Source organism: Hyperolius riggenbachi, chromosome 2 (assembly GCF_040937935.1).
Source record: "Hyperolius riggenbachi isolate aHypRig1 chromosome 2, aHypRig1.pri, whole genome shotgun sequence".
NCBI lineage: Eukaryota > Metazoa > Chordata > Amphibia > Anura > Hyperoliidae > Hyperolius > Hyperolius riggenbachi.
The window spans coordinates 283,647,026-283,935,383 of NC_090647.1; the positions used below are offsets into that span (position 1 = coordinate 283,647,026).

A 288,358-nucleotide genomic window follows, 5' to 3' on the forward strand; every position below is an offset into this window, starting at 1 on the left:
GACTGATGCCCCTGGTGGATGTTCTTGTGGATTTGCACCTTGCTTGCTGATTAAACACAAGATGCCTCCAAGGTTACATATAAATGTATTATATTAAAGTCTGGCAAGCTGTACACTCTGAATTAAATATCTACAGTATATTTAAAACGAACCATTTCTAGAAATTATTTCAGAAAAATGTGTGCAGCATGAATATTTAGTCTTACAAAAAGTGAAAGAAAATGAAGCAAAAACCATTAGACTCTCCCTTTAAGAAGCAATGGAAACACTGATGCATTTGGCAATGAAAGGAGTCATTCAGATGGCAAAAATGTGATCCTGTTTTATCCATTTTTATGCCCTAAAAGGAGGTGAGTGCTCGAAGCTGCCAGCTCATCTCACAATTAAACATAGCTCAGCCTTTCATAAATTAATTGCATTCCTGAGGTACTGAGTCAAGAGGCACCGCTTGGAAGAGGTTTCTGTATAAAATGTTGAAAGACTTTAATGCTTTTTCCAGCAAAGGTAGCAACACAGTTTTATACAGTAACTCTGAGGAGGTCCTCAGGGTGGGCATAGAGTGCAGAGTTCACATTTATTTCACTAGAAAGGTCTGCTGGTGTTAACAACAATGACCAGTTATATATATCCGTAGTTACATTATACTTTTCTCCCTGTTTAATTTAACATCATTGTGTCTGTATGCACTTCAGGTACAGCAGCTGGGGCAAAGAGGGCGACAGGGAGCCCCTCAATGTATTTGTGAGGTACCAGACACAGGCATCATCAACAGTAGGGCCCATTTCCACTGTGTAGCAGCATGTGTCTTGCAAGACGCAACGTGATGCAAGGCACATCCAAATCCCTCTAGCCGTGCCATGCATGGCCATAGGGATTCGGATGTATGCAGCATTTAAGTGCAGCATACCATCCTATTTTTTTTCCATGCCAATTGGATGGCAGCCTATTGATTTCAGTAGGCTGCGTTTCCCCATTCAAATTTGCATGTGGGGAAACGCTGCAAATTCGCTCTTATGGAAATGGGCCCTTAAGTTGCTGCTAGTCAAGTTTTCTATAAAAGTAAACAAAACAAAAAACACCCTACTAAATTACACCTATCCTGCAAATATAACACCTGCTTCAGGTATTATAATCAGGCCCGGATATACATCACTGGAGCCTATAGGCACAGATGTCCTGGCATCCTACACTTCGCCCTCCACGAATCCATAAACCCCCACCAAACTGCATCGCAAGTGTGCTGGCTGACTCAACTGTCACTTCTCCCTTACTTCTCTTGCCCTTCATAGATAGCTACATGTGCCCCTTAGCATTAATTAGCCAGAGGTACCCTCAGAATTAAGTAGCTAGAGGTGCCCCTGACTGAAGGGAGATCTGATAAGTGGAATGCTAAGAGTGGTGAGTAACCTCTCATTTACACTTTGCTCGGGACTAATGCATAGGGAAAGAAGGAGGGAGGCACTCAGGGGAGTGAGCTGCCTTTCCATCATCAGGCCCCTGTAGGCACGTGGCTATAGTGCCTTATGGTAAATCCGGCCCTGATTATAATTATTATTAATAATTTATATAGTGCCATCACCTTCCATGATGCTGTACAAAGTAAGATATAAACATGCATAAATGGCACATAGCGTTATGGAAGAATATGTAAAGTCAACAAAAAGTAGGAGAAGGGCCCTGATCTGCAAACAGCTAATTTGGGCGCCTCTATGCCCCTGGTAATTTGGGTGCAGTATAGGGGGATCTACTGCATAACTATGTTATTTGGGGCATGTTATTTAATTGTTATTTGAGGAACATGATGGACATTTTAAGTCTTGAGTTGTAGATCAAGGAGCTAAACATTCTGCAGAAAAAGAACTTGGAAAATTCCTGAGAATAAAATAGACCCTTGGCTCTCAGAGCTTGTCTGGTTATCAAAAGTGGTGTGGTTAACTCTGTGTACCTTTGTTTCGCGGAGGGTTAAAAGATGCAGTACTTGAGTGGATGGTACTCAAAAAGAGGGTAAGGTGGGTAGCGTCTTGCTGTGGGGTGGTAGGAAAGGAGTGGACATGTTCAATGGTGTCAAGAATCGTTTTATAGAACCAGGCATTTTGTTTTGAGCACCTGGTGAAATAATGGATCAGGACCTTATGTGATTGTGCCTACTCCTTTTACCTCTGCTCCTCCTTTCTGTCTATTGATAATAGAACATGTTTTATTGAACTCCTATCGCGGGTGAAGACTTCTGGAGCCTCTTTGCTGCCTTATTTGGGTTAATGCATGAGTAGTTGTAGAAGTAGAGGCTGTAGGTGTTTCTGCACCATCAGTGCCTCTAGGCTCCTCTGAGGCTTACATTTGTAGCAGGAGACCATCAGCCACTCAAATTCCAGCCAGGTGGTGTTTATTACTTTTCCCCCTCCAAGACGTCACAACTCAGAGGGAAAAGTACTTTGGGGTCCGGGGGTGGACAATAGCATTGCTGCTATAGCCGCCTTAAAGAGAATCTGTATTGTTAAAATCGCACAAAAGTAAACATACCAATGCGTTAGGGGACATCTCCTATTACCCTCTGTCACAATTTCGCCACTCCTCGCCGCATTAAAAGTGGTTAAAAACAGTTTTAAAAAGTTTGTTTATAAACAAACAAAATGGCCACCAAAACAGGAAGTAGGTTGATGTACAGTATGTCCACACATAGAAAATACATCCATACACAAGCAGGCTGTATACACCCTTCCTTTTGAATCTCAAGAGATCATTTGTGTGTTTCTTTCCCCCTTCTGCTCTCATGCACTGAAGTTTCAGGCTGCTCTTTTCTTCCTGCAAACAGCTTTGCCCTTGTCTGTAATTCCTCAGTATGTGAAAGCCCAGCCAGCTCAGAGGAAGATTTATCCAGCTTGTAAAAGATAAGAGAGAAGAGAGAAGCTGCTCTAATCTAAATAATACACAGGCAGTGTGCAGAGAGGGGCCTGGAAGGGGGAGTTCATAGCAGAACCACAACACTAAAAACTTGGCAGCCTTCCAGAAACAGGCCGACAAGTCTGACAGGGGAAAGATACGTTGATTTATTACAGAGAAAGTGCTGCAGATTTATTATAGTAGAAAGTGCTGCAGTAAGCTAGAACACATTAGAATAGCTTTTGGAACTTGTAGGATGATAAAAAACAGGATGCAATTTTTGTTACGGAGTCTCTTTAAGGGAAGCAGGAAATTTGGGCGCATGAGGCAGGTGGACAAAAAGGGCGCCGCCATTCACTCCCATAATAAATATCGTTTAATGGGCGCCCATCAGGAAAAAAGGGCGCCAGAGAAAAATAACGTTTTAAAAGCGGCGCCCGGAGACTTTTAATGTTTTATAACTGCTTCTCATGATTACACTTTATTTAATGATTTATAATTTGTTAGACATTATTTTTAAACGAAAAACAGTACAATATTTTTTAAAACATTATTTTTAAACGAAAAATTGTAAAATTTTTCTTTTTTAAAACATTATTTTTAAACGAAAAACCGCACAATATTTTTTAAAACGTTATTAATGCTTATCACAGGGGGTCTTAGGTTTAGGCACCACCAGGAGGGTCTTAGGTTTAGGCACCACCAGGGGGGTCTTAGGTTTAGGCACCACCAGGGGGGTCTTAGGTTTAGGCACCACCAGGTGGGTCTTAGGTTTAGGCACCACCAGGGGGGTCTTAGGTTTAGGCACCACAAGGGGGGTCTTAGGTTTTGGCACCACCAGGGGGTCTTAGGTTTAGGCACCACCAGGGGGGTCTTAGGTTTAGGCACCACCAGGGGGGTCTAGGGGTTAGGGATAGGTACAGGGAGGGTTCTGTGTAAGAGTAGGGTTAGGTATAGCTTTAGTAACATTCTTATTAATGTTTTATAAAACGTTATTATAAATTTCACTTTTTAAACAGGGAAGATTAACCTTTTTACAATTGCCGATTTCATACACATTATTTAATGATTTATAACTTTATAAAACATTATTTTTAGACGAAATATAGCACAATTTTTTTTAAACGTTATTCATGCTTATCGTTTAAAACCGTGCGCCCTTTTTTAATGTACGCCGCGTTAAGAAGCCCTGTCTCCCCTCTGAGGCCCTTGCGATGTTATTTGGACATTCAATGCTGTTCGGTCCTCAGTCAGGCGGCTGCAGTTGCCTATTCTTGCTGCCTATATTTCTGTGAGGACATCAGATAATCTGCCATTCCTGTAAGATTGTAACGTGTTTTTGCTAGTGGTGTAGACCCACTTCTGCCATCCTCCTTCACCTTCTGGTGCTCTTTGTTGAAGTTATCCTTAAATGGCAGCCATCTTGTTTTCACATTTTAACTGTATGTGAAAGAGAATACAAAAAATGTACTAAAACTGTATTCTTATCTGAATACAGATTTCTTATAAATGTTCATTCATTTACATCCCTCCACTATCCGTTACATATTTGGAGGTTTGCCTTCAGTGGCGTAGCTAAGGAGCTGTGGGCCCCAGTGCGTGTTTTACATGGGCCCCCCAAGCATTCTATACATAACGATTCATATGGCACAACAAAACCTGCCAAACCAATAATAATAATAAAAGGACAGCCACAGTATATGAGGTGTAAGCTGAGGAGGGGAACAGTTTGCTAATGATTCCCACTTTTTAAAGCATATATAGAGGTGATCATTACCAGCAGAGGACCATTGAAGAGGTAATTCTGCGGTTTAGGGAAGGCCCCCCTCTGGTCCAAGGGCCCCAGTGCGGTCACAACCTCTGCATCCCCTATTGCTATGCCACTGTCTGCCACTTAGGAAAGTGTGGTGAATACCAAGTGATGTGGGATCAATTACAGCCACAGTATATGCTCTCCCCTGAAAAAGTTAAGGGGGCACACATCACTTACTCACTTGCTAGGGTTAGAAGCCCATCATCCCAGGGCTAAAACACTGGCAGGATATGTATACAGTACATACAATACGTCCTCTTGCTTCTTAATTCAGAACTAGGTGCTTCTGTGAACAGAGTTTACTGTTCACCTGGAACTGATCCATAACAAGAAGAACTCATACATCATAAGAACTTGTTCTCACAGTGCTTGAAGAAATGTGATTTCTGTACACTGTGAAATGTGTTGTGGAACCAGTTATTGTTTTTATTGTTTGTGACATTACTGATTTCCTACACGGAACCTGCCAGGATGCTATTCGCTGGAAAAACAACACTTTCATCCATTGCTGCAAGCTACAATTACCTGACTTGTAGACATAGTGCTAGTTGTGGGACAGGCAAATGACTATACATGATATTGCAGCTAGAACCTCCTGGTACCTTGCCAGAAAAGAGTTCTTTTTAAAGCATGCCTGAACTGAAATGAGACATGATGAGCAACATAATGAGCAACCCTAGTTGCTCCCAGTTCAAATATCACGTTTTATGCATGAATTCTCTGCTAGCATGCTTGTATGCAGGTATGAGTGGACTAATCCTAAAGAGGAAACCATGAAGATTTTGGTGGGTTGACTTTGAGAATGCTGCAGCATTTTTGGAGAACCAAAATGCTACATTTTATTTGGCAGTATTTGTTGGTGTGTGTTATGTGTTACTGCAACAAGTGCAAGCTTTAAGTACAAGGGTTAATACTGATTTGCATCTGATTTTTCCATATTCATTTGCAACTCCCTTTCCTTTATATTCTATGTAGGATGAGCATAGCTTTTTTGTATGTCTGAATATTTCTGTAACGTGACATGACATGTGACATGATGAGATTAACATGGGTACATACCAGGGCCGGTGCTACCATAGAGGTAAAGGGGGCAATCGCCCCAGGGCCCCAGAGCCCGTAGGGGCCCCCAAGGCATCTCCTTTCTTAACTGTTGCTCCCCGGGGCCTCTGTAAAGTCTTTGGCAGAGTAGTGTCTCGCCTGTGCTGGTGGGCAGGTGAGACGCCACACTGCCAAAGTCCCCAGTAGGGAAATGTGGCTGCTACAATGGGCCCCTAATGCTGCTTTTTGGTCAGGGCGGTGTCTGTTGGAGGGCCCCTGGGTTAATTTTGCCCTGGGGCCCCACTGTTACTAGAACCGGCCCTGGTACATACAATACCAAGCCTATTTAGAACTTGCAGGCACTTTTTTTCAATTGCACGGGTTAATAGACCTGTGTTTTATGTATGTAAATGAAAGAGTAGAACTGCTGTAGAATGCAGTGGCTACTTTTTTTTAACTGTAAATAGAAACAAATACAGGTAGTCACCAGTTAACGAGTGAGAAAGACTGTAGGTTTGCTCTTAACCGGAATTTGTCCTTAAGTGCCCCCTCTGTGCCACCTACTGTCCTTCTGTGCCTCCTTTATGCCCCCTGTGCTCCTCAATGACTCCTCCTGTCTCTCTGTGCTAACTCCGTGCTCCCTTCCACTCCCCTGTGACTTATTGCATCCCTCTGTGAGCATCCTTTAGTCCCCTTGTCCCCCTCTGTGCCTCTTTCCATGCCCCCCTTTTCCCCTTCTGTCCCCCCTGTGCCTCATTCTGTCCCCCCTGTGCCTCCATACATGCCCCTTGTGCCTCCAACCAAGGAGCAGAGGCGCAAGGGACATTCTGTTAAAAGGGCGCCCTCTAAAATAGCAGGCACCGCGACTGCCTGCAATGCGAACTGCTGCTACACATATTGGGCACAAAGTGCTAGCTATTTGTAGCCCCAGTTTGCATAGCGGACACCCCGCCCCATTTCCACAGGATACCGGGGTTAAAGTTAGGAGGCGGGGGGGGGGGGGGGGGTGTAGGTAATTTGCCCACCTGGGGAGGTTAAAATTAGGCACCACAAGGGAGGTTAACATTTTAAGCCCCCATGGGGGGGGAGGGGGGGACATTAAGGTTAGGTACCCACTCCCATGTGCGCCTGCAGGACCCTCTGGAACTCCCTTCCACCACCCATCAGACAGGCTCCCTCTTTCAGCACATTCAAGCAAGCCCTCAAAACCCACCTCTTTAAGATGGCCAACCCACCCCCTACCACACAGTTACTCTCTACTGAATATTTATTCCACAGCTCTACCTAGATTGTAAGCCTTTAGCAGGGTCCTCCCTTCCCACATGATCGTGTGCTCCTTTCCTATGAAGCTTGCACTTGTATTACTAGGCCTATATAACTGGCCCATAATTGCAAGATCGTGTATCTTGTACCATTTGCCTTGTATAACTTTGTTCTATGTTTTGTTATGTCTGTCATCCTTGTATCATTGTATATATTTATTGTCCAGCACTGCGAAATATGTTGCTGCTTTATAAATACAATTATTAATAGAAATAATAATAGGCACCACCAAGGGGGGATTTTGTTTGAGAGTAGGGAACAGTTTGGTTTATAGTAAAATATCTGTAAATATTACCGATATTTTACTATAAGAATGAATTAGTAGAATATACCGATATTCTGCTACCAACTATTTCCTGCACTCTTTTAAACTGGCCCCTTTATCACATGTACGCCTCCACCCATCCCTTTGTGTCTTCTTAGTAAGGCTGGAGTGTCTGGACAATCTTTTGGCATCAGTACTCCCAACCAGATACTATTGGCAAGGTTGCAGAGAAGTACAATTTGAACTTTTTGTCAACTTTGGCTATTCTTAGGTGGCTGCATATTTAAATGCATTTTTAAAGAACATTAAACTGCAAAGACTTGTGCAACACTCAAATACATTGATGCAAATTTGGAACAAAACTGGAACTTCCCTTGTGACTGATCAACCAGCTGGTTGTAATTGTTGTAATTCTGTAATTGTAATTCTTCTGACGCAATCACCAAGGTGCAGAACTAACCAATGTTCAACTTCCCTCATTAACAGACATTTAAACTCTTAATGACATGATTGCTGCACACGTGAAAGCTCTTCATAACGGACCCAATAGTTCAGAATGAACAACTTTGGTATGTCAAGGTTTTTTTCTATCATGTTATTATTATTTGTTCCATAGATATAAAGGCATTATTTGTTGGTAATACATCTTATTCCAGCAGTTGGCAGGCAGTTATTCCAGTAAGTCCTCTTGTACACTTATGGCTGATCTGAAAACTTAGCTTGCAGCTGAATCTTCCCGTCTGCAGGGTACCAAGTGCTATTTTTACAATTCCTACTGTAGATGGCTGGCTCAGCAAAGAGTTGAACCGTTCCACTTCCCCATGTTGAAAAAGGCGTACTCTCTTTGTGTCAAGCACTGCAGCTATAGTTCAACCCTTCTCAGCCTATAATAAAGCACCTAACCCTTCCACACCCTCTCCATCTTTTCTTTCTTTTTAGCCATATGTGCTTCTGATCGCCCTGCCTGCAATAGGAAACTATTTTTACTGCTCACTTTACTTGACAAATATAATAAACAATACACATTGTGGCAACAATCTCCATAAATCTCACACCAACAACATCAAGTTTCCTTTGTTTTAAAGGATACCTGAAATAAGGGGGATATTGAAGCTAACATATTTATATCCTTTTAAACAATGCAGTGGCGTACCTACCTCAAGGCTGCAGGTGCTCACAGCCCTGGGTGTAGCCATGGCAAGTGGTGCTGTTGTGGTGCTTTCTTCAACCTGTGACCTTTTTTAATAGTTCAGGCAACATTCAGTAAATAGCAGCTGGCAGTGCAAGGTAATCTTATCTCTTCTCCCAGCAATCCCTCCCACCCTGTTGTCTTCCCCATGACCATTTCCTCTTTTTTAGATTTCAGTGGCTTCGAGAGTCCTTCCTGCCATTTCTTCTCTCCCACCAGGATCTCTCTGTCTTGTGCCTCTACCTCTTTATCTCCCCCTCCTCTTATGCATCCCCCTCTTTCATATGTCCCCCTTTTCTGACTGTCCTCAGAGGAGCTCCTAATCTAATCATACCATAGTCCTAGTCTAATGTCCTACCATATTATTATTGTGTATTTATATAGCACTGTATAGAGTACAGAGTTTCATAACAGTTAGCTCAGTCCACATTCTGACGACTCCTTTTCCCCAAAAATCCCCCAAAATTTAAAGCAACTCGCTCGGCACCCCAATCCATCAACTCTCCCATCAAAAAAATTGTTTGTTTTGAAGAGGGGTTGTCTGTAAATAATCAGCACTGGGTGCCAAATTCCCTAGATACGCCATTTAACAACACAGATTTAGCCATTGACCCTGAACAAGCATGAAGATCAGATGTTTGACTGAAGTTTGACTGGATTTGCTGCATGCTTGTTTCAAGTGGGTGATTTAGACACCACCGATGCCAGAAAGATCAGCAGGGTGCCAGGTAACTGGTATTGTTTAAAAGAAAATAAATATGGCAGCCTCCATATATAACAGCCTTCATATTTTATAAAAAATCACCCATAGCATTGCATTAACAAGATTTTTTTCAAATCACAAACACTTAAAAAGCACTTGCAGTGTGAACCAGGCCTAAGGGTTGATAATACACTGATAAAAAGCTGTAAATTCAGGAAAATAGTGTAGTAGATGCAAATTAAACGAGATTAGTGGCATTGAACAATATATATGCACCTTATAAATAGTGGCTCTTACTATTGCAGCGTATGGCCTCTAATCGTGGCTTTTACTATTGCGGCAGGCATAGCAGTTAAAATAGCACTGCACAAGCGCCAGTAAAAATGGCACCACCATATGCAGCAACAGTAAGAGCCACAATTGGTGGCAATGAACAATAATTATGGCGCCCGCTATTTATCAGGCGCAATATTTATTGTTCATTGCCACTAATCGCTGCTTTTACTATTGTTGCATATGGCAAGGGCGGGGTGGTTTACGGGGGAGTTAAGGTTAGGCACAGGGGATGGTAAAGTTTAGGCACCAGAGGGGGTGGTTCAGATTAGGCAACACCTCAGTTGGTTAAGGTCAGGCAGGCACCAGAGAGGAGTGGTTAAGATTAGGCACCTGGGAGGGGGTCACTTTTTTACTGGATATCACTTTTATAGTTAAGTGTTGACTAGTCAATAAGGAGTTGTGGGACATGTTTTAATTGTATGTCATGCCAGACTGTAGATCCACTCTAAAATGAATCTGGGGTAACCGGAAAATAAAAATTAGATACTTGCCTGGGTAGAGGGGATCTTCTGGATAGTCAAGGAGCTTCCTGTGTCCTCTTTGACTTCACTGAATGCCTGGCATAGACCCAACTCATGCACAAAGGGGAGCACAGGTGTGAACTAAAAGAGGGTCCCAGTCAGTGGTGGTGAGTTCGACGAGGGCACATGGAGCCTCTGGAGGATGCAGAGGCTTCCCTCTTCTTAGATGAGGTTCTAACTTTTTTATTTTCCCTGTCTACTTTAAAGGAAACCTGAGACATTGAAAAAAATATATAAATATACCTGGGGCTTCCTCCACCCTCCTTCAGGCTGATCGGGTCCTTGCCGTCTTCCCAGGCTGCCTGGATCCTCCGCTAAGTGGGCCAGTAATTCCCCCTGTTAGGGGGAGCTGTGTATGTGCTGCCCGGCTGCGCACACCTCCATCACGCTCCTGTCGCTGGAACGTTTCTTTTATATGCATTCATATTAATCCAAGGTTCCAGAGTATAAGAAACTATTTTAATAAATGCTGATAAACTATGTATATTTTGAATCTAGTGGCTTTATTTTGTTGATAAACAACGCAGTAGCTGGCGACTAATTGAGTCAGACAGATTTCAGAGGGGCACGGTGGCTGAAGGGAGAAGAGTGGAAAGACAGTGAGGGACCAGGATGACTACAGGGTGTTGGAAGAAGCCCTAGGTGAGTTAAACTTAGGACCTCATTGTTACTTTAGGTTTCCTTTAACCACTTGCCGACCGCACACTCATAACGTGCGTCGGCAAAGTGGCAGCTGCAGGACCAGCGACGCAGTACTGCGTCGCCAGCTGCAGCCTAATTAATCAGGAAGCAGCCGCTCGTACGAGCGGCTGCTTCCTGTCAAATCACGGCGGGGGGCTCCGTGAATAGCCTGCGGGCCGCCGATGGCGGCTCGCAGGCTAGATGTAAACACAAGCGGAAATAATCCGCTTTGTTTACATTTGTACGGCGCTGCTGCGCAGCAGCGCCGTAAGGCAGATCGGCGATCCCCGGCCAATCAGCGGCCGGGGATCGCCGCCATGTGACAGGAGACAGCCTGTCACTGGCTGCACAGGACGGATAGCGTCCTGTGCAGCCGGATCTCCAGGAGGGGGCCAGGTAGGAGAGGGAGGGGGAGGATTTCGCCGCGGAGGGGGGCTTTGAGGTGCCCCCCCCGCCACCCACAGCAGGCAGGAGAGATCAGACCCCCCCAGCACATCATCCCCATAGGGGGGAAAAAAGGGGGGCAATCTGATCTCCCTGCCTGCACCCTGATCTGTGCTGGGGGCTGCAGAGCCCACCCAGCACAGATCACTCAAACCAGCGCTGGTCCTTAAGGGGGGGTAAAGGGTGGGTCCTCAAGTGGTTAAGCATTTGACACATTGTTTTCAATCCCTTTGTTGTATTAGTATCACGCTCCTCACCTAAGTGTAGGAGGGATTGGGGCTTCTTGATAATGCTGTTCAACAAACAGTTACTGGTGTTCTGCAGTCATGCGACAAGTGGAGCAAGAAGAAAAGAGATGAATATGACAGATGCAAGTTACACTACACGAAGATAATACCCTGTGTTGCTGATAAAAGAAAACTGCTGTTTTTTTCCGAATAACCCGCGTACAAACAGAACACAGCCATATTACTCTGGTTGCAAACCCTTACCCTAAATAGCAAACTAAAGTATTAGCTCTCTTAGTATTGTCTCCAGTAGACAAAAGTCAGTCCATTTGTGCAGCCTAGTACACATACTAGAGGATTCTTGGCCAAGGTGGGCAGCGAGACCGTCTCTGGCAAAAATCTAACATGAGTACGGTGGCCCCAATGTGTCGGCAACCCCGCAAGAAATCCGGCCTACTAGATCACCTAATTTGACTGCAGACCAAGGCTTTATTAATGGAGTGAAGCAGTGCTCTGGATAACTTTTCAGAATGTATATGTGCAGTGATAATATGCCTTTAGAACTTCAACCTGGTCTACTATGCTTGCGGCTAAGGCTTAGTTCCCATTTGAGTGGAAAGCGTTCAATGCGTTTTCTACACCTCCGTTCAAGGTAGGCAATAGATCCTATTGTTAAAAATAGGATCCGCTTCCGCTTGTTAAAAAAAAATGGATCAGTTTGCTGCATTGCTGTAAAAGGAACAGAGAATCCTGCTGCATTTTTTCCAGAGCAGCAGATGATTGCCCATAGCCATCTATGGTGCAACGCATCTGCCTCTGGACACGAACGTGATGTGAAAACGGAGCAGAGCTGACACTGAACTGGTCCACTCCTAATGCAGGGAAGAGGATATTAGGTCAGTGTGCGTAGGCCCTTTTCACATGGGCAACTGACAGGTGGTGAATTCACCGCCTGTCAGCTGCTCTACTGCATCGGCCAGGCGGTCCTTGGTGCTGGGTAATAGCGCTGGACAGGCCACCTTCCCATGCAGTCTGATCTGAGTGCGGCTGCAGCTGTGCTCACACTCAACATGTCACAGTCCTCTGTTGCCCTGTAACACCACTGCATGCTAGCACTTGATGTTATTACTGCTGCAATTTGGCTGCATTTAAATTGCACCTGAATTGCACTGGTGGGCAACAGATGGGACACTGAACTGCTCGGCAAGCGCACAGTTCAGCCTCCCATCAGAAAGAAGCCTTAAGGATAGGAAAACATTGTCTTTATTTAATAATCTATTTTGTTTATTCAGTAATTTGACATAACAACAGCCCAGCTCTGCTATGCACAGAGGCGTAGCTAGGGTTTCCAGCGCCCGGGGACAAAGACTATTAATGCGCCCTGTAAGGTCAAAAAAGGGGCGTCGGCATGGTAATGGGTGGGGCCAAATATACATGACCTTAGCAGTGGTGTAAAAGGTCTGGCAGGGAAGTTTGAGCTCTGCCATAGTGTTTCCCCCCAAAATACATGTAATCTGACAGCATTTCACCAAAAATACATGTAATTTGGCAGAGGTTCCTCCAAAATACAGATATTTGACAATGGTTGCCCCAAAATAGACACAATCTGGCAGCAGTGGTTCCCCCAACATACATATAATCTGGCAGCTGTTCCCCAAAATACACTTAATCTGGCAGCAGCGGTTCCCCAAAAATACAGTTAATCTGGCAGCAGTTTCCCCAAAATAGGTGCCCCCAGTATAGGTAACCAGGTCTATAGGTGTCCCCAGTGGTAGTAACCAGGTAAATAAATAAAAAAAAAACACAGGTCACAGCTGGGCGCCCCTAGGGACCCAGCGCCCGGGGGCACTTGTCCTACCCCGCCCACCCCTAGCTACGCCCCTGGCTATGCATGCCAATGAACACCTGCTGCATGCAGGTATTCAGTTCGTCCTTATTTAAGTGAGCATGTAGGCCAAATAAAATACATATGCATGACTGTCAAATAACTAAGTTCTGCAAGTGTGTTACAGTTACTGGTTCAGAGGCTTTATATTTAAGCCTTTCCTAACATAAATGAATAAAGGGAAGCAGCTTCTGAGATATATTTACGCCTAGTATCACTTGGCCTATAGCAAGGCATTATAACAGTGTAACTTTATCTTCTTTATGAAAATGCTTAAAATTAAAACTTGAAAATGAAATAGCAGCTGGTTAATGTAACAGGCACTTTGTGGGGCCTGACAGAGCATACTTGGTGTAGCTGAGAGACCCATTAGATTAGCCAATCCCAGTGTTGTTGGCAGTGCACAAATTAACCCATGGCAATCTATAGCTTTGCCAGGGAGAGAGATGCAGTGTCATCTCAGCCAGGCGTGCCCAGCTAGGCAACAGAGGCCCACGTTCTGTGTGCTGCATGTGAAGGTGGATAGAGTGACAGCTTGCAAGTCTCATCCAGTCTGTGAGGGGGGGGGACCTCACCCTCTGCTTCTTCTGAGCCGTTTATTAATATCAGCAGAGTCACTTTGTGCAGATGACATGTCCACCGAGGAGGAAGAAGGAGAAAACTCCCAAGGAGGGAGGTAAGATGCTTCATGGGGCAGCAACAATAGAATCAGGGGGATGCTTTACCACATAATAAGGGTACAAGGGAAGTAATGGCAGTGTAGAAAAGGTTCGGTGAAAGAGGAGTATGGAGATGAGATGCATGAAACAGCATCATCACATGGCTATAGGAGTAAGATGCGGAGAAAGCACAGGAAGGAAGAGCAGTCATAAAACTGAGTAACAGGATTGGAGAACTTTACAGGTGTGGCAGCACATGGAAGCAAGTAGTGTCATGGTCTAGTAGTTTATGTGATCTATAGTACAATGGGAACAACATAATTATAGCAATAGATTTGTCACATGCTGTCACTTAAACAATATAGTAGCTTGAGACTTTCTGTTACATGACAGTAGAGGTTTCATCCTCATTTTACTGAATACTAGCTCAAATAATCGCACAATCCTCACATTAGACAGGCCTATATATGAGACTTCATGTGTCCCACAGAGTGACGGGGGCAGGTCAGGAGGGACATGTGAGCATTATCTATACAGAAGAGGCTCGGCTATGAGTACAGCTTGAGAGATGAAAATGTTATTAGATAACAGATATAACATCAAATGATTAGGAATAATCTTTGCCTACAATAAAAACTGAATTTGAATAACAGAATGCTTTCCCCACATAAACAGCTTGAATATAAAGGATGTTAGAAAAATTTGTAATTCAGACTTACACAATGTATTATTGAAGATTTGCAGAGATGGCACTGGCTGCAGACAGGCACAGCACTGGAATATTTTGCACAGGAGTGGCTGGTTTGTATGGTCACACATATATTTAGAACGATCATCTTGGCCAGCTGGTAGCAAATGTTGCCTTCCAAGCATTTTTCTGACCCTTCCCAAACTATGTTTGCTAACAATCTCCATAGGAATTTCTTGAAGAAGTCTGGTCTCCCAGCACTGAATAGTCTACTAAGTCCCCTGCAGCACAATATATAGTTAACATACCGTAAATCATTCCTTGATAAGAAATGTACATGTCACAAATGGCCCTTTTCCTTGTATATGACTTGTTTTATGCTGGTCACACATATAGATGTTAATGCAATGTCCCTAACCACTTAAGTACCAGCAGTCTCTGGCCCCTTACGGACCAGAGACTTTCTGGTACAAAAATGGAGCTCACCATCCTCACGTATGGACCTGTCGTCCTCGTCATTCGCGCCATTCTCCCGCCGCTAAAGCCCACTTGCCCTGCCGTCGCAATGACAGCAGAACTCCGTCAGGCGGTCAGGTGCTGAGTTCCTTGGCTCCTGACTGTGTGATCACTGTGAGCCAATGTGATTGGCGGGAGCGTGCTGCACCCTAATTGAAATCGACGTCCTGGCAGGGATAACAGGTCCCAAACAGGGTGCAGATTTCAAATACGAACGTCCGGAAGTGGTTAAATGATCACAAAAGAATATCTAAAATAAATATTTAAATGTTTCATACAATGGCCCATATGCAATTAACTTTTCTCCTGAGTTATCTCCTAGGACATAATTTTCATGTTTTCTTTAAAATAACTTTTAAGCATTTTACTATTGAAAAAGTACCTAAAAGGAGGTTAAAAAAATACTATGAAAATTATTTCTAGTATTTTCTTGCTTGCTGGTGGTTTAAAAGGCATTTTATGATAAGGGCCCATATGCAATTCCCTTTTTCTCCAAAGTTTTCTCCTAGGTGATATTTGCAAACTTGTCAATAAAATATATTTTAAACCACCAGCAAGCAAGAACATACGCAAAATAATATTAATAGTACTTTTCCTTTTTCCACCTACTTTTTGGTACTTTTTCAATTGCAAAGTTCTGAAAAGTATTTTAACCAGCTGAGCGGTCTGGACGAGCTCAGCTCGTCCAACACCGCCAGAGGCTGCCGCTCAGGCCCTGCTGGGCCGATTTTCACCAAATAAAAAGCAGCACACGCAGCCGGCACTTTGCCAGCCGCGTGTGCTGCCTGATCGCCGCTGCAGCGCGGCGATCCGCCGCGTGCAGCGGCGAAAGAGGGTCCCCCCAGCCGCCCGAGCCCAGCGTAGCCGGAACAAACAGTTCCGGCCAGCGCTAAGGGCTGGATCGGAGGCGGCTGACGTCAGGACGTCGGCTGACGTCCATGACGTCACTCTCCGCTCGTCGCCATGGCGACGAGGTAAGCGAAACACGGAAGGCCGCTTATTGCGGCCTTCCGTGTTACTTCTGGCCGCCGGAGGCGATCGGAAGAATGCCTCCGGAGCGCCCTCTAGTGGGCTTTCATGCAGCCAACTTTCAGTTGGCTGCATGAAATAGTTTTTTTTTTATTTAAAAAAAACCCTCCCGCAGCCACCCTGGCGATTTAATCAGAACACCAGGGTGGTTAAGTAGAAGATAAAAAAGATATCTCCTAGGAGAAAACTCAGGAGAAAAAGCTAATTGCATATGGCCAAGGTGTGGGAATATCACCTAGGAGAAAACTCAGATGAAAAAGTGAATTGCATGCATGCATGTGTATATATATATATATATATATATATATACACACTGTATATTCCTGTGTATAAGACTACTTTTTAACACTTGAAAATCTTCTCAAAAGTTGGGGGTCGTCTTCCGTCTTCCAGCGCAATCTATTCTTCCATACCGCTCTGATAAACAGGTAGACAAGGAGAGCTGACCAGTCTACTTAAGGAGAGTTGACCAATGCAACAAGTCAATTGACTATATACTGTTATATACTGGGTAACACATACAGTACAGCACCAGTATCTGTTCATACACAGCACCAGTACATGATTTTTTATATTTATTGTAATTTGGTGTGCGTTGGAAGAGGGGTAGTCTTATACGGCGAGTATATCCCAAACTCTACATTTTAACTGGAAAAGTTGGGGGGGTCGTCTTATACGCCCAGTCGTCTTATACTCCGGAATATACGGTATATATATATATATATATATATATATATATATATACTTCTTCAGTCTGTTAGATCTCATGGATGTGAGCAGGTCTGGATTTACAACTTAGGAGCCTGTAGGCAGAGGCGTTCTGGCACCCAAAGCTCCGCCCCTCAACACAGGCCACACGCCCAACACTGGCCTGCAATTTGCTGGGGGGTGGGACCACAGGCTGGCAACCACAGGTGTGTGCGTCAGGGAGACGCGATTGTGTGTGGGCCGTGGTGGTGACAGCGATTGCGCTCCCTGCCTTTAAATTGCAAAATAGGGACATTCAGAGACCCGCCTTTGCAGTATAAGGCGCTTGTAGGCACGTGCCTACAGTGCCTTATGCTAAATCCGGCCCTGGATGTGAGCGTTTTATTGAAACAAAGGTGACATCAAACAATCCAAACTTAACTGTGCATTGCTAGCATTAAACAGGGTTATTACAAGGGATGATAATGAGATGGAAATAATTCTGAATTGATACAGGATTATGCAATTTTTTATGCATTTTTTTTTTTTACCTTGAAATGGGCAAATAAAACCCCTCCAAGGTGGAATTAGTTTGGTCCATTTTCAAGCTGCATATATGTGTATACTAGCTAGTTTAGGGGGAAACCAACTGAATTATCTGTATGTATTTGGAATGTGTATAGAAATAAAAGACCTCAATTTGCTATTTTATTTACTGTGCACTGACCGCACACATGAAGATTAGTGGACATTAAGCAGAGACATTATACTCACTAAACATACATTACAGCTTTTATGAAGGTTATTGGTGTATATATAATGCACATTATAGTACAAACATAAACGCCACGTGCATTAAAAGTAAAAAAAAAAAAAAAAAAAAAAAAAAAACTGGTAGAATCAGTTACAGATAGACCCTACTTACAAACACTTGTGTTACGCGCATCTTGTACAGTACATAAAAAATTGTACCCATGTACAAAATGTACTTTGTTGTTTTTTATTGCATGTTTTTGTTATTTTGTTTGTATAATGCATGACTCAACTTACATACACATACAACTTACAAACCACCTACTGGAACGGAACCCGTTTATAAGTAGGGGACCGACTGTATGGCAAACAAGATAAAATAGAGAATGTTGGCATAACTGACCATGCCCCCAGCAACACTCCAATGGAGCAAAATGGGCCCTGCTAGGGAACTGTAGTAGATGCAATGCTGAAAGTTTCCATTCCTATGTTGCCATCCAGGATAAAAAGGTGCACATTCTAGCAGTTGCCAATATGGGTATTTACAGTATATAAACATATCACGTATGTTTATACAGTATTTCTCATTGGGGATACATATAAACTTGAAGCACGGACAACTTGTGTCTCCATCTCCCCTCTCCATAGAGCAGAACTGCAACTCGGTTTATGAAGTATAAACCTGTCTGGGCTGCACATTTTCTTTGGATGGACATGATCTTTTGGACCTTATTCAACTCAGATGGTGTTTCTATTTGATGTTTATATGCCCCATTAGTTATTAGTGTCACCTGAAACAAATTAGACATCTGTCTTAAAAGTGGTCCTCAGGGCAATATAGGAGGTGCAAGCTTTATAGGGGGCCTCCATGAGGGCACATTAAAGAAACGAGGAGAGCAGTGGTGTGTCAGTTTTGACAAAATTGTCTATTTGTTTGCTATGAATGTTATGTTGTATACTTACATTTTTGGGTGTATAAGGCAAAGTACTTTATTTGGGCACCGGAGAAGCTGTGGTAATTTGGGCACCCCAAAGGTGCTAATGTAAATAGCCTGGATTAGTGGCTATAGGGTAATTTGTGGGTGATAAAATTGTGGGTGCTGGGGTTGCCCGCTACACAAACTGCGGCTACATATAGCAGGTGCGAAGGTTAGGGGAGAGTACATAAAGGTTAGAGGATAGTAAAAATTGCTGATATTTTACTATCCAAATTATGTACAGCTTAATAGTAGAATGTTTGTAATTTTACCGATAGTCTACTAACGGCTTTCTCTGGCATCCAAATTAATGCGGCGCACTTTTTACGCATATAAAATTATATAGGTTTCATTGAATAGGTATCTCCTAACCCATACAAATTTATTATTGGCCTAGACAGATGCATTTTTGCTTTTCTAGTTATATTTTTGGTAACCTTTAACTACAGCTTCAGGTCTGGGTTTTTTTGTCTGTGTGGGAGCTGCCATCTTGTTGGAAATGTGAGTCCTAAGCATAGAACTGAGGTAATTTTATAGCATTTTCAAACTAACCTGAGGTGTGAGACCTATGGAAGCTGCCATATTTATTTCCCTTTAATAAATACCAGTTGCCTGTTGCAGTGGCGTACCTAGGGTATTTGGCACCCGGTGCTGATTATCCACAGACACCCCCCCCCCCCCCCCAATCAGGAAGACAACGTGCGGCACGCTTAGCCGAAAAATGGGGCTACATTGTGCGGCTGCGCTGAAAAATGGGTGTGGTCATGGACCAAAATGTGGGTGTGGTCACGGGTGGAGACAAATTTACATGAACTTACCAATGGTGGTACATTAGATTAGGACAGTGGTGGCGAACCTTTTGGAGGCCGAGTGCCCAAACTGCAACCCAAAAGTCACTTATCTATCGCAAAGTGCCAACAGCAATTTAAACTAAATACAAACTCATACGTGAACATTATGGAAAATCCAAGTTGAAAATAAACTGTGAAGATAAACAATTTCATCCATCCTACTCCTGAAAAATGTATTGTTTTAGAAACCCCCTCCCCCCAGTTTTATTTTCTGTTTTAAAAAGCTAAAAAAGTAGGTTTAAGGCTATTGTCTCATATGATTATGATTCAGCTTTTCCCATAGTCTCACAGTTAGCAATCATGTGACCCCCAACAAGACAAATTCAGCAATCATGAGGCCCCCAACAAGACAAATTCAGTAACCATGAGGCCCCCAACAAGACAAATTCAGTAACCATGAGGCCCCCAACAAGACAAATTCAGCAATCATGAGGCCCCCAACAAAACAAATTCAGCAACCATGAGGCCCCCAACAAGACAAATTCAGAAATCTTGAGGCACCCAACAAATCATGAGGCCACCAACAAGACAAATTCAGCAATCATGAGGCCCCCAACAAGACAAATTCAGCAATCATAAGGCACATAAATAGACAGCATTTCACATAAATGGGCAGAATGCCCCCTTAATATGGTAGACACCTCTCACCTGGCTTCAGAATTCTCCTCTACTGGCTGCTGTGCCTGGCTGGCAATACTGTGTGGACTGAAAGGCCTGGCAGTGATGCTGTGGCCTGGCTGGCGGTGATGCTGTGGCCTGACTGGCGGTGATGCTGTGGCCTGACTGGCGGTGATGCTGTGGCCTGACTGGCGGTGATGCTGTGGCCTGACTGGCGGTGATGCTGTGGCTGGGCTGGCTGGCGGTGATGCTGTGGCTGGGCTGGCTGGCTGGCGGTGATGCTGTGGCCTGACTGGCGGTGATGCTGTGGCTGGGCTGGCTGGCGGTGATGCTGTGGCTGTGCCTGGCTGGTTGAAGTAAATGCTGGCCTGACTGGGGGTGATGCTGTGGCCTTTTTGCCAGCGATTCTGGGCTGGTTGGCTGGTGGTGATGTTGGGCTGGCTGGCCTAGATAGTTTAGGTAGTGAGAGGTGCCCCCTAGTTTAGGTAGCGCCAGGAGCCAGTGTAGGTAGTATAGTAGTCCCCAGTACAGCTAGTATAGTGGCCCCCAGTATAGTGGCCCCCAGTTTAGCTAGTATAGTTTCCCCCAGCCAGTATAGCTAGTATAGTTGCCCCCAGTAAGTATAGCTAGTATAGTTGCCCCCAGTAAGTATAGCTAGTATAGTTGCCCCCAGCCAGTATAGCTAGTATAGTTGCCCCCAGCCAGTATAGCTAGTATAGTTGCCCCCTGCCAGTATAGCTAGTATAGTTGCCCCCAGTAAGTATAGCTAGTTTAGTTGCCCCCCGCCAGTATAGTTGCCCCCAGCCAGTATAGCTAGTATAGTTGCCCGCAGTAAGTATAGCTAGTTTAGTTGCCCCCCGCCAGTATAGTTGCCCCCAGCCAGTATAGCTAGTATAGTTGCCCCCAGTAAGTATAGCTAGTATAGTTGCCCCCTGCCAGTATAGCTAGTATAGTTGCCCCCAGTAAGTAAAGCTAGTATAGTTGCCCCCCGCCAGTATAGCTAGTATAGTTGCCCCCAGTAAGTATAGCTAGTGTAGTTGCCCCCAGTAAGTATAGCTAGTGTAGTTGCCCCCAGCCAGTATAGTTGCCCCAAGTAAGTATAGCTAGTATAGTTGCCCCCAGTATAGCTAGTATAGTTGCCCCCAGCCAGTATAGTTGCCCCCAGTAAGTATAGCTAGTATATATGCCCCAGTATAGCTAGTATAGTTGCCCCGAGCCAGTATAGTTGCCCCCATTAAGTATAGCTAGTATAGTTGCCCCCAGGAGGGTGAAAGCAGCGCTAGAAGGAGGGGCAGTGGGGGCAGCGGTGGGGAGGGGGGAAATATCCCCCCCTCCCTCACCTGGGACCCCTCCTTCTGCCTCTCTCCCCTCCATAACTAATAGTCGGGAAGTGCGGGGTGGCAGGAGGCGTGCTAAGAATTACTCACCTCATTTCCGCGTTCCAAGCGTGGAGCGCAGCCGCAGCGTCATGTCGTTACAGGTCTCCGTCTTCAATGCCGCCCACTGTGCTTCCACTAATCAGGAAGCACAGTGGGCGGCATTGAAGGCGGAGACCTGTAACGACATGACGCTGCGGCTGCGCTCCACGCTTGGAACGCGGAAATGAGGTGAGTAATTCTTAGCACGCCTCCGGCCACCCCGCACTTCCCGACAATTAGCTATGGAGGGGGAGAGAGGCAGAAGGAGGGGTCCCAGGTGAGGGAGGGGGGGGGATATTTCCCCCCTCCCCACCGCTGCCCCCACTGCCTCTCCTTCTAGCGCTGCTTTCACCCTCCTGCTGTGCTGCTGTGGGGGGTCGTGGTGACACCCCCCTGGGTGTCTGACACCCGGTGCGCCCCGCCCCCCTGCGCCCTATGATAGGGACGCTACTGGCCTGTTGATCTTTCTGGTCAGTAGGGTCTAAATAACACCTGAAACAAGCATGCAGCTAATCTTGTCAGATTTGTCCCAGACATCTGATCTGAATGCTTGTTCGAGGTTTATGGCTTAAAGTATTAAGGCCCATACACACGTCGGATTTTAGCGAACGACCCGTCGTTTGAACGTTCCGTCGTTCGGACGTTTCCACGTCAAATCCGACGTGTGTACAGACTATCGTTCGGGTGATAAGACTGGTTACCAACGATCCGCCGGGCGGATCCCTGGTAACCAGTCTTATCACCCAAACGATAGTCTGTACACACGTGGGATTTGACGCGGAAACGTCCGAACGACGGAACGTTCAAACGACGGGTCGTTCGCTAAAATCCGACGTGTGTATGGGCCTTTAGAGGCAGAGGATCAGCAGGACAGCCAGGTAATGTGCATTATTTAAAAGAAAATAAACATGTCAGCCTCCATATCCCTCTCACCTCGGGTTCCTTTTCAGCCTGAAGTGCTTTATCTCACCTGCCAGAAAAACCAATTGTCAGAGAATATGTTTGTAATCGTGACTTCCTATGTACAATAGGATCCATTGACATCTGTTAGGATCCAGTTCCTTTAATTCAGCTAAATGGACCATTTTTAATGCCAGGGTGAGCCGGGCCTTAATCCTAGCATTGCAAACCTATTTTAATTATAGATGATAGTTTGCTTATAATTAACAGGATTGTGCAATGACCAAAAGCTGTTGCATATTATGTTGGCTAGTACTCAGTCCAAAGTTAGCATTGTTGGGAATAGTCCTATGATGTTTAGTGAATGAGCTGCAATGATTAAATATATATTTTTTTTATTTCCCAGGGAGCTTCTAGAGTCTAGTGTGACATCTCCAGACATTGAAAGTTTCCTGTCTCTGGAGGACTTAGAAGCGAAGTTCCAGTTTTGTATTGCTGCTGTAGAAGACTTGGAAAGGGAACGTGATGAGCTCATACGTGAACTGACATTACTGCGTGAGCCTTCACTGGAAGCTGTACAGCGGGCACATGAAGAAGTGGTTCAGGCACATGGACAGCGTGCCCAAGTTGAGTTAGAAAGGGACTCTCTTAGGGAAGAAATACGGGGAATACGGTGTAGGCTATTCAGAGTAACTAAGGAATGTGTAGCATGTCAATACCAACTTGAAAGTCAGCAGCAAGAGCTTACTCAAAAAGCAGCAGAACAGAAGGATCTGGAGGTTCTTGCAGAACGTTTAACAGATGAGCTTACACAACTCCGATGCACCTTTACTCAAGAAAGAGAAGGGGAACAACAGCGCCTTAGAGCGCCACACCAAAGGCGAGTGTCACATGAACTTCAAGAAAGGCGACAGCTCTCTGAAGAGCTTCAAAGCTTGACTGAGGAGCAACACAATGCCCTGCAAGAGAAGTATGAACCCATACTGTTGCAGCTGCTGGAGAAGGTTGAAAAAGGAGTTGAAGCTCTGAAAAATTCGCAAGAAGAATTGCTACAACTAAGAGAACAAATCAGACCATTGCAAGGGGAAGCATGCCACCTACAGATGCAGAAATGTAAACTGCAGGAGCAAATTTGTCTCATGAAAAAGAAGCGAGGAGAGGAAGTTCTGCTGTATGGGGTATGAATGTGAGCATAATAAGCTATATATCATTGAAATGTAGAGTTAAAACAGTGCTTGGCAAAACACAAGACTGTACAAAAGTTGATATATACCACTATTTTTACTGTTTCCAGTCCTCCATTCACATTTTCTTTACTACATTGAATTTTGCACGATCTCTCTCCATAGCAGGAGGTGACGGAATAGCAGGAGGTGGAGATTGCAATTCCTTCCTGAGCACAAAGTAGCAGGAGGTGGAGATTGCCCACAGGAAGGAATCTCAATCTCCACCTCCTGCTACTCTGAGATTCCTTCCTGTGAGCAGAGTAGCAGGAGGTGGAGATTGCTCACAGGAAGGAATCTCTGAGAAGCAGGAGGTGAAGATTGCTCGCAGGAAGGAATCTCAATCTCCACCTCCTGCTACTCTGAGATTCCTTCCTGTGATCGGAGTAGTGGGAGGTGGAGACTACTCACAGGAAGGAATCTCAGAGTAACAGGAGGTGAAGATGGCTCACAGGAAGGAATCTCAAGCTCTACCTCCTGCTACTCTGAGATTCCTTCCTGTGAGCAGAGTAGCAGGAGGTGGAGATTGCTCACAAGAAGGGATCTCTGAGTGTTTTACAGCTGTAACATAATGCTAAGTATTTTCTTAATGATAGCACCATTTTACTGCACCTCCTTTGCTGTTCATAGAGTCAAGCACAGATTCAATATGGGACCCCCCTACCCTGGGAGCAAGAGAATTCCCCCCTCATGTGAAAAAAATTTGAGGATGAAAATATGGCAAGACCAACTCTACCATTTTGGGATAGTGATGAACAGTTTCTCACCCTATTTACACCTAATGCTGGGATTACACCATACAATTTTCTGTTAGATTTTTCTGTTACATTCTCTAAATTCAACATGTTGGAAATGTATCTATTTTACCATCTATCTGCCAAGCAATTAGGCATTGTTCTACTCAGCAGGAGATAAACAGAAGACAATGCACCAGAGATAATTACCATTCTCTACAGAAAATAATCTAATTATGCATTCTAACAGAAAATCTAACAGAAAAATCGAACAGAAGAATCTAACAGAAAATTGTACGGTGTAATTCCAGCATTATGCTGGGAATACACGGTTAGTTTTGAACCGTGTATCGAGCTGCTCGATAGATTCCAGCGCGTCCCCGCCCGTCCCCGCGGGCGCCCGGATCAATTCCCACTCGTCCCCGCGGGCGGCTTCTTATCTTCTTTTCATTTTTTACTATTGTCCTGCCTGCGGTATCGAGCGGGGAATCGATCCGGAGGGGTATCGGACAGGTTGAAAATTATCAATCGAGCCATCAGCGGCTCGATTACACGGTTCAAAACGAACCGTGTATTCCAAGCATTAGATACGGTACTCTTACAGATTGTTGAATCCATATAACAACTTTGCTGGTTTAGTATGTGCCTGGAAAAATATTTGAATACTCTGCTATCATAACTGCCCTTTCCACAGTTCCATTTGGGTCCATTTGTTCTGCCCCCTCCATAATAACAGTAACATATCCTAACACAGGCACACCATTTGACTTAATTATAACAAACAAAAAAATTGGTTTATGAATTATGAAGCCCCGTACACACTTTGAATTGCTGAAAACAATCTTTATGGATTGTTTTGGCCGGCAGTTTTAGAATGAGACGTAAAAACACGGTGTTCAGCTGTCTGCCAGCAGCGTATGCTGCTCTATGGAGAAGAGAGAACCCATTCATACTGTCGCTTACTGTGTTTTATAACAGTGATCAAGCATAATATCTCAATAAAGGTGGTCACACACAATACAATAAAATGATCTGACTTTACGGCAATCGATAAATATGATCGAATCGCCCCCAAAAAAAGAGAGCTTTTTTTTTCATTCGACTGAAAAAAACCATTTGTTTTCCGATTTTTATTGATCTGGAATGCTGGAAATTTTTCTTCCATTTTTCCAAAGATTGTATGGTGTGTGTTAGATTGTCAATTTATTAATATACATACCTTAGCAATTTTCTCAGAGTTTCCTATAATTTTTATCATAAATGGGGAAAAATCGAACATATGTACTATATGTGGTACAATAGTCATATTTTTGAAATGTTACAATCAGTCAGAAAAAAATTGATTGCAATGCTTGAATCGAACAGATAGTTAAAAAATTGTATGGTGTGACCTTAAGTCTGATCACTAAGCAACTGAGTGCAGACGTCAGGGGAATACATTTCCCTGCAGTGATGGGGTCCCAGGTTAGAATAGAAGCTGGGACACTCTGCATGCCCTTCCCATGTTTCTGTGGCCTTCCTCCCACAACCCAACAAGTAGAACACATCCATAAGTAATTGCTCCCCCATCCCCCTATAAATTGGCAGTGGAATGTAACAAGAACATTCAGTTGTGAACTGAATTGTGTTTTCTGGTTGAACTCGATGGACGTTTGTCTTTTTTCAACCCAAATAACTATGTAACTATGAACCTCACTGAGACACAGTCACACCTTCCATACTGTATTTTACTTCTTCTTTTTACAGATTAGACATTATATTGGGTTATTGAATATTGAGCAGGAAAACCTGCTCTTGTCATGAGGAGGATGTGGGCTGGAGAGGTATGCGATTCACACAGAGGTGTAACTACAGGGGAGCAGGGGGGCACAGAGCTGTAAGGGGGCCCCAACTACTTCACTCCATCTGATGAAGCGGTCTTCCCTTCAGATCAGGTTTTTGTGGCTACACTTGTTATGGGTGTGAGATCATGATGTCCGCTTGTGTTTTATCACCCTGGTAAGATTGGCCCCCAGGCTGAGGGTCACTCACAAAGGGGAGGCAAGGGAAAAGGTGTGACCATTGGGTGGCCCTATCAAAGTTTTGCTGGGGGACCCCTTGATTTGTACTTACGCCCCTGGATTCCCAGCTGTATAGGTTTGTCCCATGTCCAGCAGCACAAAGCTTGCAGTGACATGGCCCATATTACATCAGATTCCTGCTGGAACCATACAGAATGGTGGGAGAAATTATCCCTGTCAGGGAGATAGTTTTCTGAACTACTACAACAAATCTTATAGTATATGGCCACCTGTAATTATTGTCTATAAAGCGATGTGGAATATGTTGTAGTATATACACACTCTCACACATTTAATAATGTTTAGTCATTTTTATTTCATGTTTGGGAATCTTTTATTCCCTTTCTTAGGACACTTTTCCACTATATACATTGTGTTGCACATCCTGAAAAACAGGATCACAATGGTCATATAAAGCTGCAGCGCACGCTATTACTGCCACTCGACTCATACAGTGCAACTTGCACGGTGCATTGGCCAGCATGCTGTGCATTACTCCGCTGGAGATTGTTGCAGCACTACGTTAGTGTGCCAAAGTGGAAGTGCCATTGAAGTATAATTGCATCACGTTATTATATTGTCCATGGGCCATGATGCAACGGATGTGCTGTGAAAGGACCCTTAATAATTTCTCTGATAACCCTCATTGCGGACATAATTTCCAGATCTGTTAGACTGATAAATCTCTCCTGAGATTAGCACCAAAATAAAACAGACCACTTCTTAGAAGTCTGACAGTTTTGTGTTTCAAATCTGTGTCGGGTTACTTGATTTGTATCACAGTGAATTCCGGCTGCAGGTGTTGCAAGGATAATTCACAGATTCACAGAAGCAACAGCTTCTTTTCCCCTTGATTCTGTTACACCTTTGTTTGATTAATGCCATTTTGTTTCATTAATTAAAAGTCACACTGAACTCTGCGCCCCTTCTGGGTCACAGGTCTGGCATAAATTGCCCTGGGCTGCTCTCACCCTTGTAATGCCAGCTATGAAGGAACTTTTCCTTGCCAATTTTCTAAGCATCTCTTTGGCTGGAAACGGTCCATTAGTTGTATCTAAATTTATCTGCTAAATGCTATATAGAATGTAATGTAGTCAGGCTCAGCAGGGCCCCATAGCAGCTCCATGGTCTTTTAGCTGTAGCTGTAAAATTATACCTTGCTATGTAAAACAAGCAATATTTATTATTAGATCATTTATTACAGATGGTTTGACAAGAAGTACAGCAACTGCAGCAAATTACAGATCTGTCATCGGGGGTGTAGGTGGGCACAGTGTGCAAAGGACATCTGACTGAATAATAACATCTAGCCTGTCCTGTCTTTCACTCTTGTGCCACCCCAGGAGTTGAAACATCTTCCTGATTAGTTTGGGCACAACCCCAGTGTAAAGGGCACCTGGAGTAAGAGGGATATGGAGACTGACATATTTATTTCCCTTTAAACACTGCAAATTGCCTAGCTGTCCTGCTAATCCTCTTGCTCATTAGAGTCATAGAGTCACCTGTAGTCATAGACCACGAATAAGTATGCAGATCAGCTGTTTCTGACTGGAGTCTGACTGAATTAGTCACATGCTTCTTTCAGGTGTGTAACTTAGACATTACTGATGCCAGAAAGTTTATCAGGATGCCAGGCAACTGGTATTGTTTAAAAGATATGAGAAATTGTGCATTACAACGAAGACCTTTAAAGTCTAGCAAAAAAATCCTGGTTTAACAGCAAGCTACGCCAGCTCCAAAAGATTAAAGAGGAAGCACTTAAAATCTTGAAACCCACAGGTGTTCAGGGAAGCCAGGAACACCCTAAACTGGGAACTGAAAGCGGCACAGGGACTACTTCAACAAGCTGGGTCTTAGTCTTCAGTACATCAGTCAGGATGTCTGGAAAGGCCTCAGGGAAGCTACAAACTTCAAGCCTACTCCTCAGTATACACCACCGAGCATTGTATTAGGCAAGGAGCTCAACAAATTCTACTGTAGGTACGAGTACCAATCCAACCATCCTGAAGACCAGGTGACCACATTCACACCAATGGAATTTGCACCCCCCCCCCCGCCCCTACTCAGCACTGTTAGCAGTCCAGGAGGCCGATGTACTATGGCACCTCTGGAAGCTCAGCCCCAGGAAAGCCTCAGGGCAAACAACATATCCTTAATCTGCCTGAGAATTGGTGCAAGCCAGCTGGCCCCATCCTCACCTCCATTTTTAACAAATCCCTGATGCTGGCTAAACGCATACTGCAGTAAGAATGAGCGTATCTGTAGGTGGTGCAAAGATAACAAGCTTGTCCTGAATGCAGCAAAACCTGTTGAAGTGACCGTGGATTACAAAAAGCACTCACCGACACTCAACCCGGTCTCCATCGATGGCACCAAGCTCTCCAGGGTACATAGCGCTCAGTTTCTAGGCTCTACCATCACCAAGGATTTCAAATGGGGTGTAAACACAACCATAACCAAAAAGAAGGCACAGCAGAGACTGGTCTTCCTGAGGCAACTGAGAAAGTTTGGGGTGCTGTGAGAGTTGCTAGTGCTGACCAGCTTCTACACTGCAACCATTGAATCTGTCCTTTGCTCTTCCATCATCGTCTGGTACATGGGCAAATGCAAGCGACCGGCACAATCTCCAGAGAGTAATCAGTGCCGCTGAGAAGTTAATCGAGTCACCCCTGCCACCGCTGAACCTCCTCCACACATCTAGTATGAGGTCCAGGGCCAACAGGATATTAGGAAAATTTAATACTCACCTTCGGTAATTTTCCTTTCCTGGTGCCTATTCATGGCAGCATACTAATTAGGGTAAGCCCAGCCCCCCTTACCCCATAGGACAGATTAACTATATAGCTGTCTTAGCGTGTGTCCCCCTTTAATCTTATAGTATATATCGTCCTCCCGAAGGAAAAAATGGGAGGGAAATGCCCTATGCTGCCATGAATAGGCACCAGGAAAGGAAAATTACCGAAGGTGAGTATTAAATTTTCCTAATTTCCAGGTGCCATCATGGCAGCATAGTAATTGGGAAATAACTCGCCACAATTTGCAAGGCAGGGAAACACACTTTACTTATTCATTAGTAGCAGATACAATAACAGATTTTGCAAAAGTAGCAGAAGACAAAACTGTTGGGTCAACTCGGTAATGGTCTATAAACGTGTGTTTTGATGACCAATTTGCAGTTCTACATATTGTAGCCGCCGAGACACCCGCAAAGGAAGCCCATGAAGAGGCAATGCCTCTAGTAGGATGGGCAGTAGTGCATTCGGGCACAACATAGCCGCTAGCCTTGTAAGCCCTTTGAATAGTCTTTTTAATCCAGGTAGCAATTGTTCTTGCTGAGGCTGCTTGTCCTTTTTTTGCTCCAGAAGGAAGTACAAACAAATGATCTGTTTTCCTAAAGGATTTTGTAGCTTCCAGGTAAGTTTTAATCATTGCAACCAGATCTAGAGGATTAGGATCTTGTGACTGCTGATTCCTTGGAATAGAAGGTAAAGTCCACTCTGGACTGATGTGGAATGTAGTGACCACTTTCGGCAGAAAATGTGCCATAGGACGCAACACGACCCTATCTTCAAACAAAGTCAAAAAAGGCTCCTTACATCCAAGAGCATGAATTTCAGAAACTCTTGCCGCTGACGTAATTGCCACCAGGAACACAGTTTTATGAGTGATATTCCACACAGTACAGGTCGAGGAGTTTGCAAAGGTATCTGTAGATAGAAAATCTAATACAATGGTCAAATCCCACTTTGGGAACAATGTCTTTTTAGGAGGACGCAACTTCAGACTTGCTTTCAGGAATTGCTGGACTAAAGGGTCTTGCGACCACCTGACTCCTGTGGACACTGATAAGGCAGATATCTGTGACTTCAGAGTATTATAACCTAGGCCTAATTCTAAACCGACTTGCAAAAAACTTAGAATATTCACCACTGAAGGAGTAGATGGATTAAACTGTGTGGCAATTGCAAAATCTTCAAACTTTTTCCAGACTCTAGAATAGGCTGAGTTAGTTGACAACTTTCTTGACTTTAATAATGTATTGATCACGGACTCCGAACAAACTAATTGCACTAATCTCGACTTCTCAGCAGCCAAACTTTCAAATGAAGCTTCTCTGGATGTGGATGGTAGATTTGTCTCTGGCATAAGAGATCCTGTGACAGTGGCAGCGACCACGGAAATCCTACAGTCATCTGGAGTAAGAGAGGGAACCAAACCCTTTTGGGCCAGTAAGGAATCAGGGCAATCACTGTTGCTTTTTCCTTTACTAGCTTGCGAAGAAATTTGTGGATGAGGGGTACTGGAGGAAAAGCATATAGAAGGCTCTGCGGCCAAGGCTGTATCAGAGCATCCACTGCTTCCGTTCCCATACATGGGTATCTGGAATAAAACCTGCTGGTTTTGTTGTTCTCCTGTGAGGCAAACAGATCCAGAATTGGTTTCCCATACCGTTTGGTGATCAGATTGAACGCCTGTGGATTCAAAGACCACTCGTTGTTGTTTATCGGATGTCTGGAGAGGAAATCTGCTGTTAGATTTCGAACTCCTGGAATATACGTTGCCCTTAAATCTTGAAGATGGCCTTCTACCCATTTCATTATCATATTCAGTTCCTCCATCAGAAGAGAACTGTGCGTACCTCCCTGGCGCCTGATGTATGACACTGCCGTTTGATTGTCCGATTGTATCCACACCGATTTTTTCTGGAGATGTGGAGCAAAAGCTTGAAGGGCTAAACCAATAGCTCGAAGTTCTAAAAGGTTTGATGAGTCTCGAGGTAACTGGACCATCTGCCCTGAGCTGACAGATTGTTGAAATGGGCTCCCCAACCTGATTTGCTGGCATCCGTTGTCACTATCAACCAAGTTGGTTCCAAGAGAGAGTGGCAGTTCAGAAGATTCTTTGAGGACATCCACCATTGCAGATCGTTCTTGACTTTGTCGGGAATCAATATTAGCTGAGTATATGACGTTTTGTTCCATTGTTGGAGAAAGTTTAGCTGAAACTGACGACTGTGCCAGTGACTCCACTTCACCATGGGAATTGATGATGTCATCAAGCCTATCAATCTTAAACAAGTCCTGGCCGAGAGGTAAGCACGATCTAAAATCGTTAAAACAAAAGTTTTTATCTTGTGTACTTTCTCCTCAGTGAGGGATACTGTGTTCAGTATTGTGTTGAATTGTGCTCCCAAGTAGACCATAGATCTGACCGGAACTCTAAAAGACTCTTGTTCCAGTTGATTATCCATCCCATGTCTTGAAGAAGCTTTAGGGCTTGATCTCTGTGACGAAGTAGAACAACTTCTCACTGTGCCAGTATCAATATATCGTCCAGATAATGATAAATTTTTATATTGGCCTTTCTCAAGATTACAATAGTTTCTTGAAGAACCTTTGTGAAGGTACGGGGAGATGTGGAAAGACCGAAAGGTAGGGCTGTGAATTGGAAATGGATGTCCGCAAAATGAAACCTGAGAAATTTTCGAAATTGTCTGTGTATTGGGATATGGAGATAAGCGTCCTTGAGGTCTATGGATATCATGAAGTCGTTTGGTTGGACAGATGATATTATGGTTGGACGGATGATATTATGGAATGTAAGGACTCCATTTTGAATTTTTCTAGTAGAATATGATGATTCAATTTTTTCAAACCTATGACTGGTCTCCAGTCCCCTGTCTTCTTTCTTACTAGAAAAATGGGAGAGTAGACTCCCTGATATTGCTGTTTCGAAGGAACTGCTTCCACGGCCCTCTGTTCCACTAAAGTTTTCACATACTGGAAAAGGAATATTCTTTTTTGTTCTGACTTTGGCATCTTTGTTGGGATGAAGATTCTGTGAGGCAATTGCGTCTTGAACTTCCACGAGTGACCCTTGGTTATAGTTTTCAAGTCCATTTGTCTTGAACGTTGTCCACCCATATCGGACGAAATAGAGCTAACCTCGCCCCCACCTGACCGACATGAGTGGACAACGCCTCAAAAGGACCTTTGTTGTGGCTGAGAGGCAGTGGAAGCTGCCTTGACTGACTTTGCCAAAGTAGACTGTGAGCTCTTCCAATTTTTTCGGTACTGGCGTCCTGGCCGATAGGCTCTAGCATCCCTGAAATTGCTTGATTGCTGCGTCCTCTGAGTGAAGTTTTGTTTTCTGACCTTTCGATCTTGAGGCAACATGCCTGACTTTCCTCCTGTTTTTTTGCGAATAGCTGCATCCATCTTCTCACCGAATAATAGTTTGCCATCATAGGGTATTTTTACCCAATTCTGTTTGGAAGAAATATCTGCTGACCAATGCTTCAGCCAGAGGGATCTTCTTGCGGTAACAGAAGTAAGAATTGACCTAGATGCTAGTCTAACCGTATCAATGGCGGCTTCACTAATAAAGTCCGCCGTAATTCGTAAATCATCTAGGGCCGAGATAATCTGATCAGGATCCACTTTAGCTTTTATAGCGTCTTCAATATTAGCCGTCCAACACTTAACGGCTCTAGCAACGGATGTTAGTGCTATAGCAGGCTTTGCTGAACCACCTGCAAGAAGATATAGCTTTTTTAAATCTGAGTCAATTCTTCTATCAAGGGGATCTTTAAAAGACACAGGATCATCCATGGGTAAGGTAACATGTTTTATTAAATCCGACAGTGAAGAGTCCACAAGAGGAGCGTTGTTTAAAGATTTCGTGTCTTCCTCCGGAAGAGGGTACATTTTTGATAACTTGTTATTGAGACTTTGTTTCTTCTCTGTCTTTTCCCATTCTTCAAACATCAAACTCTTAATTTCAGGCATCATGGGAAAAGATGGGCCCACTTTTTGCAAATGAGGGTAATATTTGCCCACTGTAACTGCTGTATCTTCAGACTCTTCCCATGAGATAAACCCGATGGGGTAAAAAACAAAAATAAGAACCCAGGACAGCTATATAGAAAAAACCTATCCTGAGGGAGGACAGGAAAAAAAAAAGATTAAAGGGGGACACACGCTAAGACAGCTATATAGTTAATCTGTCCTATGGGGTAAGGGGGGCGGGGCTTACCCCAATTAGTATGATGCCATGATGGCACCTGGAAAATGGTTTACCCCTCTCACCCCAGCAGTCCTCTTGACCCTCCTCTTTGGCTGTCACTACAAGACCATCACCACCAAAACCTCCAGGCACAGGAACACCTTCTTCCCCCAAGCAGTCTTTCTCCTGAACAGAGAACCAGTAACAAAAAAAAGTTCCCCTGGGGGGTACTCACCTCAGGAGGGGGAAGCCTCAGGTTCCCAATGAGGCTTCCCCCTCCCCTGTAGCTGCAGGCAGTCCAGCGCTGGCTCCCCCGAAGTGTCCCGGAATCCTCCCTCTAAAGCCTGACAAGCTCTGATTTATTTACCTTTCCTGGCTCCAGCGGGGCTGCTGTGGCGGCTCTCTGCACGGAGACAAAAATAGCCATTCTCTGTCGGGTCCGCTGTACTACGCAGGCACAGAAGACTTGCGCCTGCACAGTAGAGCGGCCTGACAGTGATCGGCTATTTCCGTCTATCTCTGAGTGGAGAGCTGATACTGCACCTGCGCTGGAGCCGGGAAGGCAAATATTTACATCCCCGCTGTTCGGGGACGGATCAATAGGATCCAGAGGCTTCCCCCATCCGAGGTGCAGGGCCGGATTTGTAGTTTTTAACGCCCAAGGCCACCCCCTGACCAAAACCATCTTTAGCTGCCCCAAGCACAGCAGGGATTAGATTGTAAGCTCTACTGAGGACAATTAGTGACGTGATTGCAGCGATTAGCAGGTGACAGCAGAACTGTGAAGGCAGAAGTGTCAGAAGTTGGAGAGCAGCGTGAAGCGTATCAGAAGGAAGGAAGGCAATGGTGGCATAGGTGATTTGCTTAAGCACTTGCTTATACAGTGACAGCCTGAGACCTCAACCCCCCCCCCCCCCCCCCCCAATCCCAGAACGAGTTTGCTTTTCCCAAAATCAAGCTTGCTTATCTCTGGTAGTGGGCAGTGCACTTCAAGGAAAAAAAAATAATTTAATACCATTTACCATATTTTGATTCTAAATTATGTACAGCACACTGCACACAATTATCACCCCACTGCCGCCCCTTGCTTTCCTGGTGCCCTAGGCCACTGCCTATGTGGCCTTGCCTGAAATCCGGCCATGCCGAGGTAAGTACACCCCAGGGGAGGTTTTTCTTGTTACAGGTTTTCTTTAAGCCCTTCCCCAGTGTAACATCCAGGACTTCACCTCCAGCATCTGTGGAGTGCTAGCGTACTGCACCTATGTCTTACAACTGGATGTGTCCTTATGTAGTCTTTCATCATGTGCAGTGTCATATGTTGTCATGTCACATGTTATTTGCACTGTTAATTGCATGTGTACAGCAAATAATTCTGGGTGTGGCATCTGTTGCACGCAGCAAAATAAATTTGATGCTGATATGTCAGCATCCATATTTTCCTCAATCTTTAACCTTTTGCTGGCCATTTTTGCTGAAAATTTTTACGTGCGCTGTGGCACTGCGTTATTTTGTGCTTCCCTTTGCCTAATGCAGAGTGGTGTAGTTGGTGCTTCATATTTACCTGATCTGGACAGAATATCGGCTCTACTATTAGCTTAGTATAGCCAGCTGACACAGCCCTGCCCCAAGTTACCAGTTGGGGTCACTACTGGATTGCCACTTAAACATTATAGCCACCATGCTATTGCCAACACTGTCCCATCATACCATGGAAAGAGCAGGGCTGAGCAAGACCATTTTACAACCTAATATCGTTTTACACCAGTATGATTTAACTAAGCCACTAAAAGATTAAGTAAGAAATGTTATAATTCAATGTATGTTATTACTCTTTGCACAGTGGTAGATCTGCCTAGGAGAACACTGCTGTTAAAAATACCCTTCCCTTTCCTACTGGCAGTCATTTCTAATGCCACAGCTTAAGAAATGCTGTAGACCAACAGATAGCCCCCAGTGAACTCCTGTCAAAGTGATTCTGAATTTGTTCTTGTTGAAAAGGCATTTTATTGCTAAGATGTGAAAATACCACCCAGGAGTAAAAATGTGAATTGGATCAGGTCCATTGTGTTTTGCGAGACACAGATTGGCGTTATGTGTATGCTATAATGCATGGTTCCAGTGAAAAACTAGCCTCAGGGCCAAACTATATTTCTCTCTCTCTCTCTCTCTCTCTCTCTCTCTCTCTCTCTCTCTCTCTCTCTCTCTCTCTCTCTCTCTCTCTCTCTCTCTATATATATATATATATATATATATATATATATATATAATAAAGGTCTGGAAGCACTACATTTCTCATGATTTATCCTTCCGTATTGTTTTCTCACTTTATTTGTATAAAATACCTTCAATGCTAGGGAAAAAAATACTGCATATAAAAGGTAACAAAAAAATCACATTTAGCTAGTCATCGACAGCTTATGTACCGCAATGTTTTTGCTTCTTATGAGCTGAAGTTCTACCAAAATGAGAAACTAGGAAACACGTCAAAATAACTTTTTAGTGCTTTAGCATACACTTATAGATTATGTGACTTAACAATTGATTCCTTTCTGTAAGGAGCAGATTTCTACCACACATAAAGGGGTTGTCGGTAAAGTAAATCCATGCGGGAAAACACCGCTGCCGGTATATTAGACTTCTGGCTGCTCATTCATAAAATGTATCCAGTTGCGGTAGCAGTGCGGAGATTCCCCGAACTAGGCTGTTGGTAGGCAGGCGGTAGGCTTGCGGAAGCACAGTAAGCTGCCGAGTACATTTCTCTGTGTTCCGCTCTACTGCAGCTGCCTGGGAGGTCTGTGTCTCCATTCACTTAACATTGTTATCGCCACATCAGAGGGAGCGGTATTTCCCGTCCTCATGCCGCTTGCGGTAATCTTTATGAATTAACATTTTGTTACATTTTTTACGATAATCACTGCACAAGGCGGTGATTTATCACTCTGCTCGGTAATGTCAGCTTTTCATGCAGAAAGAGCCTTTATGAATGCCGAATTTGCTAAGTGTTCGGTAAAGTGAGCTGTTTTAAGCATTTCCGCATGCGGAAATGCTTTATGAATAATAGCCAATGCGAAGACATAACAACAAAAGTTGTTTAGGTGATGCCTTTAATGACTAACTGTACAAGATTTCTTTGCAAGGTTTCGAAACTTTGTTTCTTTTTCAGGCATGTTTCAGAACTGGATCCGAACCACACAGTTTCGAAAGCTTGCAAAGAAATCTTGTACAGTTAGTCATTAACCATTTAATGGCAAGCATACGTATTAAAACGTCATGCTTTAGCCTATTAACGGCAACATGACGTTTTAATACGTCACGCGTTCCCGCCGCCGCTCTGCACGTGTCCGCGCCGCTACCACCGCCATTACCGTCGGGTTTCCGTGCTATGTGATTGGGGAAGAGGACCAAGCGGTCCTCTACCCAATCGCAGTGCCTGGAGTGAATGGACGTAACCGCGAACGGCGGCTACGTCCATTCAAAAAAAACAGGAAATTTTTACAGGTTTATTAAAGTGTAAAAAAAAAAAAGTGATCACTTCCTATTATGGAAAGTGTTCACTAGCGCCATCTTGTGGCCAAAAAGTATATTACACACACACGCACATACATAATATGAACATACACAGTATTAATAAATTAATACATTACACTTCCAACCCCCCCCTCAAAAAAAAAACCCTTGTAAAAAAAAAATCAGCTTCAAATAAATAAATAAATAGTTGCCTTAGGGACTCAGCTTTTTTCAATCTATATTTTATGTTGGAAAATTTATTTTACTTTATTACATAGGGGCTTGTAATTATGGCCAGAACAACAAAAAAACCCCCAGAAAAATAACGCCTATATTTCAAAATAATATATTGTCGCCATACATTGTGATAGGGACATAATTTAAACGGTTTAATAATCAGGACAACTGGGCAAATAAAATGAGTTGAGTTTTATCCACTGGGGAATGTTTAATTTTAAAACTATAATGGCTGAAATCTGAGAAATAATGATTTTTTTCCATTATTTTTGTATTTTTCCCATTAAAACGCATTTAGAATAAAAAAATTCTTAGCAAAATGTACTACCCACAGAAAGCTTAATTGGTGGCGAAAAAAACGAGGTATAGATCATTTTCTTGTGAGAAGTTGTAATAAAGTTATTAGGGAATAAAAGGGAGGAGCACTGACAGGTGAAAATTGCTCTGGTCCGTTAGGGTAAAAACCCTTGGGGGTGAACTGGTTAAAGGCATCACCTATACAACTTTTGTTGTTATGTCTTTGGACTCTCTCCACGACGCATACTGGACCACACGCAACTTACCACACAATGCACATTGATTTTCGATATTGAGAATCATTTGAACCACATTGTTGCACTGTTCAATGCAGTGCAGCGCTATGGGCTGTCAATCTACTAGATTGACAGCCCACAATTGAACTAGATCTTCCATCCTGTCCAATCCATACTTTCAATTGATTGCTGGTCAACATCGATTGATCAGACATTTCAGGAGATTTGATTCCTAGCAGATCGATCGCATCTGCCAGAAATCGAACTGGAAAATCGATAAGTGTATGGGCACCTTAGGGGTCATCAAATAAAACAGACACACTACTGGGGTGCAACCGTATATATCCAAAACATTTAGAATTGAGAAAATGCAAAACCTCTGTTAAATACACAAATAATCGCAAAAAAAAGGAAGTGTATACAGGCGCGCCACAGCCTATTCAGAAGATTCTTCTTGATAGTGAACAAAACAGAATGTAGCTGCCAGAGGTTCCAATCACCACAGATTGTATACAAGATATCCAATATAAGCTAAGCACACCAACTCTTTAAAATGACAAAATCTTCACTCTGTCCTCCAACCAGAATTCCACACTATCCCTTAGAGCTCTTATATACATGCCTGCAGTTACCTGCTATGGAACAATTTCAAGAGTGACCATCACCACAGTTAAGGAGTAATACTCGTAAGACTCTATTAATGGCAGTAAACAAAATGAAATCCTATTTACCTTGCAGTCCAAAGTCAAAGAGAAATGTCAAGTTACATTGCAAATCCCTGAACAAAGGACCTGTATGACATAAAATTGAATCAACACAATTAAAATTGCAGTGCTGAATCATGCCTACTCTCCAACCCATTCATGTGATGATATGCATGACCGCTGCATATATTTGTGGCAGCGGTCACTCTTGAGTTTGTTCTGCATCGGGTGACTGCAGGCATATAAGAGCTCTATAGGAGATCATGGTATTCTTACTATAGGACAAAGTGAGGATTTTGTCATTTAAAGGGTTGATGCATAAGGGTGTTATTGGATATCTTAATATACAAATATGCCATTTTTTCAATCTTAAAATAGTTTTGTTGTTCACTACTTTATATTTGAAAATATAATAATAATAATAATAATAATAATAATAATAATGAAAGATTCAGCATTTCCTCTTACTGACGTGTATTTCCTTTGCACATGTGAAGAACAGGTTTTTCTCCAGCAGTGCCCCCAGGCTACTCCTCTGTATTTATAGGACAGCATCAATGTCATGTTCATAGATCTAAGGCATTATCCTTTAGTCCTCAGCTTGCTCCCTTCTTGCCCTTTGGCAGGAGAACTGGGGCACAGCTCAAGTAACACAGGAAGAGTCCAGGTCTCACCTCCTCATATTGCACTTCCAATAAGGTGCCAGTAAATAGTACTCAAAACACAAATCCATTGCCAAATCTATTTCTAGTATAACAGCAACAAGTCTACTCATTTGCAGATCTGTTTTATCTATGGCTATTCAGGCATTATAGAAACATTATATTTTAGCAGAATCTTGCCATCTAGGAAGTTTCAAAATACATAAAAATCTATGAAAACAATGTTCAGTCTGACTGATGTACAGTAGAACTTAGAGGCAGGCATTGGTTGATGTTCTATAATCTTGCTGGACAGTACCTCATATCTCTCACTCTCTGTCCAGGAACAGCTGCAGGAACTGGCTGACAGAAGGCGGGAGATCAAAATTTCAGTCCAGCTGCAACAACAACGGAACAAAGACCTGGAGGAGATGCGCAAAAGTCTTGCGCAGGAACTTGCAGCCTACAAGTATGTTCTATCGAACCAACAACTAATAGGTGAAATTTTACCACAATAACGGTCATGAAAGTATTGTCCTTCACTGAAATGTAGAGGAAAGTGATAATCAAATGACCCCATCCAGAATGAAAGCAGCACCTTCTCCAAGAGTGACAGCCTATATGATTATTATTATTGATTTATAAAGCGCCAACATATTCCGTGGCGCTGTACAATGTAAGAAACAAACATGGGGTACATAATAATACAGACAATGGTGTAAACCAATATACAAGATACAGTGGAGGAAATAATTATTTGACCCCTCACAATGAAATGAAAAGTCTCAGAACAGTATGATTTCAATGGTAGGTTTATTTTAACAGTGGCAGATAGCACATCAAAAGGAAAATCGAAAAAATAACCTTAAATAAAAGATAGCAACTGATTTGCATTTCATTGAGTGAAATAAGTTTTTGAACCCCTACCAACCATTAAGAGTTCTGGCTCCCACAGAGTGGTTAGACACTTCTACTCAATTAGTCACCCTCATTAAGGACACCTGTCTTAACTAGTCACCTGTATAAAAGACACCTGTCCACAGAATCAATCAATCGAGCAGACTCCAAACTCTCCAACATGGGAAAGACCAAAGAGCTTTCCAAGGATGTCAGAGACAAAATTTTAGACCTGCACAAGGCTGGAATGGGCTACAAAACCATTAGCAAGAAGCTGGGAGAGAAGGTGACAACTGTTGGTGCGATTGTTAGAAAATGGAAGGAGCACAAAATGACCATCAATCGACCTCGCTCTGGGGCTCCACGCAAGATCGCACCTCGTGGGGTGTCAATGGTTCTGAGCAAGGTGAAAAAGCATCCTAGAACTACACGGGAGGAGTTAGTGAATGACCTCAAATTAGCAGGGACCACAGTCACCAAGAAAACCATTGGAAACACATTACACCGCAATGGATTAAAATCCTGCAGGGCTCGCAAGGTCCCCCTGCTCAAGAAGGCACATGTGCAGGCCCGTCTGAAGTTTGCCAATGAACACCTGAATGATTCTGTGAGAAGGACTGGGAGAAGGTGCTGTGGTCTGATGAGACCAAAATAGAGCTCTTTGGCATTAACTCAACTCGCTGTGTTTGGAGGAAGAAAAATGCTGCCTATGACCCCCAAAACACCGTCCCCACCGTCAAGCATGGGGGTGGAAACATTTTGCTTTGGGGATGTTTTTCTGCTAAGGGCACAGGACAACTTAATCGCATTAACGGGAAAATGGACGGAGCCATGTATCGTGAAATCCTGAACGACAACCTCCTTCCCTCTGCCAGGAAACTGAAAATGGGTCGTGGATGGGTGTTCCAGCACGACAATGACCCAAAACATACAGCAAAGGCAACAAAGGAGTGGCTCAAGAAGAAGCACATTAAGGTCATGGAGTGGCCTAGTCAGTCTCCGGACCTTAATCCAATAGAAAACCTATGGAGGGAGCTCAAGCTCAGAGTTGCACAGAGACAGCCTCGAAACCTTAGGGATTTAGAGATGATCTGCAAAGAGGAGTGGACCAACATTCCTCCTAAAATGTGTGCAAACTTGGTCATCAAATACAAGAAACGTTTGACCTCTGTGCTTGCAAACAAGGGTTTTTCCACTAAGTATTAAGTCTTTTATTGTTAGAGGGTTCAAAAACTTATTTCACTCAATGAAATGCAAATCAGTTGCTATCTTTTATTTAAGGTTATTTTTTCGATTTTCCTTTTGATGTGCTATCTGCCACTGTTAAAATAAACCTACCAATGAAATAATACTGTTCTGAGACTTTTCATTTCTTTGTCATTGGACAAACTTACAAAATCAGTGAGGGGTCAAATAATTATTTCCTCCACTGTACATAATTAGTGACAAAATACAAGAATGATACAAAATACAGAATTGGTAATGACAGTGATAAAAGTAACATGATGAATAAAATGTATAATGATTTCCAAGACACAAAAGTGGGAGAGAGCCCTGCCCTTACCAGCTTACAATCTAAAGGGAATGGGGGGAAACAAGAGGAGGGGTGGTATACAACAAATATATAGAGGCAGTGTGTTTTAGGATACCTAGTAGGAGTGCAATTTGGTCTTAGGACAAAGGGAAGTGGCCTAAGGTAGCGCATATGCTTGTCGGAACAAATTAGTTTTTAGAGAGCGTATAAAGGTAACAAAGGTTGGAGAGTGACGGATGTGTTGTGGGAGGGCATTCCAGAGGAGGGGTGAAGCGCGTGCAAAATCTTGTAGATGTGAATGTGAGGAGGTAATTCTAGAGGAGGACAACAGAAGATCATGTGCAGATCTGAGATTGTGATTGGGTATGTATCTGGAAATTAGTGAGGATATGTACCGGGGAGAGAGATTGTGGAGAGCTTTGTAGGTTAGGGTTAGGAGTTTGAACTGGATCCTGTGGTAAATAGTATAGTAATAGCCTATAGTAAACATGAACATACAGGGAGTGCAGAATTATTAGGCAAATGAGTATTTTGACCACATCATCCTCTTTATGGATGTTGTCTTACTCCAAGCTGTGTAGGCTCGAAAGCCTACTACCAATTAAGCATATTAGGTGATGTGCATCTCTGTAATGAGAAGGGGTGTGGTCTAATGACATCAACACCCTATATCAGGTGTGCATAATTATTAGGCAACTTCCTTTCCTTTGGCAAAATGGTTTAAAAGAAGGACTTGACAGGATCAGATAAGTCAAAAATAGTGAGATATCTTGCAAAGGGATGCAGCACTCTTAAAATTGCAAAGCTTCTGAAGCGTGATCATCGAACAATCAAGCGTTTCATGCAAAATAGTCAACAGGGTCGCAAGAAGCATGTGGAAAAACCAAGCTGCAAAATAACTGCCCATGAACTGAGAAAAGTCAAGTGTGCAGCTGCCAAAATGCCACTTTCCACCAGTTTGCCATATTTCAGAGCTGCAACATCACTGAAGTGCCCAAAAGCACAAGGTGTGCAATACTCAGAGACATGGCCAAGGTAAGAAAGGCTGAAAGACGACCACCACTGAACAAGACACACAAGCTGAAACATCAAGACTGGGCCAAGAAATATCTCAAGATATTTTTCTAACGTTTTATGGACTGATCGAATGAGAGTGAGTCTTGATGGGCCAGATGGATGGGCCCGTGGCTGGATTGGTAAAGGGCAGAGAGCTCCAGTCCGACTCAGACGCCAGCAAGGTGGAGGTGGAGTACTGGTTTGGGCTGGTATCATCAAAGATGAGCTTGTAGGGCCTTTTCGGGTTGAGGATGGAGTCAAGCTCAACTCCCAGTCCTACTGCCAGTTTCTGGAAGACACATTCTTCAAGCAGTGGTACAGAAAGAAGTCTGCATCCTTCAAGAAAAACATGATTTTCATGCAGGACAATGCTCCATCACACGCGTCCAAGTACTCCACAGCGTGGCTGGCAAGAAAGTGTATAAAAGAAGAAAAACTAATGACATGGGGTATCATTCATAAAGAGGCTGTCGGTAATGCGGGAAAACACCGTTCTTCTCCGCAACCAGTAATTAAGACTTCTGGGTGGTCATTCATAAAGAAGTTGCCTGTTGCGGTAGAAGTGCGGAGGTTTTCTGGAGGAAGCTGGCGGTAGCGTTGCGGAAGACATGCGGAAACATAAAAGCTGCCCGATTCCCTCCGTGCGCTCCTCTGCCTGATGCTGCTTGGGAGGTCCGTCCCATTCATTTATATGTAATCCGCCCGCCTATCGCTACTGTCGAGCAAGCGGTATTTTCCTTCCGGATGGATGTGTTTGTTACTTTTTCTAGATTAATCTAGAAAAACTCCGCACAAGGCGGAAATGTATCGCTCTGCACGGGAATGTCATTTTTTCATGCGGAAAGAGCCTTTATGAATGCTGACTTTGCCGAGTGGTCGGTAAAGTCAGCTGTTTTTAGCATTTCCGCATGCGGAAATGCTTTATGAATGATACCCCTGGCCTCCTTGTTCACCTGATCTGAATCCCATTGAGGACCTGTGGTCCATCATAAAATGTGAGATTTACAAGGAGGGAAAACAGTACACCTCTCTGAACAGTGTCTGGGAGGCTGTTGTTGCTGCTGCACGCAATGTTGATGGTGAACAGATCAAAATACTGACAGAATCCATGGATGGCAGGCTTTTGAGTGTCCTTGCAAAGAAAGGTGGCTATATTGGTCACTGATTTGTTTTTGTATGTCAGAAATGTATATTTGTGAATGTTGAGATGTTATATTGGTTTCACTGGTAAAAATCAATATTTGAAATGGGTATATATTTGTTTTTTGTTAAGTTGCCTAATAATTATGCACAGTAATAGTCACCTGCACACACAGATATCCCCCTAAAATAGCTAAAACTAAAAACAAACTAAAAACTACTTTCAAAAATATTCAGCTTTAATATTAGAGTTTTTTTGGGTTCATTGAGAACATAGTTGTTGTTCAATAATAAAATTATTCCTTTAAAAATACCACTTGCCTAATAATTCTGCACTCCCTGTACATTTTTAACATCTGATTTCAAAATTAAATAATTTTACTTTTTTTTTTCAATCACACTAATCCTAAAATGAGAACGCAGAAGATGCCATTGTCGATGTACTATAAAAAATGCCACTTGATTGGTTGTTAAGTATTTAAAGTGCTTGTGTGCTGAACTGCACTTTGCTTTGCTCCAGCTCTTCTACAGTGTATACTGCATGTGTATATGACACAGTAGCACTACAGCAGCCATCTGATCCATCATTCTTCAGTTAGTCCTCTTCAATCCTCTCTCTTTTAAAGGGAACCTAAATCGAGAGGGATATGGAGGCTGCCATATGTATTTCCTTTTAAGCAGTAATAGTTGCCTGGCAGCCCTGCTGTTCCTCTGCCACTAATACATTTAGTCATAGACCCTGAACAAGCATGCAGCAGATCAGGTGTTGACATTATTGTCTGATCTGAAAAGATTAGCTGCATGCTGGTTTCTGGTGTTATTCAGACACTACTGCAGCAAAATAGATCAGCAAGGCTTCCAGGCAACTGGTATTGTTTAAAAGGAAATAAACATGGCAGCCTCAGTGCCTCCATATACCTCTTAGGGCCAGTGCACATCAAAAAGTGATAGCACAATCGCAAACGCTCATCACTTTTTTTTTTTTTTGAAAATATGTTTTTATTGAAAATTTTTCATAAACATACATAACAGGTATTTCTCTCATAGTTACATATAATTTGCATATACAGTATAGGGATGAGACTACCGGTGCAATTCTTACCAAAAATGGTCAGGAGATAAGGTTAGCCTATATATATCCCAATGAGCATTAGTATGAGAGAGGGAAAAGAAGGGGGGGGGGTGGGTCAAGGGAGAGGGCATAGGTGGGGGAGAGGGATGTGGGAGGGGGGGGGGGTGAGGGGGTGAATGAGGAAGGAGGGGGTAGAACAGCAGGAGGTAGAGGTAGGTAGGTTAGAAAACATGAGGGATGGCATTACCCAGTAGGAAAAACCTTAAAGATGATGTCATTTCACACAGATATTGTATGATCTGATTCTATACAATCACTTACTCCTAATTTTGAGTGAAAAGTGAAAAAAAAAAAAAAAAAAAGCTCCTATTATTAAGAAAGCATAGCGTGTGTACCTCCTTACCGGGATTTACTATAGATATCAGGGGAGCGTTAGGCCTTTTCTAGCTATCCAATTTTGTCTACTGTAGGAAGGTTTTGGCCTTATCAGATTCTCTGTAGTCTATCCAGATGGCCCATCTGTTAACAAATTTTCCCTGGTGTCCTTGTGCTGTCAGACATAAATCATCCAGTCTCATTAATTCGTTCAAATGGGTAAATAGATCCATTACAGAGGGGACTTCGGGGGAGCGCCATTTTCTAGCAATTAGGGTTCTAGCCGCGGTGAGGATGAATCTAAAAATTGAGCCCTTGATGGAAGCGAATGACCCAGGAATAGCTGAGAGCAAAGCAATTGCAGGAGACGGGGGGATAGGTGTTAGATATATTTCTTTATGTAGTTCAAAAACTTTGGTCCAAAAGACCTGTAGTTTATCGCACTCCCACCAAACATGTATGTATGTTCCTTTATGGGTCTTACACCTCCAGCATTGAACAGGGGTTGCGGGCTGAAAAGTGTTCAATCTGACTGGATCCCTATACCATCTCGAAAAGATTCTGTAGTTCCTCTCCTGATGTTTAATGGATATTGAGAGTTTATGGGAGAGTATGAATACTTTTTCCCAAGATTCTGCTGGCAAGGGGGTTCCTAAGTCTTTGTCCCAGGTGTCTGTTATTTTTAACAGGGGTTGCTCAGATCCTCTCGAGATTAGTAGGTTGTACAGCTTAGAAAGGGTGTGATCTATCTTGTCTGTGGATGAGCATAGGTTCTCGAAGGGTGTCAAGGATCTGTGAATATTGGGTCTAGGTTGGAGGGAGTTGTAGAATTTATCTAATTGGAATTTAGTGAGCCAGGTAGGTCTGAAATTGGGGGTTGTGATGGGCCAATCCGTTATGCTCATCACTTTTTGAAGTGATTTTTCTAGGTGATTCTAGGCATGTGCCTAGCTATTTTTTAATTTCTAACCATTCCTAGGGATTTCTGGAGCATTTTGGTGTAGCGTTTTTTTTAATTTTTTGTTACAGTAGAGCTGAACTGGACAGCTTCAGTAACAAAAACGCTTGGAAAATCGCTCTGATCTAGCACTTTTCAGAGCGATTTTCCACTTTCCTATACTTAAGATTCAGGCTGAATTGCCTCAGAAATCAGCATAAATGCTGCAGGACCTGTGCTTGAGAGAAAATCACATCACTCTGGTGTGATTCATCCCATTCAAATACATTAGCCAAGCGGTTTTCAAAGCGCTGGCATTTTTTAAAAGCGCTCAGAAGCGCACTTGGTGTGCACTAGTGTTGGGCGAACAGTGTTCGCCACTGTTCGGGTTCTGCAGAACATCACCCTGTTCGGGTGATGTTCGAGTTCAGCCGAACACCTGATGGTGTTCGGCCAAACCGTTCGGCCGCATGGCCGAACTAAGAGCGCATGGCCGAACGTTCCCCGAACGTTCGGCTAGCGCTGTGATTGGCCGAACGGGTCACGTGGTTCGGACCCGAACGCGCTCTGATTGGCCGAACTGTCACGTGGTTCGGGTAAATAAATACCCGAACCACGTCATATTTCCGCCATTTGTCTGTGGGTTTAGCTTTGGGTAGGCAGGCAGGGTAGTTCGCGCTCCAGCCACGCTAGCCAGGGTCCCCCCAGTCATTGTGTCACTGCTGGGAATAGTAGTACACCGCTCGCTCAGCATTCTGTTTACTGCCACTCTGTGTACCTCGCTCAGCCACACTATATAGCATTCTGTTTACTGTTCTGTGTCTGCTGGGAATAGTAGTACACCGCTCGCTCAGCCACACTATATAGCATTCTGTTTACTGCCACTCTGTGTCTTCTGGGAATAGTGGTACACCGCTCACCCGCCACTGTATAGCATTGTGCTCTGTGTCGCTGCTGGGAATAGTGGTACACCGCTCACCCGCCACTGTATAGAATTGTGCTCTGTGTCGCTGCTGGGAATAGTGGTACACCGCTCACCCGCCACTGTATAGCATTGTGCTCTGTGTCGCTGCTGGGAATAGTGGTACACCGCTCAGCCACACTATATAGCATTCTGTTTACTGTTCTGTGTCTGCTGGAAATAGTAGTACGCCGCTCGCTCAGCCACACTATATAGCATTCTGTTTACTGCCACTCTGTGTACCTCGCTCAGCCTCAGCCACACTATATAGCATTCTGTTTACTGCCACTCTGTGTCTTCTGGGAATAGTAGTACACCGCTCACCCGCCACTGTATAGCATTGTGCTCTGTGTCGCTGCTGGGAATAGTGGTACACCGCTCACCCGCCACTGTATAGCATTGTGCTGTGTGTCGCTGCTGGGAATAGTGGTACACCGCTCAGCCACACTATATAGCATTCTGTTTACTGTTCTGTGTCTGCTGGGAATAGTAGTACACCGCTCGCTCAGCCACACTATATAGCATTCTGTTTACTGCCACTCTGTGTACCTCGCTCAGCCACACTATATAGCATTCTGTTTACTGTTCTGTGTCTGCTGGGAATAGTAGTACACCGCTCGCTCAGCCACACTATATAGCATTCTGTTTACTGCCACTTTGTGTACCTCGCTCAGCTACACTATATAGCATTCTGTTTACTGTTCTGTGTCTGCTGGGAATAGTAGTACACCGCTCGCTCAGCCACACTATATAGCATTCTGTTTACTGCCACTCTGTGTACCTCGCTCAGCCACACTATATATCATTCTGTTTACTGCCACTCTGTGTCTGCTGGGAATAGTAGTACACCGCTCACCCGCCACTGTATAGCATTGTGCTCTGTGTCGCTGCTGGGAATAGTGGTCCACCGCTCACCCGCCACTGTATAGCATTGTGCTCTGTGTCGCTGCTGGGAATAGTGGTACACCGCTCAGCCACACTATATAGCATTCTGTTTACTGTTCTGTGTCTGCTGGGATTGGGAATAGTAGTACACCGCTCACTCAGCCACACTATATAGCATTCTGTTTACTGCCACTCTGTGTACCTCGCTCAGCCACACTATATAGCATTCTGTTTACTGTTCTGTGTCTGCTGGGAATAGTAGTACACCGCTCGCTCAGCCACACTATATAGCATTCTGTTTACTGCCACTCTGTGTACCTCGCTCAGCCACACTATATAGCATTCTGTTTACTGCCACTCTGTGTCTGCTGGGAATAGTAGTACACCGCTCATCCGCCACTGTATAGCATTGTGCTCTGTGTCGCTGCTGGGAATAGTGGTACACCGCTCACCCGCCACTGTATAGCATTGTGCTCTGTGTCGCTGCTGGGAATAGTGGTACACCGCTCACCCGCCACTGTATAGCATTGTGCTCTGTGTCGCTGCTGGGAATAGTGGTACACCGCTCACCCGCCACTGTATAGCATTGTGCTCTGTGTCGCTGCTGGGAATAGTGGTACTGTATAGCATTTCTGTACTGCCACTGTACTGCTGTCAGTCAGCGTGTACTGTAAGGATAAGTGAAATGAGGAAGAAATCCGGTGAAAGAGGGAGGGGCAAGGGAAGAGGTGTTTCCCCTGACGGTTCACGTACAGGCCACAGGGGAGCACCCAAGAAAACTCACTCAATACCGCCCATGTTGTCCAGGACAACAACCCTCACAAATCCAAAAGAACAGGACCAGATAATTACTTGGATGACCTCTCAAGCGTCCAGCAGTGGGTTAAGCAGCACCAGCACATCACGCACGAGGTCCGAGTCCTCAGCCAGTTACAAGGAGCCAGTGGGCACAAAGCTGACACAACCGGCAGCGACACCACGCACACAACTGCCAGATAACCAGTCCGATGAATTACCTCAGGACACAATGGGGTATTCGCAGGAGCTATTCCCAGCCCAACAAACTTCCCCCTTGAAAGGTCAATGGAGGAACAGCCAGAAATGTTGTGCCCGGATTCACAACCATTAACTGTGGGAAATGCACCGCGCACTGAAATACAAGGCGAGTCCGAGGAGGACTCGGAAACCCAAATCCCAGAGCAAGTTGGGCAGGAGGGGTTGCAATTGCAGGAGGTCGGCCGACAAGATCTGGAAGACGACGTTGGAGTGAGCTGCGCAGAGGTTGTTCTGGGGAGCTCTACTCCACGGCGGCGGCCCCCCACAATGACATATGACGAGTTTGAGGAGATGGAAGAGGAGGGTATGGACAATGTGGACAGAGACCCAGATTTTGTTTGTGAACGAGAACATCGCCGTCGTAGCAGCAGCACAGATGAGTCTGTTGAAGAACCCACTGCTGCACGAGTTCGCCTTGTGCCACAAGGTAGGCGGCGCGCAATTTCAGGCACCACAAGCGTGGAAGTTCAAGTGAGAGGCAAAAGAGGAGCAAACAGAAATCGCCAGCAAGGCAGGTGCTCCAAAGTCTGGGCTTTCTTTGAAGACTGCACTGAGGATGTTACCATGGCGATTTGCAAGGTGTGCAAGACCCGCCTGAGCAGGGGGAAAAGTATTAACAACCTCTCCACCACCAGCATGAGCCGCCACATGCTATCCAAACATCCCACTCTGTGGGCAAACGCGGCAGGACAGGGTACCAGCAACACTGCCTCCCTTGGGTTCACCAGACTCACCACCAGACCCGCCTCAGCAGCAGCAGTAGCCCAGCCATTGCGTGGTTCACAACATTCACAAACATCAGACGACGCTGACACTGTCACTTTCCGGAGTAGTGCTCTTGAGGTCTCCCAGTGTTCATCAAACACAACAACCAACAGCCCTTCCGTGTGCAGCGCTACGGTTCAGTTGTCTGTGTCGGAGATGTTTGAGCGCAAGAGGAAATTGCCAGCAAATGACCCCCGGGCCGTGGCAGTAACAGCCAGCATAGCCAAGCTTCTGGCCTGCGAAATGCTGCCATATCGAGTGGTGGAGACAAACAGCTTCAAGGGCATGATGTCAGTGGCCATCCCACGTTACGTGGTTCCCAGCCGCTACCACTTTGCGCGCTCTGCAGTGCCTGAGTTGCATGAGCACGTGGTCAGCAAAATAACCCGAAGCTTGAAGAATGCCATTGCCTGCAAGGTTCACCTCACCACTGACACCTGGACGAGTGCGTTCGGCCAGGGTCGATACATCTCCCTTACCGCGCACTGGGTGAACCTTGTGGAGCCTGGCAGCGATTCCTCACCTGCTACGGCGCGGGTGTTGCCCACGCCGCAAACAGCTGCACCGCCGTCCCTCCCACTGGATAACAACAGCAGCACCTACCTCTCTGACTCCTTCTCCTACAACGCATCTCAAAGCTGTACCTCATCCGGAAACGCTAACCCAGCAGCAGTAGGATCGTGGAAGCAGTGCAGCACAGCTGTTGGCATGCGTCAGCTAGCGTTGCTGAAGCTGATCTGCCTTGGGGATAAGCAGCACACAGGGGAGGAAATTTGGAAGGGAATAAAGGAACAGACGGATTTGTGGCTGGCACCGCTGGACCTGAAACCGGGCATGGTTGTGTGTGATAATGGGAGTAATCTCATTCGCGCTTTAAGGTTGGCTAAGCTGACACACATCCCTTGCCTGGCGCACGTGATGAACCTAGTAGTTCAGCGGTTCCTGAGGACATACCCAGGCGTGGCCGATCTTCTGTTGAAGGTGCGTCGAGTGGCCAAACATTGTAGAAATTCCAGTACTGCTTCGGGGGCACTCGCTAAGATGCAGGAGCGCTTCAATCTCCCCCACCATCGCTTGCTGTGTGATGTCCCTACGCGCTGGAATTCTACGCTGCACATGCTAGCCCGCTTTTGTGAGCAGAAGAGTGCAGTGGTCCAGTACATGACGGCGCAGTACCGAGGCGCATCCGGACAGCTGCCAAGCTTCTGTGGATCCGATTGGGCCAACATGTTGGACCTCTGCCAAGTCCTCCAAAATTTTGAGCAATCCACGTTGCTTGTGAGCAGTGACAACTCTTCAGTCAGCATTACCATACCACTGCTGTGTTTACTGAAGAGGTCAATGTTGAAAATCAAGGAAACAGCTGTCATGATGCAACTGGGGGAATCTGAAGGAGAAAACGATCAGCATGATGGTACCAACATCAGGCCATCCGCCTCAGGGAACGCTGGCCCCAGCAGCTATGACGAAGAAGAGGAGGAGGAACAGCTGGAGTTGGAGCAGGAATTTCATGCCACCACTGACGAGGGCCAGAGCGGTGCACGTTGGACTTCCACAATTCAGCGCGAATGGTCAGCAGAAGCAGACCAGGAGGAAGGTGACGACTATGATGCATCACAACAACTATCACAACGCTCACAAGAGGATGATGAGGATTCTGGTAGGACTCTGGCACACATGGCTCAATTCATGCTAGACTGCATTAAACGTGACCCACGCATTGTGCGCATTCTGGACAACACCAATTACTGGGTTTATACCCTTCTGGATCCACGGTACAAACACAATGTTCCAAAACTGCTTGAAGAAAGAGTCAGACAGGTCAAAATGGAAGAATACCAGCAGGCCCTTGTGGAGACTTTAGAGAGGAGATTGACATCCTCCCCCTCCTCTAGCCAGTTGTACGCCGACAGACTGACTTCCGCAAACCCAGGACGACCAGGAGGGCAGCAAACAACGCAAGCCGCAGCTAGTGCCCAAAAGGGAATGGTATCGGCAGTGTCCTTGGAGTGGGAAAATTTTCTGACACCCATGCAGCAGCAGCCCACTGAACAGCAAGCGTGCAGATCCACCTCCAACACCGATCGCCTGGAGAAGATGGTCAAGGACTACATGTCAGATGACGTAGCTGTGTCGAACAATCCATCTGCACCCTTCAACTATTGGGTATCGAAGCTAGACACCTGGCACGAACTGGCAATGTACGCAATAGAGGTGCTGGCTTGCCCGGCAGCCAGCGTTATGTCGGAACGCTGTTTCAGTGCTGCCGGAGGCATCGTCACAGATCGGCGTATCCGCCTCTCCACAGAAAATGCAGACCGTCTGACTCAAATTAAAATGAATCAATCCTGGATTGGAAATGACTACGCAACACTCCAGGACCCCAACCAAGTAACATGACCAATGAACATCTGGGATGGTGTAGCGTTTCTGGTCCCTGTTTATTGAACCTCTCATCTGTATTACATTTATGACTGCATGGCGGCAAAAAGCATTGCTGCTATATCCGCACGCTTTTTGTCCTCATGCAAGGCCTGGGTTGTTGCATGGCCTTCTCCTCCTGCGCCTACTCCTGTTCCATCACGTGTGCTGCTGCTGGGTTAGCGTTGCCGCGTGGTCCCTGTTTATTGAACCACTTATCTTTATTACATTTATGACTGCATGGCGGTACAAAGCATGCTATCCGCACGCTTCTTGTCCTCATGCAAGGCCTGGGTTGTTGTGTCTCACAAAGCGTGGCCTTCTCCTCCTGCGCCTCCTCCTGTTCCATCACGTCTGCTGCTGCTGGGTTAGCGTTGCCGCGTGGTCCCTGTTTATTGAACCACTTATCTTTATTACATTTATGACTGCATGGCGGTACAAAGCATGCTATCCGCACGCTTCTTGTCCTCATGCAAGGCCTGGGTTGTTGTGTCTCACAAAGCGTGGCCTTCTCCTCCTGCGCCTCCTCCTGTTCCATCACGTCTGCTGCTGCTGGGTTAGCGTTGCCGCGTGGTCCCTGTTTATTGAACCACTTATCTTTATTACATTTATGACTGCATGGCGGTACCTCATGCAAGGCCTGGGTTGTTGTGTCTCACAAAGCGTGGCCTTCTCCTCCTGCGCCTCCTCCTGTTCCATCACGTCTGCTGCTGCTGGGTTAGCGTTGCCGCGTGGTCCCTGTTTATTGAACCACTTATCTTTATTACATTTATGACTGCATGGCGGTACAAAGCATGCTATCCGCACGCTTCTTGTCCTCATGCAAGGCCTGGGTTGTTGTGTCTCACAAAGCGTGACCTTCTCCTCCTGCGCCTCCTCCTGTTCCATCACGTGTGCTGCTGCTGGTGCTGGGTTAGCGTTACCGGTCCCTTTTCCTGGAACCTCTTCTCTGTATTACATTTATGACTGCATGGCGAAAAAAAGCATGTTACCTGTGCAAAGAAACATGACATTTTCCACATTTAAAAGACAGTTTTTCCTTTGAAACTTTACAATCAATTTTCTCAAAAACTATAAGCTCTTTTTCAAATATTTGTTTTCCTCTTGTACCCACTCCCAAGGTGCATATACCCTGCTAATTTGGGGTATGTATTTATTTTTATTTATTTATTTGTTGTATTTATAAAGCGCCAACATATTACGCAGCGCTGGACATTAATTTAGGTTACAGACAATATTTAGGGGTGACAAACAGCAATATGACAATACAGGAATACAAGAAAACCAGATCACACAGCACAGTATGAGTACAAGGTAATGCTTAGTCAGTCACTGGATGGGAGCATGGAGTTAGGCAAGTTAGGTTCACTCAAATGCATAGCATGGGTGCACAGTAATAGAGGTGCATGATCAGGTAGGACACAAAAGGAGTGAGGACCCTGCCCAAAGGCTTACAATCTAGAGGGAGAGGTAGGGACTAGGGTTGCCACCTTTTGATTGAAAAAATACCGGCTCTGGGGTGTGGCCTAGAGGTGTGGCCTAAAAGTGGGAGGAGTCTGTTACGACCTTTTTTTTTTTCAAAAATAGTACAAGAAACATGCATATTTACAGAAATAGTTGAAAGTGGACCTGAACTCTTGCACAGGACAGAAGGAAAACAGAGAAACACACCCTGTATGTATTTATAGAGTTTAGTCTAATTCCCCCTCATCTGTGACTAAGCATAAGTTGTAATTTGATCCCTCAGCTGTGTCCGTGGACTGCCACTGCAGAGCGGTAATTGGTAAACAAAGGATGTTACTAATATGCCTGCTTCCATGAAAGCAGGAAGTAGACACACTGCCAATTTATTGCAGAGTTTGTATCAGCTGGGACAAAGAAATGTATTTTCTTTAAAGGTTATCATGCTGCTACATATCTTTTAGAGCAGAGAGAAGGTCTGAGTTTAGTTCCGCTTTAGAGAATACCTGTAAGCGAGGGGGAAGCCTCTGGATCCTGATGAGGCTTCCCTCATCCTCCTCAGCATCGGGGATTCAGTGCTGGCAGTCCCAGAAAAAAAAAAGTGGTGAAACAGCGGAGCCTGATCATGACCACTATACGCAGCAGAGCGTACCTCTTCAGGCTCAGCTATTCCCGCCAGAGCCTGAGGGAAAGCCGCCACTGCACCTGCGCGCACCGCAGACAAGCAGAAACAGCTGAGCCTGATCAGGAGCACTATACGCAGCAGAGCGTACCTCTTCAGGCTCAGCTATTCCCGCCAGAGCCGGAGGGAAAGCCGCCACTGCACCTGCGCGCACCGCAGACAAGCAGAAACAGCTGAGCCTGATCAGGAGCACTATACGCAGCAGAGCGTACCTCTTCAGGCTCAGCTATTCCCGCCAGAGCCTGAGGGAAAGCCGCCACTGCACCTGAGCGCACCGCAGACAAGTGGACCTTTAGGGCCGCCAGTGCTGGATTCCCTCTGCTGAGCAGGATGTTCTCATTAGGATCCAGAAGCTTCCCCCTCCCGAACTAAGTACCCACAGGTGCACTTTTCTCCCTACAGGTACACTTTCAAGGTGCCCACTAATGATTTCATTCCACGGCTGATCAATCATATCCAATGACACCGTATTGATTGGAAACATCGGAGTGCCCATTAACGACCGAATTACTGGCAGCCAAGTCGATCAGTTTATTGGAATCAAATTGTTTTTCGGATTGATCTCTGAACTGGCTAGCGGGAATCCCGCCCTTAAAGAGACTCCGTAACAAAAATTGCATCCTGTTTTTTATCATCCTACATGTTCCAAAAGCTATTCTAATGTGTTCTGGCTAATTGCAGCACTTTCTACTATGACAGTCTCTGTAATAAATCAATGTATCTTTCCCCTGTCAGACTTGTCGGCCTGTGTCTGGAAGGCTGCCAAGTTCTTCAGTGTTGTGGTTCTGCTATGAACTCACCCTTTCTGGCCCCTCTATGCACACTGCCTGTGTGTTATTTAGATAAGAGAGAAGAGAGAAGCTGCTCTAATCAGCTGGATAAATCATCCTCTGAGCTGGCTGGGCTTTCACATACTGAGGAATTACAAACAAGGGCAAAGCTGCTTGCAAGAAGAAAAGAGCAGCCTGAAACTTCAGTGCATGGGGGAAAGAAACACACAAATGATCTCTTGAGATTCAAAAGGAATGCTGTATACAGCCTGCTTATGTATGGATGTATTTTCTATGTGTGGACATACTGTACATCAACCTACTTCCTGTTTTGGTGGCCATTTTGTTTGTTTACAAACAAACTTTTTAAAACTGTTTTTAACCACTTTTAATGCGGCGAGGAGCGGCGAAATTGTGACAGAGGGTAATAGGAGATGTCCCCTAACGCACTGGTATGTTTACTTTTGAGCGATTTTAACAATACAGATTCTCTTTAATGGGCATGACTGATCATTTGTGATTACCGCAGAAACGATTGATTGGCTGTAGAATTGTATCATTAATGGGCACCTTAAGAGTCTGGAAGAGAGGATAGGGGCTGATGGAGGGTTGGGAGAGAAAGAGAAAAGAGGAGATAGAGACAGTGAATGTGTGAGTGACTGAGTGTGAGAGTGTGTGAGTGACTGAGTGTGAGAGTGTGTGAGTGACTGAGTGTGAGAGTGTGAGAGTGTGTGAGTGACTGAGTGTGAGAGTGTGTGAGTGACTGAGTGTGAGAGTGTGTGAGTGACTGAGTGTGAGAGTGTGTGAGTGACTGAGTGTGAGAGTGTGTGAGTGACAGAGAGAGTGTGTGAGTGACAGAGAGAGTGTGTGAGTGACAGAGAGTGACAGAGAGTGACTGAGTGTGAGAGTGTGTGAGTGACTGAGTGTGAGTGACTGAGAGAGTGTGTGAGTGACAGAGAGAGTGTGTGAGTGACAGAGAGAGTGTGTGAGTGACAGAGAGAGTGTGTGAGTGACAGAGAGAGTGTGAGTGACAGAGAGTGACTGAGTGTGAGAGTGTGTGAGTGACTGAGTGTGAGAGTGTGTGAGTGACTGAGTGTGAGAGTGTGTGAGTGACAGAGAGAGTGTGTGAGTGACAGAGAGAGTGTGTGAGTGACAGAGAGAGTGTGTGAGTGACAGAGAGAGTGTGTGAGTGACAGAGAGAGTGTGTGAGTGACAGAGAGAGTGTGTGAGTGACAGAGAGTGTGTGAGTGACAGAGAGTGTGTGAGTGACTGAGTGTGAGAGTGTGTGAGTGACTGAGTGTGAGTGACTGAGAGAGTGTGTGAGTGACTGAGAGAGTGTGTGAGTGACAGAGAGAGTGTGTGAGTGACAGAGAGAGTGTGTGAGTGACAGAGAGAGTGTGTGAGTGACAGAGAGAGTGTGTGAGTGACAGAGAGAGTGTGTGAGTGACAGAGAGAGTGTGTGAGTGACAGAGAGTGACTGAGTGACTGAGTGTGAGAGTGTGTGAGTGACTGAGTGTGAGAGTGTGTGAGTGACAGAGAGAGTGTGTGAGTGACAGAGAGTGCGTGAGTGACAGAGAGTGACTGAGAGAGTGTGTGAGTGACTGAGAGAGTGTGTGAGTGACTGAGAGAGTGTGTGAGTGACTGAGAGAGTGTGTGAGTGACAGAGAGAGTGTGTGAGTGACAGAGAGAGTGTGTGAGTGACAGAGAGAGTGTGTGAGTGACTGAGAGAGTGTGTGAGTGACTGAGAGAGTGTGTGAGTGACTGAGAGAGTGTGTGAGTGACAGAGAGAGTGTGTGAGTGACAGAGAGAGTGTGTGAGTGACAGAGAGAGTGTGTGAGTGACAGAGAGAGTGTGTGAGTGACAGAGAGTGTGTGAGTGACAGAGAGAGTGTGTGAGTGACTGAGAGAGTGTGTGAGTGACTGAGAGAGTGTGTGAGTGACTGAGAGAGTGTGTGAGTGACTGAGAGAGTGTGTGAGTGACTGAGAGTGTGTGTGAGTGACTGAGAGTGTGTGTGAGTGACTGAGAGTGTGTGAGTGACTGAGAGTGTGTGAGTGACTGAGAGTGTGTGAGTGACTGAGAGTGTGTGAGTGACTGAGAGTGTGTGAGTGACAGAGAGAGTGTGTGAGTGACAGAGAGAGTGTGTGAGTGACAGAGAGTGTGTGAGTGACAGAGAGAGTGTGAGAGTGACTGAGAGTGTGTGAGTGACAGAGAGAGTGTGAGAGTGACTGAGAGAGTGTGTGAGTGACTGAGAGAGTGTGTGAGTGACTGAGAGAGTGTGTGAGTGACTGAGAGTGTGTGTGAGTGACTGAGAGTGTGTGTGAGTGACTGAGAGTGTGTGAGTGACTGAGAGTGTGTGAGTGACTGAGAGTGTGTGAGTGACTGAGAGTGTGTGAGTGACTGAGAGTGTGTGAGTGACTGAGAGTGTGTGAGTGACTGAGAGTGTGTGAGTGACTGAGAGTGTGTGTGAGTGACAGAGAGTGTGTGTGAGTGACAGAGAGAGTGTGTGAGTGACAGAGAGAGGGTGTGAGTGACAGAGAGAGGGTGTGAGTGACAGAGAGAGTGTGTGTACTTGTTTGCTTCCACAGCACTTCAGCAGCTGAGCCTCTGCTTGCTCCCACCAGGACCCAGCACTGTGTAAAGATTGGCTGGGCAGCTTCTCTCCAGGAACTGCCAGATCTGGGGGGATGGGGGCTCTCCACTGCACACTGACTGGTCTCTCAGTCACAGGCTGTCTCTGTGTGAGGTAGGGAGAGAGATCCAAAGCTTCACACAAAAATAAAGAGCCGCTATATGGTACCATATTGTAATAGTCTAGGAGTTTGACACAAAATAAGTGGGGGCATTCCCATGATGGCAGTAAGGTCAGACGCACCTGAGTTCTGTTCAGCATATCCTGCTGTATCTACCCTCCTGACTTCTGCTCTCCCTCCAGACTCTCATTACACAGCCTGCCCCAGCATCTGGCTGCAGCCTCCTGAGCAGCGACAGTGAAGATATGTGACTTCTCCCCTGCACATGTGCGGCCATCCAGAACCTTCTGTAGCTGTTCTCGCTACACACTGAGAAAGCTGCAAATCTTCTCTACCTCTACACTGCAGACGGCTCTGAGATGCGTACACGTGCCTTTCTATTTGAACAGTCTGCTGCTACTGTCAGTTCCTGGCAACCTTCAATAAACCCCTTCACAGGCTCACAGCTATCAATTCACGTGCATTGAGAGCTGAACAACAAACGAGTGGAGTCAAACCATGTGCTCTGCTCAGCCAGTCCTGTCCTCTTCTCCGGTGTCCAATCAGCTCCTCCTTTTTCCCCCACAGTGCTCAGCAAATCCAGCCAGAGCTACTCTGGTCACTGGTGATTGGCTGGCAGTGCCTGGCCAGCCAATCGGAGAAGAGAGGAGGGAGCTGTGTTTCCAGTGTGATCAGCCTGGACCCTGGGGCTATTTTACCGGCAAATCAGATGCCGGAAATAATTAAATTCCGGTGCCGGCTTTTTAGCTGTTTTTACGGCCGGGCCGGCCAGATTCCGGCCGGGTGGCAACCCTAGTAGGGACACGAGAGGTAGGGGACCAGAGTTCGGCTGTGGGTTTAGAGCAATTGTGAGGGGTGGTAGGCAAGAGTGAAAAGGTGAGTTTTGAGGGCCTTCTTGAAGGTGTTGAAGAAAATTTATGTGCTATTTATGTAGCATGTAAGGAAGCTTTACAAAGCACAAAAGTTCGGGTCCCCATTGACTTCCATTATGTTCGGAGTTCGGCACGAACACCCGAACATCGCGGCGATGTTCGGCGAACGTTCGCGAACCCGAACATCTAGGTGTTCGCCCAACACTAGTGTGCACCAACCCTCTCTTCAGTTGTCCTTTAAACAGGCTGCAAGGCAATGAGTGAAGCAGTGTCTATGTACAGCAATCATTCCTAGGTACCAGAAATCTCCACCAATGAGTATTCAACATTCAAACAGTTAAAGCCTGTCATGGAGTAAGAACTTTAAGTGTCACTCTACACAACTCACTTTCCACTAAGACACTGTAAACACTGTAACTGCAATCTCTGTTTCTGGTCAGTGCCCTGGACACTCAGTACTAAAGTGAGTGCAGCAGCGATAGGAATAAGTGATTGGTGGGTTAAAGGATACCCGAAGTGACATGTGACATGATGAGATAGACATGGGTATGTACAATGCCTAGCACATAAATAACTATGCTGTTTTTTCTTTTTTTCTTTCTCTGACTGAAATAGATAAATATCAGGTATGTAAGTGGCTGACTCAGTCCTGACTCAGACAGGACAGATAAGAAATTCCAACTATAAAACACTTTCCTAGCAGAAAATGGCTTCTGAGAGCAGGAAAGAGATAAAAATGGGAATTTCTTATCAGTGAGGGTCACACAGTCAGCCACTTATATACCTGATATTTAACTCTTTCAGTCAGAGAAAGAAAAAAAGCCAGAATTTCACTTTAATCTTAAACTTGAGACTGGATCTTTGAAAGTAATGCTATTTTCTCCCCATCTCATAAACAAACCTTGAAGTAACCTAAGGTAGTTGAATAATGTTATGGATTATTATGGACCTTTGTATTACATGCTGTTATTGAAGAATATAATGTGGTCTTGAAAATAAATTATAATCTGGGAAGAAAGTTCCATAGTCAACATATAAGACCGGGGCACTACTTGCAGATTTTCTAATGTCTTTGTGCAACAGTGCCCGGCCCAGCAAAACAATTGGAAAAATGGTGGAGGGCGGAGCTTACCTCTCTCTCCCATGACACACCTCTATGCCCATTTTTCACCGTTGAAGATAGGAATGAGCAGCCTTGTATGATATGGACCACTCTACACTGTCACTATGGTTGTCAGAAACAGGGCCGTTTCTTGGGCAGTACGACCGCCCTGGGCGCAGACCGGCAAGTAGAAGAAGGGGGGCGCAGACAGATGGACATAACCGATAGGAAGATGGTGACATGCGGTGCAGCCAAATGGAAGAAAAAAAGATTACCAACACAATCCCCTTCCTTGACTCCTCCTGGGCTGCCTGTGTCAGACGTCAAGCCATCATCACGTCACCACCGCGTGATGACACTTCATGTCCTGTAGCAGTACTGCAGGCTGTCAGTGCGCGGTTAACATGGAGGAGTCGGCTTTCCGGGTTATCTCCACCTGTGTGTTTTCCTGGTCCCTGCTTCCTCCTGGATGAGGGGCTGGTCACTAGCAAGTCACTAGCAAGTGTGGGGGTGAAGGGGGCGCAATTTTCACACCCTCACCCTGGGTGCAATTTAGCATAGAAACTGCCCTGGTCAGAAATATTAAACGATTCACAAGATTTTCTGATTAAATAGGCATACACTATGCAATACAGTTAGTAGATTAGCTTTGATAAAAAAAAGACAGTGGAGGACATCTATCAAGTGTGGCTGAGACAAAATATTGGTAGGTTTTTAGAAATTTGTGCAGAACTGTCTCAGACATCTTAAGAAATCACTAGTGCAGTTTCCTTCTTAAACTGTCTAAAATAGGAGGAGTTAGCAGGGGCGTAACTAGAAATCACTGGGCCCCCCTGCAAAAACTTTAGATGGGGTTAACACCCCCCCCCCCCCCCTTGCTTTCTGGACAGGCCTGAGAACCAATGTTAATCAATTGGCTACTGCACACTTCAATGTGTTTTCCCCATGCATTTTCTCTATCAATTGCATTCACTTCTGTGATAAAATGTGCATGTTTTCACACATATAGACACACGTGGTATGCAGAAAACGCATACAGAAAACCGTCAGACAAGTGAGCTCCCAGCCTCAGCTTATTACATTTAGGGCTGGTGCACACTAGAAGAGCTTTTCTGAGCGCGTTGTGATTTTAAAAGCTCCTGCTAATGTTATCCTGTATGTGTGTACACAATGGAGCGATGTGATTTTGTAAAAATTACACAATGGAGCGATGTGATTTTGTAAAAATCCCCCATAGCATTGCATTAGAAAGAGCTTTTAAAATCTCTAGCTTTAAAAAGCACTTGTGGTGTGCATTAGCCCTCACTGTCCATCTCTGATGGAGTAGAACTGGCTCTGCAGACTCCTCCAGCATCCCTACAGTACACAGCACTTGGGAAGAAGCTTAAGAGGATGGGGGCAGGGGGGTGTACATAAGAGCCTGCTGAACTCTGAATAGGGACTGTCTACAATTTTTTTTTCTGCAAAACTTTGTATTATTCCTTATCAGTGGCTGAGCAGATGCAGTCATTAGAATAATTGTGCAGAAAGCAGAAAGTTCTTTCTCTCTGTGCCCTTAGTTGTCGATCTTTCAGTCAGAACAGGGAAAATAAACTTCTCCCCCACTGGGCCCCCCTGAGGCTGCATCCCTTGTAGGGTCTATTGTTATGCTCCTGGGAGTTAGGAAGGTTTCTCAGACAGTGCAGTGTGTGAGGGAAACTGCTGATTGCTGAGGTAACCAATACATCTGCTGTGTTGATACCAGCAGGTTCTGAGTGAGGAATTCAGCAGGGAGAGGAGAACTTCACAAATCATGCCTAGCCTGCACAGCACAATCTGTAGAAGTGCTATTAAGCATTTCTTAAACTGCTGCAGTTTAGGGGCGAATTTGCACATTTTTTAACTGTAGTGCAGTTCTAGAAATTCATGCTGAACTGCCACTATTAAGTAGGATTTAAAAAGTTTCATATTATCATGCAGAACAGTTCCTCCTGCTGGTTAGAACTGTTTGAGAAGAAAAAACGGTTGGTAATGCTTTGATAAATCTGGCCCATTGAATCTAATGAAAATCGATAAAAAAATAAAGCTCCCCCCCCCCCCCCCCTCAATCAGTCACATTAAAGGAAATCTAAACTGAGGAGGACATGGATTTTTCCTTTTAATTAATATGAGTTGCCTGACTCTCCTGCTGATCCTGTGTCTCTATACTTTTAGCCACAGCCCCTCAAGAAGCATGCAGATCAGGTGCTCTGACTGAAGTCACACTGGATTAGCTGCATGCTTGTTTCATGTCTGTGATTCAGCCACTGCTACAGCCAAAGAGGTGAGTAGGACTGACAAGCAACTGGTATTGTTTAAAAGGAAACATCCATAACCCTCTCAGTTAAAGTTCCCTTGAATGATTGAATCTTGCACTTCCACCAGCTGGAAAGAAATATCCGCAAGAGAGAATCCCATCCACATCAAGCACTCCTTTAAAGCGAGTCTGAAGCGAGAATAAATCTCGCTTCAGACCTCATAGATAGCAGGGGCATGTGTGCCCCTGCTAAAACGCTGCTATCCCGCGGCTTAACGGGGGTCCCTTCACCCCCAAATCCCCTCGGTGCAGCGGGGGAGCGCTTCCTGGTTGGGGCAGGGCTAACCGCCGCAGCCCTGCCCCACGCGCCTCTGTCAGCGCGTATCTCCGCCTCTTCCCCGCCCCTCTCAGTCTTCCTTCACTGAGAGGGGCGGGGGAGAGGCGGCGATGCGCGTCTGATAGACGGCGCTGAGAGGCAGGACTGCAGCCGTTAGCCCTGCCTCCAGGAAGATAATTTTACGACCAAATTTGCAACCAACTTTTGCAGGGGTGGGTTTGGGGGTGAAGGGACCCCCGTTTAGCCGCGCGATAGCGGTGTTTTAGCAGGGGCAGACATGCCCCTGCTAACTATGAGCTCTGAAGCGAGATTTATTCTCGCTTCAGAGTCTCTTTAAATAGAAGTCAAAATGCCCAAGTCCTAGGTATCTAGTATGTCTTCTCTACTGTGCAATAGAAGTGCAGGTGTGCCCTCTGCTGGTGAATCACCCAAGCTTCGCAACCTAGCAGAAAAATTCCAGAACATATTACTCCAATGTGACTTCTGTACTGTGTGTTAGGCAGGAATTTTTGAAACTAAGACACCATTTTTAGGCATGGATTCACAGTGGTCAGTTGCATAACACGCATTATAATGAGTATGAACTGCAATGTAGACTGGACATAGACTTTAATACAACACCTGCATGCAGTGAGTTAGAATAACACAATCTGTTACAACGCAAAGTGAATAGACCCCATAGAATTGTATGGGCAGTGAGTTGACATGCAGGATCATTCTGCAACACAATTGAGCACTGAACTAGCTCTATACGAAACGAAGTGTAAACGTTTGACCATATATAGCATGCATATATATGCAGGTCCTTCAGTTTCCACCTGGCCACTTTGTTGTGCCCCTTTGAAGGATCGCAGACTGGACTAGTCACGGGCTACTGCACATGCAGGGTCCTCCCCATGGGAGCACAATCAAGAGGCGCTCAGATGGTTCAGCGCATGCTCAGTAGCCTGTGGCTGGTCTAATCTGCAAGCTTTCTGTGGGGCACAACGAAAAGGCCAGAAGGAAACCGAGGGTCCTACAAGACTACAAGAGGCTGGAAGTAAGTAAAGGCTGGAAGCCAGGTAAGTAAAACGTCTTTAAGGCCTCTTTCACAGTAGGACGTTGCGTTTCGATGCGACGTTAAAATCGCGATGCAAATTACAACGCACTGCCCCAAAAAAGTTGCAGCTTTAATGCCCCGTTATTGTCGCATACAGGCAATGAAAAGTATGCTTCCAAGTCATTATTGAGCATGTGCAAACAGTCAAATGCAGCTAATAACGTGTATAACGCACTGCATGCAGTACTTTCACTTAACATGCAGCATTAGTCACCAACCCAACTTGTGCACTGTGAATGGGGCATTGATTTTTCATTGCAGTGAGTTATTCTGCGTTAAATGTTGTTTGTAACGTGCGACTTTAACGTTGCACTGTGAAAGAGGCATAAGAGCAACAAAAGAACAATTGAAATACTCCATAGGTATACTGTGTAACCTGTCCTACATTCATATGTAAACATTACTTTTAGTTTTCCAAGTCATATCAAACTTCTCATCTCCTAACAGGGATGTTAGTAAGGGGGGGCACCGCAGTTAACATTGATGGCTCCAACCCCATGGTGGCCCCCACAGTGTCATGTAGGATGTGCTGACATTGCTACTGCCAGTTTTGGAAATAGTTATCTGGCTGTATATTTTAATGTAAAGGTAATATAATTAAAGAGACTATACAGATTAAACTAAACATTGTACAGATCCTCTTCCCAAAGAAAGTACTAATTACCTCCTGGGTCAGTGTCCTGTAACTCAGAGTCCCCATATGCGCTGGCTTCCAGTTCTTAGCCCGCCCTCTTTCAGACAAGCACCATGGCACTCGTCTCTATGCGAGATAGAGAGTGCCAGAGAAGAGCCACAACGTCTCTCTAAAAGGGGGCAGAGCTAAGTGCCAGAAGCCTGCATGCAGTGAGTTAGAATACTGTGATCTGTAACAACGCAGTTCTGAGACAGTATTGTGAACAGGCCCATAGAATTGTATGGGCAGCGAGTTGGCATGCAGAATTATTCTGCAATGCAACTGAGCACTGTGAATACACCCTAAATAAATGTAAAAAATTGACTTGTGCAGCACTGGCAGTCATTGCACTTTGCGCTCTGACACTATTTAGATCAGGGGTCTCAAACTCGCGGCCCGCGGGCCATTTGTGGACCTTGCCGGCAAAAGCTTCCTTATAGTTTGCTTCAGTGCTCCCAAGTAATCCGCCGCTTCCCCGCCGCTAAACGAGGGCTGCAGAGCCCCCAAATCGCCCGGGGGGCAATCCGCCGGCATTTCCTGGAAGGGGCAGAGCTTTCAGCTTCAGCTCTGCCCCTCCTGCCGTCAATCGCGGTGCATTGCCGCCTCTCCCCACCCCTCTCTGTGAAGTAAGAGTGAAAGGGGTGGGCAGAGGCGGCGATGCCGCTCAATCAGCGCGGGAGCTGCTGATTGATTGATTCCCTTATGCGGCCCAGCCTCATCCTGACTTTGCCTTCTGCGGCCCAGAGGTAAATTGAGTTTGAGACCCCTGATTTAGATGGTGATTTGAGGAGAGAATTTAAAAATCATCTCATTCATCTTTATCTTCCCTTTTTACGAACAATTTTAAACATGTAATTTGTCAGGCTATGCTGCAGCTGTTCCAATAACTGTGCTGTTTGGGTCCCTGGGTCATACACTTAAAGAGACACTGAAGCGTAAAAAAAATTATGATATTATGATTTGTATGTGTAGCACAGCTAAGAAATAAAACATTAAGATCAGATACGTCAGTGTAATTGTTTCCAGTGCAGGAAGAGTTAAGAAACTCCAGTTGTTATCTCTATGCAAAAAAGCCATTAATCTCTACGACTTTCAAAGTCGTGGAGAGGGCTGTCTTCTGACTTTTATTATCTCAACTGTAAGTGAACAGTTTTCTTTTTATCTGCCAGAGGAGAGGTCATTAGTTCACAGACTGCTCTGAAAGAATCATTTTGAATGCTGAGTGTTGTGTAATCTGCACATATTAGAGAATGATGCAATGTTAGAAAACACACTATATACCTGAAAATAAAAATATGAGAATATTTTATTTGCTGCTAATCTTCTAGTAATTATTCATAGTACACAAGCAATTCATTGTATCATATTTTTTTTCGCTTCAGTGTCTCTTTAAAGAGAATCTGTATTGTTAAAATCGCACAAAAGTAAACATGCCAGTGCGTTAGGGGACATCTCCTATTACCCTCTAACACAATTTCGCCGCTCCTCGCCGCATTAAAAGTGGTTAAAAACGGTTTTAAAAAGTTTGTTTATAAACAAAGAAAATGGCCACCAAAACAGGAAGTAGGTTGATGTACAGTATGTCCACACATAGAAAATACATCCATACACAAGCAGGCTGTATACAGCCTTCCTTTTTAATCTCAAGAGATCATTTGTGTGTTTCTTTCCCCCTGCAGCTATCTTCCACTGAAGTGTCAGGCTGTTTCTTCCTGCAGACAGCTCTGCCTGTATGTAACTCCTCAGTATGTGAAAGCCCAGCCAGCTCAGAGGAGGATTTATCCAGCTTGTAAAAGATAAGAGAGAAGCTGTCCTAATCTAAATAGTACACAGGCAGAGTGCAGAGAGGGGCCTGGAGGGGGGAGATGCATCACAGAACCACAACACTGAAGAACTTGGCAGCCTTCCAGACACAGGCTGACAAGAGAGAGATAAGTTGATTTATTACAGAGATGGTGATAGTAGAACGTGCTGCAGTAAGCCAGAACACATTAGAATAGCTTTTGGAACTAGTAGGATGATAAAAAACAGGATGAAATTTTTGTTACGGAGTCTCTTTAAGGGCTCTTTCACACGGGCAGCTGACAGGCGGTGACTTCACCACTGCTCTCCTGCATCGGCCGGGCGATTGTTAGCACCTTCTCCCCACATAGTGAGATCTGAGCGCTGCTGCAGCCACACTCAGACTCAACGCTCAGACTGCCGCCCAGATACCGCCATCGCTTGACAACACTTGACACGTGTGGTGTTACAACCGCTGCAATTCGGCTGCATTTAAATTGCATCTGAATTGCACTGGCAGGCGGCAGATGGGAGGCTGAACTTCTTGGCAAACGTGCAGTTCAGCCTCCCATCTGAAAGTGTCTATACCTCTTCTTCCTGGGGATGCTCTGTACTTCAAATGGGAGTGATCTATGCAGTGATCCAGAAGCATCCTCCTTAATCTCCTCCCGACCGCGTCACGCCGACGGGCGTGGCCGCGGCGGCAGACCCAGGACCAGCTAACGCCAATTGGCGTAAAGTCCTGGGGCAGCAGTTTGCAGGAGATTGCGCGCATCTCCTGCCTGGTGGGCGGAGCAGAGCTCCGCCTTCAGTCTCCGAACGGAGATTATCGAAAAATAATAACAAATATTCATTTGAAAAAAAATAAAGAAAGGGGGGGGGGGGGGGGCAATCAGACCCCACCAACAGAGAGCTCTGTTGGTGGGGGGAAAAGGGTGGGGGGGAAATCACTTGTGTACTGTGTTGTGCGGCCCTGCAGCTTGGCCTTAAAGCTGCAGTGGCCATTTTAACAATAAAGGGCCTGGTCTTTAGGGGGTGGGGGGTGGGGGTTAAGCACTGCAGTCCTCAAGAGGTTAAAGGATACCTGAGGTGACATGTGACATGATGAGATAGACATGGGTATGTACAGTGCCTAGCACACAAATATCTATGCTGTGTTTCTTTTTTTTCTTTCTCTGCCTGAAAGAATTAAATATCAGTACTCAGTCCTGACTCAGACAGGAAGTGATTACAGTGTGACCCTCACTGATAAGAAATTTCAACTATAAAACCCTTTCCTAGCAGAAAATGGCTTCAGAGTGCAGGAAAGAGATAAAAGGTTCAATAGTTCATAGATTTTGGCTCAGGCATACTACAATGAATGTGTCATTGAGCAAAAACAATAAAACAAACAGTTAAAACTATATCTTAAAAAGTCATTTTTAGGAGAAGGAAGATAGATACAATTGTTTATTTCATTAGTTTATTTTCGCCTCGGGTGTCCTTTAACATGGTTGTAAAAGAAGTGAAACTTGCTCTGTAAATTTTAATGATTTTAACAGGCAGCACATTGACACAGGGAAGCAATATAATAAAAGCATGGCTTGTTTAGCTTCGGTAGACCCTAGAGATCATTATGTTGGGAGGCTTGTTAAATTCATACACACACCAGGGCAGTTTCTAGGCTAAATTTCACCCAGTTCGAGAATCAAAAAATATGCGCCCCCCCCCCAGGGCAAAAAGAGCGCCCCCCCCCCACCCCCAGCCAGGGAGTCACACTGTTAGACCATCACCATGGTGGGTTCTGACCACCAGCCCAGGGCAAAAAGAGCGCCCCCCTCCTCCTCCCCCAGCAGCCACGTCAGAAAGAGAGAGGCAGTGCAGTACATAGACTGCCTGCCTTACTGCCTACTTACCATGAGGTCCATCTCATGGCAGGTGGAACTGGAAGAAGGCGCCGGGCCAGGATCGGTGGGGGTCCGGGCGGTGGACCATGGAGGTGCTAGGGGGCAGCGGCAGCCAGGGCCAAGGCACACACTAGCAGCAGTGGCAGCGAGGAGCCCGAGTCCGACTGGCCACAAAGATTCCACCTTCTGAGGCTGGGCTCCGCCGCACACTGCTGCTGCACAGTAGGAGGAAACATCTGTGACAGGATCTATGTCATCGCGCGGCCGCTCCTGTCACGTGACGTCAACACGCAGGAGCGCCCAGAAGGATCTAGGAAGCCAGTGATCGCTCTGGTGCACAGCTCCTCCTGCCTCTCGCTGCACTGCGTCCGCGTCACCGGCTCCTAGGGTTGCCACCTTTTTGACTGAGAAAATACCGGCTTTGGGGTGTGGCCTAAAAGTGGGAGGGATTTGTTACGGCCCTTTTTTAAAGATAACCCGAGGTGGGATTTCATTACGTTACTGGGGCACAGAGGCTGGTTGTGCACACTAAGACCAGCCTCCGTTGCCCCATCGTGTGCCTCCAGGACCCCCCTGCGCGCCGCTATACCCCCCGCAGTGCTGGCGACACGCAGCGTGTTGCCAGCACAATGTTTACCTATGCGCTGTCTGTCAGCGCCACTACCCCGCCTCCTCCGCATCGGCGCTACCCACCCGTGTCCCGTCCCTCCCGCTGATGGGAGGGAAGTGACGCGGGCAGGTAGTGCCGATGCAGGGGAGCGGCGCTGACAGACAGCGCATTGGTAAACATTGTGCTGGCAACACGCTGCGTGTCGCCAGCACTGCGGGGGGTATAGCGGCGCGCAGGGGGGTCCTGGAGGCACACCATGGGGCAACGGAGGCTGGTCTTAGTGTGCACAACCAGCCTCTGTGCCCCAGTAACGTAATGAAATCCCACCTCGGGTTCTCTTTAAAAAGTAAACTAGAAAATTACAAAAATAAACATTAATGTTAAATAGTTTAAAGAACACCATTAAGGGAAAAAATCTCCCCTGGTTGGTACTTACCTGGGGAAGGGGAAGCCTCTGACTCCTAATGAGGCTTCCTCCATCCTCCTTGGTAAGCCCGATACTATGCTGGGACCCCTGTTGTCGCTGCGCGCCGTATCAGCTTTCCACTTGGGCTGTGGCGAAAATAGCCGAGCCCGATCAGGTCTGCTCTACTGCGCAGGCGCCTGCAAAGTAGGCCAGACCCAATCGGGCTCAGCTATTTCTGCCAGAACCTGAGCGGGAAGCCGCTAGTGCACATGCCAACAAGCAGCCACAAGGAGATCTTGGTGGGTCCCAGTGCTGGATCCCCTCTACTGCGGAGGATAGGGGGAAGTCTCTTGAACATCCAGAGGCTTTTCCCTCCCAAGGTAAGTTCCCCTTAGGGGCACTTCTTCCACGATCGATAGATAATTTCCAATCACTGCGGTAATCGATCGGATGCAACTGGTCCTGCGCCGTTAATGACCAAATAACTGGTAGCCAAGTCGATCAGATTACCGGAATTGACCTATATTTCGTATCGATCCCATCGAATTGGCTAGCAGGAATTGGGCCATTAATCGGTATGACTGATTGTTTCTGCCTGATTACCACAGAAATGATCAGCTGCAGAATTGTATCATTAATGGGCACCTTAAAGGTAGCTATACATCAGCAGATTATGGGCAGATTCGACAAAGAGACAAATGTATCTCTATTCGAATCTGATTAGAGATAACTTTGTCTCTAGTTGTAGCTGTCCATATACTGCAGGCCGATTCCTGGCCGATTTCCGCATGAAATCTTCAGGGAATCGGCTGAGCTGCCGAGTCTACCCTGCTGCTGCCCCCCAATGTATAAATGTGACCTCCCCGTGTGTGTTTGTGTGTGCATTTATATTGCCTATCCTGTAGCAGCCTCTGCGTGGTGTCTGTCCATCTCTCCTGAGTCTATCAGCCGCATACACACTGGCGGTGCAGTGTGTAATGTCAGACGCTATGCACCGCCGGCGTGTATGTAACTGTTAGAACCCGGAGAGATGGGCGGACACCACACGGAAGGTTGCTACAGGATTGTATAAATGCACACACTACATTACGCCGGCAGGGGTTTCGTCCATTCTGAAATCAGCCGCCGTACCACTGCACACTTGACAAACCAATTTCGGCCCGAGATCTTGCGCGATCATCGATGCGACCAATTTTAGCCCCCAAATTGGTCGCTTTGTCGGTCAGGCATGCACTTGGTGGGACAGATTTTCATCCAATTTGATTATAATAATCGAATTGGATGGTCAATTGGCCACCAAGTCGCCTGAAGTATAGCCCCCTTAAGAGTCTGAAAGGGGGGATATGGGCTGATAGAGGGTTGGGGTCGGCAAAGAGGGGGGGGAAGAAAGAGAGGGGGGGGGGAGAGAAAGACTCACTGTGTGTGAACTGTGTGACTCTGGTTCCTGCTTCCTTGCTGTAACACAGCACTTCAGTTGTGACAAGTGGTCTGGGGGACCTCTCTCAACTCTTATCACTGCTGCTTATCAGGGTTAATAATTCACTGGGCTTATTCAAATCGAATGGATTTTTGCATTTGTGTAAAGAGCTGACACCATGCTTGATTTTTTTTCAATGTGACCACAGACTGTTCCGATTCTGCTGCCTGGGGGGCTGGGCTCATGGCACTGCACGCATCGCACAGAAATGATGGCAGACACATTCCAGCTCACACAGAAGCACAGTAATTAGTGCTGGCTCTGCTCAAGTCTATGTACCTCTGTCATTTCTTTACCTCCACACACAGACTGTGAGCCGGTGACTAGCTGAGCAGCTCACTGCAAACAATCGGACCAGGAAGACAATTCACAGGATGCATCAGTTCACAGGATGCATTGCACGGAACGCTGCTCAGGGAAGGCTCACAGATTCTCAGTCTGCTCGGCTCATCCCTCCCCGAGAATCCTTACTGGTGATTGGCTGGCAGTGACTGGCCAGCCAATCCAAGAACAGAGGAGGGAGAACTGTCTCCAAATACTCAGCAGCAAGGAGCCTGGGCTAATTTTCTGGCAGATAACGTGCCAGTGAAACTTTTATTCCGGCGCCCCCAATCTGTCACACTCATGGGCGCCCCGTTCAGCAGAACCGGCTGAACGGGGCAAGAAACGGCCCTGACACACACACACACTATATAATCCTTGGCTGAGAATCCTCCATGTGTACAGCTGTCTAACATCATTGAGCAATCTGCCATGGTAGATCACTAAACAATGCATGAGGATATTGGGCTAATTTATCCCTCACGCTGCCAATGACACTTATTTATACACCGCCACTGTCCCCTTTACCTTTTCCTAGAGGAGCACACGCTGCTTGGCTACAGCTCTGTACATCGTGCATTCCCAGAACTGTCAGCCTGACTTAAACAGGAACTTTAACCAAGGATTCAACTTCATTCCAGTCAGTAGCCGATACCCCCTTTCCCATGAGAAATCTTTACCTTTTCTCCAAAAGATCATCAGGGGGTCTGTATGGCTGATATTTTGGTGAAACGCCACCCATAGTGTGATGTCATGACCATGGTCCTGACAGTTTGCTGTCTGTGAACCTCATTGCATTGTGGGAAAGAATGTATTTTTCCAACTGCCAAGCAATACCTCCCTCTGTGCACAGAGCTCTCAGTAACAAACATTCCATACAGATCACCTGGCAGTACTACCAGTTATACATTTCAAAATGTAAATCAGGGAGAAGAAAGATTTTATTATGGGTGAACATTGCATAAATAATCTATAAATTAATATTGTAAAAAAATAAGCAATTTTATTCATAATGTTATTTTCACTACAGTTCCTTTTTTAACAGCAGCAATTTAGCATGTGCACAAAGTTTGTCTTCTTCCACAATACCTCCAACAAGAACTGCATTGCATTCTTAAAGGAGTTATCCGGGCATTATAAAGAAAATAAAGGCTACTTACCGGGGGCTTCATCCAGCCCCAAGCTCCCAGGACCTCCCTCGCCGCACCTCTGCGCGCAGCCGTTCGCCGGAGCTCCGTCCCGGTCCCCGGCGATGACGTCAGAGCGACCTCTAGGTCGCTCTGTACTGCGCCTGCGGCGCTGTCAATCATCGTCATCAAGTACTTAAAGATGCATACCTTTCTGTAGCTTGTGATCGCCTCTTTCATTTGATGCCTGAATCGCCGTTCTATACTAAATGGTTTTCGTTCTATATCAATTTAAAAATCGAAGCTGCCATCTTGGCTATGTTCTAACTTGTGGGTCACCCGTCTTCTGTTAGAGAAATGCACCACTGAATGAAGCAGGAAGAGGAAGTGACACGCATGGTCATTGCAAGAGGCTCCTCCAGAGGGGTCATAACATGACTTTGTTGGAAGTCGTCTGTTTTAAAGGCATGCCCATTAGAGGTGCTCGGAGTCCCTTCAACAATTGGATGGTTTCTGACTCTGCTGGTGGGCCAAAACCACTGAATAAAGGTCTGCAGTCACTCTAATTCACCACTAAGCTTTTGAAGAATGCCACTTTCCTTTCCACAGAGTGTATTCTGCTTTATAAGTTATCAATTCCAGGACCTCTAGCCTCCATACTTTGGCACCCACATTCTCACTATCTATGTGCATTGAAAACTGGGACCCTTTATGGCCCCAACAATTGTCAGCTTATTAAACTGAAACCGTTGGAATTTACAAATTGCTGTGCTGACCACATTTCACTTAAGTTCTCAAACATAATCTTCCTCACTGCATGTTCATAGTTAAGTGAGATATAATCAGCCCCACTGTTATGGTCTGACTGTTCACAGACTTGCTTTGAAAATAATGGACCCTTGTTACAATTTAGTCATATGTATGCCAAATGAGACCTCAAGTACATGTTTACAGAATCGCTAAATGATAGCCAAACATTAACTGACTTATAAAACCATATCCACATTAGCAGTTTGCCATTCTTCTAGAAAGCCTAACTGCTGCACTACAGCTTTGGAAGTCAGATAGGGTTAGGCCTTATACACAAAGCTCGATACCTTTGCTCTGAGCAAAGACGGTTGGATTGTTAGGGAACCAGAAGTGAAGACTATTGCAGACCGACCAATAGGTAGACGATTGTTGTGTATTTCAAAGGTTGTTGGGCAATGTGAAATGTTGGTAAATACAGTAGAATCTTGTTATAGTAGACGCTGATATAGTAAAACTGGATATATTTTTTTTTTTTTTAGCTTTCTTGGCTCCTGTTGCATGCAACAGGAGTCCCGGGTAAGCAAGGCCTTAATGCCCATGCACGGAAAAAGCGTGAGTGCCCTAAAGCACCCCCACAAAACCTGCATGGGCAGCCACGGGCCCCACAACACAGCAGGGCCCTTCCGGTGTTCCCCGAAGGGAACCTACCCCCTTTGCCTTCGGCGCAGGGGGTTTCTTGGGTCCTCCAACACCCGAAGGATAGAAGGACCCCAACCTGCCCTGTAGTTACCCAAAGAGCCTGGCCATGTGGCAACCGTGTCCACATGGTCGGTGGCTCCCCCGAGGGGGAGCCGGGGCGAGAACCGAAGTCCCCAGTGTCAGCAAGCTGGCCCCGACCTTGCGGCCGGAGTGATAACAATTCCGCACTCTCCCTACCCAAAAGGCCGGGGAGCTGCGTTAGTCGGCTATGCATATGGGCAGTACAGACCAAAGCACCCTACTTCCGCCTGGGATCTGCCACATCCCAGGTTTTTTCAGGTGCACCTGGAGCGCCACTTCCAGGGGCAGTACGCCTAAGCAAAGCCCTCAGCCTTTCAGCTTCGACCAGTGGTAAATCAATTCCATCAGCCTCTAGGGAATTATGACAAGGAGGGACACACTGCCACTGTGCCATCCCTCCAGGTCCCCCCAAAAACCTCAAGAACAGATACTTGATCTTAGCCAAAAGGCAGAGAAGCGATATAGTCAACTCAGTCCTCAGGTCCCAGCAAATGCCTCTGTATAAGTATACAATGTATGACCAATTTGGATATAGACTAACCAGCAAGCTCATGGTGACCCAGAACTCATTGGAGTGTGTGAGGGGCTACAATTGTCCTAAAAGCCCCCTTACTAAAATACTAAGAAAAACAAAAGTTTGTTTTCTTAAAACAGAAAGAATTTGCGATAATTCAGGTTGGAGTGAGCTTGAGATGTCTCCCAGTGCATCACTGCTGAATATATGCAAATTAACCATTGTTACCCATAGAAGCTAAACACACTTCCAGAACCGCTGGAATGCAATGATGAGTCAGCTTGTTAATTTGTACAGAGCCATAATAATCCAACATGCATACAAACTGTTTCGGATTGTTTGATCCTCATCAGTGCATGGCATGGATTAATTTGGCTCTATGGAGTAGGGCTTGTAAATCCGAGAGGCACAGACTAACCAGCAAGCTCATGGTGACCCAGAACTCATTGGGGTGTGTAAGGGACTACAATGGTCCTAAAAGCCCCTCACATATTTAAATATAGTAATCTACTTTTCCTGATCTCTTGGAGTTTACTATAAAGGGATTCTACTGTATCACATACCAAAATTGACCCTTAGGATGTTCAACACTATACACGAGGGGATGAAATGTTGCATCACATGTTCGAAATGCGCATACAGAAATGTGACACACAGTATATGGAGCTATGATTTAGTGCAATTGTAAACACACGTTGTCTGGTAAATGCACAGCATGCTGCACATTACTCTGACAGAAACCACCTCAGTACAGCACTGATGTGAAGTTAACATAAAAATATAATTGCGTAGAGTTGTAATTTGCTCGCACCTTCCATTGCGAGAGAATGCAATGGATACTGCCGAGAAAGGGGCCTAAGGCTCATTTCACACTATTTAAAGAGACTCTGAAGTCTCATAAAATGCACCTTTTTATTTAAAAAATATTTTACATCACTGCCCTAACTAAAACGCCACATCCCCGCGGCTGAACACTAACTAAATCCCCCCAAACTCTCCCCCGCAAAATCCATGACGTTCTTGGTCGTGGATTTTGCTGCTGGAGGAGGCAGAGCTTTCATCTGCAGCTCTGCCTCCATGCGTGTCAATCGGCGTGCATCTCCTCCTCTCCCCCGCCCCTCTCTCAGTGAAGGAAGACTTAGAGGGGTGGGGGAGAGGCGGCGATCCGCGCTGATAGCACTGGTGCACGGAAAGGGGTGTTCCGGGTGTCTGGAACACCCCCCCCCCCTGCACCGAGATTGGAAGTGGAGCTGCCGTATGTGTGTGCGGCTGAGGGTCTTTACTGGCGGCAGGAGCAGGGGCGCGCTGCTAGGGGGCTCGCTTGCAGCTGGCGTATGCGCTCCAGGCAGGCAGAGCTGAGTGCGGGGAGAGAGAAGAGTTTCCACTTACCTTCCTCGATCCTGCCGGCAGCTACTATCTACTTCCTGTCCCGGCCGGCGTCTGACGCTATGGTAACAGCGACCCCTGTGATGACGTAACCGCATGTCATCACAGGGGGAGCTGTTACCGATGCGACGCGTACCGGGAGAGGCTGAAGATAGAAGCTCTCTGCAGGATCCAGGCAGGTAAGTGGTAAGCGGAAACTCCTCTCTCCCCGCTCCCCCCGCCTAAGCAGTAATACCCTACTGCTAAATCTATACTGGGGGACATATACCTATATAATTTATACTGGGGGACAGATACCTATCTAATCTATACTGGGGGACATATAACTATCTAATTTATACTGGGCATATACCTATCTAATCTATACTGGGGGACATATATCTATCTAATCTATACTGGGGGACATATATCTATCTAATCTATACTGGGGGACATATATCTATCTAATCTATACTGGGGGACATATACCTATCTAACTTATACTGGGCATATACCTATCTAATCTATACTGGGGGACATATACCTATCTAACTTATACTGGGCATATCCCTATCTAATCTATACTGGGGAACATATAGCTATCTAATCTATACTGGGGCATATACCTATCTAATCTATACTGGGGGACATATATCTATCTAATCTATACTGGGGGACATATATCTATCTAATCTATACTGGGGGACATATATCTATCTAATCTATACTGGGGGACATATATCTATCTAATCTATACTGGGGGACATATACCTATCTAATTTATACTGGGCATATACCTATCTAATCTATACTGGGGGACATATACCTATCTAACTTATACTGGGCATATCCCTATCTAATCTATACTGGGGAACATATAGCTATCTAATCTATACTGGCGGACATATATCTATCTAATCTATACTGGGGGACATATATCTATCTAATCTATACTGGGGGACATATCTATCTAATCTATACTGGGGGACATATACCTATCTAACTTATACTGGGCATATACCTATCTAATCTATACTGGGGGACATATACCTATCTAACTTATGCTGGGCATATACCTATCCAATCTATACTGGGGAACATATAGCTATCTAATCTATACTGGGGCATATACCTATCTAATCTATACTGGGGGACATATATCTATCTAATCTATACTGGGGGACATACAGTATATCTATCTAATCTATACTGGGGGACATATATCTATCTAATCTATACTGGGCATATACCTATCTAATCTATACTGGGGGACATATACCTATCTAATTTATACTGGGCATATACCTATCTAATCTATACTGGGGGACATATACCTATCTAATTTATACTGGGGGACATATACCTATCTAATCTATACTGGGGGCATATACCTATCTAACTTGTACTGGGGACATATACCTATCTAACCTATACTGGGGGCATACACCTATCTAATCTATACTGGGGGACATATACCTATCTAATCTATACTGGGGGACATATATCTATCTAATCTATACTGGGGGACATATACCTATCTAACTTACCGTATACTGGGCATATCCCTATCTAATCTGTACTGGGGAACATATAGCTATCTAATCTATACTGGGGCATATACCTATCTAATCTATACTGGGGGACATATATCTATCTAATCTATACTGGGGGACATATATCTATCTAATCTATACTGGGGGACATATATCTATCTAATCTATACTGGGGGACATATATCTATCTAATCTATACTGGGGGACATATATCTATCTAATCTATACTGGGGGACATATACCTATCTAATTTATACTGGGCATATACCTATCTAATCTATACTGGGGGACATATACCTATCTAACTTATACTGGGCATATCCCTATCTAATCTATACTGGGGAACATATAGCTATCTAATCTATACTGGGGCATATACCTATCTAATCTATACTGGCGGACATATATCTATCTAATCTATACTGGGGGACATATATCTATCTAATCTATACTGGGGGACATATACCTATCTAACTTATACTGGGCATATACCTATCTAATCTATACTGGGGGACATATACCTATCTAACTTATACTGGGCATATACCTATCCAATCTATACTGGGGAACATATAGCTATCTAATCTATACTGGGGCATATACCTATCTAATCTATACTGGGGGACATATATCTATCTAATCTATACTGGGGGACATATACCTATCTAACTTATACTGGGCATATACCTATCTAATCTATACTGGGGGACATATACCTATCTAATTTATACTGGGCATATACCTATCTAATCTATACTGGGGGACATATACCTATCTAATTTATACTGGGGGACATATACCTATCTAATCTATACTGGGGGCATATACCTATCTAACTTGTACTGGGGACATATACCTATCTAACCTATACTGGGGGCATACACCTATCTAATCTATACTGGGGGACATATACCTATCTAACTTGTACTGGGCATATACCTATCTAATCTATACTGGGGGACATATATCTATCTAATCTATACTGGGGGACATATACCTATCTAACTTATACTGGGCATATACCTATCTAATCTATACTGGGGGACATATACCTATCTAATTTATACTGGGCATATACCTATCTAATCTATACTGGGGGACATATACCTATCTAACCTATACTGGGGGCATACACCTATCTAATCTATACTGGGGGACATATACCTATCTAATCTATACATATACCTATCTAATTTATACTGGGGGACATATACCTATCTAATCTATACATATACCTATCTAATTTATACTGGGGGACATATACCTATCTAATCTATACTGGGGGACATATACCTATCTAATCTATACTGGGCATATACATAAACCTATACTGGGCATATACCTATCTAATCTATACTGGGGGACATATACCTATCTGATCTATAGTGGGGGCATATACCTATCTAATCTATACATATACCCATATAATTTATACTGGGGGACATATACCTATCTAATCTACACTGGGGGCATATACCCATCTAACTTGTACTGGGGACATATACCTATCTAACCTATACTGGGGGCATATACCTATCTAATCTATACTGGGGGACATATATCTATCTAATCTATACTGGGGGACATATACCTATCTAACTTATACTGGGCATATACCTATCTAACTTATACTGGGCATATACCTATCTAATCTATACTGGGGCATATACCTATCTAATCTATACTGGGGCATATACCTATCTAACTTGTACTGGGGACATATACCTATCTAATCTATACTGTCTGGGGCATATACCTATCTAATCTATACTGGGGCATATACCTATCTAACTTGTACTGGGGACATATACCTATCTAACTTGTACTTGGGACATATATCTATCTAACTTGTACTGGGACATATACCTATCTAACTTGTACTGGGGACATATACCTATCTAATCTATACTGGGGCATATACCTATCTAACTTGTACTGGGGACATATACCTATCTAACCTATACTGGGGGCATATACCTATCTAATATATACTGGGGCATATACCTATCTAATCTATACTGGGGCATATACCTATCTAACTTGTACTGGGGACATATACCTATCTAACTTGTACTGGGGACATATACCTATCTAACTTGTACTGGGACATATACCTATCTAACTTGTACTAGGGACATATACCTATCTAATCTATACTGGGGCATATACCTATCTAACTTGTACTGGGGACATATACCTATCTAACCTATACTGGGGGCATATACCTATCTAATATATACTGGGGCATATACCTATCTAACCTATCAACGCATATCGAATCGAACCCTGATCGAGCATGTTGGATTTTATTGAATCGATCAGCGATCAAAATCGTATGTGAGGGGGGGGGGGGGGGTGTTGCCCACAGCACAGCAATGTAAAGCCCCATCTACACCATAAGATTTTTCATGCGATCAATATGCGATCGCTGATCAAATGGATAAAATCCAACATGTCCGATCAGGATTCTATTCGATTTGCGTTGATAACACCAATTTCAAAAGTTGCAGAACACTCTTTATTGTACCAGTCCCACAGTTAATCCAATAGTTGTAGAGCCTTACAGGGTCTCTCTTTCTCAAGGTGTGTGGCATATGCATTGGGAAAGAGAGACCTTGCGGGGCTGCCAAAATAATTGTCGGATTAACTGTGGAATTGGCACAATGAAGAGTGTGCTGCAACTTGCAACACTAGTAATCTTTATCAAAGAGATAGAAAACTAGTATAATATTTGTCCTTTAATTCACTATGAACTTCATATTGTTCTTAGCCGAGATAAAACTTTCAGGAATCCCCCCCTTGAAAATCCTGGATTTGCCCCTGGATAGACGTGTGGAGAGGCAGAGCTACAGCCAAAAGCTCTGCCTCTCACGGAACCACTCCCTGCAGTGTGCCCCGGGGAGTTTGGGGGGATTTAGTTAGTGTTCAGCCGCGGGGATGCTGCGTTTTAGTTAGGGCAGTGATGTAAAAGAGATAAAATAAAACTGTGAATTTTATGAGACTTCAGAGTCTCTTTAAGTTATGTTGCAGCGCCACAGAAAATAAAAATCACATCAAAGTTATTATATTTCAATGGCACTAACACACCGGCATGTTTGAGGTGCAGTGCAACACCTTCCCTCAGAAAAATGCACTACAAGCAGCAAGTTACCAGGAAACGTGTGCAGTTCTGGGTGTGGTGCAAACACAAGATTATGGACTGTATACTTCACTGTACAGTACGTGTCACATCACAGTAAAAACATGTGATGCAACTTTCCAACATCATTGCAATCCTATTTTTCTTGATATAAATGTGAAAGTAGCCTAAAAGGTGGCCACACACAACATGCAATTTTTTAAATATCTATTCAATTCAAGAATTGCAATACATTTTGGACTGATTGACCAATGTACCACACACGTTAAATTTTTCCCCAATTAAGAAAAAATGTTTGAAAACTTGAAAATTTGCTTGGGTCTGTACATCAAGTAATTGACAATCTACCATACACCATACAATTTTGATAAAAATTGATCAGAAAAATCCATCACTCAACAACAAATAACATTTGTAAAGCGGTTTTCTCCCGTAGGACTCAAAGCGCATAAGTGTGGCTCCGACCATCGTGGTACAAAGGAAGAATTTTATAAGTCCGGAAATGCCAGGCTAAACAGGTGGCTTTTCAGTTTGGATTTGAATAGCTCCAGGGATGGTGCTGTCCTTACTGGGTTTGGCAGGGAGTTCCAAAGGGTAGGGGCAGCATGACAGAAGGCTCTATCTCCAGATTTTTTGAGGTGCACTCTGGGAGTGACCAAGTTTATAGAACTTGCTGATCTGAGGTTGTGAGAGGTGTGGTGCAGCTTCAGCAAGTCCTTCATGTATCCAGGGCCCAGATTGTGCAGCGATTTGAATGTCAGCAGTCCAATCTTGAAGAGTATTCTCCATTCTACTGGTAGCCAGTGCAGTGAGCAAAGGATCGGTGTAATGTGACAGTGGCGAGGCTGGTTTGTTAGCAATCTGGCAGCAGCATTCTGCACTAATTGCAGGCGACGCAGGTCCTTTTCGGGGAGGCCAGCATAAAGGGCATTGCAGTAATCCACTCACAATCTTTTATCGAATAAAAATGGGAAATTAGAATGGATTCACATGAATTAAAAAAAGCTTTCTATTTTTTGGGACAACCCGATCATAATTATCGAATTGGCATGAAACTGGATCTTTTAATTGTATGGTGTGTGGCCACCTTTAGGGTCCTTTTACACTAAATCAGTTGTCTGTTATAACTGAATGGACAACTGACATACAAGGTAATGTCCATGTTTCCCTATGCTCAGTTCACATCATACGCGTTTTAAAGAGAAGCTGTCAGCTATACTATCTCAGAAAAAAACCCACCATATAGGTAAAGTAGATAAATACTGTATTTTCTGGCATATAAGACTACTTTTTAACCCTTGAAAATCTTCAAAAAAGTCAGGAGTCGTCTTATATGCCGGGTGTCATTGATGCCGGGTGTACTCCCTATCCTGTTACCCCCTCAGATCTCACTGCTAAGGTCTGTAGTGAAGAGGCTCAGGCACACATGTGCAAGATCTGAGAGGCAGAGAAGGAAGTAAATAGGATACAAGGGCGGGGCAGAAGGGTGAAAGAGGCGTGTTTTATAGGCACAGCGCAATCTATTCTTCCATACCGCTCTGATACACAGGTAGACAGGGAGAGCTGACCAATCCACTTAGGGAAAGGAGTTGACCAATCCAACCAGTCAATTGCCTATACACTGTTAGATACTGGGTACCACATACAGAACAACACCAGTATCTGTTCATACATAGCACCAATATATGATTTTTTTCATTTTTTTTTTGGTGTTGGAAGAGGGGTAGTTTTTTTATGGGGAGTATATACCAAACTCTATATTTTAACTGGAAAAGTTGGGGGTCGTCTTATACGCCGGAATATAAGGTACTTGCTTTACTTACATGACATATGTATTGCACTATGTTTGGATTTTTAGTTATTTTTGTACAGTAAAAAAAAGGAAACCCTTCTTACCATTTCGCATTTTAACTGTGGCTATTTTGAAGCCAATGCTGATGTCATTTCCTCCTTTACTCTCCTCTGCCTGATTGTATGCATTGCCCGCCCTCCACTACAGAGTGCATTATCTCAGCATGAGAAATATTGCCAGAACGGAACAGAGGTGTGGGAGGGGAAAACAGGAGGAAAAGAGGTTTCAGCCAATCAGGCTGCATTACTTAAAGCGGACCCAAACCAAACATATTTTTAATTAAAAATATTTAGTTGCACCACTCTGACACATACAAAGATAAATAAACACTCCTTCAAACCTATGATCATTTCAGTGCATGCTTTTCACCCTTCTCTTTTCATAGCTAGGGTTATACTGGGGGCAGCCATTAGCAATTCCTCCATTGCTAGACACCATCTACTCCACCAGTTTGCCGGAAAAATCCCGGCAATTTGAAAGGAAGGGAGGGGTTCCTCCAATAAATGTAAAATATTTTATATTTGTCATCATGCAGCTGAAAAAAGGCTGCTATTTATTATTATAATTTAGAAAATAGATTTTATTTCTGAAATCTTGTATTTTTAATTTGGGTCCACTTTAAGTATGAGGGGACGTAGAGAAGCAAAAAAGGACAACCCAGCATGCCCTGCAACTGCCTTTGTGCACACCAAATTTTGTGTGTACCAAATAAGAGTCAGGTAACTGGGGAATGATCATATAGCAACAAGAAAAGTAATAGTGTTTAACTTTTGGATTGCCTGTTTAGCATCCTTATTACTTGTTTACCAGATAAACAGAAGAATTGATTTTTGATTGTATGCTGACAGTTACACTTTGACTAAAATCTTTTCCACAATGCATTGCTATGGAAAGTAAAAATACATCAGGTTTTCAGATTGCAGTACAAGGGCATAGACATGCGGCAGAACACGTTTCATTTTTACCCCCCCCCCCACCCCCCACCCCCCACTGACATTAAAAGTGCAGTACCATTGAGGCCATAGCAAGCCAATTTCAGAGTGCTGATGGTTAATATTGGTATGGGTTTGATTTAGCCACCCCCCTGTAGTACCTGTCTTTGACCATTTGAGGTTCCTGCAAATTGAGCACGGTTCCACTTGTGTGGAGCTCAATCTTAGGAGACAACATATGTGCTGTACTGTGTCCATGTGTGTATAACTTTAACAGTGTGACAAGAACAAAATTGGGAAGAATCAACATACACATAGAATTACCAATCACTAATCCACTGCCTGGCAGCAAACTTCAACACTTCTCTATCAGCGTCTGTCAGAAGAACTGCAAAATGTAATATGTTTTACATGCACATGATAGAAAGGACAAAAAATAAATAGCTGAGAAATTGTTTCCGTTAATGTTTGCAATATCTAGGGCAAAAACATTGGAATTTTTCCCTCAACTAAAGTGTGGGGTGTCTACAAAGTTTAGTATAACAATACTGCACAGATGGTGAATACTGAGGCACTGGATCTGCATGGGTGAGCACACTGCATTACATCTACTGCATTTTCCTAAATTATCCCTAATGAGCAACTATAAATAGCCATCTCAAGTGCTTCAATACTTGTTCAGTTGTCAATTATAGATCATTAAAGTCTCCCTATAGGGACATTTTTATAATAGCAGCCCTGTGTCAAGTCCTCTACATATAACGCACAACATAAAAGTTAAATGCACACTCAACTCTAATTAAATCTAAGAAAAGATCTTTAAGGCAAACCTGTGACAAAAATGAAAAACTAAAACAGATACTTCTGTTCCTGTGTGTGTACATGCATGGGCACACTGCAAACGCACAACTCGTGCCTTTGCAGTAGCACAAAAGGAATAAGTCATGCATGAGAAGCTCCATGCAGTGTAGTAACACTATCAGCACGTATTGTAGCTGGCTTCCAAACATACATAATTAAAGCAAAATAAATAATGCTAAACAAACAGTAATGCAATCATACTGTATTATTGATTAGGGCCTCATTCTAAGACATTTCAATATACTTCAGTCAGCTTTCCTGTCTCAAAAGATTTTCTTGAGCACCTGAACAACAGGCAGTACAAAAAACAATCTCCTCAGACTCTACGAGAGAGGGCAGCACTGCAGGAAGTCACGGTGAGCAGAGGAAAAAAGGCAATTACTTCCCCTCTCGCTCGCTATTTACTTTTGCCGCACATAGCTGGAGAGGAAGCGTGGGACAAAGGGACTCAGGTCCCCCCCATCGCTATTCCTGCAGGTGGGGGGGGGGGGGGGATGCAAAACTGATCAAACACATATGCTGCAAAAGGGTGGCACTGATCAGTTTGCGTACCGGTTTCTGAAAATGGGAGCCCAGACCGCGGATTGCGTTCTGCAACCGGGTATAGCATGGACCTACTCTTATAATGGATCATGTTCTCCTAACATGGAGCAATATGCAACTTTCTTAGATTTCTCCCCTGCCCTGTGGAGCAGACACTGTGGCCCATATGCAATTAACCTTTTTCTCCTAGGTGATATTTTCACAAATAGCCAATTAGATGCTTTTTAAAATCACCAGCAAGCAGGAAAATACTCAAAATAATTTCAATAGTTCTTTTCACCTACTTATTGTTGTTTTTCCAATTGCAGAGTGCTGACATTTTTTTAAAAAGCTTAAAAAGTGATCTCAGAGGAGAAAACGAAGGAGAAGAGTGAATAGCATATGGGCCTGTGCATGTAGTTCTCTTTTAAAATACAATGGCCACGATTCATAAAGGGCTGTGTGATTTAAAAAAAAAAAAAAAAAAAAAATCAGGTTGTTAAAATACCGCCTTTGATATTTTAGACTTTTGTTTGCCAATTCATAAATATTTTCACAGATGCTGCAGTAGTTAGGCAATTTACCCCCCAAAAATGGACTTCAATTTACATAAATCTGTAACAGCAGAAGTGTGGATTTGTTTTGATACATGCTGTACCCCTGAAGTGACAGCATTACAATAGTAAAAGTCGTCCCCGACATCCCTTTAGAAGGTACGCTTGTTATACTGCCTCTGCTCCCTCCGAATCTGTCTATTAGTCTTTCCCCATGCTTCATGTCATCACACATGGGTAGTTGTCCCGCCCCCTCTACCCCACAGGATCTTGCATAGTATAAATTTAAAACAAGCTCGGCCCCCCAGTCTTTTGTCCTTGAGAACCTTACCTCATGGGATCAACGTAAGACCAGTGGGCAAGATTTGCCTAATCTTCTTTTAACCCCTACCGTGCTGTGCTTACAGCAACTTAACACTTGTATAATTACAAGTTTTTCGCTGGAAACTATAAACTAGTTTGGGAATCCTCCCCCTGTATCTGTTGGTCTGGAGGGGGGGGGGGGGGGTGTGAAACATTCACCAGAGGTTTAACCCCCTTGGCGGTATGAAAAATACCGCCAGGGGGAAGCGCAGCAGTTTTTTTTTATTTTTTTTATCATGTAGCGAGCCGAGGGCTCGCTACATGATAGCCGCTGCTCAGCGGCATCCCCCTGCCCGCTTCGATCGCCTTCGGCGATCACCGATCAGGAAATCCCGTTCAAAGAACGGGATTTCCTGGAGGGCTTCCCCCGTCGCCATGGCGTCGGGACGTCATTGGGAGACCCGATCCACCCCTCGGCGCTGCCTGGCACTGATTGGCCAGGCAGCGCTCGGGGTCTGGGGGGGCGCGCGCCGCACCGGATAGCGGCGATCGGGCGCGCGGCGGCAGCGATCGGGGTGCTGGCGCAGCTAGCAAAGTGCTAGCTGCGTCCAGCAAAAAAAAAATTAAGTAAATCGGCCCAGCAGGGCCTGAGCGGCACCCTCCGGCGGCTTACCCCGTGTCACACACGGGGTTACCGCTAAGGAGGTTAAATAACCTCCTGATTGCTTTCACAGGCAGCGTTACATGCAGTATTAAATATACTGTGTGATTCATCTTTGTTGGGGGCTTCCTTTTTCATAGCTGTTTCTTTCTCTTTGATGAACGCCATTCGCCGCTCCTGGCCCTGCACCCTGGCGTGCATTCCGGTCAAACTTCCAGGTCGCGTCATGCATTCCAGCGCCCGGATAGTCTGATTGGTGGAGGCAAGCCAACCGGAAGTGACATTTCGGCGGACCGGAAGTGGGGCGGACGGCCAGTTTACGTTGGAGTGGCACGGTTGTTGGGTGTTAACACAGAAGCACGGTGTTTGCAGTACCCTGATTGTTCTATTGTTGTGAACTGTATTACCCTATGTGGAGCTCCTCTCTTTTTCTCTAGAGTTAACTGGAACTGGAAATAGTACCATACTCAAAGTGCATCTAAGAGTATAATCTGGTGAGCATCCAACGAGAGGGGTGGGGGAGAGAGAGTAATGAATCACTGAAGCACACATCACTGGTGACTGTGGGAGCTGGATTAGTGTGAAACATAGGTGGAACGTTATTGCCCTATGTGGAGTTTGTTTCCTTACAGGAGTGGAGAGCGCAGCAATATCTTTGAGGCCAGTTTAAAAGGCAGTAGGCTTCAGAACTCGCGCCGCTATGCTAGTGTACGCACTAGGAGGCTATGGACGCGAGTGCTGAGCCGGGCACATCCTCTGCAGCAGCAGAAGGTGGTTTGTTAGTACATTTTAACAATTTAGTTAGGTGCGCTTTCCTGCCTTGTACCAACCCTTACTTATACTGTCCTATCCTTCATTCTTTGCAGCTGATTTAGCTACACCTATGGACCCCTCAACAGCTCTTACAGACCAGCATAGGGTTTTAAGGTAGGTTCTTTACCCTAAAATTTTTTTTTTTTTTTGAGCAAGGGCTCAAACTTTTTCTGTATTTTTATTATCCAGCCCTAGAAAACACAGGAAGAAGAAGTTCAACTCGAAGTCAAGATCAAACTCCCCCTCACGCCAGAAGGAAAGAGAGAGAAGCAGATCTTCTAGGCATCAAGAACACTATTCAAGTCACCAAAGGAAATGCTGGGCATGTGACCGCGAACTCTTACCGGGAAAGAATGGGTGCAGAGTTTGTTTCTCGGAAATGGCAAAGGAATCAGAGCAGGTTCCCACGGACGTATCACCTATGATTAAGGTGGCAGTCCAAAGGTGCGTACACACATGCGACTATAGTCGTTTGTAACGATCATTCCCCGATCTTTACCAACGACGATCGTTACTAAAAACGAACCAACGACTATTAAGGCAAACGACGAACAAGCCAAATCGCCCCAAAAGAAAGTTCTGTCTCAGCGGATTTTAACCAACGACGATCGTTTGCAAAAGTAGTACATTGTTGGAAACGGTCGTTCGTACTAGGCTTGACATGCGCATTTCACAATTTCTCCATAAAACTTCTCATTTTTATGCGCAGGCGCAATAGTTGCTTTACGTGATGTAACGTTCATTCTAACGATCAGATCGTTACACACCTTTTAAAACTAACTTTACTTAGGTCGTTCTTTCATCAATTAAAAGTTCGTTCGTCGTCCTCAACGAACGATCGTTGTCGCATGTGTGTACGTAGCACAAGAGTCCATGAGAGATTACATATCCTCACTACCCTCCCATACTGCAGCTACGGAGCAGTCACAAGCTTCACTTGATCCTGGTATGGAAGATATTGCTACTGGATTTGGATTCGACTTCACATTAGTAAAACCTTATATTCAGGCGGTGCGAGAGGCGATCAAATGGGAAAGTTCAGACGATGAACGGGAGCCATCTACTACTTCTAAAAAACATAAGGCGTATTATTCTCATCTAAAGAAGAAGATAACGTTTTTTTCCTATGATGACAGAGATATCAGAATTAATAAAAGAAGAATGTGAGAAACTGGATAAAAAAAAAACACCTCTAAACAATAGGATGACAAAGCTGTATCCGTTAGACTCTGGAAAGTCAAAGTCTCTTGACAATCCACCAATTACAGATGCATCAGTCAGTCGCCTTGCTAAGCAGGTCACCCTACCTAGAGAAAACACGGCTACATTTAAGGATGTCTTAGACAAGAAAATAGACACAGAGCTCAGAAAGCTTTATACTACGGGTGGAAACTCTACAAGGCCAGCAATAGCACTTACTTCCATTGCAAAGGCAATATGGGCTTGGTCCACAAATATAGAAGAAGCGATTCGTGCGGACGCAGATAAGGAGGCTATAATATCGGCGGTGGATGACTTTAACCTAACTGCAGAATTTATTGGTGAAGCAGCAGTTGATAGGATTAGATGTTTGGCTAGAACAATGGCATTCTTGGTAATTGCGAAGAGGGCACTGTGGCTTAAGACGTGGTCGGCCGACCAAGCATCTAAAGTGGAATGGAGTAAAATCCCTTATGAAAGTGTAAACTTATTCAGTAACTAAATGGATATAGCCATAAAGAGAGTAACGGGCAGACGGTCAGGCCTAATTCCTCAGGATAGGAAACCTACAAAGCCCAATTTTCCACAATCAAATCGACCTCTACAAACAAGATTCAGAACAGCCAGATCTTATAGACCAGGAAAAGAGTTGAAGAGTTTAAAAGAAATTGGCAAAGCTCCCAAAGTAATTTTCAAAGGTTAACGAGGCAGAAAACTTCCAATAGTAGCCAACAGAAGACTTTTTGACACTAACCACATCCAGGATTGGCCGATTGGAGGGAGACTCCAAAGATTCGGCCAGGTCTGGATGGAAAACATACAAAATCGATGGATAAACAAGACAATCACACAAGGCCATCGGTGGAGTTTTATCAAAAAGCCACCAAGAAACCATTTCATACCGACAAAAATTCCCAGCTCTCACGAAAAGAGGAGAATACTGCAAGATTATGTGCAGACTAATACAAAAACAGGCAATTGTATCGGTTCCACTGGAAGAGAGAGGGAAAGGAACTGGAGGCCAGTGCTGGACCTGAGACTGCTCAATCGACATAGAAGACTGAAAAAGTTCAAGATGGAAACCTTAAGATCAATCATACAGTCAACAAGGGAATTCGATTGGATGCTTTCTGTGGACCTCGACGCTTACTTGCATATCCCAATACACTCGAAGTCCCAGAAGTATCTGAGATTCGCCATAGAGGATTCCCATTTTCAGCTCTCATGCCTCCCATTCGGCATTTGTACAGCGCCGAGAACCTTTACAAAGATTCTAATTGCAGTGGTAGCTCTCCTACGTCTCAGGGGTCTCCGGTTATTTCATTACCTGGACGACCTTCTTCTATTAGCATCGAATGAGGAAACCTTAATCCAACAGAGAAAAACACTAATCGAGACCTTAACTTATTTCGGACGGAAGATAAACTATGGCAAAAGTCATCGTATTTTTCGGACTATAAGACACACCTAGGTTTAGAGGGCAAAAACCAGGAAAAAATAAAAAAAATACTAAATCTAGGTGCATCTATGGTCCAGGAGTCTCCTATAGACCTTTAATCTCCCCCTAAGATGTTTCTATCTAAGTTATACTGGTCAGCTACACTAACCACTTCTGCCCCAATTACACTAACCCCCAGCTACACTACACTATGCCTCACCCCCAGCTACACTACACTTCACTAACCCCTGATGTACCCCCCACCCAGCTACACTACACAAACCCCTGTCACCTCCCCCCACCTCCAACCTAACTACACTAATAGCTACACTAAGCATTACAATTAAGAAAGCTCACCCATCATAATGAGGTTCCTGGTGAGGTGAGGCTGCAGCAGCAGTTATCTAGCCCCGGCGGTGTTCCATGGCAGCATAGCAGCAGCTGCAATGAACGTTATGCTGGTGTCCATTGTCCTGCTTGTCCCTCCGAGCGGCGGCAGTGCGATCAGCTGTACAACTCCCTGGGTGGGATAGCAGCAGCCGCTGCAATCATCTGCAATGTCTGTGTGTGTCTGCCGGCTTGTCCCCCGAGCGGCTCCAGCAGTAGCGTGATAAGTCCCCGGTAGGCATGGCAGTAGGTGCTAATAAGATCGTTTATGTATTCCCCTCTTCTGCCCCGCATCAGCCACGCGTCATTGTAATGCAGGCACAGCGGGACATCTTCAGCCACGTTACTATCAGCGTCTGGCAGAGACCTCTGAACTGCTTTCCTTATTGGTGCCCTCTGATGACCTGCGTCGCACGTGCGCCGGGGTCATGTGGCGAGCCAATAAGGAAGCAGTTCAGAGGTCTCTGCCAGACGCTGATAGTAACGTGGCTGAAGATGTCCCGCTGTGCCTGCATTACAATGACGCGTGGCTGATGCGGGGCAGAAGAGGAGAATACATAAACGATCTTATTAGCACCTACTGCCATGCCTCCCGGGGACTTATCACGGATCACGCTGCTGCTGGAGCCGCTCGGGGGACAAGCCGGCAGACACACACAGACATTGCAGATGATTGCAGCGGCTGCTGCTATCCCACCCAGGGAGTTGTACAGCTAATCGCACTGCCGCCGCTCGGAGGGACAAGCAGGACAATGGACACCAGCATAACGTTCATTGCAGCTGCTGCTATGCTGCCACGGAACACCGCCGGGGCTAGATAACTGCTGCTGACACAGTGCCCACCCGGACAGGTATATTGTTACATTTGGATTATAAGACGCAGTTACTTTTTCTCCCCACTTTTGGGGGAGAAAAAGTGCGTCTTATAGTCCGAAAAATACGGTAATTCCGACACAGACAATGATATACTTAGGAGCTCTTTTCAAAACCTCCCAGAATTCTATCAGTCTTCCTCCGGAGAAAATGGAGACTATAATACTGACAGTACAGCAAGTGATGTTGAAGAACACGATGACGGCGCGCCAGTGTCTGAGCCTTATAGGCACTCTTACTTCCACCATACAGATGATACGCTGGGCACACTGGCATATAAGAGCATTTCAGTGGGGCTTCCTACACCAGTGGGACAGGAGAAATTCCAATCAGATAATCCAGATTACCTCCCACATGAGGAACAGCCTTCAATGGTGGAGACATACACAATCTTTCCAAGCACCATCTGATACAACCAACACAGACAATCACAACAGATGCCAGCCTGAAGGGTTGGGGAGCACATTGTGGTTCCCTCACGGCACAGGGACAATGGAACAAGCTCCAGACCCACTCACAATCCAACGTCCTCGAATTGAGAGCAATTCATCAGGCGCTCCTCAGCTTCAAGGATATAATCAAGGAGAAATCAGTAATGTTACAAGTAGACAACAAAGCGGCAGTCTCCTATATAAGGAAGCAGGGAGGAACGAGGAGCTTAACATTACTTCAGGAGGCGGCAGTTATTTTCCAATTTGCGGAGGAGAAGGTCTGGGATCTGAACGCAGTATACATACCAGGCAAACAGAATATACTAGCGGATTATTTAAGCAGGAACTGTATCAACAACGAATGGAGCCTGTCAGAGGAAACATTCATGTGGATCTGCAACAAGTTGAGGACACCCCAATTAGATCTAATGGCCACACCTCAGAACACAAAGTGCCACCTCTTCTTCTCCAGAATGTATTGCAGACAGGCATTAGCGGTGGATGCATTGTCGACCAGATGGACTTTCAGATTGGATATGTGTTCCCCCCTATACCAATGATATACCAGCTGTTATCGAGACTGTACAGAGAGAAAGTAACGCTAATTGCTGTTATCCCACTATGGCCGAACCGTACATGGTTCCCACTTTTGTGGGACATGAAGTTACAGTCTCCACTACCTCTCCCATACAGGAGAAACATGCTGACACAGGGGAAGATGAGACATCCGAACCCCCAGAAATTGAATCTGGCAGCATGGATATTGAGGGGCAGAGGCTAATACAGGAAGGTTGTTCAGCTGAAGTAATAAAGACTATCCTAAATTCGAGGAAACCTACAAATAACGCCACGTACAAAAGGGTGTGGAGCAAATTTGAAGAACTAGCAAATGAAATGCAGTTTCAAGCATCAAAGCCCCAAGTCAAACATACCTTGGAATTCTTACAAAGGGTACTATCGAAGGACTTGGGGTATCACACACTGAAAGTCCATATATCGACACTATCAGCATTAACAGCATGGGCTACTCATGCTCTAGTAAGACAATTCTTAAGAGGAGTTTTGAGATTAAGACCCCCCAAAAAAGCCATCTTCCCAAAATGGGATCTACCTCTAGTTCTAGAAGCTCTTACAAGACAACCATTTTATCCACTACATGAAATTTCACTGTGGCACTTGACATTAAGAACAGTCTTTTTGGTTGCCATGGCATCAGCGAGACGAGTCTCTGAACTGCAAGCCTTAGGTTGCAAGTAGCCTTACTTAACATTATACTCGGACAGAGTTGTGTTGAGGCCAATTCAACAGTTTATACCTAAAGTGGCTTCCACCTATCACCTAAATCAAGATTGGACCTTGCCAACATTCACACAGCATGACATGCAGGAAGTCCACCTGTTAGATGTAGGCCAAGCAATCAAAACTTACTTGGAAGTTACGGCAGACAGAGCTACGGATAGATTATGGGTCATACCAGGGGGCTACAGAAAGGGCCAACCTGCCTCAATTAGAACAATAGCCTCCTGGATTGTCAAGACAATACAGACTGCTTATAGAGCTCTGGACTTCGATTCCCCATAACAAATTTCGGCACAATCGACAAGAAGTATGTCGACATCCTGGGCAGCCTGGAATAAGGTTCCAGCCGAAAAATTTTTGCCAGGCAGCGAACTGGTCCTCCATTAATACGTTTATTAAGCATTACAGAGTTGATTTGTCTAATCAATCTTCTTTATTGTTTGGCAAAACTGTTTCAGAAGCTCACGTTCTGTGAAACATTAATTAAATAATTTACTTTGCAGCATAAACTTGTGCCCTCCCTTTTTTTTCTAGTTCACTCTCATGTGTGATGACATGACGCATGGGGAAAATGGAAAATTATTACTTACCTATCAGTAATTTTCCTTTCCCGATGCTTACATGTCATCACACCGGTCCCTCCCTTCATGTGAGCTTCGGTGTTGAGGTTTACATAGACTGGGGGGGGGGGGGGGGGGGGGGGGCGAGCTTGTTTTAAATTTATACTATGCAAGATCCTGTGGGGTAGAGAGGGGGACAACTACCCATGTGTGATGACATCTAAGCAACAGGAAAGGAAAATTGCCGATAGGTAAGTAACAATTTTCCGTTTTCTTAAGCTCAACACACGACCATAAAATCTTGGTTGTACAGATTTACCAAATCTATGTAGTTAAGGGCCAACAGATTGAAACTACCTTGAATGATTGATTGGATAAACTCTTAAGGTGGCCATACACTGGTCGATTTGCCATCAGATTCGACCAACAGATCCCTCTCTGATCGAATCTGATCAGAGAGGGATCGTATAGCCACCTTTACTGCAAACAGATTGTGAATAGATTTCAGCCTGAAACCGATCACAATCTGTGGAGCTGCCGCCGCCCTGCATACATTACCTGTTCCGGCCGGCGCAAGTACCCGCAGCTTCTTCTCCGCTCCTACTCCTGAACTTCTTGTCCAGGGGAAGTTTAAACAGTAGAGGGCGCTCTACTGTTTAAACTTCCTGCCAGGACAGGAAGTTCTGTGTAGCTCTGGGGCACGAAGCGGAGACCAGGGGACTTGCGCTAGCTGGAGCAGGTAATGTATTACTGCTGTATTGCGTCGGTCGTCGGGCATTCAAACACCGCTAACGACGCACTACCGACCCGCTGGCGACCGAGAAAAATCTTCCGCACGGATGGGTCGACGGAAATCGATCGTTCTGTCAGCGGTGTGCGCGGCGATTTTACAGCTGTTTCGATCACTGTGATCGAAACGGCTGTATATCGGCGGGAAAGTCGTTAGGTGTATGGGCCCCTTTATACTACATGAAAGTGGTAAGATTGAACAACCAAGATTGTATGTTGTGTGTTGAGCCACAAAAGGAATTCCGATGTGAATTTACAAATGATTTTTTTTATTCACCTTGGGCTTCTTCCAGACCCCCACAGCCATCTCAGTCCCTCATCGCAGCCTTGGTCCTCCGCGTTATCCCGCTGGCCGCCCGTAATGCTCACGACCTCACCGGCAGGTCAGGACTTCTGCGCCTGCATTTGTGCCCACGCGTCCACATCTTCTGGCATGCACTGCGCCTGCGCACAACTACTGCGCAGGTGCAGTAAGCGCCAGATGAAGAGGACACCCAGGTACAAATGCCCACGCATGCGCAGAAGACCTGACCCGCCGGCAGGGTTGCGATCATTACCGGCGGCCAGTGGGACAACGTGGAGGACCGGGGCTGTGGCGAGGAACTGAGACTGCTGTGAGGGGCTGGAATAAGCTAAAGGTGAGTAAAAAAAAAATAGATTGGTAAGTTCACATCGGAAGTCCTTTAACTTTTTTTTTTTTTATTGCCATAGTTTAGATTTCCAAGAAACATGCCATGATTTTCCCACTTGTTCCTCTGCGTCTTCAAACAGGAACCTAAAGGGTTAAACGTCTGAAGGGCTGCAAGAGAAATCTCTCTTGTGCTGGCTCTCTCTCCCCTCCACTGCTTGGGGGTAGAAAAGCTTGACCCTCCCGAGAACATGTTGAATCCTATCAGAGGGAATAGCAGGACACAGAGGCTGTTCCTATTGGCTCTTTGCTCCTGTCAGTCATGAGTTATCCCTCTCTGCTTCTGTGAGTCATAGGCTACCGCACAGTTTCCACCGTAACAAAGCTGGAGGTGATCACATGTTTTGGGGTTTTACCGCATGTTCTAATCTTCATGAATTGACATTTACTGACGTGTTGAGGTAATTACCGCACAATTCGGTAATTTAGCTCACTGCTCGGTAATTTCTGCTTGCCATGCAGTAACAGTCTGTATGAACTGACATTTACTTAAATGCTCAGCAAAATCAGCTGTTTTCTGCATTAAAGTGGATCCGAGAAACTTTTACTCATTGCATAATTGTGTTCCTTTCATATAGTTTATAGTGCATTCCATCCTTAAGCCAAATACTTTTTTGTTTTGTTTTAATACTCCAATTCCCTATAAAACTAAACAAGCCTCGCCCACAGTTTCTCCAGAGAGCCTTGGCACTCTCAGCCTTAGTAGCAAGGGCTTATGGGAGCTCAGTTTGGGCAGGAGAAGGTGGTTACTAGCCAGATATTTCTGAGGCAGAAGGGAGGAGAGGAGAGTGAAGTTTTCTCACAGGCTGAGGGCTGTAATGTGACAAACAGAACATGGCTGCTCTCATTGCATCACAGGAATAAATAAATCATAAACTGCTGAAGCTGTTTGCAGCTAGGATTTGCTGAGTATACTACTTTAGATAAGATATCAAATTAATTGTTATAGTTAGTTTATCTTGGATCCGCTTTAAGCATGCAATAATGCTTTATTATTTGAGGCCATTGGGTTAAGCACTGTCCTAACTCATTGTATGCTTTGGTTTCTTGATAACATTTGAAACTTTGTAGAAACTGCATAGACATTGATGTGGCTTTGAAATAATAGGCGTGTTATAACATGCAGTCAGTGTGTACTGCAGTACACACGCACTATGCAATACGTGCAGTGTGAACATAGACTTTCAACTTTTACTCCAACATAGAAATGATCTCAGAAAAAAAAAATATCCAGTCATCAATTTTTCTCTTTCACTTCACAGGGGATACCTTGAATTATATGGAGAGATTTTCAAGTCTGTGACAAAAAAGGAATGACAAGAGTGCCAGAACATATCAGAATTACACACCGATGCATCTGTGGAACAGCACATTGTAGAAAGTAAAACAAAAAGTAAGAAGTGTACAATGCAACCAGCAAAGTCTCCGTACTGGTACAGAAAAGACTGCCTAGTGTGCATTTAAATACAGTACTTTGCAAACTATAAAGGTATATCCAAAATACACAGTGAAGACCTCTTCCAAAAACCAAACCCCACAGTTTACTTCTTAAATTGTTGATGCAGTTTCTTTAAAAATTAAAGCCAGCTCTCTTTTCCTCCATGTATTTCTTTAAGCCTAGATACACATCCACATCAAAAGCAATATACAAAAAAACAAAACAAAGCTATTTATTTTATGCAAGGTGCTCATCCACCACATTAGAAAATGTGCAGCACATACAGCCAAATAAAGACATAAAAATGGATACCATTGTCCTCCCTGTCAAACTGTTAAGCACAACTAAGTAGTGGATGACTGCCACTCTAAATTACAACATACTTCAAATAAAAAAGAAAAAAAGAAAGCAACAATACGGGAAAGAATGCTGGGGCTGAAAATGTCCATGACTAACAGAAGCAGCTGGCTTATCCAGTGGAGGACAGAAGGAATGTTTGTATGAAGCTGCCCAGTCCAAGACTCCAAAATAGACAGGTTCACTTGAAGACAGGATGCCGTACAATCTTTCACTTTACTCCTTTTGCTTGCTTTGTTAAAACACCCTTGTAAAAAGGACGCACTGTTAAAATTGCATTCTTATATAAAATATTTATATATAAAATAAAATGGAGGGAACAGTTTTCCTAAGATGAGTAAAAGCAAGTTCAGGTGAGGAGATAAGGAGTCAGCTCACACTTTGTAGCACAAGAAAAAGTCAATGTCCAAGTGCTGCATACAGAGACAGATCTGGAGTGAGGCATATCACTAAATTGCACCAGGGAAAAGACATGCCTAAGACCCCTGTCCCTCAGGATCTACACCGCCCTCTGTGTCTTCATCATTGTAGATGTTTTCAGCCTGCACAAAAAAAAAAGAGAAAGAGTTGGCAAACATGATGTACCGGTATTTACCTAAAATACATTGGTAGTGAATTACGGGATCATGCACCCTGTTCGATGTCTGTCTTTATATTCTTGCTCTAATGCTTATTCTTAGACTGTAATACTCTACTCAATCACCTGGAACTACAATGCAGGCAAAGGGTCAGAATATTTTGGGGTTGATTTACTAAGGCTAAAGAACAAAAGTACAGAAAGGTTAATGAAGTGCAACCAATATTCACATACTTAAAAAGGGCAACTGAAGTAATAGACAAGACAAATAACATTTATATTGCGCTCTTCTCCTTGCGGACTCAAAGCGCCAGAGCAGAGCAGCAGCCACTAGGGCGCGCTCTATTGGCAGTAGCAGTGTAAGGGAGACTTGCCAAAGGTCTCCTACTGAGTTCGTGCTGGCTTACTGAACAGGCAGAGCCGAGATTCGAACCCTGGTCTCCTGTGTCAGAGGCAGAGCCCTTAACCATTACACCATAATAAGTATATGGAGTATGCCATATTTCTTTTAAACAACACCAGTTCCCTGGCAGCCTTGCTAATCTAATCTATTTGGCTGCAGTAGTGTTGAAACCCCACCAGAAACAAGCATGCACCTAATCTTGTCAGATCTGACAATGTCAGAAACAGCTGATCTGCTGCATGCTTGTTCAGGGTCTATGGCTGAAAGTATTAAAGGGCAAAGGATCAGCAGGACAGCCAGGCAAGTAGAATTGCTTCTAAGGAAATTAATATGGCAGCCTCTATATCCCTTGTTACAGTATGTTGCAGTATGAACAGTCACTATCTGCTCTTAACAGCTTGAGATGTGCAAACCAAAGCTACTGGCTGCAGGAGTGTCTGAACCACCCCAGAAATAACAAGACAGCGCTTCTGTGAGAGGCAGAGCTATGAGTCGCAGCTCTGCCTCTCAGCGAGTCAGTCAGCCCGGATCGCCGCCTCTCCCCCGCCCCTCACAGTCTTCCTTCACTGAGAGGGGCAGGGGAGAGGTAGAGAGCTGCCGCTGACAGACTCATGTGAGGCAGGGCTGCAGCTCGTAGCCCTGCCTCACAAGGAAGCACTTAGGGCAGCAAAATCCAAGACCAAGAAAGTCGTGGATTTTGCAGAGAAGGAGGGAGAGTTAGGGGTGGGGTGGGGGTGGGGGGGGCAAGAGAATTTAGATAGGTTACAGTGGCAGGAATGCGGCAGTTTAGTTAGGGCTAATATGTTAAAAAAGACTTTGAGACTTCCGCGTCTCTTTAACCATTACACAGGTATTCTAGGTCAATTAGGCAGGCTCTGGTCGGTCGTGCTCCTCGGATTTTATTGCGTAAACTACTGCTTGCAATGTAAGACCCCGAAGGGTTAAGGTAATCTGAATACTTTGTTGGAGGTTCCCTAATAAATCTGATAAAGAGTTAGTATATCTGGAATATATAGTTCTTACCTCCTTAACAGTAACCCAGAGTCAGGCTCTGGACGGAAATCCACAGCACAGAGTGGTAACCCCGAGTTGGATCCATCAGAGGTGTGGAATATGCAGGGCTGCCCCAGATCTATCTAGCAGTATAATTTTTAGAGTCTGAAAGCTTGTGAAAAAATTGCACCGCTTTAGACAAAATCTGGAAATAATCATACCGCCAGGGAGGTTAAAGGACAGAGGTGAGGAGAAAAAAAAAAAAAGTTCTACTTACAACCACTATGTCCCTCACTGAAGCACAGCTTCCAGCCCGTGGCCCCCCTCCGTTGCATCCACTGCACATGCTTGAGCGTGCAGCCACGCTGCTCACATGGTCTGGAGTGTTCTGCGCACGTACAGAACTACTGCGCCTGCGCAGAACACTCCAGACCATGTGAGCGTGATCAGGCAGGCGCAAAAGATGGCAACCTAGCGAGGTCGGAATCCGCAAAGGAGGGGTCCCCAGGCCACCGGCTGGAAGTGGAGTTGCGACGAGGGACATATCGCTGCCAGAGGCTGGAAGAAACCTCGAGTAAGTACGTTTTTTATTCTCCTCGCTTCTGTCCTTTAAGGAGGCAAGAGCTAAGATATTACAGATATACTAGTTATCAGATTTATTAGGACACCTCCAACAAAGCATTCTGATCTGCCGCATGTTCATTCAGGGTTTATGGCTAGAAGTATTAAAGGCAGAGGCTCAGCAGGATAGCCAGGCAACCGGGGTCGCTAAAAAGTAAGTAACTATGGATGTCCCGATATACCACTCACTACAAACGTCCTTTAAGGTATGGCTCTGATTTTGATCCCGAGCTTCGGCTCACGATTACTTTAAAGAAAACCAGGTGGTCAACAAGCAAACAACACAGATGCAATATCATTCACTCAGATAATTTGTCAAACCATGTGGTTCCTGTGTGGTTTAACGACTCAATAGAAAAGATCAAAAACCATCTGGCTACTCTACATGCAACTGAATGCAGCAGTGCACATGCTGCAGTTCTAAAACACAATTACCCAGCCCTGTAGTGATTAAGTACTCCATGCTGTGGGGTGTATATTATACCCAGAGTTGGACTTTATAAGACATTAAGCCTACTCACATTTGTAGTGTTTCTGTATTTGGCTACATAACGTACCATTTGCCAGACTTGCATTATATTGTCCTCAGATACTGAGCATATCACCCAAGGCTCATTAGGATTCCAAGAGAAGTCAGAAATCTTTGCTGTGTGGCCCCCGTGAATAAACTATATAAAAAAAAAAAAACCCAATTATAATTCACATCACTTTAACTGCATGAAAAAAAAGGAGGGAGGAAGGAAGGGGGGAGGGAGGGAGAAGGAGGGTTACTTACCAGCAGCTCAGGTGGGCCATCCTCTGCATCCTCTGGAGACTGCTCCTCTCCAATTTTGCTGGAAGAAAAAGAGAAGGCATGGTGATAAAGCAATAAACCCAACCAGAATGGGAGGAAAAAAAAAATCTTTAGTCCTTTAAATCCCCAGATTAACGCTGCATATTTTAATAAGCTGCAGTTACACAGACGTGTGTTTACATTCTCCCTCATCACTGGTCTAAGGCCTCTTTCACATTCCATAACACGTGCATGCGTTATGACCTGCGGAGTGATGAAGGGAAGTTGCGCTGCGACACTGATTAGCAGTGGTAGTTCTGATTCACCCGACGGGAAAACGCTGGCGCTGGACGTTATAAAGCTCCCAGATGAGTTTCAACGACAAAATACCAAAACTTTTACCACCACCAAGTTAGCCAGAGTGGCAACATACCTTAAATCCCAGACATTCAATCTTCGGTCAGTGCCGCTAGATGCTAGGATAGTTTCGTTATGTGGAGACCATTGGACCTGCAGATGGTTAAATAACTTTATAAAGCATGCAGCAAGAGAATATTAATAACCAGTCATACTACAGATAATAGAAAAACTTATCAGAAATCAATGGAAAAAAAGTTCATACCTGAAATATCTCATCCTTATGGGATTCAAAGGAGTGCAGTTTCAGTTTAAGATTACGTAGATCCCACAAAGCCACAGTCTAAAAGAATGCAAATCTCAAGTTAGATCAAATGTATATTGCAAAAGAATCTATAAACAAAAATGTAAGGATGCGACTGCCAGCAGATGAGAGATCCTGTACAATACTGGTCTGGAAAAAAAAAAAAAAATGTAGTCCTGCAGTCTGTATTGCAGGAGGAAAAAGTCAGCTCTAGCCCATCAGCTGGCAATACACGCACGCTTGTTTCAGTTGTGCGATTCAGGCACTACCAGCGCTGTGGATTCTGTACAAAAACGACTCCACTGTTTATGAAATCATCGACTCAAGGTACCCAAAGTTTCTCCGAATCCACAGCCCCGGAAACTACTGAAGCCATAGAGGCAGATGGTATTATATAAAAAAATAGCAAAATATATACAGTAGACTTCTTATATAATCCATAGAATACATTCTCAATTGGTGTCCCCCAAAACCACCTGTAGAAATTATTCAAGACTGCATCTTACTAATGACAGCTGTACAGACAAGTCATTAGACTTGCAACTTGCTCTAAGCCAGTGATGGATAACCTTGGCACTCCACAGTTGTGACAAAACTACAAATCCCATCATGCCTCTACCTCCCCGAGTTATGCTTAGAGCTGTCAGAGTATTGCAATGCCTCATGGGACTTGTAGTACCACCACAGCTGGAGTGCCAAGGTTAGCAATCACTGCTCTAAGCTGTTAGTGTCATAGGATAGAGTTGACATTTTGAAATTCTTAAAGGATACTATAGCGCAAAATTAAAAACCGGTGGAGTAGGCATGTTTAGGGGGGTCAGTAGGCAGTACCAGAGGGGGACAGGGGAGAACAGGGAAGAGCAGTGGGCATGAGGAGAGCCCACTAAACATGCCTGCTCCCCCCGTTTTTAATTTAATTTTGTGCTAAGGTATCCTTTAATGTCTTTCTGAAGGGTTTGGATCAGAACCTGAATCTTTACATATGTGGACCACTGCTGAGGGTGATAACTTACCCCTAGAGTTGCAACTCTGACCATTGTGCTCTATGTCGCATTCCAGCTCTCCGATACTTCCACCTTCCTGTTGTGAAGGAGGAAGTATCAAAGAGCTGCAAAGTGTCCAGAGGCAGCAACAAGCACACTCAGTTCCAGGGCTGTGAAGTTGGAGCGATTTTTGGGTACCTGGAGTTGGAAGTTTCATAAACTGAATAGTCAGATGATTTTTGTAGCAACTCCACAGCCCTGGTAGGTATAAAACTAAGAAGTCGAAACATGGAAAAGCTAGCGGCAGCGGTAGTGAGAAAGCTAGCGCCTGAGCTCCACACCATGATCCATAAGGCAGTGACGCAATCACTAAAGAAAATGCAGAAAGATATTAATGCCCATACCTCTCGTATCAAGCAAGCAGAACAGCGTATCTCCAACATTGAGGATGACAATACACAATCTCAATGCAGAATCAGTAAGTTGGAAGAGGAAAACGCTGCCATGCAAGATAAAATCCAAGATATGGAAAATAGATCCAGGCGCAGCAATGTGAGAATAGTAGGCCTCCCTGAGTCGCATGCGGCCTCCACGCTCTCGCACCTCTGCTCTACCATAATTCCGCAACTGCTCAACCTACCAGCCACATATAAGGTGGAGAGAGCCCATAGAGTGGGACCCCCCCCGTGAGGACAAGAAAAAAGCCTCTCCCCGGGTCGTCATGGTAAAGTACCTTGATTATGCTGAAAAGGACTTAATAATGCGCACCTATAAACAACTCCAGCAGCCACTGACATACCAAGATTGCACAATTAGACTCTTTAACGATTTCTCGATCGAAGTTTCCAAACAACGTCAGAAATTCAACAAAGCTTGCACAGCGTGCATAGAAAGAAAATGGCGTTTCGCCTTACAATACCCCGCCACCCTGAGAATAACAGATCAAAATGGAGATCAGCATATCTTCAAGTCAGCAACAGAAGCAGAAAAATTCCTGGATCAACATGCCTCAAACCCAGCCACAAACCTCCCAGCAATCACAGAGGGAGCCGAAGATCAGGACCAGGCCGACTGAACAAGCTGGTAACTACCAGGGGTACACATAGTTTTTATAGGGTGTTGATAGCTACTCTTTTGAAATCTTAGATTATCTATGAGCTGGATGACTGTCGGCCGACATGACGGAGGGCGGGAGGAAAGGTATACTTTTTGCACTACAGGGAAGAGAAGTCTTCTAGAATGTTTAAATTACTGTTTCCCGGGTTCATGATCTATAGGTTTATCAGAATGTTATCATTTGTGACTCACATGAGCCTTATTCACGTGATTTTCAACAAAACTCAACAATGCGTTAATAGAAGGGGAAAAGGGGGGGGAGGGAACTTGCTCCACTGTCCAGGTCACTTTCACTATATACAGAACCCTACTACATATCGAGCTCTGAATCCATTTTTCTTGCTGCCATGCCGTTGCGAGTGACTACATGGAACGTTAAAGGGCTCCGCACGCCTGAAAAACGTTCGCAAATTATTAGACAACTCAAAAGATGGCGAAAAGACATCGCCCTATTACAAGAAACGCACCTGGGAATAGATCAAGCTAAATCTTTAAAAAAAAATTGGGTAGGCCTAGTCATATGCTCACCAGCCAAGCAAAGAAAAGCAGGTGTAATTATTTTAGTTCACAAAAAACTAACAAAAAATATAACTGATTTTGAGACAGATACAGAGGGAAGATGGATCAGAGCTCGATATAAATGCGCCTCAGATGAATATGACATCCATAACATCTATGCCCCAAACGATGATAACAGCCAATTTCTACAGGATCTAACGCTAAGGGTTGCAAAGTCGTCCACATCAAAGGTAATAATAGGCGGAGACTTCAATGCAGTCTCAGACATAGGGGAAGATAGAACAAAGTTGTCACAAGTCACCAGCATCTATAAAAAAAAAAAGCGCAACAATTACACCAATTTGTGAAAGATTTACACATGATAGATGCCTGGCGATCGCACCACCCTAGATCTTCAGTTTCCAACATTAGGAAGGTGCTGACGATATTGGACTATGCCAAGCTATACCCCAAGACTTGTCAAAACTATGCCATCTTACTGCTCGACGCAGAAAAGGCATTTGACAATGTCAACTGGAACTGGCTACAAAAAGTACTCCAAAAAATGAAATTCTCGGGCCCCTTTTTAAAACTGATCTCCGCCTTACAAAAATCCCCGACAGCCCAGGTGTACACGACAGGCTTTTTGTCTCCTCGCCTATCACTACAAAAAGGAACTAGACAGGGGTGCCCACTCTCCCCCCTATTGTTCAATTTAGCCATAGAGCCTCTAGCTAGGATCCTAGAGAAAAGAATCCAAGGTATCACAATCGGCAACACCACAGTCACCCAAACCCTGTTTGCGGATGACATTTTGATATTTATGGCCAACCCACATTCGCAACTCCAGTTAGTATTCCAGTTACTCCAGGAAATGGGGAGTGTTAGCGGATTTAAGGTAAACATGACCAAAAGTGAACTTTTGATGCTGTCTCCCCGAGCCAAAATCTCTCCCCACATTGAAAAAACAAAAGTCTCGATAGCTAACAAGGTCAAATATCTGGGAATCTGGATCTCTCAGGAACCCAGCTCAATCTACACATTGAATTACACTCCCCTAATAGCAAAACTTATCCAACAAATGAAAAACTGGGAACACCTCCCTATCAATTTGATGGGCAGGGTGGCATTGATCCGCTCAGTAATCGTTGGAAGGCTACTGTATCCATTACAAACAATACCTTTACTCTTAAAACACAAAGATCTAAAAGAAATCGAGAGGGCCATTTCACTTTTTCTATGGTCTGGAAAAAAATCACGAATCGCCCTAAATAAACTGAAATTGCCAAAAGAACAAGCCGGCTTAAAACTACCCAATATTAGACTATACAACCTATCTTGTCTCTTCCGGCACGCTCGTGACTGGATTTGTGGCACTCACCAGTTTTCCAACGTTTACCTAGAGCAATCATTTGCCGACCCATGGCTACTCCCTTCACTATTACACACTAACTACAAATCATTACCCCCTAAATTTAAGACAAGTGGCATACTAAGAGACACTTGGGTGACGTGGAAGGAGGTCCGTAAGATATTCGGCCTTTCAACCCAGATATCCAAATACATGACATTCTGGGGTCACCCTGGTTTCAAGGCTAGCATGGCGCATAAAGGCTTTGAAATATGGGAGCATAAAGGGCTGACGAAATTGGGTCAACTATTCAACCTTAAACATAACAGATGGAAAACATTCCAAGAAATTAGAAACAAGTACAACTTACCAAGATACCACTATCTTTATTATGCCCAAATTCAGTCTTATACAGGGACCACCTTGAAAAACCTATCCAGAGAAATGTCTATCAATGACTTTGATTCCTTCCTGGCCCAACACGGCTCCCTCTGTCAACATTACAAGCAAAGCTTCTCTATATCACCTCCAGGAAGACTGTGACGGGACAGTTCCGGCCTTGGAAAAAGGACATTGGAGATGAAGACATATCTTCAAAAATCGCAGAGGGTAACATTTTGTATAGACAACACCTGACCAATGAACAATGGCGGGAATCTCATTTCAAAATGATCCATAGAGCGAAATACGCCTTCAATCTAAAATATAAACAGCCACCACCTCACTACAAACCTCTCTGTCCAAAATGTCAACACCCTCAAGCTGACATATATCATTGCCTATGGACCTGCGCAATCATACAGAATTACTGGAAAGAGGTCCAATTATATATTAAAAGAGTAACGCGAAAGGACTTACCTCTTTCACCACAAGTGATGCTCTTCCACTTTCCACAAGGCCAAGACCAACAAACCGGGGAACAAGCAGCTTCTCCCACAACTTTATCTCCTCTAACTCATCTGATATTGGCCTCAGCTAAGAAAGTTCTGTACAACAAATGGATATACCCAGCTAACCCTCTGATATGGGACATTCAACAAGAACTGGTACACCTATTCACAATGGAGAGACTGGACACTTTGAAACATAAAGACAAAAGAACAAAAGCTTTCTTTGGGAAGTGGAAAGGTTTCATTGAGGACATATATGACTCCATCGAGATGCACAACATAGTTGACCCATTTCGTTACACAGAGTGGTATGCTACTAATGACCTGCTAAATACGCTAGGCAGATTGAAACTACAGTAAAATTTTTACTCTTTTTTCCCACACTAGAGGGGGACCTGGATGGGTGGAGCAAGAGGGGGGAGGGGAGGGGGGGAGGAAAAGGGAGGGGGTATAGCTGATGGGGGTTAAAATGTTACTAGTTATTTCAATGTCTCGGGGCAAAATGATAGTGACTCTGGGGTCACAATGCCCCAATTTTCTGTATACATCAAAAGTATAAATAACTTGTAATGACAAAACTTCTTTAATAAAATGTGTTTTAAAAAAAAAAACTAAGAAGTCGGAGTTGTAGCAATTTTGGGTACCTAGAGTCGGTGGTTCCAAACTGAGGAGTTGGATGAATTTTGTACCGACTCCACAGCCCTGCAGAGTTATCAACCCAAACGCAGTCCACCTATGTTAAGTTTCAGCTTCTGATCCAAATCATTTAGAATGAATTTCCATATTCAAACAAGTCAACACTATTCATGAAAAGAGATGTGAAATCTTGCGCTACTGCGGCAAATGGTCAATGTGGACCAAAAAAGTATCACACAGTGGCAGCTCCTTAAGACGCTCGGCTGTGAGCGGGCTACTAAGAGAGAAAGCAACAAAAACAGGAGGAGCGCTCCGTAGTGCGATACCTTTTAATTAAATGAAAACTGCGCAAGAATTAGATATGGCATATAGCTCAGAAGAGAAACGTCCCCTCATAGAAGAAGAACCAGAGGCTGCAGTGGCCAGCAGCAGCAGGGGTCCAGGTGGTAGGTGGACATCAGGTGTCCCTTCGAGGTGACTCTGCAGGTAACGTCAAGACTCGTTTCGGCGTGTCCACGCCTTCGTCAGGTTAACCTGACACCTGATGTTCTTCTTCTATGAGGGGACGTTTCTCTTCTGGGCTATATGCCATATCTAATGCCTGCTGTTTGCATATATCTAGTAAGTGCATTTTTTATTGCGCAGTTTTCATTTAATTAAAAGGTTTTGCACTACGGAGCGCACCTCCTGCTTTTATTGCTTTCAACTCTATTCATCACAGAGATTAAACATCTAGGAGTTTGGAAACACTAGACCAACATTATTATACAGGACATGCCGTATTTTAAGTATAGTTCAGGGAATTGTATCATTCCAGACACTAAGAGTAATAATTGTATTAACAAACCTTCCTAGTTATGTACAACAGCAAATTATTTAAGTATCACGCCCTTCTGTGGTACTGTACAAAGTACAGAACAGACCATAGTGAGGACCATAAATACATACATAGTTCACACGCAGTAGAATGGCTTAGCCTTAGAGTATTAGAAAAAGAGGCTCAGCAGGGCAACCAGGCTATCTGCATTATTTAAAAGCAAATATTATGTCAGCTTCCATACCCCTTCTCAGTTCAGGTGTACTTTAATGTTCCCAAACATTAAAGAGTACCTCCAGTGCGCTCAAAATTGACTAGAGAGCTTGTTGTAAGAATTCACTTTGCAACTGCAAAAGGCTGCTTTTACATCAGCACTCATAAGTAATGAATAGTTGGTGCTATGAGTGACTAAAGGTGCAAGTAAAAGTTAGTTTACCTTGTCAGCTGAACCAGTGGCTAAGATGAACTCACTATAGGGGTTAAAGGAGAGACAGTTGACTTCAGCCGTATGAGCATCTACTGAGTGGCTGGGTTTTGATGTGTTGTTGGATCGGGTGTCCCATCTATAAATACAAACAAGAAAAAAACAAAACTAAAAAACGTTAGTACAGTATCAGCAACATCTGTTTAGGGAGGAAAAAACAAAAAAACAAAAAATAAACCACATTAAAATACCTTTCAAAACAAATGTGGCGGTTTGCACAGCAGTGCCAACCACAAGGTGGCGCTTTAGTGCAGTACAGGCTTATACAGAAGGGAAAAAAAAAATTCAACCACTTTGTGAGTTGATACAGAGCCTAGTTTATTATCAGAGATGGCACCTCCACTAGAGATATCATAAGCAAATGTAATGTGAGGTATATGGAGGCTGCAATATTTATTTCCTTTTAAACAATACCAGTTGCCTGGCTGCCCTGCTGGTCTATTTGGCTGCAGTAGTGTCTGAATAAAACCGGAAACAAGCATGCAGCAAATCCTGTCAGATCTGACAATGTCAGAAACTCCTGATCCGCTGCATGCTTGTTCAGGGTCTATGGCTAAAAGTATTAGAGGCAGAGGATCAGTAGGATAGCCAGGCAATTGGTATTCCTTAAAAGGAAATAAATATGGCAGCCTCCATATAACTCTCGCTACAGTTGTCCTTTAAGTAGTATTGTACCTATAAAGAGCAGTCCAAGAAGCACAACCAATAAACAAGGAGGGCCATGGGCTCTGAAGGCTCATTTATGCACGGGAGGAGTAAAGGCTAGCCCAGCACTGAGCAAACTATGATCCGCGTGTGCTGTTGCTCCAGCCCGCCGACCACTCGGATTCCTCCCCCCCCCCTCCCTGCAGAGTTGTAAGTGGGCGGTGGGGGATTTGAAACTCTCCTCGATCAGTTTCCCACGTCCAGTCTCCACAGCAACAGGACATCACAACATGACGTCGGGACATGCCAGCGCATTACACGTTGCCAGCCAGGGAACCCGACTTGACTTTCTTGCCGCACCACCAGGGAAGTCCTTTGGGTTAGGCATAGGTAGAGGGAAGGTTCTGTATGATAGGATTAGGTTTAGCCATAATAAAATATCGGTAAACATTACATCGGAATCCAGCAGTAAAATAGAATACTGCAATATTCTACTACCGGCAATCACCCTAATTTTTTCCCAAGTGCCTTTTTTTTCCTGTGTATGGAGGACAAAGCCCCAGTGAAAGCACTTACAATGGGTAAGTGGGTGTCAGAACAGGACTATGGAACAATGAAAGATGGTAGCATGGTCGCATTAGATTTCCTTTTTGGATCACATGGATTGTTCTCTGTATATACACATTGTTTATCTGTGGGATATGCTTGAAAAACAAGTTCATTCCTTGGTGAAACTTGCAGGACTTAAAGGGACTCCGAGCTCCTCTCATGGGCATGCCTTTAAGACGTCAACAAGTACTGCAAAGTACTTAAAGATGTATACCTTTCTGTAGCTTGTGCTCTCTTCTCATTTGATGCCTGAATCGCCATTCTACACCAAATAGTTTTCATTCGATTTCAATTTAAAAACCGCAGCTGCCATCTTGGCTATGTTATAACTTCCAGGTCACCCGTCTTCTCAGTTAGAGAAGTGCATCACTGAATGAAGCAGGAAGAGGAAGTGACACGCATGGCCATTGCAAGAGGGGTCATAGCACGACTTTGTGTGAAGAAGTCTGTCTTAAAGGCATGCCCATGAGAGGTGCTCGGAGTCCCTTTAAGGCTGCATTTCCACTTGTGCGGTGCGAATCGGTGCGGTAAAAATTTGCATGCTGATGCGAAATTCGCATGCGGGTCCATGCGAATTTTCATGCGAATTTGCACGCGAATTCGCATGGATGACGATGTATGCGAATTTAACCATGGCAGTGCTGGTGTGCTTTTCCATTGTTTCTATGTGAATTCGCATGCGAATTCGCATGAAAATTCGCATGCCCAAACCTCATGCGAATTTCCTATTAAATACATTGTATGCGATTCGCATAGCGGTATGCGGTATGCGAATTCTGATGGCTCTGCCATGCGAATTTTTTCTGCACAGAAAAACGCAAAGGAATCCTGACAAGTGGAAACAGTCCCATTCACTTGTATTACTATGCGAATTTGCATGCGAAAAACGCATGCGAATTCGCGATAGTGGAAATGAGCCCTAAAAGGATCTCCTGCCTATGCACTTTTTCTGATTACTGCAAGACACCCTTGTAGAGTCCACACCTCAAAAGGCCACAGCTATTCCAGCAGTAACTGGGGAACCTACACAGTATTAGGCAGGCATTTCAGATGTTTTGACTGATCAGTAATATGGTCACAAATTGCTGGGAGTTTGAATGAAGTAGGTGTACGTTTCAAAGAATATCGGAAAGGTTTTGCAATGTAGACAAGTATATTTTCAATTTGTCAAGACCCTTTCAACTAGAAAATATTTGTATCTTGTGGGCACAGCATAGACTGGGATTAATATGCTTATGAAGGGTTTCATCGTGGATGGCCGCCTCTGTGCTTGTTTTGTGCCCCTCCTGTCTCCCCCTTCACAGTGTGCCATACAACAAGTCTACGCACATTTATTGCTTTGCAACTCCCCATGCTCTACAATCCTCCACTTTTCTTCCTAGTCTGTGCCCCTGTGATCCATTTCACGCAGCATTCGATTCCACCCTACTTTCTCAATTCTCCTTCCTTCTGCTCAGTGAATGCTATCCTTTCCTCTTATTCGAAAATTCCTCCCCTTGCGTGTACTTTACTTTGTATCTTCTTCCATTTGGTGCTTTTGGAAACTCTCTGTTCCTGTTGCTCAAGGGACATTGCATTTCTATCTAGGGTTCAACCTTCCTTTTAGCAGCCAGAAACTACCACTGTGTATAACTGTAGCACCAGCTCACAAATTGTCTAATGCATCGTATCTATGTACGAGGACTGTTGCCTGGAAGGGATCGGGACTCAATCCCTCAGATAACAGTGCGGGGCCAAGGCTGTACAGATGTGTCTTGTTGCTATGAAGGGCAAGGAGGGCTGATGGATACATAGTGGACAGGGTGAGTGGAGAGAACAATGCCCTGACCAGCACTTGGCTTGGCTGAGTCAGTTCATCAGGCTGTTCACTAACCATGGCACAGAGAGGGGGGGGGGGGGGGGCATGGGTTACTGTAAAGACTTGATTCTTGGCAGAGGTAGCCCCGGACTGGCCAAGAACTGTCTAGCATGTGTACTAAGCTTAACAATGAGGAAGGAGTAATCTGAGATTGGAGCTTACGGTAATCAACGAGGGCGAGGGCAATTAGTGGAGCAGCCAAGGAGATACACAGGCAGGCACCGTTGCTATGACAGTGGTATGCCAGGACACAAAAATGTGCAGTGAGCAAGCCTGTAAGTTCAAAGTGGTCCTCAGCAGACAGATTTAAAAGGTTTACAAATTCTAACAATGAAAGAAAAAAAAAGTAAAGGCTTTCACAAATGCTACCATAAAACTTATAAAAAGGTAGTTAAATATGGACAACATTCATGAACTGCAAAGTGATGTTATAAAAAGAAAGTCGCAAAGAATGAAGCGAGTAGAGGGGAAAAAAAAAAAAAAAACTCACATCATGAGTTTCTGGTCATCTGCCACTGATCCAAACAGAGATTCGTGTAATAAGTGCCATGAAACGTCTTCCACCACTGCAGTATGTCCTGTGAAGATAGTCTTGGCATCCACCACCTTTCCCTCTTTGGGGACTGCACTAATGTCCCATAGGCAAATAGTCTATGGAAAACACAATGTTGAAGAAATGGAACGGAAATGCTAGCAAATTCAAGATTACGCTGAGAAATAGTACTCACATGATCATCAGATGCACTTAGCAAATTGCCACTGAGATTAGGATTCCAGGACAAGCCATAACCTTCTTTTTGGTGTCCGCGAAGCCTAAGATCTGGATTACACTCTCCTGAGGGATCTGTTGAATGCATAACAAGCAATAATATATTAATAGTATATATATATATATATATATATATATATATATATATATATATATATATATATATATATATATATATATATATATATATATATATATATATATATATATATATATAAAAAACCCCGACAAGAACGAACACTTGTCAAGGCCTATGCATTACACAATTATAGCATGAGGGTCCACCTATCTGGCAGTCTATGTAAATCCATGGATCTAGAATTAAATCGAGGGAGGAGTGGGGGTGTGTGTGCCGTCAACAAAAATGTGCAGGTTTTAAAGGGACTCCGAGCAGTGCAGAAACTATGGAAAGATGCATATCATTTTAAAGCGCTCTTTCTCCTCTTTCCAATGATATATAACCTGCTGCCCTACGCCTTTTAGTTTTCGCTATTTCCGCGATTGAAATTGCCGCGGCCGCGATTTCAATCGCGAAAATAAAGAAAACTAAAAGGCGTAGAGCGACGATTTAGGTGTCGCCAGAAAGAGGAGAAAGAGAGCTTTAAAATGATATCCATCTTTCTATAGTTACTTGTATTACACAGGACGACACTTTCCCCAGTGTCAGCAGCTCCATTCAGCAGAAAAAGTCGGCCTGTGTAATACAATGTAACTATGGAAAGATGGATATCATTTTAAAGCTCTCTTTCTCCTCTTTCTGGCGACACCTAAATCGTCACCCTACACCTTTTAGTTTCAATCACGAAAATAGCGAAAACTAAAAGGCATAGGGCGGTGGTTTATATACCATTGGAAAGAGGAGAAAGAAAGCTTTAAAATGATATGCATCTTTCCATAGTTTCTGCACTGCTCGGAGTCCCTTTAAAGCAAATAAACGTGTGATGTTCACTGTAAACACACACGAGAAATATACAAGTACCGTTACATCAGAACGGATGAAGTCTAAAAGATGAAATGGGGCTACTTGTTGCAGTGACAACTAAGGATGGTCAATGGGTTGACAATTTGTTTAAAAAGTGGATCCGAGAAACTTTTACTCATTGCAGAATTGTGTTCCTTTCATACAGTTTATAGGGCATTCCTCAAGCCAAATACTTTTGTTTTAATACTCTAATTTCCTATAAACTAAACAAGCGTTGCCCACTGCTTTTTCACAGTGCCTTGGCACTGTAGAAAGGGCTTATGGGAGCTCAGTCTGGGCAAGAGGAGGAGTCTGTTACTAGCCAGAGATTTCAGAGGCAGAGGGGAGGAGGGAGGAGGAGGGAGGAGGAGAGAGAAGACTGAATTTACACACAGGAAAGCTGATAGCATCTCTAGCCCTCAGCCTGTGACAAAAAGAACATGGCTGCCCTCATTGTATCACAGGAATAATGAATCTTAAACCTTTGAAGCGCTTTGCAGCTAGATATGCTGTGTAAACTATCTAAAAACTTTAGATAAGATATATAGACAAGTTACCGTATATACTAGAGTATAAGCAGAGGTTTTTTTAGGCCAAAAAAGTGGGCCAAAAGTGTAGGTCTTGGCTAATACTCGAGTCAGTCATTGGTGCCTTCCCTTCCCCCGAATACACCTCTCACCGCAATGTGAAAAAAAAAAAAAGCTAAGCCCGGTAATGATTAACCACTTGAGGACCACAGTCTTTTCGCCCCTTAAGGACCAGAGCCTTTTTTTCCATTCAGACCAATGCAGCTTTCACGGTTTATTGCTCGGTCATACAACCTACCACCTAAATAAATTTTACCTCCTTTTCTTGTCACTAATACAGCTTTCTTTTGGTGCTATTTGATTGCTGCTGCAAGTTTTACTTTTTATTATATATTTATCAAAAGACATGAATTTTGTCCAAAAAAAAAAAAATGACTAACTTTCTGTGCTGACATTTTTCAAATAAAGTAAAAATTTCCTATACATTTGAGCGCGAAAGTTATTCTGCTACATGTCTTTGATAAAAAAAAAAAAAAAAAAAAAATTCAGTGTATATTTATTGGATTGGGTAAAAGTTATAGCGTTTACAAACTATGGTGCCAAAAGTGAATTTTCCCATTTTGAAGCATTTCTGACTTTTGTGATCACCTGTCGTGTTTCATGAGGTGCTAAAATTCCAGGATAGTATAAATACCCCCATTTTGGAAAGAAGACATCCCAAAGTATTCAGTGAGAGGCATGGTGAGTTCATAGAAGATTTTATTTTTTGTCACAAGTTAGCGGAAAATGACACTGACAAAAAAAAAAAAAAAGGGGGGGGGGGTTCCATTTCTTGTGACTTGCGACAAAAAACAATGAAATCTGCCACGGACTCACTATGCTCCTCTCTGAATACCTTGAAGTGTCTACTTTCCAAAATGGGGTCATTTGTGGGGTGTGTTCACTGTCCTGGCATTTTGGGGGGTGCCTAATTGTAAGCACCCCTGTAAAGCCTAAAGATGCTTATTGGACTTTGGGCCCCTTAGCGCAGTTAGGCTACAAAAAAGTGCCACACATGTGGTATTGCCGTACCCAGGAGAAGTAGTATAATGTGTTTTGGGGTGTATTTTTACACATACCCATGCTGGGTGGGAGAAATATCTCCGTAAATGACAATTTTTTTTATTTATTTTTTTAACACACAATTGTCTATTTACAGAGATATTTCTCCCACTCAGCATGGGTATGTGTAAAAATACACCACAAAAACACATTATACTACTTCTTCTGAGTACAGCGATACCACATGTGACACTTTTTTGCACTAACTGCGCTAAGGGGCCCAAAGTCCAATGAGTAGCTTTAGGATTTCACCGGTCATTTTGCGACATTTGGTTTCAAGACTACTTCTCACGTACTGGGCAGGGCAGTATAGAAACCCCACAAATGACCCCATTTTAGAAAGAAGACACCCCAAGGTATTCCGTTAGGTGTATGGTGAGTTCATAGAAGATTTTTTTTTGTCACAAGTTAGCGGAGATTTTAATTGTTTTTTTCACAAAGTGTCATTTTCCGCTAACTTGTGACAAAAAAAAAAAAAAAAAAACTATGAACTCACCATACTCCTAACAGAATACCTTGGAGTGTCTTCTTTCTAAAATGGGGTCATTTATGGGGTTCCTATACTGGCCTGGCATTTTAGGGGCCCTAAACCATGAGGAGTAGTCTTGAAACCAAATGTCGCAAAATGACCTGTAAAATCCTAAAGGTACTCATTGGACTTTGGGCCTCTTAGCGCACTTAGGGTGCAAAAAAGTGCCACACATGTGGTATCGCCGTACTCAGGAGAAGTAGTATAATGTGTTTTGGGGTGTATTTTTACACATACAGATGCTGGGTGAGAGAAATATCTCTGTAAATGACTTTTTTTTTTTTTTTTTTTTTTTACACACAATTGTCCATTTACAGATAGATTTCTCCCACCTAGCATGGGTATGTATAAAAATACACCCCAAAACACATTATACTACTTCTTCTGAGTACAGCGATACCACATGTGACACTTTTTTGCAACCTAGGTGCGCTAAGGGGCCTAACGTCCTATTCACAGGTCATTTTGAGGCATTTGGATTCTAGACTACTCATCACGGTTTAGGGCCCCTAAAATGCATTCATAGAAGATTTTATTTTTTGCCACAAGTTAGTGAAAAATGACACTTTGTGAAAAAAACAATAAAAATCAATTTCCGCTAACTTAACAAAAAATAAAATCTTCTATGAACTAGTCATACACCTAACGGAATACCTTGGGGTGTCTTTTCTAAAATGGGGTCACTTGTGGGGTTCCTATACTGCCCTGGCATTTTACGGGTCCAAAACCGTGAGTAGTCTGGAAACCAAATTTCTCAAAATGACTGTTCAGTGGTATAAGCATCTGCAAATTTTGATGACAGATGGTCTATGAGGGGGCAAATTTTGTGGAACCAGTCATAAGCAGGGTGGCCTCTTAGATGACAGGTTGTATTGGGCCTGATCTGTTGGATAGGTGTGCTAGGGGATGACAGGTGGTGATTGATGGGGTGTCTCAAGGTGTGATTAGAGGGGAGAAATAGATGCAAGCAATGCACTGGCGAGGCGATGAGGGCGTTCTGAGGGTGTGGGCGGGTGATTGGGTGCCCTAGGGGCAGATTAGGGACTAATCTGATGGACAACAGTGATAGGTGGTGATAGGGGGTGATTGATGGGTAATTAGTGGGCGTTTAGGGTAGAGAACAGATGTAAACACTGCACTTGGGAGGAGATCTGACGTCGGATCTGCGGGCGATCTATTGGTGTGGGTGATCAGATTGCCCGCAAGGGGCAGGTTAGGGGCTGATTGATGGTGGCAGTGAGAGGGGGCGATTGATGAATCAGTGTGCTTGGGTGCAGACTAGGGTGGCTGCAGCCTGCCCTGGTGGTCCCTCGGACACTGGGACCACCAGGGCAGGAGGCAGCCTGTATAATAGGCTTTGTATACATTATAAAGCCTATTATACTTTGTGTCAGCGGCGATCCGGGTGCTAGTAACCCGCCGGCGGGTTACAGCGCGAGGGGGGCGGAGCCAGTCGAATGACGCGATCGCCGCATAGCCACGCCAGCCGCCGCCACCGACGATGGGCGTATTGCGGTCGTTTGGGCCCAGCCCTTGCCGGCTTAAGGCGGTTGGCAAGTGGTCAAAATCCCCAACTTACCACTATGTGAAGCATAATGCCTATGTTCCCCCTCTGCCAGACCAGAGCGTGTGGACAGCCTTTAATGTGTCCTTCATGTCTCCTGCCCCCCCCCCCTCAAGTGTCAGGATATGCTGCGCAGTGTTGGTTCTTACCGGCGTGTGTGGCCAGCCTTTGAAGTGTCCTCTGTGTCCCCCTCGGGTGTCAAGATATGCTGCGTGGTGTTTGTACTTCTTAATGGTCCACGCTGTATTGGGGTGCCTCTTCCTCTTAGTCGCAGGCTCGTCGCTATGACGCCCTCTAGTGGCGTCATGGCAATGAGCCTGCGACTGACAGGATAAGGCATCCCAATGCAGCGTGGAACAGTAAGAAGTACAAACACTGTGCAGCATATCTTTACACCCGAGGGGGACACAGAGGACACTTCAAAGGCTGGCCACACACGCCGGTAAGAACCAACACTGCGCAGCATATCTCGACACCCAAGGGGCAGATAGAGGACACTTCAAAGGCTCAAACATGGCATAGCATATCTTGACACCCGAGGGGGCCACACAATTCGGTAAGAGCAAACACTGAGCAGCATATCTCAGGGCTGTGGAGTCGGAGTCGTGGAGTCGGGCAATTTTGGGTGCCTGGAGTCGGGAAAAAATGCACCGACTCTGACTCCTAATGAATTTGTAACTGTAATTAAAATAGAAAATATGATAAAATGTTCTATTTCTCAGATAATAGTCATTAAAAATAATGTATATATACAGTAATAGCTGTGCTTAGTCCACAAAAATGAAATAAACCAATCAAAATGAGTTACTTGTGCTGCTTCAATAAAGCAGTCCCCGTATTTTTAAGGTCAGATATACATATCTGATTGTGACTGTATATATGATGTGTACACAGGAATCTCTTATATATACACTAAACGTCTATGCTGTAAGAATAAAGCCTGTGTAGCTGTGTCACTAATAGAGATGGTCAATAAGATGGAAATAATTCTGCATTGATTCTGATTTATGCAAATGTATGCACTCTCTTTGCTCATGAAATCAAATAATTTGATATGTTGTTAAAATTTGGTTTGGTGACTACAAATTAAAGGGTACCTGAGAAGGATGAAAAGAAAAGTTTTATACATACCTGGGGCATCCTCCAGCCCCCTTCAGGCTAATCAGTCCCTCGCTGTCCTCCACCACCCGGATCTTCTGATATGAGTCCTGGTAATTCAGCCAGTCAGCGCAGTCCGGCCGCATGCCGCTCCCACAGCCAGGAACATTCTGCACCTGCGCAATAGTGCTGCACAGGTGTAGTATGCTCCTGACGGCGGAGTGTGTGCATGCGCACTACGCCCGACTGGCTCAAGTACCTGGACTCCTAGCAGAAGATCCAGGTGGTGGAGGAGGACAACGAGGGATTGATTAGCCTGAAGGGGGCTGGAGGAAGCCCCAGGTCTGTATAAAACTTTAATTTCATCTGTCTCAGGTTTACTTTGTTACACAGTAGTACTATACTCTACATATGCACTCCCCACAGAGCTGCAGGGAATCCACTGAGAATGCTGTGCACATTGAACACAGAGGTGTTGTCTGTCACCCATAAACCTTGTTACAGATTGTGCATGAAGAATGTGTAATAGAGGAAGAATCTCATTCCCCTGCAGAGCACCTGCACATCACTCTTACATGTACCCACAGTTACATTGCCTAGAGCCTGATAGATGTTCTTTGTTCCGGTCTGTACCTTTTACAAGTACTCTTACCAAGGACTAGTTTTAGTCTAAAGGTAATAAATATAGTAGTCTACATATCCTTCTCACTTCAGTTGTCTTGTAAAATTCCTAAGCGTTGGCAGTTAAGAGACGAATTTCATGTTACATACTTTTAATCAACAAAATTGTAATATGCAAATTAGAGGAGTCGGAGTCGAGGAGTCGGAGGAATCCTAAACTGAGGAGTTGGAGTCGGTGGATTTTTGGACCGACTCCACAGCCCTGGCATATCTTGACACCCGAGGATGACACAGAGGACACTTCAAAGGCTGGCCACACACTCTGGTCTCACGGAGAGGGAATAAATTGGGAATTACTGCTGCACAGGTGTTTTGACATATTCTGGACTGGCAGAGCGGTGTTAAGAACATGCCACCAAACGTGCCATCACTGCAGCACATGATTGGACAACAGCTATAACCAGTATAATGTACAAAATATCGATAGAGCGTGTGAGAAGTCCTCACTAGGTCTAAATAATCTTTTACAGCATTTCTCTATATACATACAGTCATTGTTACTGGCTAATGATGCATCATTTTGTACCCTCGGCTTATACTCTGATCAATCATTTTTTAGAGGGTTTTTAAGTAAAAGTTGGGGGGGGTTTGGGGGTGAGGTCAGCTTATACTCGAGTCTATACGGTACTTGTTATAGTTTTTCATCTCAGATTCGCTTTAATCTTAAGAATATCATGCAGCTGAAGAACAGACCAGTCAACTCCTGTGACATGCGATTGGTCTACTTTTAAGCTGCATGAACTGTCACCAGACACATCACCCCTAGTGACAACCTTTAGAATCCCCCACCACTAACTTTCTGCTGTGTCTTTAGGATAGGAGGTGATTAGTGATCTGTACTCTGACACAAACCACAAAGACTCAACTTCCCACTAACTAAAACTTAAAAATGATTGTGCTGAACAGCTTATTTGGATTTCTTGTATTAGAAATTGCCATTTGCATTGAAAACCGAACATTACTTGGATGGACCCTATATATGAAAGTCTAAGTAGATTTCTTGCCTGTCACTTTCTTTCAGGCGCAGAGCATTTTTATTTTAGTCTATGATCATGACAAGTATAAGCAAATTTCCGTCAATGCACCGCTTACTCTATGCCCAGAAAGCTCCAGAAACAGATTGACTCACGAGGAAAGAGCGCATCAAGCAGACACTGCCTCCTACCATCTTGAACCCTTACTGAAACATTAACACTGCCTATGATAACCCAGCTTGATCATGTGGGCAGCACTGCAGATAACAAGTGGTGCATGACATGTTGACCTGGTATATCTAACTTGTACTGTTACAGAGAGAGAGAGAGAGAGAGAGAGAGAGAGAGAGAGAGAGAGAGAGAGAGAATCAAATTACTGTTGCCTGGCACAGATCAGGACACGATCCCTAAGACGACAGTTTAGGGCCAAGGCTCTATAGAAACGCAATCTGTCACTATGGAGATGGGCGGAGTGACAGCACACAACAAAGGGGGCAGAGCGAGGGAGAGGACAAGAACATCGAGGAATGCTCAGTTTAAAGAGACACTGAAGCGAGACTAAATCTCGCTTTAGCTCTCATATATAGCAGGGGCACGTGTGCCCCTGCTAAAACGCTGCTATCCCGCGGCTAAACGGGGGTCCCTTAACCCCCAACCCACCCCCCGCAAAAGTTGGTCGGAAAATGGTCGCTGGTAATATTCTTCCTGGAGGCAGGGCTAACGGCTGCAGCCCTGCCTCCAGTCGCGTCTATCAGACGCGCATCGCCGCCTCTCCCCCGCCCCTCTCAGTGAAGGAAGACTGAGAGGGGCGGGGGAGAGGCGGAGATACGCGCTGACAGACGCGCGTGGGGCAGGGCTGCGGTGGTTAGCCCTGCCCCAACCAGGAAGCGCTCCCCCGTAATACGGAGGGGGTTTGGGGGGACAGGGACCCCCGTTAAGCCGCGGGATAGCGGCGTTTTGCTATATATGAGGTCTGAAGCGAGATCTATTCTCGCTTCAGACTCTCTTTAAGTGGATCCTTGATGAACTTTTACTCATTGCATAATTGTGTTCCTTTTCTATTTATCGGGCATTTTTTAAGCCAAATACTTTGTTTTTATTTTAATATTCTAATTCCCTATAAACTAAACAAGCCACACCCACAGGTTTTCAGAGAGCCAAGGCACTTTCAGACAGTAGCAAGGGCTCATGGAAGCTCAGTCTGGGCAGGGGGAGGTGTTACTAGCCAGAGATTTCAGAGGCAGAGGGGAGGAGGGGGGGGTAGTTTTTTTTTTTGCTGAAGATGCAGATAAGTCTGCCTCTGTGTAATGTTTACAAACATGGCTGCTGTCATTGTATCACAGGAAGAAATAATCATTCTTTTAAAGAGGTTTGCAGCTAGATTTGCTGTGTAAACTATCTAAACTTTAGATAAGAGATATAGAGATATATATATATATATATATATATATATATATATATATATATATATATATATATATATATATACACACACAAGTTATGTAATGGATTGCGGAGACACCGCCACGCGGTCTGACGGCGGGGTGGCTGATTCCGCGTTCAGACCGACGGTTTCTCCGCAGCGGCATGCGTCTGGTTTGTCTGAGCCTAGTAGTGCACACAGATGGAGAGCTACGCACGCGCGCTGACAGACAGGCCCTTTATGCCAATAGGAGAGGGATCAGCTGATCCGGACGATCAGCTGATTCCAGAGCAGTAGGCGATTGGTTGAATGGGACTGGGCGAGGAACGCTCTGCTATATATACTTCTCGCTTGTCAGTGGCTGGTTGTCTGCCATTGCAAATGCTTATGTGTTAGCACTCAGACCATAGTGTTAGCACTCAGACCTTCAGTGTGTTAGAACCAGGTGGACCTGGGAAGTCACACTTAGCCCGATTACTGTGTTATTGCTGTGTTATACTTTAGACCAGTTCCAGGGTGTTGAGACCACGGACCTCACACCCAAGATTAGGGATACTGTGTCATTCTGTAGATCAGTCCCTGAGTGTTGAGACCACGGACCTCACACTCTAGACTAGGCCTCTGCTTGATATCTGTTATGACCTATTGCTCTCCTGACTCAGCTCCTGCTCTCTGATTCGGTACCTTTGCACATCTGATTACCTGTTGCCAACCCTGGCTGTCCCTGGTTACCGAATCAGCCTTCTGTCTCTGTACTTTATCTGCTCGTGTGTTGCCGACCCGGCCTGACCGACTTTTCTACCTGTGACATTCCCCCGGTGGGGTGTCCAGCAGCTGCAGGGACTCCCTGTCTCTCAGAGGGACCTCCCTGCAATCCAGTCAGGGACTCAATCTCATTGGAGTCCTTTGACTGCAGTAGTCTGATTCACAGCTGTTCAGGGAATCACTGACTCTGTGTATCTCCAACCTACCAGGAGATACTCATTATCCAGTCTAGAGTCACCTGCTCCTCAGGTGGTCCAGTCTAGAGTCACCTGCTCCTCAGGTGGTCCAGACTCATATACTGTTGCACCAAGCACTTACACTTACCAGGTGTCCAGAGGTTAGTTATACTTGTATTATTGGTGATTCTGCAGATCAATCATCAGGTATTAATCTGTATTCTTGGTGATACTGCAGATCACCAATAATCAGATTCTGTGTGCTGACACCGATTGTTACAAGTTACTTGTTATAGAGTTTTTCATCTCGGATCCGCTTTAAGATGATCCAGCATGCAGGATCTCTCGCCAAAGTATCAGGCAGGGAACACACTTGTCTTTCAGGTTTTTCTGCATACTTTTTCTGCACACCAAGTGTGTTTCGATGCAGGAAAACGCACATGTTTTTTCACAGCAGCTGATATAATTGATAGAGAAAACTGACAAAATGTGCAGAGTCATCATGCAGAATGTCAGTTTTTTTTTCTGCGTGCGAACAACATTAAGTGTGAACTAGCCCATTGATTAACACGAGTTCCCAGTTTTTGTGTGCAGAAAACACACAAGAAAACAGTCAAGTGTGTTCCATGCCTCTGGGACGCCATACACACAACTAGTTCTTCCCCAGGGCAGACTCTTAATACTGGCAAGAGGGTGGAGGAGGGGTTCTGCTTTAAGTTAGTATTAAAGCCAAGTCCCAGGTCACATTCAAATGCTACACTAGTGGTCAATTAGATGCAATTACTGTATACTGTAATTAATCGCTTACATGGCATTTTTATGCAGTTTGGAATTGGGACAAAGTGTATAGTGTAAAGCTGCATATACATTTTCATAAAATACAGAATTCTTTGCATCTAATACATATGGCTTCATTACAGCAAGAGCCTTACCTGGCTTGGATGGGTGCTTAGTATAGTCAAACACAAGGACATCACTGGAAGGGGTTTTTGTTGCAATGATGCAGGGGTTCTGAGGCATGTACCGAGCTCTGTTCACTTCTCCTTCATGGTTTATTTTTATCTCAATCTCTATTTTCCCACTGACTGAACCAAAGCCTCCAAACTCTAAAAAGCAAATTAAAAAGGTTATGACCAACACAGTGGAGACCTTATCGCACAAAACTGCAGAATCTCTTGCTTATCTAGTATAAACCAGCCACTACTTTTGTATACGATTTAAGAAATTGATAACACATGGAAAACTAAGAAGCACTTTGGTCACCTGTTTCTCTTTAGCGTCTTAGAAAAAGTTTCTACAGTGTCTACAGTGCAGCTTTGCAATGTAAAGGCTGGTGCACACTAGAAGAGCTTTTTAAACGCTAGTGATTTTAAAAACTCTTTCTAATGCAACCCTATGGGGAATTTTTAGAAAATCACATCACTCCAGTGAGAACACTCACATAGGATAACATTAGCAAGAGCTTTTAAAATCACAAAGCGCTCATAAAAGCTCTTGTAGTGTGCACCAGCCCCAATTCACATTACTCAATCAGCCTAAAGGTGGGTACACACATCAGATAAAAGTCTTTATCTGAAAGTGAAAGATCACAGACCAATTCTACCCCCTTCCATGCAGTATGAGAGCCATACTCTACACAGTCTATTCTATTGAGCTGAACACCCCATCAGATAAAAATATTTACACACAAAGATGCTGTACACATGCAAGAGATCAGTTCCTGCAAGAGATCAGTTCCTGCAAGAGATCAGTTCCTGCAAGAGATCAGTTCCTGCAAAATGCATTCAGTCTGATATCTGCAGATCCTCATACACACCTTGTTTAACAGACATTCATCTGCAGATCAGACAATTATCTGCCGATCTAAAGATCCATCCTGGTGGATCTAAACTGCAGATAATTGTCCGTTAAACAAGGTGTGTATGAGATCTGCAGCTTTCATAGACTTTGCATTTTGCAGGAACGGATCTTTTGCAAATACTGATCTGTTGAATTTGTACAGCATCTTTGTGTGCAGCATCTTGCAAAGATTTCTGTCTAAGGGAGAGTTCAGAATAGACTGTGTAGAGCAGCGGTGGCGAACCTATGGCACGCGTGCCGGGCCCGGCACGCCACCGCTGCTTATGAACTGGCCGCAGTGTCTACTAGACGCTGCCGCACCAGTTCATATCCCGCAGTCTCCCAAGAGGCACACCAGGGCTACGGCAAGATGGCTGCCGAAGCCCTGTACTGGAGACTATTTGTGTCTCCATCTTCCCGTATCCCTGCACTCTGTCAGCGGCAGCGACTGCAGGAAGAACGTCCGGGGAAGATGCGCGCCAGAGCCCAGCCGAGAGAGAAGACTTCTGTCAGGTGAGTACATTACTTTTTTTTTTCAGGTAAAATGTGGCCCACTGTGTTATTTTCTGGTAAAATGTTTTGTCACATTGTGTTTATGTCCTGTGACATGCTGCCCACTGTGTGTTTTCTGGTGAAATGTGGCCCACTGCGTTTTTCTGGTGAAATGTGGCCCACTGTGTTTGTTTGCTGGTGAAATGTGGCCCACTGCGTTTGTTTTCTGGTGAAATGCTGCCCGCTGCGTTAGTTTTCTGGTGAAATGTGGCAACCTGCGATTATTTGCTGGTGAAATGTGGCCCGCTGCGTTTATTTGCTGGTGAAATGTGTCCCGCTGCGTTTGTTTGCTGGTGAAATGTGGCCCCCTGCGTTTATTTTCTGGTGCAATGTGGCCCACTGCGTTTATTTTCTGGTGCAATGTGGCCCACTGCGTTTATTTTCTGGTGCAATGTGGCCCACTGCGTTTATTTTCTGGTGCAATGTGGCCCACTGCGTTTATTTTCTGGTGCAATGTGGCCCACTGCGTTTATTTTCTGGTGCAATGTGGCCCACTGCGTTTATTTTCTGGTGCAATGTGGCCCACTGCGTTTATTTTCTGGTGCAATGTGGCCCACTGCGTTTATTTTCTGGTGCAATGTGGCCCACTGCGTTTATTTTCTCTTGAAATGTGGCCCACTGCGTTTATTTTCTGGTGCAATGTGGCCCACTGCGTTTATTTTCTGGTGCAATGTGGCCCACTGCGTTTATTTTCTCTTGAAATGTGGCCAACTGCGTTTATTTTCTGGTGCAATGTGGCCCACTGCGTTTATTTTCTGGTGCAATGTGGCCCACATTGCATTATTTTCTGCTGAAATGTTGCACACATTGCGTTTATTTTCTGGTGTCTGGGGTAACTTGCTGCATTCATTATTAAGGGCTCATTCACACTACAGAACGTATGCAGGAATGCGATTTCATGCATGCGCTGCCAACGCACAGTGATCGCACGGAATGCATGTTGTGGTGCGCTAAAGCGTGGATGTCGGCAGCTGTACCCATCGGGGAAACTTGTGCGTTAAATGTTCCCAGATGCGTTACAACGTAACGCATGGGAACGCACACCTTTAGTGTGAATGGTAACATTGAAGTCTATTGACTCATGTTACCATATGAATCTTACATTATGTGCGTTGCGTCAAAACTGACAGTGCAGCAAATAGTGGGAATTAGCCCTTAATTGTCATAGTTGGCTATATTTGCTGCTTTGGGGTTACGGCGGGTATAAATAGCATCATAGTTTCTGCACACCCATGATGCGAATCCTCGTTTCACCACATCTTGGCGGAAAACACTGCTTTCTTATGCCTCGCTGTTACATCATTATGTTAGCTCCGCACATACAATATCATGGCCACGCCCATTTTTCGACCCCCCCCCCCCCCCCAGTGGCACTCGGAGATATAAAAAAAGTCGATGTTAGGTCGCAGTTTGGGCACTCGGCCTCTGAAAGGTTAGCCATCACTGGTGTAGAGTATGGCTCTCATACTGCATGGAAGGGGGTAGAATTGGTCTGTGATCTTTCATTTTCCAAAGACTTTTATCTGACGTGTGTACCCACCTTTATACGCCAAGGTTCCCCTGAGTTGAAAGAATGATGGAGTGATGAGGTCTCCAATAATCTCTAGCATAGGAAAACCTTTGTAAATTTGATCCAATGTGCCCGTTTTGAATTTTCAACCTGTGCAGAAAGATCTCAGTTTTTAGACCCCAAGAGTTAAAAACCAGTACAACTTATTTAGTATTTATATAGCCCTGACATCTTTCACAGGGCTGTACAGAGTATATATAGTTTTATCACCAACTGTCCCTCAGAGGAGCTCACAATCAAATCCCTACTATATTCACATGTCCATTGTTGTCTAGGGCCAAGCCAATTAACTTATTTGTATGTTTTTGAAACCTGGAAGGAAACATGCAAACTCTGTGCTGATAAGTGTCCTAATGGGTATCGAAATCGGGGTCCCAGCGCTGCAAGGTGAGAGTACTAGCCACTACGCTACCATAATGCCCCTACTTAGTATTTCTCAAATGAGAGAAAAAAAAAAAAAAAAAAGTTATTTTGCAGTTGATATTTTCATTATCCCAATGTCTTTGGACACATGACTAGGAAAGAAGTGATGAGGCCTAGCACATTGCTCAATTTTCAGGCAAGGGACAGGAAATTAACTGATTGTTACATATAGACTTAGGTTTCATATGTAGTAAAAAATGTTTTATTAAGCTGATGAGTAATGTGCAAGTTCTTATTAAGTACTTCGTTCCTTGCATAGTTGAATGTGCTGAAAAACAAAATCACAAACATTAACGGAAATCATATTCAACCTATGGAGGTCTGGATTTGGAGTCACACTCAAAATTAAATGTGGAAAAAACAAAAAAAACACTACCATCTGATCCAACTTTGATGTAATGTCCTTAAAACAAGACAAAATGAGGCGCAGTAGTGTGTGACCTCCACATGCCTGTATAACCTGCAATTCCTGGGCATGCTCCTGATGAGGTGGTGGATGTTCTCCTGAGGAATCTTCTCCCATACTTGGACTAAAGTATACACTAACTCCCCGCGAGTCTGTGGTGCAACATTGAGTAGGTGAATGGAGCGAGACATGATGTCCCAGATGTGCTCAATTGGATTCAGGTCTGGGGAACGGGAGGTCTGTCCATAGCATTAGTGCCTGCATCTTGCAGGAACTGCCGACACTCCACAAGGGGTTAGAGGATCTCATCTTGGTACCTAATGGCAGTCAGGCTACCTCTGGCGAGCACTTGGGAGGGCTGTGTGGCCCAACAAAGAAATGCCACCCCACACCATTGCTGACCCACTCCCAAACCATTCATGCTGGAAGATGTTGCAGGCAGAAGAACGTTCTCCACACCATATCCGGATTCCTTCATATCTGTCACATATGCTCAGTGTGAACCTGCTTTCATCTGTGAAGAGCACAGGGCGCCAGTGGCAAATGCCAAACGTCCTGCATGGCATTGAGCTGTAAGCACAACCCCTACTTGTGGACATCGGGCCCTCATACCACCCTCATGGAGTCTGTTTCTGACAGTTTGAGCAGACACATGCATGTTAGTGGCCTGCAGGAGATAATTTTGCAGGACTCTGGCAGTGCTCCTCCTTGCACAAAGGCAAAGGTAGTGGTCCTGCTGCTGGTTTGTTGCCCTCCTACATGTCACCTGATGTACTGGCCTGTCTCCTGGAAGCGCCTTCATGCTTCACGCCTAAAATTCTGTAAAGAGGAGATGGCCCAATTCACAACTTGCTGGTAAAGGGCCTTATTCACACTTAGAAGCATACGTTTTGCGGGAGTTAATTTTCCACGATTTCACGCGGGGGGTTGGGTTAATAACTATAGCGATTTCTCCGCGATCGCGTTTATCGCTTCTATAGCACTGAAACGTGATCGCCGGGAAATCGCCTGAAAATGGTGCAGGCTACGCGTTTGCGTTTTACGATTATGGGCGATTAGCGCAAATCGCCCAAGTAAGAACCGGCCCATAGGGTTTTTACACTAGCACTTTCAAAAGCGCTAGCGTTTGAGCGTTTTGCCGAAATCGCTGGCAAAATGCTCTATTGTGAATAGGGCCTTAAAGTGTCCCTGAGACGAGAAGCATCTCAGGTACCATACTTACCTGGGGCATCCATAAGCTTTTCATTACGGGGGACCGGAGCAACCCGGGGAGATGGCGACGGACAAGCAGCCTTAAAGGAGAACTGTAGTGAGAGGTATATGGAGGCTGCCATATTTATTTCCTTTTAAGTAATACCAGTTGCCTGGCTATTCAGCTAATCATCTGCCTCTAATACTTTCAGCCATAAACCCTGAACAAGCATGTAGGAGATCAGGTGTTTCTGACAAATTTGACAGATATGACAAGATTAGCTGCATGCTTGTTTCTGGTGTGATTCAGACACTTTTTCAGCCAAATAGAACAGCAGGGCTGCCAGGGAACTGGTATTGCTTAAAAGGAAATAAATATGGCAGCCTCCATATACATCTCACTACAGTTCTCCTTTAAGGAAGCCCCAGGTAAATATGGAACCTGAGATGCTCCTCGTCTCATGTTCCCATTAAGGCTGGGTGCACACTAAACAGAATTGCATGCGTTTTTCAATAGTTCACTCCTAAAAATGAATGCAATTCTGCTTAGTGTGCTCCCAGCCTAAGAGTTCTCAGACGAATACAACTCTCTCCAGGTCACAGCAACATAGTAAAACAATAATTTACAGTGCATTTTACTCTAGGACAAAGTGTACCTCATATGCAGGTGTACACATGTATTTTATAACTTTCAAAAGTGGTCCTTCAAAACAAACCTGAACGGAGGAAATAAAAATGCTCACATGGTAAAAGATAGTCATGATGTATGGCCAAAGTAATAGACGGACATTGCCAGCATGGAAAAAAGTCTTACCACTTACAACACTTTTTTTTTAATAAACTTTAGATCCTCTTACTTGGTATATTACTGCTGTAATTTATAATGTTTACTACCCCAGTCTAACATGTGCTTACCTCCCTTTTCACTATCGTAATGAGAAGCATCAAACTGAGCATCATCATTAGGAAGCTGCACACTGGCAATAACCAGGTGATTCTGCTCATCAGAGGTGTGTGTTCCAAGAACCAACCGGTGGACGCTAAAATCTTTTCCTTCAGGCCTGTGAAAACATTAACATTTTTTGTAGTATGAATAAAGGCATCGGAGTCTTTATCTAGAAGCAAAAAACAAGTGGTGTACGCTACCTATTAACACCCAGTGTTCAGTGGAGCTTGGCCTGACACCACTGGTCTGTAAGTCATTAATTCTAAGACATGTAGTGAAGGAATCGATCACTATATGATCTGATTCCAAATTGGAAACTGATTGATTGCCTTGGCATGTAGTAGAGGCCTCATCTTAGAGATGTTGCAAATAGAAACAGCAGTATTTGAATGAGCTCTGGATTTCAGGAAAAAAAAAACCTAATCTGAGTAAGGTAACTGCTAGACCGTAAACTTGTGAAGTGGAGACTAATTACAATTTAAACAGCGAAATATCAAGGAGAGAAGTTAAAGAAAATGTTGAAACCATCTTAAAATGTACCCATACCTAAATGACCCTGAGGTAAAACTGAGCTAAACGTATACAGCATGCATCAATAAGTGGTTAATTAAAAAAAAACAACAACAAAAAAAAACGACAAAATTTGACTTGCATCAGAGATACATAATGAAGAAATAAATGCAAGAACAGTTAGACCAGCGTTTTTCAACCAGTGTTCCGCGCGCGGGACGTTGCCTGGTGTGCCGTCCTCTTCTCCCCCTCCCGCCCATCCCCGCGGCCACCGCTGTTATTACCTTAGCAGCGGCCGCTTTCCCCTCTCCAGCGCATGTATTTATTCAAGCAGCGTATCTCCTGGCTGCTCTGTGTGTGATACGCAGGAAGCAGGGCTCGGTTACCATAGTAACGGCGATACATATCGCCGCTACAGGAAGCCGCTGCCATGCTTCCTGCCGGATCACACAGAGCAGCCGGGAGATACACTGCTTGAATAAACACACGCGCCGGAGAGGGGAGAGCGGCAGCTGTTAAGGTAATAACAGCGGGGGGCACCACCTACCCATAATGGCTATACCGGGGCACTATTCTGGCTATACCGGGGCACTATACTGGCTATACCGGGGCACTATACTGGCTATACTGGGGCACTATACTGGCTATACTGGGGCACTATACTGGCTATACTGGGGCACTATACTAGCTATACTGGGGCACTATACTAGCTATACTGGGGCACTATACTAGCTATACTGGGGCACTATACTAGCTATACTGGGGCACTATACTAGCTATACTGGGGCGCTATACTGGGGCAACTAAACTCCCTACACTGGGGCAACTAAACTCCCTACACTGGGGCAACTAAACTCCCTACACTGGGGCAACTAAACTCCCTACACTGGGGCAACTATGCTAGCTATGCAGCCGCACCCCAGCCCCCCCCCCATAGCCTGCTGCGCACGGCACTGACCACTAGGTCACGCAAACATCTAGGCCACCCCCCCGTTTCGCGGAGAAAATTTGTCAGAAAGTGTTCCCCGGCCCGGAAAAGGTTGGGAACCACTGAGTTAGACAGTTTCAAGACTCTCCCAGTGCCAGGAGAAATTGTCTTCCACTTTATCTTCCAACCCATCCCAATAGTGCTTTAAAGTGATCTAAGCAGCTCCTGGCTTCAAATAGAATGCATTTTTAATTTGCTATAGAGCTGCACTGGGTGTTAAAAATGATGCTCGGTTCACTTTAAAGAGGAGCTGTCAGCCATACTATCTCAGAAGACCCCCACATATATAAGTAGATAAAGACTTGCTCTACTTCATAACATATGTATTGCACTGTCCACATTTTGATTTTTCTACAGTAAAAAGAGAGAATCCTTAGCATTTCCCATATTAACTGTGGTTATTTTGAAGCCAATTCTGATGTAATTTCCTCCCTTACTCTCCTCTGCCTGATTTGCCCACCCTTCACTATAGAAAGTGCACTGTCTCAGCATGTGAAATATTGGCCAGAGAGGAACAGTGGTGTGGAAGGGAAAAACAGGAGGGGGAAGGTGCTTCAGCCAATCAGGCTGCATTAGTTAAGTCTGAGGGGAAATGGAGCAGCAAAAAGGACAACTCAGCATGCCCTGCAACTTCCTTTTTGTCTACCAAATAAGAGTCAGATAAACTGGGGAATGATCATTTATCAACAAGAAAAGTAATAGTGATTTTAAATTTTGGATTGCCTGGTTAGCATCCCTATTACTTGTTTACCAGATAAAAATAAAGAATTGATTTTTGATTTTGTGCCCGACAGTTACACTTTAATTTGATGGATGGCTTTTTTGAGCAATAGTTTAAGTCCCCTAGATTCAGACTGCACATTGAATCATTACTCTATGGAATTACTGAAAAGTTAGACAAGCAGATTTTGCTTAAACCATCAGGCATTTACTAGTAAAATAAGGGCTACATACCCGGGGCTTCGTCCAGCCCCAAGCTCCCAGCATGTCCCTCGCCGCAGCCATTCGCAGCCTCTGCCTCCTGGTCCGCAGTGATGAGGTCGGCCTGTACTGCGCCTGCACGAGCAGCGCTATCACCGCCTCGTGGACAGGAGCGTACTGCGCAGAACTACTGCGCAGGCACAGTACGCTCCGGCCCACATGGCGGTGATTGACAGTGCTGCTCGCGCAGGCGCAGTACAGGTCGGACTGGCGTCATCACCGCGGACCGGGAGGCAGAGGCGGCAAACGGCTGCGGGGAGAGCTGCAGCGAGGGACACGCTGGGAGCTTGGGGCTGGACGAAGCCCCGGGTAAGTAGTTCTTATTTTACTAGTAAATGCCTGATAACTCCTTTAAGTACCTGCTGATCAGAGCTTATCATTATATTGTTTTGTTTATAATGCTAAAGTACATCCCAGACTTCCATAAAGAGATTGAAAGCAGGCAGCTTGAAAACACATTAAAGGACCACTGTAGTGAGAGGGATGTGGAGGCGGACATATTTATTTCCTTTTAAGCAATACCAGCTACCTGGCTATCCTGCTGATCCTCTGCCTCTGATACATTTAGCCATAAACCCTGAACAAGCATGCAGCAGATCAGGTGTTTCTAACATTATTGTCAGATCAGACAAGATTAGCTGCATGCTTGTTTCTGGTGTTGCTCAAACACTACTGCAGCCAAACAGATCAGCAGGGCTGCTAGGCAACTGGTGTTGCTTAAAAGGAAATAACATATGGCAGACTCCATATCCCTCTCACTACAGTTGTCCTTTAACAACAGGTGATAAAGCAAATTAAAAGGTATTGGGATATCTGAGTGGGATCATACAAGTGGTACTGAAGCTCAAAAGAAGAAGAGACAATCCTTTCAAAAAAAAAAACGCTTTCACAAGTCACTAGGCGCTAGTATGGTTGAGGTGAGCCAGTGTGTAAGTCCATAGGGAAAAGTTCTCCAATCACAGCAACACCTACAAATTAATGGATTCAAACTGCTGGAATAGTGTGGGTGTATTATTACTACAACCTATCTGAAACTTAGCAGTCAAAAAGGGTGCTATCCACCCAATCAGATTAGTGAAATTTCCCTATGTACTGTCTCATTAGGGTTCATTCTCACTTGGGGCAATTAGCGGGTGATTCCAGCTAATCGCAGAAGCACTAGCACAATACAAACATAATGGCAGTGAGCTCACTGCCACCGATCGCAGGCAATTCGCGATTAGCAGCAATCACAAAACTCGTTGCTTGCAGCATTTTTCCATAATTCTGGAGCAATCACAATAGAGTGCTTAAAAAAAAAATGCTGATCGCAGTAAAATCACCTAGACAAAACACTAGCGTGAAAGGGCCCTTAGGGTCACCTCAATCATACTAGCACCAATCATTATACAGTGAAAGAAAAACACGGGTTATCAGAATATAGAAACAAGCTTTCAATTTGATTTAAAATTTGAATTTTCACTTCAGGGTCTGCTTACTCCAGTAACTGCGGTTCCAAAATAAATAGATCAATTTTAATATTCCTCTAGTCGCACAACATACATATAAAGTATACAATCTTGACAACATTTCTGAAACATCAATGCAAACTTTTCAAAAGTGGTATATTGACCTGGTGACATCTGGCAGCCACTGTGCTGTTAGGCTGGGCCACTCCAGGGCATGTGTCATGACCAAATCATAGAGAAAGGGGGTGTTCTTCTTCCAGATCTTGTACTCCTCGTTGATAACCCGTTCCTCCACAGCATCATCGAACGCAGCTGCACAACAGGAGAGAGAAAATAAAGAAAATACATTACTAGCTCACTATCAGTTATGAAACGTATGAAGGGAGAAGACATGTGGCACTTATAAAGTAATTCAACATCTCGGTATACTGACAGCCTCCTCCTAGTAGTACCACCTTGAATACCTCACCAAACTCGTAATAACAAGGGTTGGAATGAGCTTGGCAGCACAGCAGGGAGTTCCGCTGCAGCCAGCATCTCCGCACATGAGCCCTGAACTTTCTGCACTCACTCACCCTCCTTGTCCGCCATAGTGCCCTGAGACAGAGGCTTCCTCGTCTCTTCCGGTTACGGTGGCTGGGTGTGTGGGCTCCGGCTAACCGTCACGCTTCTCAGGCCAGCTCCTCCCCGGTGTCCCCGGTGTTCCGGCCTGCTCCTCCTGCTATTGTTTCCCGCCTCCCCCGTGTCTCAGAGTCGCGCACCTTCGCGCCAAGCCAGACCAATCGTAGTGACAAGAAAGTCATGGCTTCAGCAAATGGAGAAGCTCCGCGTCACGAAGGGGGCCGTCTCTCCCTTCGGATTAGGTGTACAGGGCAGTGGGCGGAGCCTGATGTTGCCATGACATTTCAAGAATAAGATGGGGAATGAAGAGCTGCATACCATACAGTGACCGGCAGAACAGTACACGAGGGGAGGAGGAGGGAGAGCAGCTCAGCTGGAGCCGGACAGCACAGCAAAGCAACCAATGAGACTCCTCATTCCATTTCTCAGTGACCGATATGGAATCTGATTGGTTGCTAAGAGTAGTCGCTGCATATGTGCTCATGCTTATTGCTCAGTTGTTGTCCCCCTTCGAGTTGTGGAATCTGCTGGTCAGCTCAGTTGTTGCAGCACAACCATGCTTTATGTATGTCACTAAATGAGTTTATTATACATTTATATAAAATATTTGATCAGCATCCAATCCACAGTTCACACATATGCAGAAAGTATTGTGCTCAGTAGACTGACAACGAAGAAGAGGGTCTGCTGACAAATACTGTAGGAATGCACAGCACAGTGATGTCTCATACGGGAACATGAAGTAACAACCAGGCACGGGGCACAGGCCGGATATCCGATCAGTATGTGGGAGGTAGCGTTGTAGACTAGACACGCGGAAGTAGTGTGTCAGTGGAGAGAATTCTGGAGCTACAGAGAAATGGATGAGCGTTATTATACAATCACAGAGGAGCAGGCAGCTGTGAAGGCCAAGTACCCGGCTGTCAACAAGAAATATGAGTGTGTGTATCAGTACTGCACGTGTTTGGGAGAAGTAGACACCTTATAGGGAATTGTGTACTTTTTAAAGTAACCTGAATTTACAGGGTTTGGCTTCAGTAGTTGAGTCACACCTTCAGATAACATATAATGATAATCTGTGTATTCATCTGGGGCAGTAAATCAGGAAATATTCTGGTATAATATGGTAATTTTTTCTCTTATATGCTTGTATTGGGAACAAATTCTATATAAGAAATGATAAATGTATTGGGATTTCACACTTATGTTATGAAATATATACCTAAAGAAAGTCTTTCCTGCTGAATATAGATATAGAGATAAGATAGCTTTTGAATCTCTTTCATTGTATTGCACAGGGAGGACAGGTGGCTCCTCCTCTAGAGCTTGATGGTCTTGTACAGTGTAAGCAAAAACAAGCTAATAAGATTTTTTTTAAGGAGGGCCCCCTAATGAGACCTCTGATCCACGGGTCCTAGTGCAGTCGCAACCTCTGCAACCCCTATTTATTTATATCCACCGGTATATCGGCATTTCTGGAGGGGGAGGTGGGATAGGGTTGAGTGCATCCTCCACTGTTAGCTTCAGGCAGCAAACAGTCTAGAACTGGCCCTGGTTTTTCTCTGTTTAATTCGTTCAGTAGAACTGGTAGCAAGGAATTAAGGCTAACGGAAAAGAACCAGAATTAATTTTGTCCTGCAAATGTAATTGATGATATGGTATACTGTATGTCTGCATAATTATATTTTAATGGTTTTCATACAACCATGGAGAAATTAACTTTCTTGAGCTGTAGTTATGATAGGATAAAAGTCTCAATGAGTTATCCACATTCAGAAGTTTGAAGCCTCTCTACAATGTGGAAATGTAAATTGAAGGACTGTACTGATTGGGTCTTCTGCTCTCACTTGCTGCATAATTATTGCAGCTGTGTGACTCAAAAGCAATTGATACCAAAAGATCAATGTGACGGCCAGACAACTGGAGTTTTTAAATGGGAATTTTGAAAATGCAGCCTCCATATTCATCTCTGTTTCTTTGAAGTTGGGCTAACACATCCCTATGTAACAGCAGGCAAATCTCATGTGGAGCTAACCATAGAGTAGACGTGCATCATGCTGGTGCTATGTAAGAATGGCTACACATCATACAATTTTTTAAATATCTGTTCAATCACTTTTTCTGACTGATTGTAACATTTCAAAAATCTGACTGATGTACCACACACGTTACATTTTTCCTCAGTTATGATACAAATGATTGGAAACTCTGAGAAAATTGCTTGGGTGTATATAATAATAAATTGACAATCTACCACACACCATTCAATTTTCATAAAAATTGATCAGAAAAATCCACCATTCCCAATCAACTTTTGCCGAATAAAAATGGGAAATGTGATTGGATTTCTTGCTCGAATAAAAAAAAAACTTTAGATTTTTTGGGGGGAAATCCGATCTCTTTTTTTTTTTTTAATTTTTTTTTTTTTATTTTATCGAATTGCTGTAAAATTGGATAATTTTATTGTATTGTGTGTGGCCACCTTTAGCAGGGAATTTAACTTACTGACCGGATGAGGTTTCATGCGTATGCAGTCTGGTGTACAGTACTAAGAATTTTTACTATAACTAAGTGTCATATTCATTTTTATTTTTTAGATTTGGATCACACTGCAGATGTTCAGTATGTATATTCTTCTCCTTCACTATACATCCTTGTTATCATTTTAAGTTTTATTTGTTGTTAAATGTTGCGTGTTAAGGGAATACATAACAATCTTCAGTAAGGGCTTCCAGTTTTTAGTGTGTAAAAATAAACTCAGCTGCCATTCCCCTGCTGGGTCCAGTAAAGGCTTGTTCACACTTAAGAGCGATTTTTCTCTTTTTTTTTTTTTTGTAAGCACTGGCGATTTTAAAAATAGTCTTAAAAGCACTAGTGCAATGATGATCAATGTGAGCGTTCTCACATGAGCGATGCGCTTTCTATTGAATCGCAAACGTGGCTCCTGCATTTTTTTCTAGCGTTTGGGATTCAATAGAAAGTATAAGAAAATCGCGAAGAGCTTGAAAAAAGTGCTTTGAGTTGCGATTTCTCGAGCGCTTTTATGCAGGGCTGTGGAGTTGGAGTCGAGGCAATTTTGGGCACCCGGAGTCGTTGATTTCATAAACTGAGGAGTCGAAGTCGGATGATTTTTGTACAAAATCCACATCCCTGTTAAGTATTAGACTAAGGAGTCGGAGTCGGAGCCATTTTGGGTACCCGGAGTCGTGATTTCATAAACTGAGGAGTCGGAGTTGGAGTCAGAATTTCTTGTACCGACTCCACAGCCCTGCTGTTATGAGTAAATACATTGAATTTATTCATTTGCGGGTCAAAGATTTCACTTCCCGAGTGACGTCAGGAAGTGTAAAAAATCATTGCTCCACAAAAGCAGGGAACATCACTCAGCGCTTGTGATTGCACTTGCACTAGCGATTTGTAATGTGAACAAGGACTTATTGAGTCCTCTTTAAGTAGCTTGAAACACCAGGATATTTAGAGCTTTCTTCAGCCACGCAGAGCCTACTGAAGACAAGCACCCTGTGATATTATAGCTCAGTTAGCAGGAGTAATGAAGGTGTTACATTATCTTCTTGCTGATGTGTCCACTACAGAATACTCTCAGGGTTGCCTTCCCCCTAGCGTCAAGAAATTAACAAATTATGGTCTGCTCTTTTTTCCCCTTCTTTCAGTTCATATTTTTATATGTCCGTTGTCATTTATTTGTTTATTTTGGTTGCTCTTTGTATATAAGATACCATAACAGTCTGGCATAACAATTGGAGCCTGTTCCCCCTACTCTTAATTGCCACTATATTTTGGTGCCAAGCAGAGCCTGATCATCCACAAGGCAACTTAAGCAGGTTCCTAGGGCCTGGTAATATTCTAGGGGCCTGGTTTACGTTAGCCCCCAACAAATCTTACCAAAAAAGCCAGAAGGCCATCGAGGGTAAGCCCACTTTTGTTGCTTGTGTAGGGCCCATTTTAGCTTAATCTATCTCTGGTATCAATTATGAAGTTTTATTTTAAACAAGATGGATTCTGAAGCCCAGTTCCAGGAATTGCTATTTAAGAATAATATTCAAGGTTATCAGCCTTGTCATTTTTTCTGGAGTTCATGGAAATGTACAGGAAAAATTGCCTTAGCCCAGAAATGACATTGTATGGTTGACCAAGAGATGATTGTTTGATGCAGGCTCCACGCATGGGGAGATACTTTGGAAGAAGCCTTTGAGCAATGTGCCATGGCAATGTTTGGCTACATGACTGATATAGAAACCGTTGAACCTATAGACACTGTGGAGGTGGAAATTGAAGGTGAGCAGGCAGCCGGACATACATGCACACACATTTTATTTATGACCTATTTAACCCTGCATTCTTTCTTAGGGAATGATATGCTTTCACTCCTATACAACTTTCTGGATGACTGGCTATATAAATTTAGTGCTGACCAGTACTTCATTCCACGGGTGAGATATTTTTTCATATTGTAAAACTCCTAATGGGATGTAGATTATCTTGATTATTAACGATTTTTGTCCTTATTTAGGAAGTGAAGGTCCTTCACATAGATCGCATGAATTTTAAAATCCGTTCTATCGGGTAAGATTTCCACAAGAGTGTACACAGAACATTTGGGGCCATATGCAATTCACTTTTTCATCTGAGTTTTCTCCTAGGAGATAATTTTTAATTTTCAATTTAAAATAACTTTCCAGCACTTTTCAACTAAAAAAGTACCCAAAAGAAGTTGAAAAAGTACTATCAAAATTATTATGAACATTTTCTTGCTTTCTGGTGGCTTAAAAGGCATTTTATTGGCAATTTTAAAAATGTCAACTTGGAGAAAACTAAGGAGGAAAAGTGAATTGCATGTGGCCCGTGGTGGTTTAATGGCATGTTGTTCTATAAAGGCAAGCTTTTCCAGGACTCAAGGACCCCTACCATGTTATAGTGGTAATATTGCCCTAAAGAAGTTCTCAAGGAAAGTATTAAAGAAAAGCCCTACTGTCTTCAAGGAAATGTTGCAAAAATATATTTTATGGTTGACAGGTTTTGGATTGGGATTCATTGTTGAGACCTCCTATCTCTAAGTCACAGCTCTAAGAACATTAAGGAATTGAGGACTCAAACTTGTCAGTAAAGATACTACCAGTATTATGAACACAATCATACTATCTCTCAGCACACTCTGCAGCACACATTGCACGATCGCTTGTGATTTCTGCACAGGTTACATTACTTTGGGACAAAAGCAAGTAAGATTATTATATGGGAAATACAAAGTAGGGAAACATGATTTTATTGTATCAAGGAGAATAGAGAGCATGCATCTTCCATTCAGTTTATTGCAAGTAAACATCAACAATTGTGAGTGAGGGACAAACGTGGGCCTAGCGACGGCCGTTTCGCGTCCTACAGGACACTTGGTCACGCTGCATTCCACTACGGTGTGACCAAGCGTCCAGTAGGACGCGAAACGGCTGTCGTTAGGCCCACGTTTGTCACGTCTCTCACTCCCACCTCCAAATGTAATCAGCCTGCACAAGAAACTACAATCAAGGTAGATATATATGGATTGTATCATTCACTTTACCACAATTGTTGATGTTTACTTGCAATAAACCGAATGGTTTGGATGGAAGATGCACGCTCTCTTTTCTCCTTGATACCAGATTGCCTTGCTTCCTTCATATGTATTGTCAGCGGAGCACACATCCAATGTATGCAAGCAGTGGGAATGAGTGCAGCCTGTTGCATGATATTTAGCCACCAGTTATGACTTTCTCACAAACTGGACTATAACTTTTAAAGGGGAAGTGCCACACTATTCTTCTGAAATACACTAAAACACAATTTTATTGTAAGGTATGTCAGACTGTAATTTGGGCTGACTTCAAATGCTTTGTTAGAGTAGGCAAGAACAAGTTCCTCCAGCTGTGTCTTGTTTCCTGTCCCAGGACTGCCAGTTTTCGATGTAGAGCATGGAAGCCCCAGGGACATGAAGTAAAGGCAAACCTTATCCACTGACGGCAGTAGAAACCCCCAAAAGTTACTAATTCCTTTCCTTACTATGAGCTTTGAAGAATCGTATTTTATTTTTTTAAATTTTATTTAAATGGCAATGGGCATGATTCACAAAGCTTTTTCACTAGTTTTCACCTTATCTATGTTCTATTTTTAAGCTCCCAAAGAGCAAAAATATAATATAATTAAGATAATTAGAGTAATATTGAAATTAAGTTAAGTAGGAACAACTTACTTTGAGTGATTATTTTGCTTGTAAATGTGCTGAAAGGTTATTTTCATCAAATAGGTGATAAATAAGTCCTTTATGAGAAGTTTTGTTAATAAAGTCCATTGGGTTTTGTAAATATTAATTTTACTATATGTTTTACAGGTGGGGGGAGGAATTTAGTTTAGCCAAACATCCTCAGGTAAGCATCCTATTCCAATGTAAACGAAATCTGTAATACAAATTGCTTGATAGTCTTGTAAAATTGTAAATAAAGCAGCACTAAAGAACCACCACTGCAAATAGACACCTCACCTTTGAAGTGAAAATACTAATACATAATGAATATACGGTATGTATTTTGCTTTCAGAAAAATACTTTTTGTGCATTGTAATGCTAGGGCTACATGATCGAGATTATTTGAGATGGAGATCAAGAATAATCTTGATTGAAATCGAAGTTTTACACCAAGCCAAAATGTAAGTTTCTACTATTAGTTCTCCCTGCCTGTCCCAGTTCATGTACGACTGTAATTTTTCTACCACTGCGGATTCCCTAGTACAGTGGCATAATTGTCACTTTTGCCTTGCATCACTAGGGTCCAAAGTTCAGCTTTTGGCCATGTACACTCTCTGCATTAAGTTTACATGCTTTCCTCTTGGCAGTGGCTCTATTATATCATTACCCAAAGCAGGGGCATGGTATTCACTTTTACACTGTCTGCTCTTAAAGAGACTCTGAAGTCTCCCGAAAATGAGGTTTTTATTTTAAAAACCTCATTAACATTATTGCTTCTCCTAAAACGCAGCAGAACCGCGGCTGAAAACCCACTCAATCACCCCAAACTCACGGGGGTACATCAACAACAACAACAACAACAAATAACATTTGTAAAGCGCTTTTCTCCCGTGGGACTCAAAGCGCATAAGCATGGCTCCGACCATCGTGGTACAGAGGAAGAATTTTATAAATCTGGAAATGCCAGGCTAAACAGGTGGCTTTTTAGTCTGGATTTGAATAGCTCCAGGGATGGTGCTGTCTTTACTGGGTGTGGTAGGGAGTTCCAAAGAGTAGGGGCAGCATGACAGAAGGCTCTGTCTCCAGATTTTTTGAGGTGCACTCTGGGAGTGACCAAGTTTATAGAACTTGCTGATCTGAGGTTGTGAGAGGTGTGGTGCAGCTTCAGCAAGTCCTTCATGTATCCAGGGCCCAGATTGTGCAGGGATTTGAATGTCAGCAGTCCAATCTTGAAGAGTATTCTCCATTCTACTGGTAGCCAGTGCAGTGAGCGAAGGATCGGTGTAATGTGACAGTAGCGAGGCTGGTTTGTTAGCAATCTGGCAGCAGCATTCTGCACTAATTGCAGGCGACGCAGGTTCTTTTTGGGGAGGCCAGCATAAAGGGCATTGCAGTAGTCCAGCCGTGATGTGATGAAGGCGTGGACTAGGGTTGGAAGATCCTCTGGGGGAATCAGATGTTTAATCTTTGCAATGTTCTTCAGATGAAAGAAGGAGGATTTAACTACAGATGAAATTTGGTTTCTGAAACTCAATTCCCCATCGATTAGTACGCCAAGGCTGCGCACAAGGTTGGAGCTGTTTATGTCTGAATTCCCAATCCTGATTGGTGTTGCTTTAGGATAGAGCTGTTTTGATGGCGAGCACTGGCTTTGGAAAAACAGGACCTCAGTTTTGTCAGCATTCAGTTTCAACCAGTTATCATTCATCCATGCCTGAAGCTCAGCTAAGCAAGAGTTTATTTTTGGGGTAGGGTCTGTTCCACCAGGTTTGAAGGACAGGTATAGCTGTGTGTCATCGGCGTAGCAGTGGTACATCAGGCCATGTCGTTGGATAAGTGTACCGAGTGGCAACATGTAGATTGCAAACAGCAGAGGGGATAGGATTGATCCTTGTGGCACTCCGAATTGTAGAGGTGCAGGTTTGGACATTATAGGTCCTAGGGATACTCTCTGTGTTCTGTCAGTCAGGAATGATCTGAACCACTGGAGGACTGATCCACTGATGCCACAGTACTCCTGCAGTCTGTTAAGCAGGCTCCTTCCGCATAGAGGCAGCGCAGCTCTGCCTATATGCGCGTCAATCAGTCCGGATCGCCGCCTCTCCCCCGCCCCTCTCAGTCTACCTTCACTGAGAGGGGCAGGGGAGAGGCAGAGATATGCGCTGATTTACGCACATAGAGGCGGCAGTAAAATCCATGACCAAGAAAGTCGTGGATTTAGCCTGCCGAGTAAGGGGTGAGTTTGGGGTGATTGAGGGGGTTTTCAGCCGCGGTTCTGCAGCATTTTAAGAGGGACAATAATGTTAATGAGGTTTTTAAAATAAAAACCTCATTTTCTGCAGACTTCAGAGTCTCTTTAATAAATAAAGTCCAATTATATTAGATCTTCTGACACTTTTACACTTAGGCCACATACACACATCAGACCATAGTCTTTTGAAAATGAAAGATCACAGACCAATCTTACCACCCTTCTATGTAGTATGAGAGCCATACCTACACAGTCTTTTCTATGGAGCTGATCTCCCCATCTGAAAAAAATCTTTGCAAGATGCTGCACACACAGATGCTGTACAGACACAAAAGATCAGTATCTGCAAAAGATCTGTTCCTGCCAAAGATCCGTTCCTGCAAATTGCATTCATAGTCTATGAGATCTGCAGATCATCATACACACCTTGTTTAACTGACATTCATCTGCAGATCAGACAATCATCTGCAGATCTGAAAATCCATCCTGGTGGATCTGATCTGCAGATGAATGTCTGCTAAACAAGGTGTGTATGATGATCTGCAGATATCATAGACTATGAATGCATTTTGCAGGAACGGATCTTTTGGAGGAACAGAGCTTTTGCAGATATTGATCTTTTGAATGTCTACAGCATCTTTGTGTGCAGCATCTTGCAGAGATTTCTGTCTGATGGGGAGTTCAGCTCCATAGAATAGACTGTGTAGGTATGGCTCTCATAATACATGGTAGGGGGTAAAATTGGTCTGTGATCTTTCATTTTCCAAAGACTATGGTCTGATGTGTGTATGAGCCTTTAGTCTTAAAACAGGCCCATAGGCATTCATTGGAGTCAGTTTTTCTGCATCCAGAATCCACGTGTAGTGGAAACTGGCACTAAGGCTATCATTCATAAAGCATTTCCGCATGCGGAAATGCTTAAAACCGCTGACTTTACCTACCACTCGGCAAAGTCAGCATTCATAAAGCCTCTTTCCACATGGAAAAATGACACTACCGAGCAGAGTGATAAATCACCGCCTTGTGCGGTGATTATCGGTACAAATGTAGCAAAATGTTCATTCATAAAGATCACCGCAAGCGGTGTGAGGTCGGGTAGTTCCGCTCCCTCTGATGTGGCGATATCAATGTAAATGAATGGAGACACACAGACCTCCCAGGCAGCTGCAGCAGAGCAGAACACGGAGAAATGTATCAACTCGGCAGCTTCCGTGTCTCTGCAAGCCTACCGCCTGTCTACCGCCAGCTTAGCTCGGGGAATCTCCGCACTGCTTCCGCACACGGATACATCTTTATGAATGCCCACCCAGAAGTCTAAAAATCCGCCAGCTGTGTTTTCCCGCACTGATTCTCTTTACCGACAGCCTGTTCATGAATGATAGCCTAAGTGTGAGTTTATTACTCCCTCTAGAACATGATTGACAGAGTTTTTATAGCCAGTTAAATGCTCCAGTTTTGTAATTGGATCTTTGCTGAGGAAGCAGATATTGATCTAGGAAGTGCATTGTTAGGAGCCTTGTTAGGACCCTTTTCCATTACATGTGCCGCGGGTGACCTGAAACCAATGCACGGCAATGGAACATTTTCCATTGTGTGTGGAGCAATCTGAGAATCTGCAGCATGCTGTAGTTTCTCGCACAGCCGCATCCGCCCTCCGTCCCCACCAAACACTTCCGCATCTGCCGATGCAGAAGTGACGCAAATGGCAGCGGAAGTGATGCGATGCGGCGAGGTAGCCTCATCTGCATCGCTAGTCAATGGAAAAGGTCCCTTAATCTAGTATAGGTAATTGCTTGGCATTTAACCTAGGGTAAGTGGTGCCTCAGTAGACACAGTTAAAATGGAGAATCCTAAGAAGGATTTTCTCTTTTTTCACTATAGAAAAAACACTAAAATCAAAAAGTGGACAGTGCAATACATATGTTATGTAAGTAGAGCAAGTATTTATATATTTATATACTTTTTTTTCTGAGATACTATGGCTGACAGCTCCTCTTTAAAGGGACTTACAGTGTTGCAGCGGTTTAAAAGGCGCATCAGGGGCCTGCCGGCAAGTCCTCCCTCCTCTCTTACGCTTGGCCAGAGCTGCGGTGAGTCTGACGTCACGACGCGTTTCGGCGTTTAACCACGCCTTCGTCAGGTGACGCGACGGCGAGGATGGCTAAAATTTATATTCTCGATGGGAGAGGATGGATGGGGGGCGTGGCCGGGGAATCCCTGCTGCCCCCCTGATGGAGAGCAACATTAGCTCAAATACATGATTAGATACATAGAATCAAATTTAAAATAAAATCTTAGTGAACGTTCGGCTAGGAGCGCAAGGGTATTAAATCAATAGTGTGCCAGAGAGAACGAGGATTCGTCGGCAACATGTTACAAACACTTGCATTGTGAAACTGCATAGATACAAACATTTGCAGATTACATATATTTGCATTCATTAGGTTAATTAATCATTCACCAACTCTCAGAATGGATATTGATATGTGCAAATTGCATGAGTGGTGAGGTTTGAGAGTGCCTGTCAGATTATTAGCTACAAAATTCGATCTGAATATAGTGGATGATGCATAGATGGAAATTAATATAAAAAAAAAGCTAAAATTATTCAGGGACTTGTGTATGTATATATACACACCATGGAACAGTTTTTATATGTAAAAAAGATAAATAAAATTCATATATATTAAATACAGCTAGAGTAAATTTAATTTTGTTTCTATTTATAATAATTAAATAAATTAATTAATCAACTTCTCTAGTTCCTATACCTGTTCCAATGTGGTCTGTCTTACTGCAGCCTTTCCTAGTTGCACAGTGGCTGTATTATCTCTATTATTTAATCTCATCTTCTTTCCCCTGACGGCTTTGTCGGGCTCAGGCAGGAATGTGCTGCTCTGCTTGTGATAGGATAGAAGTTATACACACCCTGCAGCTCTGTGTGAGTCACAGACTGAGCTCCTCTCAGCCTATCACAAGCTAGTTAGCAGCCATGTCTTTTGTTTGTAAAAACTGCCTAAAACTGGCAATTACAAACCAGGATTGCAGCAGGGAGTGGCAGAAACAGCACAGAGGGGCCCAGGAGCTAGCAGCTACTGATTGGGATAAAGTTCAATTCTTGGTTGGAGTTTCTCTTTAAGGTAATAACTGACCCATAAAATAATGGCTACTGAATGTATCATATGCTGCCAGTGCTACCCACTACAGATATTAGCATCAGTGAAACAAACTCTCAACTCTGCCCATGTATGTCAATTACTGGTACAGCAAAGCGGTTTTATCTTTCATTCTGTTTGTCATCTACATCTATAGACCGCAGAATAACTCCATAAAGGATCATGGAAATTGGCAATTTTTGAAGGTTAATGATTTATTTTTATAGCCCTAATAGTGGTTTCATTCATACTATGATAGGGCTAGTGCACACAAAGAGCACTTCTGAGCGCTTTTAAAAACGCCAGCGGTTTGAAAAGCGCTTGGCTAATGTTTTTGAATGGGATGGTTCACACCAGAGCTATGTGATTTTCTCCCAAACGCAAAAACGGGTCCTGCAGCATTTCTGCTGATTCATGAGGTGATTCAGCCTCAATGATAAGTATAGGAAAGTGGAAGATCGCTCTGAAAAACCCTAGATCAGAGCGATTTTCCAAGCGTTTTTGGTACAGAAACTGTTCAGTAACAGCTCTACTGTAACAAAAAAATAAATAAAAACACTACACAAAAACGCTCCAAAAATCACTAAGCGCATGCCTAGAATCACTTACAAAAATCACTTCAAAAAGTGCTGAGCTTTTGCGATTACGCTAGCGCTTTTTGGTGTGCACTGGCCCATACTCTGTTCATATAATGCAGAAGGTTTAGGCTGCTTTCACAGTTGGACGTTGTGGTCTGACGTTACAGCAGCCTGTAACGCAGACCAACTCACAGCAATGACAAATCGATGGGCTGTTCACAGTGCCCACGTTGCGTTAGAGTATAACGCTGCACGCTAAATGAAAGTGCAGCATGCTGTGCGTTATACTCTTATTTTGCCGCGTTAGACTGTTTACACATGCGCAGTAATGTATTTTTATTTTTTTTTTATTTGACGCATGCGGCATTTTTGTTCTATCAGTATAGAACGAAAACGGCGCACCAAGAGACTCATAACGCGGCTCTATGTAGCGTCCACCCACCATCACCACCATGCGTTGCGTTAGGGGCACGTTTTGCCACCTTAACTTCCCCTGCAATGCAACGTCCCACTGTGTAAGAGCCCTTAAGAAGGATTTTACTATATTACCTTTTGACAATTGCCTCATTGAAAATCACTGTATTGCAAGCACAGCAAATACTCGAGGAATACTCCCCTGATTTCAAGAGAATGTGTGAACTGATTTAAATGAGCGTTGTTTGGTACTATTACTATGATCTGATATATATTTATCTGTACAGAAACTCTCACTTAGGCCTCTTGCACACTACATGCGATTCCTTTTTTTTTTTTTTTTTCTGATCCGATTTTTGATTCCAATTAAAAACGTACTGCATACTGGGTTGTTGTTTTTTTTGTTTTTTTTCTGAATCAAAAATCGGACATGTAAAAAAATCAGAATCGCATGTAGTGTGCAAGAGGCCTTAAAGGGACCCTGAAGTGAGGGATATGGAGGCTGACTTAATTAGTTTTAAACAATGCACGTTGCCTGGATGCCTTGCGGATCCTCTGCCTCTAATAATTGTAGCCATAGATCTTGAACAAGCAAGCAGATGAGGTAGTCTGAATGGATTACCTGCATGCTTGTTTCAGGTGTGTAATTCAGACAATACTGAAGCCAAAGAGATCAGCAGGACAGCCAGGCAACTGGTATTGTTTAAAAGCAAATCTACCTTTTACTTCAAGTGTCCTTTTAAATCTATTTAATTCCAGACAGTAGCACTTCAAATTATGGAAACGTGCACAGGCTATTGATAATTTATGGAAAATACGGTGGAAATTATCCAGTAAATGCAATTTGTTTTAAGAAAAATACAAATTATGTATTTGAATTAAAACCCAACCTGCGTTCACATTCTGTATCTTGCTCTTTTGACAGGGCACAGAGGTAAAAGCCATTACATACTCTGCCATGCAGATCTGTGAAGATGAGAAGCCTGAAGTGTTTGTCATCATTGACATCTGATGTGTTCAGCAATGCCACTGACTCTTTCACACAGCTCTGGTTTAAAGCAGACCTAAACTACGTGCCAGTGAAATGCTAAAATACCTTACTCCCCCTGGTGTGGCTGTACTCAGGTGTACAGTATTTTAGTAGCACAGTATTTATTAAAAGGAAAAAAAAAAAAAAGGAAACCGCGAGTTTTAAATAGCACCTTAGTAAGAGAGCTTTTTGGTCTCTTTCAGCCCCTTACACACTCCTAGGAGTTGTAGTTCACCATGAGCTTGCAGGGTACTTAAAAAAAATAAAATAAACGGAGTGGTTAGGCTGTAGCTCAAGTGTCCTTTCATTTTTCTTTTTTTTTATATAAGGGTTTAGGTCTGCTTCAATAAGGGAAAATATTAGTTTACAAATATGTATATAAATCTAACCTTACTGCACTGAGTAATGAAAATATTTTATTCCAAATCAAGAGCCGTTTTTTCACTACACCCAATTTTTTCAAGAGCAAAATGCAAGTAGGATATCAACAAAATAATGAAAATCACAAAAACCCTTTTATACAAGTGCAATGTGATTTTTGCCTGATCGCAAAAGCCCTGCATGCTGCATTTTCTTCTTGTGTTCCTAGCATCCAGTGAAAATTGCTATGTAAAATCGCAATGAACATTTCAAAATCATGATTACAATTTGTAGTGGAAAACTGCTCTAAAGTTATTTTGTAGATAAGGTGAGAAAAAACACAGTAGACACATTAACTGAATCTGTGTTTGTAGGGAAGGCTAAGAGAACACTAGGCACAGCGGAAAACCCGGAGTTTTCTGCATTGTGCGTCTAATTTGTGGGTGTGTGTTTTTTTTATGCATTTGCAAAGAAAATACAGTATCATATTTATTTAATAAAAACGCAGTCCTCTGCATCGACATTGAAAAACATTGTGTGTGTTTTACATGCTTTTGAGAAATATGCGGCAAGTTGTACACTTTGAAAAACGTACATTGTAAAATGCACATGTGCGTTTTTCATGCCATCGATTTTCATTATGTTAAAAAACGCTACTGTTTTCAGCAGTGCTAGCAATTCTGCCTAGTGTGCCACTAGATTGAAAGAAATACCAGTAATGCTGCAACTTTTGTACTTGACTCTAAATTTGTTTGGGATATGTGTTAAGAGGAACTGTAGCAAAAATAACAAAATTGCTTATTTTTTTTAGAATATTCACTTATAAATTATTTAGTCAGTGTTTGCCCATTGTAAAGTCTTTCCTCTGCCTACATTCTGGAATTTATCACTGGTGGTGACATCATTAGTCCTGCCAGGTGGTCTGTACGGAATGTTCATTACTGAAAGTTCTATGCACAGAGGGAGATACTGCTTTCTTGGCAGTTTGAAAAATCTGTTATTTCCCACAATGCAATGAGGTTCACAGACAGCAAACTGTCAGGACCATGGTCATGACATCACACTGTGGGCAGGGTTTCACCTCAATATAAGCCTTACAGACCCGCGAAGATCTATTCGAGGAAAGGAAAATATTTCACATGGGAAAGGGGGTATCAGCTACTGACGGGGATGAAGTTAAATCCTTTCTTAAAAGTTTCACTTTAAATGCAGCAACTGGTGCATTGGATTGAGCCATCTCCAAGCTGCATAAACTTAGAATAATTAGCATCTCATTGACCATTATCCTCTTGTGCTCACTTTATATCACTCAGGTTTATTTCAGGACTAGGGATGGTCAGTGGGATGCAAATAATTATAAGGTAATGCAGAATTATTTGCATGTCATTGACCTTCCCCTTTCAGGACTGAGATGCAAATTTTCTAACTGTTATAAATGTTTAGGCAGCTAGGAATGGGAACAATTAAAGAACTATAAGGAAAATAACAATTAATAAAATTGCTTATGTTTTTGCACATTGTAAAATCTTCACTCTCCGTGATTTACTTTCTGGAATTAATTACAGATGGCAACATCTTAAGTACTGGCAGGTAGTTCTGCAGAATGCGTATGAGAGGAATCGGCGCGGGAGACTTGGGCGCAGGATACAGCCGGTATATGGCTGATCCTGCTGCTGCACAAGTCCCGGCCGTGTTAAACACTATTCCCCCTCCAGGCCACCATGGATGGTGGGGAATTAAATATTTAGGCTTCCAGCAATTGCTGGAAGCTGAATTATTGTGTTTTAAAAGTAACTTCAGCTCCGTCTGACGGCGCCGAAGTTACTCCCTGTGCGCCCAAGTCTTCTGCGCTGGATTCACTATGTTCACTGCAGAATGTCTGCTTATTGAGAGTTCAATGCACAGAGGGAGATATTGCTTGCTTAGCAGTCGGAAACGGCCGTTATTTCCCAGAATGCAACAAGGTTCACAGACAGCAAACTGCCAGGACCATAGTTATGACATCACACTGTGGGAGGGGTTTCACCACAATATCAGCCACACAGACCACCTTGATGATCTACTCGAGGAAAGGTAAAGATTTCACATGGGAAAGGGAGTATCAGCTACTGATTGGAATGAAATTCAATCCTTGATTAAAGTTCCTCTGTAAAGTAATTCATTTATTACTAGTGGCTTGACAAAAAAAAATGTATATACCATTTTATTTTATAATGAAATTCTTTTTGGTCCGTATGTACAGCTTTTTTTCCCTTTTAGTACAGCTTTGTGGATATGTACAACGTTAAATATACAGCCTGCTCCCCAAAGAACATTTAATAAGGACCATTTAATGGCTGATAAAAGCTAGTCATATTGTAAGCAGAAGCTGCAATAGATGGGATATAATTTATGATTCATTAAAACACTGAAAGTTTCAGGATATTTCGCAATTCATAACATACAGAAGTCTTAAATAGCAACAGATTCTTTTTACAGCAAAGCATTTTCTTGCACCAAGGAAAACTTCAGTTGCAAATGCTATTTAACTTGGATATTTACAGATCAACAAAGTTTTAGGGCTTGCACACAATGTTAAAGCAAAACTTCTGGCAAAAAATACTTAAGTCTTTCAAATATGGATGGATGCTTGCGGCATGTAGTAGCAGTTGCAGAATACGGTGTTGGCAGCAACAGTCTTAGGACTGTTCCCTCCTCCCACTTTACATTACACTGGCATAGGATCCGTTGAAATGGCAGTTTTTCTGCTTGTTTCTGTTGTGGAAAACAATCCGATTTTATGTGAAGTTTAGCATAATGTTATATCACCATTCCACCTCTTCAATTGACTTCCTAGAAAGACCCTTTAATTCATATGAACTGCCTCACAGAAAGTCAACAGCTTAAAACATCATTGAGGTAGTGGAGGTGGTAATACAAAATGGGGCTACTATATTGGCGAAAGTAGGTGATCCAGCAAATCTGGACTGGAGTTAGTATTCTTATCACTTCAGGTTCCCTTCAAGAAAAAACAAAGGCCTCAATTCACTAAACTTATCTCCTGTCTTTAATAACTCTTCTAGAGTTGTTACCATGGTGATAAGGCATGTAGTATTCAGGAAACATTTTACCTCAGGCAAGCCTAAAGTTAACTCTTCTGTCTTTAAATTAACTCTCCAATCCTTAAAATAACTCCAGAGTTAAAGACAGGCTGCTAACCTCCCTGGCGTTCTATTAAGATCGCCAGGGCGGCTGCGGGAGGGTTTTTTTTAAATTAAAAAAAAACTGTTTCATGCAGCCAACTGAAAGTTGGCTGCATGAAAGCCCACTAGAGGGCGCTCCGGAAGCGTCATTCTGATCGCCTCCGGTGACCAGAATAAGGAAGGCCGCAATGAGCAGCCTTCCTTGTTTTGCCTACATTGTCGCCATAGCGACGAGCGGAGTGACGTCATGGACGTCAGCCGCCTCCGATCCAGCCCTTAGCGCTGGCCGGAACTTTTGTTCCGGCTGCGCAGGGCTCGGGCGGCTGGGGGGACCCTCTTTCGCTGCTGCTCGCGGCGGATCAGGCAGCACACGCGGCTGGCAAAGTGCCGGCTGCGTGTGCTGCTTTTTATTTTGCAAAAATCGGCCCAGTAGGGCCTGAGCGGCGACCTCCGGCGGTGATGGACGGATATATTCGTCCATACCGCTGACGAGGTTAATTAGCTGCATTTGAAAATAACTACAGAGGAGGTAAATTAACTACAGGAGAGGTAACTTAAGGAATGAAGAGGTAAGATAACTCGTGTGGAGGTAAGTTTTCTCTTGCCTTATTATCTCTAGCATGATCTTAGTGAATTGAGGCCAAAGTCTGTCATGTTCATTTTCTAACAAATAATGCCAGTTGCCCGACTTCTGTGCTGATGTTCTGCCTCTAATTCTTCAAGTCACTGACCCAGAATGAGCATGTAGATCAGATGCTTTGACTCTGGTCTGACTCCACTGGCTGCATGCTTGTTGCAGGTGTGTGACTCAAAAAACACTAAAGCCCATAGCTCGGCATAAGCCAGAAAACTGGTATTATTTATTAGGGAGATGGCAGCCTCCATATTCTTCTAATTTCAGGTTCCCTTTGTGTGTACTAGATGGCAAAAGTTTCATTAACCCTTATACAGAGAATTGCTGAAAGGTTAGTGAATTGCCTTCAGTAAGAATTTACCTGTAATAAATCCAATCAAATGTTACAAAAAACAGTGGTGCTTTGTAAATTACAAATATTGTAATGGTGTATTTGTCAGTTATCTTTATCCACCCTTTCAAAGGTGCTATTTGAGTTTTTAGGTCTCAAAGTGCTGGTCGCTCATCCATGTCACACCTTAAAGGAAAGGTCCGAGGGAAGTTGGGGAAAAAAATGTTCTTACCTGGGGCTTCCTCCAGCCCCTAGCAGCCGCCCTGTGCCCTCGCCGCAGCTTCATTCCCAGCTGGTAGATTGGGGTCCCTTCCATTGCAGATGCCGACCTCTCCAGGTTGGCATCTACTGTGCCTGCGCAGAACACTCCAGACCACATGAGCGAAATCGCGAGTGGTGCTCGCGCAGTAGATGCCGGTTGGTATCTGTAACAGAGGGGACCCCCAGACACCGGCTGGAAACTAAGCTACAGCAAGGGACATATCAGATGCCAGGGGCTGAAGGAAGCCCCAGGTAAGTAGATCTTTGTTAAAACAAACAAAAAAAAAACAACTCGCATCTGTCCTTTAACTTGTCAGTCTGGATCATGTATATTCCCCAGATGTGAATCAACCCTCGTGGGTCTAAACAAGAGTTGCTTTAGGCTGGTTGCACACCTGTTGTGTGCAATGAGGTGCAGAAATGAGGTTTCATATGATCCTGCGTCAGGGTGCGACAACAGGGTCATCTGCATATGCCCCCCTACGGTAGTGATACGGCCCCCTGGGCAGGAAGTATGTCACTGGGATTCCCGTCAGTCAGCTCACACTGCCTGCGTTGCCCATTGACTTGCATTACTGCACGATCTGTGTGGTAGACATGGTTCATGCGGTAACATGCTGTAGACTTTGCAACGGGATTGATTTTGGTACTTCCGTTGGGTCACTGTGTCAGTCTACATAGACTTCTTGTGGTGGAAAAGAGTACTGTGATGCAACGCACCATGGCCAGTGTGCAAGGGGCCTTATGGAACCATGCTGTCTAAACAGCAGTTCCAAATTCTGCTTTATTCTTACTACATCACAAGGTTGTAGTAGCCATATTTGCGGCACATGAGCATCAGTATCTGCAGATTATATGGTTCTCAACATTCAGATAATTAAAGCAGAAGCATAATAAACTCATCAGTGTGCTTTAGTCTGAATAGCCGCTATTCCACCAACAGATTGCTAAAGCCATGGACTATATGAATAAAGGTGCCCATTAACGGTGCATTCTAGCAAACGATCACATTTTTGATAAGATCATTCAGGTCAAAAGAAAATATTGTATTTAATTCCTTTGCAATATTAACAAATCCAACTTATAATTATATCTATGAAAAATCTGCCACACCGATCGACCACTAGTTCTTTGATAATGCGATCTTTCAGGATGGATTGGGCCCGCCAGCTCCTTTGTTTTCATACAGTATGATCAGAATAATCTGATTGAAAATATGATCGTTTCCTAAAAATTGTATACAGTTAATCAGCACTTTAATGCTAGGTACACACGATATCATTTTCTGGCAGATTTAGCTGCCAGATCGTTTTTTTCCAACATGTCTGATCTGAATTTCAATCGATTTTCCAATCGGACATGTAAAAAATCGATCTGGCAGGTAAATCTGCCAGAAAATTGTGTGTACCTAGCATTAGGATCAAACTAATGGAATGTCTCTCCCCAGCTGGCAGCAGTCAGGCCCAGTGCACACAGAGCGGTTTTAGCTGCGATCCGCCAACCGCATCCGCCTGTGAAAACGCTTGGCTAATGTATCTCAATGGGATGGTGCACACCAGCGGTTTGAGGTTTTTAGCAAACCGCAAAGTGCCTCCTGCTGCACATTTGCGGTTTACAGAAGCGTTTCTGCCTCAATGTAAAGTATAGGAAAAAAACGCAAACCGCTCTGGAAAATGCTAGATCAGACCGGTTTTCCAAGCGTTTTTGTTACAGAAGCTGTTCAGTAACAGCTTTTACTGTAACAATATTAATAATCTGCTACACAAAAACGCTAAGCATGTTTAGAAAACGTCTCTAAACATGCCTAGAATCGCTCTGAAATCAGCTCCAAAAACCGCTAGCGTTTTGACGATCTGTTAGCGGTTTTGGTGTGCACTGGGCCTAATTGTTGCTAAATAAAGTGTGATGGTGCACAATCATACTATTCAATGAAAACAATGTATACACATAAAATGACTAAACTAAATATATCAATACATAGTTCCCAGAAATATTCTGTACAGGAAAAAGAGTCACCCCTCCCTCCCCAATCATTAGTTTGTTTGAGATTTTTCATCTTCCTCTTCACTGTCTTCTACCTCCCGGATAACCAAGTCTGAATCTTGCTGCTCTTTTCCATTCTTGTCTTTTACATCGTCCTTGAAGTTCCAAGCTGGTTCCCGCTCGTTCTCAGGTGGGAGTACCAGTGGCTGTTCGTCTCCAAAATCAAAACTAACATTATCCAAACCAGCTTCTGAAAGACATGGGTGACAAAGGCGATACCTTCTAGTCCCATCCTGTATCACTCGGCCTGTCACCTCAGTAACTGGAAGCTTGCATCTTCGGCAAATAAGCTTGCCAGCTTCATGTATCTAGAAGAAAAATTGAGTATTATTTGTAGTATAATGCTTTAGAGTTTGATGCACAACAGCGGTAATATTGCCGCACCCTACAATATTACCTTTACTACCATCAGCATGTACTGCCGTTGGCTATTAGCGTGACCCGTGGTACTCAAGTACAGTGAGTATTATTACGGTAATGCGCATTACTGTTAGTAACGCTTGTTACCGTAGCAATGCTCGTGCTACTCGCTAAATCGGAACTCTCGGTACACGCTGCCAGTAGTAACCGTAATATTGCCGTGTTTTCTGTGCATGACAGTATTCTTCTATGCATCACTCCCATTATCGCTACTGCTACAATCTTGTAGCTGACAATTCACCCAGCTCTCAATTCATGTACTGTACCAGAAAAGCTAAGGAATTGTGTACCTCCTCTTCCAGCATGTTTTCTTACAAAGCACAAATGTACTTGTTCTCTGAGCAAGAAAATAGCTCTTCCCTACACTTACAAGGTAATAAATGGTTAAAGTGAATGTACGGTTTCCCTGAGCTAATGAAAGGAAGATCTCAATATTTTCTGTTTCTGAAAATGAGTTCCCATGTGTGGCAGGACTCATGGAGAAGAATGTGATCCGTTTACAAAGTGTAAAGCCTAGTACACACTTGCAATTTTGATTGGCCAATTTTACCACCTTAATGTAGAATGGGGACCTACAGAGTTTAGACACCATGAACAGATTGTAGAGGCAAGTTCTCATACTACATGGAAGTGGTAAATTTGGCCAATCAAAATTGGATGTGTGCATCAGGCTTTAGATATGTAAGAGTCTGATTATGGGTGATCACTGCCAATACAGGAAACAAAAGTTACACTAGATCAGGGGTGCCTATTGTGTAGATAGTGGTCTGCCAGTAGATCACAAAGGACTTCTGGGTAGACCCCACACCTCCTGCCTGAGTAATTTGTAAGTGCTGTAGTTGTGGCTTGCATCTGTTTGTAGAGTCTACCTAGATAATTTTCAATTAGTAATTTTTCAAGTAACTTGCAAGCTGAAAATGTGGGCACATCTGCATTAGATCATGTACAAAGTTGCTAATAATTCATGTTTGCATTCAGATTTAATGCAATGAGTATGCAGTCTGAGATGGGGCCAATTAAATGCACTTCCTAATGATCTGGATCAGGGGCTCTGATGAGTCTGAGGACGAAACGCGTTGGGCGGAGCTTGGGATGGCATACGGAGGTGTTTTCACCTACATCCAGGATGCTGGAGTGATGTGATATGCTGGTTTTACTGTGAAAAAATGTGAGTGTGACACCACAGATTTTATCCATATTAAAAGTATTTTATTGCGCTATGGAGGCTTGTGTTTAGTTTTAAAGGAGATGTGCTTATGCTGTGGAGTGAAGTGAACAGGAGGATTTGCCCTGACTTGACTACATGCGAGATTGCTGTTTATAATTGAGCAGCCATACTATTTGATGAGTGCAATCTATTGTGGCACGTGGGTGACTGTATACAGTACAAGCTGTCTTCACGGTGAGGAGGATTGTCAGTTTAAAAGGGAAAATCACTGCCGGGTGTTGACTGCATAGAGTGGGGGAATAATGGTGAGGTGGAGGTCCTACTGTTCTGGAGGATACTGCACGATTATCGTGTCTTACTTTTTGAGGAGTATTGTGGCAGAGGATGGAAAGATCCTGCGAAGATTGATAGTGGCTTCATGATTTACGCTTCCAAGCTGTTTGTGATTGAGCAGCATGATGATCTGGTAAGCGCATAATATAGCTGATCATTGGGTGCTACATTTAAAATTCCACTATATATGAAGGTGGAGATGCATAGGATTTGAAGCATACTACATTATTATGGGCGATTTTTTTTTTTTTTGATTTTTTTTTCTCTCCGTTTACCTTTTTTCTCTGAGGAGCATCATTGAAGTTACAGTGGAATCTATGACTGTTGTGGAACTCTGTTCATTCAAGTGAGCCGTTTGAGCGCTTACACCTTTAAAAGGATTGTTACAGGTGACTGAGTGGTGTCTGCGAACCGGTGAAAAACGGGTTGGATATAAAGACTTGTGGGGGGAACAAAAACTGTGGAGGAGCGCAACATCATTATCGATTTATTGCAGTTACTGGTTGTATTGGCACAAGAGCAGTAAGACCATCGGAGCACATACATCCACCCTATGATGTCTGCTAAACATTGTAAAATATGCTGACACTGGAACAAACAATTGCTGTGAAAACGCAGCACTAATTTATCAATTGCTGTTATTACACTTCAAAATAAACCATCACGTGGCACCATGAACGTACAGTTTGAAAATGGTTGCGTAAGTGTTCCAGCCGTGTGAACCTCTTCCCACATGCCTCACAAGGATATGGCCTCTCCCCAGTGTGGCAGCGCAGATGACGTTTGAGATCAGCTTTGCGTTTCACAGTATGCGTGCAAAAGGGACACTTAAACCTCACAGGACTTAAGTCATCTGTAAACAGGAAAAACAAATCATAATAAATCAGTCAGCTCAGTCATTCACTTTATTTGAGCATATAGCAAATGAATAAAGATCACCCTACCTTCATCAAACCCTGAATGGCCTACTGGTTTTTTATGTACTATGAATGCTGAAAACTACTCTCTTGCCTGAAATGAATTGCTCCAGATGGAGGAGGTGTTTTGCTTGTCTGTCAAACGGACCATAATAGGAATTGTTCTTCTCAGCAGTATTATATCATGTACCTTTTTTGTAATGACAGTGCTGGCTAAATGGCTTTTACTGTGGGAAACACCATCTCAAGTACTGCTGAACTCATACGAATGTCGGGAGTACTTAATTATGTTAGGCGTTCTCCGTAAGTGTACAATTCATTTTAAGATGTTCCTTGATGCTTGTAATTTACTAATAAGTTATTCTGGTTTGTTAAATAGGATTTACCATTTTTTTAAATAAAATCTTACTATCATGGATTGACTATGTCAAGTCCAAGTACCCCTGAGCCCAAGCAAAGTACTCCCTGGGGTAGAGGTAATCATTCCAATATTTGTACAGCGCTTTTCTCCTGTCTGACTAAAAGAGCCTCCAAGGCAGCCACTACAATTAGGGAGTCTTGCGCAAGTACTTCTACTGAATAAGTTCTGGCTTACCGAATAGGAAAAGCAGAGATTTGAACCCAGGTCTCCCATGTCAGAGAACCCTTAACCATTGCACTATCCAGCCATCATGTATTGAGCGCCTAAAGGCTAGGAACACACAAGGCAGTGCGGAAAACCACGAATTTTCTGCATTGTACATTTTTTTTATTTTTTTGGTGCATTTTTGCATGTAATTGCGTTACACATTTGCATATTTTTTTCAATATTTTCCCATTTTAATGGAGTACAACACAGTATCATCCTATATAATAAAATCCAAGTGTCTCTGCGTCCGTGTGTGTCCCTGCTCATAACAAACTGTGCATATGCGCAGAGACACTGAGGGGGAGTGATGTGCGGCTTCAAGGGGCAGACAGGGCCAACGGGCGGCGTGTGCGCGCCAATGGGCGGCCTTAGGTCAGCTAGTTTATTTAATAAAAACACATTTTACATGCGTTTGAGAAATATGCAGCAAGTTGTGTGTTTTGAAAAAACGCACATTGTAAAACGCACACACACTATGTATTTATTTACACACGTTTTTTCATGAGGCCTTTCATTATGGGTAAAAAAACACTAGCATTTTCCGCCAAGTGTGCTCCTAGCCAGAACATAGAGGACCCACAACAGTGAGATGGTGCTCACTTATGATCCAACAAACAGGGTGGAGATTAAGCAGTAACACAGTTTTGCAACAGTGCCTAGTGGAGGCATCCACCTGGCCATATCGGCAGTTTGGTGATAGTCAAATTAACTGTAGCTGCAGTTAAGTCTTTTTAATATTTTATCTTCTTTGTAGAAAAGTACTAACAGGATTACATCTACTGTCATTTGTGTACATTAATATATAGCAGTTAAAACTGGTCTTCACCTTTTTTGCCACCCAAATATTATGCTTCTTTTGTGACGCTACCTATCATTGTAATGTCCCAGTAACTATCTTTAGGAAAAGGAGTAGGTATAGCTAACACTACTTCATATAAAAGTATGTCATTTCATTTATAGAAGTCAGTCTACGGTAACTAATCCAGGAAACTCTAGAGATCTGTATGACACTACTGTTGTCAGCAATATACAGTCAAAACTGAGCACAAAAAGTTTACTCGCCTTCATTCCACCCGGACATGACCCCCAAGATGGTTGGCATTGCTTTGTACAGTTCATCTGCCTTTGAAACCCCTGCTACATTGTCCTGCTCCCCAGATTCCGCATGCTGTGGTGACTCCGGCCAGCTTTGTGCTGTGTCACCTTCTTCCTCATCTTCTACCTTAGGGCACATCAGATCTTCATGAGGCTGTGAATCCTCTTCCTGCATTAGGCTGTCTTCTTCATGAACCATGCATTCAGCAGTACCACCCACAAGGTCACCTAGTGATATAGGTGTAATGCATGCGCTGGCAAGGGCTTCTGGCAATAATCGCCTACGGTGCTTGCGCACATGTTCTGGTTTACGTGAATGTTTAGTAAAAGGGCGTTGTAACCGAGAGGTAATAGGAGGAGGGTAATTGTATCCTGCAATAAAGCCACTATGTTCTGCAACTTCGTGGATGTGTGTTGGGCTATATTCAGTCCTCCATCCTGCTGCATACAGTCCAGTGCCATTACTGCCATTGTCTTTGTCAGATAAGCTAAAGAATCCATCTCTGTCCTTTTCATTGATGTCCAGCGATGATTTGATGAACATTTTGCAAACACTGATTACATCTGTCATCTGCAGGTAGCTAGCTGCTGACATAACCTCAATGACATTCTGCCCAGAGAGGGGCAATTTACCAGAGTACACAAAATCCAGGATGGCAGTAAAAGTGTCAGCAGAAAACATATCAAATGTTGCTGTTGTAGGTTTACTCACGTCCTTGCAGCTTTGAGACAGCAGCATTTTGAAGTAGCCACTACTGGCGAATAGAACATTACGATGAGCTTTAAACGTCTGACCTCCTACTGTGATGTGACAGTCACAAAACAGATCCCTCTTTCTCTGTTCATCCAACTGCTTCAGAAGACGAGTATGATGAGAGGAGAAATCCATCCTCCCAGGGGCACTAAGTGGCAGAAGTAAAAGGATGGTAAGTTGGATTTATAAACTGGTAAAACTGTATACGGTATACTGTACTGAATATAACATTTATTGCATTAATATTTGCAAAGGAATTAATAGAGAAGAATGTCTACCATAGTATACCATGATTTTTGTTATCCTAGCACATGTAACTACCTCCATGTTCCACCATCTTAAATCACTAAAAGTAATCCTAAATAACTATTTTTCATGAAAGTGGAGCAGGGTCCTTGCTGCTTCCAGATGATGGCCAGGCTTTCATATGCAGACTAGTAGAGCTGCGCTATCCAAACCTTTCTATCCCTCACTGGCTGCAGCACCACAAACCTTCATAGACCCCGGCATAAGCCACATCAAGTCCCAGAAGACTCGGTCATGACAAGAAACAAGGGTCAGGCGGAGCAGCAGCAGCCATGCTATGGCCACTGTTTCCTTCAGAATAAAAGTATTTAGAATGAGTATCTTGCCTTGTGCCGCTTATTATTCCTGGAGTATGGTGGGAGTTTCTGGACAGTCTTGCATGCTTGAAACCCACTAGCAGTGCTTTCTAAGTTCCAGTGATTTGTAGCTTTTGCTAGTGCAATGCTATGGGGGATTTTATTAAAAATCACATCCATCAAAAGGGATCACACCCATAGCATTACATTAGCAAGAGCTTTTCGAATCACAAGTGCTCAGAAAAGGCTTAGAAAAGCGCTGTTAGTGGGTTCCTGGCCACAGAGTACTGTTAAAAGGCTGAAATGAAAAAAAAATGAGCTTGCGGTCAAATCTGAATATTTGTAGCTCGCTACAGATTGAGAACAGGTGAAGGAAGTGAAAACAAAGTGAAGAGATAAACATTTGTATCTATCATCTTACCCCTAAAAGTGACTTTTAGATATTCTACAGTTTTATGTTATGTTTAAAAACTTTGAAAAGCAGATTATTTTATCTCAGCTGAATGGAACAGTCTGTGTCTCAGAGTGCTCCACAAATGAACACAAATATCCGGAAAATTCTTATGTGAAAAAACATTTCCGCCCTGATAAGTGTGAACCCTGCCTAAATATAACAAAAGAAAAACACAGACATCTTTTAAATATATTTTAATAAAAAGACATTCTGATTTGTTGGTTTTGCACATGAATAGGAAACCCTGGCAAAAAATTCAAAGGTGCATTTTTGAAGGTTCATCAGCCACCTTAGTGTACAAAGAAAATTGCGCATGAGAAGTGGAAAATTTTGCGGAGCTAAGCAGCATGCACGCAGGGCCGCAAGTACGCACGGCAAGTCACGTGGTCTGGCGTCCCACTGCTGCCAGCCATCCCTGCCATTCTCGCCGCTTAGGCTGGCTTTGCTGGACTCGCTTATGGCATCATAGCAGTGAAGCATACTGCATAGTGAGCATGAAGCACTAAAATTTGAGGACGAGGAGACCCCCGAACTCCTTTTATGCTCAATGCGAGACCTCATCTGGTTGGTTCATGGAGAGACACATAATGGGAATGACAGGACAGGACGCAGACCACTAGTGCGGTAAGACCAATCCTTTGCTACAATATTTTTGTTCTTTTCCAGATTGTCAATGCATATTTGATGTTGGGGACTGTTTTCAAATGATCCAACTGTGGACTATAACTGAATCCCACCAAAAAAAGTTCTTATGCATGACCATGCAGGATTTGTTCTCAAAGGGCCCCCCACCGCATTATTTTTACATTATTTGTACATGGCACGTGTGTGACTGCGTGGAGCGTGTGTTGGTTTGAAGGTATATGTAACCTCACAATACAGCTTATACCCTGATAATATAGCAGCTGCATTTTATAGCAAAATTTTCCGCTTATCATACGCAATTTTAAATATATGAATTTTTGTTGTAATGTCCCATTACCATTTTGGTATATTGAATTATTGTGTCTAACATATATTAATAAAGCATTTATCTTTGTACACTAAGGTGGTTGATGACCCATATATATTGGTACTAAATTTATGTGACTTCATACTTAGGGTTAGCTCCGCCCACTATCTAATTTTCTGATGGGCAGTGACAGAGTTTAAATGATACTGCACTGTTTTGTGCTTTGCATTTTTAAAGGTTACCTAAATTCTCTCCAGGATAGACTTGTGCAAACAAAAGTGAGCATGGGCATAATGCATCTTTGAGTTTTTGTAAAGGGGATTCTCATTAGTCCACTGATCTGACCAATGAGAATCCTCTCCAGGGAAGATTCTCATTGGTCCATGTTACCCAGAGGATGATTTAAAGATGCTTGTGTATCGAAGTTTCCTTTTCTGTATCGTGGAAAATTACTTCATGTGGACAGGGCATCTTCAGTCAAGAATTTAGAGTGTACCCAATGTGACATTATGACAGACGTGTAGATACAGAGCCAAGCATACAAATGACTATTCCCTATTCCTTTTCTTCTTTTCTGCCTGAAAGAGTTAAACTTTCAGGTACGCAAGTGACAGTTTCTCTGCAGTTAAGAACTAGATGGGCTATAGCATAATTCTCACTGATAAGGACTTTTGCTGGGAATACACTGTTCGTATTTGAGCCAGATAGACGGCTCGATAGATAATTTCCGACATGTCCGATCTCCTGTTCGATCGTTTCGCCGCCTGATTTGTGATAGAAGTGAATGGAAAAAGATAAAAACGAGCGGAAGATAAGAGAATCGAGCTGCAGAAACAAACCGTGTATGCCCAGCATTACAGTCATAAACATCTTGCCTGAAGGGAACAGCTTCTGAGTGCAGGGAATAGACAAAAAAGGTTAATATGTCATAGAGTTTAGCTTCTGGGACACTGAAAAACTGTATCGGTCATATGAGACAATACAGCATTAAACCTACTTTTTTAGCTTTTAAAAAGAAAATAAAACTGATATTGTAAAAAAAATATATGTTTTTCAGGAGTAGGATAGATACTATAGTTCATCTCATCGGTTTATTTTCAGCTCAGGTTCCTGTAAGAAGACCCCTGAGGATTATAATTGTGATAGCTTAGGCTTGAATAATACTGTAGGACAATAAGTTCTAGTTACTGATGTACTCCTATTGAAGGGGGTAACAGTAAAAAAGGGTGCAGGAGGCTAGTGGACTCCCATAATAAATATCGTTTACTGGGCGCAGAACGGGAAAAAAGGGCGCCCGAGAATAATAACGTATAATAACGTTTTCCAAGGGCGCCCAAAGAAAACTGCTTGTGATGATTTACCTTTCCTATTTCAATAAAACATTAGTTTAAATGTTATCCCTTACTGTTTGTAAAACATTATTATTCACAAAATAAAGCGATCAGTACGTAACGTAAATTGTAATATATTTTATCCCTTACTTTTTCTAAAACATTATTCTACACACAATACAGTTATCACTAAGGAGGGTCTTAGGTTTAGGCACCACCAGGGGGGTTTTAGGTTTAGGCACCATTAGGGGGGTCTTAGGTTTAGGCACCACCAGGGGGGTCTTAGGTTTAGGGTTACATAAGTAACCCTCCCTGTACCTACCCCTAACCCCTAGACCCCCGTATTGGTGCCTAAACCTAAGACCCCCCCTGGTCTTAGGTTTAGGCACCAATACAGGGGTCTAGGGGTTAGGGGTAGGTACAGGGAGGGTTACTTACTAATTTTTTTTTTTAACGTTATTATTCATTTCACTTTTTAAATGGAAGATTAACGTTTTCACATTTGCCGAGTTCATGAACATTATTTAATGATTTATAACTTTATAAAAACGAATATTTAAACGAAATATAGTACATTATATTTTTAAACGTTATCCATGTTTATCGTTTAAAACCCAGCGCCCTTTTTTCCCAGCGCCCCTTTTTAACGTACGCATTGAAGGGCGCTTTCAGATTCCACCACGTCAACTTCTGGTGACTCATGCTTGAATTTTTTTTTAAATCTGTAATACTGTATATACTCTGCTATAAGTGGAGAAATGTAGGACTGATTCACAGCAGTATAAACGTTTAGGGGTCGCCTTAAACTTGAGTCTGTCCTAAATTTTCCCACTTATAGCCACCTGGGGGGGGGGGGTGTCACCTCTCCCTCTGCCAAAAGCATCCAGTGCAATTTGCCCCCCCTCTACCATGTAGGTAAAATTCAGAGCAAGTGCAGCAGCGGAAACCATTCAGCCAACTAGCACTGGGCAACGACTCATCTCTGACTCACGCTGGTCCGCGTGGATTAGCGTACCTCTGGTTCCCGATGTGGAGGTTCACTAACCCATGTACACCACTGTGAGTTATTCTATTATGTTACACGTGGGGGTTTACTGGTAGGGGGCTACACATGCAGCATTGTGTTAGCTTGCAGAAGGGTATTATATTACTGCTGCTTGAGTTTCGGCATAAGCTTTCCCTGAGTAGCTACTGCTAAGCTAGCTCTATGACTAGTGTGAAGCATGCTCTTTTCCAACTCACATATGTTCAAAGGCATCAACACAAGTTATAGTATGATATACATAAGTAACTGACTGTGGATAGTGGACTGTAAATTGAGGCTGCTGTGAAAGAATTGGTCAGCTTATAAGCTGAAAACCCTTTTTTTTTTTTTTTTTTTTTTTTTTTACTTGGAGAGTGAGAGTATAGGCTTGTATATGTTACGGCCAGAACCCGAAGTTTGGCCACTTCTAGTTCTGGCCGGCCACTTCGGGTTCTGGCCGGCCAATTCGCGAAGTGCCCGCTGCGCTGCGGCCAATGTTAGAAACGGATCGTTTACTCTGATATGAATGTATCTTCTGGCCGCAGCGCAGCGGCCAAACGTATTAATTTGTTGCAATTTTTAAGCCGGCGGCAATGTAACGATTCAAGCCGCCGGCTTTTTCATCTGCCTCATCTCTCTCCCTCTCTCTTCTTATGGGCAGCCGGGCGGGGACACGCGTGTCCCTCCGGAGTCGTTCGCCGCGGCAGGGAAGCCTGCCGTTCTTGCAGAGCGGGTGCTGGCAGAAGCAATGTCTGCAGCCTCCCCGCTCTGCTGCCCCTGCTGCGACGAACGACTCCCGGGGGGACTCGCGTGTCCCCCCCCCCGCCGGCTGGCCATAAGAAGAGAGAGGGAGAGAGATGAGGCAGATGAAAAAGCCGGCGGCTTGAATCGTTACATTGCCGCCGGCTTAAAAATTGCAACAAATTAATACGTTTGGCCGCTGCGCTGCGGCCAGAAGATACATTCATATCAGAGTAAACGATCCGTTTCTAACATTGGCCGCAGCGCAGCGGGCACTTCGCGAATTGGCCGGCCAGAACCCGAAGTGGCCGGCCAGAACTAGAAGTGGCCAAACTTCGGGTTCTGGCCGTAACATATACACCGCTAGCAGAATCTTTAAGTGAACCTCCAGACTAAAAATCCACTCAGCAGCACTGAAAAGGCTTGGTGTTTCTTTAACAGTTTCACAGCATCCAAACTTTGTTTTTCTTATCCAAGCCTCATTTTTGGCTGTACAGAAGCTAAGCTCCGCCAAAGAAAACTGCCCGGGCAATTTTCCCCTGATACTGTGCAAAGCATGATGGGATTTCTGATGAGCTTCTCGTTGCCTAGCAACTGGGAGGGGTAATCAGGACAGTTGGAACTGTGTCTCATGCTCCCTTTCATCCTCTTTCAACCAAAAAGATGGCTGCCCTCATGAAATCAAACATTTGCCTGTTCTTTTAAAACAGGGTGGGTAAGAGATTACCTACTGTATATATTTTAATTAACATAACTAATGTAACTTAAAGAGAAACCATAACCAAAAAATTAACTTCATCCCAAACAGTAGCGGATAACCTCTTTTACATGAGAAATCTATTTCTTTTCACAAACTGATCATAAGGGGGCTCTGTATGGCTGATATTGTGGTGAAACCCCTTCCCACAGGAAACTGTAAACCTCTTGCATTGTGGGAAATAACTGTTTACAGCTGTTTCCAACTGCCAAAAAAAGAAGCAAGCAGCATCTCCTTCCAGTGACATCACCTGCCAGCAGTAAAAATGTCAACATGTGATAAATGTAAGAATGTAAATCGGGGAAAAGAAAGCTTTTACAATGGGCAAGCACTGATGAAATACTTTAGACATAATTGTAAAAATTAAGCACCTTTTTATTACATTATTTTCACTGGAGTTCCTCTTTAAAGACAATGTTTGTTTAGGCTGAAGTTCCTCTTTAAGCCTGGTACACGCTTTCAATCAGGGTTGTGGAGTCGGAGTCGGGGTAATTTTGAGCACCCGGAGTCTGAGTCGGAGTCGGATGATTTTTGTACAAAATCCACAGCCCTGTTGAATATTTGACTAAAGAGTCAGAGTCGAGGCCATTTTGATTACCCGGAGTCGTGGTTTCATAAACTGAGGAGTCGGAGTTGGAGTCGGAAGATTTTTGTACCGACTCCACAGCCCTGCTTTCAATTATGATTGGCCAATCACTGACCAATTTTACCACCATCATGTAGTATAAGAGCCAACAGATATAAAATACTATGAGCAGATTGTGTAGGCAAACGCTCATACTACATGGAAGTGGTAAAATTGGTCAGTGATTCACCAATCATAACTGAAAGTGTGTACCAATGCCTGGTACACACTTCCAATTATGATTGGCCAATCACTGACCAATTTTACTACCTCCATGTAGTTTGAGGGTCAACAGATACTGACTATGATGTCACTCCCACTCCACATCCGCTACTACAATCAAAGTATGTAGACCACTAATTTGCCCTCTGAAATATGTAAGTAATTTACCATTTAAAATTGTATAATTACAGATAATCGGCTGCTGGGCTTAGGGCATGGTGATTGTTTTATCTACCGACTCTGCTCATGCAAGTTTACTAGACCTTTAGATTGTAGAGTAGACCTTTGGCAGGGTCCCTCCCCTCTCCCCCTGGGCCTCTGTAAAATCACATAATCGTGTATCTTATACTGTTTGAGTGCATAACCCTGTGCTATAACTGTGTGTGACCTCTCTGTCCGATACTCCTTGTTACATTATATGCATACCTATTTTTCAGAGTTGTGGCGTCGGGGTCAAAGCAATTCTGGGTCCCCGGAGTCAGAGGTTTCATAAAATGAGGAGTCAGATGATTTTTGTACCGAATCCACAGTCCTGCTATTTACACTCACCTAAAGGATTATTAGGAATACCTGTTCAATTTCTCATTAATGCAATTATCTAATCAACCAATCACATGGCAGTTGCTTCAATGCATTTAGGGGTGTGGTCTTGGTCAAGACAATCTGAACTCCAAACTGAATGTCAGAATGGGAAAGAAAGGCGATTTAAGCATTTTTGAGCGTGGCATGGTTGTTGGTGCCAGATGGGCTGGTCTGATTATTTCACAATCTGCTCAGTTACTGGGATTTTCATGCACAACCATTTCTAGGGTTTACAAAGAATGGTGTGAAAAGGGAAAAACATCCAGTATGCGGCAGTCCTGTGGCCTAAAATACCTTATTGATGCTAGAGGTCAGAAGAGAATGGGCCGACTGACTCAAACTGATAGAAGAGCAACGTTAACTGAAATAACCACTCGTTACAACCGAGGTATGCAGCAAAGAATTTGTGAAGCCACAACACGCACAACCTTGAGGCGGATGGGCTATAACAAGCAGAAGACCCCACCAGGTACCACTCATCTCCACTACAAATAGGAAAAAGAGGGTACAATTTGCACAAGCTCACCAAAATTGGAAAAGTTGAAGACTGGAAAAATGTTGCCTGGTCTGATGAGTCTCGATAGTCAGAATTTGGCATAAACAGAATGAGAACATGGATCCATCATGCCTTACTACTGTGCAGGCTGGTGGTGTAATGGCGTGGGGGATGTTTTCTTGGCACACTTTAGGCCCCTTAGTGCCAATTGGGCATCGTTTAAATGCCACGGGCTGCCTGAGCATTGTTTCTGACCATGTCCATCCCTTCATGACCACCATGTACCCATCCTCTGATGGCTACTTCAGCAGGATAATGCACCATGTCACAAAGCTCAAATCATTTTAAATTGGTTTCTTGTACATGACAATGAGTTCACTGTTCTAAAATGGCCCCCACAGACACCAGATCTCAACCCAATAGAGCATCTTTGGGATGTGATGGAACGGGAGCTTTGTGCCCTGGATGTGCATCCCACAAATCTCCAACTGCAAGATGCTGTCCTATCAATATGGGCCAACATTTCTAAAGATTGCTTTCAGCACCTTGTTGAATCAATGCCACATAGAATTAAGGCAGTTCTGAAGGTGAAAGGGGGTCAAACCCCGTATTAGTATGGTGTTCCTAATAATCCTTTAGGTGAGTGTATTGTCCAGTGCTGTGTAATATGTTGCCACTTAATAAATAATAATAAACCTATTCAGATGGTAGGGGTGGATAGTGGAGTGTGACATAGATGACAAATGACATATTTAAGAGGGCAAATTAGTGGTCTGTGTATGTATGTACAGGATCTTCTCAAAAAATTAGCATATTGTGATAAAGTTCATTATTTTCTGTAATGTACTGATAAACATTAGACTTTCATATATTTTAGATTCATTACACACAACCGAAGTAGTTCCAAGCCTTTTATTGTTTTAATATTGATGATTTTGGCATACAGCTCATAAAAACCCCAAATTCCTATCTCAAAAAATTAGCATATTTCATCCGACCAATAAAATAAAAGTGTTTTCAAAACAAAAAAAGTCAACCTTTAAATAATTATGTTCAGTTATGCACTCAATACTTGGTTGGGAATCCTTTTGCAGAAATGACTGCTTCAATGCGGCGTGGCATGGAGGCAATCAGCCTGTGGCACTGCTCAGCTGTTATGGAGGCCCAGGATGCTTCGATAGCGACCTTAAGCTCATCCAGAGTGTTGGGTCTTGTGTCTCTCAACTTTCTCTTCACAATATCCCACAAATTCTCTATGGGGTTCAGGTCAGGAGAGTTGGCAGGCCAATTTAGAACAGTAATACCATGGTCAGTAAACCACTTACTAGTGGTTTTGGCACTGTGAGCAGGTGCCAGGTCATGCTGAAAAATGAAATCCTCATCTCCATAAAGCTTTTCAGCAGATGGAAGCATGAAGTGCTCCAAAATCTCCTGATAACTAGCTGCATTGACCCTGGCCTTGATAAAACACAGTGGACCAACACCAGCAGCTGACATGGCATCCCAGACCATCACTGACTGTGGGTACTTGACACTGAACTTCAGGCATTTTGGCATTTCCTTCTACCCAGTCTTCCTCCAGACTCTGGCACCTTGATTTCTGAATGACATGTAAAAGTTGCTTTCATCCGAAAAAAGTACTTTGGACCACTGAGCAACAGTCCAGTGCTGCTTCTCTGTAGCCCAGGTCAGGCGCCTCTGCCGCTGGTTCTAGTTCAAAAGTGGGTTCATGCTTCCATCTGCTGAAAAGCTTTATGGAGATGAAGATTTCATTTTTCAGCATGACCTGGCACCTGCTCACAGTGCCAAAACCACTGGTAAATGGTTTGCCGACCATGGTATTACTGTGCTCAATTGGCCTGCCAACTCTCCTGACCTGAACCCCATAGAGAATCTGTGGGATATTGTGAAGAGAAAGTTGAGAGACGCAAGACCCAACACTCTGGTAGAGCTTAAGGCTGCTATCGAAGCATCCTGGGCCTCCATAACACCTGAGCAGTGCCACAGGCTGATTGCCTCCATGCCACGCCACATTGAAGCAGTCATTTCTGCAAAAGGATTCACCACCAAGTATTGATTGCATAACTGAACATAATTATTTGAAGGTTGACTTTTTTTTGTTTTAAAAACACTTTTATTTTATTGGTCGGATGAAATATGCTAATTTTTTTAGATAGGAATTTTGAGTTTTCATGAGCTGTATGCCAAAATCATCAATATTAAAACAATAAAAGGCTTGGAACTACTTCAATTGTGTGTAATGAATCTAAAATATATGAAAGTCTAATGTTTATCAGTACATTACAGACATTAATGAACGTTATCACAATATGCTAATTTTTTGAGAAGATCCTGTACTAGTTGGGCACTTTGCTACTTTGCTTTTAGCAGCAGAGGCTTTGCTACAATGTATTTCAGGGAGTGGAGCTTGTCTATGAGATTTCCCACTGGGTCCCCTCTACTACACTAGCACCCTCTAGCATACAAGCTCATAATATACATATACACACTCACTCGCTCACTCACTCAGTCGGGAGATAACAGAAACAACCTATGGATAAAATGTGACAGCTATATTCCGACGCACCACTGACATATCTCAACTATCCCTGCATCCAGATGGCAAGCTTGGTGTCTTCTGATTGGCTATGCCAGACGTCTGTCAGGACACTACCTAAATGACAATGGCCTCTGCCATTGGTGGACTACCTCGCCGGTAAAGGCGGGTCAAAGTCCACCTCCTATTATTTGTCCCGCTCCCTGTCACTCATTGAGAGGCGGCTTCTTCTCTCTCCAGATAAATATGATTGGTAGACAGCGCTGTCTATCATACCGCACACCCGTACCGGGAGATTCGGTACCGTTCTACCAGCCTGTAGGAGTGATTAATATTGCTTAGCGATACGTGTAAAGGCTCTCCGGAGCGGTGCTCTGCTATTGCTGTAGAAACCCTGGCGGTAGTCGGTTCGCCACCGGAAAAGATTCCGCGCCCACACACATCCGTTCCGTTATCTGTCAGGCCCGGCGGGTGACGCCCGCAGCTGCACAGACATCCCTATTTTTACCGAGAGGCGAAGCGGGCCCTGACTTCGCTAACAAGCGATAGTACGCACCCCGCCCGAACCCGGGTCACCTCTCGGGCGGTACGCCTTATAGCCATCGGTGCATAAGGTAGTCGCGTCTCTGCATACTTACGGAATACACCCCGCCTTTTTTCGGGTGTGCGCTCGTTTCTGCGGTAGTTCTCACCCGCTTTTGATTTCCCCGGTGTTGCTTCCGTCGCCCGAATGTCCGGACAAAGGCCGGTCACGTGACGACGCCCGAGGGCTGAGACTGTCTTAAAGGGGCCGCGCCTGAGGGGGGGCAAGACACCCGGAGGAGTGGCAGGAATTTGCAGAATGTACATGGGCTAAAGTAGCTGCTGCCTTTACACAAGTGCATAAAGCTATACATCTATAATATAGAGATTTGTCCTGATTTATGCCAGCCTGCACGCAGAGAAAATGTGCTAAGCTGACAAATATACAGTGAAAAAATAAGCCATCTTAATTGCATTAATAAATGACTGAAGCAAAATTGGGATGTTATGATACAGAATGCACAGGTAGCCCCTTTAGTCTAGCACATGTCCACTCTGTAGGCCTGTATCTGAAAACAGAGCAATTATTGATTGATACTTTGTCAAACAGTGATCAAGCATGCACCTTTGCAACTTTTATAAGCAACTTTGTCTTTTGCTGTTAATTTTTCAAATCAATTACTTTCTCCAGTTTTTGGTAAAAATAATAATATATTACTGTAATTCTTCTTTATGTTTACATTAGGACCGTTTCTTCTGAAGGGATCATCATCTACCTCTAGAATTAAATAAACAATCCCTGGGCTCTCATTTCACTTTTTATGCTAGTAGTAGAGTTTAGAAAGGGATAGCGAGTGCTTGTCTTAAAGAAATTATGTTAGTATTTGCACATTTATACATTTTATGGCTTGAGAGGTCTAAGGCCCAGATCACACTGGCACGCATGGTAAACTGATCAGTGTAAAAACGAATCCGTGGAACGGATACGTTTTTAAAGGCATCCGTTTTCCAACTCCGATGCTTCATTCTGTTAGCGTGCAGTCAATGCAACACGTCCGTTGATGTGTAAAAATTGCTGCAGACCCAAACGTGCGGTGTGCTTGTTAGCGACGCTAACAAGGGCGACATGCACTCACATCTGCACGTAGTCGCAGCTATGCTGAGATGCAACATGTTGTAGTTCTCTGCCATTGGGTAATGCCACCATATGGCAAGCACTGACATGCGTGGTGTTACAATTGGTGCCATTCGGCTGCACCCGAATGTTGCTTGTGGGCAGCAGATGGGATGTTGAACTGCCTGATAAGGGCAAAGCCTCCCATCTGAAAGAGGCTTTTTTTTGGGTGACCCAAGGTATGGCTACACTAATATATTAAAATATTATGGCAGTTTTTAACCAGCCATACATAGGTCAGTTATGGCGTGTTATACCAAGCCATTGACCTCTATCTGATTAGAATACAGACCTATAGGATATATATAACGTTTCTGTGAACTTATACTACTGCGGCCGGCAGGAGAGCGGAGAGTTTCAGAGCGGGATCAGGGCCATGTGAGTATGTCAGAAGGTGCCAGGAGTCGCGGATAGCACAGGGCAGCCCAGCTTGAGGTCTGCCAGGGACAGCGAGGCCCTGAGCAGGGGCGTGCCTTGCTTGTACCCTGGCCGCATTGCTAGGAACCTGGGAGATCTGGGGCACAATGGGTGTGGCCATGTATAAGGGAGGAGTGGTAGTGGGTGGGGCAAATGTACATGAACAGCAGTGTGGCTTAGACAGTGGGCCTGACCAGCAAAACAATGCCCGAAGCCCCCTATCTTTTATCAGATTAAAAAAAAAACCTAGTTATCATACAAACAGCGGGCCCCCAACATAAAAATATCATAAATGGGTAGCATTTCACATAAATAGGCAGAGTGTCCCCTCACCTGGCATCAGTGTTGTCCTTAGCTGACTGGCCTGGTAATGCTGTTTTAGCTGACTTTGTGATGATGCTTGGGGTGACCTGGCTGGCAGTGATGCTCTACTGGCCTGGCGAAGATGCAGCGATGCTTTTTCTGACAATTATGGTTGCAGATGCAGTGGTATGCTGGAGAGGTGGTGGAATTTCCAGTTGGCTGAGGTTGCCATATGGTAGGTGGGCCATTGGCGTCTGACTGCGGCTGTGCATGCAGGGGGCAGAGCTATTTACATCAGAATCTTTTATTTCGCCAAGCACTGGGTCGTGCCCGGAATTGGGCTTGACATACCCAGTGTAAAAAGTTGATACACAGAATACAACAGTTCCAACAAATACCATTTACCAGAAAAAAAGTTACAGAGTTACAACCACATTATTATTATTATTATTTATTGTATTTATAAAGCGCCAACATATTACGCAGCGCTGAACAATAAATATATACAATGATACAAGGATGACATACATAGGGTTATACACATAGAACAAAGTTATACATACAAATTGTACAAAATACATGATCATGCCATATGGGCTGGTTAGGTAGGCCCAGTAATACAAGTACAGGCTGTCATAGGACAGGAGCACATGATCCTGTAGATTACACTAGGGAGTGGAGGACCCTGCCAGAGGCTTACAATCTAAAGGGAGGGGTGGAAACACTAGGGGGGCTGTTAAATATTCCTTAGAGAGTTACTGTGTGGTAGGAGGTGGGTAGGCCATCATAAAGAGGTGGGTTTTGAGGGCTTGCTTGAATGTGTTGAAAGAGGGAGCAAGTCTGATGGGTGGTGGAAGGGCATTCCAGAGGGTGGGGGCAGCTCTTGAGAAATCCTGCAGGCGGGCATGGGAGTGTGAAATGCGCGGGGTGGTGAGGCGAAGGTCGTTGGAGGAACGGAGGGGGCGACCTGGTGTATACTTGTGAACAAGCTCCGAGATGTAGGTAGGGCATGTTTTGTGCACAGATTTATACGGCAGGCATAGAATCTTGAAACTTATCCTGAGACGGATAGGCAGCCAGTGCAGGGATTCACAAAGGGGAGATGTGGATGCAGAGCGGTGCGAAGAATGGATGAGTCTTGCAGCCGCGTTCATCACTGATTGAAGGGGGGCAGTGCGTTTCAGGGGGAGGCCAGAAAGGAGTGAGTTACAGTAATCAAGGCGGGAGATGATGAGGGCATGGATGAGCAGTTTGGTCGTGTCTGGGGTTAAGAATGGGCGGATCTTGGAGATATTACGGAGGTGGAAATTGCAGGCTCTTGTGATGTTTTGGATGTGTGGGATGAAGGAGAGGTCAGAGTCCAAGGTGACACCCAGGCAGCAGGCCTGGGAGGTAGGGAGAATGGTTGTGTTGTCGATTGTGAGGTGGAAACCTGGGATGGGTGCAGCAGCATGGGGTGGAAAGATCAGGAGCTCAGTTTTGTCTAGGTTAAGCTTTAGGAACCTAGCTGACATCCAGGAGGAAATTGCTGAGAGACACGAGGAGACCTTGTTTATGGTGGTGGCTGAGAGATCGGGGGTATGGAGGTAAATCTGAGTGTCATCTGCATAAAGGTGGTAATTGAAGCCCAGGGAGGAGATAAGCTTGCCAATTGAGGAAGTGTATATGGAGAAAAGAAGGGGGCCTAGAACAGAGCCCTGGGGGACCCCAACTGAAAGGGGGGCAGGAGTTGAGGAGGAGCCATTGAAGGAAGTGGTGAAGGAGCGATTGGATAGGTAGGAGGAGATCCAGGCCAAGGCAAGCCCATGGATGCCCATGGACTGTAGTGATTGGAGGAGGAGGGAGTGGTCAACAGTGTCAAATGCTGCAGAGAGGTCAAGGAGGAGCAGGATGGAATAACTGCCTTTGGCCTTGGCAAGGGTAAGGTCGTTGACCACCTTGGCGAGGGCTGTTTCAGTTGAGTGCGCAGGTCGGAATCCAGACTGTAGGGGGTCAAGTAGGGTATTGGTGTTGATGTATTGGGTAATGCGCTGGTGGACTAGGCGTTCGAGGAGTTTAGAAGCATAGGGAAGGAGGGAGATTGGGCGGTAGTTTGAGGGTAGGGATGGGTCGAGTGAGGGTTTTTTCAGCAGGGGAAGCACAGTGGCCTGTTTGAATGCTTTGGGGAAGATGCCTGTGGAAAGGGAGAGATTGAACAAGGAGGTGAGGACTGGGGCCAGGTCAGGGAAGTGGGGACGAAGAGTATTCGCGGGTACCGGATCACAGGGAGAGGATGTGGGGGGGGGAAGCCACTAGCAGCAGGCTGACTTCATCAATGGTGGCAGGAGCAAAAGAGGCGAGGGGTGGATGAGACAAGGGAGCCGCTGGGAGGGAAGGCAAGGGGACAACCTGAGACGCATTGGTAAGGGAGGGATGGAGGAGGGAAATTTCATTGCGTATTGTTGCAATTTTAGTGGTGAAGTGGTTGGCAAGGTCATTAGCTGAGAGGGAGGAGCTGGGAGGGGGAGGAGTGGGGTTGAGGAGGGAATTGAAGGTAGCAAAAAGCTGTCGAGGGTTGGAAGCTTGGGTTACAATCAGTGCTGCAAAGTACCTTTGTTTAGCCTCAGAGAGGGCAGTGTGGAAGAGTAACAGTTTGGCCTTGTAATCTAGGAAGTCAGCATTGAGATGTGATTTCCTCCATTTCCGTTTGGCTGCTCGAGTTTCTTTCCTGAGGTTACGTGTGTGGGTGTTGTGCCAGGGTTGGGGGGCTTGATAGGGCGGAAGATTGAGGGGGCAGCTTGATCTAAAGCAGATGAGAGGGCAAGGTTATATTGTGCAGCCGCTTCATTGGGGCATGTTAGGGTGGGTAGGTGGGAGGAGAGGGAGAGAAGGGGACTTGCTAGGACATTTGGGCTGAGATTACGTAGGTCTCTCTGCCATCGACCAGGCTGAGGGGTGGGGAGAGAAGTTGTTGGTGGGGAGATAGTGAAGGTGAGGAGGTGATGGTCAGAGATAGGGAAAGGTGCGATGTCCAGGTTGCTGAGGGAGGTGGACTTTGAGAATATGAGGTCAAGAGTATGACCAGCGCGGTGGGTGGTGGAATTTGTGTGCTGAGAGAGACCAAGGGATTTGGTGAGGGAGAGTAGCTGCTTGGCAGCAGTGGAGATAGGCTCATCGATAGGTAAGTTGAAATCCCCGAGTATGATGGTGGGGAGGTCAGATGACAGGATGTGGGGGAGCCGGGAGGCCAGGTTGTCCAGGAAGAGTGAAGTTGGAGCAGATGGGGGGTGATATAGGACCGCAATGATGGCTGGGAGAGGTTGGTACAGGCGGATTACATGGGCCTCGAAGGATGAGAAGTGCAGGGAAGGGGGCGGTGATAGGACCCGGAAGGTGCAGGGTGCGGAGAGAAGCAGACCCACTCCTCCTCCAGACCTGTTGTCAGGTCTGGGGGTGTGACTGAGATGCAGTCCCCCATAGGAGAGAGCAGCGGCTGCAGTACAGTCAGAGGGGGTGAGCCATGTCTCTGTGAGGGCGAGGAAGGTGAGGGATTTAGAGAGGAAGAGCTCATGGATGGATGTGAGCTTGTTGCGGACAGATCTGGCATTCCATAGACCACAAAACAGAGGGAGAGAGTGCCTGGGGGTTGTATGGATGGGAATAAGATTATTATGGTGTGGTCTGCGGATGCAAGAGGAGTGTGGAGGGGCTGGAAGGGGGTTGGCTGGGAGTTTGGGGACCAGTGGGGGTCTAGGAATGGGTGGGTTGAGGATGGAGGGAGAAAGCACTGGGACCAGCTGGAGAAGCAGGTGGAGGAATAGCATGTGGTAGTGGTGGAGGGGTGACAAAGGGTTGGTAGGAATATGGTGGGTGAAGTGTGGGTGAGCCAGAGAAAGGACTAGGGGGAAGGGGTGCATTACGTTGTGTGGAGAGGAGGCTGGCAGTGGTTTGGACAGAGGTAGATGTGTAGAGAACGGTGGAAGATGCATGGAGTAGGAGAGAGGAAGCAATGTGTGTGTACAAGAGTGCATAGTGCAACAGTTTTTTTTTTATCAAGGACAGGCTTGTACATGCAGGAAGAGACAGCGTGTAAGATGAGAATGATCAGTGGATGGGAATAGAGTGCATAGAGTTCAGTGAGTTGACGGCTGAGGGGAAGAAGCTGTTCCGGTCCCTTGAGGTCTTGGTGGCGATAGACCGGAATCTCCTGCCCAAGGGGAGCCGACTAAAGAAGCGGTAGCCTGAATGTGAGGGGTCGTTGGCAATCCTCAATGCTCTGGAGCGCAGTCTGGAGTTGTAGAGGAGGTCCAGAGGGGGAAGTGGATTGCCTATGATTCTCTCCGCTGATCTTATGACCCCCTGTAATTTGTATCTGTCACTGGCAGAGGAACCAGTGTGGTGATATATTGGGGTGCTGATAATGGTAAGGATAATAACAGAACATATTTCCGTCCTCTTTCTGTCTACTGGGTAAAACCTCAGATGTGTATTGTGCTTGGGAGTAATTGGTCACCTGGCCAGAGTAAACTGAAGGATAATGTGAGTCTGCATGTAAATGTACATTACCTCTGCCCTCATTGTCCAGCAGGGGAAACTCTGTCTACTGCTAATTAGCTGCCAATTGAGGAAGAATAGGCTGGTCGGCATGGCTTTTGAACTCGGAAGTCAGCCATTGTCCCATTATACAAAGCAAGCCTACCAGAGTCTTGGGGGCAGGGGAAGCTGACACCTGAAGGTTTGAAATTTACATGACAGCCATCTGGAAGGGGTTGTGAAATCTCTGCAGACTTTAAAAACTGAGACAGGAAAGCTTTGATGCTAGGAAATAATGTTGAGGAAGCCTTAATCAAGTTTTCACCTGGAGTGAAAAGCCTCACTTCACAATCTTTTGATGTATAGACTTTTACCTGGGGAAATTGGATGTTAAGGAAGTCTTTTGTCGGGTGTGTGCAAAAATGCACTCTTACATGGAAGTTAGATCTCTGGAAATTGAATTATGTCTGAGATTTAATTAAATCTAGTTCCTCCCCTCCCCAAGGAAGTTGCAGCCTCCAGGCGTATCTCACAGTATAAAACAGCAGCTAGGATAGCCACAACTGGTAGCTCTCTGGAGATAGCAAGGAGGCTAAGGGCTGCCCGACTACTGGTCGAAGCGGCGTTCTCCAGCCAATGACGTTCAAACAACGCGGTAACGTTTATTGTTCCCTTTTATTTCGGCAACCTGTCTTGTGTGTATCTTTGTAAACTCTTAATCTTGTAACCTTTACTTTGTAACTTTTTACTTTTTATGTTTTTGTACATCTTTTGTATATATTAAGTTCTGCATTGTTCCACTTTTTTCCTGGAATATTAAATTATTATTTAATAAGCTTGACTTCAGCTGTACTAAACTAACACTCATAGCCTAGAGGAGACTGCAGTGTAGCTGTGTAGAAGTCCATGCCTAATTGTATGCTTGAGCAACACTACCATAGGAAATTGTAATTGCATTGTGTGTATGGGACACTTCTGCGCTCGACAGCAGAGTGGGAGTGGCTAACAGTATCGTTCGGAACGACTGTTAGTGGTTTTTCTGCACGACAGTGTAACTTGCATTACAAGTCAGTGCCTGATTGTGCTGTGTTACTGTACAACTGTACTGTGTGTGTGTGGGTGCGTGGCGTTCCTGTATTCGGCCTAAGCGCAAAGCTAACCCGAATACGAAAACGCAGATTGCGTGTTGAGCACTCGACAGCTGAGTTGACGTGTCTAGCAACGGCTAGTGGTGGCAGTAAGAAGCTTTTTAGGGGTCACCACCTTGTTTGTAGCTCGAATAAGGCTGCTCCCCGCTTGATCTGGTCAAACCCGCAGTCGGGAACCGTATACCCAGGCGTGGCGCGGGCCGGTTCCTGACAACCAGCGTACCAGACCAGGATGGAGGTGCAGAGGACAGATTTGATTGTGGCAGAGTAGAAACTCGTTAGGAGCTTCTGGGACATACCGAACTTCTTCAGTTGGCGGAGGAAGAAAAGTCTCTGTTGGGCTTTCCTCTGGATAACGGTGGTGTTTGTTTTCCAAGTTAGGTCATTAGAGATGGTAGTGCCCAGGAGGCGCACACAGGGAACTCTTTCAACTTCGGTGTACCTCGAGCGCAGCAAAGTTCTCCTTTAGTATTTGGGGGCTGATGGTGTTGAATGCGGAGCTGAAGTCCAGTAGGAGGATCCTGGCATATGAGCCCGGCCTATCCAGATGGTTATAGACCGATTCCAGGCAGGTGTTTATGGCGTCATCGGTGGACCGGTTTGCACTGTATGCATACTAGAGCGTGTCCAGTCGGGCCTCTGTGGAGAGTTTCAGGAGGGGCAGAACCATGCACTCAAAGGTTTTCATGATGACAGACGTGAGAGTGCCACAGGCCTCAAGTTGTTGAGGTCGGAGACGCCCTGTTTTTTGGGGACAGGAATGATAGTGGACCTCTTCGGTGAAGATGGAGCCATACATAGGTTAACCAGCCATACATAGGTCAGTTATGGCGTGTTATACCAAGCCATTGACCCCTATTTGATTAGAATGCTGTCCTATAGAATATATAACGTTTTATGTGAACTTATACTACTGCTGCTGGTAGGAGAGCGGAGAGATTCAGAGCGGGATCAGGGCCATGTGAGTACGTCAGAAGGAACCAGGAGTTGTGGATAGCACAGGGCAGCCCAGCTTGAGGTCTGCCAGGGACAGCGCCTGTCATTAACCACTTGCCGACCGCACGCTTATACCGTGCGTCGGCAAAGTGGCAGCTGCAGGACCAGCGACGCAGTACTGCGTCGCCAGCTGCAGCTTAATTAATCAAGAAGCAGCCGCTCGCGCGAGCGGCTGCTTCTTGTCAAATCACGGCGGGGGGCTCCGTGAATAGCCTGCGGGCCGCCGATGGCGGCTCGCAGGCTAGATGTAAACACAAGCGGAAATAATCCGCTTTGTTTACATTTGTACGGCGCTGCTGCGCAGCAGCGCCGTAAGGCAGATCGGCGATCCCCGGCCAATCAGCGGCCGGGGATCGCCGCCATGTGACAGAAGACAGCCTGTCACTGGCTGCACAGGACGGATAGCGTCCTGTGCAGCCCAGATCTCCGGGGGGAGCAGGTAGGAGAGGGAGGGGGGAGAATGTCGCCGCGGGGGGGGCTTTGAGGTGCCCCCCCCCGCAACATGCCAGACAGGAGGAGCGATCAGACCCCCCCTGCACATCATCCCCCTAGTGGGGAAAAAAGGGGGGCGATCTGATCGCTCTGTGTGGCCGCGGATCTGTGCTGGGGGCTGCAGAGCCCACCCAGCACAGATCCAAACAAACAGCGCTGGTCCTTAAGGGGGGGTAAAGGGTGGGTCCTCAAGTGGTTAAAGCTTGAATCCACGCCCTCTGCCAGTAAGTAGGCAAGGGGTGTGGTGTACAGCCCATAGTGGTGGCAGCCCAATGTGAGCAGTAGGCTGGGCTGGCTGCATCTGCATTTCTTCATGAGCCGCGAACGATGCCCACAAAATGGTGCCGGCGTCCTCTCAAAAAACATTCATTGCACTTGCATGGGAACTCCAAACAAATAAATTCAGAGTACCATTGAAAAAGATCCGGGGAAGTTCCCTGGATCTAACCCCCCAGCGACGTGCCTACTGTTAATGTCAGAACACCTGATCTGCATACCCATTCTGGGTTAGGCTCAATTCACACTGGGGCCAGATTGCAAACGATCAGCTGGAGTAGACAATGCATAATCCACTCCTTTGTTCCCTTGAGGTCCTTGTAGAGTCAGGAGCAGATTTCCACCATAGGCTTCCGCTCACTCAGAAGAAAAGTGCAGGTTGGGACTTTGTGTTCCTGGCCACATTGGACTGAACAGATCCTGTTAACCGGTTCAGCCTACACGCGTTTTCACCTCAAGGACGGAAGCAATTTTCCTGCCAGCACTCCTCCCATTCATTTGCAAATAACTTTATTACTACTCATCACACATAAATGATCTATATCTTGTTTTTTTCTCTACAAATTAAGCTTTCAGTGGGCGATACTTGTATTCAGTAATTATTTTATTTTCGATGCATTTTATATGCAAATTCACCCCCCTTCCCCCCCCCCAAAAAAAGTAAAAATACGCCATTTCTCCAACTCCATCCCCTATAGTTTTAAAATAAGCAAAGCTACTACAAATAAAACCCACCCATTTTATCTGCCCATTAGTACCGGCTATCACATTTAAATTATGTTCCTAGCGCCAATATATTATTTGGAAATAAAGTTGTACTTTTTATCCAGTGATCTTCTGGGACAAGACTCCAAGATATCCACGCCCCTTCCAGGAAATATTTCAATCCCTCCCCTATAAAAGAAAGGCCATGAGAATCTCCCCTCAGTTTGAAATATTTCCTGCGCGAGAAGGATGTTTCTTTCCCTCAGGGGAACCAGGTCTATGGTAGGTAGGGCCTGGGGAACCTTGTAGGGGGCTGCCGAGACTGAGTTGGTCAGTCTGGCAGCATCAAGGTTGCTTACCTTGCCTCGTATTTGCTCCCCTAGGAGGAGGGAGAAAGCGAGATGGCGTCCTCGATCCCTCTGTCCTGGTTGGAGGTGGCGGCTGGGCTGTCTCGCACGTAGCTGTAGACAAGCGTCAGTGGAACAGTAGATCCACCGGGTCTGTTGTGGGGAAGTTTAATAGCCGCGCGCGCGGCTGCCGCTGACGTCACTTCCGGCGGAAACCAGGGCGGAGTTTTGCTTAAGGGAGGCGGTGGGACGCGCCGGCGTTAGTGTTGGGCGAACAGTGTTCGCCACTGTTCGGGTTCTGCAGAACATCACCCTGTTCGGGTGATGTTCGAGTTCGGCCGAACACCTGACGGTGCTCGGCCAAACCGTTCGGCCACATGGCCGAACTAAGAGCGCATGGCCGAACGTTCCCCGAACGTTCGGCTAGCGCTGTGATTGGCCGAACGGGTCACGTGGTTCGGACCCGAACGCGCTCTGATTGGCCGAACGGTCACGTGGTTCGGGTAAATAAATACCCGAACCACGTCATATCTCCGCCATTTGTCTGTGGGTTTAGCTTTGGGTAGGCAGGCAGGGTAGTTCGCGCTCCAGCCACGCTAGCCAGGGTCCCCCCCAGTCATTGTGTGTCGCAGCTGGGAACAGTAGTACACCGCTCGCTCAGCCACACTATATATAGCATTGTTTACTGCCACTGTGTACCTCGCTCAGCCACACTATATAGCATTCTGTGTACTGTTCTGTGTCTGCTGGGAACAGTAGTACACCGCTCGTTCAGCCACACTATATAGCATTCTGTGTACTGTTCTGTGTCTGCTGGGAACAGTAGTACACCGCTCGTTCAGCCACACTATATAGCATTCTGTGTACTGTTCTGTGTCTGCTGGGAACAGTAGTACACCGCTCGTTCAGCCACACTATATAGCATTCTGTGTACTGTTCTGTGTCTGCTGGGAACAGTAGTACACCGCTCGTTCAGCCACACTATATAGCATTCTGTGTACTGTTCTGTGTCTGCTGGGAATAGTGGTACACCGCTCGTTCAGCCACACTATATAGCATTCTGTGTACTGTTCTGTGTCTGCTGGGAACAGTAGTACACCGCTCGTTCAGCCACACTATATAGCATTCTGTGTACTGTTCTGTGTCTGCTGGGAATAGTGGTACACCGCTCGTTCAGCCACACTATATAGCATTCTGTGTACTGTTCTGTGTCTGCTGGGAACAGTAGTACACCGCTCGTTCAGCCACACTATATAGCATTCTGTGTACTGTTCTGTGTCTGCTGGGAATAGTGGTACACCGCTCGTTCAGCCACACTATATAGCATTCTGTGTACTGTTCTGTGTCTGCTGGGAACAGTAGTACACCGCTCGTTCAGCCACACTATATAGCATTCTGTGTACTGTTCTGTGTCTGCTGGGAACAGTAGTACACCGCTCGTTCAGCCACACTATATAGCATTCTGTGTACTGTTCTGTGTCTGCTGGGAACAGTAGTACACCGCTCGTTCAGCCACACTATATAGCATTCTGTGTACTGTTCTGTGTCTGCTGGGAATAGTGGTACACCGCTCGTTTAGCCACACTATATAGCATTCTGTGTACTGTTCTGTGTCTGCTGGGAACAGTAGTACACCGCTCGTTCAGCCACACTATATAGCATTCTGTGTACTGTTCTGTGTCTGCTGGGAATAGTGGTACACCGCTCGTTCAGCCACACTATATAGCATTCTGTGTACTGTTCTGTGTCTGCTGGGAACAGTAGTACACCGCTCGTTCAGCCACACTATATAGCATTCTGTGTACTGTTCTGTGTCTGCTGGGAATAGTGGTACACCGCTCGTTCAGCCACACTATATAGCATTCTGTGTACTGTTCTGTGTCTGCTGGGAACAGTAGTACACCGCTCGTTCAGCCACACTATATAGCATTCTGTGTACTGTTCTGTGTCTGCTGGGAACAGTAGTACACCGCTCGTTCAGCCACACTATATAGCATTCTGTGTACTGTTCTGTGTCTGCTGGGAACAGTAGTACACCGCTCGTTCAGCCACACTATATAGCATTCTGTGTACTGTTCTGTGTCTGCTGGGAATAGTGGTACACCGCTCGTTCAGCCACACTATATAGCATTCTGTGTACTGTTCTGTGTCTGCTGGGAACAGTAGTACACCGCTCGTTCAGCCACACTATATAGCATTCTGTGTACTGTTCTGTGTCTGCTGGGAACAGTAGTACACCGCTCGTTCAGCCACACTATATAGCATTCTGTGTACTGTTCTGTGTCTGCTGGGAACAGTAGTACACCGCTCGTTCAGCCACACTATATAGCATTCTGTGTACTGTTCTGTGTCTGCTGGGAACAGTAGTACACCGCTCGTTCAGCCACACTATATAGCATTCTGTGTACTGTTCTGTGTCTGCTGGGAATAGTGGTACACCGCTCGTTCAGCCACACTATATAGCATTCTGTGTACTGTTCTGTGTCTGCTGGGAACAGTAGTACACCGCTCGTTCAGCCACACTATATAGCATTCTGTGTACTGTTCTGTGTCTGCTGGGAATAGTGGTACACCGCTCGTTCAGCCACACTATATAGCATTCTGTGTACTGTTCTGTGTCTGCTGGGAACAGTAGTACACCGCTCGTTCAGCCACACTATATAGCATTCTGTGTACTGTTCTGTGTCTGCTGGGAATAGTGGTACACCGCTCGTTCAGCCACACTATATAGCATTCTGTGTACTGTTCTGTGTCTGCTGGGAACAGTAGTACACCGCTCGTTCAGCCACACTATATAGCATTCTGTGTACTGTTCTGTGTCTGCTGGGAACAGTAGTACACCGCTCGTTCAGCCACACTATATAGCATTCTGTGTACTGTTCTGTGTCTGCTGGGAATAGTGGTACACCGCTCGTTCAGCCACACTATATAGCATTCTGTGTACTGTTCTGTGTCTGCTGGGAACAGTAGTACACCGCTCGTTCAGCCACACTATATAGCATTCTGTGTACTGTTCTGTGTCTGCTGGGAACAGTAGTACACCGCTCGTTCAGCCACACTATATAGCATTCTGTGTACTGTTCTGTGTCTGCTGGGAATAGTGGTACACCGCTCGTTCAGCCACACTATATAGCATTCTGTGTACTGTTCTGTGTCTGCTGGGAATAGTGGTACACCGCTCGTTCAGCCACACTATATAGCATTCTGTGTACTGTTCTGTGTCTGCTGGGAACAGTAGTACACCGCTCGTTCAGCCACACTATATAGCATTCTGTGTACTGTTCTGTGTCTGCTGGGAACAGTAGTACACCGCTCGTTCAGCCACACTATATAGCATTCTGTGTACTGTTCTGTGTCTGCTGGGAATAGTGGTACACCGCTCACCCGCCACTGTATAGCATTGTGCTCTGTGTCGCTGCTGGGAATAGTGGTACACCGCTCACCCGTCACTGTATAGCATTGTGCTCTGTGTCGCTGCTGGGAATAGTGGTACTGTATAGCATTTCTGTACTGCCACTGTACTGCTGCCAGTCAGCGTGTACTGTAAGGATAAGTGAAATGAGGAAGAAATCCGGTGAAAGAGGGAGGGGCAAGGGAAGAGGTGTTTCCCCTGACGGTTCACGTACAGGCCACAGGGGAGCACCCAAGAAAACCCACTCAATACCGCCCATGTTGTCCAGGACAACAACCCTCACAAATCCAAAAGAACAGGACCAGATAATTACTTGGATGACCTCTCAAGCGTCCAGCAGTGGGTTAAGCAGCACCAGCACATCACGCACGAGGTCCGAGTCCTCAGCCAGTTACAAGGAGCCAGTGGGCACAAAGCTGACACAACCGGCAGCGACACCACGCACACAACTGCCAGATAACCAGTCCGATGAATTACCTCAGGACACAATGGGGTATTCGCAGGAGCTATTCCCAGCCCAACAAACTTCCACCTTTCAAAGGTCAATGGAGGAACAGCCAGAAATGTTGTGCCTGGATTCACAACCGTTAACTGTGGGAAATGCACCGCGCACTGAAATACAAGGCGAGTCCGAAGAGGACTCGGAAACCCAAATCCCAGAGCAATTTGGGCAGGAGGGGTTGCAATTGCAGGAGGTCGGCCGACAAGATCTGGAAGACGACGTTGGAGTGTGCTGCGCAGAGGTTGTTGTGGGGAGCTCTACTCCACGGCGGCGGCCCACAATGACATATGACGAGTTTGAGGAGATGGAAGAGGAGGGTATGGACAATGTGGACAGAGACCCAGATTTTGTTTGTGAACGAGAACATCGCCGTCGTAGCAGCAGCACAGATGAGTCTGTTGAAGAACCCACTGCTGCACGAGCTCGCCTTGTGCCACAAGGTAGGCGGCGCGCAATTTCAGGCACCACAAGCGTGGAAGTTCAAGTGAGAGGCAAAAGAGGAGCAAACAGAAATCGCCAGCAAGGAGGCAGGTGCTCCAAAGTCTGGGCTTTCTTTGAAGACTGCACTGAGGATGTTACCATGGCGATTTGCAAGGTGTGCAAGACCCGCCTGAGCAGGGGGAAAAGTATTAACAACCTCTCCACCACCAGCATGAGCCGTCACATGCTATCCAAACATCCCACTCTTTGGGCAAACGCGTCAGGACAGGGTACCAGAAACAACACTGCCTCCCTTGGGTTCACCAGACCCGCCTCAGCAGCAGCAGTAGCCCAGCCATTGCGTGGTTCACAACATTCACAAACATCAGACGACGCTGACACTGTCACTTTCCGGAGTAGTGCTCTTGAGGTCTCCCAGTGTTCTTCAAACACAACAACCAACAGCCCTTCCGTGTGCAGCGCTACGGTTCAGTTGTCTGTGTCGGAGATGTTTGAGCGCAAGAGGAAATTGCCAGCAAATGACCCCCGGGCCGTGGCAGTAACAGCCAGCATAGCCAAGCTTCTGGCCTGCGAAATGCTGCCATATCGATTGGTGGAGACAAACAGCTTCAAGGGCATGATGTCAGTGGCCATCCCACGTTACGTGGTTCCCAGCCGCTACCACTTTGCACGCTCTGCAGTGCCTGAGTTGCATGAGCACGTGGTCAGCAAAATAACCCGAAGCTTGAAGAATGCCGTTGCCTGCAAGGTTCACCTCACCACTGACACCTGGACGAGTGCGTTCGGCCAGGGTCGATACATCTCCCTTACCGCGCACTGGATGAACCTTGTGGAGCCTGGCAGCGATTCCTCACCTGCTACGGCACGGGTGTTGCCCACGCCACAAACAGCTGCACCGCCGTCCCTCACACTGGATAACAGCAGCACCTACCTCTCTGACTCCTTCTCCTCCAACGCATCTCAAAGCTGTACCTCATCCGGAAACGCTAACCCAGCAGCAGTAGGATCGTGGAAGCAGTGCAGCACAGCTGTTGGCATGCGTCAGCAAGCGTTGCTGAAGCTAATCTGCCTTGGGGATAAGCAGCACACAGGGGAGGAAATTTGGAAGGGAATAAAGGAACAGACGGATTTGTGGCTGGCACCGCTGGACCTGAAACCGGGCATGGTTGTGTGTGATAATGGGAGTAATCTCATTCGCGCTTTAAGGTTGGCTAAGCTGACACACATCCCTTGCCTGGCGCACGTGATGAACCTGGTAGTTCAGCGGTTCCTGAGGACATACCCAGGCGTGGCCGATCTTCTGTTGAAGGTGCGTCGAGTGGCCAAACATTGTAGAACTTCCAGTACTGCTTCGGGGGCACTCGCCAAGATGCAGGAGCGCTTCAATCTCCCCCACCATCGCTTGCTGTGTGATGTCCCTACGCGCTGGAATTCTACGCTGCACATGCTAGCCCGCTTTTGCGAGCAGAAGAGTGCAGTGGTCCAGTACATGACGGCGCAGTACCGAGGCGCATCCGGCCAGCTGCCAAGCTTCTGTGGATCCGATTGGGCCAACATGTTGGACCTCTGCCAAGTCCTCCAAAATTTTGAGCAATCCACGTTGCTTGTGAGCAGTGACAACTCTTCAGTCAGCATTACCATACCACTGCTGTGTTTACTGAAGAGGTCGATGTTAAAAATCAAGGAAACAGCTGTCATGATGCAACTGGGGGAATCTGAAGGAGAAAACGATCAGCGTGATGGTACCAACATCAGGCCATCCGCCTCAGGGAACGCTGGCCCCAGCAGCTATGACGAAGAAGAGGAGGAGGAACAGCTGGAGTTGGAGCAGGAGTTTCATGCCACCACTGACGAGGGCCAGAGCGGTGCACGTTGGACTTCCACAATTCAACGCGAATGGTCAGCAGAAGCAGACCAGGAGGAAGGTGACGACTATGATGCATCACAACAACTATCACAACGCTCACAAGAGGATGATGAGGATTCTGGTGGGACTCTGGCACACATGGCTCAATTCATGCTAGACTGCTTTGAACGTGACCCACGCATTGTGCGCATTCTGGACAACACCAATTACTGGGTTTATACCCTTCTGGATCCACGGTACAAACACAATGTTCCAAAACTGCTTGAAGAAAGAGTCAGACAGGTCAAAATGGAAGAATACCAGCAGGCCCTTGTGGAGACTTTAGAGAGGAGATTGACATCCTCCCCCTCCTCTAGCCAGTTGTACGCAGACAGACTGACTTCCGCAAACCCAGGACGACCAGGAGGGCAGCAAACAACGCAAGCCGCAGCTAGTACCCAAAAGGGAATGGTATCGGCAGTGTCCTTGGAGTGGGAAAATTTTCTGACACCCATGCAGCAGCAGCCCACTGAACAGCAAGCGTGCAGATCCACCTCCAACACCGATCGCCTGGAGAAGATGGTCAAGGACTACATGTCAGATGACGTAGCTGTGTCTAACAATCCATCTGCACCCTTCAACTATTGGGTATCGAAGCTAGACACCTGGCACGAACTGGCAATGTACGCAATAGAGGTGCTGGCTTGCCCGGCAGTGAGCGTTATGTCGGAACGCTGTTTCAGTGCTGCCGGAGGCATCGTCACAGATCGGCGTATCCGCCTCTCCACAGAAAATGCAGACCGTCTGACTCAAATTAAAATGAATCAATCCTGGATTGGAAACGACTACGCAACACTCCAGGACCCCAACCAAGTAACATGACCAATGAACATCTGGGATGGTTTAGCGTTTCCGGTCCCTGTTTATTGAACCTCTCATCTGTATTACACTCATGACTGCATGGCGGCAAAAAGCATTGCTATATCCGCACGCTTTTTGTCCTCATGCAAGGCCTGTGTTGTTGTGTCTCAAAAAGCTTGGCCTTCTCCTCCTGCGCCTGCTCCTGTTCCATCACGTCTGCTGCTGCTGGGTTAGCATTTCCAGTCCCTGTTTATTGAACCTCTCATCTGTATTACATTTATGACTGCATGGCGGCAAAAAGCATTGCTATATCCGCACGCTTTTTGTCCTCATGCAAGGCCTGGGTTGCGTCTCAAAAAGCGTGGCCTTCTCCTCCTGCGCCTCCTCCTGTTCCATCATGTGTGCTGCTGCTGGGTTAGCGTTTCCAGTCTCTGTTTATTGAACCTCTCATCTGTATTACATTTATGACTGCATGGCGGCAAAAAGCATTGCTATATCCGCACGCTTTTTGTCCTCATGCAAGGCCTGTGTTGTTGTGTCTCAAAAAGCTTGGCCTTCTCCTCCTGCGCCTGCTCCTGTTCCATCACGTCTGCTGCTGCTGGGTTAGCATTTCCAGTCCCTGTTTATTGAACCTCTCATCTGTATTACATTTATGACTGCATGGCGGCAAAAAGCATTGCTATATCCGCACGCTTTTTGTCCTCATGCAAGGCCTGGGTTGCGTCTCAAAAAGCGTGGCCTTCTCCTCCTGCGCCTCCTCCTGTTCCATCATGTGTGCTGCTGCTGGGTTAGCGTTTCCAGTCTCTGTTTATTGAACCTCTCATCTGTATTACATTTATGACTGCATGGCGGCAAAAAGCATTGCTATATCCGCACGCTTTTTGTCCTCATGCAAGGCCTGGGTTGTTGTGTCTCAAAGCGTGGCCTTCTCCTCCTGCGCCTCCTCCTGTTCCATCACGTGTGCTCTGTGCTGCTGCTGGGTTAGCGTTACCGGTCCCTGTTTATGGAACCTCTTCTCTTTATTACATTTATGACTGCATGGCGGCAAAAAGCATTGCTGCTATATCCGCACGCTTCTTGTCCTCATGCAAGGCCTGGGTTGTTGTGTCTCAAAGCGTGGCCTTCTCCTCCTGCGCCTCCTCCTGTTCCATCACGTGTGCTGCTGCTGCTGCTGGGTTAGCGTTACCGGTCCCTGTTTATTGAACCTCTTATCTTTATTACATTTATGACTGCCTGGCGGTAAAAACCATGTTACCTGTGCAAAGAAACATGACATTTTCAGCATTTAAAAGACAATTTTTCCTTTGAAACTTTACAATCAATTTTCTCAAAAACTATAAGCTCTTTTTGCTAAAAAAAATTTTCCTCTTGTACCCACTCCCAAGGTGCACATACCCTGTAAATTTGGGGTATGTAGCATGTAAGGAGGCTTTACAAAGCACAAAAGTTCGGGTCCCCATTGACTTCCATTATGTTCGGAGTTCGGGTCGAACACCCGAACATCGCGGCCATGTTCGGCCTGTTCGGCCCGAACCCGAACATCTAGATGTTCGCCCAACACTACCTCTCACACTGGCACTGGTGAGCGAACAGGACAGTCGCAATGTCTGTGGCTCCGGGGGAGGAAGTAGCTGGTCCATCTAAGGTATTTTTGCGGCAAATAATAAATACTTAGTATTATCTGGGCGACCTTTCCTATTCTAATAGGTTATTTGGATCATGTTTTTCAGGCAAAAGATGGATCAAAGAAAAAGTGCCCAGTATGCAATGCACGATTGCCAGCTGAATGGGAAAGATCAGTTTGGCTCAAAACTTGGGAAGGAAGGATCACTTCAAAATCCAGGTTATGTTCGGTTCCCTTTACAGGTAATCTGTTATTTGGGCCCGAATTGGATGCTACTTTGGAAAGGACTTCTAGCAAAAAGAAAGTCTTTCCAAAGAAAAAGGTTACACAGCCTAATAAACGTCCTTTTAATAGGCCACGTAATCAGCGTCAAGGACAAACTAAAAGGAAAGGATGGTCTTTTAACAAGAATGGTAAGGGGAGTTTTCTTATTAAACCCCAGGACAATAAGAAATCCCAATGACCATCAAGTGGGGGGGGGGGGGGACTGAAGAAATTCAGCGAGGTTTGGAGATATTCAGTCGCCAGCCCATACATTGGCTCAATTGTGAAGATGGGTTATCGAATAGAGTTCGATTCTGTGCCTCCCAACAGATTTATGATAGCAAGAAGTCCGGTAGTTGCGACAATGTCGCAGGAGTTGCCTCGGATTCTGAAAGACATGGTAGATCAGAATGTGATCATTCCAGTTGTTCGGTCAGAACAGGGGAGGGGGTTTTACTCTTCCGTGTTTCTGGTAAAGAAGCCATCGGGGAAATTCCGGTTAATTCTAAATCTAAAGAAACTGAATCCGTTGGTCAAGTACAAATGATTCAGGATGGAATCAATTCATTCTATCATACTGGCATATTCCCATTCACCCATATTCACAGAAATACCTCAGATTTGCCGTATCTCTAGAAAGCACTCTGTGTCACTTCCAATTCACTTGCCTTCCCTTCGGGATCAGTTCAGCCCCTCGCATATTTACAAAGATTATGGCGGAGGCTTTAGTTCCTCTTCGGGAGCAAGCTTTCCAGGTGATTTTTTTATCTCGACGATATTTTGATTTTTGCCGATTCGGTGGAGCTTTTGAAGGCACATCTAGAGACTTCTTTGAGGCACCTAGCAGATCTGGGGTGGTTGGTAAATCGAGACAAATCTGTGTTGGTACCAACACAAACGATAACATTTTTAGGAATGATGGTAGACACTTCAGAACAAAAAATGTTCTTACCACAGGACAAAATAGACAAGGTTATGAAAGAAATAACCTGTCTACAACAGAACCCAAAAGTTTCCTTAAGAGTGATAATGAGAACTCTGGGACTTATGTCTTCCACGGCTCCAGCAGTGCAGTGGGCCTTAGCACACCAAAGACTGCTTCAGTCTTTTCTATTAAAGAACTGGGACAGATCTCAGTGGAACTTGGATCAGGAAGTGATGCTTCCCTTGACAGTGGTCAGAGATTTAGACTGGTGGCTGAACAAGGGAAATCTGTCACGGGGGAATTTATGGATATACCCCAGAGAAGTAACAATCACAACAGATGCCAGTTCTTGGGGGTGGGGTGCTCATGTGGAGCATCAGGCCTTTCAGGGACAGTGGAGTCAGGAAGAGAAAAGTTTCTCGTCCAATCGGAGAGAATTGAGGGCAGTAAAGATTGCTCTCTCTCAGGCACAAAAGATTGTAAGGAACAAACATGTCATGGTGAGATCAGACAATTCCACGACTGTGGCATATATAAACAAACAAGGGGGCACGAGGTCGGAATGGTTGCAGAAGGAGGCAGAGGAAATCTGTACTTGGGCTCAAGTACACGTACTATCTCTGAAGGCTCTTCATCTAAAGGGTCTTCAGAATTTAGATGCGGACAAGTTAAGCAGGAATGCCGTTCTTCCGGGAGAATGGTCCCTGAACAGAGACGTTTTTGCTCTGATTTCAGATGTCTGGGGTGTTCCTTCAATCTATCTTTTTGCGACAAAGCAGAATGCTCTTCTGCCAATGTTTTGCTCGATAAATCCAAGGGACGATCCTTGGGGGATAGATGCGCTGTCGCAAGTATGGAACTTTCCTCTGGCATATGCGTTTCCTCCTCTGCCTCTCATTCCATTAGTCATCAAAAAATGGAGGGAGATAAAAGCCCCATTAATTCTGATAGCGCCTGTTTGGCCAAAAAGAAGTTGGTTCCCAATTCTAAAAAAGTTATCTGTAGAGCCTCCTCTAAAGTTACCGTACAGGAAGGACCTTCTGTACCAGGGAAAGCTTTGGCATCTGGAGGTGGAAAAGTTAAAGCTAGCAGCCTGGATCCTGAGGTAGTATGGCTTAAGAACAAGGGGCTTTCCAATAGGGTTATTCAAACTTTATTGAAAAGCAGGAAGGATTCTACCAGAAGTATGTACATTAAATATTGGAAAACGTTTTTTCATTGGTTAGATTCTTCTTCTTATAACTCTTTCTATTCCAGCATTATTGGATTTTTTGCAGGAAGGTTGGGAAAAAGGATTATCGGTTAGCACATTAAAAGTGCAGGTATCAGAGGCGCATGCGCGAGTCACCCGGGATGGACGCATAGGGAGAGAGCTCCGTCCGCCGCCGCTGCACACCGCTGCCTCCTCCGCTCCCACAGCTACAAAGACCGGCGCTTTTGCGGCAGACGACCTCCACACGCCCCCCAGCACCATATGGCCACCAAGGGAGCCCAGAAAAGCGCCACAACAACGGGCGCCATGGAAAAATTCCTCCGTCACCCGCCCAGCCAAGATGGCGCCGACCACGCAGATCCTCCAGGCCTAACTTCGGCTGACCAGGCGAGTACAGGGGGGAACACACAGCTTCTAACAGCTGCGCTCCTAGAACAAACACTAGACAAACACTACCATAGCCTCCATAACTCCCTGCAGAACGTAATCCTCACTGCAGTACAAGAGCTCCGCACTGACATATCAGGGCTGGGGGAGCGTACACAGGCCTTAGAAGACAAGATGGATGCCCTAGCCATAAAACAAGCTGACTTATCGGAAGAGCAGCAACTGATGCAAACCGACATAAAATCTATTCGCACAGCACAAGAGGACATGGAGAATAGAGAGAGGAGACAAAATGTACGCATCAAAGGGGTCTCTATGTCTCTGACAAATGAGCGTATCGAGGCCCACCTCAAAGAATTATTTCACTCACTACTCCCTGACATGGCGGACGAAATGTGGAGAATAGACAGAGCCCACAGATCCTTGGGGGAACGCCGACCTGGTGCCCAGAGGCCAAAAGACATTATTGCCAGACTTCATTACTATGAGGCTAAAGATGCCCTCCTCAAAGCCCTCAGAAACAAATCTACTATCTCATTTAAAGGGGACGATATTGCCATATATAACGATCTATCTCTAATAACTTTGGCAAAACGCAGGGCCCTCAAGCCGGTCACACAGCTGCTCAGAGAAGCTGGAATCTTTTACAAATGGGGATTCCCCTTTCGCCTAATAGTAAACAAACAAGGCCTGATCTTGACTCTATCTGACTTTGATGATGCCCCCATGTTTCTCAAACAACTAGGCCTTAAACTATCTGCTACCTCCACTGTTCTACCTCGCTCCTCACCTATATCCTCACCTCCAAGGAAAGTACGGCACATTTCTGAATGGACTAAACTCCCTATCCGCAGTATCACTTTCCCAGACAACACAAATAATATGGAAGACCAACCATCTGGGGAATGAACTACAGTTTTTGCTCCTCCTCGCTAGGACATCATCTTGGAATCTGAACCTTCTGCTCTTTATTTTAAAGCAATGACTTACCAACCACCTAGTTCTCCTTGCCGACACTGCACGGTTGCAGCGGACGGCGGATGGTGACTCCCCCTGTTACCTCCTAATACCACTGATTATGTGGACCACCACCTATTTTCTCCTGGGACTTCTCATGTACCTCAGGGGGACCAATCCTCGACTTGCCTGGCTGCCTCGGCAGGCAGTCAACCTGAGGCGGTCTCCGTTCAGGCAACAGTTTTATGCTGCCCCTAAAGTTAGCCACCAGATTAAAGGTGGCACATTTTTCTGGTACTACGCATACGCTATACTATCTGAATCTCTTATTATTATTGTTCGGTTTCTTTTATGTTTTTTTTTTCAGGTTAGAATGGTTTGTCCTCCAGCCATAGTTGCATACCTACCTCAAGCTATACCATGGTTAATATTATGACACTAAATACTAAAGGCTTAAACACACCCCAGAAGAGGTTTTCTCTCTTTCGAGACTTAAAAAGGATGAATATTGACTTAGCTTTTCTACAGGAGACTCATCTGTGTAAAAAAGACCAACCTCGCCTTTATGATAGACTGTTTTCTGGGATGTGTTTGGCCTCGGGCCCTAAGAAGAAAGCAGGAGTAGCTATCATCTATAAAAAGACATTCCCACTGCAAATCACCAAAACTGTTCCTGATCCCAAAGGCCACTATTTAATCATCATAGGCACCTTATATGGGAAATCTGTTACATTAGCTAACGTATATGCTCCTAATCAAAATCAAATATCATTTTTAACCACTTTCCTTAGAAAACTGTCCAAACTTACCACAGGCACACTATTGCTAGGAGGGGATTTTAATCTAGCTTTCTCAGACCTTAAGGATAGATACACTCCTTTAAGCGGAACTACTAAATCTCCACATAGTCGCAACTCCCGTAAATTTAGAATACTTTTAAGACAACATAGGCTCCTAGACCTATGGCGAATTTCTAACCCCACCTCCATAGAATATACTTTCTTCTCCCCCCCCTCATGCATCTCATTCCCGCTTGGATTATCTGTTCGCCACAGCAACCACTATACCTCTACTGAAAAAAGCTGATATACAACCGATTGCTTGGTCAGACCACCAAGCGGTCAATGTTGAGATCGACTTATTTTCTCGTCCCCATAAGCCAAACTTCTGGAGATTAAATGAAACCCTACTACAAGATAAAAACCTCCTCGCCAAATTTTCTGAAGAATTGCAATCATACTTTAACATTAATGATGGATCTGTCTCGTCCCCTGGAACATTATGGGAAGCACATAAAGCCTTTATTAGGGGGTCATTTATCTCAGAAGCCACTAAACGCAAAAAAATGTCCTGCTCGAAACTCCTAACTCTACACTCGAAACTTAAACAAGCACAAGCTGCATATAGAGACGACTCCTCCCAACTACACTATTCAGCTATACAGGCCATTAAACATGAAATACAGACAATCCAATCTGTACAACTAGAAAAAAGCCTAAGATGGACTAGACAACTCTTCTTTGAACGAGGGAATAAGCCACACACCATTTTAGCACGTAAATTGAATCCAAAATCGTCCCAACCATCCTTATACTCTATAAAAGACCCCCAAGGAACCATTCATTATCACCCCCAAAAAAATCGCTCAAATCTTTACAGACTACTACCGACAACTTTATAATCTCCCTCAGCCTTCCTGTCCCTCTACACATCTATCTAAGATTGATGAGTTCCTAAACCAACTATCCCTACCAAAGTTAACCGAAGAGAATATTAAACTCCTAAATTCCCCCATAACAAATGAAGAGATTTTGGAGGTAATTAAACTCCTCCCCTCTTCCAAAGCTCCTGGACCAGATGGTCTCCCATACTCCTACTATAAAAAATTTCGAAGTATCCTCTCCCCTTACTTGACCCAGCTTGCTAATACATTCATGGATAACCAATCAGCCCCTACTTCTTTTTTAACCTCCCTTATTACAATGATACCCAAAGAGGGGAAAGATCCACAACTCCCACAAAGTTACCGCCCTATTTCTCTCCTTAATGCAGATCTTAAAATTATCACCAAAGTAATGGCCAATCGCCTGAATCCTATATTAACTTCTCTGATCAACAATGACCAGGTAGGCTTCATAATCGGACGCCAAGCTGGCGATAACACCAGAAAGGCAGTAAACCTTATAGAACTGATGAACAGATCCAACCAGCCTTCTCTGCTCCTAAGTTTAGACGCAGAAAAAGCCTTTGATAGGCTATCATGGCCATTTTTGTTCAGAGTCTTGGAACATCAAGGATTCAGGGGACCCTTCCTCAATATGGTACACTTCCTATACTCTTCCCCATCCACCTCAGTCAAACTTCCCTTCGCATCTCCGACCCATTTCCCAATTCTTAATGGCACACGCCAGGGATGTCCACTCTCCCCCCTCCTATTTGCTCTTAGTATTGAACCCCTGGCGTGTGCCATAAGACAAAACCGCGACATCACAGGAATTAAACAAAGATCCCAAGAATATAAGATCTCCCTATTCGCGGATGACATCCTACTAACTTTAACCCAACCGCACACTTCACTCCCTATATTACACTCAATATTGAAAGATTTTGAATCCATCTCAGGCTTTAAACTCAACCAAGAAAAAACAGAAGCCCTCCCTATCAAAATCCCACAGACGTTACTGAATAATCTACAACAATCTTTCCACTACAATTGGAGGAAACACAACATTAAATACCTAGGCATACTTCTAACCCACACCTACTCTACCCTATACAAAACAAACTTCCCATCCCTCATACAATCCATCCTACAAGACCTCCACAAATGGACAGCTTATAAAATCTCCTGGATAGGTAGAATTTATTCCCTTAAGATGAATATACTGCCCCGCCTACTATATCTATTTGAGACCCTACCGGTCCAAGTACCATCCTCACAACTCAAACTACTACAACGTGCTTTTTTAAAGTTTGTGTGGAACAACTCTCGTCCCAGAACTAATGCCTCGATCCTAATGACATCCCGGGAACAGGGAGGATTAGGGCTACCTAATTTAAAGCTATACTATCAAGCCACACATCTAAGACAAATACCTGAGTGGTCCAATCTAAATGTATACACCAAATGGGGCCTCATTGAAGCAATGAGTGTTTATCCCATTTCATTACCAGCTTTGATCTGGCCCCAGATCCCTCCTAAAATCTCATTGACCCAACTACTTCCCACTATGAAATTCACTCTACAAATATGGCGGTCAACTGTAAAAACAGCTCACCTTAGATCCCTCATATCCCCATTATATCCCATATTGGGAAACCCGGCCTTCATTCCGGGAATGTCAGAAGAATTCATGGGAAGATGGTACAGTCTTAAATACACTAATTTTATGGAATGGGTGGACTTATCTTCTGGAAAAATCTTGACTAAAGAAAAAATAGGAGAGAAAATACGACTAAATACTAAAACTATTATGGAATATAACCAAATTCACCATCTACTGAAGTCTATTTCTAAAGGAATTAACCCACCGTATACTTATACCCCCTTTGAACATCTATGCAAAATCAAAGGACACCAAAAGGGTCTTATCTCTTCGATTTATAAGTTACTTCTAGACAAATCTGGTACTATTAAACCTAACCATGCATACATGTCCAAGTGGGAACAAGCTCTGGGCCATACTATAAGCCTAGAAGAATGGCTCTCTATATGGGAAAATGCTAGACTTACATCCATGTGCACACATGTTAAGGAAAATATTTACAAGATACTATTCCGGTGGTATAAAACTCCTGAGGTATTGTCTAAAATATATCCTGAAGTCACTAATAAATGCTGGAGGGGATGTGATCAATTGGGCACTTTAGAACATATATTTTGGCATTGCCCTATAATACAACCTCTATGGACTGATATCCAAGCTTTAATATGGAAAGTAACAGGAACATCAATTCCCATGGACCCCATATATATGTTACTGGGTAAACCTGTTCCCAAAACAAGAAAGAACCTCATGAGATTGATCACACATATCTTAACCGCCACTAGACTGTCCCTAGCCTCATATTGGCGCAATACCTCTATCCCTAGAATGCCTGAAATTATTGCTAAAATTAATTGGACCAAGCTGATGGAATCTTTAACAGCTAGACTCCGGGATACAGAATCCAAACATGATAAAATATGGGATCCATGGGAAACCTTCTTTCTGAACTATGAACCTCCATGATACAATAACACTTTAGATACTATAGACCCAGCCTAACTAGGACCTTAGGCCAACTTTAAAACAATCCTACAATTGTAACAAACGTAATATGCACTCTGCTCTTCTTCTCTGGGACCCGATTTTTCAACCGTATAGAAAAAACTTATATCTAAGAGGACAAACCTAATAGCAATATATTCCCTGCCCTTTGTCCCTTACCTATCCCTCCCTTCCTCCCCACCCATATCCCCCCTCCCCCCCTCACCCACTCCCTATCCCCCCTCCTAGTTTTCCTCCTGTTAAATGTTATGTTATGTTACAATATAAACAATAACATGGTTTATATGATGTCATTCAGTAATAATGCTAAAATTCTTTCTACAATGCACCTTAAATATGGAACCTGATCTTACGCTGCAAAAAAAATACTTGACTTGAGCCTTTAATGTGCTTACTTATGAATACAACTTGTTCTGAATGTATATACTATGCAACTTTATTCAAATAAAAATTTGTGTTGAACAAAAAAAAAAAGTGCAGGTATCAGCCTTGGCAGCCATGACAGGTAAAAAATTAGCTGTGGAGGATTTGGTGGTAAGATTTTTTAAAGCTATTGGTAGACAGGTACCCATTAAAGCACCTAATGTGTCCCCTTGGGATTTGCCGTCTGTGCTAAAAGGTTTATCCGGGGCCCCATTTGAACCGTTGGACCAGGGTGATTTATTGCATGTTACAATCAAAACTGTATTTCTCACTGCCATATCTACAGCTAGGAGGGTCAGTGAAATACAGGCGTTATCTTGTAAGCCTCCATATTTTCAGGATTTAGGGGACAGGTTAGTGTTACAAACAGATCCAGGGTTTCTTCCTAAGGTGGTGTCCAAATACTATAGGTCTCAGTCTATTGTTAATCCTTCCTTTAGTGTTCAGGGGGGAAAAAAGAAAGATAAAGATCTGTATCTAGTAGATGTCAGAAGGTGTATTTTACACTATATCAATGTGACTTCAGAATTTAGGAGGTCTGATTCTTTGTTTGTCCTATTTGGGGGAAAAAATAAAGGTTGCACAGCATCCAAATCTACTATTTCTAGATGGATTAAGAAAGGTATTAACAGGTCTTATTCTTTATTAAACTTGGAACTTCCGGTGTCCTTCACGGCACATTCAACCAGAGCAGTGGCATCATCGTGGGCACATAATTTAGGTGCTACCCCGGAGCAAATTTGCAAAGCCGCTACGTGGTCAAGTTTTAACACGTTTGTTAAACATTATAAATTGGATGTGTTATCGGATCAACAGCAGGCCTTTGGTCGTAAGGTCTTGAAGGCTGCTACCCACCCTGAGGTTTGATTCTTGCTTATCATCTCGGAGTCTTGTCCCAGAGGATCACTGGATAAAACAATAGTTACTCACTGGGTAACGTTCTTTCTAGTGATCCTCTGGGACAAGAGTCCCACCCGATTTTGGGTATAGTAGAATTATTCTGTACTTTGTATGGAGTGGTTCATAGTATAAATGAGTGAAAGGAAGAGTTCTAGACAGTTATTATTTAAGACTGAGGGGAGATTCTCATGGCCTTTCTTTTATAGGGGAGGGATTGAAATATTTCCTGGAAGGGGCGTGGATATCTCGGAGTCTTGTCCCAGAGGATCACTAGAAAGAATGTTACCCGGTGAGTAACTATTGTTTTCTGTTTAGGGTTTTTTTTTTTGTGTCCCGTCGATTGTAAGCCCTTATGTACTAAAATAACAGTATTATATCCTCATGACATACATATTAAAAAAAAAGCTAAGTCCCTGACTTCCTAAGGCAACTATTTATGGATTTTATTTTTTTCTTTTACGGTTTGTTTTTCTTCCAAACATCTGCTTGGTAACTGGGGTGGGGCTTTGAAAGGTATTGATTATATTATTTTATATATATTTTTTTTTAATTAAATATGTGGTGTGTGTAATTTAACTTTTCGCCTCTAGATGGCAATAGAAACACTCCCTGGATTACCAGGAAGTTTTTATTTTATTATTTTTTTAAAAGTTTTATTCACGATCTTTATTATGAATGAACGGGGTCATGTCTATTCATTACACGCATTGCGTTTGGTACGTACTTCCCTTCCCCAACTGCCGACACGGAAACCCGCCATGGTGTGCAGGGCTGTGGACCCTCGACCCCGCAGGTTATCCTAGGGACAGTACAGAACCATGCTGAATCTGTGAAACAGGAAATATAGTTTTTCCACCTTCTTGTATGATGCATTGCTGACTTGTTTAAATGTCACTTACCGTATTTGTAACCCATTGCCTTGTAACTGTCTGTGTTGGATACACTATTGTACATAGATGAAAAAGGAATACAATGTACACCTGGCACTGCTGCTAGTTTGAAAGAAACACACAATGAGACAATGGTTGGCTGCAGCAAGATTAGGGCTGCTTCACACGGGCAATTGCAGGACGTTTACTGCCAGCCGCAGCACTTAATGTTAACCACTTCAGGACGAGAGCAACTTTCACATAACAGCGCTGCTCCCATTCATTCACCAATAAATGTATTACTACTTATCACACCTAAATTATCTTCTTTTTTTTTTTTTTTAAAGGACAAATAAGGCTTTTCGCGTGTGAGAATTTTGTTTAGTAATTACCTTATTTTCTATGCATTTTAAAGGGTAAAAATATAGAAAAAAAAAACTATTTCTCCATTTACATTTAGTATAGCTTTACAATAAACAGTGCTAACTATGAGTTAGACCCACACATTTTATTTGATTATTCATCCTGGTATTAAAACATTTAGATTTTGTTCCTAGCACAATGTATGGTGACATTATTGTATTTGGAAAGAAAGGTGTCTTATTCTGTTCTTTTATTTTTTTCTTTCTCATTATACACGATCGATGATTACAAGACCTTATTTGCAAAAATAATAGTAATATATCCTCATGGCATACATATTTAAAAAGCCATGTTCCTAAGGGAACAATATCTTTTTTTTCTTTTATATTCTGTAACTTTGTCATCATTTTGCAAGTCTTATTCTGGTACAGAATATGCAAAAATTTTACCTCCCTGGCGGTCAATTAGAACCGCCAGGGGGGCAGCGCAGCACAATTTTTTTTTTATTATTATTTTTTAAAATCATGTAGCTAGCCTAGCGCTAGCTACATGATAGCTGCTGAGCAGCGACATCCCCCCACCCTCTCCGATCGCCTCCGGCGATCAGCGGAAGCAGGAAATCCCGTACAGAACGGGATTTCCTGCTGGGCTTCCCCGGTCGCCATGGCGACGGACGTCATCGGGAGTCCCGATCCACCCCTCAGCGGATAGCGGCGAACGGGAAGTACACGCAGCTAGCAAAGTGCTAGCTGCATGTACAAAAAAAAAAAAAAAATTATGCAAATCGGCCCAGCAGGGCCTGAGAAATCCTCCTGCACGCGTAGCCCGACCTGAGGTAGGGCTTACCGCCAGGGAGGTTAATTGCTTTCGATTCAGTTTGTGACTAGAAAGAATACACAAGACATGGGCCTCAACCCTAAAATGGTCTAAACCGGGCATGGGCAAACTTGGCCCTCCAGCTGTTGAGGAACTACAAGTCCCATAATGTATTGCAGGAGTCTGACAGCCACAGTCATGACTCATAAAGGCAAATGCATTGTGGGATTTGTAGTTCCTTAACAGTTGGAGGGCCAAGTTTGCCTATGCCTGGTCTAAACTGTATTTTACTACTTATCGTGGTTAAAAATGTTACCACATATGTCTCTTGTAGTTTTCTTACAACATTCCCAAGTTTGATCATAATTTTGAAAATGAATTTTTATGTTTTGATTGAGTTTGTCTCTACCTATTTTTTATGTGACGGGGGTCCAAGCTGTAAGACACACCAAAATGTATTCTACAACTCGTCATGGTTAAAACGATACCACATGTGCCACATTTAGTAACAAACTGGTGGTGCATTGGCCACAAATACAATGGACGTATATATATACGTCCGTGTCATGAAGTGGTTAAAGCACTGCCCATTCAAGTAAATGGGCAGCACCTGTATCGTCATTTACTGCCATTTACATGCCGTGTCTCCACTTCCCCCTCCATTCCCCCCTTAGGGGAAGCTGTCAAATGCTTTTCTGCACATTTATAGAAAATCATTTGACCGACTAGCCACCTGAAGCCCTTGTGAAACGGCCCTTAGAAAGATGTACCCATGGGCGCAGGGCACAAGAGTTAGGCTGACGGCTGTTTCACTCCGAAATGTGCTTCTTCTGAGGCTGTGACAATGTATGAAGCGCATATCACCACAAAACAGCTGTCAGGCTAGCTCCTGTGCACATCACCCACTGCATCACTCCCTTCATGGGTACGTCTTTCTAATCTTGTCCCATCCAACCGTTGTCTCATTGCTGTTGATTGTGGACTGTCAAATATTTAAGTTTTTTTGTTACTAGCAGCAGTGCCAGGCATACATAGTTTTCCTCCTCCATCTACATCTATTCTCAGCCTCCCCTTTAGGTTATGTTCCCACTTGAGCTAAAAGCTTCCGTCACACAGGCAAGCTGATCTGTATCTCCCACTCCCCTCTCCTACTCTCTCCTCCCCTGCTTCTGAAATCTCTGGCTAGTAACCTCCTCCTCCTGCCCAGACTGAGCTCTCATAAAGGGGCCCATACACTCAGCCGATTTTCTGGCCGACTGTAACGATCGTTGTAACACAGAGGGTCTGATTACCGGTGAACTGCAGTATCACCGAGAATACAGAATATACACGATTATTGATGATCTGCAGTATCACCGATAATCAGATATATCTACTAACCTCTGGACACCTGAGATATGCGAGTGTTGGTGCAACAGTAATACTTTGAGTACTGCACCTCAGGAGAAGGTGCAGATGCAGTAAGGAGTACTGCACGGAAGTATGTTACTTCCGTTGGCCTAGACTCTCCCGGAGGAGGGGCTAGGCTGAAGTAGGAAGGACAGAGTGTGAGTGACACCAGTGAGAGGGTGTCCCTAACAGGTCTGGGAACTGCCTCTAACAGTAAGGCGAGTTCTCGAGGTCGGGCAAGCCAGGTCGTTAACACACAGACAGATAAGGTACAGATTCAGGAGACAGATACGGAACCCAATGAACAGGCAGGGTTTGGCAACGGAGTATCAGAATAGCAAGGTACAGAATCAGGAGGCGAATACAGAGTCCAGGAACGAGCAGAGTTTGGCAACAGGATATCAGAAATAGCAAGGTACAGAATCAGAGTTCAGAAGAATAGTCAGGCAGGCAAAAGGTCATAACAAATAATACAGTTCAATATTCCTAATGCTAAGGTGTGAGCTCCTTGATGTCAACACCTTTGGAAACTATGCTAGAACACAGAAACAGACAAGGCCCGAGTGCTACCACGTAGTGATCGCAACGCCAGACACCAGAGAAATGACCAGCACCCAGTATATATACTATAGCGCTCTCCAGCGCCACCCTTAAGTGCTGGACCAATGAAAAGTGGTGGAAATGTCAGCTGACCTTCTTCTGGCTGTCATATAAACTCTGCCTCTCGGCGCGCGCGTCATTCTGAACCTGTGTGGACTATCAGTCCCAGCCACACCAGTCACACTTTGCAATGTCTCTGCTGGCCTGGTGTGTGAGACGCACCGCTATCTGCAGATGCGGTGGCCTCCCCGCGCCTGGTCAGACTGTCAGTAGCAGGCCTGTGCGCACAAACCGCCGCGTCAGACTCGGCAGTTTCTCCGCGTTCCGCCATGCCAGCCGTGGAAACAGCTTCCTCATCCTGCGTCCATGCGGCGGCTTTTCCGCGTTTCTTCACAGTATCCCCCCCCCCTGAGGAGTGGACTCCGGACAGCTCCTTCCAGGCTTCTCAGGATGTAAAGCGTGGAATTCCCCTCTCAGTTTGTCAGCATGCATGCGACATTCAGGTACCCATGATCTCTCCTCAATACCATACCCTTTCCAATGAACCAGATATTGTACTGAGTTTCTCCGCGTTCCGCCATGCCAGCCGCGGAAACAGCCGCCTCATCCTGCGTCCATGCGGCGGCTTTTCCGCGTTTCTTCACACCGACCGATCGATCCCGATCGATCGATGGCAAATCGGTTGGCCAATCGACCGATCGATGGCCGATTTCGATGGATTTCCATCGAACTGGCAGGGTGGAAAATTTAGGTCGATCTGATGAGATTGCTTATAAGTTTTTTATTGGCCTTAATGGAAATCTGATGGCAAAAAAATGCCATCAGATCGAATTTCAATAGATTTCAAACTGAAATCTATTGGAATTCTATCCTGGTAAAATATGTTCTAAAAACGCATCAGATAGATCATCGGTTGCATTTCTTATCTATCTGCTGCCAATCTGACGAGTGTATGGGCACCTTAAGCCCTTGCTGCTAAGGCTGAGAGTGCCAAGGTTCTCTGGAGAAGCTGTGGGCGAGGCTTGTCTATTTATAGGGAATTGGAGTATTAAAACAAAAGTATTTGGCTTGAGGAATGCCCTATAAACTATATGAAAGGAACATAATTATGCAATGAGTAAAAGTTTATCTCGGATCCACTTGAACCATGTGCCAGTCCTACAATTTTTTTCCCCACTGTAGCTGTGGCACTTTCTGTTGTGGATAAGAATACAGCTCTAGTAAAATATGGCTTAATACCTAAAGTAGCGGTCTTAAAGCGAACCTGTAAGAACCCCAAAAAATAAAAGTTTGTTACTTATCTCAGAAGAAGGAAGACTCTTATTTCCCTCTTAAACAATGACCTAAAATTATTTGCAAGAATTATCGTAAACAGGCTGATTAAGTTTATTCCACAACTTATCTCTACTGATCAGGTGGGGTTTGTCCCGGGCCGAGAAGCCCGGGACAATACCATCAAAACAATGGATATTCAGCATTGGCTTTCTCGGCGACCGATGGAGGGGTTTTTACTCTCCACTGACGCCGAGAAGGCCTTTGATCGAGTTGCCTGGGACTCTCTCGATGCCACTTTGAGGGGAATGGGCCTGGGCCAGGCCATGATGAATTGGATTTCTTTACTGTATAGTGATCCAACAGCCCGCATTAAGGTCAATTGCACCCTTTCTGACAGCTTTCCTCTGCAAAATGGTACCAGACAGGGGTGTCCTCTCTCTCCACTGATATTTATCCTATCACTTGAACCCTTTCTCAACTTTGTTAAGAGGCTGGATTCAATTCAGGGGGTCACTATTGGCTCTAAGCAATGTAAAGTAGCTGCGTTTGCAGATGATTTGATCTTTTACTTAACCCAACCCCTGATTTCTATACCAAACCTTTTGAGGGCCTTTGCGATTTTTGGGGAATTATCCAATCTTAAGATAAACTATGGCAAATCCACGGCTATGGCCATATCTCTCCCTGACAAAGTAATTAATATTTGTAATGCCAATTTTCCTTTTCAATGGGCCGATGAAAAGTTTACATATTTGGGCATACAGATCCCCAGGAATTTAAAAAATCTTTTCAATTATAATTTCCTACCTCTTATTTCAAATATACGACGAGACGCGAGTCGGTGGAGAGAGGGGACACTCTCCTGGTTCGGCAGAGTGGCTAGCTTAAAAATGAATGTCCTCCCTCGGATTTTATATATCTCTCCAAACAGTTCCCATCTTTCTCAAGAGGGCCTGGATCAATGAGCTTCAGAAGGTTTTCACAGAATTTATATGGAAAGATAAGCCCACTAGAATAAGGAGTTCAAAACTTGTGTACCAAAAAGAAAGGGGGGTGGCCTGGGCTTACCGGATCTACTCAGATACTACCAAGCGGCCCGCTTATCGAGAATCATAGATTGGCACTGCAATAGAAACAATAAAGATTGGGTCATTCTAGAGGAAGAAATTTATGGTCCATACCTGAAGTGGTCACCTTGGTCTCTTATGCCTAAAAGGGGAAATACCTCCACGAATTACACAGACACCCTCTAATTGGCCATTGTGTGAAGGGTTTTAAACAGTTATGTCTCGAAACGAATATATCCTCTGTTCCTGGTCCTTTAACGTCGTTGAGATTTTGTGAATGCTTCCCCCCGGGAGATGATGTCTCCTTTCTCAAAAATTACTCTAAATACCCAGATCTACTATTGATGAATTTTATTACTAAGAATGATCCGCTGGTTACTAAACCTTTATCTGATCTTAATTCAGAGGTAGATTCACCAATTCCTTTCTGGTCTTATCTCCAAATCAGAAGTTTTATCTCGACTTTAAAGGACCTTTCCTTTTCCTCTCGTCCAATTACTTTACTGGAACAATTATGTCTACAAAAAATTCCTCAAAGACATGTCCTGTCACGCATTTACAAGAATCTTTTAACTCTCACTCATACCCCACAATTCCTATTTAAGGCCCAGTGGGAACAAACCCTTTGCAAGGAATTCTCTATTCAAGAATGGTCTAGGGCAGGGGTCTCAAACTCAATTTACCTGGGGGCCGCAGGAGGCAAAGTCAATGAGGCTGGGCCGCATAAGGGATTTCACAAAAAAAAGTAAATCAGCCTTTGCCTTTTACCTTATAGTTCACTTCAGTGCTCCCATTACAAGTAATCCGCCGTGTTCCCGCCGCAAAACGAGGGCTGCAAAGCCCCCAAATTGCCCGGGGGCAATCTGCCGGCATTTCCTGGAAGGGGCAGAGCTTTCAGCTTCTGTGAAGGAAGAGTGAGAGGGGCGGGCAGAGGCGGTGATGTGCCGCGATTGACGTCAGGAGGGGCAGAGCTGAAGCTGAAAGCTCTGCCCCTTCCAGGAAATGCTGGTGGATTGCCCCCCGGGCGATTTGGGGGCTCTGCAGCCCTCGTTTAGCGGCGGATTACTTGGGAGCACTGAAGCGAACTATAAGGAATATTGTATCGAGGGCTGCAAATGGCCCGTGGGCCGCAAGTTTGAGACCCCTGGTCTAGGGTATGGGAATTAATACATAAAAGCTCCCTGAATGTCACCACACAGGAATGCAACTATAAAGTGTTCTCCTTTTGGTACAGAACCCCTTCATTCATCCACAAATTTGATGCTACTATCCCTGATGAATGTTGGAGATGCCGGGAGCCCGGGAGACTTATTACATATATGGTGGAGGTGTCCGAATCTCACAGATTTTTGGAAAAAAGTACAATCTCTAATTAAACAGATTGCAGATTTTGATGTTCCTTGGGAACCAGAACCCTTCCTACTCCATAGAATGGCACATACGGGGCAAAAGATATGGGAAGTCCCTACCTTGCCATCTTCTGAATGCGGCCAGGGCCTGTATTCCTTTCCTATGGCGATCCCAGACATCTCCAACAGTCAAAATGTGGTTAGACCGTGTCCAGGCCATTGCAGATATTGAGGACCTTATTCATAATAAGGCAGAATCTTCCCACAAGTTTGTAGTAAATTGGGCGTTGTGGTTTGAGTTCAAAGACTCCAGTGAATATAAGTCTCTTATTCACTGATGTCTTGCATCCCTGTTCCATGGACATGCATTTTTGTCATTCTCCTTGATCTAAGCAAGGTATGCAAATATGTGCACATGAGTATGACCCAGTTGATCCATTTTCAGAGTCACTTAACCCTCTATAAGTCACCACCCTGGACACCTAAATACCCTAGTCTGGATTTTCCCCTTTTTAGGGTCTTTATAGACACCTATAATATGGTAAAGTACACCCCCCTATTGGTAACAATGTTATTTTATCATATGCAGCAGAGATTCATTCTGACCTAGTAGCAGAGTTTCTGATTACTTACCATGTGTTTCTGAATCTTTTCCTATACCTGGCTTACATAACAATGCGAGAGAAAAGAATGTATAGCCTTGGAGATTTTGTTAATTCATTACTGCTACTATTATTTTCATGTGGATGTTGCAATTCCGTAGTGCTATATGTGTGTTGTTGCCAATCTTGGTTTACCTTTTTTACCTATGAAGGTCTGATACTGAACCAAAGTTTCTTTGTACTTTTGTATGTATTTAATCCTTTTTTGAAATAAAAATTGTTACAAAAAAGAAGAAGGAAGACTCTGGTTAGTAGGCTTCCTTCTACTGAGGTAAGTATTCCTTTTTTAGTTTTGTTTTGGTCCATACAGGTTCACTTTAAAGGACAACTGTAACAAGTGGGATATGGAGGCTGCCATGTTTATTTCCTTTTAAACAATACAAGTTGCCCGTCAGCCCTGCTGGTCTATTTGAATGCAGTAGTGTCTGAATCACACCAGAAACGAGCGTTTAATCGCTGAAAAATCACCAGGGGAAAATGCTAACGCAACCTCCCTATCCTTTTAGTTGCAGTATTCTTAACCACTTCACAACTGAGGGGTTTTACCCCTTCAGCATCCGAGCAATTTTCTCCTTTCAGCGCTCCTTACATTCATTCGCCTATAACTTTATCATTACTTATCACAATAAAATGAACTATATCTTGTTTTTTTTTCACCACCAATTAGGCTTTCTTTAGGTGGGACATTATGCCAAGAATTATTTTATTCTAAATGTGTTTTTTTATGGGAAAATAGGAAAACATTTTGAAATTTTTTTTTTTCAGTTTTCCGCCATTATAGTTTTTCAATAATGCATGCTACTATAATTAAAATCCATGTAACTTATATGCCCATTTGTCCCAGTTATTACACTGTTTAAATTATGTCCCTATCACAATGTTTGGCGCCAATATTTTATTTGCAAATAAAGGTGCATTTCTTTCAGTTTTACGTCTTTCCCTAATTACAAGCCCATAATTTATAAAGTAACAGTGCTATACCCTCTTGATATAAATATTTAAAGATTTCAGTCCCTAAGGTAACTATTTAAGTTTTTTTTTATTGTAATTTTTTATTTTATTTTAATATTACAAAAAAAAATAATATTGGTAACAATTGGGGAGTGTGGGAGTTAATGAGTTAAAATTAATAGTGAAAATAATGTATTTGTATGTGAAAAATGTTTTTGGGTGTAGTATTACTTTTTTTTGCAGGCGTGTTACAAGCGTCGGAAGGACGCTTGCAGGAAGGGAGGCTGGGAAACTGAGTTTTTTCACAATGATCGCGCTGCTTCTTATAGAAGCATGCCGATCATTGCGGGGGCAGAGATCAGCAAACGGGAATGGATTTTCCCCTTCATTGATCTCCGGGCGAGCAGGCGTCGGTGTGCACGATCGCGGGAGCGCGGGCAGTGCGTATATCTACGCTCCGGGCGGGGAACTCAAGTCCAAAGGAGCGTAGATATACTGTACCCGGGCGGCGAAGTGGTTAAACTCACATCCCAAAGTTTGTTTGATCCACCTAGTACTCTTAACCCCTCAATCCTTTCTTAGCACCCTGAAACAGTAGCAGTGAAATTTTCTCTCTTCACCAGCCCTGAAAACATATTTTGACCCCAATTTTGGAAGTTTGTATAGAAAGAAGGTAATACGATAATTTATACAGAGTGAAATACACTACTTTAGGTACAACTGAGGAAGTAATATTAAAGGTCATCATATCTTTGAGGATACTTACCTCAATGGGGGAAGCCTCTAGATCCGAATGAGGCTTCCCCCGTCCTCCTTTGTCCCTCCATTGCAGCGCTTCAAGCCTCCTACCACCGGGGAGGTTAATTTTTATCTACGACAATCCAGCACAGGCGCAGTAGGGCTCAGGCGTAAATAGCCAAGCCTGATCGGGGTCTACTCTACTGCGCAGGCGTGAGTCGGAAAGCTGCTACTGATTCCGCGCTGGACCGGGGGAAGGGAAGGTTTCGTAGGAGCCAGCACTGGAATGGAGGGAGAGAAGAGGACAGGGGAAGACTCATTAGGATCCAGAGGCTTCCCCCTCCTGAGGCAGGTATCCTCAAGGGGATGTTTGTTTAGTTACAGTGGCTCTTTAAAGAAATCCCAAGGTGGGCTCATAAAAAAAAAAAAAAAAAAAAAGCTGGGCAGATCAGGTAGCTGCCAAAACCACCGCTCTCCGCCGCTCCTGTGGCCCCCCCCTGGCCCACTTTCACTTTTGTGACCTCTGGGTCACGACGCTGGAAGGAGATTGTGCCTCTCATTCATAGCGTGTAGGGAGGCGGGGGAGAGTTGCCACGGAGAGAGAGCTGCCCAATGGCAGTTCTGGATAGCCTGCAGGAACACTCATAGTGGGCATTTTAAACAGAGAATCTGTCTCCCCCGTGTTTACCTCCGAGGTAGTGACAAATAATGTTGCTAATTTCAGGAGGCCATAGCATGGGGGAGGGTCAGAGTGGCAGTGGGAGGACACAGAGGCATGTCATGAGGCAGAGGACATGCCTCTGTGTCCCATCTGCCCCCCACGAACCGCATCAGGTTCTCTTTGTGGTCCCTGACATTTTTAACACTTTACCTGTGCCACTTTGATGCAGCATTAACTTTTTAATTACTTATACCATCTTTGTGAGATAGATATGTATTTCAGTACAATCTAGGCTTCCTTTGGGTAATTTATCGTAATTTTATGCGGACAGGTTAGGCGTAAATGCAAAAAAAATAACCATTTTTTTTTCATCTCAATTTTCACATGACACATCCCACAGTTCTAAAACAATACAAATGAATTATTTGTCCCTTCCTGGTTAAAATGTCATATTTTACTACTAGCGGAGCATGTGGCAGACCCTTATCCTTAGCCTGCGCGTCTGTAGCGATTGGTTGCATTCATTTAGGTGACAGTTTGGGGCCATAGTGTTGTACAGATGCATCGCTAGGCAATGGCAGAGCGATACACCTGTAGAGCACTGGGGCTCCAAACTTTTGCCCTAGCAATCAATTTTTATTGCTACAGGCAGCAGTCATTGCTGTCTCTTTAACCACCCTGGTGTTTTATCAACATCGCCAGGGTGGCAGCACAGTACTATTTTTTGCTTTTTTTTTAAAATCATGTAGCTAGCCTAGCGCTAGCTACACTATTCCCCCCTCCCTGCGGCATCCCTCCCAACCCTTCGTTCGCTGCCGGCGCATAAGCCCGTCCGGAAATCCCGTGCTGAACGGGATTTCCTTTAGGGCTTCCCCCATCGCCATGGCGACGATCGTGATGACGTCATCGACGTCGTGACGTCATCCGGAGTCCCGATCCACCCCGCAGCGCTGCCTGGCACTGATTGGCCAGGCTGCGCACGGGGTATGCTTCTGGCTCCTTTCGCGTCGGGTAGCGGCGGAATGACCGCAAGTGAATCCCCCACGCAGCTAGCAAAGTGCTAGCTGCGTGGTTTAAAAAAAAAAAATAGCAAAATCGGCCCAGCGGGGCCTGAGTGGCGCCCTCCGGCGGTAATGGACGAGCTGAACTCATGCATACCGCTAAGGAGGTTAAAGTGAACAAGAGACGAAGCACCTGCATGTATTTTACCATATATAACAGTGAGAACACTGATATATATGGTAAAATGATTCCTGAGCAAAACCAGACTGAATGCTCAGTCTGGGATTTTATCAGGGCTGATTAGAAGCAGGCTGAGCAGTGAAGGATGAAACAGAGAGCAGGGTAGGCGTTTTCCCGAATGTTCCCACTGATATATATGGTAAAATACATGAACGTGCTTCATCTCTGGTTCACTTTAATTTTAACTTTATTGAATGATTGTTGCCATTTGCTAGCAGCAATTATTCACAGGACCGCACACAATCACGTGTGGGCACCCACAGCAAGGGTTTTTTAAAGAGAACCCGAGGTGTGTTTAAAGAATGTTATCTGCATACAGAGGCTGGATCTGCCTATACAGCCCAGCCTCTGTTGCTATCCCAAACCCCACTAAGGTCCCCCTGCACTCTGCAATCCCTCATAAATCACAGCCGTGCTGTGAGGCTGTGTTTACATTTGTAGTGTCAGTCTCAGCTGCTCCCCCGCCTCCTGCATAGCTCCGGTCCCTGCCCCCGTCCCTTCCCTCCAATCAGCAGGGTGGGAAGGGATGCAGGCGGGGACTGGAGTTCTGCAGGAGGCGGGGAGAGCAGCAGACTGACACTATAGAGATAAACACAGCCAGCTCTGACAAGCTGTTTGTCAGCAGCGTGGCTGTGATTTATGAGGGATTGCAGAGTGCAGGGGGACCTTGGGGGGGTTTGGGATAGCAACAGAGGCTGGGCTGTATAGGCAGATCCAGCCTCTGTATGCAGATAATATTCTTCAAACCCACCTCGGGTTCTCTTTAATGGATGGTGTAGATTCTACATCCTAAAAACTACAGCAGCACTAATTAGGATGTAGAATCTATGTCCTGGAACCATAAGCAGTTAAGGTGGCCATACATCACTTGATGATCTACCATCTGATTGATCCCTCTCTGATCAGAGAGGGATCTATAGCCTGCCCACACACTGCACAGCGATTTCCAAAAGATTTTACCATGAAATGTATTAGAAATCATTCTGCCACAGCTTACCGCCTAAGTGGAAAAAGTTAAAAACCACCAGGACTCATTCTAGAGCTAGCTGGCCATATGAACTGAGCGATCGAGGGGGAAAGGGCCCTAGTCAGGGAGGTGACCAAGAACCAGATTGTCACTTTCCAGAAAGACAACCATCTCTAAAGCAATCAGGCCTGTATGGTAGAGTGGCCAGATGGAAGCCACTCCTTACTAAAAGGCACATGGCAGCCCACCTGGAGCTTGCCAAAAGGCACCTGAAGGACTCTCAGAGCATGAGAAACAAAATTCTCTAGTCTGATGAGAACAAGATTGAACTCCTTGCTCTTAATGCCACACATCAAGTTTGGAGCACACCAGGCAGCACTCAACAGGCCAATACCATCCCTACAATGAAGTATGATAGTTGTTACATCATGCTGGGGTATGTTTTTCAGTGGCAGGAACTGGGAGATTAGTTCGGAAAAAGGGAAAGATGAATACAGCAATGTACAGAGACATCCTGGATGAAATATGAGCTGATATATAATATGATAATATAATATCTGATACAGAGCTCTCTTGAACTCAGACAGGGGCTACAGTTTCAGCAGGATAACAACCCTAAACACACAGCCAAGATATCAAAGGAGTGGCTTCAGGGCAACTCTGTGAATGCCCTTGAGTGGCCCAGACTTGAATCTGATTGAACATCTCTAGAGAAATCTTAAGCCCCCATCTACACAATACAATTTGTCTGATTCGATTAATTGATTTGATGCAATCCGACATATCCGATCGGGATTCAATTTGCCATTGTTTTGCAATGGCAAATTGAATCCCGATCGGACATGTCGGATTGAATCGAATCAATGAATCGAACAAAAAAACTGTATATAGTGTAGATGGGGCTTTAAAATGGTTGTGCACCAACACTTACCATCCAACCTGATGGAGCTTGAGAGGGCCTGCAAAGATGAATGGGTGAAACTGGCCTAAGATATGTGTGTCAAGCTTGTCGCCTCATATTCAAAAAGGCTGTGAATACTTACGTACATGTGATTTCTCAATTTTTATTTTTAATAAATTTGCCAAAACCTCAAATAAACTTTTTCACATTTTCATTATGGGTTGTTGTGTAGAATTCTAAGGAAAAAATGAATTTAATCCATTTTGGAATAAGGCTGTAACATCACAAAATGTGGAAAAAGTGATGCGCTGTGAGTACTTTCCGATTGCAATGGATATTTAGTATATTGTATAGTGTGTGTGTGTAAATAGATAGTATATAGTTAGTGTGTGGAGAGGTAAGGCTAGGCCAGCACTGCATAAGGGGTTGTTTATTGAAGAATATATAAAGTCACTTACAGTCCTTAGATGCAAAGCGGATATAGTGGGCGCCAGGTCTGTGTCCCCCTGCGGATGTCAGTTTCGCTCTAACAGCGCTTGTTCACCGCAATGGGGAGAGTGTCCACCCATTGTGGTAAACAAGCGCTGTTATCGCGAAACTGACATCCGCAGGGGGACACAGACCTGGCGCCCACTATATCCGCTTTGCATCTAAGGACTGTATGCTGACTGTAAGTGACTTTATATATTCTTCAATAAACAACCCCTGATGCAGTGCTGGCTTAGCCTTACCTCTCCTTTCATTATCAGACTGCCTATTGCTGTTCAGCCTGTGCACGCTATTTAAAGAGGGCCCACATCCCTACAGTCTTTTGCTAATTGCAGACTAGTCCAGTCTCCTGCTGCTGTTCTAAAGAGTGCTGGTATTCCACTTTCCTTGCACTATAGTTAGTGTGTGTGTATGCAGTATATAGTGTAGCATGATTATATGTAGTATTTAGGTATTATATAATTGTTGCGTAATTATACCTAGCATATAGTGTAGCGTGTATAAAGTTATTATACTGCTTAATTAAATCCCTTACCAAATACATTGTGGGGTCTGGTTTTCTGCATGGGGTCATTTTGGGGGATATTCAGGAGTCTTGGTCCTTCTGCACTGCTATAAATGAAGTATGGTGCAAAACATTTTGCTCAGCTTTTAAATCACAAGTGCTTAGAAAAGCGCTGCTAGTGGTTTCCAGGCCTAACAGCCATAAATTACTTTCCTGGCAGAGAACTGAACTTTTGAGACCAGGGAATAGATAAATAAGGTCAATGGTTCATATACAGTATGTTAGCACTCAGATATGGGACAGACTGTTTCACTGAGCTGAAACAAAACAAAAAAATTACTTTTTAAATATAAAACTTTGAGGTATCTAAATGGCGTTTTTCTGAGGAGTATAGACACAATTGTTTATCTCATCCATAGATTTTCACTTAAGTTTCTCTTTGAGGTGCATACACACACTGTTAGTGTCACCCATAAGAATCAAGCTCAATCCTTAAAGGTAAATCTAACAGAACATCATGACTGAGCCGCTTTTGGTGGGTGGGGTAAGGAGGAAATCACGTGCTTGTTCATTTATGTTGCTTAGATATTCTTCATGCTGGATCACTAAGCAGCATCATGGAACAGTATTTCATCCCAGACGACCTCTTATGCCTGCCTTGACACATTTGAGTCTAGCTTGAGTACTAGGCTTTAGGGCAAACTTGTTAATTGTGCCCTCAACTTCTTGCTTCATTAACCCTTTCGGGACTGGACAGCTCTGGCTACTTAAGAACCAGATCTGTCCTATCCCTATTGTGCCCTGTAATTACGGTGACTGACTCACAGTAATTCATGGGGTCAGGCTCCTGACCAAAATGCGGACACTCTGCTGTTACAGTGACAGCAGATCAATCGGTGCAGTGACAGGACAGCAGCACGAGTGGCGAGGATGGCGTGATTATGCAGTAGTGAATAGCTGCAATCCACGTCCAATCTGAGCCACTCAGCCACCAGCAGGACGTAGATTCCAACTGCGTCGGTTCGAAGCGGTTAAGCTGGTCAGATTGGCCAAATGTCTATCTTTAGATATAATATTAGTAACTGTAATTGAAGAATTGTAAGACATTAGGACTGACTATGGTAGAGATTAGATTGTGAGCTCCTCTGAGGGACAGTTAGTGACATGACTATGAATGCAGATAAGTGCTGTGAAATATTTCAGTGCTATAATAGAAGGAGAAGATGATGAGGAGGATTAGGATCAGTTAAAATAAAGCAAATACATGTCCATATCACTCAGCATTGCATGCAGACTTTCCTTTACTGATTTTTTTGAATAATTCAAAGGCTAATTAACATGCAATGCGTGCATCTTACAGACTCTGGTTTTTTTTAATAAAAACTTTAAGTTGTATGTTGTTGGATACAAGCATAAGAAACCACATGAAAACAAGGCTCGTTTACCTTTGTGCATAGAATAATAAATATCAAACATGGACTCTGTATACATTATTTTAATCCTAGATTATTACATTTCTTTAAAGAAATACAGTGAATAAATTCAGGAGCATTAGAGAAATCGGATTTGCTGCGGAAAAGCACATTGCCTTCAGTAACACAAACTTTTGGGTGAAGTTGTATTTTATTAAGACACTAAATTTGGTCCAGTCGTTCAGTGAAATCAATTCTCTGATTACATCTTCTAGCTTAACATGCATTGGAGTCTTATAAAAACACTCCAGTACTTAAACACCTTATTTACACAAAAAAGCCACTCACCTACACTCTGCACAGTGATGCCAAATATAGAACATACATACACAGTGGAGCTTAAATACAAAGCTGTAGATTTTGCAAACTAACAATAAAAATAAAAGCTTAAATGTCATATCTACACAGTAAATACATTTTACAGTTGTCTTCAGTTGTGGAGCTGTTGGAAAAGTAATAACATATAAAACTGGACCAATCATTATCATGAATTAGCAGGGCCCCTGTAAGGGTGGGGACAGTCATGTCTGATGATTGCATAAGAAGGTTTTGCCTTCAGCTAATTATACACTATTTGATACATAGATCAGATACACAATCAATATCTACCTGATATTGAACATTTACCTGGCCTACCACCTTGCACCATTAGATTCTGATATTTATAGCACCGCTTCTAGCTTCGTAATGCAGCACATAGCAATGATAATGTCTCTTGAGTACTCAAAGCACCAGGCATCCCCAATCAATGCCCAATTGAAATTTTGATAAAAAACAGATCATGAATGCCCTAGTTTTTAATAGTGGTTGGTAAAATTATTTGTTTACATTTATCGTATTTTTCACTCAAAAAGACACAATCCCCCCCCCCAACATAAGAAAAGTGGGGGGAAATGCCAGTGCGTCTTATAGGGTGAATATAGGGAACATGGGGAGGGGGGTATTTAAGAGATCAATATCCAAGCTGCATACATTTGCATAACCTGGAATTATTTGCATTCATTTGACCATCTCTGCAGTTCACGTGTCCAGGTTTTTTGAGTGCAACTTCAAGCACCTAAAATGCATGGTTCAGTTCCATGCTGTTATTTACAATGGTACAGTCCACATTACTGAATTCGAATGTAGCGTGATAAAAAAAAGAATTCTGCAGGATTCATCCCTTTAACAAATTACAGTTAAAAAAAGCCAGCCTTGGATTGCTGGATCAGTTAGATGAAATTTAGTAAATTAATCCCATAGTGTCTGTAACAGATTCACAATTGGAGCTTGTCCCAGGTCACTGAAGAACCTTTGTGTGAGGCAAGGACCTATGACCTGGAAGAGAACCACTGCAGCAATAAATGATGGGTCCTTGGGAAATCTTTGCTTTTATGCAATGACATGGCAATGAGTAGATGGTAGGGATTAACCTGGTTTCACCTTTATGCTGACTTGAGCTGGGATTGCAGAAAGCCTCAAATATTCTACAAAGCAATACTAAGAAGTGTAGGAGCTAGTTTGCTGGAGATCACACACTAGTCTGCTTGGCCTCCAAACTATTAGGGACAACCCCAGTGTCAATTGCACTCAGTATAGGTCAAGCTCCAAATAAAGCACTATGTTAACTGTATCAACATGTTGTGGGAGAGCTCAGTAGCAATAATCATTGCGAGATTTTTTTTCCGGCTATAAGGGCTTGTTCACACTGCAGACGTTTTTGGCTTTATTTTTTTTTTTGCCCGCCTGCGGTTTTTCAAACCACCCCCCCCCCCCGACTGTGTGGCCAATAAATGTCTATGAGAAGGTTCCTATCAGCGCGGGTCGTGCGCTAGGAAAGCGGTGCGTGTTCCATTTTTGGGGAGATTCCACCACAATGGAAGGTATAGGAAAAAAAATAAAGAAATAAAAAAATAAAATTAAAAAAAAAAAAAAAATAAAAAAAAAAAATCGGCGAATGCGTACAAAAACGCGCATTAAGGCGATTGCGCTCACGTTGTTAAGAATAAATACATTGTATTTATTCTTTTCCGGGTGAGAGAGTTGCGTCAGTGAGTGAATTTCGAAACTGCTCGGAAAAACAGCTTAGAAAACCGATAAGCACAAAAAAACGAATCACCCACCTAAGCGCCGGGAATCAGAAAAAGAAAAAAAAAAAGGACACCTCAAAAAAACAAAAAAAAACAAACGCAGATGGAACGCAATGTGAACAATGCCTGAAAGGGTGCTGGATATAGCAGAGAATTTTTTTGGGTAATAAAAAGGCACTGGATATAGCCGAGAAAAGTGATTACTATAACCTAACCTGTCCCTACTCTCACACAGAACCCGCTTCTGGTGGTACCAAACCCTAAGATCCCCCCAGTGGTGCCTAAACCTAAGAACCTAAGGTGATTCATGGCCCTAAGACCACCCCTGGTGTTGCCTAACCCTAAGACCCCCCTCCTCGTGGTACCTAACCCTTAGATCACCCCCCTGGTGGTGCCCAATCTTCACCACATTTCATGTCAAACATGCCGTATGTTATATTGAACTGATATAACCGAATTATCTTTGTAGCTGCATGTATATAGCCAAAAAAATCTTAGCTATATCCTTTTATAGCCTAAAAAAAATCTTGACTATATCCAGAACCCTTTTATAGCCGGAAAAAAGGGCACCCTTTTCACCACCATATAGCGGAGATTGGCGGTAAATGACATTGAAGTCTATGGAGGCACCCTTTTTACACAGATGGCTCAGGTGCACTTTTCAACAGATACCTAAAAATGTACCTGCATTTAGGGCTCGTTTCCACTGCTGCGGTGCGGAATCGCCTGGATTCCACCGCTGATGAAATCGCATGCGCATAGGTGAGGGTATATGCGATTTTAACCATGTCACTGCCTGTGTGAATTTACATTGGTACATATGCGAATTCGCGGCAAAAAACGCATGGGGAAAATGCATGCGATTTCCCTATTAAATACATTGCATGCGATTCGCATGCATTCCACTCGCAGGCGAATTCTGCGGCTCTTTTGTGCGTTTTTTCACCGCTGAAAAAAAACCGCACCTCAACAACGCTACAGTGGAAACAGGCCCATCCACTTGCATTACATGTGCGAATCCGCATGCGTTGGACGCATGCGGATTCGCGATAGAGGAAACGAGCCCTAAAGCAGTAGGATTAGCCATACTATGCCAGGGGAAAAAAAAAAAAACACATATACAAGTATATAAATAATTGATCTACTTATATAACACATGTATTGTACTGTCCCCGTTTTGATTTCAGTTAATTTTATTTAGTAAATTAAGAGAATTCTGTTCCTGGTGGGAACCATGTCTTTTGCCCACAGTTTGAGGCTAAATACTGATGTCATTTCTTCCCTCAACTTTTTTTTATTTTCTCCTCCAATCGCTGAGTTACCTCAGCCTTACTTATAAACACAAGTGAGCAGAGGATCATGTTTCATTTAGTTAGGGAAATAAAGGGAAGAGGAGGAATATATTATAGATAAAAAGAACCCTCAGCATGTAACTGAATGGCAATGGCTATTAAAGGGCCAGTGCTCCTGAGGTATGTGATAACTCCAAACCATAACAGCAGAAAAAGTTTTGAATGCAGGATTAGCATCTTTATCACGTAATACTCTCAGACCAGTTGCTGTTGAAATGTTTATGGTGACACAGAGCACCACTGCCTGGCTGCCATCTTCTCATTTTTCAATTTCCAACGGATACACCTCCAAATGCTGACTGGATGGTTTTGGAATGGTTTATTTGCTATAGTTATGTCTCCTATATTGGATTAATATGTTCCTTATCTGCATTCATTTCAATTGAGCTGCATTCATAGGCTTTGTGACATGAGTGTCACACCCCCTTTCAAAGCCTGGAGATGTATCAGAAACCGGCCTCCTTCCATGGCAGTCCTGTCACCATCTGGAGGCATGTTCGTTAGCAATTGCAAAATGAGATGGATATGGTGGCCCCGGCAGCAGCGTTGTTAAAGGGAACCTTAACCGAGAGGGATATGGATGTTACCTTCTAAACAATACCAGTTGCTTGTCAGTCCTGCTGATCTCTTTGGCTGCAGTAGTGGCTGAATCACACACCTGAAACAAGCATGCAGCTAATCCAGTCTGACTTCAGTCAGAGCACCTGATCTGCATGCTTGTTGAGGGGCTGTGGCTAAAAGTATTAGAGACACAGGATCAACAGGAGAGTCAGGCAACTGGTATTATTTTAAAAGGAAAAATGCATAGCCCTCTCAGTTTAGATTTCCTTTAATAGGGGTACATTTTTATTCTTACCGAGCTCTCTCAGGACACGCTGACTCCATTAAAAGCTTTATTCGGAGCTTGGCTTGTATTGTGTGCAAGTAACGCTGGGGTTATTAGTACTAGTCTGCAGGCCAAGGAGACAATTGGGTCACCTCAAGCACACTAGCTACAATTTTTTGCATGATTATAGCACTAGCAAATATTTAGATCATTTATACTTCATGCCCTGTTAAAACAAATAAGCTTAAAAACAAATCTGTTAAGGTAAACCTGTAGGGAAAAAAATTGCCCCTGAGGGGTACTTACTTCAAGAGGGGGAAGCCTCTGGAATACTAAAGACGAGGTAAGGCAAGTACCACTTAGGGCAGTAATGGATAACCTTGGCACTTCAACTGTGACAAAACTACAAATCCCATCATGCCTCTGCCTCCCTGAGTTATGCATAGAGCTGTCAGAGTATTGTAAAGCCTCATGGGACTTGTACTTGCACCACAGCTGGAGTGCCAAGGTTAGCTATCACTGCCCTAGGGGCACATTTTTTCCCTTCAGGTACACTTTAATTTTAATGCAGGATTTAACTTTTCAGCCTGCCAGGAGGATATCCACATCAGCAGCACATAACTGTATTAACCTCCCTGGTGGTAATCCTACACTCACGGGTAAGAATTTTATGCTGGGAGCAGTAAGCTTGGGTTAGCTAAAACACAGCCCTGCAGCTTACCTGGGTCCCACGCGGGACTTTTATTTACAGTCGATCTGTACTCTTACACAGTACAGAAGGAAGAGAGAGAGAAAAGCATTGGATTTATAGAGTTTAGCCTGTCTAACTCTCCCTAATCTGTGCCTAATCACTAAGGCTTTGTTCACATCTAAAATCAAAAATCGCTGACAGCGTTTTTTACCCCCCTCCCGGCGCTTACCTGCGCGCTACGATTTTGTGTAAAGAGATTTTTCCAATCGCTTTTGTAGAGCGATTTCGTTTTTCACTTCCTAACGCAAGTCAGGAAGTGAACTCATTGACCTGGAAAATAAAAAATACAATGTATTTATTCTTAAAAGCGCAAACGCAATCGCTGTATACAGCGATTTTTGAGCATTTTGCGCTTTTCCAATACCTTCCATTGTAGCAAAATAACCCCGAAAATGGTACAGGCAGCGCTTTGGACAGAAGAAAGCAGACGCAACGCATTGATATGAACTGTCCCATAAGGAATCATTACACAGTCGCTATTAAGGCGATTTTGAAAATCGCTGGCGCTGAAAAAAACAGTGAAAAGAAAACGCCCTAGGTGTGAACAAGCCCTAATTGTATCAGAAAGTGGACCTGAATTCTTGCACACAACAGAAGGAAAACAGAGAAATGCACCCTGTATGTATGTATGTATGTATGTATGTATGTATGTAGAGAGTTTAGGCTGTGTAATTCCCCCTCATTTGTCTGTAATCACAAGTTGTAATTGAATCTCTCCCCGTGTCACCCGACTACCATGGCAGATAAGCTCATTGAAAGCACAGGATGTTAACAATATAGCCATTTGGATTCAAACTGCTTCTGAGCTAAGTGCGTCTGCTGATCTGCCCGTTATTGATTTTTACCTGGATATTGACTACTCTCTGTCTGCCGCCTGTACAGACTTCTGCCTGGATTTTGACTTCTCTTTGTCTGCCTCCTGCACCGACCTCTGCCTGCCACCTGCACCGACCTCTGCCTGGATTTTGGCTACTTTCTGCCTGCCACCTGCACTGACCTTTGCCTGTATTTGGACTACTTTCTGCCTGCCGCCTGCACCAACCTCTGCCTGTATTTTGACTACTCTCTGCCTGCCGCCTAAGACTGATAGCAAAGAGGAAAAAGTCAGAAAGGAATCGCGCTTCTACTGCCCAGATTGTGATGTGCCATTCCATGTTTCAAAATATAACACACAGGAGGTGTATTAAGTGTATATATATGTATACACAGTATAGTCTGGTGACTTATTTTTACAAATGTAATAATTTCAACAATTTTGTGTTCTATTATTTTATTATATGCAGGATGTCTACAAGACCTTTATTCTGACATATTTTGGTGAGATATGACTTCAGACTTGGAGGCCTAAAATTCTTGAAAACAATGTACCACTTTTAGACCCATAAACCCAGACAGAAATGAACCGCCAGGGAGGTTAATGACATGCAGATTCTGTGTTTAAAGGAAACTTGAGATGGGCAAATTAGAACATTTTATAACTTACCCAAGGCTTCCTTTAACCCCATGAGCACCAATGCCTCCTTCGCCATCCTCCCAAGTGCCTCCGTTCGCCTGGTATCGGTCCCTGTAACTGGCTCAGCCATGCGATTTGGGCTCTACTGCGCATGCACGGAGGGGCCGTGCATGTGCAGAAGAGCCGACTGGCGTGACTGAGCCAGATTACTGGGACGGATACCAGGCAAACAAAGGCACTCGGGAGGATGGCGAGGGACTCATCGGTGCTCATGGGGCTGAAGGAAGCCCTGGGTAAGTATAAAATCTTTTAGTGTACTTGTCTCAGGCCCACTTTAAAAACAGCCCCAACCTTTTTAAACACACTTTACTCCTAACTGTATTTACATAATTATCTTGGTGCTCTAGTTTTGTCTTTGGGTCTGTTCATACTTTTGTTTTGTTGGGTTTTTTTTTTTGCAATTTCAAGCACCTAAAATGTTTGGACACTTCCATACCGCACAATTCACAGCTTTGCATTTTAACATGGTGCTCACAATGATCATATGATGCTTTTTTAAAAGGCTTGGTAGTACAAATATGCATTTAAAAAAAAAAAGCCTATGTTCCAATAAGTGAGCCTTGAGAGCTCTTGAGATTAGGAAGGGGGGTAGTGAAAGGTTATGTGACAAGGCTACTGCTTCCTATGCCAGAGCAGTACAGAAATAAAAGCTACATACAGATTTTGTGTGTTCTATGTAAGGGAGGAGAAAGTACAAGCAGGAGCACCCTACTTCAGGAGTCAAAATTGAGTTCTGCTTTAAAGGGAATGTCTTCGACGTCAGGAGTTACCTGTACGCACTCTAGATCTTTACCTGAAATTATTGCAAGTTAATTTTTTGGGTAAAAATTACATGTATGGAAGTATAGGCTCCTGACAAAGTGGTCACGCAGACCACGCCATGCATGGAGCGTTGGCGTGCCTCCCTCAACACTTCGCTGCTGCTGATTTCCCACTGATGACCCGGTCCTGGGATGGTAATGTATGCTACCTGGTTTACTTGGTTTATCTGATCCCCACTATTTGATTGTACATCATGTCAGTCATTATTACCAATATAATTTGCCAATTGGGACATGTATATCCACATATATATATATATTTTTGATCTTTTTCTATAAGCATTTATCAATTTGGCCATTTTTTCATCTCCTTTATTACCTTAATCACTGTGGATGATTCACTGAGGTTTTTATTATTATTTGTGGCACTACCAGCACTTTATACACAGGACCCGGGTCTGTTATCCATATTGGGTTCCAGTGTGAACCCAGATGGTGACTATCGAGTAGCATATCGGGTACGCCTGATTATTTGGAGGTGAGGCATGAGATATTACATTGTATCCACACTTATTGTATTGTGGAATGTTGTTTGTGTTTTTTAATTGATTTTAACATGTTGGTGTTCAATAAAGCATTTATACTTATTCTAATTACGGTGGTGCAGTAGCTTTATACCAGGATTTCTTTCCTCTCTTTCCTAATCGCAAGTAAATTTTTTGGGTAAGTGAACTCTAATGAGTGTACATAGTTTAAAGAGACTCCGTAACAAAAATTGCATCCTGTTTTTTATCATCCTACAAGTTCCAAAAGCTATTCTAATGTGTTCTGGCTTACTGCAGCATGTTCTACTATCACCATCTCTGTAATAAATCAACTTATCTCTCTCTTGTCAGACTTGTCAGCCTGTGTCTGGAAGGCTGCCAAGTTCTTCAGTGTTGTGGTTCTGTGATGCATCTCCCCCCTCCAGGCCCCTCTCTGCACACTGCCTGTGTATTATTTAGATTAGAGCAGCTTCTCTCTTCTCTCTTATCTTTTACAAGCTGGATAAATCCTCCTCTGAGCTGGCTGAGCTTTCACATACTGAGGAATTACATACAGGCAGAGCTGTCTGCACTCTGCAGGAAGAAACAGCATAACACTTCAGTGGAAGATAGCTGCAGGGGGAAAGAAAATGATCTCTTGAGATTCAAAAGGAAGGGTGTATACAGCCTGCTTGTGTATGGATGTATTTTCTATGTGTGGACATATTGTACATCAACCTACTTCCTGTTTTGGTGGCCATTTTGTTTGTTTATAAACAAACTTTTTAAAACTGTTTTTAACCACTTTTAATGCGGCGAGGAGCGGCGAAATTGTGACAGAGGGTAATAGGAGATGTCCCCTAACGCACTGGTATGTTTACTTTTGTGCGATTTTAACAATACAGATTCTCTTTAAGTTTAATAACCATGCAATGACTCTTATGCTGTGAATACACGGCTCCATTCTGAGCCATTATCACCGTTCTATCATTTTGCCGCTCGATTTATCATTGCATTGGAAAAAAGATAAGAAAAATGAGCGGAAGATAAGAAAATCGAGCAGTCAAAACGATTGGGCGCAGAATCGACCTGTTTATTCCCAACATTAGCCCTAAAATCCAATTCCCTAATTAGGTATTAGGCAACAGGATAATTGCACCAGACTTCCACATACTGTACCAAATTGCAAAAGTGCACATCAAATTACATTGCATAACAAAGCATGAATAGGTCCTTAAGTTGTGAAAGCACCCTGGGAGTTAATTTACTTAATAATCTTGGCCCAAGACTTTTTGTGATTGCTTGAATATTGGTAGTGACTTTACACAGCCAGTACCTCTTATAGGGCAGATGTAGAGATTGTGTAATTGCTCCAAACAGGTTTTGCAGCTGACTGGTAAAGGTGCGTACACACGCACTACTTCCGCCAACGACGGGTCCGTCAGACCCTCCCACTGGGCGGACGTTCAGCCGATAGTAGCACGTGTGTACGCGCTGTTGGCAGACTGATAAGGCTGTTTCTGAACGATCCACTCAGCAGATCGTTCAGAAACAGCATTATCACACGTGCTACTATCAGCTGAACGTCCGCCCAGCGGGAGGGTCTGACGGACCCGTCGTTGGTGGAAGTAGTGCTTGTGTACGCACCTTAAGGAACCAAGTGGCAGAGAAGCTGAAATCACTCTCAAAATAGAGATAATTTATACCGGTATTCTCTTTTTTTTCTCTGAAGGTCACTGATTCTAGTGTAACTACCCTTTAACCATTTAAAATAATATCGTAGAAGCTGCTTTGTGAAGAAAAAAACAAATGCGCCAGTACTACCACAGTAACCATGTACAATCTTGGTGCTAATTATGTACACAAATAAAAAACAGTTATAGCAATCTGATTGGCTGGCATGGACAACTACACTTTTTTTTCTGTTTTTATAAATTAACCCATAAAAGCTTTGACTCAAGAGTGGATGCCCTCTTACATAAACACTACTGTTTTATGACAGATGAGGGTTGGGGGAAGACCGCAACAGTATCACTGAAATAAATTATTTACAATTTCATGTTTTCATATATTTGTTCTGAAAAAAAAAATCTGTTTTTACGGATTTATTGAATATACAGGTTGAAAGTTTCATGGTATATGGCAGTTTGGGTACCCATCTACATTCACTCTGTATTCCTGACAAAACATTGCATAAAGTGAGAAGCACATGATCGCATCCATATTTATTTCATTTTAATAATCCATGTCACTTGACAGTCCTGCTGATCTCTCTGGCTTCAGTAGTGTCCGAATCACACACCTGAAATAAGCATGCAGCTAATCCAGTCCGCTTCAGAGAGAATACCTGATCTGCATGCTTGTTCAGCGTCTATAGCTAAAGGTATTAGAGGCAGAGACTCAACAGGACAGCCAAGCAAATTGCATTGTTGTTTAAAAGGAAATAAATGTCAACTTTCATATTCCTCTCACTTCAGGTTTGCTTTAAGGACCTGTTCACATTGCGTTCGGCTTGCATGTCTGTCCGCGGTGGGCTTAATTTGAGGCGTTTTTTCCTTCCAATTCCCGGTACTTGGGTGGGCGATTCTTTTTTGTGGTTAGCGGTTTCCGACGCATTTTTCCCGATCGTTTTGGTAATTGACTCCCTGACAACTCTTTGATCCGGAAAAGAATAAATACAATGTATTTATTCTTAAAAACGTGAACGCAATCGCTCCACAAAGCGGTTTTGTGAGAGTTTTGCGTTTTTTTTCCTATACCTTCTATTGAGGCAGAATCACCTCAAAAATGGCTCAAGCACCGCTTATCTAAACGGATCGGAAACGAACCACTTAGATATGAACTATCTCATAGAGAATCATTGTGTAAGCGCTTTCAGGTCGATTTTGAAAAATCGCCCGCGCTTAAAAAAAAACAACAAAACCGCATGCAGTGTGAACAAGCCCTAAGTGAGGCCACAACATAAGGGCACAGTCATATTAATGCCTGATACTCTTTAATGTTAAATGTATCCCCAAAAAAGTAGTTATAGGGTAATTTCACTTCAAACCTTTGGAAATAAAATGTTCACGGATAAAAAAAAAAAAAAAAAGACTGCCATTGCTTAAAAAAAGGTCATGAACCACTGCTGAGACAAGTGGTGTGGGGTAGTGTATATGGCCATTCTTTATACAAGCCTACATTTGCCCAGGTCAAGTCTCACCTCTGGAACCTGAAATTTACAGTAAAAATGCTTGGTACCACTTGGGCTAGGCAGCCAAATAGAACTGGTTATAAATGCACAAATATACGGTAATTCAATATGCAAAACATATTTTTTAAAGTGGAATAACACTTTAAATGATATGGATACTAAACATTTGTGATACACTAAGTAGGTTAGTCTACAATCTGACCGCTCATTTACACACTTGCTCAGCAAGGCCTTTTGTGCGATTTGACCTAGTGGACAATGAGGATCTCCTCCAAAAAAATGCAATATAAAACAGGGAATTACAAATAAAATAACTTCTAAAACATTTAATCCAACAAAACGTAGGAAAAAAACGTATGATTTGAATATGTATCAAACATTACTTTGATTACGGAAAGTAACATTAAAAATTGAGAAAAGTGACAGTGCCCTTTTAAGAAATGATGAGCTTCTTCCGTACATACCTCTATTTCCAAAATGAGATCTAGTTTTCTACAAAGCACCACCACACTAATTCTAAGGACACACAGATCAGAAAACTTGGCTCACCCAAAGCCACAAAACACCATGGCCTGCTGCAGGAGTTACTGTATAAAATCACATTGCACAGGTTTCTGTTAGGACACCGATTGGATCCTAGTCCACAAATCTCCAGACTTGAAGCATTTTTGATGCACACTCATAATCATAAAACATGTCTGAAGAAACTGCCATGCTAATTGTAAAAATATCCCTTTAAATACACAAGTGTTTTTTTCCTCAAACCTGTGTTAAATGTAAAAAGGCAATTTTCATATTTATCTGTACATTCTTAACGGAGTAAATATACAAGTCTAATGTCTACAAATGATAATAGAAAGTGTGTATTCTCTCCCTGACGAGAGCAGATGAGACATTTCAACAAGGCCTATGACTGTAGACCTATTACAGCATAAACAAAAGAAAGTGGTAAATAAGCAGAGGCTGGTCCACTTTTTTGCACCCTGGCCAGTCTGGCAACCATTCTTGTATGTTGCATGTATGTTGACAAATAGTTAATGTAGAAATATAGTGCACAGCACTAAAATCAATGTCAGAAGAAGTCTAAAATACAAAGGGCTTTGCTGCAACAGAGCTAGCAGCACAGTGCATAGCCAAAGAGACAAATGAACCTGTGGACCAATAACATGGTCTGAGTAGTGGCAGAAAAAAGGATGGCCAAAGCCTTCTAGTACATTGCTACCTAGATGGCTTGCATAGAGAGGTCACTGCATGGGCTCCCAGAGGGTCACATCAATACCTCCCTGTGTATTTGTTCTTTATCTTCAATATCTTCCTCAGCTACTTCATTCTCATCACCAGACTCAATGTAAATAGGCCAATCTCCATCTCCATCCCCATCCCCATCTCCCTCTCCCTCCTCCTTGTCCATGTTCTCAGAGGCACCTTCAGTGTGACTTGCTTGGTGGGAATCTTCATTTGTTGTGGTGACACAAGTGCAGCTGTCACACAAGCCAAAACGCCTTAAACCAGGAGAGACGCTGCTGGTAAAGGTACGGCGGCAACCTTTACATATAATGGGACGATTGGATCGATGAACCTGCAAGTGGGATAGATGTACAGGTATGTAAATTGCTCATTTGCATTTTTTTAATTTTTTTTTTTTTTTTTTTTTTTTTTTTTTTTTTTTTTTTACAGGATTGATGCAAATTTCAGTCACTCTTATGGTTTAGGATAATTCAGTGTCTATACATTAACTAATAAACTAAACTACTACATTAATAAAAAAAAAAAAAAAAAAAAAGTAGCAATAACCAAGCACCTCTGTACAGACATTTCTGTCATCGCAATGAAATGAGCACTTTTTTAATTGACTTACTGTGCTATGTGTACTTACTGTGAGTGAGTGACTCCGCAGATGTTCCTGCCGAGTGAACCGCTTACCACAGATTTCACACGGATAGGGACGTTCTCCTGTATGTGAACGAATGTGGCGTTTCAGAATGCCCTTTTGCTTTGCAGTGTATGGGCAAAATGGGCACTTGTGCAGCTTGATTGGAACAACTAAAACATCTCCTGAAATAAAATATGAGAGAATGTCTGCCTGCTGACGAACTACACAAGTTTTTACAATGAACAACACTTTTTCCCCCCTTACTGTAATAATCTTATTGGCTATTAATAATAAGAAATAAATATGCAGAAAAGAGAAAATGGATTGAATAAGGGCCCATATCTCTATACTGACCAGAAATACACATCATAAGTTAAACTCAGAATTGTCAATTTAGATATTCAAAAGGATGCCTGCATATGACGGGTTTAACTCTGGTTGGGTAGAACCAGGCACTGGCATGTGCTGCTCCTTACAGTGTTATTAACCATACCATATGCCACTCGAGGGAAAACTGGTTGCTGTCTTTAGCTGAACCGAATGTCTGTAGAGTACTCCTTCAGAAACCTGTCACCTGGAACAATCACTAACCATAATGGATTTACTAATGCCAGGTCCTGTCTCTCAAACATGCTCAGTATTTGTGAAGTGGTGAATGAAAATTCAGACTTTGGGAAAGTAATAGATGTAGTATACTTAGGCTCTGCAAATGGTTTTGACACTGGTCCCTGATGCAAATGCTGAGTATACAGGGAATAGGAGAAAATGGCCTCAATTCACTAAGCTTATCTCCTGTCTTTAATAACGTTCCTAGAGTGATCACCATGGTGATGAGGCATGTTCTATTCAGGAAACATTTTACCTCAGGCAAACCTAAAGTTAACTCTTCTGTCTTTAAGTTAACTCCTCAATCCTTAAAATAACTCCAGAATTAAAGACAGGCTGTAGTTATTTTCACATGCAGTTAATAAACAGAGGAGGTAAACTAACTACAGAGGAGGTAACTTAAGGAATGAAGAGATAAGATAACTCTCTCACTGTGTGGTGGCAAGTTATCTCTTGCCTTATTATCTCCAGCACAATCTAAGTAAATTGAGGCCAATGGCCTCAATTCACTAAGATCATGCTGGAGATAATAAGGCAAGATAAAACTTACCTCCACACAGTAAGAGAGTTGTCTTATCTCTTCATTCCTTAAGTTACCTCATCTGTAGTTAATTTATCTCCTCTGTAGTTATTTTCACACACAGTTAATAAACAGCCTGTCTTTAACTGTGGAGTTATTTTAAGGATTGAAGAGTTAACTTTAGGTTTGCCTGAGGTAAAAGGTTTCCTGAATATGACATGCCTCAACACCATGGTGACAACTCTAGAAACGTTATTAAAGACAGGAGATAAGCTTAGTGAATTGAGGCCAATGTGTGTATGCGGATAGAGAACTGGTTAAGGGACAGAAGGCAAAGGGCCTGATTCACAAAGCGGTACAGAGTGTTTGTACACGAGTGAAAACCCCTTTATCACGCCTAAACTCAGTTTAGGCATGATAAGAAGAAACTCGCGCGAGTTTTGCGCGCGCTTGCAGCACCCGGCGCTTCGCGCAAAGCTCCCATTAAGCCCTATGGGACTTTGCGCGCGTACGCGCGGTAGCTTCGCGCAAGTTAGAGCACAAAGCGGTGATAACTTTGCTAGTGCAAAGGTTATCACGCCTAAAGTCTTTTAGGCGTGATAACTGAGTTATCACCGCTTTGTGAATCAGGCCCAAAGAGTGGTGGTAAACAAAACAAACTCAAAGTGGGAAACTGTTAGCAGTGTGGTCTGGCAAAGGTCAGTACTAGGTCAAATTATTTTCAATTTGTAATTCAAAAGATATTAGCTTGGTTATCAGATGCCAAAATCTAGAAGCAACTGGGCACGACCACCAGGTATGTTCCATTGTACTTACTACATGGCATCCAGGGAAACATAAGGGAGATTTGCCTGGAATAATTTTACTCACTCTCAGAACTAGAAAAGCATGATGAAATCATTTAAGTCAAGTTTAAAGTTCAGTGGCATTAAAACTACCTTTGAATGAGGATTCCGCGCAGTGAGCCCACTGCGGGTATGTCAAAGAGGTGTTAAGGTCCTTTTCCCAAGCTAGCAAAGATTTTGTCTTTTGGCTCACAGGAAAAGCGTTAAACAGGTCATACGGGGTGACAAAACTCCTTTATAAAGCTTGCCCGGCATGAGCACAATACAAAATATTCTGAAACGCACCACATCCTCAAATAGGCTGAGTATAAAGGGCCAGTGGTAGGCCTGAAACATGTCAGCTGTTGCTGTTTGTTAGTAAACATCTTAACAGAGAATATATCAGGATGTGGTGTGCTTCAGAATATTTTGTGGTGAGTTATGGTTAAGCAGGATATTTTTTTCTATGCATTGTCATGTAATATATTGTCTGTTTTCCCCTGTGTACAAGATCCTTGATTATCTTATTAAATTACATTTAAAATACTTGATTAGGAGGCTAGACCCTGGTCAGCTCCAGTACCACACACTGTGACTGATATAAAATTCAGGATTGTGCTAACACTAACCTACCCAGCTCCAATGCCCATCACCAAACTGCCCTTTCTAATGCCCCCCCCCCCCCCCCCCCCCAGTCAAATTAGCTGATCATGCCAAATCTATAGTTGATGAGCTATTATGAAGTACCCAATTAAGTGCTCTGATCACTGAGATAGTTGAATTACCTGTATCCTCTCCATACCAGTCACCTTGGATGTCCATCATAGAGCTCATTGGAACACCTGCCTCCTCTTGTCTGGATTCATAGTCACGTGAAAAATGGTGTCCTTGGTCTTCCTTCCTCTGTGCAGAACTATTTCGGAGGAGAGCCTCTAAAAATTGTTTCATGTGATAATTATTACATGCCAGATCCATATTGGAACTACCTTGAGGGCTTTCCTCACCCTGCTCCATATCTGGAGGTATTGGATATGGTTGGCCTTCTGTGACTTCCACAACATCAGAGTCAAACTCTTCTTTGGGTTCCACAGCTTTGCTAGGACTTTTTTCCTCTGAAGAGCCAGCACTTGCGGAATCCTTTACCATCAGTTCTACAGAGTTACAGCTACTGCAGTCTCCACAAGGTGCCTCCTTTTGGCAGTTACCCTGACCTGTTTTTTCTGCAAAGTTTCCGACTGACCTTCTGGCACCCCTTATACCATCACTACCACTATCTGCTTGACCAAAGGAGCTCTCTTTTTCTATTTTTCTACAAATATCTAGAGAGGATCGTATGAATGCCTTACAAAAGTTAACAACATCAGTCATTTGGAGGTAGCTTGCTGCACTCATAACTTCAATCACATTGTCCCCACTCAAGTTCAACTTTCCTGAGTATAGGAAGTCCAGGATGGTAGAGAAAGCCTCAGATGTTACAATGTCCAGAGAAGCTGTGCTATGCCTTCCACTGTCTTGGATGTAGTGGACAAGCATAGCCCGAAAATAGCCACTGTTGGCAAACAAAACATTTCTGTGGGCTTTAAATATTCGACCTTCCACAATAATGCTGCAGTCACAGAAGAAATCTCTCTTACGCTGCTCATTAAGCTCCCCAAGGAGTTTGGTGTAATATGAAGGCATCTCCATGTCTCAGACACAAAGATTTCAAATGCTGTAAGAGAGGAGAAAAAATAACTATTAATGAATTGCAATTTTTAAGGACTTAGACTTGATGAGAAAATGTTTGTCCTTCACAATCCTATTGTACTTATAATTACAAGCTGATCAGGTTACATAGAGCATGGCAGCTAGATGTTCTAATGCTGGAAATACATAGTGAGGTTTTTTGGGGGCAGATAGATGGCTCGATAGATCCAACTATAGGTCCTATCTGATTTCGATCATTTTTCTGATTTTCTCATAGAAGTGAATGAAAATAGATCAGAAAAATGATCGGAAAAACGTTCGAAAAGTAAATCTGCCAAAAAAACTCATTGTGTATTCACAGCATTAAAGGGAACCTGACGTAAGAGGAATACGTAGGCTGCCACGTTCATTCCCTTATCAACAATGCCGGTTGCCTGGCTGACGTTGTTGTGGCTTTTGTTGCTTTTGAGTCAGAAGTATTCTGGGCCAGTGACTTATAATATCAGAGGCAGTGTTGGTTTCAAACTCAGGATTCCCCTCATTATGTAAGACAAAATAAGTTTAAGTACACCAACATTAAATGCCGCTGTCATATGAATATCTTGTGTCTTTCTGCAGCTGCAACTCATTCACTGATAGCGGCAGAGATTTAAGTAAACTGGAATTTTCACTCTTGATACCAGTGCAACAGTGTGGGGTTTCCACAGCTGAATACCAAAGTGGAGCACTGCAGAATATTGAGATTACTTAGAACTAACAGTTCACAGGTATGTATTTTAAGGGTAACTCCAGTCCTGGAAATAATAAACTACTGCTTTCAATGTGGACATGTTGGAATGCAGTAACCTGTTATTTTTATTGTTGTTTATTGTTATTTTTATAGTTTTTTATTAGACCCTGCAATTATAGGGGAAAAAAAATTATGTTAATTTGTAAACTGGTATCCCTGGTAATAATTTTGTTTAAAACATTTTATTGTTTTTCAAACCCATACAATAAAAGTACAATACAGCAATCCCCATGGCCTCCCCTTCGAGGGAGTGTAATCATTTTAGTTGAAAAAATACCCAATGTGTGTAGAATATGTTTCGTAGGCCCAGAACACAGTATTATGCTTAAAGTTCAATACACCACAATGAGCTTACACCTTAGAGAAGATTAGTTAATGCACCACATATAGCCTCTGGTTTTAATCTTTTTACTAGGTACCATAATTCCCGTCTGTGCTGCTCCAGGGATTTTATCCTATTGCCATCTGGAGTTGGGAAGGAATTTTTTCCCCTTTTAGAGCTAATCGGTCCAAGCCTTATAAGGGTTTTTGCCTTACTTTAGATCAACTGGGATATGTGAGGGTGCAATCTTGCGTTATACTATATTTTTTGGTTCAACTTAGTGGATGGATTACTTTTTTTTTAACCAACTGATGTAAATATGTAACCAAAATTTGATCTAAGTCAATTGACATTCCTGTTCTGTGTGGTTCGCACTGCTCAATGCAATCTGTAAGATTTATCAAAACTTTGCAGTGATTTCTAGTTAAGTCTTTTGTCTTAGTTGAGGTGGACAGTCGGGGCTGCCTCAGACAAGAATCTAACATTAATACAGGAGTCCCCCAAGGTTGCTTGACGATCCAGCACGCCAGATCATTGAATAGCACGCAGTGGCTGAGTTTATGGCTCTCCTCCCTCCCTGTCGTGCAAATGCTGCACCATTTCATTCTGCACGTCATCCCTCCTCTTCCTACCCCTAAAGAAAGCACGTGCTGCGTATGGTTGCCTAGGGACACATCTGTACAGCATAGGGGGTGTCACAATGACACCTGAAGATCAAGTTTGATCCTGGCAGGCAACACAAGTTGTGTCCAAATTGTGCATGCGTATACACCTGAAAGTGTACCTGAACTCTTATTATCATCTAGCCAAAACGGACAAAGCATGTATGATCTTCGTGTCGCTGCCCTGAAGGGTGGCTTCAAAACGTCAAATGATCGATTAATGGCAGAAACAACATTTATAAATTGGTTAAAAGCGGTGGACAAAGGTTTGAATAAGGTCAAAAACTTGTTATATTGGTATGAGGCTGATGATATTTAATGCCAAAACTCTTTGTCAGCCTATATAGCAAAACTTGTGAACTCAGAATTTACAATGCCTCTGTGACAGTCCAACTCCCAGGTCTGTGAGCATGGTGTAAACAAGGATTCTTATCTCAGCTAACAACCTCCCACCCCATTTAGATGTTCTGTTTCACTTAAAGGATACCCGAACTGACATGTGACATGATGAGATAGACATGTGTATGTACAGTGCCTAGCACACAAATACCTATGCTGTGTTCCTTTTTTTTTTCTCTGTCTGAAAGAGTTAAATATCAGGTATGTAAGTGGCTGACTCAGTCCTGACTCAGACAAGAAGTGACTACAGTGTGACCCTTACTGATAAGAAATTCCAACTATAAAACACTTTCCTGGCAGAAAATGGCTTCTGAGAGCAAAAAAAGGGGTAAAAAGGGGAATTTCTCATCAGTGAGGGTCACACTGTAGTCACTTCCTTTCTGAGTCAGGACTGAGTCAGCCATTTACATACCTGATATTTAGCTCTTTCAGGCAGAGAAAGAAAAAAAAAGGAACACAGCATAGTTATTTGTGTGCTAAGCACTGTACATAATAATAATAATAATACGAACATTTATATAGCGCTTTTCTCCTGTCGGACTCAAATCGCTCATACACATGTCTATCTCATCATGTCACATGTCAGTTCGGGTATCCTTTAAGGCATCTCAATGACATGTATTTATGCTTGAAAAAAATCTATGTATCCCCTTTTGATGTTGCATGTATAAAGCTGTCTATACCATCAGCCTGCAAGCAAACAGGATTTAAACCAGACGAAGGCTGCAAAGCCGAAAGCTTGCTTATTCTTATTCTTTTTAGTTAGCCAGTAAATGGTATCATCCTGATTTAAAAACTTCTGGCCAAATAGGTGTATGCCTACCTTAAGAAAATGTGTAACGTACAATAGTAGATAAGGAGACTTAAAGGGTAACTAAAGTTAAAAAAGAGCAGTTTACCTGGGGCTTCTTCCAGCCTCCAGGAGTCCTTCTGTGACCTTGCCATTATTCCGCAATCCACCAAGCATCCGCAGCGGCCCTCTGAAAGCTGGCAGACTTGGTCAGTTGAAGGTGCAGAATGCTTCCATCCACGGGAGCACGATCAGGAGGCCGCGTAATGCAGCTGAAAGGGGGCACTGCAGGTGACTGGAGGATTACGGAATGACGGCAAGGATACAGTGCAGGAGGCTGGAAGAAACACCAGGTAAGTTAACCTACTCTTTTTCTCACAATTAGGTTCCCTTTTTAAGCACGCCCTACACTGTATAAAGGCCAGTTCACACAGGCACTTTCAGGTAAATGGATCCATGAAAACGGCTCCAATTTCCATTCAAACGGATCCATTTCCATTCAAACGAATCCGCTTCCGTTCAGTTGGTTCAGTTCCATTTTCCCATATCCCCCATCACCGAAGCTGGCTAGAACGGTCATGTTTACTAGCCAGTGTGTTTTTAGGATCCATATCTCATTGCCCCCAATGCAGTGCTTCAGCGTCCATTTCCGCTCCTTGGTCTGGAAAAAAACCAAAAAAAAACAAAAACGCTGCAGCACAAAACTTGCACTCCGTTTAGCAGAGCGCGTGGAATGGATCCATTCAAAAGGACCAATGCAATCGGATCCATAGGTTAACATTGGTTCTGGTCGCTTCCGAACCTATCCTTGACCAGACCATTTTTTTTTTAGAGCCAGTGTGAACCGGGCCTTAGTGCTACAAAAGCCAAACCATATAAGAAAAAATAAAAAACGCATAACAGATACTGCAGAGCATGCCCATGTCTGCCCGACCCCCCTCTCCCCCCCAGGACCAGGTGCCGATGTCTGCCCGACCCCCTCTCCCCCCCCAGGACCAGGTGCCGATGTCTGTCCGCTGTATCTGTTATGCGGCTTTGCGTCCTCCTTAGGAGCTTGGAGAAAAGGCTGAATGATAGCCACACAGTAAAAAAATTAGATTGCTTTTTAACTTCAGCATTGCCTTTTTGGCTCCCTTACAAACTATTTAACACATTGCAATAGAGATTTAAATTTGATTTTTTGGGCTAACAGTTACTCTTTAAGAGAATTACAATAGGATTTCAACAACACAGAACAGCGGCTGACAACAAGGTCCAGTCAGTTCTTTGTAGTGTTTCCAAGTTCTATATGCTTCTCACAAAACCTGGAAGATTTTACATATATTTCAATGAAATGTCTGTTTCATGAAAGCAACAACTGTAAAACATAGCATAGTGGCCACACAAAATCTACCATACCCCTCACTGCCAGCTCACACATACAGTGACAGTATGGCTTACAACAGTCTACCATACCTTTCTGTTTGTATTTCCATAGTTTGTTTGTGGATGCTGAAATGGACAAGATAAATCTGCTGTTTATGTGTAAACATATGAGTATATTCAGAGGAGAGGGGCTATCTTTGTACAGAGGTTCTGAACATATCATAAGAACGTTTCTTCATAAAATACATAACATGAGACCTATTTTGGAGAATGAAAGCATCAGTTCTCAATGAAGAGTTTCTGCACTAAATCATCATCAGAGAAGCATCAAACACAGTAACTACTCTGGAAGAGATCCATCTCTCTGAAAGAAGTACAGTGGAACTTTGGTTTGCGAAAGCACTCTTATATCAAAGCGAATTTCCCCATAAGAGAATTAACCCCAGTTGATTTGTTCCACAATTCAAAAACAGTTATAGTAAAATACAGGGATGCTCATCCGGATCCGGGTACCCAGGTAAACCCGGGTATCCGACCATCTTTCTGCTGTCCGGTCGGATCCGGATTCCGGATACCTGGGGTCGGATCCGGATAGCTCTATGCGGGTATCTGGCCGCATAATCCGGATACCCGCGGATATCCGGATCCGGGTACTGTAACAAGGGAGATGATGTCATTGAGCCAATCAGAGGGCTCCCAGCAGAAGCCCTAGCAACCAATCACAGAGGGGAACTCTGGCCAGCCCCACCTGACCTCATTGAGCCAATCAGAGGCCTCCCAGCTTAAGCCCTGGCACCCAATCACAGAAGGGAACCCTGGCCAGCCCCCCTGTGTAATAAGGAGGGCTGGCATGATGAGACAGATCGTCCTTGCTTGTGTGGCTGGCTGGCTGGTCACTGACAGACTTGCTCCAGTGCTGTTGGCTTAGCAAGTGCTGCCTGTATACAGTGTTAAACCTAAAGCTTTGAGTGCTAAACACCTTCACTACACTATTGTTCTATTGTTTTTTTAGCTAGCTAGTGTAATTGTTTAATTTTATTCACTCAGTTAGGTTCTGTCTGTGTGTGTGCTGTGCAGGCCAGCAGGACAGTATAGGTTAGGGAATAGGATTACTGTGTTATTGTATTGTATTGTATTATATAGTTAGTTAGTACTGCAGTTAGTTGTTAGAGAGAGTAGTACTGTGTTAGCTTACTACAGATTACTGCAGTGCTGCTGTGCTGAGCATTGTCAGTGTGACAGTTAGGCAGATAGTGTGCACTGCCTGTCCTCTACTCTGCGATCTGTCACTCCGTGCTGATTTGATTTAAAGTCCAACCCCGATTTCATTAAAGTAAAAGTACCCCACATCATCTGGTGACATCATCACGTATAAGTTGTACTATGTCTGCTGGCACCGGCAGCTGGGGGAGGGGCAGCAAGGGCAAGAGGACAGGGAGCAACATTACGACCACCCACAGAAGGTCTGCTGTGTCAGTGTCGACCCCAGCGGGCAGCCTACCCTCAGTCAGCGAGCTTTTCGCTCCAGGCGCCACGATTAAATTCAGGGCTGTTAGCCGCAAGGAGGAGGATGCTCTCGGTTTTGAGGAGGGGGGTATGATGTTGATGGGATGAAGGACCGTGACTACCATCCACAGGATGGGGATGTCAGCTCTGACTCTGAGGAGGAGGATGCGTCGGTGGGTTTGGCACGGAGGATCAGCATTGCAGACAGTGGCCGTGGAATGCGGGATCCACCACATCCTTCTGCCGCTACCACCAGCCGCATCACTCAACCCCCAACCGTCACAGGGAGAAAAGCTGCAGCATCCCATTCAGGCCGCAGGGGAGTGTGCACCTCCCCAATCTGGCGGCTTTTCACTCTGCCCTCATTGGAAAGCAAGTTTGCCATATGCAATGTGTGCAAACTACAGATGAGCAGAGGTTGTGACCCCTACAAGTATGGCACCTCCAGCTTCATCACCCATCTGGCCAAAAAACATGTTGTTGAGCATGAGGAGTTCACGAGGCTGAAGCAAGCTGGCGCTGGCACCCCCCACCACAGTGCCACAGGCCACTGCTGCTGATACCACCACCTATATTCAACTCAAAACACAATTGCGGTGTCATTTTTTGGAGGTGTCCGGGCCGAAAACTGTCATGTCCCAGTTGTGTGATTGGACTTTGGACACAATATGGGCTGCACGACCGCTTTCTGGAACCTAGTTCTGATGTTAATTGACAGCTTTTTTTTTTTTCATTTTATGTCCACAAAACAATAAAGTAGTGTTTCCCTTTAAAAAAAAACATGATGCTACATGCATCATTTACCCTAAAACCCTTTTTAAAGCTATTTAAAGGGCACTTTTTTTTCTATCCGGATACCCGAATAGGTCGGGTACCCGCGAGTAATTTGGTCGAATATCCGAATTCACTCGGATATCCGCAAGGTCAGATCCGGATACCCGAATCGGATCCGGATTGCTGGGTACCCGGATCACCGAATCGGATCCGGATATCTGGGTACCCGGATCCGGGCGGGTTTTAAAAAGTACTACCCGAGCAACCCTGGTAAAATAGCAGTTTTCTCCCCAGAGTTTATTTTTTCCAGCCGGGTGGCATGTAAAAGTAGCCGGATGGGGAGCGAGGGGGAAAAATGTAAAGTCGGTGCAACTCTGCTTTCAGGATATGAGGAGGATAAGGAGGCGAGCAGATGACAGTCAGGTGCTCACCAAAAACAGCCAGGTGAAGCACCTGGCTAAAAAAGCCTGGAAAGAACACTGAAATACTATAAAATAAAAATGTAAACAAGACTTTCACTATAACTAACATAAACATTGCCATATGTTGGCTCGCCCCAAGCTTTCTTTGTGTGTGTGTGTGGCTTTAACAAGGAACTTATCCAATGACAATTACTTTTGAGGATTTCATGGAAATGTGACTTTGCAACAGTCTCTACACTCAGATTAAGTACAATTAAGTACAATCCTGCAGTGTGGGAGAAGAACTATCTCCTCAGTTGTGATGACGTGACGCATGTATACTTTCTTTTGCTTGTATATCAAGTCAAAATTTCACAAAAATGATTGCTTGTATTGCAAAGCGCAAAATCTGTAACTAAAAAAACCCGCTGGGGGATACCTCGGGAGGGGGAAGCCTCTGAATCCTAACGAGGCTTTTCCCGCCCTTCTGTTGAAGTCCCGGGACCCTCCAAAGTGTGAGGTAAATATTTACTTACCGCGATCCCGCTTTCTCGGCTGGGTTATCAGCGGTTTGTGTACATTACGCTTGGGCGCACTTTTTGGAGTAAGGGTGAGTGTCAATCATTTGCATATCTGTCTCCTATCAGGTCTGCTTCAGGTCTCCGTCCATTACTATGGGCGTATTTAAAGGTGTATGGAGTCACTTGTTTTTAATGGCTGATGCAGTTTGAGAAAGGGTTTATCCCGAAACAGCGGTCTACCACTACTGCCTGTCTGATGCAATAAAGAGCTTAAAATACATTTAGCGGTGCCAGTCCTTATCGTGTACATTGGTTGGTGCTCCCCAGGAGGCACTGGGGTTAGGACTATCGCACTCTGTTTTTTCATTTTTGGCATTCGGTGCTCCCTTCCATCTGTCTTCATAAACTCAAATAAGACTAACACAACAAATAGAGAGCAACGCGCCCACATAAAGGGCAATTGCCATGGACCTGTTAAACCTCATTTGTACAAGAAAAGAGTCCATCTAGGCATACAATAATCATCCTCAGTCGTCAAATAAATGATATAATACTTTATTAAGGACTTATCCCAATGTACTTAAAATCAATTAAAACCATCTAATACACAGGGGATCATTGCGAATCACATACAAAATACATAATACAAAATCCATAATACACATGTCAAGGTTGTAGCTGCATAGAGCTGGTGTTCAAAAACCATTTGGCCAGACTATATATTATACCTTCTATTGAATCTTAAATAAACGTTCACTAGCCGCAATAGTAATGGCCTTTAGGTCTTACCCAGAACTGCAAACGCTGATCCGCTATCCCCCCATGTCCCCTTCACGCGTTCCGTGACCCAGTCACTTCTCCAGAAGGTCTGGAGCTTCTGGAGAAGTGACTGGGTCACGGAACGCGTGAAGGGGACATGGGGGGATAGCGGATCAGCGTTTGCAGTTCTGGGTAAGACCTAAAGACCATTACTATTGCGGCTAGTGAACGTTTATTTAAGATTCAATAGAAGGTATAATATATAGTCTGGCCAAATGGTTTTTGAACACCAGCTCTATGCAGCTACAACCTTGACATGTGTATTATGGATTTTGTATTATGTATTTTGTATGTGATTCGCAATGATCCCCTGTGTATTAGATGGTTTTAATTGATTTTAAGTACATTGGGATAAGTCCTTAATAAAGTATTATATCATTTATTTGACGACTGAGGATGATTATTGTATGCCTAGAAACTCAAATAAGACGTCAATATTTCTATTTCTTTTTTTTACAGTCAGTCTTAAGGTGCCCATTAACGGTACAATTTTTCACCAACAATTGGAAATAATCCAGGGCTGTGGAGTCGGTGATGGAGCAATTTTGGGTATCTGGAGTCAGAGTTAGAGTCGGTGGTTTCATAAACTGAGGAGTCGGATGATTTCTGTACCAACTCCACAGCCCTGAAATAATCGGAAGGTCATTATCAATTGTTCACATTTACTGAACGATTCTTTCTTCAAATTCAATCATAAAATCCAATTCGGAAATGCATAGCTGGCTGCAAACTAAAACGCAAAGATACTTTTTAATATGTCTGTAGGAAAATTCAGTGGAAGTGGAGTTTGACTTTAAAGGACAACTGAAGTAAGAAGGATATGGAGGCTGGCATATGTATTTCCTTTTAACAATACCAGTTGCCTGGCTGCCCTGAAGCAGTAGTGTTTGAATAACACCAGAAATTGCAGTTAATCTTGTGAGAAATTCTTTATCTGTATATGCTAGTTATGGTTCTATGGATAAAAGTATTAGAGGCAAAGGAACAGCAGGATAGCCAGGCAACTGGTATTGATTAAAAGGAAATAAATATTGCAGCCTCCATATCCCTCTTGTTACAGTTGTCCTTTAACCTCCTGCCGACCGCGTCACGCCTATGGGCGTGATGGCAGCCCCAGGACCGCCTAACATCGATTGGTGTAAAGTCCTGGGGCCAACTAATGCATGAGATCGCGCGCGGGCTTCGCGCGCATCTCCTGCTTGGGGGGGCGGAGCTCCGCCCCGCCTTCAGTCTCCGAGTGGCTATTGCCGCTCAGGAGACTGTTAGACGGCGTGATCGCCGTCTATTTCCATGTACAGCGCTGCGATCGGCAGCAGCGCTGTACTGGGGACAGCCATGTAACACGGCTGTCCCCCTGGGACACTGGAGAGCGATCGGCTCTCATAGGCAGAAGCCTATGACAGCCGATCACCATAATTGGCTGGCTGTGGGGAGGGAATATATTTAAAGAAACACTTTTTTTTATAAAAACCAGTAAGAAAAATATTTGTACAAATAAAAATAAACAATGAGGGGGCGATCAGACCCCACCAACAGAGAGCTCTGTTGGTGGGGAGAAAAAGGGGGGGGGGGTATTGCTTGTGTGCCGGGTTGTGCGGCTCTGCAGCTTGGTCTTAAAGCTGCAGTGGCCTATTTTACTATTTTACTAAAAATGGCCTGGTCACTAGGGGGTGGGGGTGGGGGTTAGCACTGCAGTCCTTAAGAGGTTAAGGCATCCACAGAAAGACTCTTCAGTTGGCTGAAACATGTGATAATGGCCACTTTGACAAACCATGTGGTTCAAGAAAGATCCTCTTATTAGAATTCAAATACATTTCTTGGCTGGAAAATCTACTGAGAACACGTTCTTTGTTCAAAATTTATGATAGCTTTGCACTTTTGGTGAAATTGCTTATGGGTGAATGGCCGAAAAACAATGGATCAATCTGTTTGCAATTAGGTGCCAAAATATATATTGTTCCCTTATGTCATACCCCAACACATCCTTAGGGAGAACCCTTTTCTAAATGTACGCCGTCTAATTGCCAAGGTAAAAATGATGCGCACCTATAAATCAGCCGCTGGGAGACTTGGTGTGCAGGATAAAGCCGATATATGGCTTACCCTGCTCCTGCACAAGTCCCGGCGGCGTTCATTACCATTCCCCCTCCAGATCAACGTGGATGGTAGGGAATGATGTAATTCGGCTTCCAGCTATCGCTTCTGACGGCGTCGAAGTTACTCTCACTGTGCACTGTTATAGCCGTAATTCCTATTACGGTCTATGGTGCTGCCAGCTGCGCCCAAATCTCCTGCGCTGTTTTAACAGCACTCGATAATGACAGGCTCTGTTTTAATGACGACGGATCGAGGGGGGGGGGGGGGAGCGAGGTTGAATATTTTCCTGATCTGATGTCTTTGGGTCAAAGGTGATGCTCCACCCCTCTCCTTGGTAGTGCAGTCGCGACCATGTTTCTGAAGACTGCCGGGGCTCTTCAGAAACCTCTGCCTGCATTGCTGTGGCCTGCACCCACTAATTAGGCAGTGGCTGATTTTGAAAGGTCAATTCTCTGCGGGGAAGGAAGGGGGGGGGGGGGGGGGGGTTGAAGGGAGCAATCACTAGCCTGGAGGGATCACGCCAAAACAGGTAAGTATTTAATCTTAACCCCCCCCCCCAACCATCATTAAGATGCAATGTAATTATATTGTAATGGTACATTTACAATGGCGCTTTAGAAGTGCGATGGATTGGGCATGATGAAATGAATGCAGTGCATTACCGCATGAATATGCTTTAACAGTAGCAGTGAAGCACAGTTTATGACTGTATGCGCCACACTGTATGCATAACGTGCAATGCAACTTTTCTCCTCCGTTGCGTCACGTTCCTGTCACAGGGAATGCAACGCCACTCCTCACTGTTAACGTAGCCTAAAGGGAGGACTTGGCCTTTGCAAGCTTACAGTATATAGGGCAGTTAGTTGGATATGCTAGCTATGTACGATTAATGAAGGGGCTAGCTAATGAATCAGGGAGTCTAGACATCTGGGGCTGATGTGAATACGTTTCTGAATGGGAATTAAGGGGCTGATTCATGAAGCTGCGCTACTATAGCAGCACGACCTCCATGACCAGCACCACACTCTAAATTCAAGGCTGCACGCTACGCTGGTTCTTGGAGCGTAGCGTGCATTCCTTAGTTACGTGCATTGCTTACATAGCAACGCACATTCCTTTAGATGCAATCCGCTGCTTTGAAGTATTGGTATTGCGACCGCGATATTCACCAGAACAGCCGCTATGTTAATTAACATAATTACTAAGCAAATTAAGTTAGTAGCGGCCACTCTCGTGAAGTGTTGCGGTCATAATACTTCAAAGCAGCGGCCAGCATTTAAAGGAACACGCGTTGCTATGTAAGAAGGAAGAATTAAAGAAGGCACGCTACACTGCAAGTGCGAGTGTAGCGTGCAACCTTGAGTTTAGAGTGCGGTGCTGGTGATGGAGCTCATGCTACTATAGCAGTACAGCTTCATTAATCAGCCCCTCAGAAAGATTATATGCTGGTCTAAAGAGGTGCATTTAAAAGGTTGGGTTTGAAGGTTTCAAGGGTAAGGAGCATAGTTGACAAAATGTAGAAAAGAAATAAAAAAAAATTAAAAAATTAAAAAAAAAGGGATGAAACTTGTGAGAAGTCCTGGAGCTGTTGCACACCAAGAGTCAGGGCTGGTGCACACCGAGAGCGCTTCTGAGCACTTATCAAATCACCAGCGCTTTGAAAATCACTTGGCTACAGTAAGGGCTCTTTTCCACTATGAAACACAATCACGTTTCAAACCATTTTCAAAACGCAGCAGGATGCCGATTGTGCTCGGGCCAAAATCGTGACGCAATTGGATTGCACTAATGGAAATAGCCACTGCTGTTTCCATTCATTTTATTTTGCCCTGCATTCTGCGATCCATTAGCAATCAGAATCAGATCGTAAAACGCAGGCTAGTGGAAAAGGGCCCTTACCCTATGAAGTTCTTCCCACAGCAGGGTTATGATTTTTTTCAAAATTCCAAATGCGTTGCATGTAGCATTTTTATGAGCGATTCAACATGAATGAATGAGCTCATTCAATCAAAAATCACAATCGCAAATCGCTAGCAATTGCTATTGCGATTTTGGTGTGCACCAGCCTTAAGAAGTGACCAAAATGGAGAATAGTTACATGTGAAAAAGGATTGTGGGTGGAGTAGTATCTGAAAGTGAGTGGGGAAACGTATGGAATGAAAATGTACAGAGTTTTGTAGGAGAATCAAATGTTATCCTCAGACAGCAGGCATCAGGAGTTGTGGTTATTAGTGTGTTCATGTTAAGTTTGAGGCAATGGAATGACATACACGTGGAAACAGTCCAGGAGTCAAAACAGTAGGATAATTGGATCAGACAACAAACTGTCAAAATGATGCTTCACTGCCACTATTAATGCAAGTGTTATGCAGTAACTCACTCCATGCTATACATTGGGATACCGGCGTCCATTGGATTGGATTGCGTTAGATCGCAACGGATGCACTCTGAATGTTGCATAGACTTGTACGTGTACTTGGAAACCACCATGCGCAAGTCAAATTTGTATCTAGTTTAAGGCATACATGAAAATAAATTTTGCGTATATGCAGAGATGAGAATATGGACATTACGCATTTATGCGAATAAAGATACGCAATAGGACTTTAACCACTTGATGACCCAGCCTTTACCCCCCCCCCCCCCCTTAAGGACCAGCGCTGATTTAGTAGATCTGTGCTGGGTGGGCTCTCCAGCCCCCAGCACAGATCAAACACCAGGCAGAGCGACCAGATCGCCCCCCTTTTTTCCCCACTAGGGGGATGATGTGCTGGGGGGGTCTGATCGCTCCTGCCTGCGTGTGGCTGGCGGGGGGGGGGCACCTCAAAGCCCCTCCACCGCAGGATTCCCCCTCTCCCTCTCTTCCCCGGAGATCAGAGGCTGCACAGGAACGGATCTGTCCTGTGCAGCCTCTAACAGGCTCCTGCCTGTCATGTGACAGCGATCCCCGGCCGCTGATTGGCCGGGGATCGCTGATCTGGTACAACGCTGCTACTGTTAGCAGCGTTGTACAAATGTAAACAAAGCGGATTATTTCCGCTTGTGTTTACATTTAGCCTGTGAGCCGCGATCGGCGGCCCGCAGGCTATTTACGGAGCCCCCCCGCCGTGAATTGACAGGAAGCAGCTGCTCGCGCGAGCGGCTGTTTCCTGATTAATTAGCCTGCAGCTGCCACTTTGCCGACGCGCGTTATGAGTGCGCGGTCGGCAAGTGGTTAAGGATCATTTTCTTGAGCAATACAAGCCTAGCTCACATTAGTTATAGGCAAGCCTACAATAGGTTTCCCTTTTAGACAATCCAAGGTAGTTTATGTGCTACATTCATGGCCATATTTACTCAATACGTTTATATAATTATAGCTGAATGATTAAGTGAGTTTTCCCCTGGCATTTAGGCATTTATAATATTTGAAGTATATAAATAAAGGGAAATGTTTGATATATGTTAAATATACTCATATATAACAGATTGTATATGATGTTGATGTTATACAATGATAATTTGTATTTATGTTGTATCAACTTCACTGTTAATGTCATTATTTGACTATTGTTTGTTTGAAAATTCCAATAAAAAAAAAAATATTGAAACCGAATGTTGCATAGACTTACAATTGCAGTGCATTAAAGTGCCTTCATTACTCTGAACCCTAAACTGCCACTTGAATGTAGACACAATACAATTTTCTGTTAGATTTACTTGCCAGATCGATTTTTTGCAACATTCCGATCTTAATTTAGTTCGATTTTCTGGCTGATTTTCTGGCTGATTTCCATAAAAGTGAACGGAAATCGATTGAAAATTGATCAGAAAATTGATTGAAATTAAGATTGGACATGTTGAAAAAAAAAAAAAAATCGATCTGGCAGGTAAATCTAACAGAAAATTGTATCAGGTGTACCTAGCATTACATTTGCCAATTTTTTCTGATTTTGATGTGAACCAGCGAGAAAGTCCACAGTTCTCCAATTGTAGTAATGTCCAGTGTTGCCAACTCATCCCTTTAATTACTGACACATATGAATTATACAGGTTTTGTGGCTAGGTAGATGCAGTTAAGGCACTGATCATGTGCAAATAGCCCCAGAACCTGTATAACTTAGAAGTGTCAGTAATTAAAGGGATGAGTTGGCAACACTGGTAATGTCTACAAATTGAAGCATTCTAATTGGCTAAATAGTGTGGGCGTATTATTACTACAACCTAGCAGTTTGATAGGGCTCTGTCCACCCAATCATGTTAGTGGAATTTCCCTTTTGTCTTGATTGCTAATAATAATAAATAGTAATTGCTCACTTCAACTACACTTGTACCCACCCTGGAATTGGGCCAATCAAATGACAAGCTGCATAGAATTTGCATGGTGCTAGTTTAGTTTAGAGTACCCAGCAGGAAACCTCATGGGAAAAGTGTTCCAGTCACAGAACCCTCTACAACACAAAGCATTGTGGCCAAAAACATGGGTGTAGTTTACTACAACCTATCTGAAACCTAACTTTTCAAGAGAGAGCCATCCACACATTCACGTTAGCGGAATTTCCCTATCAGGTTTCCTACTGAGTCTCCTAAAGTAGAGTAGAATCATTTCAGTTACGTTTGCATATATGCCAGAATTATTTGCGTCTCATTGACTATATCTCTATAACTAACTATTGAGTTGATGTCTTATCTATCCCACTCTTTGATGGGTGGCATTGTAACAAAATAATCAGTGTTAATCACTTAAAGAGACTCCATAACAAAAATTGCATCCTGTTTTTTATCATTCTGCAAGTTCCAAAAGCTATTCTAACGTGTTCTGGCTTACTGCAGCACTTTCTGCTATCACAGTCTCTGTAATAAATCAATGTATCTTTCCCTTGTCAGACTTGTCAGCCTGTGTCTGGAAGGCTGCCAAGTTCTTCAGTGTTGTGGTTCTGCTATGAACTCCCCCTTCCAGGCCCCTCTGTGCACACTGCCTGTGTATTATTTAGATTAGAGCAGCTTCTCTCTTCTCTCTTATCTTTTACAAGCTGGATAAATCGTCCTCTGAGCTGGCTGGGCTTTCACATACTGAGAAATTACAGACAAGGGCAAAGCTGTTTGCAGGAAGAAAAGAGCAGCCTGAAACTTCAGTGCATGAGAGATGCAGGGGGAAAGAAACACACAAATGATCTCTTGAGATTCAAAAGGAAAGCTGTATACAGCCTGCTTGTGTATGGATGTATTTTCTATGTGTGGACATACTGTACATCAACCTACTTCCTGTTTTGGTGGCCATTTTGTTTGTTTATAAACAAACTTTTTAAAACTGTTTTTAACCACTTTTAATGCGGCGGGGAGCGGCGAAATTGTGACAGAGGGTAATGTGAGATGTCCCCTAACGCACTGGTATGTTTACTTTTGTGCGATTTTAACAATACAGATTCTCTTTAAAGAGTAACTGTCGGGCATAAAATCAATTCTTTATTTTTATCTGGTAAACAAGTAATAAGGATGCTAATCAGGCAATCCAAAAGTTAAAATCACTATTACTTTTCTTTTTGATAAATTATCATTCCCCAGTTTATATGACTCTTATTTGGTACACAGAAAATTTGGTACACAAAAGAGAAGTTGCAGGGCATGCTGGGTTGCCTTTTTTTGCTTCTCTACTTCCCCTTAGACCTACCGTATTTCGCGCCGTATAAGACGCTCCGGAATATAAGACGCACCCAAGTTTAGAGGGCAAAAACCTGGGAAAAAAATATATATATTAAATCTGGTGCGTCTATATTCCAGGAGCGTCTTTGTACATGTTGTGTCCTCCCGTGTACCTTATCTCTCCACCTGTGTGCCCCATCTGTCCTTCTGTGTGCCATCTCCCACATGTGTCCTCTCCCCCATGTGTCCTGTGTGCCCCTTCTCCCCATGTGTCCTGTCTTCCACATGTGTCCTCCTGTGTCCTGGCTGGCTCCATGTGTCCTCCTGTGTCCTGGCTGGCTCCATGTGTCCTCCTGTGTCCTGGCTGGCTCCATGTGTCCTCCTGTGTCCTGGCTGGCTCCATGTGTCCTCCTGTGTCCTGTCTCCATGTGTCCTCCTGTGTCCTGTCTCCATGTGTCCTGGCTGGCTCCATGTGTCCTGGCTGGCTCCATGTGTCCTGGCTGGCTCCATGTGTCCTGGCTGGCTCCATGTGTCCTGGCTGGCTCCATGTGTCCTGGCTGGCTCCATGTGTCCTGGCTGGCTCCATGTGTCCTGGCTGGCTCCATGTGTCCTGGCTGGCTCCATGTGTCCTCCTGTGTCCTGGCTCCCCCACGTGTCATTCTTTGACTGCCTTCCCGCATGCCTCAGCTTTTCCCCTCTATTTTCCTCCCTCCATGTGCGCATCTCAACCCACCCCCCGCGTCTCAGATATGCCCGCTGTAAATCCTTCCACCCTGTGTGGGCAATCACTGTGCCTGGCTCCCCCGCGTGCCTTAGCGTTTCCCCTCTATTTACCTCCTGCCCCCCTCCATGTGCGCATCTCCCCTTTCCCCCCCCCCGTGTCTCCGATGTAAATATTTCCCCCCTCCGGGTCTGCAGCTGCAGCGGCTTACCTAATACATGCCGCCGCGAAGTCTGCAGACAGCCGGCTACTCCATATGTTTCCTCTACTGCGCGGCTACTGATGACGCAATCAGTACAGGCCGCGCAGTAGAGGAAACATATGGAGTAGCCGGCTGTCTGCAGACTTCGCGGCGGCATGTATTAGGTAAGCCGCTGCAGCTGCAGACCCGGAGGGGGGAAATATTTACATCGGAGACACGGGGGGGGGGGGGGGGGAACGGGGAGATGCACACATGGAGGGGGGCAGGAGGTAAATAGAGGGGAAACGCTAAGGCACGCGGGGGAGCCAGGCACAGTGATTGCCCACACAGGCAGGGAATCCCCAATGGCGGCGGGGCGGCGGTTTATAGCGGCGGGCGTTCGCAAGTTGGGGATTCCCTGCCTTTGCCGTATAAGACGCAGGGACTTTTTCTCCCCATTTTTTGGGGAGAAAAAGTGCGTCTTATACGGCGGAAAATACGGTAACTAATGCAGCCTGATTGGCTGAAGCCTCTTTCCCTCCTGTTTTTCCATCCCACACCTCTGTTCCTCTCTGATTAGCCAAAATTTCTCAGGCTGAAACAATGCACTTTCTATAGTGAAGGGCCGGCAAATACGGCAGAGGAGACTAAGGTCGGATATTACATCACGACTGGCTTCAAAATAGCCACAGTAAATATGGAAACTGTCTAGAATATCATTGCCACCATGCAGTGCGATCACTGCACACATCCGCAGGCACTTCTGGTCGCGCCACAACTCAATACAAACCCTATGAGACCCAGATGCGAACTGCGGAAAACTGCAGCATGCTATCCATAAATGTAGCCACATCGCAACCGGAAATTTGCATCAGTTCCATTCACTAACAGCGAATGCAGTTTTGCGGCGATGCGGTGCAGTGATCGCACCGCACCGCGTGTAGTGGAAACAAGCCCTAAATAAAATTGACATCAAACTAAATTTCACATTTCATTTAACTACCTGCCGACTGCCTAGCGCCGATGGGTGTTAAGTCCTGGGGCTGCAGTTTGCAGGAGATCGCACACAGGCTGCGTGCGTATCTCCTGTTCGGGGGGCGGGGCTCCGCCTCGCCTTCAGTCTCTGAGCCGCCATTGCCGCTCGGTAGACTGTTAGACGGCGAAACCGCAGTCTATTTACATGTACAGTGCTGCGATCAGCAGCAGCGCTGTTCTGGGGACAGGAGAGCGATCGGCTCTCATAGGCAGAAGCTTAGGACAGCCGATCGCCGTGATTGGCCGGCTTGGGGGAGGGAGGGATTTGAAAAAAATATATAAATAAATAGTAAAAAAATAATACAAAAATAGATAAATATTTATTTTAAAAAAATAAACAACTTGGGGCCGATCAGACCCCACCAACAGAAAGGTCTGTTGGTGGGGGAAATCACTTGTGTGCTATGTTGTGCGGTCCTGCAGCTTGGCCTTAAAGCTGCAGTGGCCATTTTAGTAAAAATGTGCCTGGTCTTTAGGGGGGTTTACCACTGTGGTCCTCAAGTAGTTAAAGCATACCTGAACTGTACTCAAAACTGTTGACTTTTATTTACTTGGGGCTTCTTACAGCTGCCCGCAGTCTTTCAGGTCCCAGCTGTGTAAGATCTGCAACTGGAACTCGCCCACAGCGCATGTGCGGTCCTGTCTGTACACCCTTCTTGATCACACTCCTGTCACTGGGAGTGTTCTGTGCATACGCAGTTCTCAAAAGAATGAGTCATGCATGCACAGAAAACTCCAGGCAACTGAAGCATGATCAGGGTGGGTGCATGGAATAAACTGCACATGCACAGTAGGCGTGACTGGGGTTTCAGTCACAGATCTTACAGAACTGTCAGCAGGATAACGGAGGGGACTCAGAGGATGCCGAGGGACCTGATGGACTACGGGGGGCTGGAAGAAGCTCCGGGTAAAAAACACATTAGAGTACAGTTAAGATTTCTTGTTTTGTTAAAGTGGACCTGAACTCAGAACTTCCTCTCTGCTCTAAAAGATACGCAACAACATGACATAACCTTTAAAGAAAAACATTTTTGTTACATCTGATACAAATCCTGCAATGAATCTGCAATGTGTCTACTTCCTGCTTTCATGGAAGCAGACACATTGTTAACATCCTTTGTTTACCAATTAGCTTCTCTGCTGTGGCAGTCAGCTGACACAGATGATAGATCAAATTACAACTTGTGAAGACAAACACTATTTTTGGAGCTAGTCTAGACCCAGCAGGAAACCTCCTAGAGAATAGTTCTCCAATCACAGCACCCTCTACAGCACAAAGCATTATGATTGGCTGAATAATGTTGGCGTAGTTTACTACAATGTAGCAGTTAGAGAGTGTCCACCTAATTAGGTTAGCAGAATTTCCCTATGAGGTTTCCTACTGGATCCCATAAACTAGACTAGCACCCATTTTTTTTTAATAACTGCAGCAGACTCTACAAAAAAATGCCAGAAAAGGAGTTCAGCAAGGGTTGGCATTCAATGGAATGTCAGTTGCCACCACTGTCACCTGGAGTGATCTGAAGCAGCTACAAATCATCAAATGCAACTAATCAATGCTGCTTTAACTATGTGACACCAGCAGCAACTTGTAGATACATAGACTGCTATTGTAACCAGCTCCAGAGCACTTTGTGTGACAGATCTTACGCAAGATGGCTGTGGGTAGGTAGTTTCACGAGATTATGGCCATCAAGCATGTCCAAAGGGTCCTCTGTGCTGTCTACACATTGGCAGCCATGTATTTTATAGTAGAATAGGTTACGTTACTGCACAAATCTCAGTTCCTGCAGTTGTGTTTACATTATGTTTCCATGCATCCTGCCTGTAAAGACGCACAATACCATCCCTTCACACAAAAAATGATCTGCACTATGCAGGCAGTATGGTAGACAAGGTAGGCTTTATGGTTTACCAAAATAGGCGTAGGCGGTCCTGTTTCTCCATTATTCATTCATTCAAGCCTGTAATACAAATGCAGTCTGCACAACGAGCTTTGGCCGTATCCATCTAGGGCAATAATTACAATTCGTATTTTTGAAACGTATAGAAAAATGAAAGCCCATTCGTCTCACCTTTTAGCCAGCCCTTGCACGGTGCAACCAGACTTCCCCGCAACTCGACGTAAGTTTTGACTAGCCAATCAGAGAGCAGGAAATATTAGGCGAACCTGGGAAATGTAGTTTTCCGGCAACTTCAGCAGCTTTGTTGTTAGCGCTTGCACTCGAAGTCCCAGCATGCAAGTTGGTCTGATGGGATGTAAAGGAATAGAACCGTCACTTGGGGGCGTGAGAGCTCTGTGGTTACAGAGGGTAAAGCTGGACGAGTGCTTGGGTGCATGCACACGGTGGGCTGTGTAGGTGATGCCTTGCCTTGTTTTGTGGCTGAGGTGAGGCTGTGCTCCTGTGACTGTCCTCCTGATACCAGCTCTGTCACCGTGTTCAGTGCCAATTGTGCTTTGTCTGCTACCACACAGTAAGAGATTTACTGCGGTGGCCATGTATGCAACGAATCGAAACTTTATTTAATTTTTTTTGTTTTCCCTATTTTAAAAAAATTTGAGAGCAGTTTCTTTATAGCACATTTTCATTGTCATAATGATGGTTCCAAACTCTAGAAAGGTAAATCGAAAGTAAATCGAATGTATTGGCTAGAAATCACCACGTTTTAGTGCTTTCTTTTTCTTCAGTCTTTCTTTTATCTATAGTATTCAAAAAATGTGGATGTATATACGCTGTTAGTTTTATATATATATAAATACTCCTGCTACATTTACAGAGGTGCGTTGCAGTGCGACGGAGTGGTCGCATTGTAACGTGGAACGTCACGCTGCAATGCACTACCTATGCAATGTTCACATCCCAACACACTGCATGCAGTGCATTACCACAAAACACGTGCGTTGACTGAATATGCATGAGTCAAGCAAGTTGCCGCCCCCGTCTGAAATGTTAAAAGGTGGATTGCTGCAGGTGGCCTCACAGCCCCCTTCTGTTTTGCGAAAACCCCAGAGGGCAGGCAAAATGCGTCAGTAGGGGCTGAGGCAAGAATGAGCACCTCATCATGCTGTCACACACACGTGTATACACGGAATAGCCGCTTAAAAGGGCTAACACCTCAACATATCCGAGATAACCTTAGCTTTGATGAATTGACTGACTCCAGCTTGGACCCTGATACTCTGGTGTTTGAATATAACAAATGTGTGTCCTCCACCTTTGAGACCATTGCTCCTCTGTGCACCAAATATCTTACTCCACACCATCATGCACAGTGGTTTGATAACTCTATAAAAGAGCTGAAAAGACAAGGCTGAAAACTTGAGACTGTGGTGCAAATCTCAGTCTCCAGAAAACAAACATGCCTTAATCCTCTACTTGAAGAACTACCAAAAGGTAATCACGGGAAAAAAATCATCCTTTCTATCACAAGAGATTGCAAATGCAGTTAACAAACCAGCCCAACTGTTCGGCACAGTGGAAAAACTCGCAACCCGGCATGTCAAAATATAATATCGAGTCTTCAAAGGACCTCTGTGACCAATTTGCCCATTTCTTCACAGACTATGGGTATCATTCATAAACAGGCTGTCGGTAGTGCGGGAAAACACCGTTCTTCTCCGCAACCGGTAATTAAGACTTCTGGGTGGCCATTCATAAAGAAGTCTGCCTGTTGCGGAAGAAGTGCGGAGGTTTTCTGGAGGAAGCTGGCGGCAGCGTGGCGGAAGACATGCGGAAACTTAAAAGCTGCCCGATTCCCTCCCTGCGCTGCTCTGTCTGATGCTGCTTGGGAGGTCCCTCCCATTCATTTATATGTATTCCGCCCGCCTATCGCTACTGTCGAGCAAGCGGTATTTTCCTTCCGGATACCGCTTGCTCTAATCTTTATGAATGGATGTGTTTGTTACTTTTTCTAGATTAATCTAGAAAAACTCCGCACAAGGCGGAAATGTATCGCTCTGTCACCTTTTCATGCGGAAAGAGCCTTTATGAATGGGGCTTATGCTGAGTGGTCGGGAAAGTCACCGGTGTTAAGCATTTCCGCATGCGGAAATGCTTTATGAATGATACCCAAAGTCTCCGCTATAAGGTCCGCCATCCAACTTACAGCATCTGAGCCTAATATAGCGCCGAAGACCATTAGCAGAGACAACGTAACACCTTTGTAAAACTTCAAACAAATTGATGAAGAAGTCACATCAAGCATCCTCCTTCACCTCCGCCTAACTACCTGTGACCTAGATCCTGGCCCAACAAAGTTCATGTTGAACTGCCCCGACCTGTTTGTACCGTTATTCCTCAAAATTGTTAACTGTTCCTTACAATCAGGGAAATTTCCTGCTTTACTGAAGGAAGCAATCATCAGGCCTCTCCTCAAAAAAACCTCCCTGGACCCAGATGCAATGACCAGCTACAGACCTGTCTCTAACCTTCCCTTTCTGGGTAAGCTAATTGAAAAAGCTGCATACCTCCAGCTAGAAGCCAAAATCCTACAAAACAGTTATGGCCCATTCCAGTCTGGCTTCAGGAAACACCACAACACTGAAACTGCCCTCATCCAAATATGCAACCACCTGCTCATGGCAAGAGACAGAGGAGAGTGCTCCATCCTCATACTGATAGACCTTTCCGCAGCCTTTGATACAGTTGACCATGACATCTTGATAAAAAGGATACAGGAATACTGCGGCATTGATGGCATAGTTCTTCAGTGGTTTCAATCCTTCTTGAGTGGCAGAACCCAAAAAGTGTCTATGGGGCCCTTCCTGTCCACCCCTGTACCACTAAAGTATGGGGTGCCCCAGGGCTCAATCCTCTGTCCACTGCTTTTCACTATTTACATGTTACCGCTTGGAAAACTAATCCAAAAACATGGCCTGACATACCACTGCTATGCGGACGACACCCAACTATAGCTTTCCTTCAAGCCTGGTGTGACAGACTCAACTCTAACTATAAATGCCTGCTTACATAAACTACAGCAATGGATGAATGACAACTGGCTGAAACTGAATGCAGACAAAACTGAAGTCCTTCTGATCGGAGGGCAGCTCATGAAAACAAAACAACTTAACTTGCAGTCTTCACCACTGGGAATAGGAGGCACGGATCTACGCAGCTCTGATTATGTGCATAGCCTGGGAGTTCTAATTGATGGGGATTTAAACTTCAGAACTCACATCTCTGCTGTGGTGAAATCATCCTATTTTCACTATATGAACATCGCAAAAATCAAGCACCTCATCCCCCCAGAAGCTCTACCAACTTTAGTTCATGCCTTCATTACCTCCCGACTTGACTACTGCAATGCTCTCTACACTGGCCTTCCAAAAAAGGAGTTGTACCGCCTACAGCTGATACAGAATACTGTTGCCAGACTGCTAACCAACCAACCCAGTCACTGCCACATAACGCCAGTCCTGCACTCCCTTCACTGGCTACCTATAGAATGGAGGGTCTTATTCAAGATCGGCCTACTGTCATTTAAATCACTGAATAATCTGGGCCCTGGATACATGAAAGATATGTTGCAGGTGCGTAGCAATCCCCGCATTCTCAGATCCACAGGTTCTAATAATCTAGTCATACCCAGAGTCCACTTGGAAACTTTTGGTCCCAGAGCCTTCTGTCATGCTGCCCCTACGTTTTGGAACTCCTTACCTCAACAGATCAGGACAGCTCCATCCCTGGACGTGTTTAAATCCAGACTGAAAACCCACCTGTTCAGTTTGGCATTTGCAGAAATATAACTTTTGTTGTGTGAATACTTCATCCTACTACCAATTACTGAATCTGAGAGAGCCTAAGCGATTTGAGTCCTATGGGAGAAAAGAGCTATAGAAATGTTATTGTATTGTATTGTAATAGAGTATGGTGGCAGTTGTGACGCGAGGCAGACATCCAGGATGCTGGTGCACACAGCAGGGATACAACTGAGCCGGGCGACCCGCAATCAGTCACATATGGCAAAGAGATCATTGCATTGTTGTCCACACACAGCAAATCCCCTGACAGGGATCAGAGTATTGGAGTAGGGACTAGTGACATCAGCGGTACCGTCACATCAGTGACTTGTGCAGATCACAAAATTGTTGTGATACAGCACTAATCCTGGCAGTGTTCACCATTCAGGAGATAGGGAAAAACAGAGCACAATCAAGCAGAAGATATGAAGTGCAGCTTGCATGTGGGTCCACCACACACAATAGACCCAATATCCACTTTGGATAAGTTTCTATGAGCTTGCCACTGGGATTATTGCCCATTTCTCAAAGAAAAATTGCTCCAGTTCCTTCAAGTTGGATGGTTTTTGATTGTGGACAGCAATATGTAGGTCTAACCACAGATTCTCTATTGGATTGTGGTCTGGACTAGGCCATTCTAACACATTTAAATGTGTCCCCTTAAACTACTCAAACATTGCTTTAGTAGTATGCTTAGGGTCATTGTCCTGCTGGAAGATGAACCTACATCCGATCCCAGTATCAAATCACTGGCAGATTGACACAGGTTTTCTTCAAAATATGCCTGTATTTAGAAAAACCTATATTTCCCTTTACACAGACCAGTGTGAACAATAGCGTAGCCGCCACCGCGCAGGGCAGCATGGCGGCGGCCTCCGTGTCCCAGCCTTCGATTTCCGAAACTCACACGGAGCCGCCGGCGCAGAGCAGGGCAGGCACCGCCGCGGCTGATAGGATGGCGGCGGGTCCTGCTACTCAGCCGGCGGACTTCCGTGTGCGGGCGTGCGCTGACCGTGGACCTGGCCTCTCAGAGATTCAGAGGCAGAGGGTCATGCGCACGCGCACGAGGCGGCAGGATCTTTATCCCCTGAGGAGACAGGTCAGCTGATCCGGCAATCAGCTGACCTTAGCCAGCCAATCACATGCTGACTTGAGCTCCAGCCCCCTGGGCGGGCTGGAGGAACTGGGCTTCAGCATTTAAGCCCACAGATGTCATTTGCTCTCTGTCTGCTGTTGTGAATACTTAGCTGTAAACGCTTAGACCTTAGCTCAGTTCCCTGGTGTTGATATCAAGGACATCACACCTCAGTCTAGGATCGTATTGTATATTTATCTGTGTCTTGACTTTGGCTATCCCTGACTACTCTCTCCTCTTCTCGATTTTGTACCTTTGCCTATCTGATTCTTAGTTGCCGACCCTGCCTGTTTAACGGACTCTGAATCAGCCTTCTGTTCTTGTACTGCTACCGTCTCTCTGTTGCTGAACCTCTGCCTCTCTGACCTTTCTCTTTTCCCCAGTGGAACGTCTCCCACTGGTGGGATATTTCTGAGGCTTGCCTCTCCGAGACGCCTGCCCTAGTAGACGATTACTGCCAGGTGCTGAGATCCCAATTTTCACTTGGGCCGAGGATCTCACACACGGGGTTCCCATTCAGAGGTAACCACACCTCTGAGGAATCACCGTGTGGTGGATATTTCCACAGTCTTGTATATTGTACATGTTGATTGTTATTCTTTCTGCTACCGTATCCAGAGGTTAGTTACACTTGCATTATTGGTGATTCTGCAGATCATCAATAATCAGGTGACATCTGCATTATTGGTGATACTGCAGATCGCCAATAATCAGATTCTCTCTGCTTACTAATACCGATCGTTACAGAACAGCAGACCACTAGTATGGATGCATTACGCAGTCAGATCGAGACTCTAACCACCTCGCTTAATAACCTCATTGAGGTGGTTAATTCGCAACAGACTCAGATCAACCAATTGGCTGGGTCTGTACGGGTCTTGCAGACGACTGTGGCCACAGTGCAATCCCCTCCGGTCACAGATCTCCGTATGCCAGTGCCTGAAAAGTTTTCAGGGCAAAGATCTGACTTCCAGAACTTCCGCAACCGGGATTTGTCTTATTTTGAGTTACGACCTACTCAGTCAGGTTCTGAGCAGCAAAGGGTGACCTTTATTAAGACCTTATTGTCCGGGGACTCACAAACCTGGGCATACGGTCTTTCACCCGAGGATACGGCACTGACGTCAGTTGAGGAATTTTTCAAAGCAATGGCTATAATTTATGATGATCCGGATGCTTCGATCACTGCCGAGAGGAAGCTCAAAACTCTCAGGCAGAGTCGAGACACGGTTGAGGTTTATGCGGCAGAGTTCAGAAAGTGGGCTGTGTCATCTAGGTGGGGGTCTTACACCTTATTAGACTGTTTTCTGTCAGGCCTATCAGACGCAGTCTCTGAACTACTGTTAGGGCACCCTGAACCAAAGTCCGTCGATGACGCCATTTCCTTGGCGATACGAGCGGACCGCAGGTTACGCTATTAGCGTCAGTCGAGGGGCAAGAATGCAGTAAGAGCTCTCTCTTTTGCATCCTCGTCACCAACCCCTCCTACTGATGAGCCGATGCAAATCGGACATTCTCGGTTGACTCGGGCCGAGAAAGAGTGCAGAAGGGCTGAAAGACTTTGGGCCTGATTCACAAAGCGGTGATAACTCAGTTATCACGCCTAAAAGACTTTAGGCGTGATAAGCCGTGCACTGCTGAGTTAGCACCGCTTTTGCTCTTTATCGCGCGCAAAGTCCCACGCAATCGCGCAATTCCGCGCGCAGCGCCCATAGGGTTTAATGGGCACATCGCGCGAACTGCACTGTGCGCCGGGCGATTGCGCGCGCAAAACTTTGCGCGCGAGTTTTATTTTATCACGCCTAAACTGAGTTTAGGCATGATAAAGGGCTTTTCACAGGCGTGCAAACACTTTGCACCGCTTTGTGAATCAGGCCCTTTGTCTATATTGCGCAGAGGAAGGCCATATTGCTCAAAATTGCCCCAAGAAATCGGGAAACGCTGCCGTCTAGGTGTAGTTAGAGGTAATACCCTAGACGCACAGAGCTTACCTCTAAATCAGAATAATCGGTTACTTCTCCGGTGTTCCATTTCTTGGGGGAATTTGACTGTTTGCACTGAAGCTTTCATAGATTCTGGGTCTGCGGCTAATTTTATAGACTACGAGTTTGTGCAGGGGCTGGGTGTTCCTTTACAACTTTTAGACCGACAAGTAGTCATTACCGCAGTGGATGATTCTCCTTTACAGTGCAGACAACCTCTCTCTCAGACACCCATGTTGTCATGCACGATAGGGGTTTTACACAAAGAGAGTTTACAATTTCTGGTTTTGCGCATGGCAACCTCCACCGTAATCCTCGGTATGCCCTGGTTACAGCTCCACTCCCCACAGATAGACTGGGCGTCAGGTCAGCTACTCAGTTGGTCACTTTACTGCCACAATCATTGTTTGGGGAAAAGTGCCTGTTGTGCTGCCAAGATAGAGGTTAAAGGGGTACCAGTACAATGCGCTGAGTTTGCGGATGTGTTCTGTCCTAGGTCCGCCGATAAACTCCCACCACATCGGAGTTTTGACTGCCCTATCGACTTAAGATCTGGCTGTATGCCCCCTAGAGGTCATCTCTATAATTTGTCAGGACCAGAAAAGCTGGCAATGCTGGAATACATTAAGGACAACCTTAAAAGGGTTCATCCGCCCTTCCCAGTCACCGGCCGGGGCAGGTTTTTTCTTCGTCCAAAAAAAAGATGGTGGTCTTAGACCTTGCATTGACTACCGAGGTCTAAACAAGATCACCATCAAGAATCGCTATCCGTTGCCTTTGATAGACGATCTCTTTGCCCAGATTACCAATGCCAGTATTTTTTCAAAATTAGACTTACGTGGGGCATACAACCTGGTGCGCATCGGGGATGGCGACGAGTGGAAGACGGCCTTCAACACGCCCGACGGGCATTACGAGTACCTTGTTATGCCCTTCGGGTTATGTAACGCCCCGGCCGTCTTCCAAGAGTTAATAAACGAGGTATTCAGGGAGGTGTTGGGGAGGTTTGTCTTGGTATACCTTGATGACATACTGATTTTCTCTCCAAACCTTGTAGACCATCGTAAACATGTTAAGTATGTGTTGAAGAAGTTGAGACAGAATTTACTGTATGCAAAACTAGAGAAGTGCCTCTTTGAGGTCACTCGAATTCCTTTTCTGGGGTATATTATTTCTACTTCAGGTCTCTCTATGGATCCAGAAAAGGTTACGGCTGTCTTAGAGTGGCCACAACCGGTTGGTTTGAAGGCACTTCAAAGATTCCTTGGTTTTGCTAACTACTACCGGAGATTTATCAAGGGATTCTCTTCGGTAGTAGCACCGCTGACTAGTCTTACCAAAAAAGGGGCTGACCCATACCATTGGTCACCGGAGGCTCAGTCAGCCTTCGACATGCTGAAGAAATTGTTTTGCTCTGCACCTATATTAAGACATTTCGATGTCACCCTTCCCTTCAAGTGGAGGTGGATGCCTCGGAAATTGGGGTGGGGGCTGTCCTGGCTCAACGTTCTGGTCTACAGGGCAAGACCCATCCCTGTGCCTACTTCTCACGTAGATTTTCCCCTGCTGAAAGAAACTACGATGTGGGTAACAGGGAGCTCCTTGCCATCAAGTTGGCCTTTCAGGAGTGGCGTCATTGGCTGGAGGGTGCAGAGCATACTATTGTGTATACTGACCATAAGAACCTGGAGTACATTGAGGGGACAAAGAGACTTACCCCCAGACAGGCCCGTTGGTCCTTGTTCTTTTCTCGCTTCAGATTCGTGATCACGTACACTCCAGGTTCTAAAAACGTCAAGGCAGATGCTCTCTCTAGATGTTTCGAGCCTGAGACAACTCAGTCAACATTTCCAGAGGGTATCCTACCCTCCAAGGTGGTTTTAGCTGCCGTTGACACCTGAGAGGATTGGGCAGCTCCACTAGCTACTTACCAGTTAGATACCCCGGAAGGAAAACCGGAAGGGGTTCTCTTCGTGCCACTTCCTTTCCGATTACAAATCATGCAGTTGTTCCATACCCATAAGAACGCTGGTCACCCTGGGGTCGCTCGCACTCTGGATCTGCTCACTAGGTGTGTGTGGTGGCCTTCATTGGCCTCAGATTGTAAGGAATTTGTCAGGGAGTGTGTTGTCTGCGCCAGGAGTAAGCCTTCCCGCCTGGCTCCGGTGGGCACCCTACAATCTTTGCCAGTGCCAAATGAACTGTGGACCCATCTGTCCATGGACTTCATTGGCGAGCTCCCCAGGTCCGAGGGCATGACAGTCATTTGGGTAATCGTAGACAGATTCAGTAAGATGGCACATTTTGTTCCACTTAAAGGATTTCCCTCAGCCCAGGAATTGGCCGACCTCTTCATACAACATATCTTCCGGTTACATGGTATCCCGGACGATGTGGTTTCTGATAGAGGAGTCCAATTTGTATCAAAATTTTGGAGGGCCTTTTGCCATACATTGGGTATGAACCTGTCTTTTTCATCTGGGTATTACCCACAAACCAACGGGCAGACCGAGAGGGTTAATCAAGCTCTGGAGCAGTTCCTGAGATGCTATGTAGCGGATGCACAAACCGAATGGGTTAGGTTTTTACCCTTCGCGGAGTTTTCGCACAACAACCTGAAAAGTTCGTCAACAGGGTTGTCCCCTTTTCAGGTTGTATCGGGAAAATCCCCTAAGTTTTCCCCATTTCTGGTGTGTTCCTCTCCCTTCCCGGCCCTGGAGGATTGGCAGAAGACTTTAAGGGAACTTTGGGGACAAGTAAAGAGGAATTTGGGAGTGGCCTTTCAGAGACAAAAAAGACAGGCCGACAAGAGACGCTCTGTTGAGTGGCACTTTACTCCAGGAGACAAGGTGTGGGTGTCAACCAGACATTTGGCACTCAGACAACCGTCCACCAAATTGGGTCCCAGGTTCATAGGGCCTTATCCGGTGGTCAGGAGGATCAATGATGTCTCTTATGTTATTGATCTTCCAGCCAGCATGAGATGTGGGAGATCATTCCACGTCTCTCTACTGAAGCCGGCAGAGTATGTGGATTCCTCTCCCCCCCCCCCCCCCCTGTGGTAATAGAGGGTCAGACGGAATATGAAGTTGAAAAGATCTTGGATTCTCGCCTAGTGCAGAATTCGGTGCAGTATCTGGTCCATTGGAAAGGGTATGGTGTGGAGGACAGGTCCTAGGTGCCAGAGGATCGCATGCATGCTGAGAGATTGAGGAAGAAATGTCATCAGTTACATCCTGAGAAACCGTGTAGGAAGTGTCCGGAGTCCACTTCTCAAAGGGGGGGTACTGTGAACAATAGTGGAGCCGCCGCCGCGCAGGGCAGCATGGCGGCGGCCTCCGCGTCCCAGCCGGCGGTTTCCGAAACTCACACGGAGCCGCCGGGGCAGAGCAGGGCAGGCACCGCCGCGGCTGATAGGATGGCAGCGGGTCCCGCTACTCAGCCGGCGGACTTCCATGTGCGGGCGTTCGCTGACCAGGGAACCTGGCCTTTCAGAGGCAGAGGGTCATGCGCGCGCGCACGAGGCGGCAGGATCTTTATTCCCTGAGGAGACAGGTCAGCTGATCCGGCGATCAGCTGACCTTAGCCAGCCAATCACATGCTGACTTGAGCTCCAGCCCCCTGGGCGGGCTGGTGGAACTGGGCTTCAGCATTTAAGCCCACAGATGTCATTTGCTCACTGTCTGCTGTCGTGAATACTTAGCTGTAAACGCTCAGACCTTAGCTCAGTTCCTTGGTGTTGATATCAAGGACATCACACCTCAGTCTAGGATCGTATTGTATATTTATCTGTGTCTTGACTTTGGCTATCCCTGACTACTCTCTCCTCTCCTCGATTTTGTACCTTTGCCTATCTGATTCTTAGTTGCCGACCCTGCCTGTTTAACGGACTCTGAATCAGCCTTCTGTTCTTGTACTGCTACCGTCTCTCTGTTGCCGAACCTCTGCCTGTCTGACCTTTCTCTCTTCCCCAGTGGAACGTCTCCCACTGGTGGGATATCTCTGAGGCTTGCCTCTCCGAGATGCCTGCCCTAGCAGACGATTACTGCCAGGTGCTGAGATCCCAATCTTCACTTGGGCCGAGGATCTCACACACGGGGTTCCCATTCAGAGGTAACCACACCTCTGAGGAATCACCGTGTGGTGGATATTTCCACAGTCTTGTATATTGTACATGTTGATTGTTATTCTTTCTGCTACCGTATCCAGAGGTTAGTTACACTTGCATTATTGGTGATTCTGCAGATCATCAATAATCAGGTGACATTTACATTATTGGTGATACTGCAGATCGCCAATAATCAGATTCTCTCTGCTTACTAACACCGATCATTACAACCAGTTTTCCGGTCCCAGCTGTTGAAATACATCCCTATAGCAGGATTCTGCCACCACGTTTCACTGTAGAGATTGGCCTCGATTCATAAAAAGCAGTGCGATAAAAAAAAATCTTGTTGGGAAAGTACCGCACTCGGTATTTTCCCGGTCTGTGTGCTAATTCATAAAGATTTCCCCAGCTACCCTTGGAGGTCGGTAAATTACCGCAGCCCATTGAGCGGTAGAGTAGAGCAGTGTCTCGATTCTCTCTTTGCCCTGCAGAAATGACTCGCACAGACGGCTCTCTGCACAAATGACTCAGACAGATGACTCACACAGTCTTTCCCTGCCTGCTCAAATGACTCACACAGACGGTTCTCTGGCTCTCTCCACAGATGACTCAAACAGACTTTGGCTCTCTGCACTTTGCATTCATCAGAGCTGTCGGTAACTTGTTAACGCCTCACTAGAGGTGTCGGTAACTACCGCCAGACTTACCGCTTGTTGAAGGCTTTATGAATTGGTATTTGCTCACAATTTACTGATATGTGTTGGCGGTAACTACAGCCAAGTCGGTAATTTATCACCCTGGTCGGTAATGTCAGCTTCTCATGCGGTAACAGCCTTTATGAATTGACACTTTGCTAAGTGGTCGGGAAAGTCTGCTGTTTTCAGCATTACCGCATGAGGTAATGCTTTATGAATCGAGGCCATTGTGTTCTTGGAGTGATGGGATGTGTTGGGTTTGCTCCAGACATATCATTTTCTTTGTGGCCAAAAAGTTCAATTTGATTCTCTTCTGGCCAGAGTGCCCACATGGCTTTTGTGGAACTCAAAATGTGCCTTCTTATTTTTAACGTTTTTTTTTCTGGCCACTTTTCCATAAAGCTCAGCTCTATGGATTGTATGGCTTCTTATGGTTCTATGGACAGATACTCCAGTCTCTTTGTGTGAACTTTATAACTCCTGCAGGTTTACCTTGGGTCTTTACTTACTCTGCCTGTCTGATTAATGCTCTCCTTGCCTGGTCTGTGAGTTCTTTTGCAGGTTTGATGTGATACCATATTATTTTCATTTGAGGATTATGGATTTCATGGTGCTCTGGGGGATAGTCAAAGCTGTTGATATTTTTTTTTTATAACCCAACCCTGACTACATCTCAACAACTTTGGTCCTGACTTGTTCAGCAAGGTCCTTGGTCTTCATGGTGTGGTGCCTTTTGCTTAGTGTTGTTGAAGCCTCTGGGGCATTCCTGAAAAGGTGTGTTTATACTGACAGATCATGTGACACTTAGATTTCACACAGGTGGACTTCATTTTACTAATTATGTGACTTGAAGGCAATTGGTTGCACCAGGACTTTTTGGGGGGCTTCATGGCAGAGGGGTTGAATACATATGTACATGCTGTCTTGTTTTCCCACCCCTTTTGTATCATATCTTTGAAAAGTTATCACACACACCATAATGCCTTTCAGCTCATGGAATCATATTAACCCTCATCCACAAACACCATAATCACTGCTATGCATGACAATCCCCAACTTTACTTAACACAGCCATGTTATGCCCTTCCCCACAAATGTACATCATGCACCATAACCCCAATGCATTCTTATTAACCCTTCCTCTTTATGCACACACCAAACACTGAGATCACCCACCTTCCCCCATACATTTATGTAATCATGTCAACCCTCTGCTCACATAAGGACACACCATAATTCCATCCAGTCAGCTATATTCTTGCTATTGTATCATTTACTCCTCCTTTTACTTATGCAGTTATAATACAGCTATATTTGTGCACAGCCACTTAACACTCTTCCTTTCATTGCACTTCTGCAAAATACCACGGTCTATGTGACCTTTGCTCACTTGAGAACAAGTGATTCTGTAAATAAGAATGGATTTTTTAAATAAATATTTTAGCTTTTCTTGGTTCACAAAAATATGGCATAACATTTGCTCCACCTACACATGACAGGAGATGTAATTTGACCATATGAAAATGTGCTACAAAATAGAACAAAACATGCCAGAACGGGAACCTATCCAAAATCCCTCCCTCCCACTCCCTTCCTCTCCATTTGCTTGCTCCCTTTTTCTCTACAGCTGAATACTCACCACCTGACAGAGGAAGATGAATCCAGCAAAGTCCCAATCACAACGAGCATTCCACGATCCATCTTCCGGCCAGGGGGTAAACGCAACAACACACCAGCACTCGGTGGGTGCGAATGGGAAGTCAAGCAATCACGGTACTTTCCGCTGAGTCATCAAAGATCTTAAAGATCCGATCTGTCGTGATACCGTTATCGCCGCATGCCGGTGAACGAAGTTCCAGTGCCCACATTGAGGGATCGCAGAAACAATCTCTCATCGCTCAAAGTGTCGTCAGGAAAATCGCGTCTTGGTTGCGGGTCTTACCTGTTGTATTATCAGGTTCAGATCTCTAGATGTCCTAGTGTGCCTTTGAGTTGTTCATAGGCATACCAAGATGAGTACTTGAACGGGTTCCATGAAACTTTTGATCTCTTCCTGGGAAAGTGTATGAAGAATGTAGGGTTTCTATTTCCAGAAAAATATTTTACTCCCTTTCTTGATGTTGAATGTTGCATCCAGCTTATCAAGTCTCATGAAATAAGAGAGTTAATCCTGAATATTGAATATAGTGGGTGTCGTTTGGATATATCTATCTGTTACATATGACTTTCTTGGCTGCCACCAAGATGAGATGACCCATCTCAGATCAACTCAGATCAGCTTGAGTACCTGCCTCTGTCCTCTATGTGTTGTGTACAGTAAAGTGAAATAAATTCAACTCAGGATCTTTTCCCATTATTTCTTACAAATTTGAGACCTTGTCCCAGATCCTGCTAATTAAAGGGCAGTCCCACATGTGATTAACTATGTCTGCCTCCACATGAACACACTTTGGGCAACGATTATTGTAGTGTGCAGGGGGAAAGTCTCTCTCTATCCTAAGGCTTCAGAAATCGATTGAAAGAAGTTATCTGGGCTATACTCGGTACAACTCTCAGGTGTTTCAAATCTAAGTTTAATAGGGCTAATGAAAGAGCGGCGGTTGCCGAAGACGGACGGGCACCGCAACACAGGACAGGTAATGTATAAATGCACACATACATGCACATTTATACACTGCTGGAACAGCGTGGGGGGTCGTCGCGTTAGTTGCTTGTCCTGATAACGCTTGCATTTACTGCTACGCGCCCGATCGACCACAAATGTCCAACATCTTGCAGCACGTCTGATCGATGTGCTCCGCCCGAAATTGGTCGCATAATCGATCGGGCATGCACTTGGCAGCACTGACTTTCATTCGATTATAATAATGAAATCGGATGCCAAGTCACTATACTGTATGTAAAGCCACCTTTAATTGTGAAAACAAACATTCAGCTCTACCTCTTGTCATGCTGGGTTCATTTGCTATCTGTCTTGTTCCCTCTGCTTTCACTTCCATTGTTGTGCATTTAGCCCTCTCAGATGTATTGTTTCCTCCTGCAGAGCCCCTTACGTTAGAAATTAACTGACAAGAAAAAACAGCATGGCAGTGTTCTAATATTAACCAGCCCTATTATGAATTACAAAGAGAAAATCTAGAACATCTTTTACAAAGAGCAGTCTGTAACTCTCAGTGACTTTCTCGTAACCTTTCACCTTAGTCTATGCCTTAATCTTGATGTGTGTGGGAGGTAGATAGACAAAGGTCCTTGCTAAACCTCACTGTGACTAGGACATATTAATTTGTTGACAAGACTATACATACTTTAGGCGAAATGTATTACGTGCCCTGTCTTTTTTTTATAGCTTTTACAATAGCAGCTGTGTAATGGATGGCCAGACTTACTTCACATCTCTCCTGCTGTCCAGGACAGTTTTATACTGGGAATCCCATTTCAGGTATACATATGGGCAGCATGAAGGGTTAATATATTTATTGAATGAAATATGGTGGTTCAGGGAACAAATGCAGACCTGCTTACTAGGCATGAAAGATAAATCGAATTTAAACCGAAATCGTGATCATCAAGATCACAATTTCGGAATCGTCAAAGCGGCAATTATCGCGATCACGTCATTTCCACATGGGGGAAGTTTGAAGAAGTGGCTTCAAACTTTCCCAAAGTCCCAGCGCGTGCGGCCTGAAGCGTTGGACATACCTTCCACACGAGTCCAACGCTGTTCGTCCTCTATCGCAGTCTGCCGGCTCTTGTGCTTTGCAAAACTCCATGTTCCTGTATGTCACATGACATACAGGAAGTTTTCCGTGCATTAGAGCCTGCAGGAGGCGAAGTGGATAGACGGGCATCGCTGGACTTGTGCTTGAAGCTATGTCCAGAACTGATGCAGCTTGGGGACAGAGGAGGCACAGAGAGACACAGAGTGGGCACAGAGACAGAGCAGGCACAGAGAGACACAGAGGGAGCACAGAGAGAGACACAAAGAAACAGATCAGGTACAGAGACACAAAGGGGGCAAGAGAGAGACCCAGAGGAGGCAAAGGGGGCACAAAGAGAGGCAGGGGGACAGAGGGGGAACAAACAGGCAAAGGGGGAACAAAGCTTGATTTGAAGGAAATCGCGAATCGAAATCGCAATTTCAGACAGAAATCGCTCAATTCAATTTTTTCCTAAAATAATTCAGGCTCAGGCCTACTGCTTACACTATACATTAGGGTTTACAATGCTGTACAAAGTTTTACTGTTACAAATTAGTACAAAAAAATAAAAATTCAGTGCAAAAGAACTCCCACATAAGTGGCCAGTGCTTTCCATACACATCAAGCAACTTTTCTTATGTAGCGAATGTACAGCAGGTGATGTATTTCGAGCAATGTTCTTACCAGTTCAGTTAATAGGCGGTTGGAGTTTTCATATACATACGTGTTGACTTTTCCATCAGGCTGCTTCTGACCGGACGGAGGTCTGCATCATGGGTATACAACTTAAAGAGAATCTGTATTGTTAAAATCGCACAAAAGTAAACATACCAGTGCGTTAGGGCACATCTCCTATTACCCTCTGTCACAATTTCGCAGCTCCTCGCCGCATTAAAAGTGGTTAAAAACAGTTTTAAAAAGTTTGTTTATAAACAAACAAAATGGCCACCAAAACAGCAAGTAGGTTGATGTACAGTATGTCCACACATAGAAAATACATTCATACACAAGCAGGCTGTATACACCCTTCCTTTTGAATCTCAAGAGATCATTTGTGTGTTTCTTTCCCCCTGCAGCTATCTTCCACTGAAGTGTCAGGCTGTTTCTTCCTGCAGAGTGCAGACAGCTCTGCCTGTATGTAATTCCTCAGTATGTGAAAGCCCAGCCAGATCAGAGGAGGATTTATCCAGCTTGTAAAAGATAATAGAGCAGAGAGAAGCTGCACTAATCTAAATAACACACAGCAGTGTGCAGAGAGGGGCCTGGAGGGGGGAGATGCATCACAGAACCACAACACTGAAGAACTTGGCAGCTTTCCAGACACAGGCTGACAAGTCTGACAAGAGAGAGAGAAGTTGATTTATTACAGAGATGGTGATAGTAGAACGTGCTGCAGTAAGCCGGAACACATTAGAATAGCTTTTGGAACTTGTAGGATGATAAAAAACAGGATGCAATTTTTGTTACGGAGTCTCTTTAAAGATAAAAAACCTGGCTGACAATTTTAAATATAGGTAGATGGCTTCAAAAGGATATAGGGATAGGGGAGGGATAGAGGCGATTACAACAATATAATATTATAGGGGGTGAATGAATGGTTGTATTACCAGCCCATGCCAGTCACAAGATTTTTGCATGCTGGCGTCCTCAGGGAATTAAATTTGGTGCCTGCCACCCGCAGCTGAGGACGCCAGAGTGCAAAACTAGTTGGGAAGGAGACGGGTGGTGCATTGCAGCCATGCACTATAGCATTTTCATAGGATGCCAGACTCAGCCTTTCTTTGTGCATGCAAGCTCCATGCCTGTGAGTGGAAGCAGTGGAGGCTACCAAACAGTGGTGCGGATTACTTCTCAAGCATGTAAGGGTATCCTGATATATGATGTGTTTTACCCCTACCAAGAGTTTTCTTAAATGAAAACGGTATGATGGGGATATTTCATGTTTTGCAATCATGCCACATTAATGCTTTGAAGTAAATTTGTATATTTGTTTACAATAATCTAGTAATTTTTGCTGTTTCTAAAGCAACACATATCCCCATACATACAGGATCTTCTGCATGGTGCGTACCATATAATTGAGATGGAAAGGAAAGAGCAGTGGTGAGTCCTTTAATGTGCACAACTACAACAGCAAGTGCCTAAAAAATACAGTGCAGCCAAATATTGTAGTCTGAGCTGTCACCTGAAAAAATTACGAAGAATCATTTCAGGCTGTAACCCAGCATACTCTGTAAAGGTGCCCATGAATGATACAATCTGGATTGTACAATCTTACCAAATCTGTGTAATAGAAGGGTAATCTGAATGAACATACTTTGAATGGATACTTTAGGTAGGCCTTCATATTTCATAGGAGTGGTAAAAGTAAGATTGTACAATCAAGATTGTATCATTAGTGGGAACCTTAAAGGTGCCCGTTAACGGTGCAATTTTTAACGAATTATTATATTTTATATAGAATCACTCAGATTGAAAGGATTGCATTGATTCACACCACTGAAGAATCCAATTTGCGGTTAAATCAAAACTAGTTGCGATCATATCTATGAAAAAATCCAGCATGCCTATCGACCATGGAAACCCATTGAAAATATGATCGCTAAAAATTGTACCGTTAATGGGCACTTTAAAATACCTGAGACTAAGGGCAAATCTAGGTCAAGACAGGGCTAGAGTTGCAGAATTCAACCTTGACTTAGGGCCCTTTTCCACTGCTACGCGTGATTGCAAGCGCTAACGTACTTTGATGGTGCAAGCAGCAATTTACACTTGCCTCCGCTTGCCGTAGCTGTTGGGAACAGAGCATGATCGAGACAAGAAACGTGCAGGCCGGTAATTGCGTCTGGGGAAAAACCGGCGCGCACTAGTGGGAAATGAGCACCGTGATTTAGTGATCCATAAAATGCCTGTGATCCACTTTATGAAGCAAATCGCAGCTTGTGAATAAGGGCCCTTACACGACTTCCAACATTCAAGTAAGGAATTATCATTCAAATAGCATTTTTTTATTAACTTTTATGCACCAATAAAAATGTTCTTCCAAGATATACAGTATTATTTAGACCAATAGTGAATATAACCTTATAATTCCAGACTGAGGCAGTACAACATGTGAGAAAGTCTGAGGTGAACATATTGAAAGGTGCTGAATAATGAGAAGATTAAACAGATACTATGAAAATTTTATTTAACATGATCAGTAGATATCCGACAAACTTTTGTTTTATTCCGCTTTAAACTGTGATCTTGAGAGCCATAAAACAAAAAAAGACAGAGGCTGTCAAAAGAGTCCCGTAAAAAGCAATAATCAGCAATTACACATATGCTAATTTTATGACTCTGTATTTAGGCCTCATATGTAAAGAGTTGAACAATACCCTCCACCAAGTTCTTTATCTTCTTTCACCCATTAAGTCTGAAGAAACAAATGATGGTGCCTTGAGGCCAGAAGGTTTTAAAGACATCATATAAATTATTCTCTTCTTATGTTATTGTCAATCAGTGGACAATGCTGAATTAACACATCTTGTGAAGATCTTGATTTTGTCTGCTTGTACAACACATAGAAAGAGGAGCTCAAGTCTTCTCTGTATTCTATGAACAGGGCCGGTTTAAGCAACAATGGGGCCCCAGGGCAAAATAAACCTGCCCCCCCCCCCCCCCCCCCCAACAGATACCCCGGAACAAAAATCAGCATTAAGGGACCTTTCTTGCAGCTGGTATAGTCAGGGTGTGAAGCCCCAATTGGTCGGAGCTCCACATTCTGGCAACCCCAGCCTACATGGAGGACAAGGGGTTAAAAAGTTTCAGGAGGGGGGACCCCACATATTTTTTTTACAAAAAATTCCCACACTCTAAACATAAAAAAAATTAGGAAAATAGGAAAAAATGCCAGGGATCTTCATGCAGCCATATTTCGGCTGTATAGCGATCCCTGGCCAAAGCGCTGCGGCTGCGTATGGACCCCCAGGAAACCCCGTCAGGAAATGCATTGCTCTTTCTTTTGATGCATGTAAAATTACACTACCGTTAGGTTTGCTACTAAAAGTGACATTTACCGCATTTAAAAGTATACTTTTTTCCTTCGAAACTTTAAAATCGATTTTCTCGAAAACTATAAGGTCTTTTTGAAAAATTTGTTTTTTTCCTCTTATTCCCAATGATCTCCTTAACATATCATGCAAATTTAGGGTTTCTAGCATTTAAGGTGTATTTGCTATTAACCATTAAAGTCGGCGGGTTTTTAAATGTGTGTTTTTTTTCCTTTTAAACTTTAAAATCGATTTTCTCAAAAACTATAAGGTCGATTTGAAATTTTTCTTTTCCTCTTGTAGCCACTGGGGGCCCCTACAAGCTCTGGGGCCCTGGGGCAATTGCCCCCTTTGCCTCTACGGTAGCGCCGGCCCTGTCTATGAAGGCACATCTGTGTATGTTCTGACCTGCCTGGATGTGCAGGCTTGAACTGATTCCAGACAGGGACGGATCTAGGGGGGGGCAGGAGGGTCTCTTGCCCCAGGCGCAGTTTGTTGAATTCTTAAAAAGGCTGCAAAATTTGCATGGGGAATGGCAGTTTAGGCGCCAAAACCTGATCTTTAGGCGCCAAAACCTGACCTTTAGGTGCCAAAACTGGATGGGGAATGGCAGTTTAGGCGCCAAAACCTGACCTTGCCCCAGGCGCAACTTGGTCTAGATCCGTCCCTGATTCCAGAGGAGGCATGCAGCCTATCTCATGAACAAGAATGACTGGTCTGGACAAGAACCTGTTTTTACTTGTAGAGAGAGGGCAATGTAATTAAGTGGTGAACAGATAGCACAGGCCACTTTATTTGAGGTATTTTTCACAGACATGATACACATTGCACCTATCGCGTGATAAATGCATACAGTGACCCACACAGTACATGGAAAGTATGCTTAACTGCAAAGGTAACACACAGTAGGCACACAGCTTGCCTTAATCCGATTCCACTGTACTGCTAACGTGTCTATGTGAACACACTATAATAATATAATCACATTGTGATTGCAATGCAATTATACAGTCCTAGCAGTCAGTGTGAGCCTAGGCCTCTTTCAGATGGATGGCTGAACAGTGCACTTATTGGGCAGTTTAGCCTTCCTTCTGCCAGCCACAAACACCTTTTGACTGCAGTTTAATGCAGACGAATGGCAGCATTCATAACCCCATGTGTTAGCGTTTGACATGTGGTGCAGTTGCCTGGTGGCAAAAAAAAAAAAAGCGACATGCTGCATCTGAGCACAGCCGCGGCCACACTCGGTTATGATTAATATTGCGCCTGCGCAGTATACTATTTACCTTGGATCTTCCTTTTAAAGAGAACCCGAGGTGGATCTTCAGAGGGCAGATGGGACACAGAGGCATGTCCTCTGCCTAATGACATGGCTTTGTGTCCCCCAACCACCGCTTTCTGCCCCCCCCCCCCCCCACCGCTGCGCTATAGCGCCCCTAGTTTAGCGACAAGATTTGTCGCTAACTCAGAGATAAACACAATGGAGAGGAATTCCCTGTTCAAAAACGCCCGCCAGGGGTGTTCCTGCAGGGTTTCCTGAGCTGCCATCGGGCAGCTCTCTCCCTGGCCGTGCCTCCTGCTGCTCCCCCGCCTCCGTGCATGCTATGAGAAACAACACAGTCTCTCAGTGCAGCGTCGTGACCCAGAGGTCGTGAAAGTGGGCCATTGCGGCCCATGGGAGTGGCGTTTTTTTTACGGCTACCTGATCCACTCAGCTCCGCGGCTTAGGTAGCCTACTTTTTTATGTTCATTTTTTTAGCCAACCTCGGGCTCTCTTTTAGATAGTGATTTCAACATAAATTTTGATAAGATTTTGGCCTAAAATGATTGAGTTCTGGCTGTGGCCAGGAATAATTCCCAATCTACAGTCATTGGAGCTAACTGGGCTGGTACTGGCCTGCTCCTGGAAAGCTCTTTAGGCCAATTTTACACCTGGCCATTGTGTTGCGGTACGATGCTCCACGTCCATCGCACTGCAACGCAAAAACCTTTATTTATATGACCCAGTGGCAGAGTGCGCCAACAGGGTCAAATGCATAGCACCGCCCCACACCCCGCTGGACAGGAAGTACATTACTGGGATTCTCAGAGTTTCTGTCATATTCACGTTGTTCCGACAGCCAGCATATTTAAAATTCCTGCGTTGCCCATTAACTTATATGTATTCCACCGCTTTGTTGCTGCGGAAGTCCGTAATGTGCTGTTGACTTTGCCATTGCCCCATTGCCTTGCATTGTTGTTGCGTTATACTCCAATTTTACACCTATGAGTCTCACCTCTGCTAGCCTTGACCAGGCAGCGATAGCCAGAGCTCCTCTCCTGCAGGTACACCACTCCTGCAAACCTCTCTAGATCCTAATACAGGAAACTAAACCATCTACCCTGCAATAACAAGAAAAGGGGTCATCCATATCCCGCAGCTTATAGAGGCCCACATTAGGATTCTTTCCTGTAAAGAATTAAAGGAAACATTTGTAACTCACATTTTCATTTAGTCCTCTAGGATTCACACAATCTAGTTTCCTGATCCATTCCACCTCTCTGCGGAGCAGCACCTTTTCCCTATCCCCCCCTCGTCTAAGGGGCGGGATGGCATCTAATACCATTCATTTTTACTGAGTCACTGAATGTCCGGCTTGATTAAAATAGGTTTTGCAACATGCGGAGCAGGATGTGTTCCAGAAAGGCTTAGGATTTGTACCATCTTCCCCTGTGAACTTATTCAAGTGGGAAGTTGACTTTTATGGGTTTATACGCAGTTTAAAACTAAAGGTGCATTTTAACCACTTCACATCCAGATTTTTTCCACTTATGGACCAGAGCAGTTTTGACGCTTTAGCCATGTCCCTATTTAAACAGCCATAACTGTATCCCTACTCACGACACCTAAATGATCTAGGTATCGTTTTTTTCAGGACATACTGGACTTTCACAGGGGGGGGTATTTTGACCCAAGAAAAAAAAATTCTATGCATTTTAATGGGAAAAAGAGGGTGGAAAATGAAAAATTGCATTAATCCTTAGGTTTCACCAATTGTAGTAAAAAAATTAAAATGCTACAGTAGATAACATGCCACCAGTATTACGTCCCCCAAGGATAGATAGCCAGGCGTGTCCCCAGTATCAGCCCTCCTGGTATAGCCAGATGTGCCCCCCAATATCAGCCCCTCAGTATAGCCAGATCTGTCCCCTGTATTTGCTAGCCCCCCATATAGTTACAGATGCGCCCCCCAGAATAGGGTCCAGCATTATAGCAAGATGTGTCCCCGGGATTAATGTTCCTTATTGTAGCCAGATGTGCCCCCAGGATTAGCGCCCCCTCCCCATTATAGCCAAATGTGCCCCCAGTGTTAGGTTATGACCCCCAGGACCATCAGATGTGCCCCCCATTATTAATTCCCCACCCCCTGTTACCCTGATGGGCCCCAAAATACATTTCAACCCCCCCCTTTTCGGAACACTACCCCCACCCTCCGTTATGGGTAGCCAGATGTGCCCCCCACTCTCTTACTTCTCTGCCCCCTCCGTGGCCAGATCGATAAAAAAATGCCCCTGCAAGCAGAATATCTCACCTTACCTGGTTCCTGCGATCATCCTTCAGCACCAGCTGCCATTCACCGCGCTGCACTCAGCCCTGTGATACCGAACGTCATCAAGCCGGGACTCGGATGCTCGGCATCACAGGGCTGCGTGCACCGCGCTGAATGGAAGCTGGGGCTGAAGGATGGTAGCAGGAACCAGGTAAGGTGAGATATTATCAATGCAGGGGCATTTTTTTTATCGATCTGGGGGAGAGATGGATCACCGCTGTTTGCTACAGCGGAGATCATTCATCCGTGGGGGGGGGGCACTAATTGGCTACAAGGGAACATTTTCCCTTTCACCAATTAGTAAGGCAGATGACAGCGCCAGGGGGTGCGCTCTGAAGTGCACCCGATCGTGCACAGCAGGGCTGCAAGCAAGTCAGTATATCTACGTTATGTGGCTTGGAGGGTGCCACAGATGACATAGATATACTGTAGCAGTGGACAAAGTGGTTAAGGATGCTGCACCGATTGACTCTAAGAAGAGTAAGCATGGCTTGTTCAAGAAAAGTAACTGGACAATGAATGTTAAATGAGGTGCAGTGGAGACTTTTGATAAGGTTGTCAGTAGCGAGGCAGCAAAATTGTTTGATCAAGCTAGACATAGAAGGTTTCATGACAACCTCTCATCCTCTGAAAGGCAGGCTTTGAAACGGCTTGCTCACAATAATGAAATCTATGTTACTAAGGCTGACAAAGGCGGTGCAATTGTGGTGCTTGATCGGTCTGCTTCCGAAGCGGAAGCTGAGAGACAATTGGCCATTCCTGGTCAGTATCGACTTTGTGATTGCAATCCCACTTGGGAAATTAAACGTAGGGTGGATTTAATGGTTAGTGATGCCCTTTTATTGGGGACCATTGACAAATCTACTTCATCCTACTTGACTACTGAGTATCCACAGGTGCCTGAGTTGTACCTACTACCTAAAATTCACAAGAGCCTTGAAAACCCACCAGGTAGGCCAATTGTCTCCAGTGTGAATTCAGTATTGTACCCACTGTCTAAATATGTTGATGCATATCTCCAACCTCTTGCGGAAAAGATTCCTACGTGTTAAAAAGATACTACAGATTTGTTAATCGATTGACAGGCTTTACTGAGGTTCCTGAGGATTTGTTGTTGTGCACGTTTGATGTACAAAGCTTGTTCACCTCCCTACCCCATTCTGAGTGGATGGAGTGTATTGAAGAAAAGCTTTTGGAAACCAGTATGCATCACAATAAAATCTACTTCTTACTTGATTGCTTGGATTTGGTGTTACGCCAGAATTACTAACAATTCAAAGACAAATACTATGTACAAACTCAGGGCACTAGTATGGGGTCCCCTTTGGCCCCATCTTTTGCAAATTTATTTTTGGCGAATTTGGAGAATCAGATGTTTTTGCATAATCCAAGTATAAACAGCAGCTCTATGTGTATTTCAGATTTGTGGACGATGTACTTATTTTGTGGAGAGGCACAGAGGCAGGATTCCACAAAATGAGGCTAACACAATGCATTCTACTATCAAATTCACGGCGGAATGCTCCTTTGAGAGCACACATTTTCTTGACGTGACGATCAGCAAAGGTGAGGGCAGGTTTCAGACGAAACTTTTTCGTAAACCCACTGAGAAATCATTTGTTGCGGATCGATAGCTTCCATGATGAAAAGCTCAAAAAGAGCATACTGAAGGGACAATTTTTACCTGCACAGAGAATTTCGTCCACTGATACTGAGTACCATGAGGCTGCTACTAGATTAGTAGACAATTTTGTGGAGAAAGGCTTTGAGAAAACCAGTCTAGTGAAAGTCAGCGAGGAAGTGGGATCTATAGACAGGGGATCATTGTTGAGAACAGGAAAGAGTAAGAACAAGAATTCAGATCTAGATTGCGAGCTTACAATCTAAAGGAATGGGGTGGAAACAAGAGGTGGGGATGTATACAGTATATGTACAGGCAGTGCGCAATTAGGTTATTTAGTGGGTGTATGGCCTAAGCTAGAGAATATGCTTGTCGGAAAAGGTGGGTTTTGAGGGAGCGTTTAAAGATTTCAAAGGTGGGAGAGTGGCGGATGTGTTGTGGAAGGGCATTCCAGAGGAGGGGTGAGGCATGTGAGAAGTCTTGTACACGTGAATGTGAGGAGGTAATTGTAGAAAAGGATAGAAGAAGCTTGTGTGCAGATCTGAGATTGCGGTTGGGTTGGTATCTGGAGACTAGTGAGGAGATGTACAGGGGAGAGAGATTGTGGAGAGCTTTGTAGGTTAGGGTTAAGAGTTTGAATTGAATCCTCTCATTAATTGGTAGCCAGTGAAGAGCTTGACAGAGGGTCAGCAGAGGAAGAGCGAGAGGAGAGATGAATGAGTCGAGCAGCAGAGTTCAGTACAGAATTGAGCGGTGTTAGTCGGTTAGTTGGAAGTCCACCAAGCAATGTATTGCAATAGTGCAATAGTCTAGTCGAGATATAATAAGAGCATGTACTAACATTTTGGTTGTGTCATGGGAGAGAAAAGGTCGGATACGTGCTATGTTTTTCAGTTGGAAATGGCAGGAGCTGGTTAGGGAGTTAATGTGAGGAGTAAATGAGAGAGAAGAATCAAATATTACCCCCAAGCACCGTGCTTTGGGAACTGATGTTATAGACGTGTTGTTAACATTTATTGTAATATCAGGCAAAGGGGTGGACAGGGATGGTGGAAAGACTATTAGTTCAGTTTTATTCATATTAAGTTTTAAGAAGCGAGAGGACATGAAAGAGGAAATAGCGGACAGGCAGTCGGGAACCCGTGTGAGGAGGGAGTTAAGGTCTGGGGCCGAGAGGTACAGTTGTGTATCGTCTGCATATAGGTGGTATTGGAAACCAAATGAGCTGATTAAGTTACCCGGAATGTAAAAGTCCGCTTCCAAGAGCATAAAGGGAGCATCTCGGATTTTCAGAAGAATCCTGAGAAACAGAATGTCCCTTTGGCCAGACATTTCAATCAAGCCGGACATTCAGTAAAAATGGATGGTATTAGACGCCATCCCGTCCCTTAGACGAGGGGGGGATAGGGAAAAGGTGCTGCTCCGCAGAGAGGTGGAATGGATCAGGAAACTAGATTGTGTGAATCCTAGAGGACTAAATTAAAATGTGAGTTACAAATGTTTCCTTTAATTCTTTACAGGAAAGAATCCTAATGTGGGCCTCTATAAGCTGCGGGATATGGATGACCCCTCTTCTTGTTATTGCAGGGTAGATGGTATAGTAGTTCCCTGTATTAGGATCTAGAGACTGTATATATTTGTGTTTCTGTGTATCACGATATGTAAATACTTATGCAGGACTTCCTGTGGACTTATGTTGGACTTCCTGTGGGTTGTATTTCCTGTGGTGGTCCTATATAAGGGGTGGTTTTGTGGGTGGTGGTTACATCTGAGGAAGAAAAAAGGAAAAGAGGAAAACCGAGAGCCCCCAATAGTGTATTATTGTAGGTTTAAAATCGTATGATTAATAATAGTAAGTTATACTCACAAGTGTGGGTTGCCGGACCAGGCAACCACTAGTATCACAGACGGGGAGATAAACCTGTCCCCGCTCAGGTTAAAAAGTCGCTCTCTGCGTAGAAGAAAAAAAGAGGGGGGTGTCCACACCCATCCACCGAGTGGATATCACGTAATGAGAAAAAACAGAGGCGCCAATAGAATAAAAATGTACCAATTAAAACCAATTAAAATTGTGAGTGGCAGTGGTGGACATGCCTACCTCCAACAAAAAGGACCACTATGATGGTTAGCAGGGCCGGCGCTACCATTAAGGCAAAGGAGGCAGCTGCCCCAGGGCCCCAGAGCTTGTAGGGGCCCCCAGTGGCTACAAGAGGAAAAAAAAATTGCAAATCGGCCTTATAGTTTTTGAGAAAATCGATTTTAAAGTTTCAAAGGAAAAAAACAAAACACATTTAAAAACCTGTTGACTTTAATGGTTAATAGCAAATCCACCTTAAATGCTAGAAACCCTAAATTTGCAGGATATGTTAAGGAGATCATTAGGAATAAGAGGAAAAAACAATTTTTCAAAAAGACCTTATAGTTTTTGAGAAAATCGATTTTAAAGTTTAGAAGGAAAAAAGTATAGTTTTAAATGCGGTAAATGTCACTTTTAGTAGCAAACCTAACGGTAGTGTAATTTTACATGCATCAAACGAAAGCGCAGTAAATTTCCTGACGGGGTTTCCAGGGGGTCTATACGCAGCCGCAGCGCTTTGGCCAGGGATCGCTATACAGCCGCAACATGGCTGTATGAAGATTCCTGGCATTTTTTCCTATTTTCCCAAATTGTTTTTATGTTTAGAGTGTGGGAATTAAAAAAAAAAATTATGTGGGGTCCCCCATCCTGAAACTTTTTAACCCCTTGTCCCCCATGCAGGCTGGGATAGCCAGAATGTGGAGCTCTGACCGATTGGGACTTCACACCCTGACTATACCAGCTGCAAAAAAGATCCCCTAATGCCGATTTTTGTTCCGGGGTATATGTTGGGGGGCCCCCCAGGTTTGTTTTGCCCTGGGGCCCCATTGTTGCTTAAACCGGCCCTGATGGTTAGCAATATAAATTTAATCAATTTAGTACTCCAATAATAACAATAAGTTTGCAACGCGTTTCACGGGACCCAAGCCCGCTTCATCAGGCAAAAACACATACAATCAGGAGTAACCAGGTAGTAGTCTGTACTAACGTGGCGTCTCTGCTCGACGCCACGCTAGTACAGACTACTACCTGGTTACTTCTGATTGTATGTGTTTTTGCCTGATGAAGCGGGCTTGGGTCCCGTGAAACGCGTTGCAAACTTATTGTTATTATTGGAGTACTAAATTGATTAAATTTATATTGCTAACCATCATAGTGGTCCTTTTTGTTGGAGGTAGGCATGTCCACCACTGCCACTCACAATTTTAATTGGTTTTAATTGGTACATTTTTATTCTATTGGCGCCTCTGTTTTTTCACATCTGAGGAAGGGTCAGAGTACCCGTAACATGTAGTGTGTGCTGTTGCTCAATAAACAAGCAGTGGTGCTCATCTGAGCTAGGATATCCGAGATACTCGGATATCCTAGCTCTTTTTTCACTATTCAAGCTCGAATACCGAGCTCAAATAGTATTAGCTATCCGGGCTGTGCTATCCGAGCGCACTCGGATAGCAAGCAGCTATCCGAGCTCCGATAGCGTCACCAGCTCGGATAGCGTCACGTCAGACGTCACCTCGAGTCCTCACAAGCGAATCAGAGGGCTCCCAGCCCTCTGACTGCAGCCAATCACAGAGGGGGAGCCTGGCCAAGCCCCCTCTATAAATAGCGGGCGCCATCTTGCCTCACTCGTCCTGCTTGCGACTTACTGACTGATTGTACTGAGAGATTGCTCCAGTGTTTTTTGTCTGTGTGCAAGTGCATTTCTATTGTTCTAAACCAAGCGTTTTTACACTCCAACACTTGATATTCAACTGTATTGCTTTGTATTGTAGATAGATTGTATTTTAGGCAGTTTAGTTTGTGTGATTAGGGACTAGGGAGGGAGACTGTCACTGGTGCTGCTGCAGCTGCAGCCAGCAGCTAGGCCCTGTGCCTAGGCAAGGCAGCCTGCCCTGCTCTGTGCTCTAGTCTCTAGTTACCTGTGCTCTCACCTGTCCTACTCCTGTACTACTTCTGTGTTAGATTTAGATTTGTACTATTTTGTAGTTAGCAAGGCCCAGCTTTACTGCTATACCTGTCCTGTATCTGCTCTCTGTAATCTAGTCACACCTGTTCTATTATTTAGCTAGATTCTTCTATTGTTTAGTTAGTACTGTAGTGTACTCTAGTCTGTGTATAGGAACCGTCCGTCACCGCGTTACCTAGGGTCTTTGTGTCCGCAGTGCATGTCTGCGCTGTCCGCACCCTCTCGTTAGTGCTACACCCGTCCTATTTGTTTATATTACTTCTATTGTGTATTTGCTGACTTGTACTGTACTGTAGTCTGTGTATAGGGACACCGTCAGTCAGCGTCAGCTAGGGTCTTTGTGTGCGCAGTGCACGTCTGCACTGTCCGCACCCTCTCGTTAGTGCTACACCCGTCCTATTTGTTTATATTACTTCTATTGTGTATTCGGTGACTTGTACTGTACTGTAATCTGTGTATAGGGACACCGTCAGTCAGCGTCAGCTAGGGTCTTTGTGTGCGCACTGCGCACTCTACCGTTAGCGCTATGCGCACTCTCTCGTTAGCGCTACACCGATCTCTGCTGTAGAGTACACCTGTCCGTCACCTCACACACCCACCACCACCACCAGTCCCACCCCATTAAAGTACCCCACTTGTCCCACCCGACTATACATAACTTTTTTTTTTCATTTGTATAATATTAAAAATATACGATGTCTGGCACTGGAGCGTCTGGTTGAACAGAGGCAGGCTGTCAGCCAGTACCTTGCACGAGCAACAGTTGCCTCTATCACTGCAACTGTGCGTGCCGCCACCAACCTCCCGTCCATCATCTCCAAGGAGGACTGGGGGCACATGCAGCAGGTGTGCTCAGTGCTGGCACCCTTCCTGCAGGCCACCAACAAGGTAAGCAGGGACCATGCAGGGGCAGCAAGGGCATCGGCAAGAGAGGAGGTCGTGGGCGTGGCAGCCGCGCCACCACCACCACCACCATGCGCGGTTCTGCGTCTGCACCAGTGGCTATTCCGCCATTAGCCACTGGCCGTGGATGCCTTGGCCGCCCAACAGCTGGGAGTCACGCTGCAGAGACACAGCAGCAGCGTGTGGCGCAGATGTTCCTCCCACCGCCAGGTCGAAGCCGTCCTATTGAGGAGAAGGACGCAGACTCTGTGGTGGAACTGATGGTGGATGAGCAGGCCACCATTAGCTTTGGAACTGAGTCCTCCACCCCCGCCACCACTCCTGTTCGCAAGAGCAGCAGCAGCCGCCCAGCACTGCCTGGGGAGGAGGAGGAGGAGTGCAGTTCTCCAGCCTCAGCGGGCAACACCAGCACCCTGTCACTCAGCACCTTCTTATCCCCAAGCACAGCGGGGCTATGGAGTGCTGTTGTGGCAGAATTGGCAATGGAGGAGGAAGAAATGCTGATGGGCACTTTGGGTGATGATGCTTTGGACAGTCAGACAGTGTTGACTGTCCCTCAGCCCATGCATGCAGAAGGGGAGTCTGTGGGGTCATCCCAGCAGGACATGTTTGCGGAGGGGGAGGATGATGATGACAGGGTGAAGGACAGAGACTGAGTGGCAGATCCTGGGGATGTCATCAGCTCTGAGGAGGAGGAGGAGGAGGATGCGTCTGCTGGCCTTGCTAGAAGGATCAGCACCGCAGACATATTAGGCAGGAAAAGAAGTGGGCGTGGTATGCAGGCCACACAGCGTGCTGACCCGGAGAGTTCTGCCAGTGCCACCACCAGCCACACCGAGAAACCCCCCCCCCCCCCCCCCCAACCACCACAGGGAGACCAGTGGCAGCAGCAGCACCTTCGAGCCGAAGGGGCAACTTCACCTCCCCAATTTGGAATTTTTTCACCCTGCCATATGTGGAGTGCAAGTATGCCACCTGCAACCAGTGCCGCCAGCAGCTCAGCAGAGGGAAGGAGCCCTCTGCGTTTGGCACCACCTCTCTGGTGAACCATCTGGCAGGGAAACACTTTCATGAGCATGAGGAGTTCTTGAAGTTGAAGGCAGTGGCAGTGGCAGACCCGCCACCACTGCGAAGCCGCCAGCAGCAGCCACCCGCCCTCCTCCACCTCCTCCAGCAGCACCAGCAGGAGTGCGTCAGAAACGCACTGCTCCTCCTCCCTCTGCAACTCCTGCCGCCGACACTGAGGCCTGTTCTGGCAGCCAGTCCTCAGTGGCCTCCTCTGCTCCCTCCAGTGATTCCCGTGTCAGCAAAAGGCGTCGCCAGACCCTGCTCAGCGACACCTTCCAGGGGGTGGTTAGAGTTCTGCCTCCCAGCAGCCGTCGCGTGCGTCAGCTGAACGGCTTGCTGGCACGGGCCATGTGCTCCCAACTCCTGCCTTATTCCCTTGTGCAGGAGGGGAGCGACATGCGTGCGCTCCTGATGTGTGCATCCCCCGATTGGCCAATCCCCAGCCGACATTATTTTGCACGCACGGCCATCCCTGCACTTCACCGCTCTGTGATGGATGTCGGGAGAGGGCTGGAGCACGCGGTGGGTCAACGGGTCCACGTCACCATGGACTCGTGGAGCAGCCGGTTTGGGACAGGCCGCTATCTGTCCTTCACCGCGCATTGGGTCAGCTTGGTGGAAGGGGGTGAGGAGGGGGGGAGCAGCATCGGGCACTGTCAGAGCAGCAGCAGCAACAACGCAGTGGGTGGTGCCACCATGCAGGGTCAGCGGAATTGCAACAGGTTCCTCTGATCCGCTTCCATCCTCCGGCACACCAGCCCAAACCCCCCGCCTCAGCAGCAGCGTGAAGCTCCGCCACTGCTAAGCGCTGCTGGAATTGGTCAGCCTGGGGAAGACCAAACTGACGGCGAACCATGTCCTGGCCAAACTCCGAGAGTAGGAGAGGAATTGGCTGACCCCCAGAGGCCTCAGAGTCGGAGAGGTGGTGTCCGACAATGGGGCAAACCTGGTTGCTGCAATCAGCAGGGGAGACCTGACCCACATCCCCTGCCTGGCGCACGTCCTGAACCTGGTAGTCCAAAAGTTCCTGCGGACCTACCAGGGAATGGACCGACTCCTTTAGGCGGCAAGGAAGGTTGTGCGTCATTTCCGGCACTCGCCTGCAGCCGTAGCGAGCCTGGAAGAGGTGCAGAAAGAGCTGCACCTGCCACAGCACCGGCTCATGATCGATGTTCCAACTCGCTGGAACTCCACCCTGGCGATGTTGGAGCGTCTGGTTGAACAGAGGCAGGCTGTCAGCCAGTACCTTGCACGAGCAACAGTTGCCTCTATCACTGCAACTGTGCGTGCCGCCACCAACCTCCCGTCCATCATCTCCAAGGAGGACTGGGGGCACATGCAGCAGGTGTGCTCAGTGCTGGCACCCTTCCTGCAGGCCACCAACATGGTAAGCAGGGACCATGCAATGGTGTGCGAGTGGGTCCCCTTGGTGTGTGTGCTGGACAGGGCCCTGTATGCACTGCTGGAAGAGGGAGCGGCCGCCTTGGACCAGCAGGAGCTGCAGGCAGCTTCACAGGCCACCTCTGAGGAGGAGGGCTTGTAGTTGGTGGAGGTCCCTGACCTTGCTGCTGATGAGGGGGAGCAGCAGAGCGCAGCTGGACTGGTGCGGGGGTGGAAAGAGGATGAGGTGGAGGAGGCAGAGGAAGAGGAGGACAGCACTGTCGGCTCTGGGGCTGCCAATGATGTGCCAGCAGACGTGGCCAGACTCTTCCCAATGGCAGCGCACATGCTGAGGTGCCTGTCTGACCAACGAGCTCTACATGAGTGTAGAGCTGCCAAGGACTAGAGAGGAGGTGCCTGCAGCAGCATCCTTCTCCAGTCACAGGCAGCGCTTGACCCACATGGTGGCTGACTACATGGGGTCCTTCAGCGGGCTTGACAGTGTTGCCCCTGTTGATCCCATGGAGTATTGGGTCAAGCACCTGCCGATCTGGACCGAGCTTGCGCAGTACGCCCTGGAAGTGCTCTCCTGCCCCCCTTCCAGCGTACTGTCGGAGCGTTGCTTCAGTGCAGCCGGTGGAGTCGTCACTGAGAAGCGATCTCGTCTGTCTCACAAGTCTGTGGACAGACTGACGTTTCTCAAAATGAACCAGGCTTGGGTGGAAGGCGAATTCCTGGCCCCTGTTGTCGGCGAGAGGGGGACATGAAGTGGCGCACACACATTACACCTGCTGCTGCTGCTGCTGTATTTCTTCCTGCTGTCTGTGTCTCCACTGCCAGGGAACACATTACAAGGTGCTGCTGCCCATACACCACCAGCTATTACGCTCAAAAATAGCTGCCTGCCCTGCATTATTTATTTTGAAAAAAAAATAAAAAAAAAAAAAAATTATTTTAGAGGTGTCCGGGTTGAAAACTGTGCTGTCCCAATTGTGTATTGGACACAATGTGGGCTTCACGACCACTGTCTGGAACCTCATGCTGTTTAAATTAAAAAAGAAAGGAAAACCAAGACACATAATATAATGATGAGATGAAGAGGAGGAAGAAGAAGAAGATATAGAAGAAGAAGAAGAAGATATAGAAGAAGATGAAGAAGATATAGAAGAAGAAGAAGAAGAAGATAAAGAAGAAGAAGAAGATATAGAAGAAGAAGAAGAAGATATAGAAGAAGAAGAAGAAGATATAGAAGAAGAAGAAGAAGATATAGAAGAAGAAGAAGAAGATATAGAAGAAGAAGAAGAAGATGATATAGAAGAAGAAGATCTAGAAGAAGAAGAAGAAGATCTAGAAGAAGAAGAAGAAGAAGATCTAGAAGAAGAAGATCTAGAAGAAGAAGAAGATCTAGAAGAAGAAGAAGATATAGAAGAAGAAGATCTAGAAGAAGAAGATCTAGAAGAAGAAGAAGATGATCTAGAAGAAGAAGAAGATGATCTAGAAGAAGAAGAAGAAGAAGATCTAGAAGAAGAAGAAGATCTAGACGAAGAAGAAGAAGATCTAGACGAAGAAGAAGAAGAAGATCTTCTAGAAGAAGAAGAAGAAGAAGAAGAAGAAGATCTAGAAGAAGAAGAAGAAGATCTAGAAGAAGAAGAAGATCTAGAAGAAGAAGATCTAGAAGAAGAAGATCTAGAAGAAGAAGAAGAAGAAGATCTAGAAGAAGAAGAAGATGATCTAGAAGAAGAAGACGATCTAGAAGAAGAAGAAGATATAGAAGAAGGAGAAGAAGAACATATAGAAGAAGAAGAAGAAGATATAGAAGAAGAGGAAGAAGAAGAAGAAGATATAGAAGAAGAGGAAGAAGAAGATATAGAAGAAGAGGAAGAAGAAGATATAGAAGAAGAAGAAAAAGAAGAAGATATAGAAGATATAGAAGAAGAAGATGAAGACGACGTAAATGAAGACTTCCAAAAAACCATTTTGGACACACATTCTCATGCAAACACTTTTCATGAAGTTAATTTACTATTTTTGATACCTTTTTTATAACTACTACATCACCACATAATCACTTGATGTTTTTCTTCATAAAAAAGGTGGTTTCATGCATCATTGACCTCCAATACAAGTTTTAAAAGCTATTTAAGGCCAGCTCGAATATTTTACTCGAATACAGACTCGGATAGTGACGTCGGATATCAGAAGTCGAATCAGATATTCGATTAACTCGAATATCGAACTTCGAGTGAATTCGGATAGTTTACTATCCGAATTCGACCAAACTCGAATAGGATAATTAGGTATCCGATCAACACTGTAAAAAAGTCAAACACAAGTTTGGAGCCTGTGGGGTGCCTGTTTCTGTGTATTGCATTGTTGTTGCGTTACCCTGCAGTAAAACAGGGTAAGGCAACGCACACTTGCAAGGCAAGTGTAAAGGGGTCCTCAACATATGTTATTTCATATTTATAATTAAAAGGTAGCAGTCTGGATTCAGAGTGTGAAACTTGGTGTGGCTTTATTTTGGCACACGTCTCTTTTTGCCTGACAAGCGATTGAGTTAATTGTGAGACAATTACTTACAAGCCAGCAATTCATTTTGTTTTCAGAGAAGTGACCTGAGGTTGGTGTAAGTCAGCACTATGTATGGACAGATGTCAGAGGTGCAGATTTACTTTGTACAGCTCTACATGTGCCACTTGTTTAGGAGGTAGCCAGGGAGATTCCGAGCAAATGAAAGTAATGCTTTCAAAAGGAATAAGGGTCACTTGGAAGTGTGAACTGAATCACTGTTTGTGGGATCATAAATTTCACACAAAAGGCTTTTCCTTTAATTAACTCATTTTAGAATATTCACTCATCTGGAATACTTTAAAACAAAAGTTTCTACCGAATAATGACAAAGAATTTCCTGGTTCAGGTTATCTTTATTAACTCCCTACTACATGGTAAATTCCTGCAGGAAGGACACTTTTGTACAAACAGTACATGTACAGTGGTACTTCTCTATTTTAGTGAGATGTGCCATTTTTGGGTTGTCTAAATGAGTAAATTCTACTATTATAAACACTGCGGTTTAAAGGAAATATAAAGACTGTAATTTTAATTCCATTTAAAAAATGTTAATTAGCTAGATGCCTCTCACTTCTTGCTGTGGCATGCTGCTGTGCTGTCGGGAGACCGTGGTCTAGTAGTTTACTGCAAATGGAAGCCACAAGATATGGCTGTTATTGATGTTTTATGCTTGGGTCACAATTAAAGGGAAATTCTATTTCTGTCACAAAATTGCTACATAGTTTAAAGGGTGTCTTAAGCGAAAAAATAATAATAATCAAATACTTACCTAAGGAGAGGTCCTCTAGAGCCTTCCTGTTCCTCTCCTTGTCCTGTCATTCCTGCGCTGGCTCCCCCGTTCGATCGGTCAGAGACTGCTCTCCTCTGCTTTGGGTGGGCTATGGAAGTCTTTGGAAGCACTCGGGTTCCTGAAGACGGCCCACTTCCTACTGTGCTTGCGCAAGCGCCTTATCTCCCGTGTGTGCAGTACAGAGATGCCCGTCTTCGGGAGCACTCGGGCTATATGGAGGAACCTGCGGGGGAATGAAGGGATGAGAAGAGGAACGGGAAGGCTCTATAGGACTCAGAGCATTCCCTCTCCTTAAGGAGGGTATCTGTTTTGTTTTTAAATAAGGCTTCAGATTCTCTTTAAAGTGGACCCAAATTAAAAATACAAGATTTCAGGAATAAAATCTATTTTCTAAATTATAATAATAAATAGCAGCCTTTTTTCAGCTGCATGATGACAAATATAAAATATTTTACATTTATTGGAGGAACCCCTCCCTTCCTTTCATATGGCCGGGACAGAATCCGGCAAAATGCTGGAGTAGGTGGTGTCTGGCAAAGGAGGAATTGCTAATGGCTGCCACCTGTACAACCCTAGTTATGCAAAGAGAAGGGTGAAAAGCATGCACTGAAATGTTCATAGGCTTGAAGGAGTGTTTATTTATCTATGTATGTGTCAGTGTGGTGCAACTAAATATTTTGAATTAAAAAAAGGTTTGGTTTGGGTCCGCTTTAACCACTTCACCCCAAGGCGGTTTTTACCCTAACGGACAAGAGCGATTTTCACCTTTCAGTGCTCATCCCTTTCATTTGCCAATAGCTTAATCACTACTAATCACAATGAAACGATCTATATTTTGTTTGTTTTTTTAACACAAATTGGGCTTTTTGGGGTTGATATTTGTTTTCAGTGATTACTTTATTTTTGTAACGATTGTGGAACTTTCTCCGTGATCAGCGCACAACGCGTGCGCTGATACGGCGGAAATCCTCCACAAGCGTATATTTGCAGGCACCCAGCAAAAGGTGCTACGCACCCGTAGAGGGAAAATTCCTGTCGGCAGATGGCGCTGGGGAGTGCAGAGGAACCAATCCTCTGTACCTCCACAAATGCCAGACAGGAATTGTACGAAACGCAGAACGCAATCGCAAGAGAGGCGATTGCGAATGAGAATGAGCAAAGGGACAGGTTGTATGTGTGTGCGCCAATCCAGTCGCCACCCCGCGACCGCACACACACAACAGCAGATATGAAATAGGAACGCGATCGCGAGAGGTGCGATCGCCAGACGAGACACAGTTCAGGACAGAATACGAGGTTAGCAAAGGCACAGCAAATAATACAATGAGGAGATACGGAAAATAACAAATGCTAGCTAACCGCGAACACCGCACTCATTCGCAACAGTGCACGCGGTTATGCGCGGTCTCCACGTGATAAGCACAATAGAGACAAGCACGCCTAACTAACCATTAACAGACAAACATGAAACAGAGGACGCGAGCGCTTGCTTAACGGTTACCTCACCGAGCCTCCAGCAAGCGCAGCAGACAAGACAGACACACGAAAACAGGAACAAGCGAGAGATAGGATCCACAGCACTAGCGAAAAGTGGCTAGCGCGATCCCAGGAGACAGAACAGAAGGATCCACAGTGCTAGCGAAAAGTAGCTAGCGCGATCCCAGGAGACAGAACAGAAGGATCCCCAGCGCTAGCGAAAAGTAGCTAGCGCGATCCCAGGAGACAGAACAGAAGGATCCCCAGCGCTAGCGAAAAGTGGCTAGCGCGATCCAGGTACAGAGTAGCAGAACAGAAGGATCCCCAGCGCCAGCGAAAAGTGGCCAGCGCGATCCCAGAAGACAGAACAGAAGGATCCCCAGCGCTAGCGAAAAGTAGCTAGCGCGATCCCAGGAGACAGAACAGAAGGATCCCCAGTGCTAGCGAAAAGTAGCTAGCGCGATCCCAGGAGACAGAACAGAAGAGATAGCTGGTAGCAAACGCTGCACCAGCTATACTCCAAGAACAGAGATCAGAACCATTTCCTGTCGACCACCGTTGGGACTGGACAATGGCAACAGGCAAGACAAGACAGAACAGGCAATACAGATAATACAATCCTAACTGCACTAGGGAAATCTGCCTAGCGCAGATTCAGGAATTACTCTAAGCTGATGTTCAAACAGAGAGCAAGGCTGACACCCCACCAGGAGTGTTACATAGGACGAAATCCTTATGAACAGCCAAGCATTGTGGGAAAGACATAGTACTTATAGTACACGCCTCCAATGAATTTGGCCAGGCAATTTGCATGACAACGTATGCAAATTCCTCTGCAAGCACAAGCTGCAAAACTGACAGAAGCTCTTCTTTCCAGAGTCCTGCAGCATGCAAACCTACACAATGGTCAAAAGGCTGGCTGCCTGCACAGGCAGCTGAGCAAATCATCACAATTTTCTATGCATTTTAAAGGAAAAAATGAAAAAATACACTTTCTCCAATTTCATCCCCTATGGTTTTAATATAAACACTGCTACTGTACATAAAACCCACACATTTTATCTGCCCATTTGTCCTGGTTATCACAAGATTTTAATTATGTCCCTAGTACAAAGTATGGTGACAATATATTTTCCCTGGTGTTTACCATGTCAGCATACGTATGGGCAAAGCCCCACCTCCTTTGCCCTAGTAGGACGTCCTTAGATATTAAATAGCCTAGACTAGCCCCATGCCATCATTCTCTTTTTTGTCCTCGCCTCCAGCAGGATCCTTGGATATTCCCTTACCTCCGCATATATGCGGGCTCCAGCAGTTGGGCTTCTGCTGATGTCCTTATCCTAGGTAGCTAAATGCTCCTATAGGGTATAGGAGTCCCTCTCTAAGTACTCTCTGGGACATTTTTGCTTTAAATCCTGTGGCCCTCTTATATCTAAAGGATATTAGGCTTCCCCGCAGCTTTTCCGGCAATTTTTGGCATTTTTTGGTCCCTGCGGCATGTCCCCGCGGCATATCCCTCTCTCTGTTCCCCTTTCTGAGCGGCTGGAAGTAGCGGATTGGCGTCTTCCGCGTTTGTATTACCTTTTGCTGACGTTCCGGCTCAGGTTACGAGGTAGGATTGTGCGCTCCTTCTGTTCCAATTCCCCGGCAGTTTGTCGGTGGGTCGCGCGCGCGCGCACGAGGACTTCCTGTTTGTGCGCTGTGGGCGGAAGTGCTTGGCGGCCATTTTGGAAGGGGGCAGAGCGCGGCGTCTGTTCAATTTCCTTTAGGGGAGGTATATTAGGGGGTATTTCCTTCCGCCTAGCGGCGTTTGGTCTTCCCGACGGGTGGAGTATAGGCTGCTGGGACTGTCGGCAGGTGG

At 44.5% G+C, this 288,358-nt stretch overlaps 5 protein-coding genes across 12 annotated transcripts; 2 read left to right on the top strand and 3 right to left on the bottom strand.

Annotated features, from left to right (window-relative positions):
* The first annotated feature begins 13,752 nt into the window (after positions 1-13,752).
* SYNC (syncoilin, intermediate filament protein) lies at positions 13,753-95,635 on the top strand. 2 transcript variants are annotated; one of them, XM_068268860.1, is made up of 4 exons: positions 13,753-13,981; positions 22,808-23,579; positions 39,390-39,543; positions 95,301-95,635. In XM_068268860.1, exons 1-4 carry the CDS (start codon positions 13,938-13,940, stop codon positions 95,339-95,341), a joined length of 1,011 nt encoding a protein of 336 aa, XP_068124961.1. In that variant the 5' UTR covers positions 13,753-13,937; the 3' UTR covers positions 95,342-95,635. The 2 variants fall into 2 exon arrangements, with proteins under 2 accessions (XP_068124961.1, XP_068124963.1); XM_068268862.1 differs by having other exon boundaries at positions 39,390-39,514.
* A 49-nt stretch (positions 95,636-95,684) lies between these two features.
* On the bottom strand, positions 95,685-132,069 carry RBBP4 (RB binding protein 4, chromatin remodeling factor). 2 transcript variants are annotated; one of them, XM_068268858.1, is made up of 12 exons: positions 131,745-132,069; positions 131,334-131,481; positions 127,212-127,357; positions 121,248-121,421; positions 110,476-110,591; positions 110,238-110,398; positions 106,588-106,714; positions 99,822-99,899; positions 99,633-99,709; positions 99,203-99,260; positions 98,949-99,095; positions 95,685-96,375 (listed from the first exon to the last, which is right to left on the bottom strand). In XM_068268858.1, exons 1-12 carry the CDS (start codon positions 131,758-131,760, stop codon positions 96,310-96,312), a joined length of 1,314 nt encoding a protein of 437 aa, XP_068124959.1. In that variant the 5' UTR covers positions 131,761-132,069; the 3' UTR covers positions 95,685-96,309. The 2 variants fall into 2 exon arrangements, with proteins under 2 accessions (XP_068124959.1, XP_068124960.1); XM_068268859.1 differs by having other exon boundaries at positions 98,985-99,095; positions 131,745-132,060.
* On the top strand, positions 132,067-146,345 carry ZBTB8OS (zinc finger and BTB domain containing 8 opposite strand). Of its 3 annotated transcripts, XM_068268865.1 has the most exons (8): positions 132,067-132,355; positions 134,388-134,412; positions 135,965-136,086; positions 136,159-136,241; positions 136,322-136,374; positions 138,173-138,209; positions 143,590-143,638; positions 145,350-145,435. In XM_068268865.1, the coding sequence occupies exons 1-7, from the start codon at positions 132,265-132,267 to the stop codon at positions 143,599-143,601; spliced, it is 423 nt and encodes a 140-aa protein (XP_068124966.1). In that variant the 5' UTR covers positions 132,067-132,264; the 3' UTR covers positions 143,602-143,638; positions 145,350-145,435. The 3 variants fall into 3 exon arrangements, with proteins under 3 accessions (XP_068124966.1, XP_068124964.1, XP_068124965.1); XM_068268863.1 differs by lacking the exon at positions 143,590-143,638 and having other exon boundaries at positions 132,072-132,355; positions 145,350-146,345; XM_068268864.1 differs by lacking the exons at positions 132,067-132,355; positions 143,590-143,638 and adding an exon at positions 132,388-132,731 and having other exon boundaries at positions 145,350-146,345.
* A 1,779-nt stretch (positions 146,346-148,124) lies between these two features.
* Positions 148,125-168,698, bottom strand: ZBTB8A (zinc finger and BTB domain containing 8A). Of its 3 annotated transcripts, none has more exons than XM_068268866.1 (4): positions 168,562-168,698; positions 156,794-157,728; positions 154,870-155,039; positions 148,125-152,573 (listed from the first exon to the last, which is right to left on the bottom strand). In XM_068268866.1, the coding sequence occupies exons 2-4, from the start codon at positions 157,713-157,715 to the stop codon at positions 152,256-152,258; spliced, it is 1,410 nt and encodes a 469-aa protein (XP_068124967.1). In that variant the 5' UTR covers positions 157,716-157,728; positions 168,562-168,698; the 3' UTR covers positions 148,125-152,255. The 3 variants fall into 3 exon arrangements, with proteins under 3 accessions (XP_068124967.1, XP_068124969.1, XP_068124968.1); XM_068268868.1 differs by lacking the exon at positions 168,562-168,698 and adding an exon at positions 168,213-168,251; XM_068268867.1 differs by lacking the exon at positions 168,562-168,698 and adding an exon at positions 167,954-168,033.
* Positions 168,699-222,630: 53,932 nt separating this feature from the next.
* Positions 222,631-249,755, bottom strand: ZBTB8B (zinc finger and BTB domain containing 8B). Of its 2 annotated transcripts, none has more exons than XM_068265390.1 (4): positions 249,736-249,755; positions 228,755-229,680; positions 226,023-226,201; positions 222,631-225,725 (listed from the first exon to the last, which is right to left on the bottom strand). In XM_068265390.1, the coding sequence occupies exons 2-4, from the start codon at positions 229,653-229,655 to the stop codon at positions 225,414-225,416; spliced, it is 1,392 nt and encodes a 463-aa protein (XP_068121491.1). In that variant the 5' UTR covers positions 229,656-229,680; positions 249,736-249,755; the 3' UTR covers positions 222,631-225,413. The 2 variants fall into 2 exon arrangements, with proteins under 2 accessions (XP_068121491.1, XP_068121492.1); XM_068265391.1 differs by lacking the exon at positions 249,736-249,755 and adding an exon at positions 249,576-249,627.
* Positions 249,756-288,358: the final 38,603 nt, after the last annotated feature.

Excerpts from the sequence above, each read along its gene's own strand:
- SYNC (XM_068268860.1), top strand. The coding sequence starts at position 13,938 with ATGTCCACCGAGGAGGAAGAAGGAGAAAACTCCCAAGGAGGGAG. Across the intron at positions 13,982-22,807 it reads GAAAACTCCCAAGGAGGGAG|GGAGCTTCTAGAGTCTAGTG; the intron begins GTAAGATGCTTC and ends TTTATTTCCCAG. Across the intron at positions 23,580-39,389 it reads AGGAAGTTCTGCTGTATGGG|GAACAGCTGCAGGAACTGGC; the intron begins GTATGAATGTGA and ends CTCTCTGTCCAG.
- RBBP4 (XM_068268858.1), bottom strand. Across the intron at positions 127,358-131,333 it reads TGGCTGCCAGATGTCACCAG|GCCTGAAGGAAAAGATTTTA; the intron begins GTCAATATACCA and ends ATGTTTTCACAG. Across the intron at positions 121,422-127,211 it reads TTACGATAGTGAAAAGGGAG|AGTTTGGAGGCTTTGGTTCA; the intron begins GTAAGCACATGT and ends TTTGCTTTTTAG.
- ZBTB8OS (XM_068268863.1), top strand. The coding sequence starts at position 132,265 with ATGTGCTCATGCTTATTGCTCAGTTGTTGTCCCCCTTCGAGTTGTGGA. Across the intron at positions 132,356-134,387 it reads GCAGCACAACCATGCTTTAT|ATTTGGATCACACTGCAGAT; the intron begins GTATGTCACTAA and ends TTTATTTTTTAG. Across the intron at positions 136,242-136,321 it reads ACCAGTACTTCATTCCACGG|GAAGTGAAGGTCCTTCACAT; the intron begins GTGAGATATTTT and ends GTCCTTATTTAG.
- ZBTB8A (XM_068268866.1), bottom strand. The coding sequence starts at position 157,715 with ATGGATTTCTCCTCTCATCATACTCGTCTTCTGAAGCAGTTGGATGAA. Across the intron at positions 155,040-156,793 it reads CATGTCCGGGTGGAATGAAG|ATGACTTAAGTCCTGTGAGG; the intron begins GCGAGTAAACTT and ends TCCTGTTTACAG. Across the intron at positions 152,574-154,869 it reads TACGCAACCATTTTCAAACT|ATACATGAAGCTGGCAAGCT; the intron begins GTACGTTCATGG and ends TTTTTCTTCTAG.
- ZBTB8B (XM_068265390.1), bottom strand. The coding sequence starts at position 229,655 with ATGGAGATGCCTTCATATTACACCAAACTCCTTGGGGAGCTTAATGAG. Across the intron at positions 226,202-228,754 it reads CTGGTATGGAGAGGATACAG|GAGATGTTTTAGTTGTTCCA; the intron begins GTAATTCAACTA and ends ATTTTATTTCAG. Across the intron at positions 225,726-226,022 it reads TGCGGAGTCACTCACTCACA|GTTCATCGATCCAATCGTCC; the intron begins GTAAGTACACAT and ends TCCCACTTGCAG.